The sequence below is a fragment of the Mauremys mutica genome, chromosome 7, assembly GCF_020497125.1.
Source record: "Mauremys mutica isolate MM-2020 ecotype Southern chromosome 7, ASM2049712v1, whole genome shotgun sequence".
Classification (NCBI taxonomy): Eukaryota; Metazoa; Chordata; order Testudines; family Geoemydidae; genus Mauremys; species Mauremys mutica.
In genome coordinates this window covers 127,344,347-127,613,698 of record NC_059078.1, presented here as the reverse complement: position 1 = coordinate 127,613,698, position 269,352 = coordinate 127,344,347, and the positions used below count along the sequence as shown (strand labels likewise).

General features: G+C 55.1%; 3 protein-coding genes across 12 annotated transcripts; 2 read left to right on the top strand and 1 right to left on the bottom strand.

Moving 5' to 3' along the window:
- The first annotated feature begins 12,066 nt into the window (after positions 1-12,066).
- On the top strand, positions 12,067-62,282 carry LOC123375088 (prominin-1-A-like). 7 transcript variants are annotated; one of them, XM_045025701.1, is made up of 27 exons: positions 12,067-12,237; positions 14,492-14,591; positions 21,691-21,777; positions 27,145-27,288; positions 34,088-34,149; positions 34,573-34,778; positions 38,275-38,395; positions 38,612-38,675; positions 39,906-39,995; positions 42,734-42,924; positions 44,448-44,522; positions 45,017-45,080; positions 45,486-45,645; positions 47,251-47,403; positions 48,289-48,412; positions 49,101-49,192; positions 49,628-49,712; positions 53,051-53,127; positions 53,798-53,867; positions 54,102-54,194; positions 55,116-55,169; positions 56,972-57,052; positions 57,428-57,496; positions 58,087-58,176; positions 58,803-58,915; positions 60,623-60,646; positions 61,267-62,282. In XM_045025701.1, exons 3-27 carry the CDS (start codon positions 21,747-21,749, stop codon positions 61,316-61,318), a joined length of 2,385 nt encoding a protein of 794 aa, XP_044881636.1. In that variant the 5' UTR covers positions 12,067-12,237; positions 14,492-14,591; positions 21,691-21,746; the 3' UTR covers positions 61,319-62,282. The 7 variants fall into 7 exon arrangements, with proteins under 7 accessions (XP_044881636.1, XP_044881635.1, XP_044881632.1 ...); XM_045025700.1 differs by having other exon boundaries at positions 12,068-12,237; positions 53,798-53,873; XM_045025697.1 differs by having other exon boundaries at positions 12,075-12,237; positions 53,051-53,194; positions 53,802-53,867.
- Positions 62,283-65,938: 3,656 nt separating this feature from the next.
- HPS6 (HPS6 biogenesis of lysosomal organelles complex 2 subunit 3) lies at positions 65,939-71,718 on the bottom strand. The gene has a single exon (XM_045025151.1). It carries the CDS (start codon positions 71,609-71,611, stop codon positions 69,140-69,142), a length of 2,472 nt encoding a protein of 823 aa, XP_044881086.1. The 5' UTR covers positions 71,612-71,718; the 3' UTR covers positions 65,939-69,139.
- A 950-nt stretch (positions 71,719-72,668) lies between these two features.
- Positions 72,669-245,565, top strand: ARMH3 (armadillo like helical domain containing 3). 4 transcript variants are annotated; one of them, XM_045024059.1, is made up of 26 exons: positions 72,669-73,311; positions 92,661-92,772; positions 93,303-93,359; positions 93,503-93,649; positions 94,631-94,738; positions 95,532-95,624; positions 96,381-96,455; positions 97,644-97,730; positions 106,427-106,483; positions 108,090-108,133; positions 111,311-111,371; positions 112,069-112,115; positions 112,797-112,872; positions 115,075-115,168; positions 120,697-120,798; positions 125,294-125,352; positions 127,139-127,204; positions 128,336-128,405; positions 129,488-129,548; positions 139,916-140,004; positions 158,816-158,898; positions 159,896-160,022; positions 166,723-166,798; positions 209,015-209,093; positions 237,169-237,285; positions 238,916-239,647. In XM_045024059.1, the coding sequence occupies exons 2-26, from the start codon at positions 92,671-92,673 to the stop codon at positions 239,162-239,164; spliced, it is 2,226 nt and encodes a 741-aa protein (XP_044879994.1). In that variant the 5' UTR covers positions 72,669-73,311; positions 92,661-92,670; the 3' UTR covers positions 239,165-239,647. The 4 variants fall into 4 exon arrangements, with proteins under 4 accessions (XP_044879994.1, XP_044879995.1, XP_044879992.1 ...); XM_045024060.1 differs by lacking the exons at positions 72,669-73,311; positions 238,916-239,647 and adding exons at positions 74,492-74,572; positions 242,506-245,565; XM_045024057.1 differs by lacking the exon at positions 72,669-73,311 and adding an exon at positions 74,492-74,572.
- Positions 245,566-269,352: the final 23,787 nt, after the last annotated feature.

The window sequence follows — 269,352 nt, the reverse complement described above, 5'->3', positions numbered from 1 at the left end:
CGCGTCCCCAGCCCGGCTCCTGCCGCGAGGCCCGGGGCAGATCTGAGCCCCCTCGACGCTGCTTGTGCGGCCGCCCCTCGCGTGGGAACAGTGTCCTGCAGGGGGCAGCACCGCCCCTCCCCCATCCTGGGCCCCGTTTCCTCCCCCGTCTGAGGGCCCAGCCTAGCTCTCTGCCTGGGGGGGGGGTCACTGTAAAACCCCCCCCCCCCCCCCGCGGGGCACCTGGCTTAGACTCCCGGCAGCCCTGGTGTCCTGGCGCGTGTCCCCACCGAGGTGCCCGGCTAGCGCCTCTGCCTGGGGCTGGCCCGGGTCGTGTTCCCTTGGCCCGTGGGAGGCTGTGAGAGGAGCAGGAGGCCTGGACGCTCGGGGGGGGGGGGCTCTCGAGGCCTCTCGGCTAAGGTGGAGCATTGGCACCAGCCTGTCCAGGGAGCCTGGGGAGGGAAATGGGCGAGGGGGGGTCTCACCTCCCCATTGCTGTGGCTTGGCATGAAATGGTGACACGTGTCCCCTGCATCACCCCTGGGCATCATAATGTGCCCCCCGCCGTGCCCCACATCACCCCCTGGGCAGCCGTAATGTGCCCCCTGCTGTGCCCCACATCACCCCCTGGGCAGCTGTAATGTGCCCCCCGCATCACCCCTGGGCACCATAATGTGCCCCCCGCCGTGCCCCACACCACCCCTGGGCATCATAATGTGCCCCCTGCTGTGCCCCACATCACCCCCTGGGCACCATAATGTGCCCCCCGCCGTGCCCCACATCACCCCCTGGGCAGCCGTAATGTGTCCCCTGCATCACCCCTGGGCAGCCGTAATGTGTCCCCTGCATCACCCCTGGGCACCATAATATGCCCCCCGCCATGCCCCACATCACCCCCTGGGCAGCCGTAATGTGCCCCCTGCTGTGCCCCACATCACCCCCTGGGCAGCTGTAATGTGCCCCCCGCATCACCCCTGGGCACCATAATGTGCCCCCGCCCTGCTGCCTCATCCCCGGCACGCTCTAATCCTGCCTTTTTTTCATTTTTTTTTTTTTGCCTCGTTTGTGCCAGTTTGGGGTCATGTACGGTACCCATAAAAAGGACTTTCTGGTTTGACGCTGTCCTGGGCTGCTCTTTCCGAAAGCCTCCGGAGGCAGGCGTCCCCCGCAGACCCTGCTCTGTGGCCTGCCCGGGGTGACACATCCCCTTTATCGGGTTACCCGGCCCCCGGCACTGCTGAGCGGTAGCCAGACGTTAAGGAGCCCAGGTTGCACGTTGACCCCAGCTGAGGGCCTGGCCCCGCATGCAGGATTAGGAAGCAGCTTTTTCCTCTTGGGCTACTGCACCCAGCCAGGGAGCCCCCCCAATGCCTTGCCTGGTGCCTTGCTACTCCCATCCCTCCCCTCCACGTGGCCCCATCGCCTGGAGCGCTCTCCTGCTGTGCGTAGCCCCCCGAAGCAGTGACAGGGGCTGCACCAGCTCGACCCCATTTCCCTGAAGGGACCGTCCGCTGGGATTCCCCCAGCTGTGGGGGCGTGTGGGGCTGGAGGGACTGCACCCTGGAGAAGGGCTGGGCCGGTTACAACGTCCCCCGGAGACTCGGCGAGCTGCTGGTGTCTGGCTCCGGCAGGGACATGGCAGCTCCAGCTTGTGCCGTGGGAGCGGCTTGGCCTCGCATTCTGCCCAAGCCTCCCCCTGTGCCCCGGCCCGGGGCAGGCACAGTGCGGGGGACCGGTGGCCCTAAGGGGACAGGAGGGTGGTGCCTCGGCATGGGCTGTGCCAGCCTGGCTGCAGCTAGACCAGCAGCTCCCCCCAGCGACCCCAGTGAAAGCCCAGCTTTGCCGGTAGCGGCACCTGCCCGGCCGTGCTATTCAGGGATCACAGCCCAGCCGTGCTGCAGCATCCGTCCGGCAGCGCCAGGCATGACAAATAGCCCCCTGAGAACCCAAATCCCGGGGCCGAGGGTCTGTGTCTGCCCCGGCCCAGAGCCGTCGGGGCCGTGGGTCAGGTTTCATGGGCTGCAGGATGTTGTGCTGAGCCAGCCCTTCACCTTCACTGGGCCACTCCGGCACTTCCTGCAGCTGCAGAACGGGGGGATGAACCCCGGAGCCTGGCACCTCTCCCCCTCTGCACTGCAATCCCCCAGCCACCCACGCACAGGGAGCGCCAGTGGGCACGTGCCCGCGGCTGCTTCACCGTTACGGCCAGCAGCTTTTTAAGGTTTGTGTCTCTATGTAACACCAGCGATTGCAGACCATCCTTGCTCCTGGTGTGCCCCACAGCCCAGGCCCTGCCGCGGTGCAGGGGTGATGCTCGCTGCCCTCCACCATCGCGGGGTGCTTGGGCTGGGAGGGCCCCCCATCTCCGGGCAGAGGGGACGGCTCAGCCTTCCCACCCCAGGCAGATAAGAGCGGGCTTTTGGCTTGGGGCCTGCACGGCTCGCCCGTGGGAGTGCGGCCTGGACGCGCGGGCACAGACCAAGGCGCTGCCCGTCGTGGAGTTCAGCTGGGGCCAGACCCTCTCCCCTTGGTCAGGCCTGGTGCCCGCCGCGGACCAGCGGGCAGCCAGACTTCACGTCCAGCAGCGGGTAACTGGCAGGAGAGCCCTGCGACCGCCCCAGAGCAGATGCTGGTGAAGGCAGGGCCGTATCTACAGGGAAGGGCCTTCCTGGAAGCTTGGTGGAAGGGGAGGGGGAGGGAGAGGTTATAGGGAGCCAGCACCATGGGGGGGTTGCTCTGGGGGAACTGTCTGCAGCAGCACAAGCCCCGACCTGCTGCAAGCCAGGGCAGGCAGAGGGGTTGGCATGTCTGGCTGGGCCGGGCACGTGGGGTGGGGCCCATGGAGTCGAATCCACCCAGCTGCCTGCAGGAGCAGAGCTGGCAGCAGCCAGGCAGGCAGGCGGCCTAGTGCAGACCGGCCCCGAGCAGGAGCGGGCACCTGGGTACGGTCTGATGGGGACAGGGCCCCTCTGCGCTGGGGGTGCCACACCTGCCTTGAAGGATCAAACAGCCCTGGGCCTGGCCAGCCTGGTTGCCAGCACATCAGGAGGCTGCCGCTCCCCTGGGTTTCCAGCTTCCACCCACCCTGTGCCGAGAACGGTGATTGTGGTGCGTGCCGGGAAACGCGCCCGCCCAGGAGCCAGCACGGCAGGCAGGCTGCTCTGACTGCCGAGGGGCTTGGGCCTGCTGCTGGCTCACGTGCCTGGCTGCCATGGACCCACGCCCCTCCGCAGAGCCGCCCGCCTGGGTGAGCCGGGAGGGTTAGCGGTGCCAGCGGCCAGCACATCCGCTTCCTCGCACGTTTGCTCACGTCCATTCCACGTTAGGTGTGCGCTCGCCGCATGCACCGGTGCTGGACGCTGTCCCCTCAGCGCTGTCCGTAGGGGACCGGCTCTGGCGCCCTCGAGTGACGCGTGGATGCGCCGGTGTGAGGGGTGCCACCTGCTCCCCCCCCCAGTGTCGGCGCTGGAATGCTCCCTTCCCTCGGCAAGCTTCCGCCTCTCCACTGCTCCTTGCGAACGTCGCTGTTTATAGTTGTTAGTTTTCGAGGTCCCTTGCTGTGGTTTCGTGTTAGTTTGCAGTCCCGGACGGGACTTAGCCTAGGAATGGGGCATGCCCCGATCCCCAGGCTTCAAACCTTGCGACTGTTTCAAGAAGCCCCCGCCAGTCGGGGACCCCCACAGGAGCTGTTTGAAGTGCTCGGGGAAAACCCACGTTAGTGACAAGTCACATCTGTGAACGTTTCAAACCACGGACCGACAAGGAGCGGGACGCTGGTCTCCGGGGGCTCCTTATGGAGTCGGCCCTCGCGCCGGCCCTGGGGACGACCCGGTCAGACTCCACCCCAGCACCGTGATCTCGGTGCGGAGCACGCCACCAGCACCGGCATCGACCCGCAGCCCCGGCACCGGCTGGAAAGCAAAGAAAGGCCGGGAGGGGACGTTCTCCTGCGTCCCACAAAGGGAAGGAGAGGGCAGGAGGACAGCAAAGACCCGCGAGGGGCAGCTCTTCCCCTCCGGACAGCGGTTGGGCCCCAGCTCCTGTTGAGCGGGTGAGCCCACACCCTGACCCGCCCACCATGCCGGGAAGCGCCCGACACCCGACGGTGCCGTCCACACCGGAGGCCTTTCAGGCCGCAAAGGCCATCCTGTCCCTACCGGTACCGCCCATGCCGGCCATGAGGTGCCCTGCTCGAGGGGTAAACCTGCCTCAGGGGCCTTCCAACGGTCCCATGAGTGCGGCACAGCTCCACACCTCAGGGAGTGTCCCGCCAGCGCTCGCCTGCGCAGAGCTACCAGATGCTGACACGTCGGCCCACAGGCCAGAGATCCCGGCGTCGGTCCCCAGACTCCAGGCAATGGTCCTTGGGCTCGAGGTAGCGATCAGCGGTGGGTGGGTGCCGACCTGCGGAAGGGCAGCGCCTGTCCCCACAGCCTCGGTGCAGGGAGCGCCCGAGCCCCGGAGCCCCACCACCGGTCGCCGGAGCGTTGTTACGGGTCGTCCCAGGCACGGCTTCAGTCCCCGACACAGCGGTTGTCTTGCACCGCTCATTACGCGGCAGGCGTAGATTGCCGGGTTACCGTCACCGATCCGCCGAGTGCCACCGCCGGTCACCGGGCTTGCAGCATCAAGAGTCATCACCCTCACTCAGATCCTCAGCGGAGGTCCGGGGTTGGCACCAACGAGACTGGGGTGAGCAGGCGGCCTCAGCACCGGCCAGCTCCCCCAGACACGTATCCCCCTCCTCAGGCTCCAGCAGCGAGGAGAGCCTGCCCGCGGGCCAGGACCACCCATCGGGGGGCACCAGCATTCCCCACAGGACCACCGGAGGTAGCATGGTCTCAAGGCCAGCGGCCGGTCCCAGGGCATCTCTGGAACCCCTGGGGGTTTCCCCAGCCATCGCAGGGACATAGTTCGGCCTTGGGCGCATCCGACAAGAGGTCGGGGACGGTCTCCCGCCCGCCCCCTGACTCAGATGTGGGCGTAGAGCGGGCTCCTCAGGGTCCCCCAGCCTCGCCTGAGGCTACCATAGCGGAGGCTGCAGAGGTGACAGACTGGTTGATATCCGCCTCATCGTCATCTTCGCCTGATGAGGTGATAACAGGGTCCCCCAGGATGATGCCAAGGCTCACAGAGGCTCACCTCAAACGGGGGCTGGAGGCCGAGGAGTTGGTGAAGCCCCCGGCCTCCCTCTTTGATGTTTTAAGGTCGGCAGCCCCAGCCAGGGTGGCATTGCCGGTACACGAGGGGGTGGCAAAGGTCAGAAAACCTTCGTCGCTGCCCCCCAGCTCCAAGCGGGCAGAGTGTAAATACTAGGTCCCCACTCAGGGGTACCAATATTTGTACACACATCCTGCCCCAAGCTCTCCAGGCGTCTCCGCAGTCAGGCAGCGCGACAGGCAGGGCCAACCCGACACCCAAAACCAAAGAGGCAAAGAGGCTCGATCATTTTGGAAGAAAAGTTTATGCAGCTTCCAGCCTCCAACTGCAAGTGGCCAACCAGCAGGCCTTGCTGGGCCGCTCTGACTTTAACTCTGGCAGTCCATGGCCACGTTCTTGGACTCGCTGCCAGAGGAGCCCAGGAAGGATTTCCTGGCCATCCTGGATGAGGGCAGAGTGGTGGCCAGGGCAGCCCTCCCAGCGGCCTCAGATGCAGCAGACTCTGTGGCCCGAGCCCAGGCCTCGGCCATCTCCATGAGGCGGGCAGTCGTCGGGCCTTTCAACGGAGGTTCAGCAGTCGATCCAGGACCTCCCCTGCGATGGCCTGGCGCTGCTCTCTGAGCAAACAGACACAAAACAGCCTGGTCGGAAAGACTCCAGGGCAGCCCTGTGCACCCCGGGCCTGCGCACCCCAGGGCCGGCTAGGAAGCCGTTCAAGCCGCAATAGAGGCAGAGGTTTGGTAGCCAACGTCGGTCGCAGCCCAACTGTAAGAAGGGCAAGAGCTATAAGTGCCGGCAAGGTCACCAGTCGGCATCCTCTGCTCGTTCGAGCTCCACCTGCAGTCAACGGGGGAAGCAGGCGTTTTGAGGGTGCGCTCAAGGGCGACCTTCCAGCCTGTGTCCTGGATCCTGCTCCCCTGTTGTTCTCCAGCCGCCTGCCCCCTTCCTCCCTGCCTGGGCCTTTATAGCGTCAGACCAATGGGTCCTCAGCACAGTAGCAGGGGGGTGGGGTGGGAGCATGTCCTCCAGTTTGTTTCTACACCCACCCACCCCCATCCCTCTTCAGGGACCTGTCTCATGAACATCTGCTCGCTCAGGAGATGCAAAGCCTCCTGCAGGTGGGACCCATGGGAGGAGTCCCGCTGCATTTAAGGTGCAAGGGGTTTTGTCACAGAGTGTGGGGGAGACAAGGCCCTGCACCACCGGCTTCCTGCGATTCACCAGGACCCTCAGCCAGCCAGTAAAACGGAAGGTTTATTTAGACGACAGGAACACAGTCCCAGACAGGTCTTGCCGTTACAGACAACAGGACCCCCCCAGTTAGGTCCATCTGGGGGCCCAGGGAGGCCACAGCCCTGTTGGTCGGGGAGCCCCTCTTTATTTCCCAGCCAGCTCCAAACTGAAACTCCCTTCAGCCATCTCCTTTCTGGCCTTTCCCCGGCTCCTCCCCCAGCCTTTGTGTCCTTTGTCCAGTTTCCCGGGCAGAGGTGTCACCTGGCCTCCAACCCCCGTCCTGGCTTCTCAGGTTACATGCTCAGGTATCCTCCCTTCCCCAGTGCAGCCAGTCCCAGCACAACTCCCCTGCACCCTTCCCAGGTCAATGCTCCCCACTCAGCATTCACAGACACAGCCAGAACAGTCCCACTTCGTCACAGTTTTACTCCTGCTATTTTTTAATCCCAAAGACCAAGGTGGGTCTGCGGCCCATCCTAGACCAGGGCTCAAGCGTCCTCGGCGGCCTCCCTGGCGCACGTCACAATCCAGGACATCTGCAGGACTGCGACGGGGTCCTCGGTGCACATGTTCTGGGTGCGCTATGGTAGCTAGCGATGACGTTGGGTTCGGCAGAGCTGTGTTGTAATCCACACGTCCATGAACTCCTTCCCGCCTCCGGTGGTGGCACTGCTTGGGAGTCGCTTACAAGGGACATGAGCAAGCCCTGGAAGAAGAAAAGAGAGTTACCTGTTCCGTAACTGGTGTTCTTCGAGATGTGCTGCTCATGTCCATTCCACGACCTGCCCTCTGTCGGAGTTCCCGGCAAGAAGGAACTGAGGGCACCAGAGCCGGTCCCCTACAGCCAGCGCTGAGGGAAAGACGTCCGGCACCGGTGCATGCGGCGAGCGCACACCTAGCGTGGAATGGACATGAGAACACGTTACGGAACAGGTAACTGTCTTTTTCCTCCAGCTGTTTGGTGGCGCTGCCCTGAGCTGCCGCAGCCATTGTCTTTCTCGTTCCCCAGTTCCCATCCGGGCTTGGTGCTGCAGGAGCTTGGGCCATGGCGGGTATGGGGGCCCCCAGCCCACCAGAAGAGCTGGGCCATGCAAGCGGTGCCATGGAGACAGCAGGGCTGGGGGTGCTAAGCTGCGAGGAAGGTGCAGAGAGCGCCTGGATACCACGGTGATGGGCACATGATAGCGCTGGTACAGTCTCCCGTAGGAAGGGGAGACAGGCTGGAGGAGGGGCCCAGACTTTGGGCAGGAAGCAGTAATGACCCTTGAGAGGTGCAAACAACGGGGCCTGGGGCAGAATGGCTCCCGCCAGAGGGGCCTGGCCCCACAGGACAGGGTGTGGGGTGGGGCGGGAGCAGCTGGGGTCTGTCCTGGGGCAGGAGGGGAAGCAGGAGCAGGGACAAGACTCATCCTCAAGGCCATGCCATCTGGTGCTGGACGGACGCACCCCCAGGTCCGTCTGCTCTGACACCCCCAGGCCCTTGGGCTCCTTCCGGCCTCGCAGCTGATCCTGAGGGAGGGGGGGAGACCAAAGGCTGCAAAGCCCCATCCTCCACCCGAGCTGGGTCGGCGGGGAGACAAGCCTGAGCCCGGGGGGAAGGGTGCTGGCGACGGGGGGGACGAGCCCTCCAGCTCCCCCACCCGTCCCTCACCAGGATGGTACCAGCCCTCATCCCAACCCCCTCATCTCCACCCAGCCAGTTCTCGGGGGCATCGGACCGGATCTGGCCAGGGCACCTGCGACGCCTGAAGCTGCCCCCTCTGCAGCGAGCCCCGGCGCAGGGCAGAGGGCACCGAGCTGCCCTGGGTGAGAGGGGCAGGGGGCTGTGCCCGGCCTGCAGTGATTTCCGCCCCCCCGGGGGTTTTCAGCAGCCCCTGCACTAGGCCATCTCCTGCCCCCCCCCCACGCCCAGCCAGCTCCCCCTGTGAGCCTCGTGGTCGAGGGACGGGGAGAGGGGCCGAGAGGCGAGGTCCCCGGTGTCCAGGTGGGTGCACACCCCCAGCCCGGCTTGGCGGAGGTGCCAGGTGGCCCCAGGTGGCCCCAGGCGCCCAGCGGCTGCTCCTGCTGTCCATGAGGGCAGGGGGCGAACGCGGCCCTCGGCCAGCCCAGGGGCTTCGTCGCTGGTTCGTTTCCTTAGCAACATGGCCAGGAACTCCTTTGCGGCTCGGCCTAGGGCCTAGTCCTCCCTCCTGCCTCTGGGGACAGACCGGCCCCGAGCCGGCCCCCGCTGTGCCAGGGAGACCCCCGCCCCGGGCCAGGGGAACACCGATCCTGCCCCGTCCCCGGGGAGCCAGGCCCAGGAGGGCAGGGCGCAGCAGCCAGGAACCTCCGCCCTCCCCAGGGCAGAGCGGGGCCCGGGGCCCGGCAGTGTCTGGTGTCCCCGCTAGCTGGGGGAGACGCAGACCCTGGCCCCGGTGCGCGGGATGACTCTGAGATGGGGGTGGGAGAGGCGGGTTAGTCTCAGGCAGGTGGGATTGGGAGGCCTGCGTGCCAGGGCAGAGCATGTCCCTGCCCGCTTGCTCTGGGTGCGAAGGTAGGACACAGCTGCCCCCAGGGTGGCCTAGAGAGAACGGGGCAGGCTGGGGAGCTGGCCCAGCCCCCACGGCCTGGCTACGGGGCAGGAATCCAGCCCTCCCTGCAGGGCCCAGACCGCTGGCCCAGCCCCCATGTGCCGGCTGCTCCCGGGCCGTGGTCCCTCAGAGGTGGGTTTGAGGCTGAAGATCTGCAATACGCAAACCCGAGGAGGCCCCTCTGTCACCCTCGGCGCAGGGGGCAGCCCCTGATCCCCCTCCCCACTTCATTTCCTGCTCCCGGGGCCAGGAAACCCTTCGCAGCACGGTCCAGGATTCGGTGGAGCCATGGGACCAGCGGACCCTCCGCAGGCACGTGCTTGGGGCGGCAAAATGTCTAGAGCCGACCCTGATCACAGAAAGCAGCTGGATGATGGGATGAAACAAGTATCATGGAACATAAAAACAGCCAGACTGGGTCAGAGGAAAGGTCCATCTAGCCCAGTGTCCTGTCTGCCAACAGTGCCCAGTGCCAGGGGCCCCAGAGGGAATGAACAGAACAGGGAATCATCCAGTGATCCAGCCCCTGTCGCCCATTCTCAGCCTCTGGCAAACAGAGGCCAGGGACACCATCCCTGCCCGGCCTGGCTAATAGCCATTGATGGGCCTGTCCTCCAGGAACTGATCTAGTTCTATTTTGAACCCTGTTACAGTCTTGGCCTTCACAACTGTCACGGAGTCCCCGGGCGATGCTCTGGAACTGCTCCCTACGGAGCCAGTCAGGACTCTGATGAAGTCTCTCTGGGAGCAGACTGTCCCCAGGGCAAGAGGCTCCCACGGCTTCACCTCCTGGGTCTCTCCTTGGAGCATTCAGCATCCTCTGTCCCTCCGTGCGCTTCCCACAGCGAGTCCGCCCCGGCGGGATCCTGGGAAAGCCACAGGGTCCTGCCCCCCCACTCCGCAGTCAGACGTGACTCTCAGCCAGCCAGTAACACAGAAGTTTATTTGATGACAGGAACAGGGTCTAAAACAGAGCTTGTAGGTGCAGAGAACCGGACCCCTCAGCTGGGTCCATTCTGGGGGCAGTGAGCCAGACCCCCACGTCTGCACTTCACTCCTCGTCCCCAGCCAGCCCCAAACTGACACCCCCTCCAGCCCCTCCTCTCTGGGCTTTGTCCCTTTCCCGGGCCAGGGGGTCACCTGATCTCTTTGTTCTCTTTAGCTCTCACCTTGCAGGGGGAAGGGCCCCAGGAGACAGAGTGTCGGCCATTTATGTGCACTGGCCCTTTGCTCTGCAGCAATTACACCCTCTTATCCCAACACCTGGAGACTTAAGAAATGCACAGGGGAAACTGAGGCACCCACACAGTATTCAGAGGAAACATTAAGAACAGTCCCACTTCATCACAACAACATCCTCTGGCAAGGAGTTCCCCAGGCTGACTGCACTGTGTGAAGAAATACTTCCTTTCGTGTGTTGGATTTAAACCTGCTGCCTATGGGAATTATTTAGTTCAACCCCAAGCCCCAGAATTGCCTTCCAGCAGACATCCCACAATGCATAGCACCAAAAGATCCCAGAGTGCATCCAGCCTCGTGGCAGAGCTGGGCACCAGGGGCTGCCTGCCTAGAGCGCTTGTTTCGAAGCAGCGCCGGGCTGCGTGGCTGCAATGCGATGAAGCGAAAAGGCCTGAATCCCAGGATACCAACGCAGTGTGGACGCACCGCTTGCTTGCCGTCGGTCACAGGTCGTTTCATATGGATACTCCAAACCTGCCCCGAATGTGCCCTGGCTCCTGTGACCTGGAAACTGGCTGCTGCTGTCGCTTTGCTCAGGGAACCAGCAGTGCAAAACACCGGACAAAGGAGCCTGCCTGGACTCCGCCAGCTCCATTTGTTTCCCATGTAACTGGCCCCGCCAGACCCAAACCCTCGGGAGCACTCCAAAGCCGGGCCGGCCCGTTTCCTGTCTCCTGCCGCCAGCTAGGGCTGTGCCGGTAATCTCCCCCTGCCACACCCGCTGGAGGGGCTGACTCACTCCCAGGTACACTGGGGCTTTGAACTCCCGCCACGCCCGCCTGGGAGCCTGTCTCCTTTCTCTGTGTTATCAGCGGATTGGCAACTCTTAGCTCATTGACCTCGATCTAGCTTATCCCGCTATCGCCTGATCGGCGCAGGGAAAAAACTGGGTGGGTGCCTCTGAATGGTTTTCAAAAGGCTATAGCGGAACTGGGAAAGGGTCAGACGGAGGCAATATAGATGGTCGAGGGCATGGAATGGCTTCTGCACAAGGCGGCACTATAACGATTAGGACCGGTCATTTTAGAAACGAGACGACTAAGTGTGGAAAAAGCCAGTGGGGAAGGATTCTTTACCCTTTCCCGCAATACAAAAACGGGGGGTCACCTGATGAAATGAACAGGCGGCAGATTTAATGCCGACAAGAGGCAGAACTTCTTCACACAACATGCAATTAACCCGTGGAACTCATTGCTGTGGGATGTTGTGAAGGCCAAAGGTATAACTGGATTTTAAAAGGAATTAAATAAGTTCCTGGAGGATAGATTCTGCAACAGCTATTGGCCAAGGTGGTCAGGGAACAACCCCAGGCTCGGGGTGACCCTAAACCTCTGACTGCCAGAGGCTGGGAGGAGAAGATGGGGTGAATCACGCGATAACTGCCCTGTTCTGTGCACCCCCCTGCAGCTCTGATACTGGCCAGGGTCAGAGGCAGGATACTGGGCTAGATGGCCCATTGGGCTGACTCAGTCTGGCGGGTGGGGAGGTTGTTAGAAGCCCAGGTTCCGGTTCCCGGGTTTCTGGGTGACTGTCTGGCGAGCTGGGAGGTTTGACCCCTTCCTGGCCTCGCAGCTGAACGCCCACATGTCGAGAGGGGAGGAGGGGCTATTTAGGGGGCTGCAAACGCTGCTTGTTTCTCATTGGCAATAACTTCACTCAAGCACCAGAGCAAAGAGGTGGGAGAAAATCTCTGTTGCTAGGAGTCCAACGCCCTGCCCTCCCCGGCGAAGGGCTGAGAGGTGCCAGCAGGCGGCTCGGGGGCGCTCCAAGGGAGACCTCTGGCAAACGGGCACCAGCCTCAGCAGCTGCATCTCGCTCAGGGGAAGAACGAACCAGCAAGAAGCAAACCACAAAACGAACAAGACCCCAGTTTTCATGTTGCCTCTTCACAGCTCTGCGAGTCCCCGTGTCCTGGGCGCGCCTTCGGCATGAGCAGCGTTCCTGCAGGAGGGCTGTGCCTAGGGGCTCTGGCTGAGATCTGGGCCCCAGGCGCTGGGTGCTGCACAGACCCCGACGGGGGTGTGTGTGTCAGAGACCCACGCTGCGCAGACCCTTGGTGAGAGCCAGTCCCTGCCCCAGAGAGCCCAGTCTACATACACTCCCCTTTTCCCTGGGCCCTTCGCTGTCCAGTAGAGATCCCAGCAATTTGTGCCCCTCTACTGAAGGGTGGGGAAGACCCAGCTGGAGTCCTGCCCCGCCCCCCACACTCTGTTCCCACAGGCAGGCTCAGTAGCCTAGACCAGGAAATGCCCTTGCAAATTCCACAGGCGCCAGGCCCTGCTGCGTCGGGTCGGCCGGAGATGGGCTGGCTTGGCTGGGCTTGTTTGCTTTGGGAGCCATCCTGCCTCCTTCTCGGGACAGGGGAGCAAACGGGCCCAGTGCAGAGCTCCAGGCACAACCGGGGCATCCCCCAGCTCAAACACGAGCAAGGAGCAGCAGTGAGTGTGTGTGCGTGGCGTGGGCACCCGGGTGGTGTGAACTGGGGAGTGAGCAGGGCCTGATGCTGGTCTCACACTCCCCGGGGTGAATCAGGAGTTCTGGGGTTCACACCAGGATCCAAGCAGGATCAGGCCCACTGTATCTATTGGAGGGTGGCTCGGATCCAACTGCTTCAGGGTCACTGGCAGCCAGCGGAGCCTAGCCGGGGCGGGGGGTGGGGGTGGGGAGGCTGTCAGGCTGCATCCTCTCTTCCCCTGGCCCTCCCCCCTCCCCAGGAAGGAATTAAACTGCTGCAGCTCCCTGGGAAGCTGCATCCCGCCCCCATGCTGCTCCCCATGGGCTGGGCCCATCCTGTGGGCTGAGGCGTGCTGCCAGCGGTGGCATTGGAGCAGTTTGTACGGGGGGGGGGGGCGGGGGTTGCTGAAAGCCACTGAACCCTGTATGTGATGGAAGCCACCCTGAGCCAGGGGGTACTGCCGCCTCCCCAGCACCCCTAGTTCCATAGAATCATAGAATCATAGAATCTCAGGGTGGGAAGGGACCTCAGGAGGGATCTAGTCCAACCCCCTGCTCAAAGCAGGACCAATCCCCAACTAAATCATCCCAGCCAGGGCTTTGTCAAGCCTGACCTTAAAAACCTCTAAGGAAGGAGATTCCACCCCCTCCCTAGGGAACCCATTCCAGTGCCTCACCACCCTCCGAGTGAAAAAGTTTTCCTAATATCCAACCTAGACCTCCCCCACTGCAACTGGAGACCATTGCTCCTTGTTCTGGCATCAGGTACAATTGAGAACAGTCTAGATCCATCCTCTTTGGAACCCCCCTTCAGGTAGTTGAAAGCAGCTATCAAACCCCCCTCATTCTTCTCTTCTGCAGACTAAACAAGCCCAGTTCCCTCAGCCTCTCCTCATAAGTCATGTGCCCCAGACCCCTCATCATTTTTGTTGCCCTCCGCTGGACTCTTTCCAATTTGTCCACATCCTTCTTGTAGTGGGGGCCCAAAACTGGACACAGTGCTCCAAATGTGACCTCACCAATGTCGAATAGAGGGGAATGATCACGTCCCTCGATCTGCTGGCAATGCTCCTACTAATACAACCCAATATGCCGTTAGCCTTCTTGGCAACAAGGGCCCACTGCTGACTCATATCCAGCTTCTCGTCCACTGTAACCCTCAGGTCCTTTTCTGCAGAACTGCTGCCCAGCCATTCGGTCCCTAGTCTGTAGCAGTGCATGGGATTCTTCCTTCCTAAGTGCAGGACTCTGCACTTGTCCTTGTTGAACCTGGCTGCCAAAGTCGCGTGTGGCTCAGGAATGCTGAGTGGAACATGTTTGCCTGAAGGGCGCAGCACTGAAACCCGCGGGGCTGTTAAATCCAACCTGCAGTGGCTCTGCTGACCTTTGTGTTGGGAGGGGTTGTTTGGCCCAGGGTTCTTGAGTCATGGAAATGAGCGAGGAATGACAGGGAGGGAGGGGTTCAGAAACTCAGGGCTTCATGTGGGAAAAGGCTGTTTGGACGCTGTTCCAGGCCGGGAGAACATTCAACGGGCTGGTTCCATCTCCATGTGAAACACAAACAAATGGCCAAACCCCAGACGTTGCTACACAAGGGCATGGTCGCCCTCCAGCCAGCTCCAATGCTCAGCTTGGTCCAGTCAGCTCTCATGCTTCAGGGCTTGACGGGTTGCTGCAGGGGTCAGGAAGGCCCCATCTCTCATAAGGCCAGGAGTGGGGGCGGGGGGCGGTCACTTGCTGTCCAGACTTCATGGTGTAATGGTACAGGATGGGGTCCTGGGAGGAGATGCACTCACTGGCGGGAGGGGACATTGCTTGCAGTTGCACAGGTCTGTGGCCTCCTTCCACTATTGCAGGACAAGGGCACAGACAGAAGCGGGTGAACGTGAGATCAGGGCGGCAGCACAGCGGCAGGAGAATCTGTGTGGAGCCCATCCCCCTGGCATCCAGCCTAAGGTAAGCACTGCCTCTCTGCTGGCACTCCATGAGGACCGCAGGCTCCCTCACCCCGAGCCTGCCGTGGCTTCCCTAGCTGTGAGCTTGGGCTGCTAACTCGGCCCCTCTTTGGGGCGTGCAGGAGATGGGGCGCTGACGTTTGCAAAGAGCCGGGGGGTGGGGGGTCAGTCTCCTCAGCCCCAGGTCATGGGGGAGGACGTTGGGGTGCAGCGCAGGGCGGGCTGGAGGGCCGCACGCCTCATTGCGCACGTGGCTGAACTGAGTCGGTTGCTGGCTTCAGGGAGCGGCGTGAGCGCGGGTTCCTCGCAGCGGGGAGGGGGGGACATTCAGGGTGCGCTGCCCGAACCCTTCGCTTGGGTCACGTGATGCTGGTTCTGTGCCCCGATTGGGTGGCCTTCACTTTGCAAATGACATCGGCTTCTACCCAAAGCCAATTTCCTTTGTCTCGGTGGGGCGGGGGAACTGGGGCGGCCTGAGCAGCGTCGCTGTGCCGAGGTGTCCTGGCTTCCAAGGCCCGCAGCGATCAGCTGGCCTGACCCCTGGGTAGCACAGGCCTGCGGGTGTCCCCGAATGACCCCTGGAGCCGAGCTGTTAGAAAAACAGCCAGACTCGGTTTAGAGAATCCGGCCTGATCCTGGGTAAATGATTCCAGAGGCTGATCACCCTCTGTTAAAACGTGCGCCTTGTCTCCATTAACCCCCCACCCCTAATGCTCCCCCAGAGCCAGGAATAACGGGGCCCAAACAGGAAACCCAGGGGCTGGCAAGTTGTGACCCCAGCTTTGCTCAAGGTCACCCACCGTGCAAGGACAGAGCCAGCCAGGAGATTTGCAGCTGCTGAGACCGAGAGTGTGGGGCAGGGAGAGGCTGGGCTGGGGCAGGCAGGGTGAAGTCGGTCCATATGCCCAGTTCCTTATCCAGGGCTCCCAGTGCCTCATTCAAAGGTCAAATTATCTGGAAAATATCAAGGTCAGTTTCAGTCATTAGTAACATCACCAACTTACCAGGCTTGAAAGTGATCACAACTGGAACACCTGGTTAGGGATTTATTTATTACTTAACTAAGCAAATAAGGAACTGGGCTGTGGCTGTCCTGCGTCACCCCACGTGACATGGCCCCCTGGCTGCCAGGCCAGTCCCAAGGAGCTGGGACCAGGCTCTCCCAAAGCTTTGTTGTGGGGCGTTGGGCCGGCTGGCCTCCAGCTGGAATATGGCGTTTGACTAAGGAGCTGGCTGTGATGAGCTCGGTCACCCCGAGGGACACGGCCCAGACACCGGTTTGCTGTAGCTGAGACAAGGAACGCCCTGCCGTGACATTGGTTCGGTGCCCAGCCCTTTGCCCCCAACACACAGACACCCCGTAGCAGGGCAGACGGAGCCCAGAGGTCCGGAGGGGGAAGGTGTGGATCCTATGGCGAGTGTTGTGTGTGTTTGTTCTCTGGCAGGGTTGTTTGGCTGGGCCCCTGAACGGCCCTGGTGACACAGGTCTGTGTGTGTCTCACAGAGGGCATGAAGCCGAACAAACATTGAAAGTCTCGATGTGGCCCCCCGGTTTGCCGGGCGGGGGTGAGCAGTGAGTCAATGGCCAGGTGCAGAGGAGTGGCGACCTGGGTGGGTTTCGGTGGGAGTTTAGAGAGGCAGCCTGGCACCTGTTCTAGCTCCGGCTTTCCCCCAGCTGGCAGATGCACAGGATGAAGGATGCGCAGGATGCTGCGACTTGCCTGGGGTGTGTTTTCCTTTTGGCTGGAAGACAGACCGGCTTTCCAGTCTCTGAACTGCAAGCTGCTGGCCAGACTGGAGGAGAAAAGACACGGGCTGGAAGCAACACTGTGCCGCATGGGAGAAAATGAAGCTTTCTTGGCCGACCAGCTTTGGAAATCACAAGGGGAAGGATCGTCAGTAAGGGAATTGCAGGGAATACAAACCAACGAAGCCGACACGATTTGTGATGAAGAGGGGCGTAACGATGCTGCCTTGGTGGGACACTTCTGAGAGTATCAGTTAAGGACAAATTGCTTAGGGCAGGGCAGTTACGGCCCAAGGCTGGGTTCCTTTACTAGCTGAGGCAAACCAAAGCAGCCAGACAGAGAGGACTTTTGTCTCACCCCCCTGGCGAACCACAAGTCACACAAGCAATTCCCTTAGACATTCCAGTTTCCCAGTATCACCACCAGTGCCACTCGTGATGGGGGTGAATGATTATGAAAACCAATGCCCCAGTAAAAGAAAAAAAGGTTCTCCCAATCCCAAAGGACCAAGCCCCAGACCCAATATACAAATCAGATCTTACCCACAAATCACGCTGTTGCCAATCCTTTAGAATCTAAAATCTAAAGGTTTATTCATAAAAGGAAAAAGATAGAGATGAGAACTAGAATTGGTTAAATGGAATCAATTACATACAGGAATGGCAAAGTTCTTAGTTCAGGCTTGTAGAAGTGATAGACTAAACTGCAGGTTCAAATCAAGTCTCTGGAACATCTCCAGCTGGGATGGGTCATTCAGTCCTTTGTTCAGAGCTTCAGTTTGTAGCAAAGTCCTTCCAGAGGTCAGAAGCAGGATTGAAGACAAAATGGAGGAGTTTTCAGGGCCTTTTATATTCTCTGCCCATGGAAGGACACCTCTTTGTTCATACTGTGGAAAATCACAGCAGCAAGATGGAGCTTGCAGTCACATGTCCATGCACGAGTCCAGGCCGACGTCATTGTTTACATGTTAGTTTGAACGTTCCCAGGAAAGCTCAGATGTGGACTGGCGTCTCCCAAAGTCCATTGTCCGTTACATGTTTCTTGACTGGGCACTTACTGAGAATAGCCCCTTCTCAGGAAGCTGCCCAAATGCTTCACCGAGGCTACTTAGAATCAAAACACATTGAGATACAAGTACAGAGCCAATATTCATAACTTCAACTACAAAAATGACACACACATACAGACAGAACAGTCATAACCAGCAAATCACCACCTCTTTATAGACACCTCACACGACAACCTTTGTACAATATTTGCTGCAAATATAGAACCGTGGTTGCAACAATGATCCGTACGGTTACAGTTTATGTCAATAACATCACAAGGGGAAAGAGAGCCAGGAGCCAAGCAACCTGGCTAGTAGTATCAAAACAATTTCAGAGACCCAGCTAGTCAACTAGAGAAGAACCTGTCTCCGGAGGCATGGAAAAGAAAGCTACAGGGGGTGTACCTGTGGGTGTCCTTGCCAGATGAAATAAGCAGCAACCAAGATAGGTTCTTCACCCATCCTAAGAATGCAAAACCTCATAATTGGAAACGCCATATTAAGATGAGTGGCCAGAGAATTCAGCGAGGGACACAAGGACAATGGGAAGACGTGCTGTCTCCCTGGAGTGAGGCTAGTAGATGTAACCACAGGATTAGACAGGATTATGAAGTCGGCTGGTAAAACTCCACTGATGATGATACTCATTGGAACCAATGACACAGCATCACATGGAGCCACGCAGATTATAGAAGACCCCAAGTATCTCGGCAGGGAGAGGAAAAAAGGGAAAGTCCAAGTGATCTTCTCAGAGTTCCTGTTGGTCCAATGAATGAGATGGGAGACAACACCGCAGATGAACGGTTGGCTGCGTGACTGGTGCGAGGCTCAAGGTTTTGGTTTTGTGGAGCACTGGGTCCCGTTCCGGTAGGAGACAGGGGCTGTACAAATGGGATGGCCGGCATCTCCCAGGCTGAGGGGCTACCCTGCTTGGTGGGAGACCAGCTGGAGCAACTAGGAGGGCATTAAAGAACCAGTGCCAGGGGAGAGTGCTGAGGAGGCAAACAAGGTACAAACTCAAGGTGTCATCAGCAAATTGAGCTGCTGTGGCAAAGAGCCTGAAGAGGAGATATTTTTCAGTTGCGTGTCTACCAATGCCGGGAGTCTGGGTCACCAGTAAGAGGGATTAGAAATTCTTATTTATGAGGGGGAAAAGTATACAACTGGCATTCCTGCACCGTGGTGGGACCTTCTCATGACTGGTTATAACCTGTTTAGGAGGTGCAGAGCGTGTGTGTCTGGGGGAGCACTCTAAAGTAAAGACACCATTACCTGTTTCGCAGTTATTGGTCACTCAGAACCACAGATCTTGAATGCATGTGACTCCAGGTGCTCACTAACAGAGCCCAGAGTGGGGCCCTGGTGGGCGCCTGTTTCAGGCCATCGAATCAAATGGAGAACAGGATGAATTATTGCTTCAGCAGTGTCTGTAGGTGCTGACGGAAGGTTGCAGTTATGAAGGAGTTTGGTAGACATGTGGCAGAGGTCTCATGTAGCCATCAATAAAACATCATTCCAGTTACTAAAAATGATAACGATAATTTTCTAACACGGAAGGTGTTGCACCCAACACGAGGTAACTCTATTTCGGTTCTCATTACGACAGATGAAGATGAAATAATCCCTGGACAGGGTGTTGGTAGGGTCAATGTCATCATAGCCTGATCCTGCATCAGGCATTTGTCTAACCTGTTCTTAAAAACCTCCAACGACGGGTTTCCACCCTCTCCTTTGGGAACCCTGTTCCAGAGCTAAGCTAGCCTTAGTGTTAGAAAGTTTTTCCTAATATCCAACCTAAATTTCCCTTGCTGCCGATTAAGCCGATTACTTCTCGTCCGAACGTCAGTGGACATGGAGAACAACTGATCACTGTCCTCTTTAACAGCCCTTCACAGGTCCCCTCCCGCCGTCATCTTCTCTCAAGAGTAAACGTGCCCAGTGTTTTAAACCTTTCCTTGTATGGCAGGTTTTCTAAACCCTTTGTCATTTTTCTTACTCTGCTCTGGCTTGTCCCTTTTTTAAAGTGTAGAGCCCAAAACTGGACGCAGTAGTCCAGCTGAGGCCGCCCCAATGCCAGCTAGAGCGGCACCATGACCTCCCGTGTCCTACATACGACACTCCTGTTAATACACCCTGGAATGATAGTACCTTTTCTCACCACTGCATCACATTGGCAGCTCATATTCGATTTGTGATCCACTATGAACCCCAGATCCTTTCCTGCTTTACTACGGCCTACTCAGTTATTTCCTGTACTGTATTTGTGCTTTTGATTTGTCCTTCTTAAATGTACTTATCTTTATTACATTTAATCTTGTTGGTTTCAGACCAATTCTCCAGTTTGTTGTGCTCATTTTGGATTCTCATCCCATCCTCTGAAGTGCTTGCAACCCCTCTCACTGTGGTGTCATCTGCAAATTTCATAAGCACATTCTCCACTCCATGATCCAAGTCATTAATGAAGTGGACAAGCAATTGAACGCGAGCTCCCAGTGTGATGCTGTGCCAAAAAGAGCTAATGTGATCCTGGGATGTATAAAAAGATGTAATGAGTAGCAAGGAGGTGATTGTCCCTCTGTCTATGGCATTGGTGAGACAGATACTAGAACACAGATGCTCCTCGGGGTACGTAAACCCGACTTACGCAAATCTGGACTTACGGAAAAAGTTCCATAAGCTTTTTTTTTTGCATAATTGTTGGGTATATGTTCCCGACTTACGCAAAATTCAACGTACGCAAGGTGTTTCGGGACAGAACGCCATGCGTAAGTCGGGGAGCGTCTGTACTGCATCCCGTTCTAGGGTCCACATTTGAAAAAGAATGTTGAAAAATCAGAGTGGGCACAGGAGAGAGCCACCAAAAAGGGCTGGAGAAAACACCTGACAGTGGTAGACGTAACGAGCTCAACCTGTTTAGTGAATCAGAAAGAAGATTGAGACGGGACTTGACGATGGTATAGTCCGACCTTCGTAGGGACAAAGCAATGGGTACTCAAAGGGCTCTTTAACCTAGCAGATAAAGGCAGAACAAGAACCTGGCTGGAAGATGAAGCCAGGCATGTGCCCATGAGAAATAAGGCCCCTGTTTTTAACAGTGCGGGTGATTAGCTGCTGGAACAAGCCACATGGTGAGTGACAGATTCACCCTCTCTTGCTATCTTCAAGCCAAGAGTGGACGCCATTCTAGAAGGCGTATTTTAGTCAAACAGAAGTTGGCACTGGGCTCAGCACAGGAGTGACTGGATGAAATTCGATGGTGATATACAGGAGCTCCGACCAGCGGAGCTGACAGTTCCCTCTGGCCCGAAAAGCTCTGAATCTATTCAGGGCCGGTGCAAGGATGTTTCGCATCCTAGGTGAAACTTCCACCTTGCGCCCCCCCTGCCCCCGCTCTGAGCCCCCGCCCGATGCAGCTCTCCCCCCCCTGCGGCAGCTCTTCCCCTCCACCCTGAGGCACCCCCCCCCCCCGCGGCAGCTCACCCCTGCTCCGTCTCCACCCCGAGCACACCGTTACTGCTTCACTTCTCCCACCTCCCAGGCTTGCGGCACCTAAGCTGATTGGCACCGCAAGCCTGGGAGGTGGGAGAAGTGAAGCAGCCACGGCGTGCTCAGGGAGGAGGCGGGGCAGGGGTGAGCTGGGGTGGGGAGTTCCCCTGCGTGCCGCCCCCCCCCACTTGCTGCAGGCGGCCCTCCCCGTGCTCCCCTGCCCCAGCTCCCTCCGCCTAAATGCCGGCGGTGACCGGGGCGGCCAGAGATCCAGCCGCCACGGTCAGTGCCGAAGAAAATGGCGCCCCCCAAATCCTAGCGCCCATGGCGACCACCTAGGTCGCCTAAATGGTTGCACCGGCCCTGAATCTATTAAGAACTGTTATTGGCCCTTCTGCACACTCCCCACGAGCAGAGTTTTCCCTCCATGTGGAAGTTTGGGGCAGTTGTTGGTTGTGTCAGGATTAGATACACAAAGCTCCTTAGGGAGAGGCAGACAGTGCCAGGTTAGGCAGCAGTTCTGTGCAGAAATGTATGAAGGAATTCCCGTCTGTGCAAAGCAGGGTCTCTGTAGGGTGACCAGACAGCAAATGTGAAAAATCAGGACGGGGTGGGGGGTAATAGGAGCCTATATAAGAAAAAGACCCCCAAATCAGGACTGTCCCTATAAAATCGGGACATCTGGTCACCCTAGGTCTCTGAGCATACAAACCCTCAGGGATGCTGACCTATCGGTGTTGCTGGCGATCAGCACGAACAACAACGCTTGCTCAATCCATTCAAATATTTTCATGTTAATAAATAACAACTTTTTACAGTTCCACCATCCGGGAGAAATGGATGACATCACCGAGTACACGGCATTTCACTAACGATGAACCTGCAGCTTACTCAGAACACTAGCAGTTAAGTCTGATCATCGAAAATTTAAAAAATGGGACTTTTCGCTCTTTCCACTTGCTTGCTATCGTGCATAGAAATCTCAGCTGGAAAGAGAACAAGACACACTGTGGTGGCTGCATCTCAGAGTAACGCCCGACCTCTTTTCAAATGCCATTCATGGATGATTCAGACTAAAATGTAATGCACCTACTTCCAAAAAATCCTTCTGCTGCCCTTTCTGTAGCACGTTTCCATGCAAGTCGAACAGAGTGCTAATGGTTCAAATATTGCTTAGTTCAATAGAAGTCATCCACGTGATTTGCATACACAGTAGAGTTGATTAAAGTCATGATAGGTACAAGGTTGTTGAGGCAACATACAACACCAGGCACCATTTTGTGTGTTTCCACAAAGGTGCTCAGCGTACGGGCTGGCCAAGGAAGGAAGGGATCTCCATTCCACCAGGGACTTTGGGAATTAGGAAGGAGAGGAAGTGGAGCGATTCTAGCCACTGCTGGCGTTCTCCAATTCCATTAAAGCCTATCAAGCCATATTGCTGCTGTACAAAAGACGCAACAAAAATCATAACCCTTTTTTTTATATTGCTGTAACACAACTTTTGATAAATGTGGCCATTTTTCCTATGCTTATTTGACTGAACACTCAACCAAAGTTCCTATAAACACCTTCATTCGTAACTGGCTTATAACTTTTGTGAAAACATTACAATTGGATTTGGAACAAATTGGCCAACTATTTACATGCATATTGTATGTTTCCTAAAAACGAAACCACAACATAAAATGTGGGGGAAATGTCTGACCAGAGAGAAAGTGTCACCTCTGGGAGTGACGTATCTTCATCTCTTTGTAACGAAATAGCGGGGGCAGGGACGTGTCACTTGGGGTGACCCGAGATTTATTTTGTCATGTACAGCCACTCAAACCCCAGCTCCTTATTGGATTATTTAATTAATAAATAAACAGTCATTTAAAGGTTTGTCACATTCAGTCATCAGTCTGATGAACTTTCCATCAAATGACTGTTACACTGACATATTGTCCAGTAATATTGGCTTTTGACTAAGTTGCTGGGAATAAAGAACCAACCTCAGCCTGGCGAGGAGGGGGAGGCGGAAGAGGGATGCAAAGAGGCAGACCCCCCCGCAGGCTGGGCCCGGCAGCCAGTGCCCATCTGAATACAGGGAGCAGCCGGTGCGCAGACCAGACTAGGTTGGCTCTTCCCAGGAGTGTGCATGGTGCCCTGCGTGAGGAACATGACTAACGGGCCTCCGTGTGTGCCGAGATCCCGCCGTGCTCGGGGCCAGGGGCTCCCCAGCGCTAGTGCCAGGGTGGGGGGTGAGAGGCAGGGTCTGGGCGGGACAGTGGGGGGAGGCAGCAGGTGGGAGCATGGGGGGAGGAGACGGGGTGTGGGGGCAGGATCTCACTCTGTGTGTGGGGGGAAGGAGGTGGGGTGTGAGGGGCAAGGCCTCTGTGTGGGGGGAACTGTCAGGGTGTGGGGGGAGGAGGTAGTGTCTGTGGATGGAGCAGAGTGTCTGTGGGGGGTAGGGAGTTGGTGTGGGGGTCAGGAGGTGTGGGGCAAAGGGATGGGTCTGGGGGGTAGACAGGTCTCTGGGGGGCAGTGTATGTGTGAGGGAAGGTCTCTGAGGGGGGAGATGTAGGTCTCGGGGCAGTGTGGGTGTGTGTGGAGTAGGGTCTCTGTGGAGGCAGGGTTCTGGGGTGGGGCAGGGCGTGGGGGGACAGGTCTTGAGGGGGCAGTTCTCTGGAGGGCAGGGGGTGGGGAGCAGGGCAGGTCTCTGGGGTCAGAGTATGGGGGACAGGTCTTGAGGGGCAGGGTGTATGTGTGGGGCATGTCTCAGAGAGGTGGCAGGGTCTCTGAGGGGGGTGATGCAGGTCTCTGGGGCAGGATGTGTGCGGGGCGCAGGGCAGGTTTATGTGAAGTCAGGTGTGGGGGGGCAGGGTCTCTGGGGAGCAGGATGTCGGAGGGACAGGGGATGTGTGGGGCAGAGTCTCTAGGGGGCAGAGTTTCAGGGGCAGGATGTTAGGGGGCAGGGGGTGTGTGGGGCAGGGTCTCTGGGAGCAGGATGTCGGGGGGCAGGGTCTCTGGGGGGCAGGATGTCAGGGGGCAGGGGGTGTGTGGGGCAGGGTCTCTGGGGGGCAGGATGTCGGGGGCAGGAGGTGTGTGGGGCAGGATGTCAGGGGGCAGGGGGTGACTGCGTCAGGGTCTCTGGGGGCAGGATGTCGGGGGCCGGAGGGGTGTGGGGCGGGGTCTCTGGGGGGCAGGATGTCGGGGGGCAGGTTGGGGGGCAGGATGTCAGAGGGGCAGGGGGTGTGTGGGGCAGGGTCTCTGGGGGGCAGGGGGGTGTGTGGGGCAGGGTCTCTGGGAGCAGGATGTCGGGGGGCAGGGTCTCTGGGGGGCAGGATGTCAGGGGGCAGGGGGTGTGTGGGGCAGGGTCTCTGGGGGGCAGGATGTCGGGGGCAGGAGGTGTGTGGGGCAGGATGTCAGGGGGCAGGGGGTGTGTGGGTCAGGGTCTCTGGGGGCAGGATGTCGGGGGCAGGAGGGGTGTGGGGCAGGGTCTCTGGGGGGCAGGATGTCGGGGGGCAGGTTGGGGGGCAGGATGTCAGAGGGGCAGGGGGTGTGTGGGGCAGGGTCTCTGGGGGGCAGGGGGTGTGTGGGGCAGGGTCTCTGGGGGGCAGGGGGTGTGTGGGGCAGGATGTCGGGGGGCAGGTTGGGGGGCAGGATGTCAGAGGGGCAGGGGGTGTGTGGGGCAGGGTCTCTGGGGGCAGGATGTCGGGGGGCAGGGGGTGTGTGGGGCAGGGTCTCTGGGGGGCAGGGGGTGTGTGGGGCAGGGTCTCTGGGGGGCAGGATGTCGGGGGCAGGCGGGGTGTGGGCCAGGGTCTCTGGGGGGCAGGGGGTGTGTGGGGCAGGGTCTTGGGGGCAGGATGTCAGGGGGCAGGAGGTGTGTGGGGCAGGATGTCAGGGGGCAGGGTCTCTGGGGGGCAGGAGGTGTGGGGGGCAGGGTCTTGGGGGCAGGATGTTGGGGGGCAGGGGGTGTGTGGGGCAGGGTCTCTGGGGGGCAGGGGGTGTGTGGGGCAGGGTCTTGGGGGCAGGATGTCGGGGGGCAGGGAGTGTGTGGGGCAGGGTCTCTGGGGGGCAGGGGGGGTGTGGGGCAGGGTCTCTGCGGCGGGAGCTCGCCGCCGGGCAGAGCCGAAGTTCGCGCGGGCTCGGGCGGGGCAGGAGCAGCGCTAAGTCCGGCCCCCGGCTGCCGGGCACCCAGCGCTCCCCTGCCTCGCTCCGAGCCCGCGCCGCCGGACCCGTCCGGGTAAGCGCCCCCGGACCGGGAGAGCCTGCCCCCCCCCGCCCGGGGAATCCGGCCCCCGCCCATTAAACTACCGCGGGGGGGGGGGGGGCTCCCCGCTGCAACCCACCGCAACCCACCAGCCCCCACTGCCCTCCCCTCCCCGAGCCAGGGAGAGAACCCAGGAGTCCTGGCTCCCAGCCCCCTCCCTGCTCTGACCCACTAGACCCCACTCCCCTCCCCTCCCCTCCCTGAGGTGGGAAGAGAACCCAGGAGTCCTGGCTCCCAGCCCCCCCCCCAACCCAAACCGACTAGCCCCCACTCCCCTCCCCTCCCTGAGCTGGGAACAGAACCCAGGAGTCCTGGCTCCCAGCCCCCCCCTTGCTCTGACCCACTAGACCCCCCTCCCGGAGGTGGGAAGAGAACCCAGGAGTCCTGGCACCCAGCCCCCCCCCGGCTCTGACCCACTACACCCCATTCCACTCCCAGAGCTGGGAACTGAACCCAGGCATCTGGACTCCCAGTCCCGAGTCCCGGCCGTCCCCGAAGGGCCAAGGGGGGTGGGTGGGGCGGATGTGGCTGCGCAGTCCTTGCTCAGGCCGGCCAACCTGCCCTCTGATCTGATGGAGCAGTGGGAGCTGTGTACCCAGCTGGGAAAGGGGGCTCCCTTCCTGGGTCCCCCACCAGTGAGCCGTGACCCCCCGTGCCTGCGGGTCCCCCCCCCAGGGCTAGCGCTGCCCGTCAGAACAGGGCCCCTCGTCTTGGGGTGCCCACCCAGCGTTTGGAGCAGCCGGGCGACGAGGAAACTCTGGGCAACTCGGATCAGGTTCTGGGGAGATTCCCAAGGGCAGATCTGGGCTGCAGCAGCCTGGAACGTGTCCTAGGCGGCTGGGGGGCAGGGAGTGTGTACCTGGGGGTCACCCTACTCCCTTAGGGCACTGGGGCTCCCCCATTATTCCTGGGGGGGCTGCCTCTAGCGCATGGGGAGGGGAGCAGGGAGAGGGCACTGGGGGGCTGCCTCTAGCGCATGGGGAGGGGAGCAGGGAGAGGGCACTGGCCTGGGAGGGCTGCCCCAGATGTCACCCCCTAGGGGGCGGAGTTAATTGGGCCCAGCCTGGAGCCAGGTGTTTCCAGATTAACCCGTTGGTGGCTGCTGGGCCGTATTTCCCCAGGAGTAGGGTCCTATCAAATTCACTGTCCATTTTGCTCCATTTCACGGTAATAGGATTTTAAAAATCGTAAATTCAATGATTTCAGCTATTTACATCTGAAATGTCAGGGTGTTGTAACTGTAGAAGGCCTGACCCAAAAAGGAGTTGTGTGTGTGTGGGGGGGGTCACAAGGTTATTGTAGGGGGTTGCGGTACTGCCACCCTTACTTCTGCATGGTGCTGGCTGCCGACCGAGCTGGGCGGCTGGAGAGCGGCAGCTGCTGGCGTCTCTGGAGTCCGCTAGCCCAAGCAAGAGTGTATGACAATCAGGGCAAAAACCTGGGTGTGGGGGGTATTGGGGGAACCGCGCCTTCCCAGCAGTCTGCTAACGGGCTGGGCTGCGGGGAGAGTGGGGTCCTGGGGGCATCACACACCCCAGCACTGCCAGACACCCCAGGGACCAGGGTTGCTTCTGTTCTGGGGAGGGCAGAATACCCATAACCCTCGGCCTGCGGATCCTCCACCTCAGAGGCTGCCCAAGGCCTCATTGAGCCAGATGTGGGCAAGGCCCTTGTGTGGTGGGGGGGGGGCAGGAGGAGCCGGGGGGGGAGTTGTTTTTCTTTCATCACAAATTAACATGGGCAACCCAGAACCCCAACACGCTGGAGGCCTTGGGGCCGCAGGCTGCCCACCCCTCGCATCCCCAGCTCGCTCCTGCCTCCCAGGGGCTGCCCCACACCTGGCCTGGCCCTGCCCCTCGTCTATCTGCGGGCACCCTGCCTGGGGCGCTGTCTGAGCAGCCACTCCTCTTTCTTCTCCCTCAGCAGGAAGCAGCAGGTATTTTATCTCACCCCTGCGTTTCCTGCTGGGCCCAGTGCCCTGCTGGCTCTGTGGCCTGCTCACACCTCTGGTCTGTTCCAGGAGCCCGGCCCAGGATGGCCCTGCAGAACCTCTCGCAGCCGGAGTACCAGCCGGGGCCGGCGCCCCCCGCGGGCAGCTTGCCCGGCCTGTCCAGCATGGTGCGCTCCTTCCTGGGGCTGGTGCAGCCAAATGCCTTCCCAGCCGGTAAGAGCGTGGTGCGGGCATCCCCAGGCTGCTGCCCCCAGGGGGCTCCCGCCCCCCCCTGAGTTATCCGGAGTGGGGCAGGGCAGGTGGCTGCAGCTCCCAGGCACTGATGTGTGGGGCGGGGAAGGGTCAGACCCGGGTTACTTGGGTCCCTGCAGGATCTCGTTTGAAGAGCTGCTTTCAGCACCATCCACACACGTCCCTCCGCTCCCTGCCCTGAATGTCCCCCCGGCCCTGTGTGCACCCCTAGATCCGCGTCTGCCACCCTGGCATTTGCTGCTCAGTGCTCTGCAGCTCGTTAGCTGAATGTGTTATCATGGGAGGCAGCATGGCCCCATGCCTGGGACCCCAGGTTGGGGCGCAGGACTCCGGGGTTCTATGCCTGGCTTGCTGGCTGAGCTTGGGCGGGCCATGCCCCTGCCCCGTGCTGCAGTTTCCCCACCGATCGGATGGGATTGCAATGCACGTGTGCAAAGCGCTCTGAGATCCATGGAGCCTGCGGCAGGCTGAGCCCGAAGGCAGCTCTGCAAGGAGCGTGGCGCAACGGAACAGACGGAAGGGCTGTGGTGTGGGTTACAACATCCTGGGGAGGGGGATGTGCAGCCTGCTGGGGCCTATGAAAGTGAACCATTGACTTTTGAATGGGCAATCCACTGCCTCTGGGAGGGGACGGGGGTCCTGAGGGATGGGAATGATGGGGGCTGGCAGGAGGCCATGACAGGGGCCAGTGGGGAAAGGTTTGGGGTAGGAGACAAAGGGGGCACTGGGGATGGGGTCAGGGCCGGCGCAACCCATTAGGTGACCTAGGCGGTCGCCTAGGGCGCTAACACTTGGGGGGCGGCGACCGCGGTGCCTGGATCTTCAGCCGCCCCAGTCGTTGTCAGCATTTCGGGGGCGGGACCTTCCGCCGCCTCTGTCAGGGGCGGCATTTCGGGGGCGGGACCTTCCGCTGCCTCTGTCGTCGTTGGCATTTTGGGGGCGGGACCTTCAGCTGCCTCTGTCGGGGGCAGCATTTCGGGGGCGGGACCTTCCGCCACCTAGGGTGGCAAAAAAGCTGGCGGCGCTCCTGGATGGGGTCATTGATGGGAGATGGAGCAGAGACCCAGCTGGGGCAGAGGGTGCGTCTCACTCGTCTCCCCGCCCCACCCTGCACTCCACAGGCCTCGTGATCCGTGGGGCTGTGGGGAGTCCCAGGAGGTGCTGTTCCCCAGAGGCAGCGGGCTGAGCTCAGCCGCATTGCGGGTGGGTTTATGATGCAGCCTGGTTTGGGGGGAGCTGATGTAAAGGGCAGGAGAGTTCGCTCCCTGCCTTCGTTTATCTAGCCAGAGCCAGTTGGGGCAGATTTGCTCTGCGGGAGCTGGGCCCGGGCGTTGAGCTGAGAGTCCTGCAAGCAGGGGGTGGCCTGCGCGCCGTCTGTGACCACGGCTGTTCCAGCACTGGCGCAGAGAGTGTCAATAAATAGGTTGCACGACAAATATACCCAGACTTCGTGTCACCGATTTCACCTGCAAGGTCAGGACCGGCTCTACAGTTTTCGCCGCCCCAAGCAGTGCACCGAATTGGCGGCGGGGGCAGTCCGTGTGCCCTTAGGGCGGCAGGCACATTTCCGCAACGGCGGCAATTCGGCGGCAGCTTCTATGTTTAGCTGAAGCCGCCGCGGACAGCCGAATTGCCGCCACCGCGGAAACGCACGTGCTGCCCTAAAGGCACATGGGCTGCCCCCGCCGTCCGCGCCGGCAATTCGGTGTGCTGCTTGGGGGCAAAACAACGGGGACTGCCGCCCCTTGCACATCGCCGCCCCAAGCACCAGCTTGGAATGCTGGGGCCTGGAGCCGGCCCTGGGCAAGGTCTCGAGACCCACTCTCACTTGGCGGGGGCTCTGTGACGCGCTCTGGGACCCAGCAAATGAAAGGCTGGCCCCAAAGCTCCTCCGCCTCGAGTGGGGCTGAGGCCCGAGAGCCGTCCTGCAGCCCCGCGCTGTAGCTGGCATCTGGCTCTGAGGGTGAGTTCTGTTGTGCTTGTGCTCTGGGTCAGAGCAGTGTGTGGGCACAGGGCGTGCTCGGGGGCCGTCCTGGGATTCTCAGGATTTGTATGTGGCAGTTTAGTGTTTATTTCTGTCCGTTACAAGGGAAAAGGGGGAAGCAGTGAGCTGGCAAAGTTTGCAGACAATACAAAACTACTGCAGAGAGTGAAATCCAAAGCGGAGTGCGAAGAGGTACAAAGGGGTCTCGCTAAACTGGGTGACTGGGCAACGAGATGTAGGCAGCGGTGGTGTAGCCGGGTGGGTCCCAGGATATCAGGGAGACCTGGTCGGTGAGGTCATAGCTTTTATTGGACCAGCTTCTGTTGTGATTCACCGACAGCAGGTGCAATCAAAGCTAATATTACCTAACTAACCACCTTGTCTCTCGGCAACAGGGCAGCACTGGCAGATAACAGCCAGTGTTTATAAACACAGCGTAAGGCACGTTGGAAAACAAAATCCCAACTCTACGGACAGAATGATGGGATCTAAATAAGCTCGAGAGAGAGATCTGGGAGTTCTCTGAAACCCACTCCCAGCGCAGCGGCGCCAGAAAGGCGAACAGAATGTTGGGCACCGTTAGCAAAGGGATAGAGAATAAACCAGACAATCTCCTAATGCCCCTACGGAAATCCAGGGCACGCCCACCCCGCGAACACTGCGCGCAGGTCTGGCCGCGCCAGCTCCGAAATGATACATTCGAACTGGAAAAAGTACAGAGCAGGGCAAGGAAAGGGATTAGGGGCATAGAACAGCTTCCAAATGAAAAAGACAGGGGCTGTTCAGCTTGCCAAAGAGACGACTGGGGGGATATGACAGGGCTATAAAATCCTGACTGGTGTGGAGCAAGTGAACAGGGAAGTGTTATTTACCCTTCTCGTAACACAAGAACCAGGGGTCACCCTGTGACATTAATAGGCAGCAGGTTAAAACAAACTCAAGGAAGTACTTCTGCGCAGTCAGCCCTGGAACTCGTTGCCAGGGCATGTTGTGAAGGTCAAAATTATAACAGGGTTCAGAAAAGAACTAGATCAGTTCACAGAGGACAGGTCCACCAATGGCTGTTAGCCAGGCTGGGCAGGGATGGTGTCCCTGCCTCTGTTTGCCAGGAGCTGGGAATGGGCGACAGGGGCTGGATCACTCCATGATTCCCTGTTCTGTTCACTCCCTCTGGGGCACCTGGCACTGGCCACTGTCGGCAGACAGGACACTGGGCTAGATGGACCTTTCCTCTGACCCAGTCTGGCTGCTCTTATGTTCTTATGTCCCATTATGTTCGTTTCATCCCATCATCCATCTGCTTTTTGTGACCCAGCCAGTGCTATTTTCCTCGCGGTCTCTGTCCAGGATCCTGGGCTAGATACACTATTCGTGTGCCCCAGCCTGGCCATGCTTATGTTCTCACCCGGCAGCTGCCGGGATTGGGCTCCTCTCTGCAGAGCGTGACCCGAGTTTGTGAGTCAGTAGCGGGTGGGGTCCTGAGGGGAGCACCCAGGCCGGCTCTGTCCCCGGGGAACAGAGGAGTTTGTTGCGAGCCAGCTGCAAGTAGCTGGGAATCCTTCATCTCTGAGTGCAGGACTTTTCTGTCTGCTTCAAACCACGGCAGGAAGAGCTGTGTGTGACAGCCTACCAGCCTGTTAGAACACAGGACTGGGGGCCAGGACTCCTGGGTCCCATGCCACACTCACTCTGTGGAGTGGGGCGAGTCGCGTGAGGCCAATTTTTCCAAAGTGTCCACTGAATTTGGGGTGCCTGGAGCCTGATCTGCACTGCTCAGAGCGCCCGCGGGTCCCACTGGCCAGAGTGGGTGTGTGGGGCCCAGCCCCTCTGCGAGTCAGGCCCCCTTGAGGGCCTCAGCTTGGGCACCCGCGGTCAGTGAAAACGCTGGCTTTGGGCTCTCTGTGCCTCGGTTTCTCTGCTCTGTAAAACGAGGATAATGAGTCTTCCCCATTTGTAATGCACGCAGATGTGGGCCAGTGCTGGAGGGGGTGACCTGGGTCTAGTGGAGGTTGGGGGGGAGACTGCCTAGGAAAGCTGGGAGGTGCAGGCAGGGGGTTGCTGATTCTTCCCTGTGAGCCAGAGCCCAGGGGGTGCTGGAGGGACCATCTCTCAAAGGAGCCGAACGACCAAAGTCCTGGCTGCTTGTGGTGAGCTGAGATACTAGAATGAGCAGCCCGGGTGTCTGCCCAGACTGGTCCTGCAGCAACTATTGCAGACCACTTTCCCTTTCGCTGCTGGGTGCTGTTCAACAGCTGCCATGTTCCGCCCCCGAGGTGGCTGCACTGCAGTGGCAGGTGGAGCGATCCTTACACAAGGTTCGGAAAGTGCTCCGGTTCCCCGAAATCACATACCCCCCCACCCAATCTGGACCGGTTCCCCTGCTTTTTTCGAGGGCCTGAGGTGCTTTTGTTTGCTCCCTTTGTCTCCCCTGGGCTTGTGTTTCCTTGTCGCCCGGCTGGATCTCCTGTTTGTTTTGCAGTTTGCAAACAAGCCGTCTGGTTCCTGGCAGTGACCTGACTTGTTTGATTTCACGGTTTGTTTCCTGCTGCCGCACAGGTGTGATGGTGCGGGGCTCTGCCCTGGAGAGCTTGCCGAATACACCGCGGGCCGGGGGATAAGTCGGGCTGGGGTGATGCAAGGGGAAAGCAGGACATGGGAAGGAAACCAGCCCCAGCTGGAAAGGGAGGAGTTCAGGCAGTTTGGAACTAGAGCTGTGGGTTTGCCAGGCCCGGCTGGCACTCGCTAGAGAACATCCCCTGGATATGCCCCAGCAGGATGGAGTTCCTGGTGCCCACTGGGGTGGGGTGAGCCCGGCCCATGTCTGCACGTCAGCCCCGGGGAAAGAGACTGTCAGCTGAGGTGATCACAGCCCAGCGTGGCCAGGGGACGTGATCCCCACTGCAGTCCTGTGACCTCTGCTTTCTACAGGCACAGATGCACCCCCAGTGCCTGCAGCACCGCGCCCCGTATGCTGCACTGGGTCAGTGCTGCCTGCCAGGGGAGAGCGCCCCCTCCTGAGCCCCACCCCCCGTCCCTGCAGCACAGCGCCCCCTAGTGCCACACTGGGGCATTGGGGTCAGCATGGACTGCGAGGGGAGAGCACCCCCTCCTGAGCCCCCCCACCCCCAGTCCCTGCAGCACAGCGCCCCCTAGCGCCGCACTGGGGCATTGGGGTCAGCACGGACTGTGAGGGGAGAGTGCCCCCTACTGAGCCCCCCACCCCCAGTCCCTGCAGCACAGCGCCCCCTAGCGCCGCACTGGGGCATTGGGGTCAGCACGGACTGCGAGGGGAGAGTGCCCCCTACTGAGCCCCCCACCCCCAGTCCCTGCAGCACAGCGCCCCCTAGCGCCGCACTGGGGCATTGGGGTCAGCACGTACTGTGAGAGGAGAGCGCCCCCTACTGAGCCCCACCCCCAGTCCCCGCAGCACAGCGCCCCCTAGCGCCGCACTGGGGCATTGGGGTCAGCACGGACTGCGAGGGGAGAGCGCCCCCTACTGAGCCCCACCCCCAGTCCCTGCAGCACAGCGCCCCCTAGCGCTGCACTGGGGCATTGGGGTCAGCACGGACTGCAGGGGGAGAGCACCCCCTCCTGAGCCCCCCACCCCCAGTCCCTGCAGCACAGCGCCCCCTAGCGCTGCACTGGGGCATTGGGGTCAGCACGGACTGCAGGGGGAGAGCGCCCCCTCCTGAGCCCCACCCCGCTCACAGCAGCACCAGCCTTTTGCTCAGTGGTGCCCCTTCCACACAAACCCTTCTGCCCTGGAGCTCTGGGTCGTGGGGAGGGAGGGGCCAGGGTGACCAGGACTGGGGGAGACGTGAGAGCACCGGGGGGGCGGGGGGCCCTCCTGCTGGGCTGGGGCTCGCTGGGGGAGGCAGTGCTGCCGTGGCTTGGGGCTCTGTGCCGTGGCTCCTGGGGCCACTGGCTGCATGGCTGGGATGGGCTGGCTCGGACTCGCCCGGGAGGCGCTGCAGCCAGGGCCCGAACCCTGGACACGAGAGGTTCAGAGCCAGGTCCCGTTTTATCCGAACCCCGTGACTGGGAGGCTGGGGGTTGGCTCTGGGCATGGCCCAGCCTGTGCCTGTGGCTCCTGGCTCCTACTGACGGGCCCTCAGACGGGGGCTCCAGGCCAGGCAGGAGCTCCCCCGGCGCCTTGGCAAGGCCTCGCTGCAGGCAGGAGGCTGGGCTCTCCCGGCACGGCTCTGGATTAGCAGGAGTGCTGCCCAGGCTGGCGGGTGGGGCTGGCACTGTTATACCCGGGTCGGGCCTATGGGGCAGGCCTCCGGTGCAGCTGTGTGCCCCAGCTCAAAGGCAAATAGAGCAGTGTCGCTCCGGGGCCAAGCTGGCTGAGGGAGGGGCTGCACCATGGCTTATCGGAGAGGCTGTGGGTTCCCAGGCTCATCCCAGCTCCTGCTGAAAGGGAGCTCAGTGCGGGTGTGTGTGTGTGGGGGTGACATCCCCCCTCGCAGGGTCCCAGAGCCCAGGCTCCAGCCCGGACGTCTACCCTGCAGTTTTACAGCCCTGCAGCCTGAGCCAGCTGACCCGGGCCAGCCATGGGCGTTTAGTGCAGTGTTAATGTAACCAGGGATTGTCCCTGAAAGCTCTGCTCCAGCATGGCCCCAGATTCCTGGGCACGAAGCAGGAGTCGCTGGGTGAATTCTCGGGCCTGGGTCCCGCGGCCAGTCGGACTGGGGCGGAGGGGAGGGGGGCAGGACAGTCCCTTCTGGCCGTGGCGTCTCTGGGGTGCTAACCCCCCTCTCTGCTCCTTTTCCCCAGAACTCCTCACCAACTTGATCCAGCAGAAAAATGGCACTACGAACCCTGCTGTGTACAAAGAGGTGAGGGCCCTGGCGGGGTCATGGGGCAGGGCCCCCCATAGGCACAGAGGGAGAGTGCCCCCACTCTGAGGTCAGCCATGCCCCAACTGATGCCCTCCCCCCAGCGATGCCATCCGTGCTGCAGACAGGGGCAGCAGGCTGGGGCGCTTTGAAGGAATCAAACCCCAAGGCACGTTGTCCGATTGCGGGCAGAAAGCCCAGCGGCCTGGCCAGGATCCAGAGCTGGTGACTCCTTTCTGCCTCCCCAAATCCTGGTGCCTCCCCCGCAGTGTCGCTCCTTCACTTCCTGCCCTAAGCTGCCACGCTGCGTTAAGTGCTGGCGTGTTCCGCCCCAGAGCCAGCTGCATTTTGGGGGGAGGAGTGAAGCCCAGGGTCGCGGGCACTGCTGGGGGGACGTTGCTAACCCTTGTGCTCTCGCCCTAGGTGCTGCTTTACGAGGTGGGTTTCCTGGTCTGCACGGCCATCGGCCTCCTCTTCATCATCCTCATGCCCCTCGTCGGCTTTTGCTTCTGCTGCTGCCGCTGCTGCGGGAACTGCGGGGGGACGATGTACCAGAAACAAAGCAAGCGCACGGGCTGCCGGCGCAGGGTGCTCTTCGCCGCGGTGCTGCTGGTCACCACCCTCATCCTGTGAGTGCCGCGCTCCGGCCCAGCGCCTCCGCGGGCCGTATTTCAGTGCAGAGCCCGAGCGCCGTGGGCTCTTGCATTGCTGCCTGGCTGTGCGTCGCTGGCCCCGTTACCCTGTATAGGGAGGGGGGGTTGGGAAGGGACCCGGATGACCAGGTGTTACTAACCCCCTCTGAGCTAGGCAGATCCCTGGGTCCCCAGGCTGGTCTCATCCACTGGCTCGTCATCTCTTCTCGCACAGTGGGGTGGCCTGGGCCGGCTGCTCAACAACGCCCCCCCGCCCTGTGCCTTTATCTGTGCGCTGAGGCCGTGATCCCACCCAGGGCAGGGCCGGCTTTAGGAAGTGCGGGGCCCAATTCAAACATTTTCAGCGGGGCCCCGGCAGGGATGACTAAAAAAAAAAAACGTAAAAAATGCCTTTCATTTCTTAGCAACCAGTTCCCTATAAAAAGTTCTGATTTAAGGGATGTGCCACAGTATGGATTTTTTGTACCAATAGGGTTACCATACATCCAGATGGCGATTTAAGAACCAGAAAGCCTGACATGTCTGGGAAAATACGGCTGTATGTTAACCCCACCTAAAGTTATTTTTTAAAAAGATGGGCCTGAACCAGAAATGAGCTCTGTTTTACATGTGTGGGTCCCCGCCACTCCCTGGGGGTGTGCTAGGGTGACCAGATGTCTCGATTTTATAGGGACAGTCCCAATTTTTGGGTCTTTTTCTTATATAGGATCCTAATAACCCCCACCTCCTGTTCCAATTTTTCACACTTGCTGTCTGGTCACCCTGGGGTGTGCACATGTGTGGGTCCCAGTTGCTCTCTGCCCCCCCCCCATTGAAGCAGGTGTGCAGGGTTACTGCCCTGGGAACTGCAGGGCACCAGTGGACATGGGGCTGGCTGGAGGCAGGGCAGGGGCTGAGTGGAGGGAGGGTCTGGCTGCAGGCAGGGCAATGGGTGCGGGGCTCTGGAGACAGGGGTGTGTGGGGTGGGCTGGCTGGCTTCAGGCAGGGTCACAGGGGGGTGCGGCAGGGGTTGGCAGGGCTGGAGACAGAGGAGTGCGGGACTGGCTGGCTTCAGGCAGGGGGGTGCGGCAGGGGTTGGCTGGAGACAGGGCAGGGGGTGCAGGGCTGGCGCAGGCAGGGCAGGGGTGCGAGGCTGGTTGGAGGCAGGGGGTGTGGGTACAGCCCACCCTGTACAGTGAGTGCCCCCTCTTTCTTCCTCCCGCACCGGGGTAGCAGCAGCAGCCCGGGGCTCAGGGGCTATGGAAAGGGCCCGGGGTCCCCTGCGTCCACTGCCCCAGCCCTGTAAATAGCTGCGGGAACCCTGGGGAAGCAGTGGGGCTCCAGGGGCTATTTAAAGGGCTGGGGCGGTAGAAGCAACGGGAGCCCTGGACTTTTTAAATAGCCCCCAGAGCCCCACAGCCCTACCCAGGGCTCCAGCAGTGGGGCTCTGGTGGCAATTTAAAAGGCCTGGGGCTCCAAACCCCTGCTGGGAGCCCCAGGCCCTTTAAATTGCCCCCTGGAGAAGCCGGGCCACCCTGGTACAGTACACCAGCTCTTGCCAGTACGCAGTACCAGGGCTTGAGCGCGGGGCCCTCTTAGGGGTGGGGCCCGATTCAGGGGAATTGGTTGAATTGGTCTAAAGCCGGCCCTGACCCAGGGGATGAACACACTAGCATGAGTTACCTGTCACACGGAGCCCTACTCCCCCGGGCTGAGGTTCTGGCTGGAGACCCAGCTCTCTGGAGCCAGGAGACACCTTTGGGTGGGGAGGGGCTGGGTGCAAGGCCAGGGAGCCCCGATGCAATGGGGAGGGGCAGACGCCGCTGCCTGCGGGGGAGAGCTGCTGGGAAAGCAGGCGGGCGAGGCAGAGACCCGCCAGGAAGTCCCCATTGTTCACAGGAGCAGATTCCTGCCCGAGGACAAAGGGCCGGAAGCCTCAGGAAGTTGAGGTCCAAGTTCAACCCGGGGTTAGAGTGTTCCAGGCCACGGCGCCTTGGAATGACCCCGGGGCGGGGGGGAGAGGACCCAGCTAGCCCCCCGCTCGCCCCGCTGAGTGTGAGCAGGAAGGTGATGCTGGAGCAATGGCCGGGGAGCTGGGGATCCGGCACCTGGAGATCAGGCTGAGCCCTGGCCGGACTTGCTGCCTCAGTTTCTCCATCTCTGTGACAAGGAGGATGGAATGCTCTGGTGCCAAGTGGGAGTGGGTTGGTTAACCCGTGCAAAGTCTGGAGTGTCCCTGGGGGTCATGGGGGGCGGGTTGGGGGCCTAGCTCCCACTGAGCCCCTTGGAAGGGGCTTGCCCTGGGCTGGCTGGCCACACTGCTCCCTACTGGGCAGGATCAGAGCTGCTACTCTGTGTGTCATAAGCCCTGTACCCCGAGTGGCGACTCTCCTTTAGCTCAGCTGATAGGAGCCAGGGATCAACCCCTGCTGTGGCAGTGAAGCTCGCAGGCTCCGTGTGTGCAGCTTGGTGACTCCATGTGACGAAGTGGGACTGTTCTGGCTGTGTCTGTGAATGCTGAGTGGGGAGCATTGACCTGGGAAGGTTGCAGGGGAGTTGTGCTGGGACGGGGACGGCCTTGGGGAAGGGAGGTACCTGAGCATGTAACCCGAGAACCCAGGTGGGGGGTTGGAGGCCAGGTGACACCTCTGCCCGGGACACTGAACAAAGGACACAACGGCTGGGGGAGGAGCCGGGGGGAGGCTGAGTGAGAGGCTGGGGGGAGTTTCAGTTTGAAAGTGGCTGGGAAATGGAGAGGGGCCCCGATGGGGCTCGGGCTTCCCAACGGGGCTGAGGCCTCCCTGGGGGCCCCAGATGGACCTAACTAAAGGGGGGTCCTGCTGTCTGTGCCTGCAAGACCTGGTTTGGACTGTGTTCCTGTCATCGAATAAACCTCTGTGTTACTGGCTGGCTGAGAGTCACGTCTGGCTGCGCAGTGGGGGTGCAGGACCCTGTGGCCCCCCCAGGACCCCGCCTGGGCAGACTCGCTGGGGGAAGCGCACGGAGGGGCAGAGGACGCTGAATGCTCCAAGGAGAGACCCAGGAGGTGAAGCCGTGGGAGCTTCTTGCCCTGGAGACAGTCTGCTCCAAGGGAGAGGAGGCTTCCCAGAGTCCTGCCTGGCTTTGCAGGGAGCAGTTCCAGAGCATCGCCCAGGGACTCCGTGACACCCCCGGGTTTGTGACAGTGCCATTGTCACCCTGAGGAAAGGGGGGGTCAGTGGGGGGACCAGGGACCTGGGATCGGGACGAAGCTGCAGCTTTACGCTGGCTTGTTAGTTATGCCCCCTCACTCTCCAAGGGTGGACCTCACCGGGGGAAACTGAGGCACGGGGAGGGGCAGCACCCTGGAGTCCTGACTCTCAGCGCATGAGGCCAGTGGCTGTGCGCAGGCCGCGCTGTGCATGGACCTTCTGGGGGCTCAGCGCATATAGCTATGGGCCCCCAGGTCTCCGTGTGCTGACGCCGCCCCCACCCCCTTTTCTCCTTGTCCCAGGGCTGGGAACATCTGCGCTTTCATCAGTAACGACCGCGTCTCGCGTGCCGTGAACGGCAGCTTCGGTGCCCTCAACACCACGCTGGACAACCTGGGCACCTTCGTCCGCTCCATCCCCCAGGTACGTGCAGCGCCCCCGCTGCTCCCCTGCCTGCCGGAGCCCCCCAGCCCCGCCCGCCCCGCGGGCCAGAGACCGGCAGGGTGTGGATCCCAGGGGCCTGCCCGGGGGTGACCCACGTAGCCCCCTGAGCTAGTCCATTTGTGCTGGGTATGGTGGGGGCGGGAGCCCCCTCTCCAGCCAGGCCCGTGTTCACCCCCCTTCTCCTTGTCCCTGCAGCAAGTGGATTTCATCATTGCCTCCAGCGAGGTGCCGGTGAGCCGGGCCAACGGCAGCCTCCAGAGTGAGTCTGTGCCTGGGGGGCGGGACGGGGCCCTGGCTCTGGGGCCGGGGGCCGGGGCGGGGCGGGGCCCTGGCTCTGGGGCTGGGGCCGGGGCGGGGCCCTGGCTCTGGGGCGGGGGGCCGGGCCGGGGGCGGAGCCCTGGGGTCCTGGCTCCGGGGTGGGGGGGCGTGGCTCTGGGGCGGGGGGGCTGAGGGGGGGCGTGGCTCCGGGGCGGGAGGCTGGGGGGACCTGGCTCCGGGGCGGGGGGCTGGGGGGGGGCGTGGCCCTGGGGACCCGGCTCCGGGGCGGGGGGCTGGGGGGACCTGGCTCTGGGGCGGGGGGCGTGGCTCTGGGGCAGGGGGCTGAGGGGGGGCATGGCTCTGGGGCGGGGGGGGGCTGAGGGGGGACCTGGCTCCGGGGCGGGGGGCTGGGGGGGGGCGTGGCCCTGGGGACCCGGCTCCGGGGCGGGGGGCTGGGGGGACCTGGCTCCGGGGTGGGGGGCGTGGCTCTGGGGCAGGGGGCTGAGGGGGGGCATGGCTCTGGGGCGGGGGGGGGGCTGAGGGGGGACCTGGCTCCGGGGCGGGGGGCTGGGGGGGGGCGTGGCCCCGGGGACCCGGCTCCGGGGCGGGGGGCTGGGGGGACCTGGCTCTGGGGCGGGGGGCTGGGGACGCGTGGCCGGCCTGGGCTATCCCTTGGGGATACCCTGCCCCAGCGCTCAGAGCCCTGGTGGGGGTTGGGCTGCATGGGGCTCTGCTCCCTGCCTGTACGGCCCCAGGGGCTCGTTCCTGGCTGCAGGGGCACTGGCTGGCCACCTGCACCCTGCCCGCTCCGGGCTTTCAGCCTCTTGCCCACCTGCCCCTTCCACTTGGCTGCTTCCTCATCCCACCCCCTCCCGTGGCGCAGCCCCTCCAGCCCAGCCAGGGCCACCCTCCCGCCACACCCGCCAAGGGCGCCCCGCAGGGCAGTGGCAGAGGGGTAAGGAACCCAGGAGTCCTGGCTCCCAACCCATAGCTTTAGCCACTTCCTCTCAAGGGACCGTAGCCTGACATGGGCTCCGTGGCCGGCCCGCTCTGCGCCCGCTGCCTGCCCCCCGTGTGCCCACGCTGCAGGTGGGTGCTGCGGTGCTGAGCCCCCATGCTGGGGGGGGGGGCGGGGAGTGAGGGCCAGAGAGGGGCTCAGGGTTTGGAGCCCTCCCTGGTGGCCGTGCGTCTGGCTGGGCCCGAGATGACAGCGCTGCCCCCTTCTCCACAGACATCGGACCCATCCTGGGCGGCAGGATCATCGCCGAGGTGGGAGAGGAGGCGTACGGGGCGCTGGGCTCTGCCACGCGCCTGCTGGAAGGTACCGGCCCTGGGGCTGAGGCGGGCAGGCATGGGCCGGGGGCTCCCCCAGACACCGGGGGGAACAAGCCCCTAAGGCGAGGGGGGTGTTTGGTGGGAAAGCTGTGGGGGCTCAGGGCGGTGCCAGGGGGCAGGCTATGCAGTGGAGGGCAGCGTAACCCCCTGTGACGTTCCCCTGGTGTTATCCGGACCGGTGATCTCCTAGGTCGCTCCAACCCTCGACTCTGGGAGCCAGCCTGACCCTGCTCTGCTGGGAGAACCCCCACCCCTGGGCTGGTCACGCACAGCCCTGGCGTGTAAGCTGCTCCTTGGATTGTGCAACCGAATGACACTAGCCGATATGTCCAGTCCCAGACACAACCCTAGGAACCTCCGTCTTGCAGTGTGTCCAGTTGTGCTCGCTGGACGCTGCAAGCTTATATGAGTTCATCAATTTAACAAAGAAACTGATCTGTACCAGGCTTGTTATCCCAAGGGGAGTCTCTGACAGCCTTCAGACCAGACTCACTGCTTCAGGTCGAATAAACCAACAGGTTTATTAACGACAACGAGAGATTGTAAGTGATTGGCAACAAGGCAGAGTGGTTACAGCCTAAACTCTCAACCCTATTAGGCTGGGCAGCGAATAGATGAGCAGTTCCTCACCCCGCTGGATGTTGCAGTCCTTCGGGTACAGGCTTGTTCCCTAAACCTGGGCCAGTCTCCTGGGCTGGAGTCTTGTCTTCTTCTCAGTGTCCTGGCTGCTTGCAGCAGAGCGGGGGCAGGAGCAGGGCCCAGTATGTGTCTGTGACGAAGTGGGGGATTTTCTTGTTTTTTCCGCCGTGACAGTGTCCACTCTGCCTGGTCGGTACCCTCAGTCCACGAGCCCGTAGAACACAAGTCCCAGCATGTCTGGGGGCATTGCTGAGTCTCTCCAAACAAGGTTCAGCAATTCCCCTGGTGGGGCCTCATGCAGGGGAGTGTCACGGAGTCCCCGGGCGATGCTCTGGAGCTGCTCCCTACGGAGCCGGGCAGGACTCTGGGGAGCCTCCTCTCCCTTGGAGCAGCCTGTCTGCAGGGCAAGAAGCTCCCACGGCTTCACCTCCTGGGTCTCTCCTTGGAGCATTCAGCCTCCTCTGCCCCTCCGTGCGCTTCCCACAGCGAGTCTGCCCCGGCGGGGTCCTGGGGGGCCACAGGGTCCTGCCCCCCCACTGCGCAGTCAGACGTGACTCTCAGCCAGCCAGTAACACAGAGGTTTATTCAATGACAGGAACAGGGTCTAACACAGAGCTTGTAGGTACCGTGAACCGGACCCCTCGGCCGGGTCCATCCTGGGGGGCAGTGAGCCAGACCCCCACGTCTGCCCTCACTTCCCGTGCCCAGCCAGCTCCAGACTGACTCACCCGCCAGCCCCTCCTCTCTGGGTTTTGTCCCTTTCCTGGGCTAGGAGGTTACCTGATCTCTTTGTTCTCCAGCACCTTTAGCATCCCCTTGCGGGGGGGAAGGGCCTGGCCATTAGTTGCCAGGCGACAGAGGGTCGGCCACCTATGCACACCGGCCCTCCGCTCTGCAACAATTACACTCCCTATCCCACCACCTAGAGACATAAGAACTGCAGAGGGGAAACTGAGGCACCCGCACAGTATTCAGAGGAAACATTAGGAACATTCCCAGCTCGTCACAGGGAGTCACTGCTTTGTAGCTCCCTTGCTGGACAATGGCTCTTGGTGGGTCGTTTGACACCACACCCGGGCGTTGGTTACTTTCCTTGCTGTTGCCTCTGGGGAGCGAATATCTGGCTGATTCCCCAACTCACAGCATGTGGTGACAACCGTACAACACACTTCTCATAACTTCATATGCATGAATGATACACATCTGCAGAGAGAGAAACGACTTTCAGCAGAGCCGAACCTTTCCCCTGACACATATAAAGCTGCCTTGTGAGGGGAGATCACAATGATATGAAAATGAGGAATATGGGGGTTACAGCACAACCCCCCAGGGTATAGAATGTCACCCCCAGCAGCCCCAACACCTGAGGGGCCCAGGGACTCCCAGGAGCCCCAGGGACCCTGGGCTGGAGTAACTCCCCCACTAGCCATCCCCTGGGATCCCCCGATTCACCGTCGCCCCAAGGGCCTGGGCGGAGGCTGCACCCAGCTCCTTCCCCGACCCCAGCCTGGCCCCCACCCCTGCAGCACGGAGCAGGGTGCTCAGAGACAGGCTGGTCCCGCTCGCCCCAGCCATATGTGCCAATTTTCTCTGGTGCCGGTGGGTCCCCGCGCCCCCTTTCCCCGCCTCCATCCCAGCCCCAAAGTCCCCGCCCTAACTCCGCCCCCTCCCTGCCCCTATTGGATCCCTTCCCCAAATCCCTGCCCCAGCCCCCCTTTTCCCCCAGCGCGCTGCATTCCCCTCCCCGCCGCGTGAAACAGCTGTTCTGCGGCGCAGGCGCTGGGAGGGAGGGGGGAGAAGCAGGCCATGGTGGCGCGCTCGCGGAGGAGGCGGAGTGAGCTGGAGCAGGGGGGCAGGGTGGGGAGCTGCCAGCCCCGGAGCACCCACGGAGTCAGCGCCTGTGGCCCCAGCCCTGGCTGTGGTGCAGAGGGGTCACCTCGGGGGTGTCCGGGGGTCTCCCTTGTGGCACAGTCAGGGGGTGTCACAGGGATCCCCCTACCCCGTTTGTCCCTGGGCTGGGGCACGGTGCAGACGGGATGGACTGAGCTATAAGGAGCTCCTTGCTGTCCGTCCCCCCCCCCGCAGTGACGGACCTGGTGGAGCAGGAGCTCCGAGCCGTGAACGAGTCGGGCCAGCGCCTGCAGCAGCTGCAGGGGGAGCTGAGCCAGAATCTCAGCAGCCTGCAGGAGCGGATCAACCAGACCCTGCAGAACTGTGGCCAGCCCTGCGCCCAGGTGTCCGTCAGCGGCCTGGCCCCTGAGGCCGACTTCAGCATGGTGAGGCGAGCACACGGGGGGCTGGGGGCTGTAGGGGGCACAGGGTGCTGTGGGGTGCATGGGGGCTGGATGGGTGCATGGGTTACAGGTTGGCATGTGGGGCTGGGTGGGGTGCAAAGTGGTGTGGGGTGCATGGGGGGTGCATGGGTTACAGGTTGGCATGTGGGGCTGGGTGGGTGTATTTGGTTGGGGGGACTGAAAACTCCCCCACATGCAAATACCCCCACAATGTACCCGCTGACCTCCCCATGTGCACATACGTCTGTGTGCTGACATGGGCGCCATCCTGCCGTCCCTGCTGGTATGTACATAACCAGGCCCAGACAAAGCCAGCTCCCAGCAGCACCCTGCTTCTTCCCAGTGTGATGGTGCTGCCTGTGGGAGCCAGCTGAGGTCACCCAATCAGGGTGAACTGCAAACAGAACGGGGCAGACAAACCCCAGACGCTGATGGATCTTCCAATACTTACATTTCCCAAGCCAGCACAAAACAGCTTCTGTAGCACCTCCCTGGTTACTCAGAATCCAAACCACGCAGTTCCCTTAAAGTGCCCAGCCTCAGGCCTCCGTCCAGACACACCTGTCAGATCTGATGATGGTCACTGAAAATCTTATCTCATCATATAAAAGAAAAGGTTCTTCCAACCCCAAAGGATCAGCCACACACCCAGCTCCAATTATAACTTAGATCTTACCCAGAATACATGCAATAGTAAATTCTTGTTCACTAAACTAAAATGTATTAAAAAGAAAAGAGAGAGAGAGTGTTGGTTAAAAGATCAATCTACAGACAGACTTGAATTCAATTCTTGAGGTTCAGATACACAGCAGAGATGAGCTCGTAGTTGCCAAAAGTCCTTTCAGAAATAGTCCAGAGGTTACAGTCCAATGTCCATATTCAGGGTGGCTCCAGTCAGTGACTGGGGATCTCAATCCTTGTGGCTTAAGGTTTCCCCCTCTTGAAACCCAAAGCAGATCTGAGATGAAGCAGGATCGTGTCCCAGGGTTTTTATACATTTCCAGCAGCCTTTTGGCCTGAGAAAGCAATAGGCTTAACTCTCCTTCTCCCAAACATCCTGGCAATTAGCACAGGGTAATGTATCCATTAAACAGTTCAGATGCAGGTTACCACAACCTTCAAAGAGACACACAGACAATAATACTATTTCACTCAAGTGTCTTCCTAAATGTTAATATTCCTTTGTTGATCTTTGAATCAAAACTCTAGCAATAGACAAGACTTGTTTGCTGACATCCCAAGCCCTGAGCAAACACCTCCCCTTCTACCTCTAACAATGCCGGCTGCATTTCAAAGCTCTGTTCATTTACAGATCTTCCTAACCAGTCTCTAAAGTTCGGCCCTGGGGCAGGTCAGCCTGGGAGGTAATTAACTCCTTCTGGCCCTGTCACCGTTCGATGAGAGATTGTATTGCACTCAGAACGTCACACCCAGCACCCTCTCAGCCCGACACTCCTTCCCCGCCTCAGCCCTGCCGGCTGATCCACGTGCTCCTGTTTCCGCAGGTCCCGGACGTGAGCAGCCAGCTGGAACTGCTGAGTAACCTGACCAGCGCCAACCTGAGCGCTGCCCTGCGGCAGGTACGGGCTGGGGGGTGGCGCAGGGCTAGCAGGACGCGGCTCTGACCAGCACTGGGCGGGGCTGGTCTGTAGGGGCATTGCCGGCTCTCCCTGCCCACGGTGAGCGACCCAGCCATGCCTGCCTCAGCCCAGCAGCCTGCGTCTCCAAGCCATGGCTCTGGGGCGGGGCAGAGGGACCAGAACCGCTGACACCGTGCGGAAAATGCCCGCCGTGCCAGCCGGGCGTCTACCCCCTCCCGACCTGGAGCAGGCCAACGGTCCGTCCAGCCCAGTGCCCTGCCAGTGCTGCCCGGGAGTGCCTCCGTTGTCGTCCCCCGCCCCAGATGGGGAGAGCCCAGCGGCCCGTCCGGGCCAGCGCTGAGCCCGTGGCATTGGCCTGTGCCGGGGCATGCGGGGCTGGAGCAGGGCCGGTGGGGCGTTTGCCCTCACCCTGGGCCCTGGGCTGGGATCTGAGCCTGCCTGTCTGTCTCTCCCGTCCGTGTCTGGGGCTGCAGGCCAACGAGACGCTGAACAAGACCCCCAGCAGGGTGGAGGAGCAGGCGCAGACGGTGGTGGCGGGTAAGTGGCACTGCCGTCTGGTAGTACAGGGGTGCCCGCCAGGGACGGGAAGGGGGCACCTCCTCCCCCTCCCTCTGGGGAGACCCCTCCTGCCCCAGCCACCACGGCTCCCTGCTCTGGGACTGGGCACCGTGATGGCCAGGCCCTGCCCGTCCCTCCCCGGAGCCAGGGGTCCAGGCCCCACCCCAGCCTGTCTCCCCTCTGCCCCCCGCCCCGTTCTCCCCTCCTGTCCAATCAGCACAGCTCTCCTCCCCCTTCCCCCCCACCTGTTGCCCCCTCAGATCTGTCCGCCGCGGGCTGCGTCTGCCCCACGCCTTGTGCAGGGGGAGCTGGAGCGTGGGCCCCGGGGGGCTACGGGAGCAGCTGTCAGTGCCCGTGCGTCCCTGACGTGCCCGTCCCCCACAGACGCGCGGGGCCAGCTGGCCGAGGTCAGGCGGAAGATTGGCGGGGTGCGGAGTGAGATCCCGGTGCTGGACACGCTGGGGAACGTCACGGCCGCGCTGGACACCATTGGCAGGCAGGCCAAGGACTACGAGCCGCAGGTCGCCAGCTACGACGGCTACAGGTAGGGGCTGGGGGCTGATCCTGCCTGGGGCTCCCTGATCCCTAGGGGACTCTTAGGGGGGTTGGTAGCCGGGGCCGGAGCTGCATGGCACATGGTATCCCCAGCTCCTTCCCTGCGACGGGGTGTGGGACCCACGGCTGGGTGGGCTCTGAGCCCCCTGCCCTTGGCTGAGCCCTGCCATCGGCCCAGGGAGCGCCACAGGGGAGCAGCCGGCCCTGGCTTGGAGCAGCCCAGTGTCCCCTGGGACGCTGTTAAGGTTCCCTCTCCACTCTGAACTCTAGGGTACAGATGTGGGGACCTGCATGAAAGCCCCCTAAGCTTATTTACCAGCTCAGGTTAACAGTGAGCTGCCACCACCAAGCGTGTTTTAAATCTTAGGGGAGAGTCACTTGGAACTCTGCCTTCCCCCAACTATTTCCCAAGTCCCCAACCCCCCCTTTCCCGGGCGGATTTGAGACTAATTCCTCCCCCCCCAAGTCCTTACACCCCTTTTCCTGGGTAGGCTGCAGAGCATCCCCTCACCAATTAGCCCTGGTGAACACAGATCCAAACCCCTTGCATCTTAAAACAATGAACAATCAATTAGGTTTTTAAAAGAAGGGTTTTATTAAAAGAAAAGGTAACGTTTCTCTCTGTAAAATCAGGATGGAAATAACTTTACAGGGGAATCAGATTCATAGAGCCCAGAGGACCCCTCCAGCCTTGGGTTCAAAGTTACAGCAGAACAGGGATAGACCTTCCTCTAGCAAAGGAACATTTACAAGTTGAGAAAACAAAGATAAACTAACCCGCCTGGCCTGGCTGTTACTTACAAGTCTGAAATATGAGAGACTTGTGCAGAAAGATTTGGAGAACCTGGATTGACGTCCGGTCCCCTCTTAGTCCCAAGAGCGAACAACCCCCAAAACAAAGAGCACAAACAAAAGCCTCCCCCCCCCCCCAAGATTTGAAAGTATCTTGTCCCCTTATTGGTCCTTTGGGTCAGGTGTTAGCCAGGTTACCTGAGCTTCTTAACCCTTTCCAGGTAAAAGGATTTTGGTGTCTTTGGCCAGGAGGGATTTTATAAAATTGTGCACACAAGGGCTGTTCCCTTCCCTTCATAGTTATGACAGACGCCCTGGGGACGAGGGGGTGGTCTGTTCAGAGAGACCCCCCCTCGGTCTGGCAGCAGGCTCCCCTGCTGCAGGGGGGTGACGCCCCGGCCAGACCCAGACTCCTGCCCCGCCAGGGACCGGGTCTCTCACGTGGTCTGTTCTAAGGAGAGACCCCCCCTCGGTCTGGCAGCAGGTTCCCCTGCTGCCGGGGGGTGATCCCCCGGCCAGCCCCAGACTCCTGCCCCACCAGGGACCGGGTCTCTCACGTGGTCTGTTCTAAGGAGAGACCCCCCCTCGGTCTGGCAGCAGGTTCCCCTGCTGCCGGGGGGTGATCCCCCGGCCAGCCCCAGACTCCTGCCCCACCAGGGACCGGGTCTCTCACGTGGTCTGTTCTAAGGAGAGACCCCCCCTCGGTCTGGCAGCAGGTTCCCCTGCTGCAGGGGGTGATCCCCCGGCCAGCCCCCAGACTCCTGCCCCGCCAGGGACCGGGTCTCTCACGTCTCCCCCGCAGGTGGATCGTGGGCATCTGTCTCTGCTGCCTGGTGCTGCTGGTCGTCCTGTGCTACCTGCTGGCTCTGGTGCTGGGGGCCCTCGGGCTGAAGCCGTCGGCGCTGCCCACCGAGCGCGGCTGCCTCTCCAACTCCGGCGGGGACTTCTTCATGGCGTGAGAGCCCTCGCGGCCCCGGAGCCGTTACAGCCCCACGCCGGGCTGCGGTGTCGGATAGCGGCAGGGAGGGGGCAGGACCCCGGGCACGGCGCTGGGGAGACCCGCGCGGGATCCTGCACCCAGACGTGGACGGACTGGGGAGGGCGCAGAAGGGCTGGGGGGCTGGGGGGAGTGGCGCCGAGCCCCATCTCCGTCAGCCAAGGGACGGCCCGGAGGTGGCCTGATCCTGGTGGAGAGGCACCAGGGGAGGGGGTCTCTGAGAGGGGGTCCTGGGTCTAGCAGCAAAGGCAGAGGGAGAGCAGGGATGAGCAGGGAGAGACGTGGGCCCAGGACTGAGGGGGCGTCCAGCTGTGGGGAGCCGCACCGGGGACAGTGCGTTGGGTGCTGGTCTCCAGGCAGGTCACGAGCCGCGAAATGACCACGGCTGGTTCGCAAGGAGAGGCCGTCGGAGTGGTACCAGGGCTGGGGGGAGGGGGGCAGAGAGGTACCAGGGCAGGGGGGAGGGGGGCAGAGAGGTATCAGGGCTGGGGGGAGGGGGGCAGAGAGGTACCAGGGCAGGGGGGAGGGGGGCAGAGGTATCAGGGCTGGGGGGAGGGGGGCAGAGAGGTATCAGGGCTGGGGGGAGGGGGGCAGAGAGGTACCAGGGCGGGGGGGAGGGGGGCAGAGAGGTATCAGGGCTGGGGGGAGGGGGGCAGAGGTATCAGGGCGGGGGGGAGGGGGGCAGAGAGGTATCTGGGCACGGGGGAGGGGGGCAGAGAGGTATCTGGGCGGGGGGGAGGGGGGCAGAGGTTTCCGGGCTGGGCTGGGGGGCAGAGGGGCTCGCAGACAGGCCCCAGGGTCCCTGCCCAGCGGGGGAGCTCACGGCTCGTTCTGCCTTCACAGGGGGGTTGGCTTCAGCTTCCTCTTCTCCTGGCTGCTGATGCTGCTGGTGCTGGTGACCTTCCTGCTGGGCGGCAATGCCGACACGCTCGTCTGCCGGCCCTGGCACAGCGGGCAGCTCCTGCCGGTGAGAGCCCGGCCTGGCGCCGCCCGTCACTCTCACTGCCCGTGGCTGGCGCTGCCTTGCCCGGGGGTGGAGAAGGGCGAGGGAAGAGCAGAGCCTCCGTCCCCAACCCTGGGGTCTGGGGGTGTGGGGAGGGGAGGGGCAGTAGGGTCGGGAGGGAGACAGAAACAGAGCAGAGTGGGCCTCTCACCCCCCAACCTGCAGCCCCTGCTAGCCCAGTTCTGCCCCCTCTCCCAGCTCTGCCGGTGCCCCTGACTCCCGACCTGCAGCCCCTGCTAGCCCAGTTCTGCCCCCTCTCCCAGCTCTGCCGGTGCCCCTCACTCCCGACCCGCAGCCCCTGCTAGCCCGGCCCTGCCCTACCCAGCTCTGCCGGTGCCCCTCACTCCCGACCCGCAGCCCCTGCTAGCCCAGCCCTGCCCTACCCAGCTCTGCCGGTGCCCCTCACTCTCGACCCGCAGCCCCTGCCAGCCCAGCCCTGAGTCCTTCCCGGGCACAGGGCTGCAGTGAGGGTCGAGTTTGCAGAGGCCCCTCTGGAGAGGAGCAGGAACCTCGCAAACCCTTTCCACGCGGGAGCTGAGCCAGCCTGGGGGAGGGCAGGCTGGGGGTGTGGCGCTCCCGCCCAGGCGCTGTGCAGCTTGGCTGGGACAGGTCTCGGGGGTCTCAGCTGCTCTCCTGACTCCTTTGCTTCCAGTTCCTGGAGACCTCGGACCTGACTGCGAGCTTCAACCTGTCAAAGATGCTGGGGCTGCAGGGTGGGACGGTGACCCTCTCCGGCGTGTACAAGTGAGTGCCAGCCCTGCCCGGGGCACACGCGCCGGTCTGCGAGCCAGAGCACCCTGGGGCCCCTCCCGACCCTCCCTTCCTGCAGGGCCAGGCCCCTCCCCGTGCCTCAGTTTCCCTCTTTGCACATGGTGGCGGGGGGATGATTCTGATCTCTTGGGGCCTGAGGAAGGATGCCCTGGAGCGGGCCCTGCATGGCTGAGGCCTGTGGAGCGCTGAGGGGTCGCACTGTGTCCGCGGGGCGGGGGCAGCTCTCTGGCCCCGGACGCCTGCGTGGCACAACCCACTGGGTGAACAGCCCCGGGGCCCATGTGATGGGGGAGATCCCCCTCCCCCCAGCCTGCCCTGGCCATGGGCTGGACCCAGCGCCTATGTCTGTCTATGGGGGGGCCCCATCGACCGCCAGCCCCATCCTCAGCTCTGCCGTCTACCCCGCAGCAACTGCCAGCACAACGAGCCCCTGTGGGGCACCCTGCACCTGGGCCAGACCGTTCCCTTGGACAAACTGCTGAACATCAGCCAGGTCAGCTGGGGGGCGCGGAGACCGGCCCGGCCGCGGGCAGCGCCCCGGGGGGGGCACAGAGACGGGCCCGGCCGCGGGCAGCGCCCCGGGGGGGGCACAGAGACGGGCCCGGCCGCGGGCAGCGCCCCGGGGGGGGCACAGAGACGGGCCCGGCCGCGGGCAGCGCCCGGGGGGGGGCACAGAGACGGGCCCGGCCGTGGGCAGCGCCCGGGGGGGGGCACAGAGACGGGCCCAGCCGTGGGCCGCGCCCCGGGGGGGGTCAGAGACGGGCCCGGCCGTGGGCAGCGCCCCGGGGGGGGTCAGAGACGGGCCCGGCCGTGGGCAGCGCTCGGGGGGCACAGAGACCGGCCCGGCCGTGGGCAGCGCTCGGGGGGCACAGAGACCGGCCCGGCCGCGGGCAGCACCCCAGGGGGCACAGAGACCGGCCCGGCCGTGGGCAGCACCCCGGGGGGCACAGAGACCGGCCCGGCCGTGGGCAGCACCCCGGGGGGCACAGAGACCGGCCCGGCCGTGGGCAGCGCCCGGGGGGGGCACAGAGACCGGCCCGGCCGTGGGCAGCACTCGGGGGGCACAGAGACCGGCCCGGCCGTGGGCAGCGCTCGGGGGGCACAGAGACCGGCCCGGCCGTGGGCAGCGCCCGGGGGGGCACAGAGACCGGCCCGGCCGTGGGCAGCGCCCGGGGGGGGGCACAGAGACCGGCCCGGCCGTGGGCAGCGCCCGGGGGGGCACAGAGACCGGCCCGGCCGTGGGCAGCGCTCGGGGGGCACAGAGACCGGCCCGGCCGTGGGCAGCGCTCGGGGGGCACAGAGACCGGCCCGGCCGTGGGCAGCGCCCGGGGGGGCACAGAGACCGGCCCGGCCGTGGGCAGCGCTCGGGGGGCACAGAGACCGGCCCGGCCGTGGGCAGCACCCCGGGGGGCACAGAGACCGGCCCGGCTGTGGGCAGCACCCCGGGGGGGCACAGAGACCGGCCCGGCCGTGGGCAGCGCTCGGGGGGGGGGTCAGAGACCGGCCCGGCCGTGGGCAGCGCCCGGGGGGGCACAGAGACCGGCCCGGCCGTGGGCAGTGCTCGGGGGGCACAGAGACCGGCCCGGCCGTGGGCAGCACCCCGGGGGGCACAGAGACCGGCCCGGCCGTGGGCAGCGCCCGGGGGGGCGGTCAGAGACGGGCCCGGCCGTGGGCAGCGCTCGGGGGGCACAGAGACCGGCCCGGCCGTGGACAGCGCTCGGGGGGCACAGAGACCGGCCCGGCCGCGGGCAGCGCCCGGGGGGGCACAGAGACCGGCCCGGCCATGGGCAGCGCTCGGGGGGCACAGAGACCGGCCCGGCCGTGGGCAGCGCTCGGGGGGCACAGAGACCGGCCCGGCCGTGGGCAGCACCCCGGGGGGCACAGAGACCGGCCCGGCCGTGGGCAGCGCTCGGGGGGCACAGAGACCGGCCCGGCCGTGGGCAGCACCCCGGGGGGCACAGAGACGGGCCCGGCCGTGGGCAGCGCCCCGGGGGGGGTCAGAGACGGGCCCGGCCGCGGGCAGCGCCCGGGGGGGGTCAGAGACGGGCCCGGCCGTGGGCAGCGCTCGGGGGGCACAGAGACCGGCCCGGCCGTGGGCAGCGCTCGGGGGGCACAGAGACCGGCCCGGCCGTGGGCAGCACCCCGGGGGCACAGAGACCGGCCCGGCCGTGGGCAGCACCCCGGGGGGCACAGAGACCGGCCCGGCCGTGGGCAGCACCCCGGGGGGCACAGAGACCGGCCCGGCCGTGGGCAGCGCTCGGGGGGCACAGAGACCGGCCCGGCCGTGGGCAGCACCCCAGGGGGCACAGAGACCGGCCCGGCCGTGGGCAGCACCCCGGGGGGCACAGAGACCGGCCCGGCCGCGGGCAGCGCCCCGGGGGGGCACAGAGACCGGCCCGGCCGTGGGCAGCGCCCCGGGGGGGGTCAGAGACCGGCCCGGCCGTGGGCAGCGCCCGGGGGGCACAGAGACCGGCCCGGCCGTGGGCAGCGCCCCGGGGGGCACAGAGACCGGCCCGGCCGTGGGCAGCGCCCGGGGGGCACAGAGACCGGCCCGGCCGTGGGCAGCACCCCGGGGGGCACAGAGACCGGCCCGGCCGCGGGCAGCGCCCCGGGGGGGCACAGAGACCGGCCCGGCCGTGGGCAGCGCTCGGGGGGCACAGAGACCGGCCCGGCTGTGGGCAGCGCTCGGGGGGCACAGAGACCGGCCCGGCCGCGGGCAGCGCTCGGGGGGCACAGAGACGGGCCCGGCCGTGGGCAGCGCTCGGGGGGCACAGAGACCGGCCCGGCCGTGGGCAGCACCCCGGGGGGCACAGAGACCGGCCCGGCCGTGGGCAGCGCCCCGGGGGGGCACAGAGACCGGCCCGGCCGCGGGCAGCGCCCCGGGGGGGCACAGAGACCGGCCCGGCCGCGGGCAGCGCCCCGGGGGGCACAGAGACCGGCCCGGCCGTGGGCAGCCAGCCGCCCCCAGGGCTGGGGGATTGGAGCCGCGACGAGCGAGCTGCAGGGGAGACAGTCCCGAGCGCACGTGCTGAGCCAAGGTGGGGCAGAAACCCACCCGCTCGGGCCAGCCCCGGGGCGCGTTACACTGGGAATGGCACCTGTGTGGGAGCCCCCCCTCCCCCCCGCTCCCTTCAGACCCAAGCCCAGTCCCGTGGGTCCAGCCCCGGGTCAGGTATCCATGGCGACGGCTGGGATTGGGAAAAAACCCAGGCCCCCTGCTGGGCACCTGCCCTGCGTATGCCAGCCTAGGGCTCCCCAGCCCCCCAGGGGCCAGGCCGGGGGGGGTCAGGCTGCCCGGGGTGACTCCCCAGCCCCCAGGGGCCAGGCCGGGGGTGTCAGGCTGCCCGAGGTGACTCCCCAGCCCCCCAGGGGCCAGGCCGGGGGGGTCAGGCTGCCCGAGGTGACTCCCCAGCCCCCCAGGGGCCAGGCTGGGGGGGTCAGGCTGTCTAGGGTGACTTCCCAGCCCCCCAGGGGCCAGGCTGGGGGGGTCAGGCTGTCTAGGGTGACTTCCCAGCCCCCCAGGGGCCAGGCCGGGGGGGGTCAGGTTGCCCGGGGTGACTCCCCAGCCCCCCAGGGGCCAGGCCGGGGGGGTCAGGTTGCCCGGGGTGACTCCCCAGCCCCCCAGGGGCCAGGCCGGGGGGGTCAGGTTGCCCGGGGTGACTCCCCAGCCCCCCAGGGGCCAGGCCGGGGGGGCCAGGCTGCCTGGGGCGGGCTCCCCACTGAGCCTCGCTGCCCTGGCTGCTGTTGCAGTGGCTGAGCTGGGGTCCTTGGGGGGGGGGTGTCGGTGTTCCTGGGCCCCCGGAGCCCTCACGGCCTCGCTGCCCCCCGCAGTACACCGGCGAGATCACCGCGGCCTTCGACCGGCTGAACGTCAGCCTGGACCCCGTCACCTTCCTGAGCTCCAGACAGAAGCAGCTGCTGCGGGACGTCGGCGCCTCCGGCCTGCAGCCCAACTTCACCGGCGCCCTGCAGCAGGTGGGCTGGGGGGCCCTGTCTCGGGCTGGGGGTGGGATCTCGCGGGGTGGGGGCAGTTGTGGGATCTGGGGCTCTGTACATTGGGGTGTTTCCGTGGGGTCGCATGGCCCCAGACCGCTGCTAGGCCCGGCCCCACACCACGTTCCTGGGGCAGCCCCCCTGAGCCAGTGGGGGTGCTCTCCGCCCCGGGGGGTCCCGCCCATCCTGCGTGGGGATGGGCAGCAGGTGGTGGGGGCTGAGCAGCAGGGGAGGTGACGGGGGAAGGGGCAGGGGCTGGGGCAGGTGGGGGGGGAGGGGGCTGGGCAGGGGCTGGCCGGTGGGGGAGGGGGCTGGGGCAGGTGGCGGGGGAGAGGGCAGGGCTGGGGCAGGGGCTGGGCGGCGGGGGAGGGGGAGGCGGCAGGGCAGGGGCAGCAGGGGAGGGGGCAGGTGGCGGGGGCTGGGCCAGGCTCTGCGTGTCTTTCCGGGTCCCCAGGGTGGTCGCTCGAGAACCCGCTGCTGCCCCCCGCTGGCCATGAGGCTGTTTGCCCCCCCCCCGGGTCTGTGCTCCCCCCAGCGAGCTCCCTGGTGTGACGGGCTCTGTGCCCCGCTCTCTGCCCGTCTCTTGCAGCTGGAGAGGAACGTGACGCAGCGGGACCTGCTGGCGCTGGCGGAGCAGCTGGAGGCGCTGGCCAATGTGACTGTGAGTGACGCCCCCGCCCCAGGGAGCCACAGCGCTGGGTTGGGCTCCGCAGGCTCACGGGGGCGCTGCCATCGCTCCCCTCCCCTGGGAGGCGGGGTGGGGAGTGCGGGCCAGGGAGCCGGCTCCCCGGGGGCTCTGCTGGGCCCTCCATGGCCGGCCTGGCTCTCCTGCTCTGCCTCCCCCCGGGCCGGGCAGGTGCCTCTGACCCTCTCTCCCCCCTTGGCTCAGAACAATTCAACCAGGAGGCAGGAGCTGCGGAAGGAGGGGTCTGACCTGAGACAGATCAATGGGCAGATAAGGTCCCGCTTCCCGCCCGAGATGGTGAGTGACCCCATGGGCCCCTGGTGCTTCCCCCCAGCCGGGAGCAGGGTCCCCTGGGCAGGGAGTGGGGAAGGGCCCGGGACAGGCTGCGTCCCCCCCCCCCCCCCGTGTTGTACCAAAGTGCTGCACAGGATCTTTCCAGGGGGACTAAGGCAAAACACCACATCTGTTAGTGATACATGTATTCATTACCACTGTGTCGTATGCATATGAGATATCACACACACAGACACACACACACACACACACACACCCTCTCGTTGCTCCCCTTCACTGCACTGGCCAGGTGAGTTAGATGGGGGAGGGGTGGATCGATGCTCCCAGGTTGACAAGACCCGGGCCCCTCTGCAAGACACCTCACCTTGATAGCAGCTTCCCTCTCATGCAAATCTGCACCAGCTCCAAAATCTGTGTCTGTGGCGGTTGGGCCTTTGTGCTGCTTTTCCTAGGGGTTGTCCCAGTGCTGCAGAGGGTGTTTCCAAGGGAAGGGGCTGGCGTCTGACCCCCAGGCCCTCAGTGTCTCTGCTCTTCTTTAACGAGCCCACTTGACAGGTTTGATTGTCCTTGGGCTGGCTCCCAGCCCCTCTCCAAGGGGTGCAGCTGGCTGGAGGTGCTGCCTTCCTCAGTCCCACCTCGTTCATTCAACAGGGCAACTGAGTAAGGGAGTGTGTGTGGGGAGGGGCAGATCTTATTCTACTTCTAGCAAAAAGACATTTTTCTTCTACTTGAACTCTCCTTAGGGCCTATAACATTATCCCAGGGCTTAACGCAAAGTTTTCTATAAGTTTTTCTACATGGGGATCTGATACAACGTTGTATGAAAATAGCTTAATACAGAGATTTATCTACGCTAGCTGGAGCTGTGGGGGGCAGAGCTGGGGAATCCCCTCCCCCACCTAACCCTCCTGTCTCTGTCCCCAGCAAGCCCTGAACCGCAGCATCCGAACCCTGCAGGCAACGACCCCGCAGGTCCCGGTAAGCAGCGTGGGCAGGGGGAGCTGCGGATGCTGCACTGGCGGGAGGAGCGTGGGGTCCCCAGCACCCTGTGGAGTCTGTGCTGCTCCGTGGGTGCTGGGAGCTCACTGGGAGGCGGCACAGCCAGTGAGGGGCATCCTGGCGGCTCCCGTCCCCAGCCACTGCCCCATGTGATTCCCCCGGTGCGGGCAGCGGGTGCCCAATGCGTCTGGCACAGGCCCTGAGAGTCACCCGGACAGGGACCCTGGGCAGCGGCCAGCAGGGGAGCCACCTCTGCGGGACACCCCCAAAGCAAGGGGGAGAGTCTGGCTCTGGAGGGGAGACCCGATCCATGTGTGGGTGCTAGTGCCCAGCCTGGCCTCGCAGTCACCTCGCTGCCCAGGTCCACCCAGGGCTGAGTAACAGAAACGGGAGGGGGGCTGCGGGTCGAGGGGCACTGGCAGAGCTGGGGGAGGCCAGGGCTGGGCTGGGGGGGGCTGCAGGTCAGGAGTGAGGGGCACCGGCAGGGCTGGGTTAGCAGGGGGCTGCGGGTCAGGAGAGAGGGGCACTGGCAGGGCTGGGGGAGCCCAGGGCCGGGCTGGCGGGGGCTGCGGGTCGGGAGTGAGGGCCACCGGCAGAGCTGGGGGAGCCCAGGGCCGGGCTGGCGGGGGCTGCGGGTCGGGAGTGAGGGGCACCGGCAGAGCTGGGGGAGCCCAGGGCCGGGCTGGCGGGGGCTGCGGGTCGGGAGTGAGGGGCACCGGCAGAGCTGGGGGAGCCCAGGGCCGGGCTGGCGGGGGCTGCGGGTCGGGAGTGAGAGGCACTGGCAGAGCTGGGGGAGCCCAGGGCTGGGCTAGCAGGGGCTGCGGGTCGGGAGTGAGGGGCACTGGCAGAGCTGGGGGGGGAGCCCAGGGCTGGGCTAGCAGGGGCTGCGGGTCGGGAGTGAGGGGCACCGGCAGAGCTGGGGGGGGAGTCCAGGGCCGGGCTAGCAGGGGCTGCGGGTCGGGAGTGAGGGGCACCGGCAGAGCTGGGGGGGGAGCCCGGGGCCGGGCTGGCGGGGGCTGCGGGTGGGGAGTGAGGGGCACTGGCAGAGCTGGGGGGGGAGCCCAGGGCTGGGCTAGCAGGGGCTGCGGGTCGGGAGTGAGGGGCACCGGCAGAGCTGGAGGGAGCCCAGGGCCGGGCTGGCGGGGGCTGCGGGTCGGGAGTGAGGGGCACTGGCAGGGCTGGGGGAGCCCAGGGCCGGGCTGGCGGGGGCTGCGGGTTGGGAGTGAGGGGCACCGGCAGAGCTGGGGGAGCCCAGGGCCGGGCTGGCGGGGGCTGCGGGTGGGGAGTGAGGGGCACCGGCAGGGCTGGGGGAGCCCAGGGCCTGGCTGGCGGGGGCTGCGGGTCGGGAGTGAGGGGCACTGGCAGGGCTGGGGGAGCCCAGGGCCTGGCTGGCGGGGGCTGCGGGTCGGGAGTGAGGGGCACTGGCAGAGCTGGGGGGGGAGCCCAGGGCGGGGCTAGCAGGGGCTGCGGGTCGGAGTCGAGGGGCCCTGTGCCCTCGGGTGGGGGCCCGTGGCGCTGGCAGGGGCAGCAGTGTCTGTGCTTTGCCCCAGCACAGTGCAAAGGGCTCTGGGCACCAGGTGTCCTGAGCCGACGCTGGGGACCCAGCCCGACGCTGCTGAGAAGCTGCCACCTTGTGGCCATGTGGGGGCAGGACGCCCGGGGGAGCCTCCGCTTGCCAGGCGGCTGCGGGTGAGGGGCTGCCGGGGGCTCCCCGTTCTGCACGGGGGCCCCGGCCGGGCCTGGCCGAGCTGCGGGCTCCCATCCTGTTCCTTGCCCCCCAGGCGCGGATCAGTGACACGCTGCAGCGGATCGAGGACGCTCAGACCTTCCTAGACACCAGGGCTGCCCAGATCATCAGCAACGTGAGCCCCTCGCCGCCCTTCTGGGGAGGGAACCTCGGACGAACACCCCCCGGCTTCGGGGGCCCCCCCTCTCAGGGCTGCGCAGCCGGACACGGGCCTGGGAGGAAAAGCCCTGCCTCTGCCGTGGGGCTCCCTGCACCCCCCAGCTCGGGGGATGCCCGGGGGCAGGGCACTGGGAGGGTTCTGACCCCCTGGGGTCACGGCACAGAGCCGTCCCCTGTCCCAGCAGAGACCTGAGCCCACTGGGGGGTTCTGCCCCCCCTGCTCCCCCCAGCCACCGGGGGCACGAGCTGGTCTGAGCTGGGGGGATCCCTGAGCCCAGGCTCCCCGCTGAGGGCCCTGGGTGCAGCCCCTCACCCCTGTCCCCTCCCCCAGGAGAGCCGGGTCTTTCTGGACACGCTGCTGGGATACTTCGAGTCCTACGTCGACTGGGCGAAGAGCACGGTGAGTGACACCCCGACTGCGGGGCTGGGGGACTCTCCTGCCCCCGGGCACGGGGGAGAGATGGGCCTCACGGTCTGTGTCCCCTCGTGCACCCCGACGCCCTTGTGAGCCCACACGCTGCCCCCGACGCCCTTGTGAGCCCACACGCTGCCCCCGACGCCCGGCACTGCAGGCTGCCCCCGACGCCCAGCACTGCAGGCTGCCCCCGACGCCCAGCACTGCAGGCTGCCCCCGACTGCACTGCAGCACCTTAGGGATGCTAACGAGCTGAGCCTCCCGGCGCCCTGGGGGCAGGGGGGGTGCGGTTATCACCGCTGTTTGGGAAACTGAGGCACCGAGAGAGGCAGGGCCTTGCCCTGGGCACACAGCGAGTTGTGCCACTGGGGGTTCCCTCTCCAGCTGGGCAGACCCCAGGCTGCTGGCACTCCCCTTCCTCATCCCAGGGCAGCTCTCCTCTTGCCTGGGGTGTGGGGGCTCTGGGGGCTCCCTGCCCGGTGCTGGCGGGTTGGGAAGGGCAGGGGCATGAGGCGGGTGGGCCCGTGCCCGACATGGTGCTGACGGGCCGCGTCCCTGTCTGGTTCTGTCCCCAGCTGACGGGAGAGGTGGGGCTCTGCGGGCCTGCCGCCAAGACAGTGGATGTGGCTGTGACCGTCGCCTGCAGTTACGTGCTGGATTCCCTGGTGAGGGGCTCGGGGGGCGGTGCTGGGGGGCGGCGGTTTTGTGGGAGCTGGGCCGAGGGTGCTGTGTGGGGAGCGTGGCACTGGGAGGCCGGGGGGAGCTGGGGGAGTTACACGGGGGCTTTGCGTTCCCGACGTGCCCTGGGGTGAAACTCCCAGCTCTGGGTCCTGGGCGACGGCCGAGCTCCCTGACGCTGCTGGGCCCAGCTGGGTAAGGGGAGTCCCACAGGACTTGCTGGGTCTGGGCCCTGGGGGGGCCCTGAATGCCCCCCTGACTCCAGCAGCACGGCCAGGCCCTGCCGGCCCCGTGGGAGCTGGGCACCAGGCCCTGGCTGTCGATTTGGGAGGGGTTCAGTGCTCACGGGCCCTGCTGCCCCTTTCCCCTGCCCATCCCTGGGGGTGAGAGCAGCCGCCCGGGTGCCAGGCTCTCCGACCCTGCGTGAGGAGGCACAGCTGTTTGCTGACTCACCCTGCTGGCCGGATGAGGCAGGTCCCATCCTCTCCCCCACGCTGTGCCCATGAGCCAGCCCAGCCCCACGGCTCCGGCCCCACACTGAGGAGGGGAGATTCAGCCCAGGAGGGGGCTGCTGGGCGGGTGCTGACGGCTGGGGGACTCTCTCCTCTGCCAGAACGGCTTCTGGTTCAGCCTGGGCTGGTGCACGATGTTCCTGCTCCCCGGCCTCATCCTGGCCGTGCGGCTCGCCAAGTTCTACCGGCGCATGAAGATCGCGGACGTCTACGAGTGAGGAGCCTCCTGCGCCCCGGGGCGTGTGAGCGTGTCGAGCCCCCCACGGCCGAGCCCCCCCACGGCCGAGCCCCCGCCCTAACCCCCCTTATGCCTCCCCCACGGCCGACCCCCCGCCCTAACCCCCTTACGCACCCCCCCACGGCCGAGCCCCCCCACGGCCGAGCCCCCACCCTAACCCCCCTTATGCCTCCCCCACGGCCGAGCCCCCACCCTAACCCCCCTTATGCCTCCCCCACGGCCGACCCCCCGCCCTAATCCCCTTACGCACCCCCCCACGGCCGAGCCCCCCCCCTGCCGCGGCCCCCCCCTAACCCCCCTTCTGCCTCCCCCACGGCCGACCCCCCGCCCTAACCCCCCTTATGCCTCCCCCACGGCCGACCCCCCGCCCTAATCCCCTTACGCACCCCCCCACGGCCGAGCCCCCCCACGGCCGAGCCCCCACCCTAACCCCCCTTATGCCTCCCCCACGGCCGACCCCCCGCCCTAACCCCCCTTATGCCTCCCCCACGGCCGACCCCCCGCCCTAACCCCCTTACGCACCCCCCCACGGCCGAGCCCCCCCACGGCCGAGCCCCCACCCTAACCCCCCTTATGCCCCCCCCACGGCCGAGCCCCCGCCCTAACCCCCTAACATCCCTGCCATGGCCCCTGCCCCAACCCCCCTCATGCCCCCCGCCCTGGCTGACTCCTGCCCTGCGCCCAGCCCCACACTGTGCCTTGGGGCTGTCTGTGAATTCACCCTGGCCCTCCCGTACCACAGGCTGGTCCCCTCCCACGTGTCCCCAGCAGCACAGGGCTCGTGGGCCCCCATCTAGCCCCACTGCTGCACCTTGGAAAGGGGTGAGGGAGGAAACGTGGCTGCTGTGAAGGTGGCAGGTTCACGGGCTTCTGCCCATGGCCTGCAACACAGCGGGGCCACGGAACCAACCCTCCCTCCCGCAGGCACAGAGCGGGGCCAGCCCCGCCCAGGATTTCCTCCGAGCGCCTGCGCATCCCGTCCCGGGGCAGCTGTGGCCGTGTGTGGGGCTGCCCGTGGTCCCGCTGGTGCCCTGCCCCTCTGTGCTCTCTGGGCAGGGCTCTCTGGCCTCCGCCAGCCCCTGCACCTGCCCACGGGTCCCTGGAATCGGGGGGACCTGGCCTGAGTCAGCCCCTGGAGACGCGGCGGGGGGGCCTTGCTGGGTTCACTTCCTCCCAGAGTTCCTTTCCCCGTGTCCGAGCCGGACGGGGATGTGGTGTTGGGCTGGCCCGAGGCGGGAGAACCAGAACCCCTCGGCTGGCCACGGCCCGGAACAGCCCAACACCGACGGCTCAGGCAGGGCCGGGCCACCCCGGGGATCCCTAGGGCCGGTCTCCCCTCCCCTCGAGGCACCCGTGAGGGCACCAGCTGCGACTGGCCCTCGGCAGCCCTCGCTGCCCCAGTGGGCCTGGCAGGGGCTGGTTCTGGCCCATGTGCAGTGTGGGGGCTGATGCTGGGGCCCGGGATGCGCGGGGGAGGCTAGGCCCTTCCCCTTCCGGCCCGGAGCTGCCCAGCCGGTCCCTCCAGCCCAGCCCAGCCCACCCTCCCTGAGAGCCGGGGGTACGTGCCCCAGGCCGAGGCCCGGTCGGCGGGGCCCTGCCCTGTGCTGACCAGCTGCCAGTGCTGTGGGGCGGGAAGGGGGGAGCGCATCCATCCCCACTGACAGCCTTCCTCTCTCCCGCCAGGAGCAACGGGGAAGCCCTGGAGATGTAAGTACCTGCACCGGCTCCCTCCGCAGGGCCTGGGGTGAGGGCGGCGCTGCCAGGGGGTGTGGGGCTGAGAGCGGGGGGCTCGAGGGGCTGGGAGCGAGGGGGTCGAGGGGCTCAGAGCGGGGAGGCTGGCGACTGTCCCAGAGGGGCGCCCTGGGGTGTGGAGGGGCCGACTGGCAGGGGTGTTGGAGCCCCTTGCAACGGGAAGCGGGGGGCTCGTGGGGGTGCTGGGCTGGGCCCAGCGTGTGGGGCGCAGGGGGCCCCCGAGCCCTGTGCACCTGAGGGCCCCAGGCGCCCCCGAGGCTCATGGGCACCGGTCACCGAGGAGGCTGCAGCGAGGGGCATGGCTGCAGGTGCTGCATGGGCACCGTCCCAGCTCCCGCGTGGCAGGGCCCAGCACGCCGGGGTGGGCGGAGGGGCCGTGCTCTGCCTGGCCCTGGTGAGGAATCTTGGGCAACGTCCCTGGGCATTGCAGCCGGTGGGGCCTGTCTGAGCCTTCGCCCGGGGCCCAGCGCTGGGGACATCCTGCCTCGGCCCCTCTGCTTTGAGGGCTGCTTTGCCCCGGGCGCTGGGGTGAGCCGGGCGCTGGGGTGACCCGCCCCCTCTGCTTGGTTTTGCAGGTCTCCGTCTGCGCCGCAGTTTAAAATCCCCCGGGTGGAGACGAGGAAGTAGCAGGCGCCCCACCTGCCCCAAACCGGCCCCGGCCTCGAGCCCCCGCGTGGCTGCTGCTGAAGGGATCATGGGGCGGCCACCCGCTGATCTGATTAGACACCTGGACTCCATGGGCCAAACCAGCCAATCTGCTGTGCCGGCTCCACCAAGCCCCGCCTTCCCCCTCATTTGTTCAGCCAATCACAAGACTTGCCTGAGTGGGAGCCATCCTGCTTCCCGCCCCCATGGCTATGTCGTGGTACATAGCCCCTGCACTGCACTGCAAACCCAGAGCCGATCGGCTGGGAGAGAAGGGGGGAAGAACCCAGCAGCCCCTCCCCCTACAATCACCATGGGGGTTTGCTGGGGGTCTGGGAAGGCTGGGAATTCCGCTATAGGGGCACGCCTCGTTGCCATGGAGCAGCACTGAGGGGCTGGGCCAGGGCAGGGGGCTGGCCGCAGCGGGTGGAGGGGACGGGGCACCCAAGCTCGAAGCAGCCCCATGCCAGAGGGGCCCTGCGTGTGCAGCCGTGTGCCTGAGGTGTCCTGTGTGGGGTGGGCGCCTGTCTGTGTCCCCAAGCGCCCGTGTCCCAGACAAGGGGGCCTCAGTGCCCCATCCCCCTCCCTGTCCAGCCCCCGGAGCACAGGGGGCTGGGGTGGGCGCCGGCTCAAAGCGGGGCCGCTGGAGGCAAGCGCAGAACGTCCGGGCAGCAATCGCTGGGCTGATATTAGCAGCCCCCGCTGTGCTCCGGGGGGGCCCTGCTCTGCAGCTGGGGAGCTCGCCCTGGGCCGGGTGCCCTGCGATTAGGGGATGGCCCTGCACCCTCCTGCCTGCCCATGAAAGGAGCCCCCGGCTCTGTGCCCATGCCCTGGTCGGCGTGGGGGCCGCGCTGTGCAGACGCTGATTATTTATTTTTGTACGAAGGGGAGTCGCTGGCTGACACGGTGACGTGCTGTCGAACCAATAAAGTGTGTGTGTGCTGCAGACGGGCGCCGGGTGCTTCCCAATGGCCGACCGGAGAGAGCCTGGCAACGGGGGTCCCTGGAGCAGTGTGGGCCCAAGGGCTGGCGGGGGGAATGGGGGAGGGGTCTGGGATGGGGGGCCCTTGAGCCCCCCCCTTACATTACAGAGGATACCCCAGCCCCCCTCACAGGCAGGGCCCTCGGTCCTGGGGCTCGGGCGGGGGAGGGGGGGCAGCCGGTGGACCTGGCGCGCAGCCGTGACTCCCACAGGGCGGGGAGCGGAGCTGCTGCCCCGGGGGCCGTGAGCACCTGCAGCCCAGGATCGGTCGCCTGGGGGCGGGACCAGGCAGCTGTGGGGTTGGATGGGAAACCCCGGGAAGGGGCTATTGCTGTAATGGGTGAGCCCTTCCCGCCCAGGGCCTGAATTCTCGGGGGGCGGGGGGGTTGCTTCCCCTGCCTGTGGCAGTACAAAGCAGCAGGATGAGGCAGTGGGCTTGGCTGAGGGACAGGCCTGGCCAAAGTGAAGCCAGCCGGCCCCGTCCGGGCTGCAGGGGATGCTGGGGTCACCCCCGGTTTCAGAACCACGGGGTGGGGGTGAGGAATCGGTGCAGCCCAGCAGGCAATGCCCCCTGTGGGCTCACAGGACCGGGCCCAATCTAGCCGGGGACAAGCCCCACGCGTGTCCCCCCCCCAGGGCTGGTGGCGAGGAAGCTGCTGCTGGACTCTGGCTCCGGAGGGCCCCCGCAGGCCATGGCCACAGGCGGCTCGGTTCCGGTTTGTAATGTAGACGAGGCTGGCCTGAGGCAGTGGCAGGGCGAGGCCTGGCCCAGAGCGTTGGAAGCAGGGTCCCTGGAGTGGGGGGCACGGCTCGGGGCCAGCCCTTGCTGGGGCAGCGGAGACACGGGTGTCTGTAGCAACAGGCAGCCGCTGCCTTGCCTGGGAAGCTGGTGCCCGGCTGCCTCCTGGCGGGGGGGCTGGGTCCCTCTCCCAGGCAGAGCCGTGCCGGAGCCCAGCCCCTCCCTGGCCCTGTGGCGCCGGGCGCAGAGGGTCGTGCCTGCGATTGGCAGCGGTAACGCCGCCGTGGCCCCAAGCCGAGCGAGCGTTGGGACTTCCCCCCTCCGTGCAGCTGGCAGCCCCGGGGCTGGGTGCAGGGGTTCCTCAGGCGGTGGCAGATTCTGCTTGTGGGGGGGCGGGGGGTGTCCCATCGCAGCGGAGGAGCAACAAGCACCTTGAAAAAGAGGAAAATGTGGTCGTGAAACCACACCAACGGGCGGGCCCCAGAGCTGCCCTTCGCCTGCCCTCAGCTGGGCTCCAGTTCACGGGGCCTGGCCCGAGCCCGGGCCCGGGCCTCTCTACCCGGGTGACGGAGGCAGCAGGGCCACCGCTGCCCGCGTCACGGCTGGTTCTCGCCCGGGCTGCGGGGCCCACGTGTCCGGAGGCCCCTGGCAGCGTTCGGCCCTCGCCGTAACCGGATCAGAAACAGCCCCCGGGCGGGCCAGGCGAAGGGCTGCGGTGGGGCGGGCCAGGCCTTAGTCCCAGGGGGGCAGGGGCCAGTCTGTCTCTCTGGCACCCGCCCGAGCACCAGAGAGCCCAAGCGGGGGGCTCTGGCTTCAGTCCGGCCCATTGGCCTCTCCCCTGCAGCCAGGAATCCCACAGCCCCCCAGAGCCACGGGGGCAGCTGCCTTGGCCTGCGGAGTCTCTGGGGCAGCCCTGGGCTCAGAGCCACCCTGGCTTGGAGGGGACGGGCGAGGGGGCCCTTGGGGGATTCTCTCTAGCAGTGCCCAGCCCCAAAGCCGCCTTGGGGAGAGCCCTGCCCAGCTTCGGGAGCTTCAGCCACCCTGCTGAGCCTGCCCGGCCTGACGTGGGGGGCCCAGCCCCCTGGGACGTGAAAACCGCTCTCGCAGGCCCCCGGCCCAGACTGCGTGGCCCTCTCCCTGGCTAGGCTCTGGTGTGCTGGGATCGGCCCGGCTGCAGAGGGCTCCGGGCCAGGGCCCGGGGCTGGGGGCTGGCCCAGCTCCGCCAGCAGCAGGGCACAGGAGCCAAAGCTGTTAGAGAAGGATGCCCTTGGAGGCAGGTGCCAGGGAGAACTGGGTCCGCTTGGCTCTGGGCTGATGATAAGGAGAGACCTACAAACCCCTCCCTCCACTCGGCCTCTCGGCCTGCGCTGGGCATGACCCAGTAAGGGGCAGTGGGGAGAGGACCACGTCTCTGGGGTGTGGATCCCACTGGCCGCCAGACCCCCCCCCCACGCTGCTTTCTGCTGCCACCCATCACTGCCCAGTACCAAGAGCCTGCCCTCCCTATGCCCGCCCCAGCCAGGGGAGTCCACCGGCAGGGCTGAGCGCCAGGCGGTCCCAGGCCTCCTCCCTGCCTGGCTCCAGGTAATTTAGACCCAGCAGTAGCAGGCTGCGTTACCCCTACGTCCCTTCCTTGAGTTTCAGCAGCAAACCCCAGCTCCACCTGTGTAGTGTTGGCAGGCCCGGCTTGCTTGCCCCATGCCCGGCTCCTGGCTTGCCTCACCCACCTGGACTGCCCCCCCCCTTTCATCTGGCTGCAGTTTTCTTCACTTCCTGTCCCAGACCGTTGTGTACCTTGTTCAACAGCTGCCCTGGGCCGCTTCAGAGGGGGCTGCATCTCAGCAGTGGGCCAAGCAACGTGGGAGCCTTGGGACCAGAGAACGGCCCTGTCTCCCTGCTGAGGGCTGGCGGAGAGCAAGGGCCCTTGGGCACGGCTCCAGCTAGCCCCAGGCGGCTCCTCATGCGACTGCAGCTTGGTTTCGGTCCCAGAACCAGAGGGCGTCACAGGTGGTGCGGGAAGGAAGGTGGATACCAGCCAACAAGCAGGGAAATGAACAAGGAGCAATGGTCTCAAGTTGCAGTGGGGGAGGTCTAGGTTGGATATTAGGAAACACTATTTCACGAGGAGGGTGGTGAAGCACTGGAATGGGTTCCCTAGGGAGGTGGTGGAATCTCCTTCCTTAGAGGTTTTTAAGGTCAGGCTTGACAAAGCCCTGGCTGGGATGTTTTAGTTGGGGGTTGGTCCTGCTTTGAGCAGGGGGTGGGACTAGATCCCTCCTGAGGTCCCTTCCCACCCTGACAGTCAATGAAAGTCGTCCCTACAGCTCTGCCCCAACGGGAGCCGGGCCAGTCTCAGCCCACGGCTGGGGCCAGAGGGCAATGCAGAACTCTAGCTCTTCACCCTTCCCCTCGTGGGGGTGTTCTGGGCCCCCCCAATCCAGATGGGCAAGGCTGTGCCAGCTCAGATTGGCAGGGAATGCGGGGGGGGGGGTGTGTTACCTTCCTGGGCAGCCTGGAGCCCCGGCCACCAGCGAGGATCCCATCGCCCAGTGCAGGGGCCTCAGCTCCCCCCGGTCTCTGCCGCCGACCCAGCAGCGTCCTGAGGACTGAAATGCTGGTGTGGGCTCAGGCCAGGGCCGGCTGGGTAAACGCGACAGACAGACCCCGTGCTCAACAGGGGGTCGGACCGGAGGAGCCGATGGGCCCTGCTGGCCTAAAGCTCTACGGGCCAGGAGCTGTGTTCTCACCGAAACCCTAAACCAGGCCCAGCCCATCACCCATCCCTGGTGGGCACCCAAAGGCGTTGCCTGACCGGCCTGCTCAGGCCACTCAATTTTGTCCACTTAAAATTCCCTCAGCTGTTTCCTTCACTTCCTGTCCTAAACAGCGAGTCTCGGCCCCCAAGCTGAGCCGGGCTGCTGAGCGCTGCGCCCGGCTCACCGGAACAGAGCGAGGCAGCAGGGGAGAAAGTGACCCACTTCCCTCTCTGCCACAGAGCCAGGCAGCTGCCCTGCCCGCACGGCCTGCAGCGGGAACAAAGCTGCATTGATAACAAGCCAAGCAGATTGTTAACGGCATCAGCAGTTCCTCTTCCCCAGGCCAGCGCTGCGTTTGCACACGGGGATGCCATGCCGCCCGCTGCAGGGACTTTCCACAGCAGCACAGGCAGGAGGGGGCTGGACGCTCTTCGCTGAAAAGCCCCCAGCCTCCTCCTGAAGCCATGGCAGCAGCTGCCAGCCGAGCGAGCCTGCGTCAAGGGCCCGCAGCCAGGGCAAGACAGGAGACGGACGCTCGCTCGTTAAACACCGTTTAATATTGCATATAGGACAACAGCAACCGGACAGCGGCACGCAAAGCCAACAACTGCAGACTCCTCCCGTGTGCAAACACATCCGCCCAACTGGCCTCAGACTCCTCTCTCGACCCTGAGAGATGTGTGACAGGGGCTGGTTAACGACACTCACTGGAAATCTAGCGGAGGAAGGGCCTGCTGGCACCACGGCAGCTGCAGCTGGGTAGGCAGGGATCTGAGCTGGTCCCAGGAGCAGCCCCTTCCCGACCCCCCACCCCTTAAAACAGCTTCACTTGCCCAGCAGCTGCCCGGGGCAGCAAAGCCCCTTCGGGCGCCAGGCCTGGGGCGTAAGGCACAGTAATGGGGGCAGAAGGGGCTAGGCAGGTACAGCTCCTCCCTGTTCTGGAAGTCACACAGCGGCCGGTCCCTGCACCCCAGAGCTGTCTACACTACGGCTGGAGCCCTGGGGTTAACCTGGCACCAGGCCGGCCAGGGTAGCTCACCCAGGGGATCAGGCCAGTCAGGGTGAAGGGCTCTGGTGTAGACAATCCCCACAGCACCCACCTCCCACTCCTGATCTTTAACGCAGACGGGACCAGGGACCAGCAGGCAGCTCTGCAGCTTAGGGGGCTGCCTGACAGAGGGGCTCCGCTCTAGACCCACACACCGAGGGGGATGGGCAGTCACTCAGGGGGCTGCCCCTTGGACCCAGCGGAGCCCAGCACCGGAGTCCAGCTGACTGCACCCTACCAGCGCGACCTCCCCCCTCCGGCTGGGGCAGGGCTGGCTGCAGCGACCCCCACGCCCCCAGCGGAAGGGAGAGGAGGCTCAGAGCCTTTGTCGAGTCACCATGATTTCTGGCTGTTGGGTGGCAGGAGCTCTGGGGGCTCTCCTGCCTGCCCTGCTAATTAGCAAGGCCCTGCTGGAAGGGAGGGGGCAGAGCCCAGAGGAAGGCATGGGAGAGCAGTGGGGCAAGTGAATGGCTGATGCAGGACAGACTCTGCTCTGCCCCCCAGGCACCCTGCCTGCCCTGACCCACTGCAGCTGGGCCCTGGGGGGTGGAGACTGGCTGAAGCACCATCCAGAGCCCTCCTTGTGCCTGCTGGTGACACATGCAGCCCTCGGGAAAGCTCCTCCCTGGCCCACGGCTAGCGCCCGACAAGCTGCCAGCGATTACCTGAGGTGCCCAGAGCATGGACAGCGCCACCCGTGGGGATCTGGGCTGGAGGCGTTCGATCCAGCCAGCTCCCCATGCCTCCCTCCTCCAGAAACCAGCCAGCTCCGAGCGCCAGCCGGCCAGCAGCCCCCAACTCACGCTGACCCACACAAACCCTTGTGCATGTTCCCAGCCCGTGCAGCCAGTCAGCAGGGCCGAGTGCGGCCGACTCCAGCTGGAGCTCCTGGGAACCCCAGGGGCTCAGCACCCAGGCCCCCTCTCCCCGTTTAAATAGGTGCACGGCCGCACTCGGCAGCCGTTAAACCCAGCACTGCCCCAGGACTCTTGATAAAACGAACCCTCGGGCAGTTTAGGTTTCTTTAAAACGTTTCCTCACACACTTAAAAAACAACCCCCCTTGGGAGGAGCAAACCAGCCGAGCTTCCCCCAGCCCAGCCTCAAATGGGCTGTGAGCACGGCCGGGTCTCCTCTTCTAATCCCCGGCACTCGCCCCTCCACCGGAGGAGCCAACCCTGCCCCGAGCCCACCAGCGTCTGGCGTCCCCGGGGGGAGAGAAGGAACCTGGCCAGGAGAAGGACCAGACCCCCGAGCTGTTCCTGTTACCCTGACTTAGCCAGCAGAGGAGGGGGGAAGGACCAGACAGCCCTGACACTGCACCTTCTGTTTCTTGGAAGGCTGAGATAAGGTTAGAGCCCAGGGCAAAGGTAGCGGGGTGGGAACGGAGAAGGACAGGCCAGGTCTGTCGTGTTTGCCTCCTGCGCGACAGCCACACCAGCATGCGCTGCCTACGCAGGGGAGGAACAGCAGGGCAAAGCTGCCGGCCCCAGGCAGCGCTAGCATGGTCCGTTTCAGGACAGGCTGGGATGCAGCCGGAGCTCGCTCCTTCTCTGCGGTTTCATAAGGGAATCGGCCATGCACCCACCCAGGGCAGCCGCTGAGCCAATCCCAGGGGGGAGAGAGAAACTCTAGCAAGGTGGTAAACAGACGGCTGCAGCCGCCAGGGGCACCTCCATCCTTGGAGGCCCAGGCAGAGGTCCCAGGGACCGGCCAGCCAGCTCAGGAGCAGAACACAGCCCCCAGGGGGAGGGTTTAGAGGCTGGGTCCAGGCCGGCAGTGCCCGCGTGAGCGGGTTCAGCCCCCAGGGATCCCGTGCCACGAAGGGCCACGCCTGCTCCAAACAGCCTGGCCGGGGGCAAGTCACAGGAGGGAACTTTCAACAACAAATGAAGTGAAACGGGAATTTGGGTTAAGACTTTGCACTTTATCCCCCAGGCTCCATTTCTAGAGGGCGGGACGCCAGCGTTTAGCTCAAAGGGGGCTGCAGGCCAGGAGAGGGGCTCTCAGTGCAGTCAGTGCACGCTCTCTCTCCCCCACACGCCTTCTCCAGGGAACTGCCTCAGCTGGAAAACCCCCCCAGTCACCCCAGTGCTCCCCCCCGGTCTAGCCTGGGCCGCCCCCCTCACCTCCTGAGCAGTGCAGTAGCTCGGGAGTGCGGTTGAGGCAGGAAGGTTTAACTAGAGTTGGTCTCTGCCTTTGGGGGTGGGGCAGGCTGGCGTTTGCTGCCCCTATCCCCGCTCGCTAGGTTTTCACTCCCATTCCGTACACACGGCCCGTCAGACAGCGTCGCTCAGGTTACAGTCCGGGAAAGGAGTCCTGCACGCTCCCGCCTGCTGCGGCATTCCCGGGGCTGCCTTGGGGCCAGCCCTGTGCTGTCTCGGTGGGGCGGGGGGCGGGAACGGAGGGCCCTGCAAGATGTCAGCATAGAGCTCATCCTGAGTGCACTGGCGCTGCGCCACCTTGTGCAACAGCGGCTTCAGCAAGGCCAGGGTCAGTGGGCCCCCCCCGGCAGAGAAGGGAGCGGGGTCGCCCGCCGAGCTGGGGAGGTGCTGCAGGACGATGCTGAGAATGTCCGAGACGGTCAGGTCTGCAGGGCACAGCTCCCACAGGGCAGCCAGGTACGGGTCCAGGTCCCTGTGCTGGGCAAACTGCGCCAGGAGGGTGGTGAAGATCTCCTTGTTGAGCAGCGGGCTGAGCTCGGAAAACTTCTCGGCGGCCTCCACCACCCGCTGCCACCGGCGGAGGTGGATGAGCAGCTGCACGGCTTGCAGGACGGCTTTGGGCCGCGCGCTGCACAGCAGCAGCTCGATCTCCAGCTCGCGCTCGCTGGCCGTGCGGTGGCGCTGCCTGTCGAGAACGGCCAGTGCTCTCTTGTAGAGGGGCACCCCGCCCTCGGGGCCCTCTTTGGTGCTGTATGTCCAGGAGGCCCCAATGTACTGCTGGGTCAGCTCCACAAAGTGGGGCAGCCACTTGGGTTTGAACTTGTGCAGGGAGCCGCAGATGAGCTCGAAGAGCGGGACCACCCCATTGAGGCCCATCTCCTCCTGCGGGGACCAGTGAGGGGCTGGCCCCCCCAAGACCTTCTTCCAGATGTCTGAGGTGGCCCTGGCCACCAGGAGCCCGTCTCCGTTCTGCTGCAGCTGCAGGCTGCCCCGGATGGCTTTCCAGGAGGCCTTGGGGAAGGAACTGAAGACAGCGTTCAGATAGGCCAGGTTCTCCCTGTCCAAGTCCAAGCGCAGGAGGCGGCTGACCTCCTGCTCCACCAGCTCCTCGCAGCACCTGTCGACTTCGCTCTCCGAAGCGCCCACGATGCAGGACTTGAGTAGCTCCAGGCTTAGGTAGCTCTGGAGATCCATGCTCAGGGTGCTCAGCAGTTTGGCGTAGGTCTCCGGGAGGCCCTTGGCTGCCCTCTCCTTAGAGGGGAGGCTGTGCTGCAGGATGGAGGAGAGAGCAATGGGTGCCTGGAACATCTCCCCCTTCTTCAGCTTCTCCACCGTCAGCTGGGAGCTGCTGAGGCTCCGCCTCTGGTAGTACTTGCAGGCTTCCTCAAAGACCATCTCCACCAGGGTGGGCTCAGGCCTGCCGCCCTCCTCCGGGCTGGAGAAGCTGAAGCAATAGATACCGGTTGGGGTGAGGAGCTGGATCTCCTCCTCCCTGCTTGGGGACCCCAGGAAATGCACCTCTTTGGTGCTCAGGAGTTTTTTCTCAATCAGCCTCCCACTGGTCAAGTCAATGAGATACAAGACCCCCGCCAGCACACAGGCCAGGGTGCTGCCAAAGGCCTTCAGCTGCACGGGGTCTCCTTGGGCCGGGCAGCTGCCCCCCAGATCATAGACGTGTCTCCAGGTCCCGTCTGGCTGAACCAGATGCACTGTGCCTTGTGTGCTGAGCAGCAGGAGCCCCCCGCAGCTGGACAGGGCACAAGTATGAATGTCCAGAGGCTTCACAGACAGCAGGAGACCCACGGACCCAAACACGAGCTTCTTGAAGTCACTGGAGTGCAGGACTTCACTGTGGACGAACCCGCCGGATGGGGCCACAATGGTGACTTTAGCCTCCCGGGGGCACCAGATGAGCAGGAACGTGGAGACGCTGGCAAAGGTGGCAGCAGTGGGCACCAGGAAGACATGCTGGGGTGAGGCCAGGACTTGGTACTGGGGGCTATTGTGCACCACTATCCTCATGGCGCCCAGGTGTGCCCCCGGCTCCCCCACCTCCAGAGCCCTGGTGCAGATGCAGTACCTGAAGGCCCCCCTGCCTGGGTCCAGATGAGCGTCCGAGGGGGGCCTCTCTTCACACCAGACCAGGCTGCTTCCCTGGCTGCAGATGGAAACGATCCGAGCCCGGGCCCCATGGCACAGCTCCAGGCTCTGCTGCAGCTGCCAGCCCAGCACGGGCACGAACCCCCAGACCTCGGTCCTGCCCTGCTCCCAGACAACGGCCAGCACCCAGGAGGTCAGCGCTGCGGGGCTCTGCAGGAAGAGCAGCCCCGTGATGGGGGGCTGGGGCGGCTGCCAGCTCCTCTCCAGGTCCCCCGGGCCGGTGCCCAGGCGCGGGAAGGCGAGCACCTGCGGCTGGAGCGCCGGCCGACCACGCAGGAGCAGCAGGAGGTGCTGCCCATCCGGGCTGGCTTGGACGTGGCGCGGCGCCTCGCCCGGCCCACGCTGGCTCAGCAGCTCCCGCAGGCGTCGCCCACTCACGAAGTCGCTGAAGTCGGAGACCTGCCGCAGCGCCCCGGCTCGCTTCATCTCGGGGCGCCTGGCCCGGCCCCCGCCGGCATGGGGCGGGGCAGAGGGGGCCCCGGCTGCCAAGCTGTCACCACTGCCGGAGGGGCCTGGGAATCCCGTACACCCTGACTCCCCCCGGGGCTCCCCAGAGCCCCCCGCCCCTGACTGCCCCCGGGGCTCCCGCCTGACTCCCCCCGGGGCTCCCCCCACACACACCCTGACTCCCCCCGGGGCTCCCCCCTGACTCCCCCCCCACACACACCCCGACTCCCCCCCGGGGCTCCCCAGAGCCCCCCGCCCCTGACTCCCCCCGGGGCTCCCCCCGACTCCCCAACCCCCCCTCGTGCACCCTAACTCCCCAGACCCCCGCGCCCTGGCTCCCCCCGGGGTTCTCCAGACCTCCCCACCCCCTAAGTCCCCCAGGGCTCCCCGGGTCCCCCGGCTCCCCCGCTCCGTGCCGCGCAGGGGCGCCCCGGTCCCCGCCGCGATCACGAGGCTTCGGCTTCCGGGCGGAGCCGCGTCCCCAGCCCGGCCCGCTGCGGCCCTTTGACTTCCGCCCGGGCCCGAGGAGGCCGGAGCCGGAGCCGGAGCTGGCGCGGGGCGGGGCGGGGTCCCGGCCCGGCCCCGCCCCGCGTTAAAGGGCCGCGGCTCGGCGGCGGGGAGAGTCAGGGGGCCCCCGGCCGGGGCGGGGCCGCGCCCCCCCCAGGGGTACAGGGCGGAGCAGGGAATCCCGGCCCGGGACAGCAGCTCCCCGTGAGCCCGAACTGGGGCACGAAAACCCTCCCCCGGGGAGAGATTGAAGGGGGGGGGGAGGATCCTTTACCTTGGGGGGAGGGGACACCCCACCAGTGTGTAAACCCCCCCCCGGGCTGCCTCTCTTCTCCCTGCCCGCCAAGAGCAGAGCCAGGGGGGAGGTTTGGTTATGCTGAACGGTGGCAAATTCAAACTGACCAAAGGAAATACGTCTTCACACCACACGTGCGTAAACGGTGGAACTCACCGCCGCAGGATGCCTTGGAGGCCAGGAACTTGTTAAGATTGGGGGTGGGGTTGGCCGTTGATGTGGAAATGTCCGGAGTTGATAGCTGATGCTGTGAAAGTTTTAGAGGAGACGCAAACCCTCGTGCTTCAGAATGTGAACCAGCTCCAATGAAGAGGGGTTGGGATGAGACCTTCACAGGGAGCAGATCTGGTGCTGATCACCATTACCAGAAACAGGATACTGGACTAGATGGACCCCGGGTCTGATCCAGTCCAGCAATTCCTACATTTGGACCAAGAAGGAGGATACGCTGGGGCATGCAGCCTCTGAAGGCCGCAGTTTTGTTTTAAAGAGGAAGAATTTGTGGCACCCCTGGCTTGCAAAATTTGGGATGGTCATGAAATGGCTGCGTTGCTTTGGCATGTACTCTGCTGCCCCCAGCACTTCTCATGGAAGGAGGAGACTGGCCTGACATTTCGACACAACCCACCCTATGTAATTCAAGTCATGAATCAGCTGTGATCTCAGAGGAGGGAAGGGTGCTGGCGGGCTGCCAGTCTGCCAGGAGGGAAGGGGAGAGTTCCTGTAAACTTGCTGTTGAGTGGGAAGAAGGAATTCTGGCCTCTCATCCTCCCCTAAGCAATGAAGGAAGTGGTGGTGACCAGACTTTTCTGACCCTACCTGGGGCCTCTGGCCCATAACTGTCCCCAAGGCGGCTTCTTTCCCCCATTCACTTCAGGTTTCAAGCTGCTGATTTTTTTTATTTTTATTTTTTTAATTATTGCTTAGTGCCCAGTATAGCTTATGGGGCGGGAGGGGGAAGGGTCACTCTTATTACTGCATCATGTTAACTGCATGGTTGGTTGCTACACACTAGCCTGGCTGCCGGGCTGCCTGTGTGAAGGTTTTCAGATGCAATGCTGAGTCTTGCACTGTACTGCAGTAGACGTGCTGAAAGAGTGTGCGTTGGCGTGAGAAATTACAGAAATTCTGACTATGCCCCTGATCCTGCTATAGGGTCTGCACTGAGCCAGGACTCCTGGGCTGTGTCTCTGGGAGGGGAGTGGGGTCTAGTGGCAAGAGCAGGGGGCTGGGAGGGGAGCCAGGACTCCTGGCCTCTGTCTCTGGGAGGGGAGTGGGGTTTAGTGGTTAGAGCAGGGGGCTGGGAGGGGAGCCAGGACTCCTGGGCTGTGTCTCTGGGAGGGGAGTGGGGTTTAGTGGCTAGAGCAGGGGGCTGGGAGGGGAGCCAGGACTCCTGGGCTGTGTCTCTGGGAAGGGAGTGGGGTCTAGTGGTTAGAGCAGGGGGCTGGGCGGGGATCCAGGACTCCTGGGCTGTGTCTCTGGGAGGGGAGTGGGGTCTAGTGGTTAGAGCAGGGGGCTGGGAGGGGCTCCAGGACTCCTGGGCTGTGTCTCTGGGAGGGGAGTGGGGTTTAGTGGCTAGAGCAGGGGGCTGGGAGGGGAGCCAGGATTCCTGGGCTGTGTCTCTGGGAGGGGAGTGGGGTTTAGTGGTTAGAGCAGGGGGCTGGGAGGGGCTCCAGGACTCCTGGGCTGTGTCTCTGGGAGGGGAGTGGGGTCTAGTGGTTAGAACAGGGGGCTGGGAGGGGCTCCAGGACTCCTGGGCTGTGTCTCTGGGGGGGAGTGGGGTTTAGTGGTTAGAGCAGGGGGCTGGGAGGGGAGCCAGGACTCCTGGGCTGTGTCTCTGGGAGGGGAGTGGGGTCTAGTGGCTAGAGCAGGGGGCTGGGAGGGGAGCCAGGACTCCTGGCCTCTGTCTTTGGGAGGGGAGTGGGGGCTAATGGTTAGAGCAGTGGGGGCTGCCCCCGCGGTGCTGCTGCAATGGTCCGGGGAAGCCAACCCCCGCCCCCCCGAAAAGAGACGAGCGCTAGGACCCGGCGGCACGCGGGAGGAGGCGGGACTGAAGGGATCCCGCAGAGCGCACGCGCAGTGGGGCGGAGAGGCCGGTGGCGCCTGCGCGTTGCGGGCTGTGAGCCGCTCGTCCTACGGTAGGTGCGGGGGGTCCCGGGGTCTCCTTGGCCCCTCGGCCCCGCCCCTTCCCGCTGGGCCCCCGTCGCCATGGTGCCGAGGGGCCCCGCCCCCAGGGCCGCCCCGTGCCAGGGGCCCTGCAGCTCGGGGGGAGGCAGCGTCTGTTCTGTGGGGGCGGGGTCTGGGGGCCCTGCCCCGCGGGGGGGTGTTAGGGGGGTCTGGGGGCCCTGCCCCGCGGGGGTGGTTGGCTGGGGGGCCCTGCCCTGCTGGGGGGTGCTGGGGGTGGTTGTCGGGGTGGGGTCTGGGGGCCCTGCCCCGAAGGGGTGGTTGGCTGGGGGCCCTGTGGGGGGTGTTGGGGGTGGTTGGCTGGGGGCCCTGTGGGGGGTGTTGGGGGTGGTTGGCTGGGGGCCCTGCGGGGGGGTTCTGGGGGTGGTTGGCTGTGGGGGGGGGCTCGGGGCCCTGCCCTGTGGAGGGTGTTGGGGGTGGTTGGCTGGGGGCCCTGCGGGGGGGTGCTGGGGGTGGTTGGCTGGGGGGTCTGGGGGCCCTGCCCCGCGGGGGTGGTTGGCTGGGGGCCCTGTGGGGGGTGTTGGGGGTGGTTGGCTGGGGGCCCTGTGGGGGGTGTTGGGGGTGGTTGGCTGGGGGCCCTGCGGGGGGGTTCTGGGGGTGGTTGGCTGTGGGGGGGGGCTCGGGGCCCTGCCCTGTGGAGGGTGTTGGGGGTGGTTGGCTGGGGGCCCTGCGGGGGGGTGCTGGGGGTGGTTGGCTGGGGGGTCTGGGGGCCCTGCCCCGCGGGGGTGGTTGGCTGGGGGGCCCTGCCCTGCCGGGGGGGGTTGGGGGTGGTTGTCGGGGGGCGGTCTGGGGGCTCTGCCCCACGGGGGTGGTTGGCTGGGGGCCCTGCGGGGGGGTGCTGGGGGTGGTTGTCGGGGTGGGGTCTGGGGGCCCTGCCCCGAAGGGGTGGTTGGCTGGGGGCCCTGTGGGGGGTGTTGGGGGTGGTTGTCGGGGGGGGTGTCTGGGGGCTCTGCCCTGTGGGGATGGGGGTGGTTGTCTGAGGGGGTCTGGGGGCCCTGTCCCATGGGGTTTGGGGGCTCTGTCATGCATGGTGAGGGGATGGCTCCTGGATCCGACTCTCCTCCCTTTGGGTCTGTGCGCCTCACTGGCTGTGGTTGCCCAGCGCGGCCTGAGCCAGAGCAACCCGCCCTTACTGCTGCGGTTACCCTGTGCCACCGGACATACCGGGGCGCAGAGCTCCATTCCCGGGAGCTTCATCACAGTAGGGTCCCCGTGGGTGTGTTCTCCCCCTGGGACTGTGTGAGTGTGAGGGTGCACCCCCTTCGGGTCCCAGAGGTGCACCATCCCCTTGGGTTGCTGCAGGAGGCCAGGGTTCACCCCAGTTGGATTCTTGTGGGTGTACCATTGCCATTGGCAGATGTTATTTGGGGCTATTAGGTCACAAATCTGAGGAACTGTCCCAGTTTGAGGTGTCATTAGAGGAGGGTTTGGAACAAATTGATAAACTAAACAGTAACAAGTCACCAGGATCAGATGGTATCACCCAAGAGTTCTGAAGGAACTCAGATGTGAAATAGCCGGACTACTAACTGTTGACTGTAACCTATCATTTAAATCAGCTTCTGTGCCAGATGACTGCAGGATAGCTAATGTGATGTCAATTTTTAAAAAGGGCTCCAGAGGTGATCCCGGCAATTACAGGCCAGTGAACCTGACTTCAATACTGGGCAAACTGGCTGAAACTATAATAAAGAACAAAACTGTCAGACACATGGATGAACTTAATTTGTTGGGGACGAGTCAACATGGTTTTTGTAAAGGGAAATCATGCCTCACCAAGCTACTAGAATTCTTTGAGGGGGTCAACAGCCATGTGGACAAGGATGACCCAGTGGATATAGTGTACTTAGATTTTCAGAAAGCCTTTGACAAGGTCCCTCACCAAAGGCTCTTATCCCATGGCAGCTTACTTGGCTTAAGAGGGACAGGGCTCTCATGGATTGGTAACAGGCTAAAGGATAGGAAACAAAGGGTAGGAATAAATGGTCAGTTTTCAGAACGGAGAGAGGTAAATAGTGGTGTAGCTCGAGCCCTGCCAGCCCTTGTCCCCCCGTCCCCTCCCCCCCGCAAATATAAGCAAAACTATGCCCAAGCCCTCCTGGCCCAGAGCCCCTTGCTCCCTGCCCCGCCCACTGGGCCCTGGCCTTCTGTTCTGTTCACTCCCTCTGGGGCACCTGGCACTGGGCACTGTTGGAAGACAGGACACTGGGCTGGATGGACCTTTGGTCTGGTCCAGTATCGCCATCCTCATACCTGTCATTCATCTGATAGGTGTATGGACAGAAACTTAAAGTATGATAGATAGATTTCCTCCCAAGTTACATGGAGCTTGTAAAACAATTGCTTTTTGCTATGAAGTATTGTATAGCAAATGTCCTGTGGACAGAAATGTTTTAATATGAGCTCTGTAATTCACTAGTATTTGTAATAGCGTATTTGCAAAAAAGTGACCTGTCACAGGCGTGTTCTGGTGTTGCTGGCGGAGGGGGCTGTGCCAGAGTGTCTCAGTGGCTTCTTCTAATGTGGCCCTGGCCGGTTCCTTAAAACTTGGTTAGCATAAAATATTAGTTTTACAGTATATAGTCTTCAGAGGGGTAGCCGTGTTAGTCTGTATCAGTAAAAACAAGGAGGAGTCCTTGTGGCACCTTAGAGACTAACAGATTTATTTGGGCATAAGCTTTCATGGGCTAAAACCCACTTCATCAGATGCATGGAGTGGAAAATACAGTAAGCAGGTGTAAATATACAGCACATGAAAAGATGGGAGTTGCCTTACCAATTGGGGGGTCAGTGCTAATGAGGCCAATTCAATCAAAGTGGATGTGGCCCATTCCCAGCAGTTGACAAGAAGGGGTGAGTATCAACAGAGGGAAAATTATTTTTTGTAGTGACCCAGCCACTGCCAGTCTTTATTCAGGCCTAATTGGATGGTGTCAAGTTTACAAATTAATTCCAGTTCTGCAGTTTCTCATTGAAGTCTGTTTTTGAAGTTTTTTGGTTGAAGAATGGCGACTTTTAAGTCTGTTATTGAGTGTCCAGAGAGATTGAAGTGTTCTCCTACTGGTTTTAAAATGTTACAATTCTTGATGTCTGATTTGTGTCCATTTATTCTTTTGCGTAGAGACCGTCCGGTTTGGCCAATGTACATGGCAGAGGGGCATTGCTGACACATGATGGCATATATCACATGGGTAGATGTGCAGGTGAACGAGCCCCTGATGGTGTGGCTGATGTGGTCGGGTCCTATGATGGTGTCCCTTGAATGGATATGCAGACAGAGTTGGCAACGGGGTTTGTTGCAGAGGTTGGTTCCTGGGTTAGTGTTTCTGTTGTGTGGTGTGTACTGTAGTTGCTGGTGAGTATTTGCTTCAGTATATCCCCCCCCGATCCTTGAGTATATCCTCTGTTTTCCTCTAATTACTGGTTGCGCCTTTCTTGGATTAGTCACAAGATCACTATTGTGAATAGTGTGTTGGTTGTATTGCCAGAGTGCCTCAGTCAGGGATCAGGGGCCCCACTATGCTAGATGTTGTACAGATATAACACAAAGATGGTCCCTTTCCCAAGGTCTTTACAATCTAAGGCAAGAGACAATGGTGTGAATACAACAAACAAAGGGGGGAGGGCAGGAGCACAAAGTAAGAAGATTAAGATCAGCCTGATAGGCAGTAGTCTCAACACACCAGCTGGTTAGGGTGTTGTAGGCCTCGTGGCAGAGGGACAGTTTTAAGGAGGGATTTGAAAGGGGACAAATAAATGGTTTTATAGATGTTTATGCACGCTCCTTCCATACAGCAGGGGCAGCTTGGGAGAAAGAGCAAAAGGTACTCTCAGGAAATTTGACAAATGGACAATCAAGACTGACTTCATTGCCCGATCGGGGGTGGGAGTTGTCTTCTCGACAGCCTGCGAGAGGTAATCCTTTGGGCTGGGATAGCCTGCGTGGGTCCTGAAAAGTAAAGACCACTACTTGTGCTTGATGCACTGGAGAAGGGGGAGCCAGTGAAGGGATACGAAGAGTGGGACAATGTGGCTGTGGTGTGGAGACAGGAAAATGATCTTTGTAGCAGCATTTTGAATGCATGTAGGTGGGCCTGGGTGACATTTGTCAAGTCCAGAGAGGAGGAGGAGGTGGCTGCAGCGGTTGATGTGCGGGATGACGAGGGCCTGACTGAGCATTTGATCTGTTCAAACACAGAGGAAAGGCTGGATCTTACAGCGGTTGTGCAGGAAGAAATGGCTTGAATTTGTGGGTCTAGTATGAATATTTTTCTTTAAATGGTGCTCCCTATAGTGGGGTGTGACGGGAGGAAGTATAGCCGCATCTACGCTAGCTCATTTGTTCTTCAGCAATGGCGTGAACTCCAGGTTAGGCCAGACAGAGGCATTGTACCACAGCTCTGAGGGCGTTAGATGATATATTGACGTGCATCCTGTCTACACTAGAGTTTATGCTGCTGCAGCTGTACTGCTGATGAAAAGTGGATCAGGAATTTTCTAGTGTAGACAAGGGCTATATGTGAGACACCAGCTCAGACGTTTTCTTGTTAACGAGTCAAACTATAAAGGTGATTTGCTTTTTGTGTAGAATGTGGCATGGGAGCGTTTGGGCAACTCCTGCTGGAAGTACAGCCTCGGCTGTCATATACGCCCAAACTTTGAGGGGTCCTCGTTTTATTTTTATTATTGGCGTTGCGCTTTTGGTGTGGTGGGCATTTTACAGATGTGTAGGAAGACAAGAGCCTGTTCTGAGCAGTTTTCATTCCAATAGACAAAGTACAAATAACGGTTATAAGTGAAGTTAGCCAAAATGCAGAATTTCTGGTTTGCAGGAAATGTAACATTTTCCAAAGTTGGTTTTGTTGTGAATGAGAGTGAATGCAAACTTTAGTGAAATTTCCCATGAACTGGAATTCTCCCCCGCAACTTCATTTCAGAAACACTGCGGTGTTCAGGAAAGGAAGTCTGCTCCCCTGGCTGGAGAGCTGCTGAATGAAATCGATGTTCTTGTCAGTTTCATAGCTGCTAAGAGCAGCCCGGAAGCTGACAGAAATGTCAATTCCACCTCGCAGTTGTGGGGGCTCCCAAGGTCTGTGTCTTTGGGAAGTGCCCCGAGCTGCAGGCCCTGGGAGCTCATCCTAGCTCCTGGCTCAGTGGCAGGGAGCCCGAAATGGCAAGTCCTGTGTCTCTCCAGCTTCCCAGACTTTCGGGGGGAGGCAGAGCACGGGGGCTGGTCAGCTCCTGGCGCTGGCGGGGAGGCTGAGCACCCAGGCATTGTGCTTTGGCAGCCCTCCGGAAAAGGTTTTCTCAATTTCCATAGTAAAAAGTGAAGCTGCCAAGAGCTTGCTGTCTGACTGGCCTGCTATTCCAAGCATAGGAAGCAGGCTTTAAAAAGATGCAGGGATGTGAGCTGGAGAAGATGGCAGGGTTCAGTAAGGTTGCTGCTGGCAGAGTATAGAGCACGGAGAGGAAGGTGGCCAGGGCACGGCACTGTATAGCACCTGGGATGTGAGGTGCAGATTTTGAACCGGATGTGGAAGAAGAGCAGAATCCCACCACTGGCGCCAGGTCTGAGGAGATGCGATTGGCGTGCTTACCCAGCCACCAACCTGAACTGGTCAGTGTGATCATTCTAGGGTACCCAGGACTTTGCGTCACCTTGTTACCCCTTGCCTCCAGTGTGAGGGAGGCTTTCTTGGGATTAACTGGGTGTCAGCTTCCTGACACCTTTAGCCTGTCAAAGCCCCCCCGCCCCTCCCCGATAATCTTCGCTGGGTTAGGGCAGCCTGCCCTTTGCCTTGCAGGTTAACAAAATTTACATCCCAGTCCCTGCGCCCCTTTGAAGGGTTCCTCTCTGATATCCAGCCCTGACACTGGCTACTCACAGAATTACCAAGTTCGCTTTTCCCAAAGGAACAGCACACACCAGCTTATCTGATTCCACTCAGGATCAGCACTTAGCTTAACACCGCAGCACTGACATATATTAATTGGCCTCTCAGAGCTGGTAAGACAACTCCCACCTTTTCATGCTCTCTGTATGTGTGTATATATATCCTCAATATATGTTCCATTCTGTGCATCTGAAGAAGTGGGCTGTAGCCCACGGAAGCTTATGCTCAAATAAATTTGTTAGTCTCTAAGGTGCCACAAGGACTCCTGTTCTTTTTGCGGATACAGACTAACACGGCTGCTACTCTGAAATATATTTATAGAGAAAACAAGAATATGTTTATCGTGAAATATTCAAGTCATGGTGAATGCGAATATTGGAATCAAATGGTTACATGTAAAACAAAATCATAACATGCTTTCTAGAGATGGAGCGTAACCGGTAAACTTCCGGTGTAAAGAAGTTTTATCTCTCACCCAATGTCTTCTGCAGCTTTTCAACCAAAGTTGGCTGAGATCCTGTTTTCACGAATGTAAATGCATTGCTCGTTTACTTCCTAGGTGCAGGACGATGGGTGTTGCCTTTGCCTCATAGTTATATTGTCAAATGTATTGTTAAGTTTGTTGTCAAACCGCCTGTGGTTTGTTTTGCCTGTGTGCTGCTGCCTTGTTGACTTCACGTCTTTCTGCTAACTTCTGACTTTGTTTGTAAACGGGCATCCGTAGTGTTAGCTTACAACACTTGATTTATGCTCTGACTGAGGGATCTGTATCTGAAGTATTCCTGTTTGAAGGAAAACCTATTTTTCCTTGATACAGACTTAAAACCATATGTTTAGTTTTTAAATATAATGCCTTACATAGTGTCTGTACGTACATTTCACAACAATATTAATGACCAGTGTGACCCCAACTTCCATTTAAAACCTCACATGATGTTCTTTGAACTGGAGTGTACAAACCAGAATCAAGATATTCCTGTAACCCTCTTGCCAGCAGGCATTTAAGGGCTCTTGGGTCACAGTCAGCCAGGGTTAATCTCCCTCCATGAATCTTTATGTCCAGTCTCCCTCCTCTAGTGACCCAGGTGACCTCAGTCTTAGTCATGTTCATTTCCATCCCAGGCTGGCTTTCCTATTTCCTCTGACTTCTTTTGAGGATGTCTTTATTACTGTGGTGTCTCCATATAGCAGCTACTCCCCTTTTCCCATTGGTATCTTCCTGCTGATACAGTCCATCAGTATGATAAACTGCAGCAGACTTAGGGCCGACTCCTGGTCCAGTCCATCTTTCACATCAGTGGGACTTGTCATTCCCAAGCAGGTTTGGATCACTGTTTTAGGTGAACTGTTCAGGTGTCGTGGAGTGTGGGGGAGTCAGGGCCCTGCACCCCACTTCCTGCGATTCACTGTGACTCTTGGCCAGCCAGTAGACCAGAAGGTTTATTAGAGATGAGAGGAACACAGTCCAAACCAGAGCTTGTAGGCACAACCAGGACCCCACAGCCAGGTCCTTCTGGGGGGCAGGGAGATTAAACCCCGAACTTGGGGGCTCCCTCCTCTTCCCCAGCCAGCTCCAAACTGAAAACTCTCCAGCCCCTCCTCTCTCTTTGTCTCTTTCCCGGGCCAGGAGGTCACCTGATTTCTTTGTTCTTCAACACCTTCAGTTGGCACCTTTGCAGAGGAGAGGCCTAGGCCATTAGTTGCCGGAAGACAGGGTGTTGGCCATTCTCTGTGCAGACAGGAACACACTGGCCCCCTAGGGCTCTGCAACAATCACACACCCCTAGACACTTGAGAAATACAAAGGGGAAACTGAGGCACTCACACAGTATTCAGAGAAAACATTAAGAACATTCCCACTTCATCACAACAGGTCCTTCGCCATAGTTGTTAAATCTTCAGACACTCCATATTTCCTCAGCTAGTGTGTGTGTCCTTCTGTCCACTTTTGCATTGTCAAGAGCTTACAGCGTTTCACTTGGCGTCCCTGATATGCTGTGCACAGGGCCTTTCCCCAGTTGTGCTAAGTACATGCCCACTCTCTCCCCATCTTCTTGCTGTAGACCTTCTGGAACACCAGCAGGAGGTACTGGTGTGTCACTGCCCAGCACCAAGCTTCATTTAACCTGTGGATGGGGGGTTGAGGTTAGAGTTTTCCTTCTCCTAGGTAGGCTGCTGTCTTCGGCTAAAGGGCCCCACCTGCCTATCTGCATAGCACTATTAGTATCAGTACTGTATTTTGAAGCTGAATGTGCTTAGTAGTATGGAAGTTACTTCCATTGCACACCTACTTTTTAAGTACACTTATTTCTCATGCTTGCTCTCAGCCAAGACACCAGGTTAAAATTCCTTTCTGACTTTTTGGAGAGATCCCACCTTCAGCTGAAGTATGGTTCCCCTGTGAAAAGCAAAAATGGCACCACCTTGCTCACCAGATGCGCTGGCATTAGCAACAGAAATAAATTTATCCTCTTTTTACTCCTGTTAGCCTGCAGAAGCAATGCAGCTAAGGCTGAGATGAGCTGCATTTTGTTCCTTGTGTATCATCAGCAGAATTGGTTGCTGAATTCCAGTCAGCTACACCTGTGCAAACCTACTGAAGGCAATGGGATTCATCGATTCCAAGGCCAGAAGGGGCCAGTGTGATCATCTAGTCTGACCTCCTGCATAGCACAGGCCAGAGAACTGCTCCACAATCATTCCTAGAGCAGATCTGTTAGAAAAACATCCAGTCTTGATTTTAAAAATGGTCATTGTGGATTCTCCATCACAGGCCCTTGGTAAATTATTCCAATGATTAATTACTTTCACTTAAAAATGTTCGCCTTACTTCCAGTCTGAATTTGTCTAGCTTCAACTTCCAGCCACTGAATCGTGTTAGACCTTTCTCTGCTAGACTGGAGAGCCCATTGTTAAATATTTGTTCCCCATGTTGATTCTTATAGATTGTAAGCATGTCACCCCTTAATCTTCTTTAAGCTAAATAGATAGACTGAAAGAGGTCAGTCGCTGTAAAGTATGTTTTCCAATTCTTTAATCATTCCCGTGGCTCTTCTCTGACCCCTCTTCAGTTTATCAACATCCTTCTTGAACTGGGCATCAGAACTGGACACAGGATCCCAGCAGCAGTCACACCAATGCCAAATCCAGAGGTAAAATAACCAGGGCTGGCTCCAGGCACCAGCAAAGGAAGCAGGTGCCTGGGGCGGCCAATAGAAAGGGGCGGCACGTCCGGGTCTGCGGCGGCAATTCGGCGACGGGTCCTTCACTCCCTCTTGTCCTCTTCGGCAGCAGCTCAATCAATTTTATTTTTTCCCCCTTCTTCACCGCTTGGGGTGGCAAAAAAGCTGGAGCCGGCCCTGAAAATAACCTCTCTGCTCCTACTCGAGAGTCCTCTGTTTATGCATTCCAGGATCACATTAGGTCTTTTGGCCACAGCTCCACACTGGGAGCTCGTGTTCAGCTGATTATCCACCATGACCCCAAATATTTTTCAGAGTCCCTGTTTCCCAGTATAGAGTCCCCCATCCTGGAAGTGTGGCCTACGTTCTTTGTTCCTAGATGTAGACATTTAGCCATATTAAATCATATGGTGTTTGCTTGCACCCAGTTTAACAAGCACTCCAGACAGCTTTGAATCAGTGACCTGTTCTCTTCATTATTTACCAATTTTTCATTATTTACCCATTCATTCTCCCAATTTTTGTGTTGTCTGCAAACTTGATCAGCGATGATTTAAAGTCTTCCCCCTCCCCCCAGTCATAGATAAAAATGTTAAATAGAGTTGGACCAAGAACTGATTCCCCTGAGATCCCATTGGAAACACAGCTGCTCAATGATGATTCCCTGTTTAGTTACTTTTTGAGACCTGTCAGCCAGCTTTTAATCCATTTAATATGTGCCATATCAGTTCTGGTTTTGTAATCAAAATGTCATGTGGTACCAAGTCAAATGCATTTATTACCCTTATCAGCCAAATGTGTAATTTCTTCAAAAAAAGATACCAGGTTAGTTTGACAGGATCTGTTTTCCAGAAACCCATGTTAATTTGCATTAATTACCTTAACTTTCTTTAATTCTTCAAAAATTGAGTCCTGCGTCAGCCACTCCATTACCTTGCCCAGGATTGATGTAAGGCTGGCAGGCCAATAATTAACTGGGTTGTCCCATTTACCCTTTTTGAAAATAGGCACAATCTTAGCTTTCTTCCAGTCTTCTGGAACTTCCCCAGTGCTCCAAGACTTATTCAGAATCACATTAATAGTCCACTGAGATCCTCAGCCAGTTCTTTTAAAACTCTTGAATGCAAGTTAATTTGGACCTGCTGATTTAAAAATGTCTAACTTCCGTAGCTTTTGTTTAACATCCTCCAGAGATATTAGTGGAATGGAAAAGAGTGTTATCACCATATGATGAGACTGTATTATCTATTTTTTCCCCAAATACAGAACAGAAATATTTATTGAACATTTCTGCCTTTTCTGCATTATTATTGATGATTCTACCATTTCCATCTAGTAATGGACCAGTACTATTATCAGGACTCTTTTCCTTCTAATATATTTTAAAAACTCCTGATTGTCCTTAATTCTTCTGGCCACTGATTTCTACTTGTGTCTCTTGGCTTCCCTTATCAATTTTCTGCAATGCCTAACTTCTGTTTTATATTCATTAGTCTCAACTTCTGCTTTCTTCCATTTCTTATATATTATTTTTTATTTTTTTACAGCTACCTTCACTTCCCCTCTAACCCAGGTTGGTTTTTTAACCAGCTCAGACTTCTTCCTCAATTGTGGGAGAGTAGCTTTTTCTTCATCTAGTAAAGTGTTCTTAAATGATTCCCAGTTATTCACGTTTTTCTGATTATATTCTTCCTCCCAGCTAATTTGGCTCATGATTGTTTTCAGCTTTGTGAAATTGACAATATTCAAAAACCGTGTGTGTGTGTGTGTGTGTGTGTGTATATATATATATATATATATATATATTGCCTGTCTGGACTTTATTCTGCTTGTACATTATAAGTGTGATCAAGTCATGATCGTTCGTACCTAAGCTCCCATTAATTTTCAGTTATGTGATCACTTCTGGGATCATACAGGGCTTAATTTAAAGACAATGGGGGTCATGATGGAGTCACAGAGGGCCTAATTTGTAGATAGTGGAGTTGCACAGGTGTCACTGTGAGCTTAATTTAGCCTGCAGGATCTTTATTACAGGTCATGACTTTTGCAGTGAAAAGAATCCAGCCTCATAGACTATTGGGGGAAGCGTGAAGGGCCATGGGTTAGGAAAAACATTGTTTTACTTGCAAACTGGGCACATTTGCAATGGAATCATTGAGAGATGACAGATGTGGAGCCTCACAATGGGACCTTGACAAAGTCAGTTTTCATGATAGCTCTGTGCTTAATAATGCAGGGGCTAGTTTTGTATTTGCACAAACACGAAAATATTCAGGTTTGTTAGACAAGGAAACAAAATGCAAAGCAATGCTAATGCAACATTCACGTTGAGGTGCACGTACCAAGGTCTGGAAATTCAAAGATATGGCTCGACCAGTAACTACATGTTGGAGACATGGAGTTTAGAGCTGTTATACTTAAAACCATATACAGTAATATTATTTTTGCCATTGCAAGAGACATACTGTATACAATAAAACAAAGTATGTATTTGCGAGGGGGCTGCATTACGGCTGTTGTGGAAATCGTAGTTTTAGCTGGCTAGGTTTGTGTGATCAAAGCCCCAGCCTTAGTATTGTTAAGGTTTTTGCTTGCAATTTCTGTGGGTATTTTAGTGACAAGTTAATAATAGTGTGTTCATTTGAACGTCACATGTTTGGCTTGCGGAACTCTGAGTGGATTCTAAAATGAAATTAGTGATAGATGTGCTAGGCATGCCTTGTGCTTGGCTACACAGTCAGTGCCAGATCATGCCGAGCCCAGGATTGGCAGTAGGTACTTTGTAGTGTAGACAAGGCTTTTCTGCATGAACACTCACCTACCATGGCTTTTATGTCTCCACTTTCAAGATGCCATGTCTGTTTAGTCCCAGGTGAAGTGTTCTGAATCTTCTGCTGTGCATTAAAGTGGCTGGTGTATTAAACGTTCTCATGCAGCTCTCTCTCAGCTCTGTGGGTACCTCTCCTGGGCGCTCAGCTGCCTGTTAATAGAATTGTCCCTATGAACCCTAGAGTATGAAAACATGTTGATGCCTTTACATGGGTAATCTGTGTGAAGGAGTAGCTCTGTTAACTACAGCCAGTTAGTCCCGTGGTTTATAAAGTCTGCTAATTCAGCATCTCTAGCGTGCATTAAAGTTTTCAACAAGATTATAGGAATGTTCAATATTTTCTGCAGGTTGCTTAGAAGCCCCCAGTAGCTAAATGCAGCTTTTAATTTCTAAAATATCTATTTCTTGCAGCTAGATGCATCATACAATTGCATATAATGAAAACAAAAACCCATTAGCGCTGGCTGATCATCCTAGGTCATGAGACCAGGTGCTTTGGAATGAAAGGAAAGTTGAACTTTTCTTGTTCCTCCGCATGCTCATTTGTAGTCCCTGGAATAACAAATGATAAACAAAGGCATTATTTAATTGCTGCCTCTAGCAATCTTCTGTGTGTGCTTCCCCTGTAACTTAGGTTAAGAGATGCCAAATCCCAATTCTTATCTTGACAAAGACTTGGAGTTCTACATGATCTCGTCTTTCTGATGCTAGCCTGGCAGCAAGCACTTGTTTCGCATGGGGTTTAGAATCTGCTGCCTTTCTAGACATGCGAGAAAAGTGCTAAAACATATTGCACCTCTCACAGCTCTTTTGGTCTGCATCAAGCACATGGAGTGTATTGATTCTCCTCCCCCCGCCCTCCCCTTAATTTGGTGCAAGAACACAGACCCAGGCGCACTGCAAGTTAGTTTATTAGCATTGACATTGAGATTCATTAGCTGTAATCCAATTAGAAGCACACGGACAGATGTGTTTGTGCACTGGGGCTGTGTGCTGTTTTGGATTCAGAAACTTGTGATTCCAGTTGGAGAGCTTGTTTTGGGTGATCTCATGCAAGATCTGTATCTCCAGGCTCAGAATGGCATCAGTTTTGGTTTGCTTGCTAATAGAAACCTTTCTGTTTCCAATTATTTTTCCTGATCAGGGAGACATCTTATTTCCCATGACACAGTTAAAAAGAAATGGAGAGTCTAGAGGAGGGAAGCCATCAAGATGATTTAACAATGTTTTCTTTCTAGTTTGTTTAACTTAAACTTCCCCCAGATCTTAATTGGATGAAGGACCTGCCAGGCTATAAAAGTGCTGGTCCAGTCGCTGTAAGATGTGGTTCAGAAATTACAGTACTGTGATTCACAGTGCTGTGAGGCACTCCAAGCCCTGTGTCTGTAGCAAATGAAATCCAGATCTCTGGATTAGTCATTGAAATCTGCTCTTTGAGGGAAAGGTAGCTTGCTCTTTGAACATACCGTGGAAGGAGTCTTGGAAAAGAGACGACTAAGGGGAGATATGATAGAGGTCTGTAAAATCATGACTGGTGTGGAGAAAGTAAATAAGGAAGTGTTATTTACTCCTTATAACACAAAAACTAGGGGCCACCAAATGAAATTAATAGGCAGCCGGTTTAAAACAAACAAAAGGAAGTATTTTTTCACACAACGCACAGTCAACGTGTGGAACTCCTTGCCAGAGGATGTTGTGAAGGCCAAGACTATAACAGGGTTCAAAAAAGAATTAGATATGAGGTAGGCAACCTATGGCACGTGTGCCGAAGCTGGCACACGAGCTGATTTTCAGTGGCACTCACACTGCCCAGGTCCTGGCCACCAGTCCGGGGGGCTCTGCATTTTAATTTAATTTTAAATGAAGCTTCTTAAACATTTTAAAAACCTTATTTACTTTACATACAACAATAGTTTAGTTATATATTATAGACTTATAGAAAGAGACCTTCTAAAAATGTTATTAGAGTGAATAAATGAAGACTCGACACACCACTTCTGAAAGGTTGCCGACCTCTGAACTAGATAAATTCCTGGAGGATAGGTCCATTAATGGCTATTAGCCAGGCTGGGCAGGGATGGTGTCCCTAGCCTCTGTTTGCCAGAAGCTGGGAATGGGCGACAGGGGATGGGTCACTTGATGATTCCCTGTTCTGTTCATTCCCTCTGGGGCACCTGGCATTGGCCACTGTTGGCAGACAGGATACTGGGCTAGATGGACCTTTAGTCTGACCCAGTCTGGCTGTTCTTATGTTCTTAAGGAGTCCAGGCATTCTGCTTTGGAAGCTGAATTCCACAGCTGTCTCCATGACTGCAGACTTGGGAAGCTCAAGGGGCACCAGAAATGTACTGCAGTGCACTTACCTCTGTGTGCATAATTGATCATTGCTGACTTAGCTGCTGAAAGCGCCTGCCCTTCTTTTCCTGGAGGCTGCTTCAGCTCTAATCTGTGCTGTCGGGTGTGTTGCCTGTGCAAGCAATGGAGTCCTGTAAAACCCACCTTGGTGGTGTGGGGAGAGTGGCAGAGAGGTCAGGAGGACGCCTGGGTTTGAGCGAGGCGAGATACTCCATTCCCTCCATGCGCCAGTGTGATGCGTAGAGAAGGTTAGGAGGTTGCTAAAACGTTTTAGTGTTTGCTTGGGAAATGTTTATCATATGGAGCGATGTAAATAGGTAATTTGGAATAAATACCATATATTGTGTAACATCAAAATTACTGTATTGATTGCAACATTAGACGCCGGCCTGTGAGTACCTCGGAAGGTTCAGGGATCAGACGCCCAGGCCTTGTGACGTGTTTAACAATTGCAGAGCCCACATCACTAGGCCAGGGCAGTAATTGTGCCAGCATGACTGCTGTATAAAGAAACAGGACTGTCAACAGTGACTAGGGGGCAAATCATCAGTGTGGGGAAGAACCAGAACAATGAAATAGAATATTATTGATGTAGGAAACTGTGATGTTTCCTGGGGATACCCAGGAGTGTGAGGCATCTTGCTACGTCCTGCCCTTAGTGTGAGGTCTGTGCCTGCTGTGCGTCAGCTCCCTGACTCCACTGGCCACGGTCATCGCAAGCACTCCCCTCTTAGCCTATGGCTCTGCTGTCCCTCTGCAGATTAGCGATAGGCACACGCCAGCCTCCGAATGTCCAGCCCCTGGTCTGCTGAACACTCTCAGATTTGCTGCTCGCCACCTTACTAGTTACACCTGAGATCGCAGCGCCACTTACCACACAGCACTTGGGTATGTTTATCATGAAAACAAGCAAAAGCTTACCGGTATTTAATAAAGAGTAGGGATTCCAATGAAAAGTAGAAATATTGGAAACGAATGGTTACATGTAAAATAAAAACAGCATTCTAGAACCTAGACTGACTGACTTAGTTACTGTTAACTCTTATATGGCAATGCTCAGCCCAAACCCTTCCAGTTTATTATAGCCAAGCCCGGCTGTGATCTTCCATTCATGAGACACCGTCCTCTGGTCTCCTTAGCAGAAAGATGCAGGGGGGTACCTCTCCCCCCAAATATACTCCAACAATCCATTGTCTTCATTGCTAACCAGGATCTCCCCGGCAGGTTGTTTTTCCCTCTGCCTCTTTCTTGTCCATTTCACAATCTCTTGATTAGCATCCAGCTCAGACTGTAGACAGGCCTCCATTGTGGAGTGCATGATACACAATACACATGACCAGTGAGTGAGAGAGAGAGAAGCATTTATCCCTGTCTGGTGACCGACCTTAACTCTCGGACCTTAAGAACATAATTTTCAGTACGGATACACAATTCCTTAAACAATATCCAACCGCATGTTTCACAGTGATTGTGCAACTAGTGGGCTATTGGCTCTTCATGGAGACCTCACATGCCACCTTTTGATAAACTTAATATGCATACATCTGACCTAGGGGATCCCTGTGAAACTCTGTGCACCCCCTATGCCCTCTGCCATAGAATCATAGAATCTCAGGGTTGGAAGGGACCTCAGGAGGGATCTAGTCCCACCCCCTGCTCAACGCAGGACCAACCCCAACTAAATCGTCCCAGCCAGGGCTTTGTCAAGCTGGGCCTTAAAAACCTCTAAGGAAGGAGATTCCACCACCTCCCTAGGGAACCCATTCCAGGGCTTCACGACCCTCCTCGTGAAATAGTTTTTCCTAATATCCAACCTAGACCTCCCCCACTGCAACGTGAGACCATTGCTCCTTGTTCTGTCATCTGCCACCACTGAGAACAGCCGAGCTCCATCCTCTCAGGTAGTTGAAGGCTGCTATCAAATCCCCCCTCTCTTTCTTTCTCTTCTTCAGACTAAATAAGCCCAGTTCCCTCAGCCTCACCTTGTAAGTCATGTGCCCCAGCCCCCTAATCATTTTTGTTGCCCTACACTGGACTCTCTCCAATTTATCCACATCCCTTCTGTAGTGGGGGGCCCAAAACTGGATGCTATTCCCCTGAATAGAGGGGAATAATCACGTCCCTCGATTTGCTGGCAGTGCTCCTAATAAAGCCCAATATGCCGTTTGCCTTCTTGGCAACAAGGGCACACTGCTGACTCATATCCAACTTCTCACCCACTGTGACCCCCAGGTCCTTTTCTGCAGAACTGCTGCTTAGCCCGTCGGTCCCCAGCCTGTAGCAGTGTCTGGGATTCTTCCGTCCTAAGAGCAGGACTCTGCACTTGTCCTTGTTGAACCTCATCAGATTTCTTTTGGCCCAATCCTCCAATTTGTCTAGGTCACTCTGGACCCTATCCCTCCCCTCCAGCGTATCTACCTCTCCCCCCAGCTTAGTGTCATCCATGAACTTTCTGAGGGTGCAATCCATCCCATCATCCAGATCATTAATGAAGATGTTGAACAAAAGCAGCCCCAGGACCGACCCTTGGGGCACTACACTTGATACCGGCTGCCAACTAGACATCAAGCCGTTGATTGCTACCCGTTGAGCCCAACAAGCTAGCCAGCTTTCTATCCACCTTATAGTCCATTCATCCAATCCATACTTTTGTAACTTGCTGGCAGGAATACTGTGTTGGCACCAGTTGGCGCCAAGCGGTTCCTGGGTTATAGAGACCCCGTTTATAATTTTGGAAAATAAATTCTTTTTGCTCTGAGAAAGGGTCCACTCTAATGTTGCCAGGTATTTGTGACCGTCAGTTGTCAGGCATCTTGCAACCTACCGAACCTTTGGGTACAAGGAGAGGATTTCCATTCAGAGCACTGTCTCTTTCCTAACAGCTCATTAGAAACTTAGGCCCCGATTCTGTAATTGGGCCTCTTGGGGCAGGACTGTGTGCTTCCGTGACGCCCCAATGACCCAGTGAAAAGTCATGACTACACTAGCATTTGATATGGGGGCGAATCCTGGCAGCCCACGCACAAGCGGGCGAGCATTTTGCATTGGATTTTGGTCAGGATCTCAGCGGAGTAATGCACTCTAATGTTTGACACTCACTTTTCCAGGGAAGAAATACAAAATAATACATGCCGTGGAGCAGCTTGATCAGACACTTCTTTGCTTTCTTTCTCCCAGCTTAAGAACAAAGGGATATTGAAGCAAATTGGTAGGCAGCAGGTTTAAATCCGATAAAAGGAATTACTTTTTCACACAGTCTGTGGAACTGATTGCCACAAGATGACACTGAGACCAAGCGTTTAGCAAGATTATAGTAAGAATTTCTTTAAAAAAACCAAAAAGAAGTTGGAAGCCCTCTTGCCCCAGGCCACAAACGAACCACTGACTGACGGGTTAGGACGAAACTTTCTCTGTAAGCAGGTTATTCCATATCTATTCTGCAGGGTTTGTTGCACCTTCCTCTGAAGCAATCTGGTGCTGGAAACGGAAATAGGATCTGGCTAGCTGGACCGTTGGTCTGATTCAGTATCTGGTGTGGCAATTAACCCCCCACTTCCTGCATGTTAGTGGCTGTTAATATGTTACTCTAGGGTACAGAGATCTCAGGGCTATGGCAGACAGAACACTTTGGGAAAAACATCCGTGCAGGGACCATCTCTTTGTTTGGCTAGTACCTAGCACAATGGGATCCCGGCCATGACCACAGCTCTTAGGTGCTGTGGCAGGATGCTGCCGCCTCCTGCGTTCTCAGTAGTTTGGTCTCTGTTCTTACGCCTAGGCTGTACACCATGGCCCAAGCAGAGAAGAAAGGCGGACTGCTCTGGAAATCTTCAGCCTCCAAGAAACCATTGAAAGAGAAAGTTGTGCTAATGTACGATGAGATCTTCATGGTAAGGACTGGGCTTCTTTTCCTTTTGTCCCTTTGGTTTGCTGAGAGAGCTCCATGTGTTGGCTTCTTCTCCATGAGACAGGGCGCGCGTCTGTCAAAGCCAGGCTGTCCCGTAACTGTCTCAAATGACATGCCTTCCTCTGCTGCCTCCTTCAGTTTCACTGTGTGGCGTTCCCTGAGGGATGTAGAATGTGGTGCCCGTGAAGTTAGGAAAGGGAGTGGCAGGCCGGGGAACCAATGCAGTAGGAGGAAGGGACTCCATAGTGAGGAGCTGTGAGGAATCTTCTCCTTTTCAGTTTGGGGGAGAGAATATTTCTGGGAGAAAAGAACTAAAGCTTCTCAGGTGAGAATTGCTTCTGCAAATCTCGCTTTTGGGAATCTGCATTGGCAGTAGATTGTACTTGGAGAACTCCAGTGACAGGTGAGAAACCTTGTCTTCCGGAGTCTGAACTATTTACACTGATGATCTGTGGGTGTGCTTAGCCTGTCTCCTAGCTGTACTGTTCTCACGGGGTCTCCTTTCTCTTTCAGACTGAGGACCCCAGTAAATGCAGCCCTCGGTTCTGGGAGGAGCTTTTCCTCATGAAGGTACCGTAAGAGTTGAAAGCCGCCTTTGCTTGTTTGCCCTGGGATGTGGCAGGGACTTGCCCACCTGGGGGTCTCCACTTCACCTTTCAGCAGGCTGGGTGAAATGCACTAATTGGTTTTTCCTTCATTCCTTGACCTGACAGGTGAACCTGGAGTATCTAGAAAGCAAGCTGGAGTCTCTGGATGGAGAAGAGTTAATGAAGATAAAAGATAACATTAACTGTTTGTTCCAACACTGCATCCAGGCCTTGGGAGAAGAGCACCCAATCCGAGTAGTCAATGCGTTACAGGTACCAGAGCTGATGGCTAGGGAGCCCGTGTGGGTGGGGCAGTTTTCCACTCCATACGCTTATTGATACTGTCAAGCACCTTGTGCTAGTTTCTTTAGTGTAGCTGAGAGGCAGTGGCCACTCACTGGTAGCTTTTATTATTTATTCCATTTGAAGGTTAGAGACATTCACAATCCTGTCTACCTTGGGAAATGTAAATTGCTTTTAAAATGCAAATGTTGGGTTTCTGGAATGGTGAGGAAGAGCACACGCAGCGGGATGGGGTGGGAAGGGGGGAAGACGCGGAACTCTTCAGTGCCACAGGGAACCCACCTGGGAGCTGACGGGTAGTCCCTTCCCCCCACCTGCTCCCTGCCCCTCATTGAGTTTCCCGACAGAGGAAATGAAATAAAGTTCTGGAGAAGGTGGAGTGGAATCTGTACAAGAGACCACGCTTATGAGATGACGGCTTGTCTGATGAGATTGCTCCAAATGTCCCTAACGATATGGATACGATTTTGCTCTATGCTTTAGAAATATTTTCTTTTAAAGGAACGCCACCGATTGCTAAACAGAGTGTCAGGTGCTGCCCCAGCCTCAGTGCCCCCTTCTGGGCCTTGGCAGTCACACTTCTCTAGTCTGTAAATGTCTCTCTCCCTTGTTGCTGTGCGGGGCACCCATGCAAACCGAGGAAACTGTCTGACTGTACAGGCAAAGCAGCGAGCATGGCTGTCTGCATGGTGTTGTCAAATGCGCACACTGAACACACTGGAAAAATACGTATTTTCTATAATCTCTGAGTCCTCCGAACCTGAGGAGTTGCATAGAACAACGGGAAGGGAAGAGTTCAGACAGGAGTGGGACCTAAGTTGATGGTGGCCCTTGAAGCATCTGTTCTTTGTCAGTCCCGGGAGCAGGGCTTGGAATGGGGTTTGCTGGGCGAGCCGTAGGTGTGGCCTGACATCCTGTGCTCAGCTGCTTCCTTCCCTCTCTCCTTCACAGACGTTATGTGCGTTGATTCGCGGCGTCCATCAGAAGAACAAATCCACCTCTGGGTTTGACATCATCAACATGCTCATGGGCTTTGACAAAGCAGAGCTGTGCATGAAGGTAAGGGCTCTGGCATCCAGGGGCAGCTTGCTGCTTGCCAGCGCTATCCTACAGATCCTAGATTATCTAGTCTGACCTGCTGTATAACACAGGCTGGAAAATTCCACCCCGTTACCCCAGTATCAAGTCCAGCCGCTGAGGGTAGCAATCTTTTTGGTGCTCCGATTTCCCTGAGTACAGCTGGGCAGGTGGGAACTTATACAGCGTAAACTCAGCCAGCGTCTGACCTTTGAATCTTTTACCAGTGAGGGTAGTTGCTTGAGCAGTGTTAACTATCCACAGGCAAACTCTGTCCTGCTGCTCGGCTGCTCACGTACACATGTCCGATTTATAGCAGTCAGAGGTCAGAATGCCTCTGTCCATGCTGGCATCCGATCTGTAAATCAGTTACAAGGTGGGGAGGCTCTTCAGGGGATGAGCTGTTGGAACAGATGCAGCTTTTGAGTGCCACCTCCTGCCATGGGGGTGATGGAAGGGGACAGTTTAATAAGGGTCTTTGTGTCACAGTTGTGGAGTAACCCTTCTATGAATAATGAGATTTGATGCTTAGCTGTGGAACAACTCCAGTGGGGTGGTGGGATAACTGATGAAATGTGCTGTAAGGACTGGCGTGATCCAGCAAGTTAACGTCACCTGACCCAGATTTTGGCGGGTACCAGTTCCTCCCTGGCTCCTGACAAGGCTGAGGGAGGGATTTTAGTGGTGTTCCGTGTTTGGTAGCCAGACTGGCATGCTATACGTAACCTGATGGATTCAGGCCGCCAAGGCTTATTGTGACTGTGTCCTTCCTCAGAATCTGATGGAGAGCTTGGACTCGCTGCTTTGTGCAGAAGGCTCTGAAAGCCTGAAGAGTTTGTGTCTGAAGCTGCTTCTCTGCTTGGTAACGGTAAATAACACAAAACTGATGTTTCACTTAAAAACCTTGAAGGGCAGGAGTGCCGGCGAACTGACCAAAGTGCTCCTGGGGCAGGAGGACGAGGGGATCTGTGAGTGCAGAGAACAAAGTGTGGTACAGGGTACGGTTGCTGGAAGTGCTGCTTCCAGAATGATCTTACTTCCCGGGCTGACATTGCAGCGTCAGTTGAGCCGTGTCTTTAATGGCCATGTGTCATTTCCAGAGTTGTTGCTTTGGGGAGCAGCTACGTTAAAGAGCCCTGGGTGGCAGCCCCGTGGGTTTGGAAGGGCTGCTGGCTAGCGAAGGACTGGCCCGTCCTGACGCCCAGATGTGCTCTTCGACGGGTACTGGGATGATTCCGGGCCAGCTCAGTTGTATCCACCCTTGGGAGGGGAAGGGGCCTGGGACTGGGAGTGTTACTCTGTCTGTCGTTGTGTGATGAGTATATAAGGAAGTTGGTCTGTCCCTGGGACTGAGAGTTACACACAGAGACGTGGAAGTTTCCTGCGTTGCACAGAGTCTGAGATGCTCCTGGCAGATGCAGTGACTGGGGTGCGCACAGGAAAGGAGTTGGGGTGCTGGGAGGCGGGTGAGCCTGCACACTATTCCCACTCTGCTCTGCTCTAGTCCTACCCGGCGGTTCAGTAGGGGAACGTGCCTGTTTCCATGCACACCGGAGGCTGTTACAGAACGTTAGAGATTATGGAGCTTCAATCATCATTTTAAAAAGCCTTTGATTGCTTCCAGGTGACAGACAACATCAGCCAGAACACAATCCTGGAATATGTGATGATTAACAGTATATTTGAAGCTATTTTACAGGTAAGTGTTTCTCATCTCTGGCTGGTTAGATCTTTTCCCGTAGTGCCAAACTTTCATCTGTTCATTTACTGATCTGTGCTTTAAATACAACAGAGGCTCGCTGGTGTTACGTGTCAACCTCTTACTCCTAGCTCGGTGGTACATTTTTATAATGCTGCCACCTCCTTACTCCAGGGTGTTGGTTTCAGTTGCTGTTGGGCTTTTAAGATTGTTACAGTTGTGCCTTTTATGCTCAGAAAGCAGGTGAATAGCTCTGTGGGTCTAATTTCACGGAGGATTTCTAGACTAGAGGAACTTATTATGATAGTCAGCCTGGGTATTTCCAGCAATTTTCTCCCCTTTGATATGGTATGCTTTTTAGGAGAAGTATTTGAGTGCATACTGGCAATACACTGAGATACTGTCACATCCAGTGCTGGGTGATGCTGTGGCTGGGACATTTTGCTCTCTGTAAGCCTGTGCTACATAACTGGGCTCTCTTTGGTTTCTTATAAGCATTGCAATTCACTGTTTTAAATCACATACATACTGTTTTAAATCCCTACCAAATTCACGGTCCATTTTGGTAAATGTCATGGTCATAGCATTTAAAAAATCTTCAATTTCATGGTTTCAGATATTTAAATCTTAAATTTCACAGCATTGTAACCTTGGGGGTCCTCACCCAACAGAGGGTCAGGCAGGGGGTTGCAAGGCTATTGTGGGGGTCATGGTATTGCTACCCTTCGGCACTGCCTGCAGAGCTGGGTGGCTGGAGAGTGGTGGCTGCTGGCCAGGAACCCAGCTCTGCAGGCAGCACCCCCACCAGCAGCAGTGGAGATGTAAGGGTGGCAATATAATACCAGGCCACCCATACTTCTGCACTGATGCTGGTGGTGGCGCTGCTTTCTGCCTGGGTGCTTGGCCAGCAGCCACCACTCTCCAGCTGCCAAGCTCTGAAGGCAGTGCCAAAGGGTAGCCGTACTGGGACCCCCTACAATAGCCAGATTTCACAGGGGAGACCAGATTTCATCATCTGTGACGCTTTTATCATGGCTGTGAATTTGGTAGGGCCCTACTCATACGTCACTTAGCACATAATATGCTGATATGTTACATCTTGTTCTACTTGGCTTTGCTTCTTCGGGAAACTAGCTATGTTCCATAGTCAGCTACTGGTTAACGATTCATTCCTGCTTCTCGTTTCAGATTCTGTCCAACCCACCTAGTCGCAGGGAGCATGGTTATGATGCTGTTGTCCTTCTTGCTTTGCTAGTTAACTACAGAAAGTATGAGGTAGGTGTTGGGTGCAGAGAGCCATTTCGTTACGCTGATGTCTTTCTTCAGCCAGCTTTCAGAGTAGCAGCCGTGTTAGTCTGTATCTGCAAAAAGAACAGGAGTCCTTGTGGCACCTTAGAGATGCATCCAAAGAAGTGGGCTGTAGCCCACAAAAGCTTAGGCTCAAATAAATTTGTTAGTCTCTAAGGTGCCACAAGTCCTCCTGTTCTTTCTTCAGCCAGTTTGTCCTTGGGATGCGAGCCCTCGGTGAGTGCTAAAATACACTTGTAAAGGCCAACCACTGCTCAGGCAGCTTGATACCTCTTTAAGCCCTCCTTTTATTTGCTGTTTAGAGAACAGCCCTTGGTGCTGTGAAACTAAAATCTGTTTCCTATCAGAAGGTGGGCGTGAGTCCGCACTGGCCTGCTGTTGGAAGGTTCTGCAGAAGAGCTGCAGTGCTGCCAGCCATATCATTTTTAGGAATAGGCATTGAAGCATTTAGCAGGGTAAAAACAGAGAATTACAGGCACTGGGCACAACACCTGCGTGCTCATTGGCAGAGAACATGTCAGCAATTTCCCCATCCCATGTTGACATTATCTGTTCCTATATGTTTCTTTTACATGTACATGTCTCTACAAAGGTGCAGGTGTCGAAACAGTTATTTATATACAAGTACAAAGGAGAGCTGTTCTGGGGATTTGCACTTTAAAGAATTGTGTGAGTGAGTGAGAGAGAGAGATTTCCTCCGAAGAGAAGTAAGTTGTTATAGAGTTGCCTTGGGTTTCAGACCCTGGCCATGTGATTTGGAGCTGACTATCAAGTCAAAAGAATTTAGAACTCTCTGGAGAGATGCCGGTCATGTGACTAGAGGATGAGCTGAAATGTCACAGCTTACAACTCCTTAGGAGACTGAGAACTGTGGCTCTGCGTCTCTCTACTTGCCTTCTTCTCAAGAAACATAATTCTCCTTTCCTTTTCCGAGCCGGGATGTTGTATTTAGTGATCTGCTTGTGTTTCTACAAAGTTTTTTTTTTCCCTGCTGATCTTATTCTTAAGAAAGAAAATGAAAGAAATGTTGAAATACCCGTGAAATGTCAGTGTCTCTTTACATGAGGAATGATATTATAATTGTCTCTCAAGAGTTTTCCTCAATGTCGGGATTTTGAATTTAATTGTTTGGAAACATGAATTCTGGACTCCTAAGTTTTTCACTAATCATGAAATACAGACATGTTTCTATCTGACCTCATTCCTGACCGAGGAAGAGAGGATATATATTAAGGTTTCCTTGCAATATGTTCATATTGCTGTACTGTTCACAATATGCTAGGGGCTAATCATATGCAGAGGAAGAATGACATATCTAAATGAAATGCAGAGGGGATTTAGGCAATTTCTCATGTTAGAATTTGTCTGGGACACTAAGGTTGATGAGTTGGTGTTTACTAAAAGTGTCAAATTGTGATAGTCTTCTGTTTTGCTCCATTTAAATGGGTCACACTCCTCTTCTCCCTCCACTCCCCTGCTTGCACCGTGGAGCTTGGAGGCTCCACTTAGCAGGCTGGGTGGCTCCTTTTTCCCCTCATTCCTCCTTTCTCTGTTGCCCTGTGGAAGCAGTTACTTGGTGGCTGTGTAGTAGTGAGGGAGAGAGGCTCTGAAACTGTGCCCCCCTGTGTCTGTAGGACCCCTGCTTCATTTGTTGGAAAAATTGGAAAGCGTGCAGTGAATGAGGCAGAGTGTTGCAGGATGAGAGAAGATGGTCTCATGGTGAAGGCAGTCGAATGCTGCCCTGGAGAACTGGATTCTGCCCCTGCCCGAGAGTTTCTGTGAGTGCTGGGCTGTTCTTAAACCAGACTTTTCACAAGTGGTCACTAACTGTTTGTTCCTCGTTTTGTGGGGGTCTGATTTGCAGAAGTGCTGAGCACTCACAGCCGCAGTTGAAGTTGGGGGCTGTGAACATAGAAAGCAGGGCTTTGGAGCTGTGCTCCGGCTCCGCTCCAGCTCCAGGCAAAAACCTGCAGCTCCACTGCTCTGGAGCTGCTCCGGGCTCCACCCCAAAGCCCTGCTATAAAGTGTCACACCTTGCTAAGTACGCTGCAAAATCAGGTCCTAGGCATCTCAAATTGGGCATCCAAAATTAATGAATTGCTGACATTGTTCTCTTCTTAATCAGCCTAAGGCAGACATCTGGCAAGGAAAATTTCAGCCCAAACAGAGTTTGGCAAAGTTAAAAGCAACTGAAAGCAGGGTCGTCTCATGGGTAGTGTCAGGCAGCTCTCTGTGTTACCAGCTCTGCCTGTAACAATGCAGCAATTATCCTGGTTGTGAGGGAGACTAGCTGTCTTTCCCTTGCCTTCCCTGGGCGTTTTTAGAGTTTGGATTGTTTGGTGCTTGGCTGTCGGCATGTCAGATGGTTTCATGGCCTATTTTCCTTTGCATTCCTGTCTGTCTCTGTTCACTTTGACTGACTTACTGATTATCAGTTCCCTTTTATTGTGTCTTTCCTAGGTTGCTGAATTGTTGTTCCAGTTGCTTAAGGAAATCTAATTGGGCTGGGAATTGATTAGTTGCCTATGATTTTGTGTGTATGTCTAAAGAAAGCACCAGTGTGTTTGTATGAACATATTATTTCAGATTTCTGAGATCTGTTTTCTAGCCTCCTTTACACCTCCATGTGGAATATCTGTCCAAGATTTCATCACCAATGCAGCTGCACTAGATATCTCAGTTCTCTGATTAGCTTCTGTTATAGGAACTGAAGAGGTGGATTCTTTATACAGAACTGTAAAGGGACAACATCAACCTGAAATCTAGTCTTGTTTAGAAACAGATTTAAAGTAGTTCCAGGTTATGATACCTGACCAAGTACCTCTGTCACTCCTGGTAGTTTTATAATCATTCTTATTTCAGAGAAAATATTTCACTCTCCCTTGTTGCATTGTGAAAGACCCACATGAACAGGGGAAATTAAATAATAGACTACACAAGGGAGGTAATGAAACTAGCTATGCACAGGCCTGTCAAATGTAGAAAATAAACTTGGGCAGAGAGGGACAATAATGTTGGTTTTTTTCTCTAATCTGTACTATTTCTAGCCACCTGAAGTGTTACTTGTGAGGGTAGGAGATGAAAAAATGAAATTCAGATGGAACAGTGACTTAAGTTGATATATCCCTTTGAAAAATCACATTTCTGCCTGGCAATGTTGTGCCTACTAGAGTTACAAACATTGCCTAAGATGAGGAGAACTGAAAGACGTTAGCTAAAATATTTTTCTCTGTTGCATTGTTTGCTGTTTGCATGGCTGGAGCCCTGCAACTCTGCAGATATCCATGGACCATGTTTGAGGATTGCAGATGGATGCGAATCTGAGGATATCCGGTTTATATCTGCAGACCATGTTTGTGGATTGCAGATCTGATGTGGATACAGTAAAAGCAGCAGAGAGTCCTGTGGCACCTTATAGACTAACAGACGTATTGGAGCATGAGCTTTCGTGGGTGAATCCCCACTTCGTCGGATGTGGATACAGATTTTGTATCCGTGCAGGGCTCTGTGCATGGCAGTGCTTTGTTGTGTCTAGTGAGTTTCACTGATTCCAACTAATCAATCTGTCCTTGAAAAAGACCCTTTAGCAAGGAGGGAGCAGAAAACCTGTTATCACATCTTTTGAAAGAGAATTTGAAAAGGAAAGTCAGAGGACATGCTGTTTGAAAGGAGCTCGATCAGAAACATGAATGATTTGAAACTGGTCTGTTTAGAAAAAATGAGTTACCCTTCACATTTTCTTATAAGACATGGGAGTCAATGTTTTTGAGGGGAGTCAAACATTGTAGGGGGATTTATTTCTCAGTTTGTTTCAGTTCCTGTGCTTGTCTAATTAGCTAGTAGTGTTCCTTTGGTTGTTAGCTGCACAACTCGCACACAATCCCCAGCCTAAAAGAAGTCAGTTGGTTCTGCTTTTTCCTCTCTCAGGCCTCCAGCCCCGGGCTATTTTGGTCTCTCTATCAGCTTTGCGGCTGAGCTTTCAGCGTGGTTGAGAAGTCGGGCTCTCGAGCTGTTCCCTGCCCCTAACCCCGGTTGTTGGCCTAACTGACTGAAGAGGGGCATGGGGGATGCCAAGGCTCCATTTTAACAGGCCACACTCCTCTTTTCCCTCCACTCCCTGCTTGCACCGAGGAGCTTGGAGGCTCCACTTAGCAGGCTGGGTGACTCCTTTCCCCCTCATTCCTCCTTTCTCTGTTGCCCTGTGGAACAGTTACTTGGTGGCTGTGTAGTAGTGAGGGAGATAGGCTCTGAAGCTGTGCCCCCTAGTGCCATTAGGGAGATGAATGGCTCTGCCTGCACTCCTCACTCGGGCCAGAGTTCCCTGCTTAGAAGGCCTGGCTGCGGAGCGAGACCCTCTGGCCGGGGAGAGGGTGAATTGCAGGGGTGGCTGTACAGCTGTGTGATTCCACCACGACTGCAGCGAATGCATAAATGAACGGACTCTGGGTTTAGATTGACCAGGCAGCAAATGTGAAAAATCAGGATGGGGTGGGGGGTAATAGGAGCCTATATAAGAAAAAGACCCAAAAATCTAGACTGTCCCTATAAAATCGGGACTTCTGGTCACCCTATCTGGATTGCATTTGTATGACTGACTAATACTGTTGAGATTGTGTGTATTTCTCCTTTGTTTTCTTAGTGAAGAATTTCTGGTTTCCATTGGTTTATTAAGTAGCTGGGTGGTCAGTGCATGAGTCGCTTTCGCTCTGCGACACTTGTGGAGGAATTCAGAATGGTTTTGGTCACTTGGCTGCATGGCATTCATGCAGGGGGTCTGCTCCGTTAAGCTCGCAGCTGGACTGTCCTTGTGGGGTTCCCTGACTGTGTGTGTTTCTGCTTCTGTGTGATTTCTCAGTGATTGACTTTGGTAGCTTATAAGAGATGTCCCTTGAGTGTGTATCATCTCCAGGAATGAGGCTCTAACTCCAGTCTGGTGACTAGAGAGTGAGTGCTGCCCATGCTGCTTCTGTGAAGGTCGCGGTTAGAAAAGATCAGCTTCCTCCGGAGTGCTGGGTAATACGGTATTTTTCTCTCAGGAGAGGCAGTTGGAGGCTGAAGATCTATCTCAGCCCTCCTGGTACTACACCAGTGATGTTCTAGTGGCTTCTCAATACTTCTACCTTACTAGAAATGCTTCCTAACTATCTTCTAAGGCTGGAACCCACAGGGGGAGATAGGAAAATGGCAGGTGCAATTTATTTACTCTCCTAAAACTTTAGCAAAAGTCTCGTGTAGGAGAAAATAAAGGACACGCTGAAACTGTGGGGAGAGATGAGAGAGGTGAGCGAGGGATGCCAGGAAGGCCTAATGTAAATGGATACCTGGGCAACTCGATGTCAATTAAGAGAGATCATAGTGCGAGCTAATGCACACAGAAGGGAAGAACTGGAATTACTCTGGTGGGTTCAGAATGAGTTGTAACATCTCCGAGTAGGGGACGGGCCTATGATTCACTGTGGGCAGCTTAGGGAAATAGTCTTCTCAGTGTGCTGTGACAGCCCTCACAAATGGGAGTGAGGGAATAGAGAATAACGCCATTATATAAACCACCGCGGTGTGTGTGTACGTCTGTGATCACCTCCTCTTGTTAAAGGCATTCCAGTAAGAGGAGAAGCTCACAGAAGGGCAGTGAAAATTAATTAGACACATGGGAAGGGGCCCCCTTGTGAGGAGAAGTTAAAATGATTTGGTCTCTCTAGTTTGGAAGGGTGTGAATAAGGAGAGAGGTGACAGAGGTCTAGAAAGTGATACTAGATATTGAGAAGACTGTACTCCTTGTTTCCCATCCTTCTCGTAGTAGAGCAAGAGAACACTTGAACTTAGCACACTCAAGAAAGGTAAAAGGAAATGGTTGTCAGCTGCATATAATCAGCAACTGGTGGAACTCACTGTTGCAGGATATTACTGGAGCAAAGACTCTATTTCGTTTTTGAAGATTATATTTATATGAAGAATGGCATATGCAGTTACTCAAAGGGCTCTTTCCTCCAGCCTCAAGGCATACGCTGGGGTCAGGAAATTTCCCTGTTCTTTTCCCATGAGGTAGTGTTGCTCAGTGAGGTGCACTGTAGGGATTTTCTGCCATTGTCTCAAACATACAGTACTGGACACTATTGGAGACAGGATACCAGGTTACCTGGACCATTGGTCTGTCCTGATATACCATCTCCTCTGGGTTTAAACTCCTAAATGTAACTGTCACGAGGCTGAAAGCTTGGGAGGGGGCTGGGCTCTGTTCCTGACTCACTGTGTGACCTTGAGCAAGGCACTGCATCTCTGGCAAGCTAGTTGTAAAGTTGGGTAACTCGGTGATAAAATGTTTGATAAATCGAGGCTGCATCTGAAGGATCTTTGCTGGGCGTTTATAACCTTCCCCTGCCCCTCTTTTGTTTGTTCGAGCCAGTCCCAAATTGCCTTGGCTAGTCTCTGCATTGACAGGGGGAAACAACTTGGAATAAACAAACGTATTTTGCTAATGAAAAACGTTATTTAAAATATTAGTGGCTTCTCTACAGGGGCTTAGTCTGGACATTTCCTTCAACTGGGAGTTCAGATGAACATAAGAACGGCCAGACTGGGCCAGGCCAAAGGTCCATCTAGCCCAGGATCCTGTCTGCCGACAGCAGCCAGAGCCAGGTGCTTCAGAGGGAATGAACAGAACAGGGCCGTTATCGAGTGATCCATCCCCTGTTGTGCAGTCCCAGTTTCTAGCAGTCAGAGGCTTAGAGACGCCCAGAGCATGGGGTTGCATCCCTGACTATCTTGGCTAATAGCCATTGATGGACCTGTCCTCCAGGAACTTATCTCATTCTTTTCTGAACCCAGTTATACTTTTGGCCTTCACAACATCCCCTGGCAAGGAGTTCCAAGGGTTGACTGTGCATTGTGTGGAGAAGAACTTCCTTGTATTTGTTTTAAACCTGAGGCCTATTAATTTAATTGAGTAACCTCTGGTTCTTGTGTTATGTGACGAGGTAACTAACACTTCCCTATTCACTTGCTCCACACCAGTCATGATTTTATAGACCTCGATCATATCCCCCCCGTCGTCTCTTTGCCAAATTTAACAGTCCCAATCTTTTTAATCTCTCCTCATATGGAAGCTGTTCCATATGCCTAATCATTTTTGTCGTCCTTCTCTGGACCTTTTCCATTTCTAATATATCTTTCTTGAGAGGGGGCTGCCAGAACTGCACGCAGTATTCAAGGTGTTGGTGTACCAGGGATTTATACAGAGGCATTGTGATATTTTCTGTTTTATGATCTATCCCTTTCCTAATGGTTTCTAACATTCTGGTCGCTTTTTTGCCTGCGGCTGCACATTGAGTGAATGTTTTCAGAGAACTATCCACAGTGACTCCAAGATCTCTTTCTTGAGTGGTAACAGCTAATTTAGACCCCATCATTTTGTATATATAGTTGGGATTATGTTTTTCAAAGTGAACTGCTTTGCACTTTTCATCATTGAATTTCATCTGCAATTTTGTTGTCCAGTCACCCAGGTTTGTGAGATCCCTTTGTAGCTCTTCACAGACTGCGTTAGACTTAACTAACTGGAGTAATTTTGTATCATTTGCAAACTTGGCCCCCCTCACTATTTACCCCTTTTTCCAGATCACTTATGAATATGTTGAACAGCGCTGGTCTCAGTACAGATCTTTGGGGGACACCACTATTTACCTCTTTGTATTGTGAAAACTGACCATTTATTCCTGCCCTTAGTTTTCTATCTTTTAACCAGTTACCAGTCCATGGGAGACCCTCCCCTCTTATCCCAGGACAGCTCACTTTGCCTAAGAGCCTTTAGTGAGGGACCTTGGCAAAGGTTTTCTGAAAGTCAAAGTACCTCACTATATCCACTGGATCCCCCTTGGCCACATTTTTGTTTGACCCCCGTCAAAGAATTCTAGTAGCTTGGTGAGGCATGATTTCCCTTTACAAAAACCATGTTGACTCGTCCCCAACATATTGTGTTTATCTGTCTCTGATAATTCTGTTCTTTACTATAGTTTCAGCCAATTTACCTGGTACTGAAGTCAGGCTTACCGGCCTGTAATTGCCAGGATCACCTCTGGAGCCTTTTTAAAAAATTGGCGTTCTGCTAGCTATCCTCTGGTCATCTGGTACAGATGATTTGTATGCTCCTTGGATTCCAAGCTTTCAGCAGTCTGAACTTGGAAGGATTGAGCTCCAGTCCTGGCAGTTTGTGACAGATGGGTCCTTAACATATCAGGCCTTCCCTGGTGCTTCACTCAAGCAGTTACTGGCATAGTCACAAGTCTCAGACTGTGGTAACGTTCAGCCCCTGCATCACTACCCAGGCCTGCTGCATAGTGCCAGGTGTCGGTAATGGAAGGGTTGCGTGATGCATACCAAGCCATCAGAATTGGTAATAAAAGGTAATATTGAACGCGTAGCTGAGCCAGTGGGGGCTCATCTCACCGAGGGCAAAGCCAGAAAGACTATTGATTCCTTGGGAGGCTGAGCAGACGGAGAGGAGCCAGAGCCCAGTGGTTGAAATGCAATGAATGGCGGCTGTTGCATTGTGGGTGGGGGCAGTGGGAAGAAACCTCCAGGGGAAGCTGTGGAAACTTTGCTGACTAGCCAACAGGCTTTTTTTTTTAACCAGAGACCAAACTTTCCTTTCTTCTCTTGCTTAACAGTCGGTGAATCCCTACATTGTGAAACTCTCTATTGTAGATGATGAGGCCACGCTCAACGTGAGTAACCAGCTCCTTGGAACCTTCTTCTGGGCTCTGTCCTTGTGTGTCTTGACCTGGCCAGGAGGGGGTTGTGCTACAGCAAAGAGCATCAGCATGACTGGCCTCCCTGCTAGCGGCACCTTTGAGACTTAGAATCATAGACGATTAGGGTTGGAAGAGACCTCAGGTCATCTAGTCCAACCCTCTGCTCAAACCAACCCCAACTAAATCAACTTCTAGGAGTGGGGGAGAGAGACGGATTCTTGATCAAGTAACAATTCAGTGTTTAGTTGGAATAAGGACCTGGACGGGTAGAAAGGAACCTGCTAAAATCGGCCGTCTCTGTGTCCTCGGGGTTTGCTGGCCAAAGTGGCCCTTGCAGTCATAGGCACTTTCTCGCTGTAATAGAATCAGCTGTTCAGAGTGTAGACTACTGCCTGGTGCAGGACAAACATACCATTTGTGTCCCCTCCATCCCATGTCAACTTAGCTTACTGTCTGCCAGCACGGGCGTGCGACTGAAATGAGAACAACCCCTGGTTCTTCTGTATTGACACTTTTCCTTAATGTTGCCGAGTGGATATCAGATATTAAAGTTTCCTTCTGAATCGTGTGCAGGGAGGGATTTGTTGTCTAGGGGTAAGAGCAGGTGACTGGGAGCCAGGACTTATTCTGTTGGACACTGACTCACTCTGTCATTTGACCTAGCTCTGCCTCAGTTTCCCCAGCTGTAAAATGAAGATCATACATAACTCTCAGAGCTACCGTGAGATTTATTTAGGTTTTGAGATCTACTGATGAAGAGGTTTCTCAGTGTTAGTGGCCGTGTAATTTAAGATGATTTTGAGCTCCTGTTTCTTGTGTCCCATACAGACTCAGAATTGTCCCAGATTCATGTAATTTTAATAGATGGTGTTTTGTCCTCCTGGTTATGTGGTTGATTTGGAAGCTTTTTAAAGTATCTTGAGTTTAAATATCAAATTCAGGCTGCATTTGCAGGTGCGGAAGGTCTGGTACGATGGTTTGTGAGGTTTGTCCTGCCACCTGTTACTGTAACCTTCATGATGTCTGGAATATTGGAATTAGGAAACCTTAAGCTAAAGAAGAAACCCCAGGCTCATTTGGACTTTCTTGTTTCTGTGCCAGGCTTTTGTCTGCTTATAAGACTGAACTGCCATGACTGTGTCACATCAGCCTATATGGTGGTCGATGGATTTTAAGCCGGCTCTGTTGGATTTTTAAAGCCTGCCTGTAGCTGAGGCTTTCACTGTGAGCTGGGGCTTAGCATCTATCTTTGCTCTGACACCAGCTGGCTTTCCAGGCTCTCTCCACTGGGCTGAGGTTGGGGGATGAGAAAGCTTTCACGCTGCCAGCTCCTTGGGGTAGATCTCTCTCCCCTGGAACGTCTGTTAACTTTCCCAGACCTGGTTAGTGTTAATCCATGCTGACCCCTGGCTAGGGCCCTGGCGTTTTAAAGTGTGCCACACTCTTTGACTCTCTATTTAGCAGGCTAAATTATGTGTCGCACCCTGGGATGTGGGTGGGGGAGGAGCTTCATACAGTCAATATCCTTGATTTTCTGCGGTGTGGGATTGCGGTGTAAAGCTGTTCTGTATTCTTGCAGGGAATGGGACTTGTCATCGCCCAGGCATTATCAGAGTACAACAGGTAAATCCGCCTTGGAAACAGTGCATTGGTGTTCGACCCAATGGGGAATTGCTGTCCCCTTCCACCAGCATTTTCTGTTACGGCGGCTGCTCATGGCGTGGGGCTCCTGGTGCGGGTGGAGATGCTGGAACTGCCTTGTGCTTTGAGGCCCTCAACCCTCGGAGGCTGTTACTGCTGTCGTTGCCAGCAGGAATCTGGCAGATGCACTTCGAGAGGCCTGGCCTTAGGGAAAGCCAGGCAGCCCTTCGGTGTATGTTTCTACCACCATCTTTGTGAGTTGTCTGTAAAATCTCACGTTGTGATGTGAAAATGAATGATTCATTGAGTGCCGCTGTGCCAGAAAAATCACTGACAGCCCATCGGAAACAAACAAATCTATCTGGGAGTGCAGGAATTGCCAGACTGGATCAGAGCAGGTCCATCTAAACCGGTACCTGGTCTCAGGCTGGGGCCAGGACCAGCTGCCTCAGAAGAAGCTGCAAGAAATCCATCAGTAGGAAGCGATAGGATAACCTGCCCCTGGGGCAGTGTTCTCTTAACCCCCTTAAACAGATGTTGATAACTTACTGTGCTGGAGCACTGGTAGCATGCTCTGCTACTCTCTTGCCTGCCCTGGAGGTGTAGCTGAGCGGTGGCCCGTTGCTCTTGTCTCTGTAGCAGACCAAAGCTGTGCCCAGTTGCAGGAGAGTTAAGTAGACAGTGTCAGGTTAAAAGGAATGGCCAGTATTCAGCGCCTCTATCAAAGTGACCGGACGCTCAGAAGGACTGAGCGCTTGCAGCTCCCATTGTAGTCATCGGAAGTTGTGAGCTTTGAAAGTTAGACCACTCAGATTAAATGCTTCTCTGTGTGCCCCAGGGCTGGAAACCGTCAGCCCAGGTAATGAAAACCGATTTCCAGAGTTTCCCACTCCCATGATTTGATTTTGGATCTTGGGATATTTGGTGTTTTTCATAAAGCCCCAGCTGCTGGAATTGGGAGAGCACATGAGAATCTTGGCTTTTGTTACCCAAAACCCCTTCCCCCCCCCCCCCCCAACAAAACAAAAAAAAACCCACAGAAAACTAATTTTCTAGCCCTTGTGGTTGTGGAGAAAATTGGAAAAGCTGAAGTGAGTAGAGCCTGAGGGCCAAGAAAATAGCCCCAGATGCTCGTTTGTAAAATCTCTCATGTTTTTTGAACTCTTTGGGGTTAGTGATTCTGGATTTCCTTACCAAATAACACCCTCGATGTAAGAAACACTGTCAGTTTGTATCATCTGCTTTGCTTTTCACCATGTAGGTGCTTCACTTTTTGTATTTCGTTCATCTGGACAAGTGAAGTGTGTGTGGTCACTTTTGCGTTCGTTTATTAGATAGTTTCACTTTCAGGTTTTCTCATGCAGCAGCCCAGTGCTTTGGTTTTTGTGTTGCAAATGCTGCTGAAAACCTACTTCTATGGCAACACCCACAAGAAGTCAGTCAACTGGTCCCTTAACATGGTTATTAGATTTATATTTATATATAGTGAAGCAAAGAATAAAAAATACCCTCTACTGTGATGCCCCCACTCCTTCCCGAAGAGCTGCGCAAACTCTGTAGCCTGCTTTTCCTCCCCCAAAGCAGTTGGTTTGTTGCCCTCGCTTGCCACGTTGTAAGTACCGTATTGTCCCGAGTAGAGGCCGCACTTTTTTCCCCTAATTTAAGTTTTTAAACTAGGGGTGCGGCCTATAAGCGGGATCTTGCTAAAAAAAACCCAATAAAAATACTTTCAATCCCCGCCGCGGCGGGGAATCAGAGGGCTCCGGGCTGCCCGCCGCAGTGGGCAGCCTAGAGCCCTCTGATTCCCCGCCGCGGCTGGGATTTAAAGAGCTCTGGGCTCCCCGCCGCAGTGGGCAGCCTAGAGCCCTCTGAGTCCCCGACGCGGCTGGGATTTAAAGGGCTCTGGGCTCCCCGCCGTGGCGGGCAGCCCAGAGCGCTCTGATTCCCCGCCGCGGCGGGCAGCCCGGAGCCCTCTGACTCCCCGCCGCGGCTGGGATTTAAAGAGCTCTGGGCTCCCCGCCGCAGCGGGCAGCCTAGAGCCCTCTGAGTCCCCGACGCGGCTGGGATTTAAAGGGCTCTGGGCTCCCCGCCGCGGCAGACAGCCCAGAGCCCTCTGAGTCCCGGCCGCGGCTGAGATTTTCTTTAAGTTAAAAAAATTAAAAATTTAATTTTTTTAAAATAGCACCAATCTTTAAGGGTGCGGCTTATAATCAGGAGCGGCCTATACTCGGAACAATACGGTAACTGTAAGCTCAGATGGTCTCAGACCCCGCTGGGGTCTGTGAAATAGTAAATTAATATCGAAGTCCAAACAAATGACTGAAAACATTTTTCTTTTATGAGTTAGGGTTTTAATGAGCCTTATTCCTGGCAGTTCAGTGGCTCAGCTGTTTGGGAGCGTGCCTTTAAGATTTCCCTCGCTCCCCTCCTCATCTCAGTCCAGGTCTCGGCTGAGCAGCGGTGTGGCCTTTGCCTCAGAGCACAATGCTCCCCTTTCCTGTTAGCCCCCAGACTGTGCCCTACGACAGAAGGGGGACGGGGTAATACCTTTTATTGGACCGGCTTCTGTGGGGAGAGAGAGAAGCTTTCCAGCTTACACTGAGCTGCTTCCTCACTCACCGGGTGTCTCTAATATCCTGGGACCAACCTGGCTACCCCACCACTGCATACCTTAATCCAGGGGTCGGCAACCGTTCAGAGGTGCGGTGCCGAGTCTTCATTCATTCACTCTCATTTAAGGTTTCGCATGCCAGTCATACATTTGAACGTTTTTAGAAGGTCTCTTTCTACAAGTCTATAATATATAACTAAACTGTTGTTGTATGTAAAGTAAATCCGGTTTTTAAAATGTTTAAGAAGCTTCATTTAAAATTAAATTAAAATGCAGAGCCCCCCAGACCGGTGGCCAGGACCCAGGCAGTGTGAGTGCCACTGAAAATCAGCTCGTGTGCCATAGGTTGCCTTCCCCTGTCTGTAGCAGAGATTTGAACTCCCTTTGCAGCTCTCTTCACAAGCTCCTTGAAAAGTAAACGTGAATGTTGTCGCTCTCGCCAGCTCTTATCCTGACCTGACATGTCTGTTATATAGGGATTTGGATAAAATAACCCTGTTTCCGTGTGTAACACCCCACTTTCTGTTGCTGTTTCCCTGGTTGTTCAGGCAGTACAAAGATAAGGAAGAGGAGCACCAGAGTGGCTTTTTCTCAGCCTTAACCAATATGGTGAGTGAGGAAAGAGCATTTTTTCAGTATTTAAAAGATAAATAAAGCATATGGGACTATGTGAGACCTTGATCCAAAATCCACTGAATTCAGCAGGAGTCTTTCCATTGACTTCAGTGAGCTTTGGATCAGGCTCTGAAGAGGGGAGCGAATGACACCACAGATCATATTGCTGGGCTTTGCAAGGAGCTCAGTATTTTTTGGTTGAGAATCAGAAATATTTTCTTCTCCATCTTCATTTTGAAAAGCTGCACATGACCTTTTTTAAAACAGCCTTTGTCATAAAGAAAATCAATCGCTGCTCTTCGGTAGGAGCTGCCGGCCCCAGAGCAGTGTTGCTGGCACAGTGCGATGGGAAATGCATTGCCATAAACCTACCGGGTTTTGTCTGTGGCTGTCTGGGGAGCCCATTGAGAAATCCAGCTCTGGGAATCAGTCGTCATCTTTTTTGTCATTTGAGCGGGGATTGGCTGTAGCTACGAGACGTGTCCTGGGGGAGGCTTCTTCCAAGGGCAGCTCGTGGCCACCTGGAGAAGGAAGCTGTGGGACTTTCCTTGTCCTGCTCCTCAGCTGCAAGCCAGCCAGGGCCTTTCAGCTTTCAGGTCCTGTCCAGGCCTGCTCTTGCTAGCTGCAAGCAATGACAACAGCTTTTCCTAACGTGCTTCATAAAGCTGTGCAATACTGTTTCCTTCCACAGGTGGGCAGCATGTTCATAGCTGATGCCGATGAGAAAATCTCTGTCCAGTAAGTACACAGATATTATCCGCACAGTGAACGGCAATTTACCTTGCTGGTTCTGAATTGCAAACTGTCACCTGCTTCTGTTCCATTATGGGGCCATTTTAATGTAGAAAAACAAGCCGAAGCAACGTCCGCTCTGGCCTGGCAACCAAAATTGTACCTTGCAACTGCAAACAATGGGCGAGGCTGGGACTCGAAGTAAGCGTCTGGGACTGTAGGAGGCTGGCTGTGTCTGGGGAGCCTTCTGTAACGCTGTGCACGAGTGTTGGATGTAGAGAGTGGGAGGGGAGCTTTCCTTTCAAATCAGGAGGGAAAAAGCTGCTCCTCCATCCACAGCTCAACATAAATAGGGGATGGTGGAGGCAGCTGGCTGCTCTGTGCTCTCAAATGCAGGCACTTGAAGGAGGAAGCAATGCTTGAGAGTGAGGAACAAGGTGAGTCCTTCGGTGGAAGGTCGAGGGGGTCCAAGACCATGGTCTTCAGAAGTGACTGGATGACCAACTCAATACACTTTAAATAACAAGCGCTGGCTCTCAGAGGGTGGGCGTGTGCCACTTCTGAAACTCAGGCCCCTGGAAGGTGTTTCTGGCTGGACTCACCGAATCATGAGCCACACCTTTGCTCTGGTGGCTGTCGCTGGAGTGCAGCCCTTCCCATAACTCTGCTTTTCTGCTGCTCTTGTAGAACGAACGAGGCAATTCTTCTGGCCCTCTACGAAGCCGTTCACTTAAACCGGAACTTCATCACCGTATTGGCACAGGTGGGGCCCGATTCCGTGAGTTTCCTTTGAGTTGAGGGGAGGCTCAACCACAAAAGCGCTTCAACAGCCAGTCCAGGGCAGGGCTGGAGAAGACCAGTTAGATCAGTCAGTCCGTCTTTTCTTTCCCTGGGTCGTTTGGGGTTTCGTTATAGTTCCTAGCCAGATAGGACCAGAAGCAGGCTAGGGCCCGGATTCAGGGTGACTTAGGATATGCAATGCCTCTTATTTCCCACCCCACCACAGAAAAGAATTAAAAAGGTTTTTGGGAGAAGTTTTCTGGGGGATGCCTCGTGTCAGACTGACCCATTTTTGTGTCTGGGGAGGGCTGGATGTGACTCCCTCTAAACCCTGGTAATGCTGCCCTGCGGTTGGCTGGAGGGTCTGATCAGAAAGCACCATAGAGGGTCGGCTGTTCCCTGCTAGCCTGGAAGTTAGGAATCTAATCTCTGATCCCCTGTGTGGCACCACAGTTCAGCAGTCTGTTTTAGAGAGTAAACAGCTACTGGAAGAGTCGTGTTTCAAACACTAGTTTCTGTACAAACCTTCGTGGAGAATGTGATGAAGTTGACCTTCTTTGTAGGTCAATTGTCCTGTCTTGAGAACTGACAGTATCAGTCTGTGAAGCGGGACAGTAAAAGCCGGGTTTGTGTCTGAAGAGCAGTGGATGCAGCCGTAGATTTGATCAGAAAGCTCAGGCGGATTCTCTGAATGCCCTGTGGGTTTGCACACACAGCAGACATGGTGGGGGCAGACAGTAATGAGTCTGGTCGTGCCGCCAGCCCATGGTTGGAGGCAGCCCTAGACAGGCCCAGGCACACACAGGGATGTACCAGTCTGATGAAGCTTTTGGGTGGATCGTCAATAATCCTTGTCCGAAGTAGGACATGACTTGCCTTAAAGCTCCCCAAAAATAATGGAAGAAACTTCTGGCTCAAATCACATTCTTTACCTGCTCCAGTATTGCAGGAATCTCCAACCACTAATACCTGGGCATGGCTGAACTTAGATCCACATTGTCTTTGTAGCGCCTTGTGCCCTGCTCGTACTAATCTCTTGCTGCTAGGTGGCGCTGTATACCTTGGCTGACAGCTGAATTATTTTTTGGGGGAAAAAATCCCTTGGTTTTATTCCATGGGAGAGAACCTATTTTCAGTGGAAAATGTATTTTAAAGCTATATTTCCTAGATTGGACTTTGAGTGGTAGTAAGTGCCCATGCTTCCCAGAAAATGTGTGGGTTTACATCCCTCTAGTCGTTCTCCAGCACGGTCCCTAACTTTCAAATCCTTCGTATACCGCACATTGTATTAAGCATTGTGAGATGCATCTGCATGTAAGACATGATATGAAACAGTCTTGGTTACGTCACAGCCGGATTAGAACAGAATAGGTTCTAGAATCTCCCCAGTTCTACCAGATGACTGGAATAAACAGACGCCTGTCGCGAATCAGGTTCAAGCAGTCATTAGGCCTGGAGCAGTTAGTGAAGATGAGCTGGGGAGAAAAGGCAGTTGAGGGAAGCAGAACAGATCGATGATGATGTTTCTGTAGTGCTGTGTTCTATTGAACCCTCGCGCTTTTCAGCAGGGCAGGAGCATAGTCAATTGCCGGTGTCTTAAAATGTGAACCCACGAAACAAATGACAATCCCATTTTAAAAGGGCAGAGGAGGATTGGAAGGGAGGTATTAAATATTCCAGGGTCATTCTGAAAACACCTGGGGGGGGAGGGGGAGGAGTGACCAGAAGCTCTAAGAGAAGTGGGTGGGTTTGTCTTTTCCCCAGCACCGTGGTATATGGGTGCCTTACAATCCTCTCACCCCTGTGAGGCAGGGCAGTGCTCCTATCCCCACTGCACACTCAGTTGCAGGGATTAAGGCCATCAGGGATGACCAGGTCGTCTGGTCTTCGTGTGTCCCAGCTTGGGGAATTGTTGCAGAGAGGCTAAGTGACTTGCCCATGGTCGCACAGGCAGGTTGTGGTGGAGCAGAGATTTGAACCCACGTCTCCCAACTCTGAGGCTAGTGCCCAAACCACTGGGCTGTCTATCCCCCCGTGCTGCTCAGGGTGGTGGTTGAAAGCCTGCTGGTGTCTGCCGACACATCTGCAGCCTGTGTCATCTGGGGTAATACACCTTGTGGGTGTTGCTCCACGTTACTGTGGTGTATAAAATGTGTGTGTTTGAGATCATGTGTTTTTGCTTCAGAGCCATCCAGAAATGGGGTTGGTGACCGTGCCGATAAGCCCAATTCCAACAACGCCAGTCACTCCACTCGGGACCACTCCGCCTTCTTCAGATGGTGAGATGTTTAAGCTTCTTTTGGGGGTTAGCATTTAAAATGAGCCATAAAATAAATGGCCAGGCAGTTTTTCAAGGTGGCAGCTAAGCCATTCTGTCTGGAGAGAGATTTCCTGTTGTCTTCCTGGGCGGCCTGGTTGTTAAGCAGAGCCAGGTGACACGTTAGATGGCTTTTTATTTCTGCTACTTAGAAGAAGAATCACACAGACTCTCTGCTCTTGTGTATGCTGGCATCTTTCCCAAAGCCATAGCTAAAGCCACATCTTGCTAGGAGAGGACTGACACAGCCCTCCTGTCCCAGTGTGTCTCCACATGGATGCAGCCACCCAATTAATGTTTTTTAAGAGCTTTGTTTATGGACATGTCTGATGTTTAGGAGGTTTCGGTGGAGCTCATCTCCCAGGCAGTTAGTCACAGTGGGCGCCTACTTGTCACTAATGAACTTGTTTCCAGCTGGAAATTAACCTAGGATTTGAATCCAAGCTGTTTGAGAAGCAGGAGCTATTTCTTTTTTGCCTCTGCCCATTCTTCAGCCTGGCTTTTTAAATGACGGCTTAAACTGAGATCTGGGAGCCTGGTTGTTCTAAACAAGATACTTTAATGTGTGCATTAATGCATACGAGAGCTGTATAGACCAGCTCTTTATTTGAGGTCGTGTAGACGTAACCCACTCTGAGAAATCCAGCAGCATTACACCATCAGTGACTGAAGAAAGCGGTTAACAGAAGAATGGAGTCTGTTTGAACAGAGCGCAATTTGGCAATGGCTTGAAGCGAGAGCAGCATGGGTTACCCTCTTGTATCTGCTGTTCAGGTCATTTGATGTCTTGGCTGAAGACTATTCTTCTCCAAAAGGATGAATTCTGCCTGGTTACCATGGATATCAAAAGCTTCAGTTGAAAAAAAAGCTGTCTCGAACCTCCCCGTGTATGTGTTTTGTGTGATGCAGCGGGCCAGGCGCTTCGTATGCTTCCTTTCAGACTGTTCGTTGCTAATGTATCCACCCACGCACTTTGTTACACAACCGACAGCATTGTGCTTACCTACAACTAGCTTTTTTTTTTTTAATTTAGTGAAAGAAGTCAGCCCACTTTGAACAGCCGCTGCGCTCAGCCCTCACTGCCGGCTCCCTACTGCTCAGAGGGTTATTAAGCTTAAGAAAAGGGAGTTGATCTTAACTTGCAGGGATCATGTTGAGAGGCATTTTTCATTTACATTCCCTGTCGTCTTATCTCTGATCCAGCCTCTCTGCGATGCCAAGGGCTTGAGCCTGGGTTTGGTTTAACGACGGTGCTGCTCCCCAGCAGTGCTGTTACTTTCAAGCTATGTCAGAATTCCTCTCATTTTGCAGGATTTGCAATTCAGCTGTAAAATTTGCTCTTGGCTTAGAGTTAGCACAAGGCATTTCAGCTTTAGAACGGGCGGCTTTTTTTCTTGCTTTCTGGTGCATTAAAAAGAAAAAAAGGCCAAGCTGTTTTCAAGATACAGAGCATGGAAAAATCCACGTGTGGGTTCCGGGCGCTCTTCTGGGCAACTTGGGTTAAAAACGGGCTCGTGTTCCGAACTGAAATTCCTCCGGCCGTTAGCCTGTAACATTAATTAAGCCCTTTAAAATGTCACAATAAAACCTGTGCCTTCCTAAAAAAGCTACAGCTGTAGGGTTACCTGGGTTCAGCAGTGATGGGTTCTGCAGAGGGATTTTTTTTCATAAGACTGTTTCTGTTTGCTGTGAACTGTGCATCCGTAATATACAAATCTAAGGTGCCCGTCCCCATGGTATCTAAATGCTGATTTGCTTACTGTTTAATATTCATCAGCAGCATACATCGTAGTGGCTCCGGGAGGAGCCATTCTATTGCCGACCTTGGCTAAATCTTCATGAGCAATTCATAATGTTGGGGGTAAGAAAGTTTCCAGCTCCATAGCAGAGGGGTGCACGGACTTTGCTGTTTGAGAGTCACGTTAGCAACATGTCAGGAGCCTCTGCATTGAATGGAGCAGCGTGCAGACCCTGGAGAGGTGCAGCCCCCAGAAACTGAAGGCCCCATCCTGCACTACTCCAGTTTGATTCAAACTGCCAGGCCCCGTTGGCTGCTTGGCCCCGTCATCTCTGCGGACTGCAGCTTTGTGCTAGAGATGAGCACAGACCTCCATGAGCTGCATGTAACCCCCACTCCTGTTTGGCCCCTCTGCATGTCAGTGCCGGGTTTGATCCCCTTGTTTCCTGCCTTGCACGCTCACATAGACTGGAATGTCGGATGGCTTTTAGAAATGAAAACATCGGAAGGTATCTGACTTAGAGCCGCAGAGGCAGAAATCGGAACTGGGACTGGAACTTTCTCGTGAGTTCAGTCCCCTGTTGCTGGGCATGGAACACTGGTCTGCTAAGGGCCGTGTGCTGCAGTGCTCGGGGCAGTCGGAGCAGAGGCCCTGGACTCTGGGCGCCTGGGTTCTATTTCTGGATAGGGCCCTTCCCCCGTCCGTGCCTGTTTGCTCCTCTGAGCTCTAACCCTTCCTTATCTCGCTGCGGGGTGGTGGGGTTTGACAGGGAGAGCCGGTCTGTGTGTGTATTTAGATTTATTGATGTAAAGGCTCCTGTCCCAGCCTCCAAGTGCATTTTACATAAATTAAAAATACAGTCGCCTACAGGATCAAACCAGCAGCCTCTTCTCACCCCAAATCCCTGTGCAAGCTCCAGCTACTTTTCTCTCCCCCAAAGGCCAGGCCAATAGATAGGCTGTGTGCTTGGAAAGAGGGAGTGGATTCCAGAGAGGAGCGCCCCTTGGAGCTGCTAGCAGCTCCTTCTCATCCAAAAGTGGGTCCAGCTCATGCCTCTAATGAGACCAGGTCTGTGGCCTTATGGCCTGAAAAAAGGGGTCCCGCAGGTAAGCAGGTCTCAAGCTCTGTAGGGCTTTAATTGGTCTAAACCAGCACCTTGACCTGCAGCTGGAAGCCCCCAGGCAGCCAGTGCAGCTCGCAGAGTGGTGATGTCACACTGTGCTGCTTAGCAAACAGGCTGCCAGGGCCTGCACCGGCGTTGGTGCCTCGGCTGATGGAAGGGGTAGCCGCTGCGAAACGCACATGGCCCCTGGCTGTCGAGCGAGCCTGGGCTGCGTGTGTGGGGGCAGAGCACGCATAGGGCTTTCGTTCTGGGGGAGCTGTCGGAAGAGCAGCGGAAGGGGCTGTAGAGAAGCAGCCTCCCAGCAAACACCAGGGCAATTGCTGGGCAAAATGGCACAGCTGCTTTGCCAGGCAGGAACTAACTAAAAAACCCTTTTCGGGACCGAGACGGGGAGTGGGTCAGTTGCCAGGAGCTGCCCAGAGGGACAGGCCGACGGACGCTGTGGAGACAGCTCAAGCTAGTTGGGTCTTCCCCAGCTCTTGGTTTAAGACCTGAAATGCCCTGGCTCTGCAGGGAGCAGCTGTTTGGCCGCTGTGCTAACCGCTGGTCACTGCTCCGGGGGGCAGTGCTGGCTGCAGCATAGTACAAATAGCAGGGTGGCCCTGGCGGCCTGGCTGAGGCTAGCCAGCCTGGTGTGTACCTGGGGTCTCGAATGGGATTGTACTGGGGTGGCCCCCTCACTGCTCACCCCTGCAGCCACCCTGCAGCCACCAGTCCAAGCCAGCGCACGTGTATCTTCCTGCGCGGGGAATCACGCCTCCGACTGCAGTGTAGAGTAGCCAGTCAGACCTGCCGAGAGGAGCATGGCTGATCACACGGTGCTGCAGCCCAGTCTGAGAGCAAGAGACCTGCCTGAGTCCAGCCCAGAACCGAGGTGATTGGGGTCTGGGACCTGAGGGTGACTGGCAGCCGCCTGCAGAGCACACTGCAGACGTGTCTGGTGTTGGGGTGTCAGGGGCATGGAGGGCGGGAGCAAGGTCTGTATCAGAAATGCTCACCCGCTCTTGGCCTGATGCAGCTGGGGACAGATGTCTCCATGTGGCCGTTTAGTTTCGCTAGCATAAACCGTGATCACCTGGCTTCTGTCTGCTGTAAATCTGTAGAGCTGCTGCCTGTAAAGTTTTAGTTTGGGAAACATTGGTGGGCATTTAAAAAAAACATCTTTGCGTTGACCTACAGCAAAGCTCCTTGGTCACGCAGCAGCTCTCTCTGTGCTGCAGCTTTTCAGCTCTGGACTGTTCCTTCAGGAGAAGGGGGCAGTTTTCAATGCCCCAGAGAGAAAAGGGAGGGAGGTTGGCATGCAATTGGCACTTTCCTCTTCACAGTTGTTTCTTAAGGGCTCAAATCCTATTATTGAAACTCAGCAGGGACTTTCCTGGGCACGTTCCTTTCCAAATGAAAACGGTGGAAGCCTCATCTGCACTGACTGCTGGCATTAGTCCCCTGTCGCCTCCGGGGTTGGTAGGCGCTGGAGTGCCAAAGCAGCAGCGTAATCTGCACTTGTGGCGTCAGGAGGAGAGGAGAGCTGGGACCCCTAGAGCGTGGGCTCTGGAAGGAGCTGTTCCCTACTCACTGTGACACAAGACCTCTGACTGGGGAGTGTGAGATCAGATGATCTACAATGTTGATAAATGCAAAGTGATGCACATTGGAAAACATAATCCCAACTGTGCATACACAATGATGGGGTCTAAATTAGCTGTTGCCACTCAAGAAAGAGATCTTGGAGTCACTGTGGGTAGTTCTCTGAAAATATCCACTCGGTGTACAGCGGCAGTCAAAAAAGCGAACAGAATGTTGGAAATCATTAAGAAAGGGAGAGATCATAAGACAGAAAATACCATATTGCCTCTATATAAATCCACGGGACGCCCACATCTTGAATACGGCATGCAGATGTGGTTGCCCCATTTCAAAAAAATTATATTGGAAAAGGTTCAGAAAAGGGCGACAAAAATGATTGGGGTATGGGACAGCTTCCATAGGAGGAGAGATTAATAAGTCTAGGACTTTTCAGCTTGGAAAAGAGATGACTAAGCGGGGGTAGGACAGAGGTCTATAAAATCATGACTGGTGTGGAGAAAGTAAATAAGGAAGTGTTATTTACTCCTTCTCATAACACAAGAACTAGGGGGGTCACCCAATGAAATTAATAGGCAGCAGGTTTAAAACAAACAAAAGGAAGTATTTCTTCACACAAAGCACAGTCAATCTGTGGAACTCCTTGCCAGAGGATGTTGTGAAGGCCAAGACTATAACCGGATTAAAAAAAAAAACTAGATCAGTTCCTGGAGGATAGATCCATTAATGGCTATAAGCCAGGCTGGGCAGGGACGGTGTCCCGAGCCTCTGTTGCCAGGAGCTGGGAATGGGCGACAGGGAATGGATCACTTGATGATTCCCTGTTCTGTTCATTCCCTCTGGGGCATCTGGCATTGGCCACTGTCGGAAGACAGGATACTGCGCTAGATGGACCTTTGGTCTGATGAAGAATGGCTATTCTTATGTACAAGTGTGTTCATTACACCCAGACCCTAGTGTCTGAGAATCAAGTTCCTCGAGTATCCTCCCCTTGCTTATTGTATGTGATACGCAGAGGCTAAATGTGTTTCTTCTGCTTTATTCCAGTTATAAGCTCTGCCGAGCTGCCTTTGGATGCCGATGTGCAGACCAGCAACCTGCTGATAACCTTCTTAAAGTACAGCTCGATTGTCATGCAGGACACAAAAGGTAACCAGATCCTATTGTCGAGGGAGCCCTGGGTCCAGGCGGTGGGGCGGTGTTAGTGTAACTCCTCATACAGAAGCTCCCTGGTCTCGCTGTGGAGTCGCTGTGGAGCGGCTACCCCTTCCATCTGTACCTTGAGAGGATGAACTGATTTCTCCTTGCCAGATGGTAATTACGTGGGTCTCGGGGAGACCTAGTGCTGGAGGGAGGGAAGCCAAATATAGAAGGGGAAAATTGTAGCACGTATTAACTGCGGGAGTCTCAGTAAGACCCTCTCCAGGAGGCGTAAGCGGATCAAATTCCAAACTCTCTGGGAGGGGAGGAGAATTCAAACCCCACAGAGGTGGATTTCTAAGACCATTAAGGGACTGACACAGGAATCAGAACTCAGCTGCAGGTGTGAAACACTGTGTGCCCTTCGGCACCTACGGGTGATACGAGGGGCACCTGAATGAGTAAAGGGGGCTTCAGTGATTCCCCATTGTAGTTAGATGTAGCTGCTGCTGGGCCATGTGGTATGTTTACACTCTGCGTTGTTTCCTGGCTTTTGACACTTTGGAGTGGAAGCTTTGGTAACGTCTCACTGACACATCACTGGCCAGGTGTGCACAAGACTGCTCAGTTAGCACCACTGCACCTGATCACTCGCCTGAGCAATTCTTGCACATGTGTGAACACCAAATTTCAGCCTGTTACAAACACACTGTTGTCTGTCCAGTGTTACACTGGATGAAGATAAGTAGATCCCCACAAATAATATTGCTGTTATGTATTATTTGAGCGCTGACCAAGTTCTCAGCACTGTACAACATATGTCTGTGGAGGGGATTTCTTCCTAAACCCAGGCAGCCCATGGCCGGTTTGTCCTGATGGATGGAGGCTGGTGTCCCTTTGTTTTCCCCCCTAGCTTTTTACCTAGCTTGGGTACCCGTGTTTGAGGTCTGTGCAGCCCACAGCAGTTCCCAGCCTGGCTCACCGGATCTGGGCTTGCGTGCTCGTGCTCAGAATAGCTGTGCAGGTGTTGGGCTTGGGCGGGAGTGGAGGAGGGTGGCCTTGAGAGCCCAAGCTGCAATGTCCACATGGCTATTTTGAAGCCGCTAGCGCGGGCCTGGCTCTGTGCGCCAGGCTGGAAGGCTTGCTGCTGTGGGCTGCCCCAGGCTTTGCAGGCTCCCGCTCAGTGGCTAATCCCGCGAAGCTCTTTGCCATGAGAGTGTCCTGTGACAATGAGCTCCACAACCTGATCATTTAAAACATGGAGCCTTTTAATTTCTTTGGGTGTATCCCTTGGTTCTCTTTTCTGAGTGGGTAACTAGGGCTCCCAAGTGGCCTTCCCTTGCCCATTCGTTTTCTGAGAAGAGGAAGCGTTTAAGGCCAGTGTCCCATGGAGGGATGGGAAAGGCGAGAACCAGCGCTGCTACAGGATCACTTCTGTCTCGGGCTGGGTACATGCAGGTGATGTCCACTTGCTCTGACTCCAGGCCCGCACACTTGTTCCACCCCTGCCCTGGAAGGTGTAATTTAAAACCCTTCCATTCTATCAGAATCCCGTCTAATTAACCCCTCTCTGCCAGACCCCCATAGGCATGGGAGGCTCGAGAGGGACCATCTGTAAACTAGGGCTCAGATTGACGTTCATCCCACGGGAGCTGTGATGTTTCCCTACTGTACTGAGTGTTTGTAAAGGGCTTTCAGAGCAAAGGATTGCTGTGAACAGCAGCCCACCTCGCCCATAGCTCGCAGCTGGAAATGACCGGCCATTCACAACCTGAGCGGGATAATGCATGAGTACTTGGTGTGTAGCAGGAACACTTTCAGCCTAATCCCCAGAGAAGAGACGTGGAAGCAGCACCTTTGAAATAAGCCGGGGGATCTTGCAGTAGAAAGATAACAAGACTCTCGTGTATTGCAGTTCCAGAAGGCCACTGCTCCTCCTTCCTGAAGAGAGAAACTTTTCCCTTCTTTTGAAAACAGTCTGGCTGCCATAGGGAAATATGCCGCCAACTGTGCCCCTACGTTTACTCAATACAGCAGGTTAAAATTTACATCTTCTGGGGCTCATTTTCCCTTTAATAATCACATGTCCCAGCACCGATATAGAGCAGAGCGAGCAGCCCAGAGTCAGATCTGCTTGCAGACTCAGTGCAGGATGTTTGTATGCAGTGTCCTGAATGCAGTCACCAAAGGCTTTTGGAGGGGGTGTGGCTCAACGCCCTTTTCTGCTGTATGAAGGCGGCCTGTGTTTTCAAAATCTCTTTCTTCTTGTGTTTTACTTTAAAACCAGCCAGAATGTCCAGTTTGGTCTTCCCTGGTGTTCTGGAGGGTTTGTTGGGGATCTCAGAACTATGGCTTGGGAACTGTCGTTGCAGGCTGGGGCGTAGACTCCGAACGGGGATTCCTTTCTCCCCCGTGGTTCTCAATTATTCGATTGGTGATAATGGAAAACAAAATAAAAGCAACAGAGAGTCCTGTGGCACCTTTAAGACTAACAGATGTATTGGAGCATAAGCTTTCGTGGGTGAATACCCACTTCATCAGACGCATGCATCTGACGAAGTGGGTATCACCCACCAAAGCTTATGCTCCAATACATCTGTTAGTCTGTTGCTTTTTACAGATCCAGACTAACACAGCTACCCCTCTGAAAATAAAAGCAGAGTTTTATGCAGTTTGAATAATAATTGCTTCCCCACTCAATCAATTCCTTCAGATGTATGATCGGAGAACTCTGCCAGCCTTCTGGTTGTCCCATAGAGTCTTCCAGGGCAGACAGGGCCTGAATTTCTTGTGGGGGAGCCCTTAACATTAAAAATCAGCCCTCCCAGGCTTTGTAGCCATCTTCCTGCACCTGGGGCAAGTCTCTAGGCACCCTGGAGTCTATGTGACTGCTGGGGATAGAGCTCAGGCCTTTGTCTATCAGCACTGTGCTCAATGCACTACTGCGCTGCCCGTCTGCCAGAGCTCTTCTGCGTAATGTACCGGCTGGCGTGAGCAACAAAACCGATGCTGATAGAGGGGTAGTTGTGGTGTTCAAGGAAGGGCTTTTCACCAGGAGTGTTGGCCAGGGGCGAAGCTCTGCATCCCAAATATTTGGGAAAGGCAAAGGGGTGAGGCAGAGAGAGACCCCTCTGTGATGTACCAGGGTGCAATCCAGACTAATGAACATCTGTGTCACCCCCTTGGGCACCTTTCAATGCCTTGCTGCAGTAGTTCCCACCTAGGCTGCTCACAAACAGCGTCCGAACATGCAAGTGTGTGTGTGTGTGTGTAACTGCAGCCTGCCAGCCACACTTGGGTTACACTTGGGCTCTCACCAGCTTTGATTATACTGCAGGGTGATCCCAACACACCCCTAGTCCCAGATTCCTCCCCCCAGAATTGCAGGTCCTGCACTGCCCAACCTCTCCTGGAGAGAACAGAATATTTTATGTCCATTATTCCTTAAAGGGAATAATATGCCTGTTTATTATCTCAAGTAGTGATTCGGACCCTTCAGCTTAAACACGCTAGATTAGATAAAACAGTAAAACAAGTTTATTAATTACAAAGAGATTTTACGTGAGTACAGGTAATGAGGGATAAAAGTCAGAAACGGTTACAAGGGAAATAAAGATAAGATGTTTACTAATGCCTAATTTAACAAACTAGACTAGATTCAAGCAAAATTTCTAACCATGTGTTTTCGGCAGTCTTACTGACCGAACCCTATGGGTCAGGACCCCCCCGCCAGAGTCCAATGAATGCTTCCTGTGTTTCTTCAGGTGCAGTGAATATGATGGGCAGGAGGAGAGAGAGGAGTGGCCATTGGGTGCTTTTTCCTCCTTTTTATAGTTTCAGTCCCCCTCTTGAAAAACATTGCTAGTTGGGCACTAGGAGACAGAGTCTATGCGGAAGGATGTTCCCTGCTGCCTTTTCTCACCTGGTTGAGGTTCTTTTGTTTCCCTCCCTGCTTGATGACTCTGTTTACTGCTTAAATGCAAGTTAAGCAGAGCACATGCTCCTTTGTCGAGGACAGACCTGTTTGCTGACTTCTGTTGGAGCAGGGCTGTGGGGTTTGGAACATGTGTTAATCACACCATACAGGGGAATCTTATCACTTCACATACAGCGTTGTCGCATATTTCCTCAGGACAATACTGACCAAAACATTGAGTTTTCAAATGCTACCTTACAAGGCACACTTTGTACCAAGATCATAACCCTAGTGAGTAGGGTATATTCTGTCACTGCTGAGAGAGAGATCAACTCTGACGCTGCGTTGTTAGCAGAGGCTCCCGATAGCTCAGTGGGGTGCAGTGGTCTGGCTGCTGGGGTGATGGCTTTAGGGCCACGGTCAGACTATTTACTCTCACAGGGTGGGTGAGTAGGTGTGTGAAGTTTGATACTCGGCCTCTGGTTCTGTTTCCGCCAGGGAGGGTCTTTATGTTCTGAGTCCACACGCCGACCTGTCGGCATAACAAGGCCTAGTGGCTCACGTAGGCTTGTTTTTGTTCATTTGCAGACGAACACCGGCTCCACAGCGGCAAGCTCTGTCTGATTATCCTGACGTGCATAGCAGAGGTAGGTCTTGTGCATGACCCCATCTCATCAGCACACGGCCATCTGTCTCGTGGTGCCCTGGCTCCACGTGGGTTCCCTTTCCCCTTGCTTCCTGTCGCTTGGGCACTGGAGAACTGCAGAGGGTTGGGAGATGGAGACCCTGCTAGAGATGTGACGTCCAGCACTACTACTGTTAGCACTGAGCCTAAACTAGCAGTGTGTTGCCTCATTTCAGGGAGTGTCGGCTTCTCGCGTCACACGTGGGGAGCATGCTGAACTCAGACCTGTTCCCCTCTCATTTAGCGCACGTGTTAGGTCACTAGGGGACACCTTGAGCTGTTCCAGGCCTGACAACACCTGACTCTGCCTTGTTCATGCTAAGCAGAGGTGCTGCTCTTCAGCCATCCCAAGTCCTGAGAGGGATCAGGGGCTAGCATTGGAGGGAGCGGCCATGGCCTCCACAGACAGGGACCACCTTGTCCCTCTCCTGCCTTGAAGGAGGTGGGTGTTGTCAGCCTGATGGGCAGACTGCTCAGGCAGGAGCCAAGGGGGTCAGGTCCCGACTGGAAAAGGGGTTTGGTTGCACACAAGTAAAAACCTTCCATTTAGAGCAGGGACACTCAGACTGAGGCTCGCAAGCGGCTCTTTAATGTGTCTCCTCCAGCTCTCTGCAGCACAGGATATGAAACCGCCGAGTGACCAATCGGCTTTTACTGTGTGATTAACCATTGTAGCTGATAAGAGTAATATAGATAAACTAAATATTTCTCTGTCACACTCTTTAAATAGGAATAGTGCAATGGTGGACCACTGAATGATTACCTGGTCATCCCCTCTGGGGCCCCTGGCATTGGCCACTGTCAGTGGACAGGACACTGGGCTAGACGGACCTTTGGTCTGATCCAGTCTGGCCGTTCTTATGTTCTAATAGTGCTCTAGTAAATGAAACAGTGAAGTCCCACTCCTGTGGCTCTTCTGCATAATATTGATCGCTAATTTGGCTCCCAAACCATGGAGGGCTGCATGTCGCTGCTTCAGAGCAGCAAAGTCAGCATTACTGTGCTGAATGCTCTGCTTTAAAGTCATGGTTTAAAGTCATCAAGTATTTGTTCAAGGTGCTGCAGAAGAGCTCGTTAACTCTGATTTCATTACAGATGCTAGTAATTAGCTCTTCTTAGCACCTGAGCTCATCAGAAAGGCATGTAGAGAAAGGGAGAAGAGAAATATCGCCTGTGTCTAGCAAAGGCATGTTTGATCCTGGTATTAAACGGAGAGGATATTTATTACCACACTTGGCTGTGTATTATACGGACGCCGTTTGATTTAGTGTGGATTTGGGAATGAGATTTGCCTGAGGATTGGAGCTGCTAAGCCACCTACTAGCAGCCTGTGCTGCAATAATTTCTGCCGTGATGGGTCCATCAAGCTGCAACTATAAACCTTCCTCTTGGCTCTGTCATGGGGACGAGGAAAGAGGCAGGCAGGAGAACCTCCTTGTGCATTTTACAGCCCACATTACAATGTTCTTGGCGCTGTCACATGTGGAGTCTGCGACGTGGGTGAGCAAAGAAAGGCATGGGAAATGAATGACTGTGGAAGGCTTTTGTGCAAGTGGAGTCGCTTGGGTTGTCTGACTAGAGGCATAACTGGGGAACAGGGAAGAGAAGTCTCAGGCAAGTGCTAACGGGCAACTTTCTAACCCTTGAGTTGCCTGCAGCTGCCAGTTTTGCCCTGGGGCACGTGGGCTTTGGCAGGGGGGGTTGCTGCAGTAGATGTTTCTCACCTCAGGCTTTGCTCTCTCCAATAGGATCAGTACGCTAATGCTTTTTTGCATGATGACAACGTGAATTTTCGAGTAAACCTGCACAGAATGGTGAGTCTTCTACAGCAGGTTCCTTCCTTTCTCCTTGGCGTGGCGGAAGCCAAGGTTTTGGGTCCTCAGCCTGGGGCCAGCGCACGTGAGAACCCAGCGAGCGCTGCTGGTGGGGGTGTGGGAAGGAAACGCCATCATGGCAGGAGAGGCTCAAGACTCCCTGTCAAGGGAATGAGCTGTGCTGGGCAGCGAGCAGCCTGGCTCCTTGCTGGCTCGCTCAAGGAGCTGGGTGAGGGCTGGCTTTTGAGATGCATCTGGCCAGTGTAGCCAGGGAGAGGATGTGTAATGGGAGGTCTGTGGGGACTGGAGGCGTTAATACATTTTGGGGAGCAGTCTGCCTTAAGCTTCAGCAAATGTTAGGCCCCATGTGATACGTTAATGTGCAGGTCGTAGTGGACCCTAACTTCTTTGAGCTCAATTCACCCCCTCTTTCAGATGGGTGATTCGTGCCTCAAGTAGGGGTGGTGGGGTTTTTACCACTGTCTTGCCCCAAGGGTTCTGCTGCAGGAAGGCTGCTTTCATTTGCATCCAAGGGTCCACAGGAGCCCAGCCTGTAGAGGCAGCCCAGAGGATGTTGTGAATTTGTGCATGCTCTGACCTGTGAGGTGGTCATTCCACCACTGGAATTGCTCTCCAGGGACGTTTTCCCCCGTTGGCGGCCTGTGGCCTGGGAGATGGTGGGGTGACCACTCCAGGACAGACTCAAGCCCTTTATTTTTAAAGCAAGCGTAGCCCAAGCTGTTAACCCTTCTTTCTCAGCAGCAAGCATGGAATGGGAATCATCTTTCTAAGCTGTTAGAGCCGATGGAGGAGCTAGTCACTGGGAGTGCGAAAAACAAACTTCTGGGTCAGGGAACATAAGGGAAAGCACTGTGCCCTGGTGCGACAGTGCCCTCCAGTTACACAGCTCAGAGTCAAAGTAACCAAAGCGCCAGCTGCTGTCTCCCTGGTGAGCGGGGACCCTCTGTGCCCTGGGCTGCAGCAGCCGCAGAGCCAAGTTGGCAGAAATGGAAGAGCCCAAAACTATAGGAGAGCCGTGGCAGTGGATTTATTTGTATGGAAAGCAGGCGATAATGCGCCAGGTGCCACGCAGGCAGCTGCTGACTTCCTTTCTTCTTTGTGTGTTTGAAGCCAATGAGACACAGGAAGAAAGCCGCAGACAAGAACCTGCCCTGCCGCCCCCTGGTGTGTGCAGTCCTAGGTGAGTGTTGCTAGGATGGGATCTTCCAGAATCGACCCATCTCCTGTGATGAGGAGGAAATCAGCTTAGTTTGGGGGAGTTTCCTGGCTACCTATTACCTGTGCAAGGAATTTCAGTTCTCAGCAGGGTGCATTTCATCCCATCCCCTCACTTCCCTCTAGTAGGAGGATTGGTGCCGTGTAACATGCTGCATCTTGTAGATCTGTGGAAAGCCACATTCACTGTCAAGTTTTCCAAAGGACACTGGACACCTTGCTTCCATTGCTGAACAGATGTCACTAAAGGAATGTTTGTTGGCTAGTCCATCGAAACATTTAGGTGGTGAAGGTGATGCCTGGGAGTGAGCAGTCTCTGGGTGACTGAGCTGAGAAAAAGCGGATGGGAAAGAAACAGATGTTTGGTGGTGGAAGTGACTGCTGGGCACCTGGCCTGCCTGGAACAGACAAACTGGGCTGAATGTGGCTAGCTGGAGGGCTGTGTTGCCTGTCTCTCTTGCTGCTCTAGTATTGAGGCCACTTAAATGTTCCCCTTGTGAAACTGACCAAGATTAAAACTGAGTAGTATGTAGAAGACTTCAGTCATTCTTGAGGCAAGACTGGATTTACTTTGCTTCAGAGCCGATTCTGTAGATATATGGATGTCCTCTATGTTATTGTCTTGGAAAACAAAGCTGTAAAACATACCTGGCCTCTGGTGACAACAGTGTTCTAAAACATATTTCCTACTGGAATTCTCCATTGGTGCCAAGCTTTGAAATACGAGTGCAATTCTATGCATCAAAATTAGTGATGTGTTTTTTATTTAAACAACAGTGGGGGAAAAGTGCATGGAGGAAGCATGTCTCAGAGCGCATTGCATTAAAATGCCAGGCAACTCTCAGTAGCTTCGTCCTGGGCTTTCAGAAGAGATGCCTAATTCAGACATAGCTCTGAGTAAATTATCTCTCTTGCTTCTAACTAGGATTGCTGTCTGGGGACATGCTGGGGGCGTGGGTAGTTGGATATGCTGCTTGTTGTTGTCTGCCAGGTGTTACTGTAGCTAGTTTTACGTTTACTTTGTCGTTTTCCTCCCCGGTCTCCTAGATCTGATGGTGGAGTTCATCGTAACACACATGATGAAGGAGTTTCCTATGGATCTGTATGTGTAAGTGACTGAGGGCTGGCTGGCTGTGAATTTATCCTCTGGAATGAGGGGTGGTGGGCAGGCAGGGAAATCACAGAATGTGCATCAGGGCAAAAGAACGTTTTTCGGGCAGGTGGGGCTTTCCAGAAGCTCCTAGCTCTGCGCATATATTGTTGAGATGTTCAGTGTGCCAAGAAATGATCAAAGAAATGAGTTTCCCCCTCTCAGACAGCTTTCCTAATCTGCCTGATCAACTACAAAGAGCTGCACAGTGGGCAGAATTGTCACAAAACATTGCACCAACCACCAAAGCCAAATCCTGAGCTGGAGACAAAAAGCCGATTTTGGAACACCAAGGACGGATAAGCCAGTCCGGCGATTGGGAGTCAATTGCAAACATCGCTGAAGCATCCTCTGGTGCAATGAGGGTGAAATTCACCACTACGCAGAGGGGACCAATACATAGTCTGTGCCTCACTCTTATTTCACCTGGCCAATGGGCCACGGCTGAAGTGGGTCGTAAATGGTCCATTGGCCTTCTGTTGCGTCTATGCGCAGTGGTGAATTTCACCCAGGCTGAGACAGCCCCGTAAACCCCAGAATAAAGGCAAATCTGTTGCTCTTACCTAGAATAACTCTTGAGTCACACATTTACTTAGCCCCAAACAATCCCACCACTACAGAAAGAACCAGCTCCTTGAGAAATCATTCTGATCTAGTTGTTGAGATACAGGGGGGAGAAGACGCTCGAGTCAATGTAAAAGCACTTTTAAAAAAGACAAGAATAAAGATAGCAAGCAGCAGCAACTACCAGTGGGCGTCCTATCCATCGGTTTCAGTGTGTTTACACAGGCCCCTCATTAAATTCCCATCTGAGACCATCCTGCAGCAGACACAATTATTGCAGGCGAGAAGAATGTTATGAATGCACAAACAGTGCCGCATCAGCTGGCCAAGTACATTTAGAAGGTGACAGTGTGGGGCTATTATGGGGAAGGTTGGTACATTAATATTCCTAAGAATAATTCAGACTGCTTTGACCTAGGGGGTGACTGTGGGTCCATAATCGGGGATGTGTGTTATAGATCTGCAGCACATGCTCCGCCAGCCTCCAAAATGCAGCTGACGCAGGTCATAATCCTAATGCAGTGCCCTCTGGCACTAGGTAGGCCTGGCCCCAGGGCATTGGGTGTTTGTCCAGGGACGGGATTAGGTACTCTTATCCACCCTCCCTGTGCTCCTGGTCTCATTTGGTTCCACCACTGAAAGGGCCTTGCTGTTTGTAGCCTGTAGCTTCCAGTCCCAAGGTGTTCCCCGAACACTGACCATCAGCTGCTGTTGATTTCAGAGGGGTAAGAGAAATGGTTTAGCTTTTACCAGGCTTCCCCTTGGCCTTGCCTGCATAGCTGTACTCCGACTGATCCAGGCCCAGCAAACAGACTTCGGTGGAATGGCACTGTGCATAGACATTGTACATCACCCCGTGCTGCTAGCATCGGTGCTGGCAACACTGTCCCAGAGACACACCGAGCCTGGCTCACTGCTTCTGTTTGGTTCCTTTTCCCTTTGTAAATAGAGTCCAACGTTAAGTACATAGCAAATGCCATGTTCAGCTAACGTTTAGGGTTTAATCTAATCACACGCTAACTAGGAATTTCAGCCCTTCCTACCGCATCTTAGTACTGCAGGAGATCATCTAACAGTGGCTGATGAAATGTGTATGGACCATGGGTCTGACATTTGTAGCCAATTTTTAGTTTAAGCCCAGTTTTGAACAGCTTCCCTCTCCAGTTAAAAAACTTAAGAGCTCCTTTCTGCTTCGTTTCTTGTCTGTCTGTCTCTGTCTTTCAGAAACCTTTCCAGGAAATGTTGCTATTAATCAGACAAGGTGTCTTTAAGAGATGAGAGTTTGAATAGCGGGATTTTTCCTCATTTAAGTTGTTTGGAAAGCTAAAATCAACCTGGTCTAGCAAGTTCAAATTTGTATTTTTTAAATTTTGTCCTTAATGAGATCTGGTGCCCGGGACAATTCTCCAGATGTTGGGTAGTTAATTCTGGAGTTAGTCACTATGAATGTTTGAACTTCTGGGAGCTCTGCAAAGTCTCTGTGGGTTTTATAAAGCCTGCAGGGTTTGGAAACTGCTCCATCCAAAGAGCTGTGGGTTGAGGACATTGCGAAGTCTGCAGGCACAGCGTAAGAGTTCTTAAGCTCCATAGTTAATTAGTCTGGTATAGGACACTTGGAAGGATCGCAGACACCTCTGTTGTAGTTTTTAAGCTTATTAAATAAGTATCTGACTGAAGGAGATTACAAATATTGCAGCCATAGTCTGAATGTGTAAATTCCTTTAGCCTAGTAGCTTGGGTCCAGGAAACTGGAAAGCTCTATAAAAAGCAACAGAGAATTCTGTGGCACCTTAAAAACTAACAGATGTATTGGAGCATGAGCTTTCGTGGGTGAATACCCGCATGCATCTGACAAAGCTTATGCTCCAATACATCTATTAATCTATAAGGTGCCATAGGACTCGTTGCTTTTTACAGATCCAGACTAGCACAGCTACCCCTCTGATACTGATACCCCTCTAGAGACTAACTGGGTTGGGCTTGCACGCTCTGGAAGCCAAAGACCTCCTGTTCAAACACCAGGGGTTTCTATTCAGACTTCTCCTCTGAATGCCTGCACACATCCCTTCCACTTCCGGTGTCTGCGCGCCTGGAAACCGAAACTGGAGACCTTTGTCCTTTACGGGACCTGCTGAGGCAACGCATGTGCTGCCAGCCAAGGGTAGAAAGGGGCCGGGATGCCCTGACCCCTCAGTTCCTTCTCACCGCCTATGGTGTGTAGTCAACGCATATGTGATCTTCTCACATTCTTTCCCATTGTCCCTTTAGAAAACAGTCAGAGATCTTTAAGGTGAGGGGTAATTTAGCTGGCGGTGTAGCTGTAGTTTAGATAGTAATACTCGTTTCCTAAAGAATCCTTGTTTTTAGCTTTCTTTCCTTTGAGTTTTTGGCTCTGTACTGGGGCGTGCCTGTATCTCATGGATTTAAGCGCTGTTCTGGCGCTAATAAATCTGGCCAGTCAGCGAGCTTCACTCCCAGTGCCACACCATCACCGGTTCATTCACCTGCATGTCCACCAACGTAATATATGCCAGCGATGCCCCTTTGCTATGTACATCAGCCAAACTGCACAGTCCCTACGGAAAAGGATAAATGGACACAAATCAGATATTAGGAATGGCAACATACAAAAACCTGTAGGAGAACACGTCAATCTCCCTGGACACACAATAGCAGATTTAAAGGTGGCCATCCTGCAGCAAAAAAACTTCAGGACCAGACTTCAAAGAGAAACTGCTGAGCTCCAGTTCATCTGCAAATTTGACACCATCAGCTCAAGATTAAACAAAGACTGTGAATGGCTTGCCAACTACAAAAGCAGTTTCTCCTCCCTTGGTTTTCACACCTCAACTGCTAGAAGAAGGCCTCATCCTCCCTGATTGAACTAACCTCGTTATCTCTAGCCTGCTTCTTGCCTGCATATTTATTCCTGCCCCTGGAAATTTCCACTACATGCATCCGATGAAGCGGGTATTCACCCACGAAAGCTCATGCTCCAGTATGTCTGTTAGTCTATAAGGTGCCAGGGACCTTTTGTGCCTGTCCGTGCCGGACTCCACTGATGCAGGCCAAAGTGCAGGTACCAACTGTTTCTGCCTTGCAAGCCCTGGTTGGGATCTTCAGCGCCGTCTGGAACTGAGCCTTTGTCTACACCATCAGGGTCTGGAAGCTCTGTTGTGCAGCAGACTAAACCTATGGTCCCTTCAGCAGGAAAGGCTCAGATGCTTCCTCTGGCACCATCCACTGCTTGTTGGTCTCCAGCTACTCCATCTGGTACTGTGCTGCCTTGGCATTCGAATGCTGACTCTTCCTCAGAGTCTTACGTATTGAGATCTCATTACAGGTCTCAAGTGTCTCCTCATTCCTCTTCATGCAGGTCAAGGCCCAAGTATTGTGGCTCTGACAGAAGCAAGTGCGGAGGTAGGATGCCGTGAGGTTCGTCCTTGGTACCGTGTCATGTACGGCAGTGGCCTTTCTGGAATCCATGGGGTGTTCCTCCAGACTCAAGGTCATCTTCTCCTAGACGCGGCTCTACTGAATCCCCAGGAAGGTGCTGTTCTCCATCTGGTACCGGTCTTGGTACTGACACCCAGTAGCCAGCAACTGAGGGATCTTATCCCTCTGGGTTCTGACCCTTCTGCTATGGCTGTTCAGCAAACAGTGGCACAGACCGACACTTCCTCATCATCACTTCCCAGGTCTGGTACATTTTATAATCGTCTGGGAATTCTGGAAAGGATAGCCACCTCCCGGGTAGTCAGAGTGAGTTATAATCGTCTGGGAATTCTGGAAAGGATAGCCACCTCCCGGGTAGTCAGAGTGAGTTATAATCTCTGGGAATTTCTGGAAAGGATAGCCACCTCCCGGGTAGTCAGAGTGAGTTATAATCGTCTGGGAATTCTGGAAAGGATAGCCACCTCCCGGGTAGTCAGAGTGAGTTATAATCTCTGGGAATTCTGGAAAGGATAGCCACCTCCCGGGTAGTCAGAGTGAGTTATAATCGTCTGGGAATTCTGGAAAGGATAGCCACCTCCCGGGTAGTCAGAGTGAGTTGGTGCAGGATAATCCACACAGGTTGGTGGATATTCTGCCTATTAAAGCCCACCAAAATTCTTTGGCAAACTCCCTCTTCTCTGACACCCACTGCCAAGAGAACAAAGGAGAGGCCCCAAGTTCCATCTCAGGGGCATGAGTATTTTTATTCACATCCAGACCTTTGCTAGTGGCAGCTGTGAATGAGAAACCAAGGCCAGGGCATTCTAAATCTGCTCCCAAGGACAAAAATGCAAAAAAAGCTGGACTTATTTGGGAGAATGGTTTATTTGTCTTCAGGGCTGCAGTTTAGGATTGCAAACCATCCGGCAGGCCCTCTTCACCCATTAGGATTTTTCCAGCTGGGACTCAGTGTTCCAATTTACAGACAAGCTGCCAGATGATGCTAAAGAGGAGTCCAGAGTGCTACTAAATGAAAGCCACCTGGTGTCAAGACCATCTTTACAGGCTGCATTGGACAAGGCAGACTTGGCAGCGCAAGTGTTGACAACAGCAATCACTGCGCATCAGGTTTTTTGGCTGCAGTTATCGAGCATACCAACAGAAGTACAGCAAACAATTGAGGACTTGCCATTTGAGGGCCTGAATCTGTTCTCAGGGGAAAACAGATGAAAATTTGCACTCTTAGAGATTCTGGGGAAACCTTAAAATCTTTGGGCATTTATACTCCAGGCCCTAAGAGAAAGTTCTGCTCACAGATCTCAGAAGCACTCTCAGAATCATCAGCAATTCTAATGGAGGACAGGTGAGGTCCCAGAGGCCTGGAGAAGGGCAAACATAGTAGTTATCTTTTAAAAAGGGGAAAAAGAGGACCCAGGGAATTATAAATCAGTCAACCTAACTTTGATACCTGGAAAAGTACTGGAACCAATTATTAAACAATCAATTTGTAAGCACCTAGAGGACAATAGGATTATAAAAAATAGATAACGTGGGTTTGTCAAGAACAAATCCTGTGAAACCAACCTAATTTCCTCCTTCAACAGCATTCCTGGTCTAGTGGATACCACATCTACTGCTTCCTCGTATTTCTTGATTTTTAATAAGGATTTTGGCACAGTCCCACGTGACATTCTCATAAGTAAACTGGAAAATGTGGTCTAAATGAAATGACTATACAGTGGGTAGACAGATCATACTCAGAATGATTATCCAGGGTTCACTCCTGGGAGGGCATAGCTAGTGGGGTCCCCCAGGGGTCATTCACGGGTCTGGTACTATTCAATATTTTCATTAGTGACTTGGGTAATTGAGTGGAGAGTGTGCTTCTAAAATTTGCGATGACACCAAACTGGGAGGTGTTGCAAGTACTTTGGAGGACGGGATTAGAATTCAAAATGACCTTGACAAATCGGAGAACTGGTCTGAAATCAGCAAGATGAAATTCAATAAAGACAAGTACAAAGTACTACATTTCGGAAGGAAAAATCAAATGCACAACTATAAAATAGGGAACACCGGGCTAGGTGGTAGCACTGCTGTGAAGGATCAGGGGTCACAGAGGGTCACAAACTGAATAGGAGTCAACAATGTGATGCTGTTGCAAAAATGCTAATCTCATTCTGGGGCAGGAGTATTAACAGGAGCATCATGTAAGAAATGGGAGGTAAATAACTGCTCTACTCAGCACAGGTGAGGCCTCAGTTGGGATATTGTGTCCAGTTCTGGGCTCCACGCGGTAGGAACAATGTGGATAAATTGGAGAGAGTCCAAAGGAGAGCAACAAAGGGGATAAAAGATTTGGAAAACCTGGCCTATGATGAACGGTTAAAAAGCCTGGGCATGTTTAATCTTGAGAAATGAAGTCTGAGGGGGGAGCTGATAAGTCTTTGACTATGTGAACAGTTGCTATAAAGAGGACAGTGATCACCTGTTCTCCAAGTCCTCTGAACGTAGGCCAAGAAGTAATGAGCTTAATCTGCAGCAGCGGAGATTTAGGTTGGGTATTAGGAAAACATGGTCTATATGGGTAATTAAGCTCTGGAATAGACTTCCAAGGCTTTGCCAGGAGCTGGGAATGGGCGACAGGGGATGGGTCACTCGGTAACTGCCCTGTTCTGTTCATTCCCTCTGGGGCACCTGGCACTGGCCACTGTTGGAAGACAGGAGACTGGGCTAGATGGACCCTGGCTCTGACCCAGTAGGGCCATTCATATGTTCTTAAGGCAGGTTGGAGGTTTTTAAGAACAGGTTGGACAAACACCTGCTAGGCATGGTCTAGGTACATTTGGTCCTGCCTCAGTACAGGGGGCTGGACTTGGTGACCTCTTGAAGACCCTTTCAGCCCTACTAAAATTTGTTGTAGCAGATTTTCATTATCAGTTTATGGCCCTCCCCTCTTTGACTTGCCATCAGCCCCTCGAGTCTTCACAAAGCGCATGACCGTGGTGGCACCCATATCTGGATGACTGGCTGGTTTGAGGTCGGTTTCAGGCAATATTGGATCTATGCACGAACTTCAGGGCATTTCCTCATCCAACAGTCTCCTGTGCTGATGGGATGAAAGGCCAACCTGTCTCTTCAGAGGATGTCTTCCTGGGTTTCCTCTTGCACTCCTCTGTGCTATGATATTGCTGAAGTTTCTCTACCTCGGAGAGTTTTAGCACACTTTACAAGAGCTCACGCTGCATCAGCTGCTTTTTTGGGTCACATACCCATCAGTGACTATTGCAGGGCTGCAGCTGGGTCGTACATTCACTCCTCATTATGCCGTCCCCCAGGCCTGATGCGAGGATGCTTGATTTGGGAAAGTGATGTTGGACTCCTGGTTTGGGTAGACTCTGGTACCTTCCTGCATCTGGAATTGCTTATGCCATGTGCAGACACTGGGATAAAAATAGTTACATACCTGTTCAGTACTGTTGTGCTTCACGATGCACTGCACATGTATTGTGCTGCTCAAATCCCGCATTTGGGCCGGGGGTTAGAGATTACCCTTGCGGTCCCTTCTAACCCTGTGATTCTGTGTCCATTTCACAACCCACCCTCCTTCCACCCTGCATCAGAGTGGCAGCAAACTCTGGCTTCTAGTGTGTTTCCGTCCCTATATGCCCTTGGCTAGCAGCACAAGTGTGTGGAGGGTGCATGCACCGCCCTGATGGGCACCGCTGTGGGGGGAAGTTCTCCGGCTTTGGTGCATGTGCACCTGAAGTGGAATGGACATGGGCAAAGCATCTTGAAGAACAACAATTACCAAACAAGTATGCAACTGTTTTCTCTCGAGAGCCTGCAGACTTTGCCCAGAAAGCCAGCAAGCTCCACAGATGGACTCGTTCATTAATTGATAAACTCAACATTAACAAGTCACCGGGACCAGATGGCATTCACCCAAGAGTTCTGAAAGAACTCAAATATTAAGTTGCGGAACTATTAACTAAGGTTTGTAACCTGTCCTTTAAATCGGCTTCGGTACCCAATGACTGGAAGTTAGCTAATGTAACGCCAATATTTAAAAAGGGCTCTAGGGGTGATCCCGGCAATTACAGACCGGTAAGTCTAACGTCGGTACCGGGCAAATTAGTTGAAACAATAGTAAAGAATAAAATTGTCAGACACATAGAAAAACATAAACTCTTGAGCAATAGTCAACATGGTTTCTGTAAAGGGAAATCGTGTCTTACTAATCTATTAGAATTCTTTGAAGGGGTCAACAAACATGTGGACAAGGGGGATCTGGTGGACATAGTGTACTTGGATTTCCAGAAGGCCTTTGACAAGGTCCCTCACCAAAGGCTCTTACGTAAATTAAGCTGTCATGGGATAAGAGGGAAGGTCCTTTCATGGATTGAGAACTGGTTAAAGGACAGGGAACAAAGGGTAGGAATTAATGGTAAATTCTCAGAATGGAGAGGGGTAACTAGTGGTGTTCCCCAAGGGTCAGTCCTCGGACCAATCCTATTCAATTTATTCATAAATGATCTGGAGAAAGGGGTAAACAGTGAGGTGGCCAAGTTTGCAGATGATACTAAACTTCTCAAGATAGTTAAGACCAAAGCAGATTGTGAAGAACTTCAAAAAGATCTCACAAAACTAAGTGATTGGGCAACAAAATGGCAAATGAAATTTAATGTGGATAAATGTAAAGTAATGCACATTGGAAAAAATAACCCCAACTATACATACAACATGATGGGGGCTAATTTAGCTACAACGAGTCAGGAAAAAGATCTTGGCGTCATCGTGGATAGTTCTCTGAAGATGTCCACGCAGTGTGCAGAGGCGGTCAAAAAAGCAAACAGGATGTTAGGAATCATTAAAAAGGGGATAGAGAATAAGACTGAGAATATATTATTGCCCTTATATAAATCCATGGTACGCCCACATCTCGAATACTGTGTACAGATGTGGTCTCCTCACCTCAAAAAAGATATTCTAGCACTAGAAAAGGTTCAGAAAAGGGCAACTAAAATGATTAGGGGTTTAGAGAGGGTCCCATATGAGGAAAGATTAAAGAGGCTAGGACTCTTCAGCTTGGAAAAGAGAAGACTAAGGGGGGACATGATAGAGGTATAATAAAATCATGAGTGATGTTGAGAAAGTGGGTAAGGAAAAGTTATTTACTTATTCCCATAATACAAGAACTAGGGGTCACCAAATGAAATTAATAGGCAGCAGGTTTAAAACAAATAAAAGGAAGTTCTTCACGCAGTGCACAATCAACTTGTGGAACTCCTTACTTGAGGAGGTTGTGAAGGCTAGGACTATAACAATGTTTAAAAGGGGACTGGATAAATTCATGGTGGCTAAGTCCATAAATGGCTATTAGTCAGAATGGGTAAAAATGGTGTCCCTAGCCTCTGTTCGTCAGAGGATGGAGATGGATGGCAGGAGAGAGATCACTTGATCATTGCCTGTTAGATTCACTCCCTCTGGGGCACCTGGCATTGGCCACTGTCGGTAGACAGATACTGGGCTAGATGGACCTTTGGTCTGACCCGGTACGGCCTTTCTTATGTTCTTATGTTCCTAAGACGTCTGGAGGGGCTCGGGCACGCTGGTCGTGAGTTCAGTAGCAAGACTTAGATATGCTGTAGATCTGCCAAGTGCCACGCTTGCTGCTTTGGAGCTGGCAGCGTCTGCAGGCGATGCCTCTGGTGCTTAGTCAGCATGGGCTGTGAACTCAGTGCTGTCTCCTGGATGCCCCAGAGTTTTGCTTGGGGACCTTGCAAGGACCTGTGTATGCTTGTGATGCTGTGGAGCTGATAAGGTCTGTTGCACCTGTAACTGGTTCCAGATTCCAGGAACTTGCCAGCTCACTGAACTCATCTGGCAAAGCATGTCAGTTCTGCGAGCCACGTAGCTCCTTCTTGTGGCTCTTACAGGCTCCTCACGCCAGGGCAGTGAATCTCCTAAACTCCCCGTGAGGAAGACTGTCCAAATGTGAGAAACCAGCCACCCAAGAGAGCCCCGGGGCATTGTTCTGTAAGTGTTTCTGTAGCACATTGTCACTGGGAGCTTGAACGCTGCCATGCAAGATGCTGTCTCCAGGTGGCCCTGCTTCCCTCAGGGCAGCGGGCCTGAGAGAGTGAGTCAAGCCCTCCTAGCTAGGGGCTTGGTTCAACTTGCCTTTCTCCCCCAAGAGACACATCCGGCCATCCGCTGTCTCGTCCCTTCCTGGAAGGCTAAAGGTCTGCTGCGTAAGGGTTTAAAATGGCCACGGCAGTGTCTCGGTGGTGAGTGATAATCTTGCTGTCCTCTCTCTGTTCCAGGCGGTGCATTCAGATCGTGCATAAGCTGCTGTGCTACCAGAAGAAATGCAGAGTGAGGCTTCATTATACCTGGCGGGAGCTCTGGTCAGGTACCTGGAACCCTTTCTGTTCACCTCTTTGTGCATGCTGCAGGAGCTGCTCCTCTTGCTAAGAGCGCTCTTTCCTTGGTGAACTTTTTAAACCACAGCTTTTGTCAAAACTGCTCTATTTTCTTTTAAAAATCACTGCATGGTAATTAGATCCCCTTCAAAACTCCTCCTCCTCCTCCTTCTCTTCGCCTCCTCTGTATCTGTCTTGGATTCTTCTTGGATCCTTATAATAGTAGCTAATCTGCCTTCTTGTATGGCCCTGATTGCCATGGTATCCAAGTGCCTCATGATTTTTTATATGTCATATCAGTCTTCAGAGCCCCACTCACCTGATGGGAGCAGCATTCCTTAACGGAGGCTATTTCTCTCTCCAACAGCTGGGAATAGCGGGGAGGCTGCGGTGCGGGAGAAGCTGGGTTTGTTGCAGCAGGTGGGCTATGAAGAGGCTTGTGTGAGGAGCTGCACAATCTCTTGACCACAAATATCAATGGGAAGGAGGAGAAGCTTCTAAACTCTGGCCCTTGTGGTGTTCGCTGCGGGGGCACTCCCCACACCGAGCCAGAAAAGGCCTTTTAGCGGGTTTCTTTTGTTTTCCAGTAAAGGGAGTCAGTTCCCATGCACTGTGTGCTTTTATCGGGCGGTGCAATCTTTGTATTCACTGCGGGCGATAGACCAAGTGCTCTAACAGGCCTTGTCCTTCGCTAATTTCCAAGCTTCTCTTCCAGTCCTGCAAGCAGCTGAGCTACGAGGGTGCAATTATTCCCCTTGCCTTTGTGGCTGAAAAGGGAGGTTTTTGCGCATTGAAGGGGACCTGATCCCCTGTGTCCTGCTCTGGGAGTTGTGGTTCAGGTCTAGGATTGGTGGCTTGGCTGGATTCATGCAGCTCTCGCCAGGAACTCGGCTAGAGGATGGCTGTTGAAAAGATGTGCTGAGGGGTTTCTGAAGCGGTTCTCAATTCGCAGTCGAGTACTTTCCTTCGGTCGCTGTGCCCAGCTGGGTGCAGAGACATGGAAATGCACCAACAATCGGACTCCTTTGAGTTCTTTCCAGTTGCTTTCTTCAGAACCGAGCCCCCAGAGGACTGGTTGTGTGGCAGTGAAATCCAATGCCAGTAGAAATGGTACCAGGCAGCGTGTGCTATAATTGCAAGATGGAACTCAGAGGTGTACCCCACACCTCCCTGTTAGCTCATTTCTGCATGGCCAGGGCAGAACTGTTCCCTACAGTACGTTGATCAGCGCTTTATCACGTCTGCTTCTGCAAGTGCCAAGCGATAACCTTTGCACCATGTCCCTTAAGAGACTAGTCCATCGTTTAATGATCTCACTGTGCGGAATCATCATAAACCTAAACTTTCCTTTCTAAAAATTTCATCCCCCCCACTGCACTCTGAGACTCGGGGCACGTCTTCGCTACAAAGTTGAGGTGACTTAAGTTACGCTAATGTACAGCCACCGCAGTAATTAAATCAGTTGTGTGTGTCTACACTAGCATCCTCTGTTGGCAGTGCATGTCCTCACCAGGAGCTCTTGCACTGAATGTCAGCGTGGAGTGCTGTGGGGTGCTGACAGCCGCAGCCCCGCCAGGCGGAACAGTCAGCACAGCGTCTACATGTCGCTGCGTCGACCTAACTGCACCGACCTGCACACCACGCCTGTTGGTGGGAGCAACGTTGTAGCGTAGACGCTTACAGAGTTCGGTTGATGTAAGCTGTCTTACCTCGACCTAACTGTGGGGTGGACAGTTTTGTTAGCGCTTGCTAATTAGCTGCTGGTGATACAAGGCTTAGGAAAAGTGAAGTGCTTTCGAAGTGTGAAGTACTGCTTGTGCTCTGAAAGGAAAGCCGGGAAGAGTAAAATGCTCAGGATTGGTCGCGTGGGGGTGTGCTGACGTACCCTGCACACTTCAAGTGTGTTGGTGAGATTCTGCATGATTAGGAAGAAATGTATTGCCGTGAGGATTGTGCTGTTGTTTTTCCTGCAGGGAAATGCCACTTGTCAGCAGCTGCTTCGCTAATTAACACAAGCCTGGGAAGACTGGAATTAACAGGTGTGAGTTTCCTGAATGATGTCTAGGGCAGGCTGATTTCCGAAAGGCCTGCTCTCCCTGGGGACACATTGGGTGGTTCAAGTGATATTGCTTCACCAGGGAGCTGTTTAATTTCTCAGGGTGCTCCTGCCACTGGCACGAGTGGCCGGGGATGTTCTGCCCTCGGTCTGTTGGCCAGCTGATGCCCTATCAGGATACAGAAATCTCTGTTCTCTGCGCTGCCCTTTCTGAACCCCTGGCTGGCATGCTCCCTAGCTGCTTCCTGCACCAAACCACAGAAATGGTGCCTCTGGCTGTAGTGCCACCAGGGGTCTGCAGAAGGGAGCTCCAGGTCTGCAAACCTTCAGAACTGTGGCGCTCCAAAGTGACGTCGGCCTGAAGCTCCAGAGATGCTAACCGAGAGCCCTAGAGCCTGCCTCAGCCCCTTCCTACTGTAGGAGCTGCACAGACTGAGGCCAGGGCTCTGCGGTGAGCCCTGTGGCGTAGCGATAGCGGAGATATGGGCTGGCAGACAAATGGGCCGGCTTGTGAGGAGTGACTGATGGGCGGGCAGGGAGCTGTGCATGGCATATCGGAGGAGGAAGGCTGCTCCAGGCATGGAACTGAGTGGGAGAAGGAGACAAAGCCTTGTGCGGAGAGGAGGCAGCAGAGTGTCGGGTGTAGAGGAATTGAGATGAGAATTGTAGGCGACGACAGCAGAGTTGTGCAGAGCCATCTCTTCCCTTCCGGAGCCTAGTGTTGGCGGCTCTGTAAATAAGGCAGACAGCTAGTGCCCCTGTAATGGAGAGAAGCGCTTCCTCTGGGCATGGGAGGCCAGCAGCCGCGGCGCCTCCGAAAGCTGCTGCAATCTCCTGCTGGGACTTGAGCTCCGGGCGAGATCTTCAGTGAGCCGCAGAGGAGTCAGGAACGCTGCGAAAGGAAACAGCCACAAATACAGCCCAGCCCTGTTGTGCAGGATGCTGCCATCAATCAGTGGGTGGACGCCCCGTTGGACACCCTGCTCCTGGGCACGTATTTGTGCTAACATACTGTCACACAGGTGGCTTTCCCTTTTCATGTCATGAGAGTTGGTGGGTCCAGCCCTTAGCTGCCTGTCGGATTTATTCTTTTACCCCAGGCAGTTGTATTTCGAAATAAATCCATAGCCCAGGCTGTGCTACGTAGGTATTAATGCACCGTGGCCTGGAGCATGGTGTCCGTCCCCACCGAGGTGGGCTCAGATGCCCACGCCGACTGGCTGGCCGGTGAAGAATGAGGGAAGAATCCAAGTGCCTTACCAGGAGCAGCGTGGGTGTGAAGCTGTCTGAGGAGCTGACCTCCTTGAAGTTTTCTTGCCTTTCAGAATATTTCTAGTTGCATTTTGTAAGGATCAGCCAAGTCTTGAACGTCATGGCTCCTTCTGTGTCCACCAGAATTCTCTGCTCAGAGTATCCAGCTTATGTCCAAGACCTGGAACAAAAGAAACTGGACTGCCTAGGTGTCGTGGTGACAGGGAAGCTGCGCACTGGGCCCTGTGAGTCCTTCCCGAGCGCAGCCGTCATGGTCCCAGCACTCTCCAGCTGGCTGGCTGCGCTTGCAGCCCCGGTTCCCAGCTGTGATAACACGACAGGCCCACCGCGCTTTCCCTGGGGGAGCCGGACTCTAGCAGCTGATTAAAGTGACTCAGAAACAGCTGCTTTAGTATTTATTCACCCAAAGGCCCCCAGCCAGCAGAGCAAAGAGAGAGAATAGCAAAAGGCCTGTACGCCTGGGTCCTACCAAAACCGTGTCCCTTCCCTGCAAGGCCTGGGGCAGTTCCACTCAGCCCAGACCCCTACTCCTGGGCTGGGAGAGACAGACAGACAGACAGCCCGGTTGTGTTCTCCCAGCGTCTCTGTCAGAGCCTCATCTCCAGCCACTGCTGCCCCCTAGGCTGGGCTCTTTCATGGGTTGGTGCCCCTTTGATCCTAGGCCTCGGGAAACCGACCCTGCTAGCCTGGTTGGGCATTTCCCAGTTAACAGCTCCCCCCTTGTTCCCCGAAGGACCCTGGGTCTTCCCTCTGGAGGTACCTTAGCTCTGTCATCGTTTCGGTTCCTGTTTGTTTCTCCGCAGCAGCCTCCCCGATTTAGCTCCGTGCAGTCTGCAGGGATGCTATCAAACAAGTGAGGTGCAGGTGATACTCATAAATAACACAGATAGCTCCCTCGTCCTCCACAATCGGTTTTGAACCCTGCTTTCTAGTTTGAGCACAGAGGTCTCCCTTGAAGCAACATACAGCTTCCTGATTTCTGTTTTTCCCACTGTTGGCTGTGTGCATAATGATCTGTTTTAATACATAATGACCACCTACCCTCGTGGGCTTAAGCTGTAGAGCGGTGCATTGTTGTTACGAGTTGCGCGGGGGAGTCCGTGGTTTGTGTTGCTTTGTCAGGAGTTTAAGTGGAACAGTTGTGGAGCTTCTCTGTTGCCACGGCCAGTTAATCACCAGCTTTGCCCAAAAAAGGAAAGGCCAAGCCGCTGAGTGTGGTAATCGCCTCATTGCCGTGTTGGCTGCTATCCCTTGCTATTCCCCAGAAGAATTGGTGTGTCAGCTCCTGATCCCACGGACACTGCTGCCTTGTGGTTATCATTCCAGTACAATTTTTAATTACATGATCAACATAAACAAACTAGAGAAATGCAACCTAGATGGAGCTACTATAAGGTGGGTGCATAACTGGGTGGAAAACCATTCCCAGAGAGTAGTTATCAGTGGTTCACAATCAGGCTGGAAGGGCATAATGAGCGGGGTCCTGCAGGGATCCGTTCTGGGTCCGGTTCTGTTCAGTATCTTCATAGATGATTTAGATAATGGCATAGCGAGGACACTTATAAAGTTTGCAGATGATACCAAGCTGGGAGGGGTTGCAAGCGCTTTGGAGGACAGGATTAAAATTAAAAATGATCTGGACAAACTGGAGAAATGGTCTGAAATAAATAGGATGAAATTCAATCAGGACAAATGCCAACTGCTCCACTTAGGAAGGAACAATCAGTTGCACACATACAGAATGGGAACTGACTGCCTAGGGAGGAGTCCTACGGAAAGGGATCTGGGGGTCATAGTGGAACACAAGCTGAATATGAGTCAACAGGGTAACGCTATTGCAAAAAAAGCAAACATCATTCTGGGCTGTCTTAGCGGGAGTGTTGTAAGCAAGACACGAGAAGTGATTCTTCTGCTCTACTCCACGCTGATTAGGCCTCAACTGGAGTATTGTGTCCAGTTCTGGGCGCCACATTTCAGAAGAGATGTGGACAAATTGGAAAAGGTCCAGAGAAGAGCATCAAACATGATTAAAGGTCTAGGAAACATGAGCTATGAGGGAAGATTGAAAAAATTGTGTTTGTTTAGTCTGGAGAAGAGAAGACTGAGAGGCGACATGAGTTTTCAAGTACATAAAAGGTTGTTACAAGGAGGAGGGAGAAGAATTGTTCTTCTTAACCTCTGAGGACAGGACAAGAAGCAATGGGCTTAAATTGCAGCAAAGGAGGTTTAGGTCGGACATTAGGAAAAACTTTGTACCTGTCAGGGTGGTTAAGCACTGGAATAAATTGCCCAGGGAGGTTGTGGAATCTCCATCACTGGAGATTTTTAAGAGCAGGTTAGACAATCACCTGTCAGGGATGGTCTAGATAATACTTAGTCCTGCCTTGAGTGCAGGGGCTGGACTTGACGACCTCTCGAGGTCCCTTCCTGATCTATGACTCTATGATTGCACCCTATTTCTCCTACACACAATACACAATGTGCTCTACAACCATGTAGTGTGTTTCTGGTATATAAATGAGGTCACTGTCTCTCTTTGGTGTACACAATAGGTGAGGGTGCTACGTGTGTGTGTTGTAGGTTCTAGAAAAAATGGTATGATGCGTAGTATTGGAAAGAGCAAATGTATTCATGTAATGAACATCTTTGTAGTGTGCGCACACAAGGGGCAGAGTTAAGGGTGCTTTGGTGTTTTCTGACTATTGTGTGTTCAATTCTCTTAATATAGTTGTGTAGTAGAACTGTTCTGACCCTTTTAAAGTCAGCAAGTTATTGGCTTTCTGTTTGAGACCAAGGTTGGACTGTGGTCATGCTGGAATCTTCTTCCGTTCTCTGAGGAAAAACGTTATTTGCTTCTGCAAGAGTTTATGTACCATTGTAGGTGACTCAGCTAGAAATCTGTCTTGGGTCATAAGCTGTGATGAATGTGATGGCATCCACCTATTCCTTGGCAGACATTTTGACCGCTTTTCAAAACAGCTGCACTATTTGGCACGTCTGGTAATCAGTTCTTGTGAAGGACTTGCGGTTATTGAAGGTCGAGATCGAGGTGAATTGACAGAGCTGCCAGAGGAATTCTGATCAGATCCATCCAGTTCCCTGCTGTGATGAATATTAAATTCTGCTCCCGGCTCTGTGAAAATAAGATAAGACGTTGACTTAGCTGGTCATGAGGGAGGGGTCTGTGCATGTTAATTTCATTGAACCCTTTTCTAATGAGTTAATGCTGGTACAGCACTTTGGAGATGAAATCACTGTAGATGTGCTGCTTGATATTGTTTCACATGTATAAGCTATTCGGAAAGAGTTGTGACTCATTTAAGCCTTTTATATAGAAGCCCTCGTTCCTTCAACTCCTCCCACCTCACAATTAGCAATGCTCGAGCAGTTCCCCCAGAACTTGTAGATACGGTAACGTCTTCAGAGCTGCTACGGTTTGCTTTAAAGGAAAACCACATTTATAGGAATATGAGAGATTCTAATGTCTACACATAATTGCAAGAATAAGTCACTTTATAAGAAATCTTAAATATAATAAAAATGATGAAACCGCCATTTAATAGGGCAATTGATTGCAAAGTAGGATTAAAAATCATCTTTGCATTAGAAAGCGTTGACTCAGTTTCTGCATTATTGTAAGGGAAGTGCTGTAAGTTCTTAACGTTTATCTTGCTTAATTCAAACAGTTGCTGAACTCACTGTTAAAGCGAAAACACTTGAGATGCACAGCACTTTCTATAATGCTGGAACTGTCTTTTAGGAGTTTTATACTGATAGCGAAGCAGATTCTTTCTGTGCTACTAAAAAGAACTCATTTCTAGTCCTTATGCCGACTTGCTCTGTGATCGTGGGCATGTCACTTACGCTTTCTTGTCCTCAGCTTTCCTATCTGTAAAATGAGGATAATTCCTGCTTTTGGCAAGGGCTTTGGGTTCCCTGGATAAGTGCTATAGAAGTGCAAAGTTTGCTGGTGGAAGGTATTAAATGGCAGCTCTACTAGCTGAGCAGAGGCAAGGAAACAGTGGAAGGTATTTTAAAAACGGCTTTCGATACATGTAATACACAATCTCCCTGGATCAGTACATAGTTCAGGTTGCATTATTAATCACGGGCGTTTGGGGCTCAGGTATTGACCATCAAGAGCATTTGACACTGATGACGTTTCTTGTACTCCAGTAATGGGTGAAGACTGATTCAGTTCATTGATTCGTGTTGCTGGGCAGTTTTTGAACCAGTTCTTTCCAGACTGTCACTGGCTGCAGCAACTGTCTAGCCTGGGAAGCACAATGCGGGGAGAGTGGAGTAACAACTCTCTCAGTGAATCAGCTAGGGTAGGTGGGAGATACGATGCGTGCGGCTGCCAGCAGGAGCATGACTGAAGAGCCGATTGGTCAAATGGCTTGGAAAGAGGTTTTAGTAAAAGGAAGTGAAGGTCTAAAACAGGGGCGGGCAAACTTTTTGGCCTGAGGGCCGCATCGGTTTTCGTAAATTGTATGGAGGGCCGGTTAGGGGAGGGGTCGTGGCCCAGCCCCCACCTCCTATCTGCACACACACCCCGGACTCCTCCCCCATCCAACCCCCATCCCCCATTCCCTGACAGCTCCTCTGGGACCCCTGCCCCATCCACCACCACCACCCCCCACTCCCTGTCCCCTGACCACCCCTGGACCTCCGCCACCCCATCCAACCCCTCCTCTAATTCCTGACGGCCTCCCCGGGACGATGGCCCCATCCAACCCCTCTCCTTCTTGACTGCTCCCCCAGGATCCCTGCCCCCATTCAACCCCCTGTTCCTCCCCCAACCACTATCCACACCCCCATCCGCTGCCCACCACCCTGAACTCCTCTGCCCCCTATCCAACCCCTTCTGCTCCCTGTCCCCTTACTGCACTGCCTGGAGCACTGGTGGCTGGCGGTGCTACAGCCGCGCCACCCGGCTGGAGCCAGACCACGCTGTTGCCACCGCACAGCACAGAGCACCGGGTCAGGCCCAGCTCTGCAGCTGCCCTGCCCCAGGAGCTCACAGCCCCACTGCCCAGAGCATTGCGCCGCTGGCAGCGCAAGCGAGCTGAGGCTGCGGGTGAGGGGGAAGAGCGGGGGAGAGGCTGGGGGTGAGCCACCGGCACCGGAAACGGGGGAGAACCAGGGAGCCATGCCCGCCCCCGCATACCCGGTCCCTGCCTGTCCCCTCCTGCCCGCCCGCCCCCGCATACCTGGTCCCGGCTCGCCTGTCGCCCGCCCGCCCGGCTCCGCCTCGCCGCCCGCCCGCCCGGACCCGCATACCTGGTCCCGGCTCGCCTGCCGCCCGCCCACCCGGCTACGCCTCGCCGCCCGCCCGTCCGCCGGCTCCGCTTCACCGCCTGCCCGCCCCCGCATACCCGGTCCCTGCCTGTCCCCGCCCGCTCGCCCGTCCCCGCATACCTGGTCCCTGCCCCACCTACCTGGTCCCGGCTTCTCCTGCCGCCCGCCCGTCCTCCCGCCCCCGCATACCCGGTCCCTGCCTGTCCCCGCCCGCCCGCCGTCGAGATAACAGGGTTTAACTGTATTTTCAGAATTTGCTGCGGGCCAATAAAAACTGACCCGTGGGCCGCAGTTGGCCCGCTGGCCGTAGTTTGGACACCCCTGGTCTAAAATTTAGCCTCCCTTCAAGCTGATAAAACTTTATTGTGACCAATGTTCTCTGGCTTTTGAGTGTCCACATACTCATTCAGAAATACACGCAGGGCTCGGAGCCTGGCGGAACCAGGGTGTGAGCACTGCTTGCTGGCTCCGGAGGAGCAGAGAGTTACGTATCGCTTGGCATAGCTGGCCCTTCCAGCTAACACTGGCTGCACCAGTTTCTGTGCCAGGAGGATACAGAGGCAGGGAAGGAAATGCTTCCAAGCGTTAGAGATTGTCGCAAACGGGAAGAAGAAGGCCCCTTGAACAAAGCCTTCAAGTGGAAATAGTAAATGATCTCTTGTTCAGCCTGTTTTGTTTTCTATTGCAGCTATGGATGGGCACGAGGAACGAGAGCTTGTGCATTTGAGTGAAGTTAAACCCATGACTGATACATGGGGAAAAGTCTGTTCAGCTCCCTTGTGCTAGATCGTAATACTCCAAGTGCATTGTTGTGAAAGAAAGTAAGTTACACAAGACTTGACCTTTCAGATACCGAACAGCAAAAATGGACAAACTCTGCATTGCTGCTTTCCAGGCCCACTCAGCTTCTTGTAAAAAGAACAGGAGTATTTGTGGCACCTTAAAGACTAACACATTTATTTTAGCATGAGCTTTCGTGAGCTGCAGCTCACTTCTTCGGATGCATAGAATGGAACTCACAGACAGCTTCTTGTAGACTTCAGAAGCCTGGAGAGCTGGGGCTGGAATCTGGCAGCCTCGTAGAGTGAGCTCTTCCCTTGCTCTGCTCTGTCTAGGTTCCTATATGGCCCTCATTACTGTAGCCTCTGAGTGCCTTTGAGCCGTGCATTCCTTCATGTGACTCCACATCTGGTGTTTGTTCTCTCAGCCGCTCCCCAGGGGGAGACTCTGCAGTGAGTGGCTTGTTTTGGTACGTGATTTTTTTTTTTTTAAATATGCATGTTGCTTTGGGTTTATGTTAAAGAAGGCAGGTCAAAGAAGCATGGACCTTGGAGCAGAAGACGGTGAGGTTTGTGATTGTCCTTAGTTCCGGGGGGAGTTCATGTCGCAGGCCTGGCCTGGCCCCTGAGAAGGTTCTGTCTTCCTCACAGATGAACTTCACCCTTATTGTAGAGAGTTGCATCGTGGCAGCAGAGTGTAGCTGTTGGCCATGGTCTTCATCCTGGAGCTCTAGGCTCTTTTACATTCCCAGGTCCCAGGCCATGGAGCAGCATGAAGATAAGGACCGAGACCTTGAACTTAATTAAAAATTCTATAGGAAGCCAGTGTGGAGCGTCGAGGGCAGGTCTGAGGTGCTCGCAGCAGCCTGTGTTGCTAAGGAGACTCCCTGCAGTGTTCAGACTATGGAGTGAACTGACCAGCTGTGGCTGGGTACTGGTAACCAAAGGAGACTGTGCCACGGCTGACAACTCTTCAGAAAGCTTTCCTCTGCCCACCAGCATCACCTCTCTTTGGCTTGGGTTCAGCTTCAGCCAGCTGCTTTTCCTCTGGGAGCTGGTCTCATCCAAGCACTGGGTCCTTGGGGTTGTATGTGGTGAAGGATGCAGAGAGTTTTGTGTCATGGGCGTGCTGCTGGCACCTGAGTCCATGTGGTCTGACTAGTTCCTCTAGTGCAGAGGTTCCCGGATTTTTTTCCTGGCATGATGCTGTTTTAATGAAGTCTTTCCGCCAGGACCCCGGGCAGCATGGAGGTGCCATTTTGAAGAACAAAATGGCATCCTCTGCACAGTAGGGATCGCCATGACCCCGCCCCCCAGTTTGGGAACCATCAGTCTAGAGGCTGCACTTCTGCCTAGTTCCACTTCTTCCCTCAGCATGTCCTCTTCCTTTCTCCCACGTCCCTTCTGTCTGAGTCCGTTGCAGTGCTGCTGGTGTCGCTTGCAGCTCCTCGCCAGGGCTTTGCCCGAGGACCCCAACTGAAGCTATTGCAGCCGTCCCTTCTTGGGCGCCTGGTTAGCTCAGGGAATGAGTCTGCACTGTCACGTTGAGCGTACCCTGCTCAGGAGGGTTGGCCCCCCATATCCTAGTGCCTGTGCTTGTTATGGATGAGATCATAGTTTTAGTGACTTACAGAAAGTTTTGGGTTCACCTGACCTTGGGCCAAAGTTAGAAAATTAAATTTGTCTTAACTGCCGTGATATCAAAGAGCAGTTCAGACGAGCCCCAGTCCATTGCTTTGGCATCTGTCCCAGCTGGTAACATTCCCATTCCTTCCCCCACTTCCACGGGTGGCTGGGGTCTGGGGTGGGGCAGCAGGGACAGGCACGTGGGTTGTGTAGAGAACAAATTACTGTACAGAAGAAATTTCACATCAGGCTGCCTGGTTCTGGGAGCTGCTGCTGTCTCCCCCCACCAGCCCACTGCCGACTCTGGCAAGCTGCTGCAGTTTTCTCAGCCTAGGGACTCTTGTATCCCGGGGAGCGGGAGCAGGAGCAGGTGGAGGGGAGCCTGCCAATACAGACTGTCCGTACCCCTGAGAGAGGCACCAGCTGAGCACTAAAACCTGCCCGTAGTTACGGAATTCGGCGCTGAATGAAGTCAGCCCTGTAAAATGGAGGAGCAGCATCCAGCTGTTGGAGGAGCAACCAAATCCAGCCTTTAAAAAGGCTCAGGCTTTTTTCGGTAGCTGTAGAACCACAGCGGGGGAGAGACCCACTGGGAAGAGCAAAGGGCAGGAGAGCCGGCGATCAGTCCCCATCCCATCAGAGCAGGGTGAGGGGCGCGAGATGCCGTAAGCAGGGATGCAGACAGACTCCTTATTTCTTTAGTGCCTCACCTGCCGAGGGCAGTCGCTGGTGTCTGGGCTCCCCTCTGTCAGGAGCTGTGAGGAGGTTTCCTCTCCTCACACTCGTGGGTGCTCAGAGCCAGGGACGAGCCAGCTGATGCGTTAAATGTCCCTCTGTCGTCTGTGGGCTCCCCTGCGCCCCTGGCCCCCAGGGTCACCGCTGATTGACAGTAAGTGGGCCAGCACCCACCCCACCCCTGGGTAACTGGTTACCTTGTCCCTGGACGCTGGGCTAGAGTTGGTGCATGAGTTTGTAATTGTGCTGCAGCTATTTCCAGCTCACGCTTCCAGCCCATAGCCCGTCTCTGGAGAATGCTGCTGGCAGTTCTTTCCCGTCAGACCCTATTGTCAATGTTCATCTCCCGAGAGTGTTTGATCACTGTTGTGCAGAGCTTTTGTGCACACTTAACGTGACCGGTTCCCTCACCCCAGGAACAAACTCGGGCTGCCTCAACAGACAGTTGTCGAGCCCTGTTGCTTCCCTGCCTTCAAGCCTTTCTTCAGGCACCACAATTACTGTGGTGGTAAATTTGTATTGTTCTGGGGTCTCCCTTCTTGTCCCCATTTAGAAAGACCTTTAATGTATTGATTCTCACAACACCACTGTCAAGGTGGTAGGGAAGTGCTGTTCTCTCCTGGGATGGTCTGGTGGCTGATATGCAGGGCTAGGAGACAGGGCTCCTGGTTCCATCCCTTGCTCTGTCCCTGACTGGCTATTTGACTTGGACAAGTCATGTTGCCGCTCTGTGCCTCAGTTTCCCCACCAGTGAAACAGAGCTGGTAATACACCCCTGCCTCACAAGGGGGCTGTGATGCTGAATTCATTATTATGAGCTCCTAAGATGGAAGACACTAGAGGAAGACCATTTAATTTGTGTGTAATCAATCTTTCGTTCTCACACACGAGCCTGGGCTGTTGCTCGTCGTTTTGTTCCTGATCTGCTTTCCTGGACACCAGCATGGGGAGGAGTTCTTCCCTTCAGCCAGGTGGCAGCCTCGTTGTACCAGCCCTGGTGGAATTGTCTTCCACAGCTTTCTCAAACCACTGTCCATTGCCACCCAGCCAACTACGTCTGAGCTGGGCTGGGAGCTAGGAACTGCCGGCCCAGTACAGCATAGTGCTCCTTTTGGTGAGGTTCCCAGCCTCCAGCAGGGGGTTATACCACCCCCCTCGCCAGCGGTCGGACTAGCACTCCTACAGCCTTGGTGTGCATCTTGTACTGCAAGCCCCCTTTCACCTCCCCACCCTCTTCTGCTCTCACAGCCAGCCACATGCCCGTTTCCACGAACACCTTCCCAGTCCACGGGCTCCTCACTCAGATCCTCCAACAACCTGCTGCTTCCACAGTGTCTACAAAAAGTCAATCTCCTCCTCTGGGCTGCACGGCGTCCTGCCGTCTGTGTGTGGCTTTTAGACTGTAGCTGTCGGGCCGTTGCCTGGTGTGTGTGTACCGTACAGCACCGGGATCAGCTGCCTCTGCTTACAGGGGGTGGGGACTCTTCGACATCAGTCTGAACTAACTCTGCTTGTTCTAGCCCTGCCCGAGCGCACGGCCCCTCTCTTCATAAATCCCACTGAACTTCGGCCTCAGCGGCTTAAGCAGCTGCTGCTCAGACTCCCCCTGACCCGTGCCCGCACTCAGCTCTCCTGGGTTAAAAGAAGAAAAGATCTCAGGCCTGGGCGCTTGCTCCCACCTGGGGAGATAGGGATCTCGAAGTGAAGCAGGCCCAGGTTTATTTGTCTGCTGCTGCTGGGTGTGGGAAACTTCTTCACTCTCTGTCCAGTGTGAAGGTTACAACTTTCTCCTGCCTTGGCTGCGCTGCTGCTTCCCAGCCATCCGTGCCCTCGTTCCCAGCGCGTACGGGCACCTCGCGGTCTTCACTGTACTGAGCCTCACAAGCTGCGCTGGGCCGCGTGGTCAGTCCCAGGGTGCAAACGAGATGCTGATGCACAAGGAAACAAAGTGACTTGGCCGTGTTGTCACAAGGAGTCTGTGGCAGCCCAGGGAATTGAACCAGGTCTTCCACGTCCAGCCCTGCTGCGCTAACCACTGGCCCATCCGTTCTCTTCCTTACTGCCCGTCTCGGCCGCCAGGCGCTACCTCTGGCACTAGCCACATAGGAGGGAGCAGGCTGGCTGCGGAGAGGTCACCTGGAATGACTGTTCTGCTTCACTAGAGAGGAGGCAGAGGAATTCCCTGGGCTGCGCCTGCCTGCAGCCAGTGAGCACCCTGAGGAGCTGCCTTGCCAGGTGCCCCCGGTGGGGCCAAGATGGGAGGAGAACACCCTGCGGGGGCGAGTTAGAAGCAGCGCGGTGTCCTGCTGTCCCGGCTCTAGAAGGGGGCGTGAGAGCGGGAGGCAGCTGGCGCTGTCGTCCATTGTGCGTGGCAGTAGCGCTCCCTTTCCCGTGCTGCCTGGCCGGGAGCCCCCGGGGCCCACGTGGGAAGGTTTGACGGGCTCCGTGACTCTCTAGGTGTCACTCGCTTCCTGCCCCACTCCCTCTGGTGACCATTGGTGCCCCGTTCAGAGGACTAGACTTGCGAACTGGGAGCCTAGCAGGGACAGAAAAGCAATGCCCCAGCTCCTCCCCATCCCCACGGTCCGTTTCCCCAGATTCGACAGCAGCGTCTCTCTTGGGACCGGTCCTCGTTTTGCCCACGTGTGCAATAGCCTGCCGGAGCCCGGACTGCTCTGGGCAGAGTTTGCGCTTCCATTGCAGCTGGCGTAGGGGCTTTGCTGCCTCCCCTTCCCCCGCACAGACGGCATCCAGACCAGGAACGGTGAGGCAGCAAATAGAACGGAAACGTCTTCCTGATCCCAATGCTCCTGGGCTGAGTTCACTTCAGCGCAGAACAAGGCTCGCAGAAAAAATGGTCCATTTTATGCAGTGAAGGGAAGCAAAATCTGTTGGGGTGGGAGAGAAGGGGAGGGACTGTCGGGCAGGAGGAATCCTGTGCTCTCCAGGGGCTGGAGTGAGAGGAGCTGGCATCCCAGAACCCCAGTGGCAGAAGGGCTGGTCTGTGCAAACAGCTCTGTGCTGTAGGAGCTGAAAGCGCCGCCAATCTGCAGTAATTTCAGTTTAATAAAGCAGGAGGGCATCTTAAATGCCAGTGATCCTATTTCCCATCCTCTGGGGGAGTAAACTGCCTGAGAGCTGAGACCTGGAGACTGACGCCAATCCCCTGTGCAGCCAGTCACACGCCTCCTCTTGTAATACCCCTTTGATAAGGATCTGCCCCACCACCTTTTAGTTCCTGAAGTTGTCGGTGAACATGTGGGAGTTCAGGCTCGCTCTTCCTGGGGTTTGTTTAGGAAGCACTGCCAGCGTGCTTGGCGCTGTACAAAATGGAGACCCAAGCCAAACATTCGGATTAGGTAGGTTAAGGCTTACCCTGCTTTTGTTGCTAGAGCAGCTGTGGCAACCTCTCTGCTGGGCCTGGGAGTCAGGCATGCTGCTCACGTGAGGGGGGGAAGGAATCCCAGGGAGGCAGGAGAAGCCGGATGACTCTTGGGAGGGGAGAACCTAGGTGGTTTAGTAGAAACATCCCCATTTTCCAGTTCATGCATGAAACAAACCTATCACTCGTTAGCTGCTTTCCCATAAGGTGATGTGACCAAGCACAACCAGAAACCATGATTCTCTGAGCATCCGTGACTGAGAAATTGATCTGCTGCTCCGCCAGGGGGCAAACATGCAGAATTGGTTGGTGTGGTGCTGGGCTGCGTGCAGACAGCAGTTCCCTCTAACAAGGAAGAGGTGATGCACTTGGTCTGGCATCAGGCAGCTCAGTTATTCAGAACTCGGGGTGCAGCCGTTGTACCTTCCCTCGAGGTTATTTGAGCAGCAGTGTCATCATTGAAGAGCACCGGATGTCAGCAGCTCTGTAAGTTTTATTTGCCCTGGAAACACCATGAAATGTATCGGCAGGTCCTGCCTTGTAAACAAACTCCTAGGACATCTGTGCTTGCAGGTTTAGGACTGACAGTCCTTCCTGTGCCCAAGCTTTAGAGTCTGCTGTATGATGTGCCTGGGTGAAAGAAGCTAACAGCACTGGTGCATTGCACCTGCTGACTGGGCTCTTCGTTATCATCTTACACACCTGGGCTTCCCAAAGAGCCAAACGAATTTGTCAGCATAATATAGTCAGTGACCATACACCTGGCGGGGCGTTAGTCCCTGAGCTGTCTTTGCTGTGACTTTCTGTTCCCCTAACCAGCACCAGAGAAAGACGTTTGAAGTGGGCAATGGTTTGGTGCTATTCAGATTCCCAGAGTGATTTTAAGCTTCAGTAAGATCGTGTCTCTTCTGACAGAGAAACTGGCAATTAAGCAAGTGGGCCCATTTGTTACAGGGAGTGAAGCTGATGTGCAGAGCATGGGAATTGTCAGTCCAGATCAGATCAGTCGCCCGTCTAGTCCAATATTCTGTCTCCAGCCCGGTGTGGTACCAGATGCTCAGAGGAGGATTCAAGAAAGCTCCTTGTGAACAATGACAGACTAGCCTGCCCAGAGGAGGAGGTTTTTCCCCAGCCCCCTCTCTGTTAGTTGGCCTATGCCCTGTACAGTGAGGGTGGGTTTGCTGTTTGAACAAGAAGTGCCCTCCAATGACAGACGGTATTTGTGCTTGCTGGCTCTGCACGTTTCATACAGCTTAGTGCATTGTCTCTGCACTGTACACCCATCTCTGCGGGAGCTCTTCTGAGCAAGGTTCTGTTAGGAAAGCGTGTGGGGGCGTTTCCTAGGCTAGTTCCAGGGCCATGTTCTCGTCACGTCTGACCATCCGGAGCGCCTTGCTGCGCCATTCCAGCAATCCCAGCTCCTGCGAGTTCAGCGGCAGCACCTGGGCCAGAGGCTTGGCTAGGTGAACTTCTGTGGGCACGGCTGGAAATCAAGGCTATTTATAGCCACTCGTCTGCGAAATGCCTCGTAAGCTGCTGTGACGTTGATGCAGGGCAGCTGCCCAAAGTACTGATTGTGGGAGACTGCAGTGTTCTCCATGAGGCTTAGTTACCTTGGAAACCTGTTTTAACTGGATCTCGGCTCCAGTGAAGAGCCCATCTGTACCTGCTCTTTCTTCGTTCACAGAGAAATATTGGCCTGAAGTCCTCCCCGGGCGAATTCCTGTGGAATGGAGGCCCTGACCAGAGTCTGATTCAGAGGATGAGCTGTAGTGGGGATGGCACTTTGTGGCTGAATTCGAAGTGCATTAATGCTGCTGCTTAGTGAAATGTGCTCCGGGAGGCGGGGGTCGCAGGTACCCTCCCTTTGGGCTGGAGTAGGCTCTCTGCTGATATTGGGGACCTTCTGGCATTGGGAGCAGAGCTTTCAGGGCTTTATTCAGGCTCCGTTCAGACCACTGCTCTGTCCTCACGTCTGTCGCTCACTCCTTTTTCTGCATGCTTGAGTCTCTGGAAACCCAAAGAAATGGACAATTTCCCCCATATCTTGTTGCTTCCCCACTAAATTTCCTGTCCCGTAGCTATTTCCACTGCGGAGCGGTAGTTCTGCCTCATGTGAAAGCTGGCTTTCCTGTTCTGTCCAGCACCCTCCCAAATTAGGGCTGGTTTGCGCCTGTGTCCTTGAGAAGAGACTTAGAATTGATGTGTGTAACACGTACAAGTTACAGGACTAGGTTTGAGGGCAGTAGTGGGTAAACTCTGTCCAAGGATTAATTGGTCCCTATGTGCTGTATTGCCCAAAGGCTGAGGCAAGTATTGAACACTCACAGGAACTATTTCAACACACGGGCAACTTCCCCTCCCGCTCCCGCTTTCCAAGTGTGCAGTGTTACCTGCGGGTGAGTGTGGCTCTGAGTGAGTCTCCCGGAGACCTCACTGGAGCTGCCAGGGTGGGTTTTCCACCAGCCGCCTTTCACCAGCACCCATTGCTGTTCCTAGCCTGCGTCTGCTGCCCTCATTTAGCTCTGTGCCTGCCTTCCTGCTGCTGCCGCCTGCTTGAGCTGGGTCACAGGCAGCTGCATATGCTGGATGGCAGTATTGCTGCAAGCTGCAACGCTGACTTTGAAAAGATGAATCAAATCCAAGTTGTACCTGTAAAACCGAGGGCTCAGCCTGACATGAAGCTGGTAGCTCCAGGTACTAAGCAGTAAATAATAAACAGCCTTTTAAAATCTGCCTTTACAGCTTCCTAACTTGCATGTCTTGTCCGCCTAATTTGGCTGTCATAAAGTCCCAGAACTGCATTCCCGGTGGCTGATTTCAAAGCAGAGACTGTGTTTAGAATCTCGTGTAGACAGACCCACAAAACAGGCTTTGGTTCCCAACCGTCTCCCATGTGGGGGGGAGGGGAAATCTTTGAAAACCACTATGATGCTAATAATTTCCAATAATACCGATGATCTATTTCCGTTTTTGCAAACGTTCATAACACAATGATGCTTTGTAAATTGGACACGCTTAAAGCCCTTTAATTAGATTACTTGAGTTCAAATGAAAGGGCTAACTATCTTTCACTGGTGGTGAATGAGCCTTTATTGATTTATTTGTCTTCGGGAGACGAATCTGAGCTGGATTTATCGTCTTCCCTGCACAGCCGTAGATAACTGGCACAATAAAGTCCCGGGTCCTTACTAGTGCCATCACACCATCCCAGAGGCAGCAGTGCTGCAGAAGAGCCATGCTGCGTGTTCTGCCTCGTGTCATTGACACAAGTGACAGCAGAGTTCTAATTGCACAGCCTCATGCTGATGGTGTATGGAGCAGAAATGAGACGGCTGGATGCTCCGGGTTCCAGGCATAGCTTGAGGTGTTGACAGGTAGAAAAACCTCATTGTCAATAGACTTGACTGACAAGTAACTCCACTTGAAACTAATAGATTTGATCTGGAAGTTGATGAAGGAGAATAAACTTGGAACAATGCCAATTTCCACAGTCATTTATCAGACCAGAACAGCATTTTAACTAGTAAAGCCGTAAGCCAGCTCGAGTACTTTCTGATCCCTGGGCCAGTGGCTAGGCTGGTGAAAATGCACTTGTATTTAAATGGCTTCTTGAAAAAAGCTTTGATGACTTTTATCCTTTCCCTTAGCTCTGATCAACTTGCTGAAGTTCCTCATGTCCAATGAGACTGTGCTACTGGCAAAACACAACATCTTCACCTTGGCGCTCATGGTGAGTGTAGAGAAAGTGGGTTCACGTTGAATGGCCCAGAGAAGGAGATTCCGTGTGGGGCTAGGACTGGCCTGCTGAGCAGGTAGTTAAACTGTGCAGAGATCAACATACAGCTCTCCAGCTTGGGAACCTATCCATGCTAAGGAGACATTGGGGAACCCCAGAGACAACACTTGTTGGGATGAGGGGTGTGGGCAGAAGGATGTCTGGGATGACTCGTACCAAGGACCTTAGAGGTCCTCCTGTTGGGGGCCAGGGTATCTCTGCTCCGTGGGAACTGAAGGGGGATAGAAAAGCAGGAGAAGGGAGATATTAGTCTTTCAGACCCAGATGGGGTGGAAGCCCAGTGGTGTAGACAAGATTGAGTTGTCTCCCTGCCTTTGCCAGTCTGGGTGAAGTGTGTTTTGTGGGAGAAACCAGGAAAAGCCAGCTTGGGATGGGAGACCCTGAAACTGGAAAGAGAAGGGTAACCAAACAAGGGAGGGAGGTGTTGTCTTAATTCTCTATAGAAAATTACTGGCCCAGCTAGCCGGCTGGCCTGTGTCTGATAGTAGCCAACGGCAGATGCTTCCAAGGGAGGTCTGAGAAACCCCTTAGTGGATGCTCAGTCATGTAATAAGTTTGTTCTTAAGGGAAGTTCCAGCCAGGTAGTTGGTGGCTGGTTTATCCCTGGAGCAGGCAGAATTGTAGATCACTGGACTCTACAAGCTCATGCTCCGAATTCGTTAGCTCAGGTTTCCGGGTCGTGGTAGCTGTGAATGCTGAAATCTCCCCACTCCGCAAAGCATCAGAAATCTGCCTGTCTTAAGGTTTTATCCACATTCCACATAAATAAGGTGGCCTATGACTGCTCTTTGATGGGCTAAAAGAATATTGTCCAGTGTACTATGGGCTTATTACTCTGAAGGTTTTCAACGTCATCTGGGTCTGATTGGCGTCTATTGTAAATTAAATTTTGTGTAACGATCCCTTATTGTAATTTTATTTTTTTTTGTAGGTAGTGAACTTGTTCAACATGTTCATCACCTACGGAGACACCTTCCTCCCAACGCCCAGCAGCTACGATGAGCTGTACTACGAGATCATCCGTATGCACCAGAATTTCGATAACCTCTACTCCATGGGTGAGTGAGTGGCTTATTTGAGATACCGTTGATAAAAACAAGCAGGAACTAAGCAGTGTGAGAGATTCATGGCGGTGTATGTTTGGGGTGTGTGAATATACACGTTTCTGTGTTTGCATAGATACTTGAGAAAGGGATAAATCTGTGAAAAGAATAAACTTTTTCTTTTCCAAAAGAACAAAGTAAATTTCATTGGCTCCTCACCAAAGGAACCGGCCAGTTCAAGCGATCCAGTCTGGGTGTACAAGCATCTGTTGTTAATGCAAATATGTATTTGTCCACGTGACTGACTATGTGATATTGAAATGTCATCAAAAACACCCTGAACCCTCATGTAGCGTTAACCAGCCTATAATTTGTCTCTGCCAAGCCGTGTTGAGCTCCCAGCTGGGAAACCATGCCTTCATCTGAGGCTGGAGAGCAGACACAAGCTGCAGAACCAGTCAGCACAGGGAAACGGCATTGTAACCAAAAGGGGTGAAAAGCATTGGAGAAATGCATGACAAGAAACCTGCTGCCTTGGACAAATCACACACTGCGCTCCTGCGGCGCCAGAACAAAGCCAGAGAGCAGCCCCCACAAGCCCCCGGGCAGGGGGGAGGAAATCGCTGGACAGAAGAGTGCGCACACTGGCAACGCAAGGAGAAGCCAGAGAGAGAGGAGTGCACTGGAATGCCACCAAGTGAACCCAGCAGGGAAGCGAGGAACAAAGGAGAGAAGCAAAAAACATGTGGAGGCATAATCAAGCCGTGTACAAATGAGCCTGCATTGAAGAACAGGCGCAGCAGGGCTGGTTTAATGCCTGTGTGCTGGAAGCTGCGGATAAAGGGATGTCTGCCCCTCTCCTGAGGGGCACGTCCCCCCTTGTCCCTCCCACTCCCAGCGTGAACATGTCACCGCCATTGTAAATAATGGGAGTAACACAACCACATAACAGGGGTTAGAAGACTTGTAAGAGCCAACCAGCCAGCCACGGGGCACTACAGACTGGATGCAGAGAAGCACCCCCAGTCAAATGAAGATCACTAGCTGTTTCTTACGACTGCAGTTGAACTGAATCTCTGCAGAATAAATGACATCTCATCTCAAAAAGAAATCCATTGGAACTGGACAAGGTATGGTGAAGGGGAACAAACGTGCTGAGGTGAATGGAACAGCTTCCGTATGAGGAGAGAGTAAAAAAGACAGAGGCTGTTCAGCTTGGCAAAGAGACGACTAAGGAGGGATATGATCGAGGTCTATAAAATCATGAGTGGTGTGGAGAAAGTGAATAAGGAGGGGGTGTTTGCCCCTTCCCGTAACACAAGAACTCGGGGTCACCCAATGAAAGGCAGAAGGTTTAAAACAAACAGAAGGAAATATTTCTTCACACAACACACAGTCAACCTGTGGAACTCCTTGCCAGGAGATGTTGTGAAGGTTAAAAATATAAGTAGGTTAAAAAAAGAACTAGCTAAGTTCCTAGATCGGGGTGGCCAACCTGTGGCTCCGGAGCCACATGCGGCTCTTCAGAAGTTAACATGCGGCTCCTTGTACAGGCACTGACTCTGGGGCTGGAGCTACAGGCGCCAACTTTCCAATGTGCTGGGGGGGGGCTCACTGCTCAACCCCTGGCTCTGCCACAGGCCTGGCCCCCACTCCACCTCTTCCCACCCCCTCCCCTCAGCCTGCTTTGCCCTCACTCCTCTCCCCCCCCCACCCCCGAGCCTCCTGCACGCCACAAAACAGCTGATCAGGAGATGCGGGGAGAGAGGGGGAGGCGCTGATCGGCAGGGCTGCCATGGGCGGGAGGCGCTGGGAACCGGGGGGTGGGAGTGAGGGAGCTGATGGGGGGGCTGCTGACGTATTACTGTGGGTCTTTGGCAATGTACATTCTGGCTCCTTCTCAGGCTCAGGTTGGCCACCCCTGTCCTGTAGGATAGGTCCATCCATGGCTGTTAGCCAAGGTGGGCAGGACACAACCCCACGCTCTGGGTGTCCCTAAACCTCTGACTGCCAGAAGCTAGGACTGGATCGCTCAATAAATTCCCCTGCTCTGTTCATGCCCTCTGGGGCACCTGGCACCAGCAGCTGTCAGACAGGATACTGGGCTAGATGGCCACTGGTCTGACTCAGTCTGGTCGTTCTTATGTTCTTCTGGTTTTATCCCTCTGTTGTAAATTACCTCTGTTTTTTGTCACTCATGCAAAGTACCAAAGAGTCACTGGTGCTCACAAAGCAAATGCTGCCGCCCTTGCCTTTGGAGCCACTCGCTGCCCAAAGAGCTAAGCTGGTAAGAGGACATGTCTGCACTGGGCAGTGGGTGGAGCCAGAGAACGAAGGAATAACACGCTCCTATGCTCTCGACTTGGCAACAATAGGCATGTCTGACCTGCTGAAACAATCCATTTCTCACATGAATAAATTTTCCGTTCTGCTCTGTGAAGCAAAACCCTGTGAATTAACACTACAGATGCCTCAGTGGAAACCCGCTGTGAATTCATCGCTGCTGGTGTTCGCAATGGGATTCTTGCTCTCTGACAAAACAGCGTTCCACAGAGCTGGTACCTTCTTTTCTTCTAGGAAACTGCAGCCGTTTGGGGCTCCGGAAAGCGAGGCGCTAGAGCGCGTCTGGCTAGGCATAGCATAGGCGGCTGCCCAAGGAGCTTTGCCAATGTGCTCGCTCTGCACTTGCCCTTCTTCTGGGCCAGTTGTGGGTAGAATCAAATGCAGTAAAAATCTTAAATGAACCAAACTGTACCACAGAATCTCTATGGATAGTAATTCCATGCTCGGATAGTAAGAATATAGCAGTAGGGATCTATTACTGACCACCGGGCCAGGATGTGATAGTGACTGTGAAATGCTCAGGGAGAGGCTATTAAAGTCATAGAACCATAGAATATCTGGGTTGGAAGGGACCTCAGGAGGTATCTAGTCCAACCCCCTGCTCAAAGCAGGACCAATCCCCAGACAGATTTTTGCCCCAGATACCTAATGCCCCCCTCAAGGATTGAACTCACAACGCTGGATTTAGCAGGCCAGTGCTCAAACCACTGAGGTATCCCTCCCCCCCCAAGTAGAACTCCTAGAGCTAGAAGCATTAGCAGACCCCTTAGCCAGGCTGTGAGCTAGAGGGTAATAATCAGGGTAAACTCAATAATAATGGGGGATTTCAGCTATCCCCATATTGACTGGGTACACGTCACCTCAGGCCTGATGCAGAGATAAATTTTCTTGACACCTTAAATGACTGCTTCTTGGAGCAGCTAGTCCTGGAGCCCACCAGAGGAGAGGCAATTCTTGATTTAGTCCTAAGTGGAGCACAGGATCAGGTCCCAGAGGTGAATGTAACTGAACTGCTTGGTAATAGTGACCATAATGTAATTAAATTAACATCCCTGTGGCGGGGAAAACACCCCAGTGGCCCAACACTGTAGCAGTTAATTTCAGAAAGGAGAGCTACCCAAAAATGAGGAGTTTAATTACACAGGAGTTAAAAGGTACAGCGGCAACAGTGAAATCCCTGCAAGCTGCATGGAAACTTTTTAAAGACTCCGTAATAGAGGCTCAACTGAAATGTATCCCCCAAATTAAAAAACAGTAAGAGAACCAAAAAAGAGCCATTGTGGCTAAACATCAAAGTAAAAGAAGCAGTGAGAGGCAAAAAGGCCCCCTTTAAAAAGTGGAAGTTAAATCCTAGTGAGGAAAAGAGAAAGGAGCATAAACTCTGGCAAGTGAAGTGTAAAAATATAATTAGGAAGGCCAAAAAACCCTCAAAAAGTAATAACAAAAAATGTTTAAGTGCATCAGAAGCAGGAAGCCTGCTAAACAACCAGTGGGGACCACTGGATTGAGATGCTAAAGGAGCACTCAAGGACGATAAGGCCATTGCAGAGAAACTAAATGAATTCTTTGGGTCGGTCTTCATGGCTGAGGATGTGAGGGAGATTCCCAAATCTGAGCCATTCTTTTTAGGTGACACATCTGAGGAACTGTCCCAGATTGAGGTGTCATTAGAGGAGGGTTTGGAACAAATTGATAAACTAAACAGTAACAAGTCACCAGGACCAGATGGTATCACCCAAGAGTTCTGAAGAAACTCAGATGTGAAATTGCAGAACTACTAACTGTCATCTGTAACCTGTCATTTAAATCAGTTTCTGTACCAAATGACTGCAGGATAGCTAATGTGATGTCAACTTTTAAAAAGGGCTCCAGAGGAGACCCTGGCAATTGCAGGCCGGTGAGCTTGACTTCAGTGCCAGGCAAACTGGTTGAAACTATAGTAAAGAACAAAATTGTCAGACTCGTAGATGAACATAATTTTGGGGGGGAATAATCAACATGGTTTTAGTAAAGGGAAATCACGCCTCACCAATCTACTAGAATTCTTTGAGGGGGTCAACTAGCATGTGGACAAGGGGGATCCAGTGGATATAGTGTCCCTCACCAAAGGCTCTTAAGCAAAGGAAGCTGTCATGGGATCAGAGGGGAGGTTCTCTCATGGGTCGGTAACTGGCTAAAAGACAGGAAATAAAGGGTAGGAATCAATGGTCAGTTTTCAGAATGGAGAGAGGTCAATAGTGGTGCCCCCCAGGGGTCTGTACTGGGCCCAGTCCTATTCAGCATATTCATAAATGATCTGGGAAAAGGGGTAAACAGTGAAGTGGCAAAATTTACAGATGATACAAAACTACTCAAGATATTTAAGTCCCAGGCAGACTGTGAAGAGCTACCAAAGGATCTCACAAAACTGGGTGACTGGGCAACAAAATGGCCGATGAAATTCAGTGTTGATAAATGCAAAGTAATGTGCTTTGGAAAATAATAATCCCAACTATACATATAAAACGATGGGGTCTAAATTAGCTGTTATCACTCAAGAAAGAGATCTTGGTGTCATTGTGGGTAGTTCTCTGAAAACATCCACTCTGTGCAGCGGCAGTCAAAAAAAATGAACGGAATGTTGGGAATCATTAAGAAAGGGAGAGATCATAAGACAGAAAATACCATATTGCCTCTGTATAAATCCATGGTACACCCACAGCTTGAATACTGTGTGCAGATGTGGGCTCCCCATGTCAAAAAAGCTATATTGGACTTGGAAAAGGTTCAGAAAAGGGCAACAAAAATGATGAGGGGGATGGAACGGCTGCTGTATGAGGAGAGATTAATAAGACTGGGACTTTTCAGCTTGGAAAAGAGACGACTGAGGGGGGATATGATTGAGGTCTATAAAATCATGACTGGTGTGGAGAAAGTAAATAAGGAAGTGTTATTTACTCCTTCTCATAACACAAGAACTAGGGGGTCACCCAATGAAATTAATAGGCAGTAGGTTTAAAACAAACAGAAGGAGGTATTTCTTCACACAGCACATGGTCAACCTGTGGAACTCTTTGCCAGAGGATGTTGTGAAGGCCAAGACTTCAATAGGGTTCAAAAAAGAACTAGGTAAGTTCATGGAGGGCAGATCCATCAATGGCTTTTAGCCAGGACGGGATGGATCAGCTGATGATTCCCTGTTCTGTTCATTCCCTTTGGCATTGGCCACTGTCAGAAGACAGGATACGGGGTAGATGGACCTTTGGTCTGACCCAGTCTGCTGTTCTTATGTATGTTTGTGCCCTGAATCTTCCTTTACCCAGGTCTGCAGAGCTGGTGAGCACTGTACATTAACCCCCCCTGCTCATGGATTCACGGGCTTTGTTGAAGTACTATTGATGTTTATAGACAGCCCTAATGAGGGTGCTGTGCTCAGGGGGTGAGCAGCTGTGTTCATATACAAGTGCCAGGTGCCCCTTTTCAGACAATCCTAGCTCCAGGCATGGCATCACAGATGAATTATTCCTTGACCGTACGAATTCACCCACAGTTCCGGCAGAGCACACTGCATAAAGAAAACGCCCTTTGTTCTGGATTTCTTCACGGCTTCGCAACTGTGTTTGAGGGGTGGGTGCCGAGATGATGGGCTGCCTGGAAACACTCTGGACCTGAATAAATACCTTGGGTACTCTGTCAGCAGCACAATGGGCTTCCAGAGACGTTCTGCCTGCTTTGGAGTGTTTTCAGATGTGCTCCCTGTCTGTCTGAGGCAGAGGGGGCGTGCTGGTCTCTCTGGGGAGCAGGCTTCTCCCCATGTGGGGTATGATCCTTCTCTGCAAGGCTGATTAACAGAGCCAAAGAAACTTTCTGCATGGGATAGTCTGAAACTACAGGGCGTGGTCTAGAACAGCTGGAACCCTGAATAAATAGGAACTGGAGCTGAGCAGAAGGGGAGCAAATGTGGAGTAAGATACCAGAGAAAGTGGCATGAGCAGAGAGCAGTGAATGAATCCAAGATGCTAAGCTCTTGTTTCTGGAGGAAGGGGATCTGGAGACCTGGAGATGAAATCAGGTCGGCAGGATTAGCTCCCCCTCACCCCACTCCAGAAAAGGAGGCTGCGCTTTGGCCTATACAGCTTTTTTATATTCCTAAAATCTCTGAAATGGCTTCAGAAGAGGCTGCGTATTATGGCCCGAGAGTGAGACCCCGTACCCAGGTCGTGACAACCAGAACGGGGGCAGAGGGTGGGGTTCTGTTGGCTCTCTGGAAGGCTGGTCTCGTCGTGACTTGGATCTCCAGCTGCTGTTCTACTGGACATTTCAGGTTAGAAAGTGTCGCTCTGTTGTCGGTTCAGTGCCAGCAGTCTTAAGGATCTGTCTCCCTCTCTTTCAGTGCTACGGCTTTCGACCAATGCCGGTCAGTGGAAGGAGCCCGCCAGCAAGGTGACGCATGCGCTAGTCAATATCAGGTAAGGCATGGGAATGGAGAGCAGCGTTGGCGTTCTTGGGAGGTGTTCTGCGTGGCCCTGCCGGTCTGACACTTCCGTGTTCGTTGGACAGAGTTTGTTTTGGAATTTGGTTTGCTGTATTAGACTAAATTGCTGCCTTAAGCAAAGGGGGTGGAGGGCTCATGAAAGTTTGAACTACTTTGTGTAATAATAATGCTTAGCTCTTCCGGGGGCTCTGCGCTGTCACCGCAGTCATGAGTTCATCCCAACTGCACCCCTGGCGTGCTGGCAGGGCGATTGTGGGCTTTCACTCTTGCTTGATTCCATTGCATTCATGAGACTCCAGTCGCTGCTTCTGATCCCCTGCCCGTGGTGTCAGCCTTGCCCACAGAGAGCGTCTTTGCAGAGCCCATAGCAGAGGCTTTAAGCCAGTCCCCAAGCCCCTTTTAAAACTGCAAGGGATTAAAAAGAAAAAAAAAAAAAGTAAAAATGCTTAAAGATGGTTTCAGTTGGACCCATTGAACTCTCTTTCCCCAGGGCCCAAGTCAGTCACTAGCTGATAGGGCTCGGGAGTAACTGTCCCTATGGCCACGTTAGTCCACAGCTGTAGGGGCTTCCATTGTAGCTTCAGGGTTTCTTGCTCTGAAATCTCTAATCCCTGGCCACTGCTGGAGACAGAACGCTGGGCTGGATGGCCCATGGGTCTGACCCAGGCTGCTTGGAAGATGGAAGGAGGGGAATTTAGGGTTTGACTTTTAAAATTAACAAGCACCATAAAAAAAAAAAACATCTCAGCTACCAAGGCTTGTGCCCACCAGCACCCCAGTCACTCCAGGGGTGTGGGACCCCTTTCTCCCATCTTTTGGTGTGTTTTTCTCATTGCCAATGGGGTGCTCCGTGGGGCAGGCACTGCACTGTTCTCTGTGCTTGGGAGGCACCAAACACCGCGTGGGCATCCCCGTGTAAATAATCAGTGGCATTGGCCATATTTTCCAGAAAGGGAAACTGAGGCCCAAGTCCACACTGAAAGTCAGGCGCAGAGTCAGAACTGGAACTGCCCTGAGGCATGCTGCCTTCCTGGGAAGCAGAATGTAGTGCGGTGGAGCTGTCTCAGTTCTTTGCAGTTCCCTCACAACAGATGTGTGTGTACCAGGCAAACTCTCAGGGCACATTTCAAGGAAATATGCGTTTTATGTGTCTATAAACCACCTTTAAAGGTTTCGTCTGTAAGTTTCATTTCCTCACGTAGAGGTTCCAGGAGACGTATTTTGTTCCCATCTTTACTTTTCATAAACAGATCTAAATGAAGGCTTTGTGGGCAGATAATAGTCCCTCAATGAAGCTGCAGAGCAGATAGCATTTAAAGTGTCACAAGTGTCTGCCCTTGGAGTGCGCTGGAAATGCAGAAGCGTCTCTAATCCGGGAAGGGAGTATTCATAGGTAGGAAGGATGTGGCTGCCCAGGTTTCTAGGCTTGTTCTGTAGCATGTAAACAAGCAGGTTCACTTTCCCTTCTGGGCGCCCCGTCTCTCCAACACTTATTCATTGCAACTGATCCTCTCAAGCAGCTGAAAAGATAAAAGCAAACAATTGGCAGCAACGTGATTTACTTCCCACTGCTGCCCTGGCCGGGGTATCCAGCAGCCGGCAGAGCGGGTGGATGGGGGAAACTGGCCCCACGGGTTCCTGTTTTAGCCTGCAGAGAGTTTTGTTGTTGCTCCGTGCATGCTGTTCTTCCACCTTCCCTTTCAGCTCCGATCCCTTCTGTGACACGATTTGTTGTGCCCTGCGGGAGGATGTCAGGGTGCCGGCCTCCCTCCAACTCAGTCGTCAGGTGTGCGGCTGAGGCGGCACTAATTAGAGCCCCTCTTCCTGGGCTACGGTTGTTGAGTAGGTCCTGGTAACGCAGCTGCAGTATCACGTAGAACCCTGGGATTCTTTAATCCATATTAATCTGGTGGCCGGCCTGGGTGCAGCGCAGACTGCGCTTGGGGGAGTTGATCTTCTAGCAGTTGACAGACGTTGTGTTGATGCTGCTTCAGCCTGAGCAAAGTCGTGTGGACTTGCCTGCCGACCCCGGCTGGGGTGGAGTGGTGGGTTCTGTTTTAGTCTCTGTAATTTCCCCTTGCTGCTCTGTGCTGTCTGCTGGGGCCTGCAGTGTCTGCTGGTCACACGGACTGTGTGAAAGGCAAGAGGGGCTGCGTTTCATCCGAGGAAGGCAAGACTTCCAGAGTTAGGCAGGTCTCAGCTGGGCAAAGTGGGGCACTCCTACAGCTTGGACTGCCATATCATGGAAGTTTTAGAAACTGGTTTTTACCCTTAATCCCGACCAGTGCCTTGGTGCCCGTGGGCCAGTGTCTACTGTTGGCATGTCTTGTTTAAAGAGTCTCAGTTCCTACTGTCAAGAACACACATCATGAGAGGTTCGGGTTGTTCTCTGCATACAAGCAGAGCTACGTTTTGGTCCTCATTGTGATGGCTAAAGTTAAATTACTCTCAGGATGGGAAGTTAGTGGTTGCCTAGGGATCAGTGATCATGACCTGATTGCTTTTAATAAAGGCAAATGGAGGACAGTCCCAGCCAATGATATACATACTTGGTTCTTCAAAAGGGCTCATTTCCCAAAGATGAGGAAAATTATCAGTGAAATTGATTGGGAAGAAAAATTTAGACAGAAAAATATGACTGAAAAGTGAGAGTACTTTAACTGAGTAGGTGGCCAAAAAGCCACAACTCCACAATCAAGAAAGAGGACGACTTTGGCTAAAAGCCCATCCTTGTTCATTTGGGGGAGTGAAAGCAGAGATTAGAAATAAAAAAGCCATGTCTAACATGGGGGAAAAGGGGAAATCGATATAAATGAGAAGCCATGAAGTAACTGTTAAGGTAAGCTAAAGACAGGGAAAAATCTATGGCTGGCAGAGCCAATGGCAATAAGAAGGAGTTTAAGTGTATTGGGAATTAAAGAAATCCAAGTGAAGCTATCGGCCCATTATCAGATTAAGATGGTAACATTGTTAATGATGCAGAAAAGGCAGAAATTTTTGTGATGTTTCTATTCAGCATTTGAAAAGGAGCAGGATGATGGATTGAAATCACACAAGGATGAGGAAGTACTTTTCAGTCCATTCGTTACTACGGAGAACAGTAGTGTTGGAACAGTTTTATAATGGGGGTGCTGAAGGTGGAAATAATGTATTTGGGTTGTTGCTACCACTTCAAGCCAACAGGTGCGGCAGCATCCCTGGTTCCAGCACCTATGATGGAGAATGTTAAACAACATCTGCTAGAGATAAACATTTTGAAATCTGCAGGCCCAGATAATTTTCACCCAAGAGTCTTAAAAGAGTCCCAAAACATGAGGGGGAAAGGAGTCCAGGAGAGCTGGCTGTATTTTAAAGAATCCTTATTTAGGTTGCGGGAACAAACCATCCCGATGTGTAGAAAGAATAGTAAATATGGCAGGTGATCAGCTTGGCTTAACAGTGAAATCCTTGCTGATCTTAAACACAAAAAAGAAGCTTACAAGAAGTGGAAGTTTGGACAAATGACCAGGGAGGAGTATAAAAGTATTGCTCAGGCATGCAGGAGTGAAATCAGGAAGGCCAAATCACACTTGGAGTTGCAGCTAGCAAGAGATGTTAAGAGTAACAAGAAGGGTTTCTTCAGGTATGTTAGCAACAAGAAGAAAGTCAAGGAAAGTGTGGGCCCCTTACCGAATGAGGGAGGCAACCTAGTGACAGGATGTGGAAAAAGCTAATGTACTCAATCCGTTTTTTGCCTCTGTCTTCGCAAACAAGGTCAGCTCCCAGACTGCTGCACTGGGCAGCACAGCATGGGGAGGAGGTGACCAGCCCTCTGTGGAGAAAGAGGTGGTTCAGGACTATTTAGAAAACCTGGATGAGCACAAGTCCATGGGGCTGGATGCGCTGCATCTGGGGGTGCTAAAGGAGTTGGCGGATGTGATTGCAGAGCCATTGGCCATTATCTTTGAAAACTCATGGCGATCAGGAGAGGTCCCGGATGACAGGAAAAAGGCTAATGTCCATCTTTAAAAAAGGGAAGGAGGAGGATCAGGGGAACTACAGGCCAGTCAGCCTCACCTCAGTCCCTGGAAAAATCATGGAACAGGTCCTCAAGGAATCAATTCTGAAGCACTTAGAGGAGAGGAAAGTGATCAGGAACAGTCAGCATGGATTCACCAAGGGCAAGTCATGCCTGACTAACCTAATTGCCTTCTATGACGAGATAACTGGCTCTGTGGATGAGGGGAAAGCAGTGGATGTGTTGTTCCTTGACTTTAGCAGAGCTTTTGATATGTTCTCCCACAGTATTCTTTCCGGCAAGTTAAAGAAGTATGGGCTGGATGATTGGACTGTAAGGTGGATAGAAAGCTGGCTAGATCGTCGGGCTCAACGGGTAGTGATCAATGGCTCCATGTCTAGTTGGCAGTTGGTATCAAGCGGAGTGCCCCAAGGGTCGGTCCTGGGGCCAGTTTTGTTCAATATTTTCATTAATGATCTGGAGGATGGCGTGGACTGCACCCTCAGCAAGTTTGCAGAAGACACTGGTAGATATGCTGGAGGGTAGGGATAGGATACAGAGGAACCTAGACAAATTAGTGGATTGGGCCAAAAGAAATCTGATGAGGTTCAACAAGGACAAGTGTAGAGTCCTGCACTTAGGACGGAAGAATCCCATTCACTGTTACGGACTAGAGACCGAACGGCTAGGCAGCAGTTCTGCAGACAAGGACTTAAGGGTTACAGTGGACAAGAAGCTGGATATGAGTCGACAGCCCTTGTTGCCAAGAAGGCTAATGGCATTTGGGGCTGTATATGTAGGGGCATTGCCAGCAGATCGAGGGACATGATCATTCCCCTCTATTCAACATTGGTGAGGCCTCATCTGGAGCACTGTGTCCAGTTTTGGGCCCCCACTACAAGAAGGATGTGGAAAAATTGGAAAGAGTCCAGCGGAGGGCAACAAAAATGATTAGGGGGCTGGAGCACATGACTTATGAGGAGAGGCTGAGGGAACTGGGCTTCTTTAGTCTGCAGAAGAGGAGAATGAGGGGGGATTTGATAGCAGCCTTCAACTACCTGAATGGGGGTTCCAAAGAGGATGGATCTAGACTGTTCTCAGTGTTGGCAGATGACAGAACAAGAAGCAATGATCTCAAGTTGCAGTGGGGGAGGTCTAGCTTGGATATTAGGAAACACTATTTCACTAGGAGAGTGGTGAGGCACTGGAATGGTTTCCCTAGGGAGGTGGTGGAATCTCCTTCCTTAGAGGTTTTTAAGGTCAGGCTTGACAAAGCCCTGGCTGGGATGATGTAGTTGGGGTTGGACTAGATACCTCCTGAGGTCCCTTCCAACCCTGAGATTCTATGATACACTTTCCAGTGCCTGACATCGGTCTGATCTCTGCAGGGTGTTGGAAGAGTCTCTTTGAGTTGGCCTGTCGTCCATCCCAGACCTTGTGCCTGTGACTCGTGTGTGCAATGCCAGGGCCGAGTAATGCACTGTGTGGGGACGGCTGTGAGTGTACAGTGGAATCTCACCCACACTTGTTGCTCTCTCCTGTGCCACAAAGCTTCTTGCCAACTGAGAGTAAACCAACGTTTGGAAAAGGCAGCCTAGCGTCAGGGTCTGGAGGCTCAGGCCGGCTTAGTGGAGTACATGCTCAATCGGTGGTGGATTACACTGTTGTGTATGGGTTTGTTGGTGTCAGGCACAAGTGGTTGAATTGTATTGGTTTTCCAATATGTCACTGCTGCATTGATTGGCTGAAATAAGAAACCCCAGTAGCTAGTGGATGGAAAACTGACCTTCACACCTATGAGGAAATAAGCAACTTTCAAGGCAAGTGATTTTTTTGAGGCTAACGAGCCCCTTTATGTTAACATCTTGGAGATTTGCATTTAATGAGGATTTTATTACGGCCGAGTTCAAAGGGGACATCCTGAGATTGCTCGCACAATGAGAGAGGTGGTGGCTGAATCATTGTACTCTGTTAATAGACTTTCTCCTAATCAGTAATTTTCTCAAGGTGAATAAATAGATTAACCCAATGATTAATAGACTGAACTTCCCCATTATCCGTAATGCAGTCACATCATCATTGGTTTTAAAGTCATTTTATTTTTCACTGAAACGGTTTTAAAATGGGGACTGTCGGCAGCAGGTAGCGAGGTGTAGTAGATCTTTTGATTCATGTCTTATGTGATTGTATTTGTGCTGGTAGAACCCATCTCGGCTTGGGCATTCTGACTCTAGCAGTCTCATTCCATGGTAGCTGCCCTTGGCGGGACTTTTCCTTTGTGCGGAAGGCACCGCTGGTTCTGCGGCTGCTGTCTGAGCCCTCACAGGAGATGTTTGTGGGGCAGCGGAGTATGCAGAACATTGCTTGGGCATACAGAATGGATATGCTGCCCATCAGTCTGTGTGAGCAGCCAGACTCTGTGTGAATAGCTTAGATGTAAGTTTGAGATGTGATGCTGTTTGCATTAGCATAGGCCTATGCCCCAGCTCTCAAACGACAACCCCTGGCCATCTTTTGGTGCTCCACAGAATGAACTCAAGAGCCGGGGACTGGAGTGCTGGGCGAGGCAGCAGGTAATCGGAGTTCTCTTCTCTCCTCTCTGGGGGAATATGGAGTTTACACACTTTTAGGTACAAAACTATTAATGTAATTAAAGAACAATGTAATTGTTAAGTTGGTCTGTGACTGACTGCCAAAACCACATTGTAATGGCACTTCTCGTGTTCGCCTCCAATGTCATCATAGCCTAAACCCAGTTCAAAATGAGGGCACGTCTGCACCCTCTTAGTACCTACCTTACCACTGCCTGGCCTGCAACGCCGGAAAGGTCACCTTACCCGCTTCTTTTTTCACCACTCCCCCACCGGAGGAGGGGCCATAGGGATTCCTTAGAAAGCTGCCGCCTGTCTGGCACACAGCTGTGTTATGCGCGGTACAGCAAGGAGTTGGTATCTCAAAGTGGGGCGAGACCTGCTCGTGGTCTAGGAGTCTTGTAATGAATGGCTGTAGGGTTTACACAGGTGCCAGGCCGTGGGAGGCCTGGGGAGACGTTGTGCTTCTGTGCAGATCACAGGGAGCTTCACTCAGCTCAAGAGTGCAGTGAGGGGTCCGTGGTGAGCAGCAGATGAGTAAAGATGGAGGACGAGCTTTGGACTGATTTGATGGGAACTCGAATAGCCAAGGGAAGTGTTAAGAAATAGAAATTTACCCTAGTGCTACCCTCAAGCACTAACTGAGCAGTTGAAGAGGCAGTGGGAGCTTGCTTGGCTGAAACGGCGTTAGGGGATTGTCATAAACAGATGGTTACGGTCTCTTTTACCTGTAAAGGGTTAACAAGCTCAGTAACCTGACGGACACCTGACCAGAGGACCAATCAAGGGACAAGATAATTTCAAATCTCTGTGGAGGGAAGTCTTTGTTTGTGTTCTTTGTTTTGGGGGTTGTTCTCTCTTTGGATCTAAGAGGGGCCAGACGTATATCCAGGCTCTCCAAGCTTCCTGAAGTATTTTCTTCTATTCAGTATAGTGAGTATTAGAAAGGCGGATTAGTCTTCTAATTAATTCCTGTATTTGCAAATGTGTGTTTGCTGGAACCCTATTTTATTTTATTTTTTGTTTGCTGTACTTGTACTTAGGCTAGAGTTTCTCTAGTTTTTATAAGCTGTACCCTGTAAACTTCCATCCTGATTTTACAGAGAGAGTTTTTTACCTTTTTTCTTTTTTTTAATTAAAAGCTTTTCTTTTTAAGAACCTGTTTGATTTTTCCCTTGTTTGAAACCTCAGGGGATTAGTTTGACTCACCAGGGACAGGTGGGGGGAAAGAAAAAAGTGGGGGGAGAGGTGAATCCTCCTTGTTTAGATTCAAGGAGTTGAATCAAGGTAATCTCTCCCAACGACTAGGGGAGGGGGAAGAAGGTGAGGGAATGGTTTATTTCCCTTTGTGTTAAGATCCAAGGAGTTTGGATCTGCGTTCCCCAGGGAAAGGTTTGGGGGAACAGAGAGTGTGCCAGACACTGAAACCTGGCTGGTGGCAGCAAGAACCAGATCTAAGCTAGGATTTAAGCTTAGAAGGATCCATGCAGGTCCCCATCTTTTGGACGCTAAAGTTCAAAGTGGGGAATAAACCTATGACAGGGATCAAGTGACCAAAGTGGCTGGCTGTACAGTGTGGTACTGGCTAGTGCCTCTCAGATCCTCTTCCCTTCCGTTGTGATAGTCAGAGCCCCACAGTGGTGGGCGAACGTAGCCAGGCCTAGGTGGAAGGACAGTTAGATGTTGTGCAGCCAGGCCTCTGGCTGGCAGTGGGAGGAGTTGCGTGTGCTCTGCTCTGACATTCAGGCTGTCTCGGGTTACTCTCTAGGTCTGTTGGTGTTGATTGGGCTGCCCAATTGTAAATGCTGCGAGTGACAGAATGATGACTCAATTAAACTGCTCACTGAGGCATGTTTTAAGAGTAATGACCTTTGGCCTGCTGCCACTGCTAATCAAACCTGGATGATCTTGTGTTACAAGATAGCAAAAGGCCTTTAACTAACTAAAACAATTACTCCTGGTGCCATTGGTAGTTTGCTTTCAAATCCTCACTCTGTTATTGCCACGGTTACAGCTGGGATCGTTACCGAAATGCAGTCTGGTAAGAGTGCTCCCAGGAGTGAGCTAGCAAATGTCTTTTCTCCAATAGACGCTGCCCTGTGTCATGCAGACCCCTGTTAGCAAGACACCAGGCTGGAGGAGAGGAAAGAATTTTCCAAGCTGCTCGGAATAGAGCTTTTTTAATATGGTGCGTTAAAATCCCTTTGCACCGACTTTAATTAAGCTGCATGACTCCCGCGAGAGGTAGCGATGTGCAATAATCCTTCTTTTCCAGATGGGTACCGTGAGGTGCAGAGATAGCGACTCACTCAAGTGGGGGCATATTCTAGGAGTAGAACCCAGGAGTCCTGGACTTTTGGTCTACTCTACGCATTAGGCCGCTGTTGGGGGACGGGTTGGAAGATCTCTTCTTGAGTATCGTATCTTCTGCAGTCTTTGTTGTGAGGGACTTTGACATGGAAAAGCGGAGCTTAGACGCTGTGGTGACTGTGGCAAGAGAGGATCTTGGTCCCTCTGAGTTTATCTGTTCTTGCTGCTCATTCTCCACCTGACCTCACAGGTCCCTATTAGTGAAATCTTGGAGCCCTCTGCAGCAGCTAATTCTGATGTAAACAGGATTCTGGCATTAGCTGGGGATGGAGCAGTAGGAGTAAATGGAATCAGAGGAGCAAAGATCCTGTTTTCCCTGCCAGCATGGCTACTCATCTAAAGCAAGAAACGAGCATCACTGACTACACATGGGCTCTTCCAGTTTTCCATGGAGTCACCATCTGTTCTTCCAGCTACTTTTTCACTAGATTCTTGTCGTTTGTCCCTTCTCCTTGGGTATAACTCTCCCACAGAGGCAGCTGAAAATCACACCAGTTCATAACACTTGTGTTGGTTTCCATTTGTTGCTCTATAATTAGTTGACTCACCTTGATTGGTTTCTCTTAGGGAGCATGAGCCAGAGTCATTCTGCCTGGGTTTTCCTTCACCCTTCCTCGTTCATGCAGCAGCTTAAGTCAAATGCCGTCGCTAATGGCATTGGCCCAGTTCCAGGAATAGGGCTTGTTAGTTGAGGGGCATTCTGGGTCCAGTTCCACCCGCACAGAAAGGACAATGCAGCTCCCATCATGTGCAGATCAGGTAGGAAGCCGTCCAGTTTCACCCAGCCACTTGGGGTTGCTCTACACTTGAACTGTGCTGGCATAGCTGTCGGCTGGGGTGTGACTTTGACGATTCGGCGCTGCTGGCAGAGGCCCTAGTGTAAATGCAGTTACACTGGCACACGAGTCCTTTGGATGTACAGCTTACTTCGCTTGGGGAACTGGTGTATCCGTTCTACAGGCAAAAGGACTCTCTTGCTGATATAACCTGCATCCACACTTCGGGAGGGGGGGTAGTGGTGTCATTGTACCAGCTGATCAGTGTAGACCAGGCCTAACTCCCTCTGCCCCGGCGCTGTCCCAGGTGGCCTCTGAAGGAGCATGGCAACGTAGGAGGCTGCCATGGGTGCACCGAGGCTGTTGGCTCTGGTTTTCTGCCAGCTCCAGTGCTGCTGTTCTTCTTTTAATGGCTTTGTTGGGTTAATTCTTTTAGGGGGTTTTGCCTCTTGGACAAATGGAGGCTTGTGGAGCTAGCCGAGGTGCTGACTGGGCTGGCTTGTGCCGCAGGGGAGTGCATCCCGACGATGTGGCTGTGACTCCCCCTTTTATAGGGGAACGCAGCCGCAAACACCTGTTGGTTCACCTGGCAATCCTGTTGCCCCAGTTACCCTCCCTCTCATCTCCCCACGGCTGCAGTAAGCCGACTCGGGGCATGTAGGCCCACTCAAAGGTGGGCAGGAGCACTTTGCTCCTGGGTCACTGCCTGCTTCAGCCAGGCTTTCTGGGCTTCTCTTCTTTGCCTGTAATTGGAGGAGCCCCTTCCCCTCTCCCCACTCAGAAAGGCAGGGCTGGGGAGGGTGATTTCCAAGCAGACCCATCCCTGCTGCCTGCCCTCTTCGGTGAGGGCCCGTTCTGCTCAGGGGAGAGTAGGGCCCCTCTGCAGCAGAACTGCACCAGTCAGCTGCTTGGGAATCTCTTCCTATATTCAGCAAAGATGCCAGCCTGGCTGCGTGGGCCTTAGCAGACAAGTATTCACCTACCGAGCTCTTTACCTTCCAGTGAACCTTTCTGTTCTCCGGCCCCCCTGCCTGGTCCCCTTCCTCCGGGCCCCCCCGCCTGGTCCCCTTCCTCCGGGCCCCCCCGCCTGGTCCCCTTCCTCCGGCCCCCCCTGCCTGGTCCCCTTCCTCCGGCCCCCCCTGCCTGGTCCCCTTCCTCCGGGCCCCCCCGCCTGGTCCCCATCCTCCGGCTCCCCCTGCCTGGTCCCCATCCTCCGGCCCCCCCTGCCTGGTCCCCTTCCTCCGGCCCCCCCTGCCTGGTCCCCGTCCTCCGGGCCCCCCTGCCTGGTCCCCTTCCTCCGGCCCCCCCCGCCTGGTCCCCTTCCCCCTGAAGGTGGTAACAGTTTGTGAGGTTTGGGCAGAATCTGCTTAGCTCATGTTTTTGCATCCCTGCCCTGGTACTTGAGGGCCTGCTGTGCAGATCCATCTGCTCTGCACCATGGCAGCAGGGCGGGTCAGAGGGCAGTCCTGAGCGGCGAGTCCTTCCTGCACACCGGCTCCAGTGGTGCAGACACCTGCCCTGCAGTTGTGTTGATTAAGCTGCTCATTACTTGTGTGTTCCAACTGGAAAGTTAACGCCTGGCACAAAGCTTCAGATGTGGAAGTCACTGGGAGCAGCTTCTGTGGGCAGAGAGGGTGGAGGGTGGCTGAAGGAGGGGGAAGTATTTCTCAGTGCGATTAGGGTGACCGCCTGACCCATCTGGCCTGCAGAAGTGTGTTAGCAGGGGAGAGCTCCCTCTCTTTCTTTGCTGGCTCAATGCTGCCTTTGTCAAGAAACACACACATTGCACATTAGCAGTGGCTGGGTTTTTGGGCAGTAGTGGTGAATAGTTCCAAGCCACTGGACGATTCCCTTCTAGCTTCAGCCGGGTTTGCAGAAAATCACCTTTTTGGAGCTAACCTGCTTGACTAGCCTGCATGTGCACTGTGTGCCAGTCCTGGGTGCTGTCTGGGATAGCGTTCCAGCCGTTTGGCTCTCTGCTTGGTATGGGAATGTGCTAATGGCCTCGTTGGTTTAAGTTTGCGGCTAATGGCCGAGTAACACACCCGCAGGGGATGCCTTAATGGGCACACTGAGGTCCTCTTTAAAGCCGCTCCATCTGCCTAGTCTGAGGTGACTTGGGGCTCTTCCTGGCTGTTGTTACTGGTTAGGTGTGAAGGCCAGAGAGTCAGAGGTGCGCTCGACATGTAACCACTAATAAAAGATGTGAATCTTCCAAAGCCAGGATGTGTTTTCACCAGCAGGTTTCCCACAACTTAAGGTTGTTGTTCAATGTCAAAGACAACCAAAAACACAAGGCTTCGGGTTTCTTGTTTTTCTCAGCAAGGTCCTAGTAACTAGCTCTGTGGGATTGTGGATGGCCTCGCTCCAGTTCCTAGTTGACAAGCGTCACCCTCATTCTTGACCCCTTTGTTGGTAGAGAAACAGCCTAGCAGAGAAGCCAGGAATATGGAGCCTGTGACTGGCCTCCTCGGCCCCTAGTGTTGTGTGACAATGCTGTTCTGGCGGGACCCAACTGAGAGTATCAATTCAGGACAAATCGCTTAAAACAGGGCAGTTACAGCCCTAGGCTGGGGTTTTTCCATCTCTAAGGCAAACCAAACCAGCCAGACAAAGAGGACTTTGGTCTCACCCCACTGGCTAACCACAAGTCACACAAGCAATTCCCTTAGACACTCCAGTTTCCCAGTATCACCACCAGTCCCACTCGTCCTGGGGATGAATGGTTATGAAAACCAACACCCCAGTAAAAGAAAAAAGGTTCTCTCGTGTGACAAAGTGGGACTGTTCGTACTGGGGGCTGGGAATGCTGGGTGCAGATCTTAAGTATCTAGCAAAGCAAAAGGCCAGTGCGACCAAATGCCTGACACTCTGTCTCCTAGCAACTGATGGCCTGGGCCTCTTCTGCAAAGGTGCAGGTGTTGGAGACAAAGGGGTCAGGTGACCGCCTGGCCCGGGAGGAGGGGCTGGGCAGACTGGGGCTGACTGGGGAAAAGAAGGGAAGCAGAGACAGGGCTCTGATCCCCAATGGGGGCTGTGGGGCGCCTGGGCCCCAAGATGGGCCTAACAGGGGGGATCCTGTTATCTGTGCCTGCAAGACCTGTGTTGGACTGTGTTCCTGTCGTCTAAATAAACCTTCTGCTTTACTGGCTGGCTGAGAGTCCTGGTGAATCGCAGGGAGCCCAGGGGTGCAGGGCCCTGACTCCCCCACACTCCGTGACATCTCGATTCCAAAGAATCAAGCCCCAGACCCAGGTCAATATACAAATCAGATCTTACCCACAAATCATGCTGTTGCCAATCCTTTAGAATCTAAAGGTTTATTCATAAAAGGAAAAAGATAGAGATGAGAGCTAGAATTGGTTAAATGGAATCAATTACATACAGTGATGGCAAAGTTCTTAGTTCAGGCTTGTAGCAGTGATGGAGTAAACTGCAGGTTCAAATCAAGTCTCTGGAGTACATCCTCCGCTGGGATGGGTCATCAGTCCTTTGTTCAGAGCTTCAGTTTGTAGCAAAGTCCCTCCAGAGGTAAGAAGCAGGATTGAAGACAAGTGTAAGAACCTCTTTGTTCTTACTGTGGGAAAATTACAGCAACATGGAATCTGGAGTCACATGGGCAGGTCCCTGCATACTTTGCTGAGTTACAAGGCGTATCTGCCTTCTCTCCATGGGTCAGTTGTATAGCTGATGGTCCTTAATGGGCCATCAAGCAGGCTAGGCAGAGCTAACACCAACTTGTCTGGGATGTCACCCAGAAGCATAGCATAAGTTTGAAGTACAGACAGTATAGAGCCAATATTCATAACTTCAACTACAAAATGACACAGACATACAGACAGCATAATCATAATCAGCAACCCATAACCTGGTCTTAGACACCTTATATGACCCCCTTTACATAAGATTTGGTGCCACTACAGGACCTTGGTTGCAGCCATGTTCTATATGGTCCCAGATTATATCAATAACATCACATGTTGGTCCTGCCGGATCAGGGTTGAAGGAAGCTTGTACAGATTCTGCCCAGGCTGGGCCTTTTTTGAGAATAAATACAGCGTTCTTGTCTCCACTGGTACCAATCTAGCAGTAAAAATTCACTTAAATGAAGGAAAATCATTGAGGTGTTTTCTTCATAACCCAGACAACGTAAATCTAGTTGTGAGCCGGTGATGTTTTAAATAACGCCTTCGTGACCTGAAAACCAGCGCAGAGAGATGCTGCAGCCCTGACGCCCGTTTAGAGGAAATCTGTTGCTCTCTGAAGAATAGCAGCCACCTGAATTATTCTGCAGTTTGATTTTTCACTAGAAATGGAAACGTTCTCTTCTCTTAATTTTTCCTTTAGGACTAAATTGACAAAGCACCACCTCATTAAGTACATCTGCTCATTAAGATAATGAAGTGCCTACCTTAGTCATGTACTGAAAGCAATGATAATAGATCGTTAGCATGACTCCAGAAGCTGCAATCAATTTGAGGATTACACCAAAAATGTGGAAAACAGTCCCTAGGAAGGCACAGAAAGCTAAAATAAGAGTTTTGTTTTATTAAAAGAAAACAGTCCATGTTGATGGAAATGCATCCTAGCTTTCAAGGTTTAAGATGTTTTGTTTTCAGGAGCTCTCTGAGATGTGCATGGAGCAGATTGTGTCACACCGGTAGAATTGGTGTTAGGATCACAGCAGCCAGTGAGCGCCTGATGGCACAGCCGGAGATGCTTAGAAACCAGAACACTGGCTATTGGATAAAGGGGAACTCCAATGAATCGTTTTCTCTCTACACATTTAAAAAGGTCTCTTGGGTTTAGGCATCTTTGCATCCAATTTAGAATATTGCAGGGCTTGGATTGGACTGAATTATAGTGGCTCAGAGAGCCCATACCCATTTTCTGAGAGGCTACTGTCTTGTGCTCCAGAGTGTGAGTGTGAGATTTAAAACAATTGCTCTTGCCCTTGGAGCTGGAAAGATCCTTGTCAGTCAGGCTGCGAATGGGGTGAAAACTGATGCAGATCTGTCTGCCGGAGTCTGCACACATTTAGAAGCAGTAGCTTGGAGGTCTGACTTGCCCCATTCATCTCAATGCAGGGTTAATGCTGAAGGCTCTGAGGTTTGAAATGTCAAATTTCGTTGCTGAAAGAGAGGCACCCCGGAGGGAAGGACAATGATGGTCTTACGAAGAACTGCACAATCCACTGTGTGTGTCATCTCATCCTGATGTGGGGGAGTGCTTGAGAACCCCATACGACCCCAGTGGTGGAGTCCTTGCTACTTTTCAGCAGGGCATCCTGAGAAGAGGCTCTTCCTTATGTAGGCCAGGGTCTGGGGAGGGGATCACAGCAGCAAACTCCCATTCTGTAGGAGAATAAAAACATTCTTGCAAACATATTTTCTTTGCGGGGGAGGCTGTGGGGAGGGCTCTGCAGGGCACCAGTGATCTGGCTGGCTGACCCCGAGCCCCAAAGCTACGTCTTGTTGCGTTAGGGATTCATTAGGCCATTGCTGTGTGCGTTAATTACAGCACCATTTTTTCTCCTCCGTAGCTGGATGATGAAGGGTTGCTTGGATCTGTTTGGAAGGGTTGGGGAGTCATGCAGACTTGGGGGCCAAGGAACGGATCAGTTCGGCTGTCTGGACCATTGACTTTCAAGGATGGTTTTGGTTAGAGTAACAAGAACTGCTGCCCCTCGGTGCAGGAAATGTAGCTGGCGGTGTGTGCTGTGAGGGCAATGAAAGCCCTTTATTCCAAAGAGACGAGTACAAATGATGGTGCCCAGACATTGGGGGGGGGGGGGGGACGTTCAATGGGATCTTTCTTCCTGAAGGTTGTGTGTTGTACAAATTAATGTAAAGCTTTCTCTGCTAACATGGGGTGTGAACACGATACACTTTATTTTATAGACCATTCTTTACACAGCGTCTCCAAAGGCTTATGGAGCTTATCAAACAGGGGCACGTGCGTATATTCAAAAGACCCATTGCTTTTATTTAGACTTTTTCCTCTGGTGAATTATTTAATATCCTGCTTATAATTTTGTGGCATAATTGATTTGCTTTGGAGTTACAACTCTGCATTAACTTTTTATGGACATTTGAGATAAGCACACGCTCCCTTCTAGTTCCAGCAGCCAATGGTCTGCCATATGTTTCCAGGTTCTTCAGGCATTACCATTTGAAAGCTCTTGCTGCTTTGAGGTCAGCCACTGTGTAACATGTAGTGTCTCCAGACAGGCTGTGGAATTTGCAGTGGCTAATACCCGTTCTTCCATGTCCTGTGGCTTCTACAGCTCAATACAGACATTTTCTCACGTGTGTGTGTGGGGGGGAGGGCAGGGAGAGGGCAGAGGGAGTCGTCCCCCCCCCCATCCTGGGGCGGCTCAGGAGCTTGTCATTGGGCCAGGAACAGGGTCGCTTGCTTCACTTTAACTCTGCACTCAGCGGGTGAAGGTTTGTCGTGTCAGGAGCAACGTAGTCACTGGCTGCCTTGTGCACATGCTTGTTTTGGGCTGCCTGCCCAAGGTGCTGAGCGCAGCAACCCCGGTCCCATCCGTGGCGGCTGTGGACACGGATCAGCTCTGAAGATAAGGCCCTTTTGTGTTTTGAAAATGAAAGATTAAATCCGGTTGGTAAATGGGTTAGAAGAGAAAACGCTGAGAATTTAGCTTTGCAATCGCCTAATATGCACTTGTCAGGAAGTTGTCCTGTTGCTGAGACACACCTCTCTAGCTCTTGCATCCGACGAAGTGGGTATTCACCCACGAAAGCTCATGCTGCAAAACGTCTGTTAGTCTATAAGGTGCCACAGGATTCTTTGCTGCTTTTACAGATCCAGACTAACACGGCTACCCCTCTGATACTCTGTAGCTCAGTCATTTGTGAGTGGAAACCCTCCGAAGCGGGCCCATGCCGGGGCTGCCGAGGGAGACAGGAAGCTCCCTGTCAAACACCACCTGTAATGTTCTAGTGCCCTGTGTGAATGTGTAAAGGAAAAGTCCATGGCTTTGTGAAACAGGACGTTTCATATAGGCGGTTAGTGACAAGTGAGAATACATAGCCAGGCTTGATTGATAGGGAAATGAAATATGCCTGGGTTTGCTTTTGTTTTAATGTGATTCCCCCCTCATTATAAGTACAATATAGTGCAGGAGAGTAGAAAAGAGAATATTCTGCACGTCAGATGGTACCTGAGCTATTTGGAAGTTTAGTCGCAGGGTGGTTTTCTCTTTGTGGTGCATTCTGGGGACACTCGGGATTGTGAGGCACCTCGCTACCACCTGCTCCTAGCATGAGAAGGCTTGTCTGTGCCTATGGGAGTCAGCTCACCGACCATGGGCACCGACCCCTGCTCCCTCTCTGCAGGTTAGCGACAGGCACACTCCAGCCCCGGAGCGGATGTGCCCTGGAGTGACCAGCCCTGTCCGCTGGAGACGCCCAGAATTCACAGATTCCTTGCTCCCAAAGAAGTATCCCCTCAGCTTACCAGTCACCGTAGATCACAGCTCCACTTAACACACACAACTTACACCTGTTTTTATTCTAATCCTCTCTGTTTATGTAACAAAGAGGTTGAAATGGCAGCAAGGAGAAATACTCCAAATAAAAGATTCCATGGGAATGAAATCGTCGCACCTTCTAGAACCTAGACTTATTTAACTACTTCCTGTCACGTCACCAGAATTTTTCAGCTGAGTAGGCTGTAATCTCTTTTTTCGTTTATATATTAAAAAGCCCCACTCTCAGCTCGTCTCCTCAGCGAAGGATGCTGGGTACCGCTGTACCCCTGCGTGTATTCCAGTGGTCCATTCTCTCTACTTGTAAACAGCATGAACTCCCCCTCCCACCCCTGCCTCTTTTCTGGTTGTTCTTTCTTGTAGGTTTTGCAAACTTTGATTAGGGTCTGGCCCAGTGTGATCCTTTGTGATACATACAATGCTCAGAACACACTTGACCCAACAGAGAGATGCCTCCTGCCTGAACAGAACCTGTTTATCACCTTCTGGCGGCCTGTCTTAACTCACGTCCCTTAAGAACGTAGTTTTCAGGATACCTATATTAATCCTTAAAAGCAGCAAAGAGTCCTGTGGCACCTTATAGACTAACAGACGTATTGGAGCATGAGCTTTCCTGGGTGAAGACCCACTTGGTCAGATGCATATATAAATATAAAACCTATATAAATCCTTAAATATTATCCAGACACATATTTGGCAATGATTATGATGACCAGGAAGCTTCTGACTTATATGCCACCCTGTGGTGAATTGCTCTGCATATACCTGGCCAGAAGGATCCCTGTAACCCTTCTGCATGCCCTCTGCCAGTTGGCATGAAGGGGGTCCCTCAGTCACACTCCTCTACAGATGTTTCTTGCTAGGAGTGTTTCAGTGCAGATTTTGATTAGTTTTGCATTTAGAAATTCTCTGCTGAGCCTTCATATATTTGACATTGTAGCAAAGTGGGATTTTGTTGCAGCTGGTTTAATAGCTATCATAGAATTGGAAGAGACCTCAGGAGGGATCTAGTCCAACCCCCTGCTCAAAGCAGGCCCAATCCCCAGACAGATTTTTACCCCAGATCCCTAAGTGGCCTCCTCAGGGATTGAACTCACAACCCTGGGTTTAGCAGGCCAATGCTTAAACCACTGAGCTATCTATCTGGTGTCTGTATGGAGTAGTAATAGATGAACCTGATCTGGGATATGGTCCATGGATTTTTTTCACCGCACTATACACCAAAGAATATTTATTTAGCTTTGGGTTGGCAAGAGGCTACTTTAAATTCATGTCTTTCCTCTAGGATGAACATAGCAGAAATGTTAGGGATAGATGAAGACCAAAGCAGCTAGGATACATCTCATCCCCACTTCATTCTGTTGTCGGCAGCACAGCTCTGCAGCCAGCAGAGATCTGTCATTTGAATCAATTCCCAGCAACAGTGGAGCCAGGGAGGAGCTGGCAGAAGCTGTGTGTCGAGCAATCTTGTTTCACATCTGGCCCACGGTCTTTGATGAATTCAGTGAACTTTGCTCAGTTTCATCCAGTTAAACAAAACTTCCCCACGTGGTGTTTGACAAAGTTGAGCAGTCCCTGCTAGGACTGAGTTTGCATAGCAATTGACTCGCTCTCCCGGCCCTTGGCATGTCTGGTCGTATTTTTTAATGTGGTTGGCAGGGTTGCCAGCGGAAGCAGCCTGGGCCCAAGGACAGCTAGAGGACTTGAGCTTTCAGTGCTTCCAGTCAGTTAATCTTCATGAGCCAAACTAGTCACTCAAGGAGAAGAACAAAAACATTTTTTGCGCAGTGAGAACAAGGAAACAATCAACAGAAAATCTTCCCCTTTGGGGAAAGAGCATAAGGTGCAGTTTGAACTGATGTGTGACAGGAGTATTGAGAGAGCCAGTGAGCCGCTGGGAGAACCGTCTCGCCTAAAGTTCTTAGCAGACACGCCGGGGTTTCCAAAAGAGCTAAGCCATCCCCTCAAGGGTTGGTGGTGCCCCCCATCCCAAAAACACTGGTCACCCTCATTAGAAAATGATCCAAGTAGGCTGCCAAACACTGAGGGGGGCAGGGAGCAGCAAAGAGTCCTGTGGCACCTTATAGACTAACAGACGAATTGGAGCGTGAGCTTTCAGACGAAGTGGGGATTCAGCCACGAAAGCTCATGCTCCAATACGTCTGTTAGTCTGTAAGGTGCCACAGGGGAGACTGTTGCTCTTTACAGACCCAGACTAACACGGCTCCCCTCGGATACTGAGAGGGGGGAGGGGTCTAAAGCATGAGGTGTGTGAATGCATCTTGTTTGGGTCTTTGGGTGTTGTCCTTCCGGTGTGAGTAATGGGATGATTGTGGTGGTAGTTGGGGCACTGGGGTTCCCGGTCTGAAGAGTTCCTTTGTTTAACGTAAATGCCTGATGCCACTCCCTTTGGTCCCTTGAAAATCACTTTTCAGCTTCAACAGGGCAATAAATGTGTCCTGTAAAATTCAGGGGCCAGCCAACAAATTGCCGTTTGGAATCCATACAGCTGATAAACGTGATCTCCTTAAAGGGAAATCTATTCATTTGACTTAGTGCTTCCATGATTAATAGCTCGCCAGATTAAATTGCTCCATAAAAGTGCACACTACTTTATTTGATCTCCTCCCGGTGTGATTAGCTAGGCCATACTGTATGTTAATTGCATTGACATTTTTATCTTCTTTAGTTTAATTATTTTATAGACGTTTAGCCCAGCATGCTTTCTCTTAGCATGGGTAAAAGCCATTATGTTTTGCTTTTTTTGGCCACTGCCTTTTTCTCCAGAAAGATCCTGGATTGCTTTATAAAGGTAGCAACCTGCTACAGAGAACACACTCGGGGACTTCTTCTGCCACTGAAACAGAGCAGCTGTATGAACAGCACACAGCTGCACTACGCAGTCACTTAGAATAAGAAATGAAGAGCCCATGTTTCCAAGTGACGCTCTTGGTGCCCGTTTCGGGAGCAAATCCCCAACAGGAGTTTGTCCAGGAGGCTGAGGCTAGCCCATATCCTTTTGCAGAAAGTGCTATGGGATCTTTAGTGATCCTGTGTCTTGTGTCTGCACCTGAAAGACAGAAGCTGAGCGTTCCCAGCTAGGCTGGAGGGTTGGTTCAGGGCTGATTTAGGCCTCATTCTTGGAGGACTCCTACTCAAATACTGACCCGGTTAAAGCCTGCTTTTCTTATGGGGTCTGGCTGACGCACAGCACAAGGTGGTGAAAGATAGCACACTTATGCAAACAGCCTAAGATATTAAGGGAAGTCAACACTAGTCAATTTGATGTAGATTGCAGGTAAAGCCATTTGGGGGTGTGTGTGTGTGTGTGTGTGTGTGTACACGTGCACATTATATGTGTCGATATTGCCTCAGACTCCTGAAGTCCCGGTTCATTCTCCTTTCCTTCGAAAGATGTCATCAGAGTTTTATTGTACAGTACAAACCTGATTACTTGCAAAAACAAACAAAACAAAACAAAAAAAACACTCCCTAGGTTGATGCAATATTACGCTTGGGAATTTCAATGCTCACAAGTTAATGTTCCCTCAGCAACATTAATATGGCCTCATTTCACAGCAGTAAACCCATTACCGTTTATGCTCACTAGATAGAGTATTTACAATGTGGCCAAGTTAATACGGGAATCTCTGACTTCTCTTGATCTAAAGCTGAGTCCCCTTATTATCTGTCTGCCCTTTATCTAGTTTTTTCCCAGATAGGATAGTGTGTTGCCTTCCCATAGAATTTATCCCAGAAGGTTGACACAGGCTTTTGTGCTAATGAACCCATTGTTTTACTGACCAGGTCTCCAGAGCCCAGGATGTTAAATGAGTGCCTAAGTTTTACCTCTGTTCATAGCTTTTCAGGAGCAGTCTAAGTAGCTGTTTGCTTTGAAGGCTGTAACAAGGACCAGGTGCATTCAAGACCTCCATTGCCTGCTGGGTAAAGGCTTGCATCTTATCTGTTTGCAATCACAGCCATAGGCCACATATATCTTGTCAGATATATCATTCCTGTTCCAATATTTCACCTCAAATCCTCCAAGATCATGGGGTTATCTACCTTCTCTGAACATTATATATCATAGGGAAGAAGGGGGAAATAGTAATAAATATAAATCAGAAGCTAGGAATTGTAGAAAATTTATAAGGGAAGCAAACGGACAGAGAGACATCTATGGTCAGCAGAGATAAGGACAGTAAAATCTCCCCCTTAAAGTATATTAGGAATAAAAGAATCCTAAGAATAGTATTATGCAAACAACTGCAACAGTGGCAAAGCTAAAGCCAATTTGGAGGAACAAGAACATCTCCCTGGAATCCAAATTGAAACTGCTGTACGCACTGGTTGTCTCCATTTTTCTGTATGGTACAGGACATGGACCCTTACGGCAGAACTTGAATGGAAAATACAGGTGGTAGAGATGAGATACTTCTGTAAAATCCTGGGGATCTCCTACTTTGACCATATCACTAATGAAGACATCCACAACCTCATCGCCCAATGCACTGGATCATATGAAGACCTCCTGACAACTGTGAAGAAGTACAAGCTGAGGCGGTACGGCCAGGTAACAAGATCTGGCCTATCCAAGCTCATCCTCTAAGGGACAGCACAGGGGAAGAAAAGAAGAGGTAGACAGAAGAAGAGGTGGATTGACAACGTAAAAGAGTGGGCAGAATGGACTTTGCTGAGACTCAAGCACTGAACCACAATCGTCAGGGTGGAGACAATTGGTTGATTGCGCATCAGTGATAGTGCCCCAGTGAGCAGTGTGGTTATAGGAGTGGTGATGACAATGAAGAATAGTATTAGTGCATTACTAGTTGGAAATGATAGAATTATCAATGATGATGCAGAAAAGGCAAAAATATTCACTAAATATTTCTGTTCTGTATTTGGGGACAAACCAGATAAGGCAGTCATGTCATATATGAAAATGAGGAAACACGTTGCATTCCAGTAATAACTCAGAAGAATGTCACAGTAGTTGCTAAAGATGTTTTAAAATCAGCATAGAAGAATCACAGAAGATTAGGATTGGAAGAGACTTCAGTCCAACCCCCTGCCCAACTAAAACATCCCAGCCAGGGCTTTGTCAAGCCGGGCCTTCAAAACCTCTAAGGAAGGAGATTCTACCACCTGCCCAGGTAACGCATTCCAGTGCTTCACCACCCTCCTCGTGAAATAGTTTTTTTCTAATATCCAAACTAGACCTTCCCACACTGCAACTTGAGACCATTGTTCCTTGTTCTGTCATCTGCCATCACTGAGAACTGCCGAGCTCCATCCTCTTTGGAACCCCCCTTCAGGTAGTTGAAGGCTGCTTTCAACACCCCCGCCCCCCCACCCCACTCTTCTCTTCTGCAGACTAAATAAGCCCAGTTCCCTCAGCCTCTCCTCATAAGGTCTGGATAACCTTCATTCAAGAGTTTTTAAAGATCTGGCTGAGGAGCTCTCTGGGCTGTTAATGTTGATTTTTCATTAGTCTTGGAACACTGAGGGAGTTCCAGAAGGCTGGAAGAAAGCTGATGTTGTGGCAGTATTTTATAAAGGTAATTATAGACCTGTCAGTCTGACACAGATTCGGAGCAAGATAATGGAGTGGCTGATACGGGACTTGATTTATTTAAAAATCTAAAGGAGGGTAATGTTTGTTTGCATTAATTACATTGGTTTATGGGAAATAGATCCTCTCAAACTAACGATCTCGGTGTTTGATAAGATTACAAGATTGGTTGATGTAATAGACAGACTCTGTAAGGCGTTTGACTTGGTACCACATGACATTTTGATTAAAAAACTAGTGATATGAATAACATGGCACATGCTAAATGGATTTAAAACTGGCTAACTGAAAGACTTAAAAATGTAATTATAAATGGGGAATCGTCATCAAGTGGGTGTGTTTCCAGAGGGGCCCCGCAGGGATCTGTTCTTGGCCCCAGGCTATTTAACATTTTTATCAATGACCCAGAGGAAAACATGAAATCATCACGGATGAAGTTTACTGATGACACAAGAATGGGGGGAGTGGTAAATAACGAAGGGGACAGGTTAGTGATTCAGAGCGGTCTGGATTGCTTGGTAAAGTGGGCGCCAGTAAACAATGTGTGTTTTAATACAGCTAAATGTAAATGTACACTTCTAGGAACAAGTATCAGAGGGGTAGCTGTGTTAGTCTGGATCTGTTAAAAGCAGCAAAGAGTCCTGTGGCACCTTATAGACTAACAGACTTATTGGAGAATAAGCTTTCGTGGGTCAGAAAGGGTTACAAGCAAATAAATGTGAAAACATGCATCTGAAAGGCTAACATTTAATGTAGCAAGGTACAGGCTTTGCTTAAGATGGTTTCTCACCTATATTGTATTCAGTTTCCAGAGACTTCAACGCGCTCCCCTCTTTCTCCCCCATTGGCTGAAGGACCCATTTTTCTCAGGATGTAAGAGCTATATTCTTCTGTGTCCTGTCTAGTGAGGGATGCCAAAGATGGCTTCTGTTTTTGCTCATATCTTCCAAAGCTCGATGACTTTGTTTCAAGAAGCAGGAAGACGTCACGCTATTCTTCCATTCCTGTGGGCTTCCCATCCCCTTGCTGGTTTCTGTGTCAGTGGCGCTTCTCTTGTTGTTGGTCAGACCTTGCTTAATGTCACTGGAGACGGGGAGATAGCTGCCTTCTCTCCTGTCTGGGAGGGAACCTGTTTCTCCCTGTTTGGCCATAGATTTTAAAGCATAATATCATTAAGTATCCATATTTCCTCCTATACTGTTCATACGTACATTTCACAATGATACTAATCACTGGTGTGTCATTAGCGTGCAGAAAAGACCTCCCTCTATACACTTTTATAATACAGTGATAGTGTAAACAATCATTTGATTCACTAGCTCATCACTTGCGGTTCATCCCCCTGTCTTTACAGACCAGTAAACCTTTGCAAAATGTTCTTTGAAAAGCAAATCCCAGACCAAGTTCTCTCTCTGGCTGTGGCATAGATGCCATTCTGTCTCCTCTCCCAGCTGTTGGCTTAATAACGTCACTTACCTAATATGTAAAAATGGATCTTCATTGTCTTTGCCTGAAGACCAGGCTGGTCAGAGAATCAAATACACATTCCTTTGTCTGAAGCACCTATGCTTATGCATTGCTGGCCAAACACATTTTAAGACTATAATTCTAGTGCATATTCATAACTCTTTGTACACACACTGTGCATACATCATCCAAGAATATTAATGATTAGTGAGTTGTTAGTTTTCCAGTGCTATCTTACACGACACACTTTCAGAGTGAGTTGGGGTATGCGGACTTGGTCAGGCCAGCTGAAATACATTACCTGACACCAGGGAGCCGCTGGCATGGGAGGAGCGCACCATGGGCCTTACAAAGCGGCAGGAGGGCCAGCACCTGGCTGACCCGGAGGCAGCGGTCTGACCCCTCTTTCCTGGACAAGGCATCTGCCACCAGAGTTGCTTTTCCCTTTATAGAGAAGAAATCTGTTTTGTCCTTCTTGTCTGTGTACAGTCTCCAGGACGTAATACCAGAGAGTATCTGCAGTTTCACCTCCAGACTTGTTACAAGCATTCCTAGTGCTAGCAATGACCAGCGTGGGGTTAGATTTCAAACAGTCTATTACACGTCACCGTGTAAATCGGTGTCCTGACACCAGTGCGTGAGGTTTAGCGAGCATGTCAGGCCTGACGAGTTGCTGACACAGAATTGTGAACCACAAACAGGCCTCTATGTCATGGGAGCATAAACAGGGGCATCTCGAGTAGAAGCAGAGGGGTTTATTTTATCTCTACATTTGGCACTGGTGCGATCGCTGCTGGAATATTGTCTCCAGCTCTGATGCCCACAAATCAAGAAGGATGTTGATAACTTGGAGGGGGGCAGAGAAGAGCCACGAGAATGATTAAAGGATTAGAAAACGTGCCTTAGAGTGAAAAACTCACAAAGCTTAATCTATGTAGCTCAACAAGGGGACGGTTAAGTGCTGACTTGATCAGTCTGTAAGTACCGTACATGGGGAACCAATATTTAATACTGGGCTAGAGCAGAGAAAGGGCCAAGATGATCCAGTGGCTGGAAGTCGAAGCTAGAGGAATTCGGACTGGAAATGAGCTGTACATTGTTAACAGTGAACAGGTTCCCACGGGTCATGGTGGATTCTCCATCACTGGCAGTTCTTAAATCAAGCTTGGGTGCTTGTCTAAAAGCTCTGCAGGAGGGATTATTCTGGGGCTGTTTTCTGGCCTGTGCTCTACAGGATGATGAGCACAATGGGCCCTTCTGGCCTTGGAATCTATGATGACTTTTCAACGCTTTTGTTTCTTGTTACCCCGGTTTAACTCAAACACCTGAACAAACAGGTGGGTGGGAAGATCATTGCTAAGCATTCAGCATCCTGTGCACCTTCAGCTAAGGGTGAGCTTCTCGGCACTCCAGTAAAATCAGGGCGGAGCACGTTTGGATGCTTCCAATAATTCTTTAAAAAAAAAAAAGCAGCAAGCAGAAGTTTTATTGTGATGGGCCCGATCCTTTCAGGCAGCCTTTATATAGCAAAGAAGCAAGCCATGGCCCAGTCCGATTGTTGCACAGCACTGTTACACGTGTGTGTGGGAGCGGGGGCGGGGGGGAGTGTCACTCTGATTAACTCTTCCCTTCTCCCTCTGTAGGTCATCAACGGTCAGGCTATAAATAGCCATTCAAAAGGCAGTTTTGCGCAATTCTCTGTGGGCAAACCTCAGTTTCATTCAATCTGAAATAAGCGGTCATCAGTTTTGACTCAATGTGCCAAGCAGACAGGATAGAAAAACAAATAGATCAGGGTCAGAGACCCCCGCTGTAACTTGGCCTCATATGATCACTGATTCTTAGCCGTACGCTCTTATCTGGGGAGACCAGCTGAGGTGACGATAACTGAGACAGGCTGATCTGAAGGTTTTTTCCTATCGAGCCTGTAATGTATCTGCTGGCACCTGTCATCCAAAATCTACGCAGCTGTGGGCTTGGATGCGTCTCTGTGCGGGCGGGGGAGAGGCACTCACCTGCTGCTGGACTGTCACTTCAAGGCTCCAGCCCATATTTCTGTCCATACTAAAGCTAGCTCAGCCCCTCCATCTGCGCTGCCCCTAAGCAAACGCCGACACAGCTGAGATCTGGAACAGTCTCCCTCGACCCAATCACAAGTGCCAACAGTGACTACAACTCCCATCCATCTCTCCTCCAGCCGAGAAGCCTCTGACAGGCAAAGCCATCTGTGGTACAGCCTTGCTGCCGGAGCCCAATGTATCCCCACTGCATGATTATTTATACTCAAACAGTATGAAATGTGCTTAGGGCCCGCTCTCCTGAGTGCTGGATCCCGTGTGCGGATGTGACTCGGAAGGTGCTGGCCTCCCGAAGCGGTAGGCAACATTCAGTGCAATGCCAGCAACTGGAATTTCTCCTCGCTCCAGCTTTTCTAAGCAAACCTCCCTGCTCTCTGTGTTTCAGTGGAAAGACTCTGCTCAGCATTGAATGCTGCTGCTGCGGCAGAACCCCACGAAGACCCCATCTGTTAGAGCTCATATTGATTTGTATCTCCGTTTAGAAAAGCCTCCAGTTCTCCTTGAGTAAGTGCCATAAATAATGCCGAGATACTAGATCTAGTGGGCTGTAGGAACAGCCTAGGGATTGGGTTGCTTTAACATTCTCTAATCTGGGTTAGGACTTTCTCAGTTAACCAGAGTAAGAAGTAGATGGTTTGTTTGCTTACCTGGCTTACTGCGTTAGTCACTACTCAGGGACACCTCAGAGCAGTGATCAGACATCTAAAGCCAATAGCTTTGAACATACAAATATTGCAGCACTTCATTTCAGAGTATCCAGAAATCAAATCTGGGCAGGGGAACCACAGCAAGTTCCAGTCCCAGGTCTGTGTCCTAGCTGCATAATCCTCACGTTTACCCCAGAGATCACAGTGCTTTATAGGCTGTGTGCACGTGTGTAAAATAACTCAGAACAAACAGCCATTTTCACTAGTGCACTGCAGAGCACGTTTCACGAGGGGATGGGATGTATAATTTATCCATTTGAAATCTCGTGGGGCTTTTGGTAGCCAAAATATTATTATTCCAACTGGAATGTATCCAGCACACCTGTATGAAATCTCCCGACTCTCTTGCAAAAGGTGCCTGGGATCTTTAAAGGTGACCTGCAGATGGAAACAGAATTGGCTTTGTGCCCTAGTGTGTCTTTGTGATGTACATAGGAGTCTGGGAAGATGGATAGATGTTGGGTTTCTTTAAAGAGGGAAAAGGTTTTTCCCCTGTTGACTTGTTACGTTGAAAAGAGCGAGAATGTCACGGCAGTTTGAATCTTTAGCAAAGAGGTTTCGCTCCCAGCTGTTTAGTAAATATTTGAGCTTGAGGTCCTGTCTGCATTAGCAAGATCAGCCAGGGGATGATTCTATCAAGCGGGAGAAAATACCCTTTTTCACACACAGCAATTCGCTCTGGTCAGTGTTTCTCTGGCTGCTGTTTGCTACGTTACCCAGTTCCAAGTTGGGGGTTGGTTTTAGCTCTGTTATGTTTGGTCCTATCCCACTTCCAGTGCTAATAGTTCTCCTCCTGCTGTCCCCAGTGCCCGTCCCTCCAGAGGTGGCCTGTCTGGGCACTTGTCTGCACTCCACTGAGCTGTGACGCCCTGCAGGAGAGCTCTGTGTAGCTCGAAGGCTGGTCTCTTTCACCAGCAGAAGTTGGTCAAATAGAAGATATTCCCTCCCCCACCTGGTCTCACTAGAGGTCTCATTTGCCATTTAAATCTAACCATGAACAATCCCTGTTCCTGCACCTGAGGCTTATATTTCCCTGTTGTGAAAATGCTGCTCTTTGCCAAGCAGCGACCAACAACTATCAAAATCCATCAGCACAGCAATTAAACCAAATGACTGCGCTGGAAGCAGGTTTGGAAGAGCTGGCACATAAAAGGCGCAATCCATTGAAACAGAAGCTGCTCAGTGAGACATCTGTAGGCTGAAAACCTCTGATTTTTCCAAACAAGCGGTTTTTTGCCTCAGTTGACAGTCCCAACGACGATCATACATGAGGATGTGGCTGTGGGGGGCGTAGGAGGCCTACAGAGGAAAATGTATCCAGAGAGGGGTGGTGCAGATTGGAGAGGAAGTGTTGGGGGCAGTGCTGCCTGTAAGTTGTGGGGAAATCAGTCCCTAGCCTGGCTTCCTGGTCAAAATGTCGTGTTTGATCTTGACGTGTTCAGCCACACCCGGTTCACACCATCTCCGGGGGAGCTGGGGATGGTCACAGGTTTATAATCAGTGCACTGGGGAGCCAGAGTGCACCAGCGTTGTGATAATCCTTTTCTTTGGTTGGGGTTACAAAGAGATGTTTCTCCAGAGTGACGTTTCTCACGTAATCTTTTAACCACAGGCGGGGACCTGTCTGAGCGGAGCAGTCCCAGTGCGGGAGAAACAAGCTTTCCTTATCGGAGACCCCTCAGATCTTCCTGGAAAGGAGTGAAGTGGGGCCAAGTACAGCTTAGTTCAGCATCGTCTCTACCGCCTTCCTTAGGGCTTCTAGAAAAGGCGAGCGAGACAGCATCACATTGTAGCTGTTAACGGCTGTGTACTCCAGGGTGCCCTCAGCCGTGGCTGCCCTCCGTGCAGGACGTTAAAATCCCACTTGTCAGCTTGGCCGGCGTGTGAATTCTGCCGGCCGGGCGGTGGAGGGAAAGTCATGTTTGGACTTGAGTTCTGGGGCCAGGTCTCTGACGGCTCATTTGGCAGCACAGAATGAAACCAGAGTTGACATGTGAAGTAGTAGGAGAGTTTAGTGTCACAATGGGATAATGCCAAAGCCATTCTCCTCTGGAGAGCTGGCTCTAAGTCCTCACGTATGCCGTGTGAGCAATGATTTAGCCGGGTCTCTTGCACAGTCGGGCATCGCCTGGCATGCTCCAAGGCCAGGCTTGGGCGCACCATGGCTCAGGACAAACTGCATTTGGAAGAGCTCTCCTAGCACCTGCCCACAGCATGCCTGGCACTTGCAGGAGGCGTCCCTCCCCGTTCTTTCACGAGCTCTGAAAACTGAGGCTGAGAAGCGGTTACTCGGAGAGACGCACCTTGTGAGCACCAGGAAGCCCAGAGGAGCAGGAGCTGAATCTTTGATGCCCACAAACAACAAATAAACCACGTCAAGTTGGCTGCATAAAACCCATCGTGACCTTGTTTTACTGGCTCATAAACAAAAGTGCTGCAGCAAAAGGCTTCTGCGTTCGGATTTAGGGTTTTTTTGGTGTGAGGTGATTAAACTAAGCAGGACTGTGCCTCAGCAGAGTAGACTTTGCTGAGTCCCAATTCCCTCTAGAGTAACGAGAACCTAATCCAAAAATGTTTAATTATCTGAACTGGCTCTTTATGAGGCAACTAAAGCCACTTAAAAGTGAATTATTGATAGTGTGTTAAAATGTTTTTCTTTAAAAGGAGACAAGGAATGCAATTAGCACTTCAACACAGCAGCTCCTACAGAGTCTTCTGGGTTTAAGGTTTTGTTTGAGGGCATCTTTAAACAACCACCTCATTAGGATTCCTGATTATTGCTCCCTATTCCAGGAGGGGGGGGGGGTGGCGAGAGAGCTCAGTGGTTTGAGCATTGGCCTGCTAAACCCAGGGTTGTGAGTTCAATCCTTGAGGGGGGCCACTTAGGGATCCGGGGCAAAAAAAATTGGTCCTGCTAGTGAAGGCAGGGGGCTGGACTCGATGACCTTTCAAGGTCCCTTCCAGTTCTAGGAGATAGGTAATAATTGGAGATATACCAATTACCTATTCTTTTTCATGCTGCCCCTCTCTCCTTTGTGTGTGTTAATGAATGGAAGAGGGGTTTTAACTCAGTAAGTTGTTGAGGGTTGTTGACATTTTCCGGCTATCCCGGAGGCTGACTGTTCTCTGTTTACCTAGCTCTCTGCCATGTTGCTCAGGTCAGGAAGAGACAGGCTCCTTGTCGCTCTGGTGCCTTTCCCTGTCGCTCATTATGCAGGATGAAGCCTCGGAAGCTGGGTGAATATTAATTTTTCAGACTCTTTAAAGAGAGTTCTGGAGAGTGAAGGTCAGTTGCGATGCAGCTGGCTTTCTATAGCAGCCCTGCAAGTATTCTGAGCCGTGTGCGTGACAACCTACCACAGCTTTGCCCAACTGTGGACAACTCGGGCAACTTGCCGGGAGCCTGCGGCCACGCTCAATTTTCAGGAAGTCATTCAACAGAGGAGCTATCAGACACCCTCACTTTTTAATGCATAGATGCTGCCTCTGAGGATCCTGTCACTTGGTTTGGTTGACTGGTACCGGTGGTGGTAACCAGGGAGATGGGGGCTGCTCTTCGGGCCATCCCTGAAGTAGGATAATTGGGTTGATTTGCAGTAGGGACTGTGTGGCCAGCTCCGCTGTGTGCACCTGGGTCGTGTGATGTGAAACCTTGTCCAATAGCAAGTGAGTTTATTGTTCTAAATGGAGCTGGTCGGGAAACCTTTGGTCGCCATTTTCTGTTGGGAAATGCAGTTCTGTAAAAAATGGAAACACTTCGGAAAATCCTACCTGGTTTGCTGAAATTTTATAGTGGAGAAAAATGGAGGGTAAAAGTTTGGACATTGTTAAAATATCCCGTTTCGACACTGTCAGAATAAAACGCTTCTTCTTTTCTTTCTTTGGAAATAACGTTTTGTTTAGAAATGTTTCATTTTCATTTTTATAATATAACACAATATAAACATTTTTCTTTTGTCAAAACAAAATGCTTTGAGCGCTCTGAAATGGAAATCTTTTCAGAAATTTCCTCTGTGGAGAATTTCAAAAATTGAGGGTTTCGATAAGAAACAAAGCTACATTTGAAATCTGAAAACCCTTTGCAAAATGGAATTTGTCCTCCCCCTGTTCTAGTTTTAAATCCTGTCCCTGGAGAGCATCCCGAGTGTATATGAGCCAAATTTCAATCTTCCCCACAGGAAATGTTCAGTTCATGTTTTTCCCAAGTGGGTTACATAATTTTCCTTTTTTCAGTATTGTAGAGACATTGCCCAGCCTTGGCTCAGTCAAACTGATACATGTCACTGGTCATTAGCATCAGATATCCCGATCCATGTCGCTGCTTCTGTGCTGATCAGCTAGCATGCGTTGGCTGTTAGGCAGCAATTACTTCCCGTGATATTGGCGGAGTCTTGGAAAATCTGACCTAGTATTTAAAATAATAATCAGTTCTCTAATGACTCAGACTGGTTTTACCCCGGGAGGCGGCTAATGTTGCCATCCCAAAGTCCAGTGACCCGATCGTCCATTCCAAAGCACAGGAGAGAAGATGGCTAATACAATTTTTGAAAGCATGTGGAAAATGTTGGCATAGGAAAACGAAGCCCACATGAGGGGAGAGTGCATTTTTAGCAGCCGAGCTGGGGAGTGTGATCATTCTGTGCTTCATTTACAGCATTCCTGTCGCAAGTTAGACTAATGTTTTCCGAGCAGGATCTTTGCAGTGCTTTAGTACCTAGCGTAGCAGTTCAGAACCAGTGTTAAATGATCTAGGGAAGCGTGTAGCTGTACATATATATAATACACGCGCACCCTTAAATAATGTCAGTGTGTGCACAGATTGCCAACAGTGGCCTGGAAATCCCACAGGTTTTGTATTTTCCAAGTATAGGGGGAATTACGGCATGGCCCATACCACTGGGGAGCAGCTATTGGCAATTTTTGGCTTTAGTAGTGACCTGAAGCGTGAAGACTTTTTTGTGACGTCCCCATTTCATTCCACTCCCCCCACAAACCCACCTCTCCTAGTGAGCAGCTCCCCCTGCTGGGTGTGCAATAATAACATTGTTTAAAATATTTTCCTGTGCTGGGCAGACGTCAATGATGCTGGTTCACAAACAAGAAAATAAGCAAGGTGCCATGTTAATTCCAGCTCCCTCAGAACCACGGGGGAAATCAATTTACAGGCCAAATTCAAGGGCAAAAATGGGTCTGAAAGGAACATTTCAACATTCTCCGGGGGGTGCTGAAAGGGATAGAGAAGAAACAAATCCCTCAAAACAAGCTAGCACCGTAGTTTTGTTAATGCAAGTTTAATATTAAAATGACAATTAATTTTGGGCCAAATCCCAGAATTTCCATCAGCTGAGGGTCTGGCCTCTATTTTTAGCATTTGTTAATTATTAAACATGGAGGAAACATTTTGCCTGGCCTTTTTTCCATCCGTTTTCCTTGTGCTTTTCCTGAATGTTCATTTTATTGACGAAGGCTAAAATGTTCAAAGGTGGCCTGGGTGTTTGGATGTCCAGCGTCAGATGCTTTGGGCTTGAGTTCAGGGTGCTGAGCGCCTGCAAGTCCTGTTGGCTGCAGTTGGAGTTGTGGGTGCAAACTGTTTCTGGTTGGGCACCCCAGAATGGGACCCGAACCACCAGACGCTCCTGGCTTAAGCGTGTAGCTGTCTGTAGCAGCTTGGACCTTCACACAATCCATTTCATGCTGTTGACTCTGAAGATCTGGTGTTCCTCTCTGGACATTGCAGCTCTGCAATGTCTGCTTTATTTTGTTACATTTTTTATCGACCTTTTGTTATTCTAAAACCAGCAGACGGGTAAAATAAGGTCATAGGGGCTTATTTTCCAGCAGGTCCTTTTGTGGTGCCGCATGTCACTGTCATAGGAATTTTAACACCGGGCCCTTTCTCCAGCGACTTGCATGGCAGAAAGTCAGCAAATAACTTTGAATAGTCTCTGTACCTCGCCACTTTCCATCCCAGTGGAAGATGTGCTCCTTTAAGCCTCCTTCAGTAATAACCGCACGCAAGCACAGCAGATGGAAAGTAAATACAGATATAAATGAAAAACCGGAACACAAACCATCACCTCTTTTGCCCTTTGGCTAGAGAGCGCAGCCTGCATGAGACGTGCTAGTCATGTTGCGTAGGGCACTGCGGGAAGCTGCTCTGATACCATGAGGATGAGGGCCGGTCGAGACAGGAATTGTTTCCAGTCCCAGATGCAGCACGTAAAAGTCTCCTCCCAACATGTGCCAGCTTTTGTCTCTGTCTTGCCCAGCCCAGCTGAACATCTTAGTGTCTGGTAGAAATTGGAGCAGAGCTACTGCTGGGCAAGGTGCCCAAAGATCACTGCCGACAATGCCATGGCGCTGGGCAGGTAAGGGAGATGCGGGCATAGGGCAGATAGAGGGTATCTTTCTGGCAAAAGGGTGTAAACGGCACAAAGAAGGCCTGAGGGGGCGCAGGGAATGCCCATGCAGCGAACTGGGGTGAACCCTTCCGAGTCCTCCACCCCGAGAGTGAAAGACGTGTGTTCATGGCGAGATGGAGATCAGAGCACTTGCAAATCCTCAGGCTTTCAGACTGGATGTAGCTGTGTGACTTTCCCTGGCAAAGCATCTCTGTGGCAGATTCCCCTCCCCGGCTTAGAAATGACCTGCAAGTTTGCATTGATCAGTGACGCTTTGTTTATGCCCCAGGTTTGGCGTTTGATTCCACATTCTGCTCCCCAGGTCGTGGCCTTTGAGCAGCAGAACTATCGCCCAAATGGGTTCCATTAAACAGTCTCTGCAGCCGCTGAGCACCGGCAGGCAAATTTCCATTTGCACTCGTCCGATGAGAAACCACTGCCAGGCTTGCGTCAGCTTGTCTCTGCAGGGAATGGCACTGTAAATAACAGGTTCCAGTTTGCGGAGTAGCAGGTAGCATCTGGGAGGCTAGGATGGGTTTGAGATTTACACGGCTGCGCTGACACAGCCGTAACCGACACCACGGGTGTAATTATCAACTTGGTAAAATATCATTGTGGGGCTACGTTTCTCTTCCCTCGACTGCGGCTGATTCTTGCTCAGCCAGTGAGTGAGCCCTATCCTCTTCAAGAATCCTTCAATGCGTTAGCCGTTTATGGCTTGCTCATATTGTTCTGATCATTCATCCACCCAGTCCTGAACAGGACAGCGGCTTCTCAGCACCTTCTCTTGGGTCATGTCACGGGTGCAGTTTGGAGGGACCGGCACTCCATGGCAGCCAGTTTCACTGCTGGAGACAGTGGAAGAAATCTCCTTTCTATGACCTAAAGAGAGGGGCTTTTCTCTCTCTGGCACCATCTGGGGACCCCACACAACACCTGGGGGCTGAACCCTGACGGAACAGCACAGTAAGAGTCATCTGCATTCACTTTAAGTGACACGGAGTTTATGGTAAATGTTCAGTTGCTTAATTAGCCCAACAGCCTCTTTGATTGCCTCTCCCAGGGAGCTTTACATGGTCCTGGTGGGATGGAGTATAAACTTCTTAAATTTCACTCATTGCTTGGCGCGTTTGGAAGCCGGTGCCTGTGAGCCATATGATATTCAGCAGTAAAAGAAGCCTCCAACGAACTAGGTATTCTGTTTTTCTTAAAGGTAAATGTCCTGTACTAAAATGACTAATTAGGCTACTAATGGGCATAACGAGTAATTAAAATGTTTCAGCTTTCACAGGCATGGCAGGTTTTCCAGTGTTTTGAGTCTCGAGAGTTGGAATCTAAACCTGTCATGTGAATTGTGAGGCAGCTGGTGGATGATGATCCAATTTCAGTGGTCGCTATGAATAAATCAATATTTGCCCTCAGTTATTAACTGTTGTCAGCAGAGAGGGAGAAGGTGACATTCAATACCTCTGTATGGTATCTGCTGGCAAGCACTGACTTTCTGCGGGCGGTCACCGTACATCACTGGACGAGTGGACTATCCCTGACCTGTCATTTGCTCCTTACCTACTGGTTGCTTCAAGAACTAGAGGGTTAAGAAAATAGCCTTTACCAAAAGCTTACATACAGTGATTTCACTCAGTGTTCTGGCACATTTCACTGCTGTAAAATACGTGGCTGTTGGTGCTGGGGGCATCCTGCTGTTTGCACCGAAGAGGACAAAACTGTCCGGGAGCAGGATGCTTAAGATGCTGCGAGAATCCAGGCCTATCTGGTAAATACCCTGTATTTTTGCCTGCTGGCACATTTGTAAGATTTGTCCAGCCAGGTGTCCAGTTACTGGAGAGGCCAGTGTGGGAGTGGCTGGGGCCTGGGTGAGAGGCTAGTTAGGATCTGGAAGGGACACCTCGGTGCTGGTTGGTTGTGCTAGGTGAATTTGAACACACACAGTAAGGGAGAGGAGCGTGCCCCTGGCCTTTAGAGAGGCAAGAGATGCCATCAGGTATGTGACCTGTGCTTGTATCAAAGCACACTGCACTCTGACCCTTTGGGCCCACCCCCAAAGGGCATGTCAGTCAGCAGTTTGGGCAGCCGGGACCAGCTGAGCTTCGTGCTTTGCCGCCGAACGGCCAGGAACCAGATGACAATCTCGAGACTCTGAGGACGGCTCTTGGTGTACGGCACTGATCAGGCAGCACCCATCGAAGGAGCGTTGCCCCGCTGAAGTATCTCCCGGCTTTAATTATTGCTTTTAGAAGCAAGGTGTGGAGGGAGTGTTTCCTTTCCTTTCTTAAGAAAGGCTTCTAACATGGTGATCCCCTGGACGTTACGTCGTTGAGGCAGGATCTCGTCAGAACGACGAATCTCGGGTAGGAAAATGAAGTCAACGAGCAGTGCGTTGGCCAGGAGAGAGGGCACGTTAGCCCGATTAGTCTCCTATGCTAGGTCTGAAATTCTTCTTCCCATGCATTAATAATACTCATGATAACATCTGGCGTTTAAGAAGCCTCTGACAGTGTTTTCATTGTTTGTTGCTTAATTTAGTAAAGCCATTCGCTAAGCCTAATGAATAATTCTAACGGCCAAAGGGAAGCTCACTGTGCACAGAGAACCAGAGTCTGTGATTCCTAGGCCGTGGAGGGCACACGGCTGAGCCTTGCTGGCAGGGTTCCAGCCGCAGACTGGCCGTGTGGAAATCCTGCTGTGGCTAGAATCCCTCCCAGCTGCCATGCGTGGTCCAGGACACCTGGACTAACTGCTGTGACTGTGCTGGAATAGTTCATCTTCTCACCTCTCAGATTGGCCTTAGACAAGAAGCCTAGAGGAAGTGACTTAGGTGAAGGGTGAGACTTTGGCATCTCACTTGGCTTCAATCTCTGGCGATGAACCATGAGAAAGAAAATTAGCTCATCCTTTGAACAAGGCTGGTGTAACCAATTGTTTCATATCCCACAAGTGAGGAGGTGGAAATCCGCATTGGAGAGAGCTGTGGATCAGGGGAGAAATCCCCACCGCTCTGCATGCTCCCTGTCGTGGAAGGAGTTGGATCAAATGAGGAAAGCTGGAAACCCGCCAAAGCTCAACTCCCCTCACGCTTACGCTTCTGTCCCCATCTCATTAAATAAATCGGACGTGTGTCTCCACCTAACACGTAGCCTGCCTTCACAATCAATAAGTCTCGGTGTGGTAGAACTGAACAGGTGTAGCGCGCTTGTTTCTTCTACGAAATGACAACAGTGCTGAGTCAGATGTTTCCGGTGAGCTGAAATATGAGCTCTCTTTTGATTAAAATAGCCGTTTGTCTTGTCTTCTCCCCTGCCGTTTATTTGTGTGGCTAGGAGATGTGCTCTCTCAACTTGTGGACTTGGTTAATTGTGGGCTCATTAAATTGAGGGAGCTGAAGAAATCCAACAGCCTGCGCAAAAGTAGCTGCCTGTGATTAAAGCAGAATAGGGAGAAGTTACTCTGCCATTGCAGATGGTTTGCTTGTGTTTAATCTGTGCCCGCTTTTTAGAAATGCCCTTGTGACGAAGTGGAAATGCTCTTAATGTTTTCTCTGAATACTGTGTGGGTGCCTCAGTTTCCCCTATGCAGTTCTTAGGTATCTAGGTGGGGGGATCAAGGGGTGTGATTGTTGCAGAGCCCAAGAGGGCCCCTGTGACCCTGTCTGCACAGAAAATGGCCAACACTCTGTCTCCTGGCAACTACTGGCCTAGGCCTCTCCCCTGCAAAGGTGCTAACTGAAGGTGTCGGAGAACAAAGAGATCAGGTGACCTCCTGGCCCGGGAAAGGGACAAAGGCAGAGGAGGGGCTGGAGAGTTTCACTTTGGAGCTGGCTGGGGAAATGGAGGGAGCCAGACAGACCTAACCGAGGGGGCCCTGTTGTCTGTACCCGCAAGACCTGTCTTGGACTGTGTTCCTGTCGTCCAAATAAACCTCCTGTGTTACTGGCTGGCTGAGAGTCCAAGGTGCAGGGCCTTGACTCCCCCAACTCCTTGACAGCCCTATAGGCGTTTGTTTACAAAACTAAACCTTAATTAAAGGTCAAAGAGAAATGAGGATGGTGGTGAGTTACTTAGACTTGGGGGAGGGACCATCTTTTTGCTCTGTTTGTACCGCATCTAACAGGGTGCCCGGGGGCCTGGTCCCCGGCAGGAACTCCTGGGGGCTGCGGCTATGCAAATAGAAATAACGCTTGGTTGATGTTCTGGTTTTGATGCTAAGCGTCATGCTGTGCACAGCGTGGCCAGAGGTGCCACCAGTGCTGCACAAGACTCTCACCAATGTTCGGTTGAGTTGACAGAACTGTTGTGGGCATAGATCACACCTGTGCAGCCGTGAAGGGATTCACGCCAGCCAGTTGGGAGTGATGCTAGGAGCGTTTCACAGACTCTGAATGCTGAGTAGATTGGGACCCTGGCCGACCAGCACTGCAATGGGGTAAGAAAGAGAGATGAGCTGGTGATGCTGCTTTTGTGCATGGAACAGCTCTGACTGCAGATTAGCACTCTGTGCCCAGCGCCTGGTATTTGACTTGCCTTGGACTGGGAACAACAAGGGCTTGATAAATGGACTGAACGGAGGCCAGTGTTGCTGACTTGCTAACAGGCCTCCTGCTCCTTCCTGTGGCCCCCTGCCAGCCCCTCAGAAACGCTTCAATTTCTGAGCAGGGAGAGCCCCCGGGTCAGCGATCAGCAGTGCAATTCCTGGCCACGTTTCAGCATCGCTGCCCCCTTTGCCTGCCTCACTTCGCTCCATTTTGCACCCAGACTCCCTGGTTGTTGCGGTCAGGGAGCCCAGCTGGGTCTCACGTGCCTTGATGACAACGGGGGGGCATAGCTCAGTGGTTTGAGCATTGGCCTGCTAAACCCAGGGTTGTGAGTTCAATCCTTGAGGAGGCCATTTACGGATCTGGGGCAAAAATTGGTCCTGCTAGTGAAGGCAGGGGGCTGGACTCAATGACCTTTCGAGGTCCCTTCCAGTTCTAGGAGATTGGTATATCTCCAATTATTACCTTTAAATTATTACCTTTATTACCCTGCGCTGGCATTTAGCCATTTCCCCCTGCCAGGAGGCTGCGTGCGGCATTTCACTACACGTTTCTTCCTGATGCAGCCCCCATTGCCTCTGGCTGTGTTCTCCCCATGGCCCAGGCCAGACGCAGCGGAAAACGCATCCTCCAGTGAGGAGGCACTGAGACATGGAGGATTTTGGCTAACGTTTTCAGAAGTGTCAGGTGGTTCAGGAGACTAAGTCCCACTGGCTTTCAATGAGACTTAGGCTCCTAAGTCACTTCTGAAAACTTTACCCTTAGCCCCTGCGTGCTCCCCCACCAGCCTCCACCCCGGCTCTGCAGCACAGATGGTATCCATCTGCTGGGTTCTGGGTGCTCGCGTGATCCCCGAGTGCCTTTCTCTGCTCGAAATGCTGCACAGAGCAGGTCTGAGATCCGAGGTAGCTGTGATACTGGACTTGACTAGTAAGTGGGCAAGGGTCCTCCTAGGTAGGAGGAGGAGATCAGTGCAGCTTATTCTGAGCCCCTCTTCACCTCTCCCTCTTCCGGGTGTTCCCTCACTGCGTTCGGCCTTAACCCAAAGACAAGGTCAGCTGGGATCCAGTCTTGGATGGCTGGGCTCTCATTTCACCTTCTTCCCTCCTGCGAGCTGCCTCCAGCTGGCGAGAGCACTGCGCTGTAGATCAGGCCGGGCGTGTGGTGCTGGCGGAGAAGAGGCATCTCCTCCATGGAGTTGCTGAGTGCCACAGACCCTGGAGAACGGCATCCCTGGGTTGCTCTGAAGTCTGCCTGATAAATATCAACAACCCTCCTGCCACCCTCCCCAGGTGTGTGCATTGTGGGACTAGGTAAGCGTGCACAGCGTCAGAGGCTGGACTGGGGATTGAAACGTTCCCTCTTGCAGTCAGAGCTTCACGGTTTCCTCACTGTTCAGCTGTGCCGAGGAGCTCGCCAGCTCCTCACGGATACCGGGTGCAGCTCTCTCTCTCTCTGTGAGATCTTTTAAAATAGCTCTGGGCACCTCAAAGTACTGGGTCCTGACCGATACCCCTGTGATCAGTGCTACCACCGGGAGAAATTATCCCAGCCCCCAAAGCAGGGAGCTATATGGGGGCAACTCAAACCAAGAGAGTGGAATTGTGCCCATAAGGGGAGCTTGTGCAAAGAGCTGCTCTTCTCCCTATGGTGCTTGGCTGTGGCAGCCTGTGGAGTGGCTGCTTTGCCAAGTGAAATTCCAGCTGGTAACGAGACGTACGACAGCTCTGAGGTGCATCCCAGGGCAGCTGATGGCTCCTAGTTTCACATCTATACGGCAGAAGTTTTGAGGGGTAAAACAGAGAGAGGTTTCCGAGTTACCTCTCCTTGGATGGAGAAAGGAATCCCGCGCAGCAGGGCTTTCTGGGAGGCTTGCAGTAGCCCTGGTATTAGGATGGGGGTGAAGCAGGGATTTGGGGGCCCAGGCAGGGGGTGTCTGCACATCACGGAGCCCAGCTCCCATGTGCTGTGCAGAGTAGCAGCTGCAGAGTGGGTCTGTTCCCGTGGAGCAGCCTGGGCTGGGCAGGGATTCCCAGGAGCTGTGCAGTGTCCGCGGGTGTTGTGGTGCTGGGGACCTAGAGAAGAACCCAGAGGGGCAGGGCCAGGATTTCAGCCTGGGCTGGTCTCACTCCTCTGTCCCGAGGAAGGCAGCACCACAGCAGAGCATGCTGGGAACGGGACAGCGCAAGGAGGTTTGTTAACGAAACGAAACAGCTGAATATGCCCATGCTCCCCAGCGTCTCCTCTGGCCCGTGGGGTGTGTGCTTTAATTAAAGGCTTTCCAAACCCGGATTCAAACCGAAACCAGTTCCCCAGGGTGAATGGCGGCTGTGATTGCAGGTGCCGCTGCACGAGCTCGGAGCTGAGCAGGGCTCAAGCAACGGCCCAGTGTGAAGTGACTGCTTAATCTGTTCCTTAACAAATGCTGGAGCCACCTGAGTGCACCGAGTCCCACTGCGCTGCTAACCCTTGTGGGAGTTGTTGTGCGTCTTTTCTTCTGTTCCTGTAGGGTAGCCGTTAGGGGTGTAAACGTTACTCCAGCCAGGCATGAAACAGACAGCTTGAAAGCCACAGCTGTTAGGAGGCCTGGCTACCGGAGAGTGAGGTTCTCACTCACTGATGCTTCTGTCATGCAGGTGAAATGAGAACAGATAGGGCCCTTCGCCACCAGCCTCCGGACTCCCTTCCTCCCTGCAGGGGCGGCCAGCTGCTTGGCAGGCTACCTTCCACGCTTGCATTATCCGGTGTCATGAGGGTGGTGGCAGGGTCTCTGCGTATCAGAGCGGTGGGCTCGGTCTTCACATTGATTGCCTCCTGCGTGTGCGCTGGAGACCTCGCACCAGTTGGCATAGGGTCACTGGGAATGTTACAGGAGTAAGGAGATGGCAGAGTCAATCCTGCTTTCAGGTTTTCCTGCCTCTGTTGTTTATTTGTCTGCCATGTGAGCACTTAAAGATGCTCCCAGGCAGCCTCTCTCCCCACTGCCTCTGCTTGGCACCTTGCAATCTCAGCAGTCCCTGAGCCCAGTCGCCACCTCTTAGCAGTGAACAGGCCTTCTGGGGCCTGCGGGAGGACCGGCAGGAGGAGACCCCATTAGACCGTGCAGGTGGGAGACTGAGTGGATTTTCATGCTGATTTCATAGAATCATAGAATCTCAGGGTTGGAAGGGACCTCAGGAGGGATCTAGTCCAACCCCCTGCTCAAAGCAGGACCAACCCCAACTACTGCAATTTGCATGAGACAGAAAGCCCTGTCTACTGGCACAGCATAACAGGGCTGGGCAAGCTTCCTCCAGGCCGGTATCACAGTGCACCTCAGTTCTGAGCCGCAGCGAAGGCCGTTGCGTTCCCGAGCTCCGCCTGGCACAGGGCGTTGGCCAAGTGTCAGTTGCCACCGGCGCCATCCCGGCTGTCGTTGGTTTAGCGTTTGTCCTGCCAGCGGCACCTTGGAGAGCCCGATGGGAGGTCAAGAGGAAATCTCCAGCCGTGGCTTGCTGTGTTCATTGCACGAGGATTCCCCAGCCCCTACCCCTGCTGCCCACCCGGAGCCTGGGGTTGGGACCTTCTGCTGGTGAAGTGAGTGAGACGAGAGACCAGCCTCGCAGCTGCTCTGCTGGGCTCTGACACGTTGCCTCCGAAGGGAGGGCCCTTGGGGTGGGAGGGAGTGCAGGGTTGTGGCTGGAATGACCAGTGCGCACAGGTAAGTGAGAGTGGAGGCTGGGATAGCAGCAGCAGTGCAGACAGTGGAGTCACGTGGAACGAGATGTCATGTGATACCAGGCTTGGAAAGTGCCTCCCTGGCTGGGGAGAGGGATCCCTCCGAGCAGGGCATGGCTGCGATCCCCACCTTGGGTTTCTGCCCACTAGGTGCAGAGTGAATTGCAGCCTGCCCCGGCACGGCGATGACTCCCTGTCCAGGCAGCTGGGAGCGCAGCCCTGGGCACAGCACGCTTAGGGCAGGCTCCGTGTTTGAGAGAATCCCCGGGGCCTGGCAGCGCAGTGATTGCTGCCAGCATCGCAGCCTGGCAGAGGAGGCTGAGCAGTGGGGGGGGGGTAGGCATGTGAGGGGAGAGGGCCTTTTGAAGACCCCTCCCCCATGCCCCGGCTCATACTGCTAGAGAGAACCACCTCCCCTGGAATCTATTCCTAACACCTTCCTCCTTCTCTTTCAGAGCCATCATCAACCACTTCAACCCAAAGATCGAGTCTTACGCTGCCGTGAATCACATCTCCCAGCTCTCGGAGGAGCAGGTAAGCCGCACCCCGACGGCCTTTTTCCATTGCTGCGGCGTGGCGCTCAGGTGATTCCCACAAGCATGTTGCCCTGAGCGGTGTCAGCTGCAGCGTTAATGTCCAGGCTTGTCACTCTGGCTAGGCTGGTAACCCAGCGTGGCGGCGGCAGCCTTGGGCTGCTCTGTACGCAGGGAAGGGCCAGGCTGGCCTTCCCAGGACTGTCTGCAGATCACGGCTGCCTGCTCCATGCAGAAGGGAGAGCAGGTGGGGAAGAAGATGGGGTCACGTTGGCAAGTGCGGTGGGCGGCTCTCGGTAGTTCTGGTATTTGGAAATGCGCAGTGGGATCTTGGCAATGGCTCTACCTGCTAATTAGAGAAACGCTGAATGCAGCTTAATTTGAGCCGCTGTTGGGCTCATTAGAACATATGCTGCAGTTGGTGGAGATTTTCCAGGATAATTGAATTCACAATGCCCTGAACAGCTATTCTGCGGTAGAGTTTTAAACAGGAAGGTTTTCGTCGGGAGGGCTGATTGTTAGGGGCTTTTTCCCTGTAATCTAGTCTGATTTCTCTTCCTCCTGTCCAGCCTGAACTGCGTAAGTGTGGAAATGGGGCCTCCTGAGGGCAGGGAGATGCTCACAGCCTCAGGAAGGGAAGAGGTGGCCTATTTTCTGGGATAAAATACTCAGGCTCTTTTGAAGCACGGCTGGGAGGAGCATTGAGGGCTGTGCGGGAGGAGGTGCAGCGGTGGCACTCGCCAGGTGCCAGTGCTCTGGTATCCTGCGCTGGGTCCAGCACGACCCAGGTCTCTGCTCTGACTGGCACGGGACCTACTGAACCCCTCTTCACTAGTGACGCTCTCAGGATATGACCCCATGGCTTGGTCTGGAAAAGGCCCTGACCGCTAGCCCCGTTCTTCCCATCCTCCCTCCCTCCCTCTCTCCTCCTGGAGCCTGAGGCTCACCCCTCTCAGCAGCACCCAGTGCCCAGGAAGCCAGGCCCTGCTGCCTTTCACTCTCTCCTTGCTCGCACTAGTCTACAGCCTCTGCAGCGTCTAATCTGCTCGACTCGATTTCCACGCGTTGCTCTGCCGCCCAGAGTGCCATGCTCAGTAGCGTGTTCTGTGATGTTTCATGCTCTGTCTCTGTACATCATCCAATGCCAAAGGGGGGGGGGGGGAGCTCGGATGGGGGAGGCGTCTGTGCCGTGCTTGGGTTCGTCTGAAAAAAGAAGGGCACTTTTCGCTGTCAGCACAGCACAGTGTAGCGCTCCCCCCGCCCCTCCCAGCAGATCAGGGAGGTCACGCTGAATTCCTCCTTCTTCGTACGCTGTGCTTTAAATAAAATCTGCAGCAGCAGGCAGCTAATGAAATCAGTTCTGACGTGCTGGGAAGTTTGAGGGAGACGATTAGGAAGCAGAAAGCCGGTGTGAGTTCTTTTGGTCAAAATTTAGCTTCCCCCGAAGCAGTGAAAGCATCAAGGAAAAGCAAAAGATATTCCAAGCCCTGGTGAGCTGCACGGGAGGTGGTGAGAGGCCCTGACCACTGAGGAGTGTGGGGCGGGGCCGGGCCCCTACTGTGCGATTTACTGCACCAGAAGCCAGAATGTCAGACTCATTTGGGGGAGGGGGCAAATTCCCCTCTTAAGTGGAGTCCATGAGCTGGGGTATATATCGAGGCCCCCACACTCCCTTCAATCTGCAGCCATCTCCCATGGATGGCGGGTGGGAGCTGCGCAGACATCAAGGATAGAATCTGACTTTTCTGTAGTAACTGAACTCCCAGGAATCGTTGGGTGTGTGTTCAGGCTTTGGTGCACTCAACATCATTCAGTCGGGAAGTCGGCTCGTTGTTAGGGCTGCTGCAATTTCTGCCTTTAGTTTCTCTTCTTTCTCCGTCCTCTTTTCTTTGCATTTCTCTCTCCCCCGCCTTTGTTTCCTGCTGCAACTCCAAAGTGCCCCCCCTTCTGCATCCAGTCAGACGATCGGCAGTGAAATGTTTAATGCTGACATTTAAAGCACAGTTTAGCGTCAACGTGCACAGGTTAATTTGGGGCTTGGGTCGCTCCAGCTCTGAGCTCTCGTTCCAGGCTGTGTCTTGTAGACTCGCAGGGTAGCTCTGCGGAGGTTCGGCTCAGTCCACATTTCGACGTTGGCTTTCACAACCCCACGAGGGCTAGAAACGTTTTCTGAAATGAAAGCTTGGATTCTACAGCATGCACGTGTCTGTCCCTGCTCCTGTGTGATCTCCCCTTTGTTCTGGCACCCGTGGCCCTCCCACAGTCCAAGGGGACATGGGCTTGCCACGACTCTTACTTCACTGCAGTTCTCCTGATCGCCCCAGCTCGGGGGCTTCTCCTGGGACCCGAGAGAGATTCCCCGCCCCTTTGCATGTCCTGGGGGAGTTTTATTTCTTATATTTGCTTCGTTAATGTCCTTAAAAGTATCTAAGTAATCGGCTGAAATAGGTTTTGCTGGGTCTTGTTCTTTCCACCAGTCTAGTGAAGGCTTTATTAGCTTGGTAATCAATTATGTCCATTTCTCACCATGCTCAGTCTGCCATTTAAGTGCTCTCTCTTCTTGTTTACTGATGAGCATTCATGTTAACATGCAGCAGACTCACTGCATCTTATTTTATTTGCAAAAGCCGCCAACTTTCTACTCAACAGAAACCATTAGACCAGCACTGGGCCCAATGGCTGAGAAAACCAGCAAGGACGTGACGACCCAGGAAGCACTCCAGGGTAACCAGCTATAGCCAGGCAGAACAACTGCACAGTTTTGTCTGACCCGAGCTGTGGAGAGCGTCACACAGCCGAAATACCAGGTGCATATCAGCTGCACTCTGGCTGGACCGGGTGTCTTGCTAACACTGTTCCTGGAGCTGCTCAGGTGAGGGGAGAGAGAGACCGAAGTATTGAACTCTCCTTGGAGCCGAAATGCCCACTGGTCCCTCCCAGAACAGGTGTGTCTCGTACCAATCTGCTGGAGAATTTGGACAGGAAACTGCAAGTTCAGATCTCAGTTTCTTGGTACCAGTCCCGCTATAATCATCACTGCGGGGTTTTTAAACTGTGTCCTACAGAGAGGGCAGAAGTGCAGACAGACACTCAGAGCTGACAGCTGCTTGTGGTCCTAAGCAGCTGTATCATTTGTAAGAGACGGTGCCCCTTCCCCGTCAGGGAACACCTGTGTGGCATGCATCAGCCTGATAATTGCGGGGAAAGAGGGCTAGCAACCAGAACAGATTGTGACTGAAGAGCAAACCTACTGCTTCAGCTTTGAAAGCATGGCAAGCGAGGGCACCGCTTGGCTTGTTCCACAGCATAACAAGCGTATCATTCAGTGAGCTGCAATCCAGCTTCCATTTGGATAATCTCAGAAGGCCATTTTTCCTCTGGCTCAAATCATGCTCCAGCTGTTCTCTTCCCCCCCCCCCCCAATTCCTGCATGTAATTGGCCCTCTGTTAGCAGGCAGGGGCTGAAGGACTAATCCAAAGTACAGCTCAGGGAGCTACCACCACTGACTTCGCCAGAAAGCCACAAGACCACGTGATCAGTGTGAGATGCCCTGAGCTGTGCTCCGGTGGGAGCCATCGATGCTATGGTTTAGTCCATTTGCTTTGCTTCCCACACTAGGGAAAAACTCCAAGCCATTATAATAAGCTGGGTCCCATCATAGCAACACCTTGCAGTGGCGCTAGAGCCAGGGGTCTGTTGGCGTACGTGTGTTTGATTGGCTGATGGCTTTAAAACACCCCGAGGATTAAACATGTTCTGTGAGTGCTGAGTATCATTAGAATCTCATCATAACGTCCCACGTTAACATAGCACCTTGGGGAAGCTCTTTAAACATGGTACATGCAAGGACCAGATTGCTCCTGAAATGCAGCCACCCCTGGGGTAGAAGGCAGTGGCATGCAATTGTGTGTGTGTGTGAGTGAGTGAGTGAGCCTTCAACTGAGGACACTGGGGCAAACTCCAGATCTTAGATCTGTAACGTCCATGCAGGAATGTTGGGTTTTATGATGTCGTAAACACCCACCCATGAATTGCTTGAAAGGCAACTGATCATTGCAGTGTGAAGGGCTGAGCCATCCGTGCTGAGATCTGAATTCATGGTTCCAGGGCGTCAGTGTAGTTCAGATGCTCCCTTGAACCCATGCTGACTGGCAGTGATGGATCTGGCTGATAAGGTGGCTTTGCAGTTTGTTAAATTACTCCCTGACCCCGACGTTGTGTAGCGTACGCTAGGAATGACATAGCTGAACAGTGCCCTTGGACAGCTTTACGGCAGGGAGGCAGGGCTGCCTGTATCCGGGCAGAATTCAGGCAGAAATGAGTGCAAACCGGAGTTAAGCTGCAGAGCAATCACTTAGTGCTGTTTAGAGCCTTTCATTAGGCTAATGCATTGAATGCAATTAAACAAGCGTCCCTGGAGCAGAGTGAAAGGAGCAGCTGAGCCGGTGCCAGAAGGCCAAGGGAAAGGCTCTGTTGTCAGAAGCGTCCGCTGAAGGATGGGGAGATCTGACCTGTCCCATCCCAGCAGTCCCAGCATAAAATGGAAGACCCCCCACAAGCCCTCCCCCCTCCTGGAGGCTCTGCGTGTGGCAGTGGCAGCTTAATGGGTGGCACCTCCCAGATCCCTGTGCCTGAGAGTCTGTAAGCTGCTCGGGCGCTTCACCCATTCTCCACCCTAGGAAGGCCGGGGGGAGGGGAGAGGCCTTGCCGTGTGTCCGGAAGGTCCTGGGATCTGTCTCCTGGCAGACGGCGAGCTCAGGGCCCCTTGCTAAGAATGCCCTGCTCCTGGCCCTTCCCCGTTGCAAGCTGACGGCTGGTAACTCAGCACTGCGGAGGACAGCGGCTGCTGCATGGTCACACAAAGAGGAGCGTATCGCAGATAACCAGGACCAAACTCTAGGGTTTTATAGTCAATGCCATCACTTTGCTCAGCCGCCGGCAGGCAGTCGGAGTCGGTGCCAGTGTCAGGGCACAGAGGTGGTGGCTGAAGTAGCGTTTCTTGCCCACCTCGCCGGGCACTAGCTGCGCTTGCCAGGGTGCACTCGAAGGCATCGCTCCATGCAGAGTGCAATGTACCGTCTCCCTCCAGGTGGGGAAAGCCTGGTATCCATGGCAACGTTCACGTCCGAAAGGGAAGGCTGCGACCTTCTTGCCATGTGCCAGGGTCAGGAAGCACACGGTACCTGCTGCTGCCTGAGAGCCCAGGCACCGCGGGATCCAACAGGACACCCAGCGTGTACAGCTTGGCAACAGGCAGCCCCATCAATGGAGGGGGCTGATGCAACTTCTGCTGCTGCTTCCGTTTGCTTTCCACAGCCCCCACATGTGCCTCAGTGTCCGCTGAGCGCCGGGTACGTCATCCCACCCCCCTGCAGGGCCAGACGAGACGGGGTTCAGCAGCATCCTGAGCAGCCCATCCCTCCTCGCTGACTCCCTGCCCCACATACCCACGAGCCCCGAATCACACCCTGAGCAAGAGGGCTGATGAGACAGGACCCTGCAGAAACCCGCAGGAGAGCACTCGGGGCAATTGGCCAGCCCTTCAGAAGCTTTGTGATGCTGGTGCCCAGTCCGGACGTGTGTCGGGAACAGAGTCAGTTCCGATATCGTACTCGGAACAAGCTCAACTCAGAAAATTTACGATCAACAGTTCCCAGGTCCTTGGTAAATTCTTAAAATCTTTGTTTTCTATTTCAGACTTAGTTAGGAGCAGGAAGGGTGTAGCAGAGAGCAGGGCTTGGGCATCAGTGTTCCCGAATTCTCTTTCCAGTGGTTACTGAGTTGCTGTGTGATCTTGAACAGATCCATAAGAATGGCCATTCTGGATCAGACCAAGTTCCAGCTAGCCCAGTATCCTGTCTGCCGACAGTGGCCAATGCCAGGTGCCCCAGAGGGAATGAACAGAACAGGGATTCACTGAGTGATGCATCCCCCGTCGCCCATTCCCAGCTTCTGGCAGTCAGAGGTTTAGGGACACCCAGAGCCTGGGGCTGCATCCTTGACTATCTTGGCTAATAGCCATTGATGGGCCTGTCCTCTGTGAACTTCTCATTCTTTTTTGAACCCTGTTATAGTTTTGGCCTTCACAACATCCTCTGGCAAGGAGTTCCACAGGTTGACTGTGTGTTGTGTGAAGAAATACTTCCTTTTGTTTGTTTTAACCCTGCTGCCTATCAATTTCATTGGGTGACTCCTGGTTCTTGTGTCACTAGGCTGCCTTGTGGCCTATGTTTTCCCATCTGTAAAATGGGGTGATGGTGTTTGTAAAGCACTTTGAGCTCTTTGGCTGAAGGATGTGGTGTGAGTACAAAGCAGAATCCTGCCAGCCTTACCGTGCTCATCTGTGTAGGCTGGAGAGCTCCTCCGAGGGTCGCTGCTGAACTACCAGAGCCACCTGCATTTGTAAAGTTTAAATTACAACTTTCCACAGCTGAGATGAAAGGAGAAGCTGTCATTGGCCATGTGAGCGCTTGGCTCAGTTTGCATTTTATAAAACTTGAGATTTGCTTTTTAAAGAAATCCCTCAGGAAGCCGGGGGAGCAATAGACGTGGGGCGGTTGCCAGGCATGTAATTCGTGCAGGAGCTGTGCAGACTTCCCCTGCGTGGCTGTGTCAGTGTGAGCTCATCTCACAGCACCCTCTGTCGCTCCAGGCATGTGTGCGCCCGGACGGCTCTCCCCTGCCTGCCTGCCTGCCCGGGATTCTGATCAGAGACGGCCTGGATCCCGGGGGGTGTGTGTGTGTGTGTGTGTGTGTGTGTGTGTGTGTACAAGGCTCAGATCACGCCCTTCTGTGCGCTTGCCCCTTCAGACTGGCGTTGGATGCTGCTCTCCCGACCTGGGCCAGGATTGCTGGAGCCTGTGGCACCACTGAGGTTTGGGATTTTCCATTGTCCTACAATGCATATTTTTGCAGCAGGACAGTGGCTTCGCCCAGCCCACGGGGCCGGAAACTGATTTATTTAAATAAATCGGAGCCCGACCACACCGCCTCACTGCAGTAGTCGTCCCTGTGCTGTCACCTTCCGCCCACGCTGTGCCCCAGCCTGGCTCCGTTCACACATCTGGTTCTTCCCCGGTGCTCCATTGGCACCCCCCTCCATTAACACAGAGCTTCTCCCCTTTCCAAGCCTGGGCTGGCCTCTGGGTCCCTGTTCCTCTGCCGTCATGGACCGTCTCTGCTCCTGGACCTGGCTAATGGATTCTGCACTGACCCCTGTGCAGCTGGGCGAGGTTGGGGCTCATCTGAGCCGTGAATTCGAGCACACCCCGCTGAATGGGGACCAGGCAGCAATCTCGCCCCAGGTCCAGTCCGCAGGCTGGGGGTTTGCAGTGAGGTGGGCTAATGGATCTCCATTCTGGCATGTCTCCATGGGTCCGGAACCACCAGTTCACACACAGTGGAGCCTTTCTAGGTGGGTCCCAATGCTCACCTGACAGAAGCTCTGAAAGGGGAGGCTTCAAGCTGTCTGGAAAGACATTCCCTGTGCAGGTGGCAGGTTTCGGGTGCCCTAGCCATCAGCCCAGCCCCGCTTCCCAGAGGGAAGGCGAGTAGCAGAACCGAGGGGCAGGGCTGTGTGACATACCTTAGAGGTCTTCAGCTTAAATTATAACCTTTGGCACGTTCTTAGCCTTTTCTCAGCAACCCTTGCCTGCCTGCTAGCAATGCAGTGACGGCCGCCTGCCGTGCCTACTGCTCCTTGGGGAGAGGCCCGCCTGCCTTTTGAGGGCTGGCCTCTCTGCCCTCCCTTGCTGGGAGTGTGCCGTAATGCAGGCCAGCTGCATTTCTCTGCCTTCCTCCATTCAGATTTTTTCCTCGCCCTCCTGGGCCTCTTGTAGGATCTTCTACCCCGAGCTGCATCCATTTTCCTAAGTGACAAACTAGGTCATTGCTCTGGTTTGAGTGGGAACCAAATGGAGCTTTGCAGTCACCGTGCAGAGAGAACAAATGCTGCTGATGCAGAAAGGTGCAGTGTCTGCAGGGAAACCAAAGGAAATTACCGTGCGGAGCTGGGCTCAGTTGGAGGATTTGCTTTTGACTCTCAAGCACTTGGCATTTGGACGTCAAGCAGTTAAGTTCAAATGCAGCCAGCAAGGACTGTCAGCATGAGGGAGCTGAAAGGGAAACCTCTGACTGGAGTGGAAAGGGAATGTAGCCCTCCCGCCCGCTGCACTGAGCATGTCCCCACTCCTGCCTTTGCCGGAGATCCGGGGCAGGCGGCAGGAATGCTGAGTGACTGAACACCAGTCATCCGAGCCAGCATGCGGGGAGCTGGATCCGGGGCAGGCAGGGCTGCACCCGCCAAACGCCAGCGTCTACAAATCACCTCTGTTCCTGTAGGCAGGGTGAGCCCTGCAGACGCGTGTGATCTCCGTTGGCTCAGGGAAGCTTCCTGAGAGCAAAGCACTGCTAGCAGCATGTGTCGCCCCATCTGGCTTGTGGCTGGTGCCAATGCAACCCCGCTGCAAGGATATGAATCCTGAACAAGGTGTTCGTGTTTACCTGGCTGCTTGTTTTTATAAACACCCTTTTATTTGTACAGAAATCACTGACTTCAGTTCAATACCAATGACTGTAGGAGAGGGGGACTGCCAGTAGGGAGATCTGTATCTGAGACCTTCAGTAACACTGCTGATGGCGCTCGCTAACCAGCTGATGAGAAGCACGTAGGGGTTCCAGAATAGGGTGTGACCTCAGTGGTAAAACAGCACCTGAGTCCTGTCCACACGCCAGCTTCCATCAGCGCTACCCCCGTTGGAACTACATCTGTGGTGATTACAGCTAGGAAACTTGCTTCCCTAGTATCAGAGGGGAGCCGTGTTAGTCTGGATCTATAAAAGCAGCAAAGAGTCCTGTGGCTCTTATAGACTAACAGACGATTTGGAGCATGAGCTTTCGTGGGTGAATACCCACTTCGTCGGTGCAACTTACGTGTCTATCCTGTGGCTGCACAAGGCAGAGATCAGGTGGGGAAACCTCCCCAAAACTGGACACAATACTCCAGATGTGGCCTCACCAGTGCCGAATAGAGGGGAATGATCACTGGCAGTGCTCCTAATGCAGCCCAATATGCTCTTGAGAAGTCACACCCCTGTACTCCACATCACTGCTCTGTGTGGACAAGCCCTTAGATACAAGTCAGCTTTTCCGGTGTTTATCAGATAAGATAAACACCTATTTAATGTTTTTGTGTCCGAGGTGATTTATTGGTCTTCATTGGTTAAAACCTAAAATCAGAAGCCCTAAGTATTTGATGTTTTGTGATGTTGCCTTAGGGCATGTGAAAACTGCCCTGACACCTGCTGCAGGCCTTCGCCAGCTGACTCGGGCAGAAGGCCTGGTTAATTGCAATGTAGACGTTCAGGCTTGGGCTGGAGCCTCAGCTCTAGAGCCCTGCGAGGTGGGAGCTTGAATGTCTACACCGCAATGAAACAGCCCCTTAGCCCAAGCCCCCGAGCCTGGGCCAGCCGGCCTGGGCCAGCCATGGGTGTCTAACTGCAGTGTAGACAGACACTCAGAGGCCTCTGCGTATGTGGCAATGTTAAATGCTAGTGAAATCATAGCTTTGAGTTTCCTGACCTGAGCATGTTAATGCAGGATTTATAATTGAGACATAACAGATTTTTGGCCTTTAATTTCCTTTTGCGGGAGATGGGGGAGGAGCAGGCGAAGAAACCCCCACAGTCACATGCACACATGAGAGTCAGCGTGCTCCACACCGCACTAGGCTTGCTCAGTTGCAGTGGGAAGCCGTAGGATCAGACTGGCAGCCTGTGGTACTGGCCAGGTCCTTTGGCTGCCTGCGTCAAGGGAAGCAGGGAGATTGGAGTGCTCTGCACAAGAGGATGGGTGACTGTGTGGGGATATTGCTGCAGTCACACATGTGCATATCTGGATATCGACGCCTGCTTGAGTCAAAGAGACAAATGCACAGTCCGTATAATGAGGTCACTGAGTATTGACATAAATCCTCTGACTACTGCAGATGCTTTTATAGCTCCACATGCTCGACTTCTCATAGTCTGAGTTACGTACTGGCTTGCAGACTAAAGCATGCTGAGAGACCGAGCAAGCCGAGGAGAATCAGAGCCTGCCCAATGGGTCAGCCATCCGTGTGCCTGCCCCCGATTTCATGGGCCCTTCTGATTGCATCCATAGACACCATTTTTCACAAGTGCCGCCACCTTTCCGCATGCGAATCAGGTCCCTGGATGTCCACTTGGTTTCCACTCTAGCAGGAACTGTCAATTGCATATGGAAAAACAGACTGGGGATGAGGATGTGGCTCCTTATGACCAGGATGAAGCTGTAGTGGCGTTGGGCTGGGATGATGGAGATGGGAGGTCAGCAGCAGATAAACCCAACGGAGGGAGCTGGGAGAAGGTGATGAAGTAACTGAGAGGCTGGGCAGGAGGCACTGGCCACTTGTGGCCCACAACACTGCAGATCACATTGTGATGGAAAGACTGCCATTGTGATGTGGCAGTTACCTGGACAAGTGACCTCAACACAGAGTGGGATGTGTCTTTAGCTTCTTGTAACAAGACTTTGGCATCTGGAAGCAACCACTGGTAGGGCAAGGTCCATGGTCTGGGACCCACACTGCAGAATACGGGGACTCAGCCACGCTCTGATGAGTGTTGTACTGCGCGTCACCATCTCCAGTCCCTTCTGGGAGGCAGATACCCAGCACCAATAAGCCACCAGTCCTCCTGCAGGAGAAGTGCTGATGTCAGTTGTTCAGTTAGAAGTTGCGTTGCCCTTCTTTTGCCTCTGTCAGAATCAATGTTCCACGCTCCGGACAAAGCCATTGCTGCATGAATGCAGATGTCATGTATGGACAGCATTCAGCACGCTCTCACTGCTGTTCCTCAGGACGGCACGCCAGCAGCAGTCTCCCTCTGTAGTGCTTGCAGGAAAGTTCTGCCCTGCCGGAGGTGGTGAACATGCCTCATCTTCCACTTCTCTTGTGCACCGAAAGGCCTGTGCAACCCTTCCAAAACCAGGGTGCCTCATGCTTTGCCCAGCACAGGGTCATGCTAGCAAGCTGCTGGGAGCCAGAGACGTCTACCTAATCTGGGTAAGTTGTAGCAAATTGCTGTCACCCTCAACTTTGAATACAGAGGTGGAGATTTCAGGTACCACATCCAGACTGTTCTGATGGAGATGGAGCATTGCATGCTAGGACCTGTAGTCTTTGTCCATCACATAACACACAGAACAATCCAATGGCTGGAAGCTGAAGCTAAACAAATTCAGACAGGAAATAAGGCAAACATTTTTAACAGTGAGAGTAATTAACCATTGGAACAATTTACCCAGGGTCGAGTGGATTTTCCATCCCTGACCATTTTAAAATCAAGATGGGATGTGTTTCTGAAATATCTGCTCTAAACATTACTTTGGGGCAGGTCTCTGTCCTGTGTTACGCAGGAGGTCAGTCAAGATGATCACAATGGTCCCTTCTGGCCTTGGAATCTGTGACTCTCCATTGAAAATGAAGGCAGGCACAGGTTGCATGGTAGAACTTGCTGGCCACGTCTCGCCTGCAGGTTGTATTTGGCCTCCCCTGTTCTAAATAATTAGTTCATTCTTTCATTTTCAACATCTGGAGTCAGTGGGACAAGAGTGATCTGGAAGCAGGTGAAGGAGGCAGGGATATGGTTTGTATGCAGGTTCAGGGTAGCCAGGTTGGAACTTTGATCTGTTGAGATTCACTTGCTTCTCCTGGGACTCGTATCTCTATCCTGGTGTCTGCTGCTTTTTATCTCCCTCTCTTTGTTGGAGATCTTCTGTGCAGCGTGGGTAGTGCTGCTGAAACATCTAGCACGTAACCACCATGGACTTCACAAGCCTGCCTTCAGCCCCATGGAGTACCTCTCCCTACTGCAGATGGTTTGGAGCAAGCATAGTGCCAGCTCCCTGAGTGCCATTTGACACATGTGGGACAGTGGGCAGCATCTGTTGCTGAGTTAAACTCTTTCACAGGGGAATAAAGAGAGATCTACCTTAATTCCTAGCTCTCCGCCTTCTCCTCCAAGACCCAAATGTGTGACGCACTCAAGCAGCGCTGCAGGGGAGGACGTTGACATGATGTGGGCATCATGCCTTCAGCTTTTAGAAACTTTCCCACGGCCTCCATTGCATGACTCAGCTGTTCTGCTCAGCCGTGCCCAGAGGGAGGAGAATGCTCCAGGTCTATTTTGGCGGAAGGGACTGAATGTCAGGCCTTTCAGAATCTGGTATGGTTCAGAGTTTGAAGCCAGGGCTCCCTGTTGGTACCGTAAATACAAATGGGACTGGGGGGTGGTGTCATGAGAGGAATCACCACCCTGGGAAGTTAATTAGTCACTGCACCTGCTGCTGACCATCCTTTCCCACCAATTACCTGCCCTGAGCTTTGTTATTCAGTTACACCGGAAGCCTGTGGGCTTGTCTGCACTGGAGTGTTAGCTCGAGGTGTAGCTTAGCTCAGCTCCTGTCCACACACGCGTCTCTAGCCCGAGCTAAGGGGGCTTTAAGCGCAAGCTGATTGGCCCATCAAGGGGTCTGGGTGCAGCTGAAGTGCTGCTGATACTCAAGCTAGTAATGCAGTGGGGAACGCAGCTCGTGCTAGCAGAGAGCACCTTTCTGTGATGCGTTTGCATGGCAGCAGGTTAAGGTGGTTGGAGAGAAATGGCTGATTGGTCCTGACATCTGTTTGTTTTTAAACTTCAGGAAGCAAATCGTGCTTGGGAGAGGGGATGGGGCCTTTGGTTTTGTTAACCTTGCATGTTCTCTGGGAAGTTGTAGAGTTTTCTGTGTGTTTTGTGAGCTCCCTATGGCATCTCTAAACCGTGTTGTGGTAGAACATACTCTGAAGGGGTAGGTTAGCCTCTTGTGTGAGAGCAAAGCTCCTGGAGCGCGGATCTCTGTGGGGGAGCCGCTTGTTTCTCATAACTCTCAGGACTCTGTCCAGTCCAGGTGCTCACCTGAAGAATCAAACTCCAAGGCATCTGACAGCTGCTGCAGCACTTCTTGTTACCAGCCACAGAATAGGATCCAGCAGAGGGTTAAAGAAGACTCTTAAAGGTGCAGCTACCTTCTTTCAGCAGTGTTTGGTGTCCATACCCATGTAGCCACCCTAGCATGGGTGTAAGTAGCAGTGTAGATGGTGAAGGGTGTGGGTATGTGCCCGAGTACCTGTCCTACAAGGCTCGCTACTCACCCGAGCCGGCCTCCCTGCTGCACTGCTGCTTTTAGCATTGTACTGTCCTGCTGCTGGAGTCCTTCCCTGACCCAGGAAAAGATGTTGGCAGCGGTGGGAGGCTTTGGTACTGGGGAGAGGCTCCGGCACTGGGGGAGGGGCAGCGGGGAGAGGCTCTGGCACGGGGTGGGGGGTCGCAGAGGGGAGAGGCTCTGGCACGGGGTGGGGGGTCGCAGAGGGGAGAGGCTCTGGCACTGGGCGGGGGGGGTCGCAGAGGGGTGAGGCTCTGGCAGCTCCGAAGACTCAGTAGGTTTGGATCAGGCCCTAGGGGAGCAAATGAGGCCACCTCTTGTTCTGCTAAAGCCTCCGAGCCCCTTAGCCACCATGTTAGCCACTGCGGTGGAAATATCCGAGATAGGTGGCAGCCGCCTTAATGCACAGCCCTCCTGTGGTAAGTCTGCTCGGCTGCTGCCAGTCCTGCCCGCTGGTAACACGGAGCTGATTCTAGCTGGCAGGCGCCACCCAGAAGCAGGAACGCAAAGGGAGCCGCTCTGCTTATGACAGTGCATGACAATGCACAAACGAAGCCTTGAGGTGCAGTCACAATTCCCAGCCTAGAAGGAATTCAGGCATTGTAGAGCCCTCCCAGCCACCAACACTGAACCACTGAGCTGGACACAGACCTGCGCAGATTAAAGCCCTGGGCTTTGGTTACAGCGTCCCCCGAGGATCGACACGCTAGGGTGGAGTTCTAGCATCCAGGGCCCTCCACGGAAAGCACAAAACTCCCACTTCAAACCGCTACTGGACCTGTAAAGTCAAGCATCCCAGTTCATCTCGGCTGGTGGGGAAATTCCTGAGGCTGCGCTTTGGGGAGGCATTTGCCCAGTGCCTTCAGCCAGCCGAGAACTGCGGGGGTCTGGGCTAGCCACTCGCAGAAGCGTGGCAGCAGGCGTGAAGTGCTTTGTTAGCTCCGTGTAACAGCTGATCACGGGCTGTGACCTCGAGTTGGGACTAGCCATCACGCAGTCCTGACCCATCATCAGCCAGTCAGATTCCTGCTTTCGTAAAGCCTCTCGCGTCTTAGGCTGAGCTAGAGACAGGTGGGTGAAACCGCTGGCCCAAAGCTCCTAGTCGGGTTGTATCTCTGAGTAGGGCCACTTTGTGCACACTCGTGCTTGGTAGGAAAAGCTGAGTTGCTTTGGAAGAAGTGGCCAACTAGTGTAACTTGCTCTTCGAAAGTGTGTTAAACAAGTTTTAAAGTTCCTCTCAGTGCATCTGTCGTTCTGCTCATGCTAACGAGACTGAGAGGAATTGCAGCAGAGCATCGGGAAATACACAGTTTAAAAAAAACTATAAAGACAAAAATGGTTGTGCAAAGAAAACGTCCAGTTGACCCAGTATAAATGAGTGGTTTTAAAATCTGGAAAAAAGCAGCCGAGATATTAATCCCTTAAATCCTTTTAGTGAGTGACTTCTGCTTGTCATCTAATCCCTATGAAACATGGAAAACACAGAGCCAAGGCTGTTCTCTACGCTTTGTAATAAGAGGAAATTAACCAGACCAAGTGAATGCAATAAATAAACGGATTGGCAACAATAAGGAGCTGTGTATGCACTGTATCTAATTGCTTTTTTATATTAAGACTTCCTCTAACTTCTTGGAAGAAGCAGGTTTGTTGGCTGCATATGCAAAAACATTCTAAAAATACCCCAGTGGGGCTTTGAACCTGCGTGTTCAAAGATCATTGTGTTCATCACCTTCTATTGCTTCAGACAGTTTCTAATGGGGCCGCTGCTCAGCGAGGCTGAATTTATGCAGCTGAGATTCATGGTGAAATTGAAGACGCCTCAGAATCACGGAGTAAATCAAATCTCATTTCCCTGTGTGTGAAGACGTGGGCTGTGTGGCTCCCCCCCACCCCCCTACTGCTCAGCAATTTTCAGATTGCTCTGTTTTTATCCTGCCAGGTCAGAACCACCTTCCTTCTCAGAGTGCCTGGCACTTTGCTGAGCCGCCTTCAAAATCCAGTCCGAGATAATAGCTTTGCGAACGTTTGATGTCTCACAGGCGCTTGGGAGCACTAAATCCTCACAGGGATTTTCAGGCTATGGTGCAAAGTGGCCCTCGGAGCTTTGCAGAAAGCCCAGTGGAGGCAGCCTCTAGCACATGGGCCCTGCAGATGCTTATCCAGGATCTGAGGGAAATTGGGATGAAAACGGATGCTTGCTCAGCATCTCCCTGCCCCCGAGAGAGAGAGATCTTCCTTTACTGCACAGAGGTGTCTTGTCCTGCTGCCCAAGGAGACCTGGAGGTGGATCTGCTTGGAGCCAGGCAGCACAGCACAGCACACAGGTGTTCCAGAGCCTGGGCCGCAACCCGAGATTTCCCCACTTTGCAGCTCAGGGCACTGCCACTAGCCCATCTGTAGGGCCGAAGGGAAGGGTCCTTTGAATTCAAAGCCCAAGCTTTTTATTCTCTGCATCCTTTAGGAGAGACTGGATGTAGCACAGCAAGGAGTCCCCTTTTCCTGGAATGCCAGGCATGCAGCCTACGGAATAATCTCATCTGGCCCATCAGCAGTGAAACCCCTTGGCACCGGCCTCCCTGTCCAGCCAGAATCGGAAGCCAGGCAGATAGATGTGTCCCTTTCTCAAGGAGATACCTCGTCTCTGACAGCAGGGAGACACTGCCTTGGTCAACCGTAACGAGCCTATTTGTAGGTGTTTGTAGGGCGTCCACCACTGAACCTGAGGGGAAAGAAGCTGCTGGAAGACCTGGAACTAGAAGCTGACGTGCTGAATCCCAGGCCTGTGCCACAACCCTGGCACCAGCCGTCCTCTCTGTGTAAGTGCAAGTATCCTAATTCCGCATGGAGCCAATCCTGCCCCGAGCACCTGGTCTGGTGGCTGGAAACCCACCCAGTCAGCTGTTAGCAGCAACTAGAAAACTGCTCGCAGCCCTACCCACACAGTGCACTACCGCTGAGCAAACGTCCTGCCTGGGCCCTGGATTTGAACCCAGCTCTCTCTGGGGATCGGGGGCAGCAGCACAAGGCAGCTGAATCTCTTAGCTGGAGCTTTCCTTAGCTCCCTTGAAGGTGTGCAGAGAGCACAAGGACTCGTCTGCCCCTTGCTTGGCAGTTTGGCGAGACTGGTACTGCAGCTGGGATGCAGCTGGTAGATAAAAGCCTCCCCTGGAACAGGACACCTGGAACAGCCTGTCACGTTCAGCACTTCGTTGAATTGAAGCACAGTGGGGAAATCCGAAAGGCCGGGCCCGTCCATAGCTGTGTGCGCTGTGTTCTCAGGGCTTGGCAGAACTGCGAGTGCTGGAACACACCTCGCCCTGAGAAACACTCGCAATGGCCCCAGCTGGAGAGAAGAGTTCAGAGCTTCAAACCGTGCTGTAGCTTGGAGAGCTTTGCACACCTGCCATCACCGTGGTGTCTGGCCGCCTTCCGCAGGAACTAAGTCACCGGGGGACTCCGGCACCTCCCCTTTTGGGGAAGAGCTCTGCTGCTGCAGGGCCGGGGCTGGAGATTGGCTTTGTGTGTGTGGTCTTCAGGTTTTATTCATTTACTTTTGTAGGTTGATTTGTTTCAGGGGCCGTTGGTGCGTGTGGTTGTTTGTCTTTTGAGAGCGAGTCGCACAAACGGGGGGTCTGGTGTGAGCGGCTCCGTGCTTCTGTCAGAGATGGACAAGACCAGAAAGTGCACGAGCAATATACAGATTTTGGTGAAACGTGCAGTGGCCAACGTTTGCAGTTCGGCATTTTCTGGCTGTTCACCCCTGATCCTGCAGAGACTGAACACGTTTAATTCCACTCCCGTGAGTTGCTGCATTGAAGCCAGTGGGGCTAACGACTCCTGAAGAGTCAAACCTGTGCTCAAGGGTTTGCAGGCCCGGGGCTTAGCCTATGTTCTTCGGAGCAGGGGCAGTGTCCTCCCTAGGGCTGGCATGCAGGGAGCACCCTGGGCACCGCTGCAGGCCAGTGGGATTTCAATGCGCTGAGCTGGATTTCGGTCCGTGAGTCCCGCTGACCATACTGGGTGTCCTGCTGCCCAGGGGATGACTCAGCAGGCAGCCAGCAGGGATTTCAGCAGCATCAGTATCTCTCGTTCACACCTGTGAAGAGGAGCCCCTCTGAGTCGTGCATGTGGCTTGTCTGTGTCACCATGCATCTCCGCACTGTTACCCCCGTCCCCTCTGCTTCTTACAGCTACAGATGGATCTTGTCTTAGCGTACAAACTCTTGGGGTTAGCAGCCAGCGTGACAGGGCCCAGATGTTGGTTGTAGCCTCGGACTGTGGTAGATAGAAATAATAAATGACAGTGTTACACAGACTGTATGGCTGCTGTCCCTGGCCACTTGTCTATATGCCAATGACCCGCTGGACCCGGGGGCGGGGGGAGATCTTCCAACCCACCTTTGGGTGTAGACCCGTACATTGACCAAGTGTGGCATGGAGTTTTCACCTTCCCCTTTTGTCAGCCACAGCTGGATTTAAGCTATGGAACTAGATGGACCATTGGTCCCTTGCCATATGGCAGCGTTACCTTCCCCTCCAAGGATCAGTGCCACCTAACAAGTCACTATCAGTGGCTTCACGTCTGGGGCTGGCTCCAGGAAGGTGTCGTAGTTCTCACCTGCCCTCTCCATTCTTGGACAAGGAGAATCCACTCGTGACCCCTTACCCTGATGCTGCCTCTCCCAACCTCTTAGTCCACAGCTGGAATTACATCACTTGTGCTTCAGAGACAGGAGAGCAATGGGAACAGCACTTGCTCCCTTTTCATCCAAGAATGGGAAAAATCCTTGTCATTCCATCTCAGCTAACCCCACAGCGGGAGCCCCAACGTGTCCGTCAGGCCGTGCGTTCTGCACCAGGGCAGCGCACTGGGCAGCCTGTCTGGTAGACTTGGCCTGATGTCGTCAGGATGCTTGTGAAAGCTGTGACCCTCCCAGGTTCGTTAGTCCGTGGTCGCTTTCTCTGCCATTCAACTCAGCATAGAGCCCAGCGTCGGCATCAAATAGACTCCAGCGCAGAGGACTCCAGACCCAGAATAGGATCCATTCTTGCTGGCCACAAGCAACCTTCACAAAGAGCTTGGATTGCAACAGTCACTCTCAGCATGAGCTTATCACTTCTTCATCCTCCGAGAGCGCGGCCGGGGAGGGAACTTAACCTGCTCCCCTCTGGTTGTGACTGGAAATTGTCCGCTTTGTAGGGCTTGTTCTTTCAAGCTCTCAGATCTCTGGATAACTTGAATAAACACCCAAACGCCTGTAAGTCAGCTAAGGCCAACAGAGCAGCTCAGCGTTGGAGGGGAGAAGGGACATGAAATTTCCCTCCTTGATGTTGCTGGTAACTTTCTTTTATCTAACTTCAAACCATTTTCCCTCATGTGGAGACGAGCCAGGCCCCGATTTCAGTGCAGCTCTGATCTGAATTTGTAAAAATCTGTTCCCCATGAAGGGGAGGGTCATGGGGATTTGGGGAGGGGGCTTCTTTCCTTGAATGAATGTGTATGTTGGGCCTGGAACCCGGGGCACGGTAACAAGTGTGGTGTCTGGTGGAACGCCCAGAGCCTAGCCAAATGGGGAAGGACCAAAGTGTTAGGGGAAGACGTTTAATACCCAAGCCTCCGAATTACAAAGAGAGAGCTCGGGAAAGCAGCGTGTCCTGGAGCTGGGACTCAGAGAACATTCATTAATGAATGCAAGCAAAGGGTACCACTGCACCTGTATTTCTCCCTTGTGCACCACCGAGGTTCCTGGCTCCTCAGCTGTCACCTCTCTTGGGCGGAGACCTGCTCCTCTCTCCCTGCTGCGTGGGGGTTTTCCAGGCCGCTCCGTTTCCTGCCTACACTTGGAGCTCCCCAGCAAGCCTCATGGCCTAGCCAGCCAGCCTTTGCACTTTGCGTACCCTTCGAAGGCTATGAACAAGATAATTGCCCATGCTCATAAGCTACCATGCAGCCCTGTCTCAGCAGGCACATGTATTCTTCAGGTGAAAGCATTACGGAGAAAACAGTTAAAACAATAAAAGAACCTACACGCAGCTAATAAGCTCACCAGAGATCGCCCCCTACTCCAGCAAGGGCTCTGGCAGGAGTCAGTCCGTCAGCGCCCCCCACGGGGTTTGTCTGCTCACAAGTTCATAGCTGCTTTTTCTCAGAACAAGAAGCCATGCGCATAGGTTAGCCTTCCTTTTGTACACGTGTCTCTGCTATGCAGAGACCGGGTCTAGGCAAGCGGCCGGACCGTAGTTCTCTCCTTGGGGCGTAGCTTCAAAGGGGTCAGTCGGGAAATGGGAATTGCATTGACATCCCCCCAGGGATTTCTAGGAACCCCACGTGACTTTGTCTCCAAAGTTCCTCCTACGCTGGCACATCATTTAAAACAGTCCTTTGACTCTCATGCCTCCCAGGGTTCCCACTGAGAAGCTGGCACCCCACAGTAATACATAAACTTTGCATTTATAATACAATGGGCTGCAAAGCTCGTTCATCTGAATTCAATGAGGTCTCCCAAGGAGACGGTGGGAAGTTGCTGGCTCTGACCCAATCCCTTGATAGGAGCGGGAAACGCTGGCCCGCCGGCAGCAGACTGCTCAGGGGATGAACAGGTGCAGACCTAGCCACAGGATTCCTGTCCCCTTCGCCTGACACCGCTCCAGCCCCACGCCCAGCTGCTCTCCTTTGAGTGCTGCTGCTGCTTAGCATTTGGGCTGGGATGAGTTTTTAACAGCTGCAATGTCCTCTCTGTAGGAACTCAATGGGAGAATAGGTCTCTTCCATTGCTGCCTGCCTGTGCGATTCTGCTGTGTGCTGTGAGTGCTATTCTACTGTTACAGCAGCATCCCCGCCCTCGGCCCGTTGCGAGCGCAAGGACGAGGGAGCAGTGACACGCGAAGGGGCTGGGGGTGGGGAATGACATCAGCAAACTTGCAATTAGCTGCTGGCATGTTGACGAGGTAGGAAAATAGCCCATCAGTATAAAGCCCTTGGCTCCCCTCATCCCATTTTGAAAGGAGCCCAAGATCAGACACTTCCGTGAAGCAGCCACAGTAAGTTCTGCATGTGGCCCGGCGTCGGCGCATGCCAGGTTGGCATTCGGTCCCCTTAGTGCAGCTCGTCCCTAAATGGGGGGGAACGAGGATGAGCCGTGCAGAGCTGGTGACGTTCAGGGACGAGGCCTGGGCTTGGCCCAGTCACACTTGGCCTGGACATGCAGAAGCTGTTAAAAATGTGCTGAGCGGGTGTTTGTTTTTATTTAACTTCTAATTATTTAGCTCTGTGCTTTGTCTTTGGCCCTTCCGGGAATTAATTCCAGTGGAGGCTCCAGCCTGCATCAGCAATTTTGAAGTTGCTGTACAAAGCCGCGTGATGTGAGTTTGTTAAGTTCTTTTCCATATTAATTGGAACATGCTCTTGTAAAATGAGCTGGTGCTTTATCATGGCCAGGCGGTCTAATCGCTCTCGTTACAGTGGCAGCAGCCTTTCTGTTATCCATCTCCGTTCCCAGGAAAAGCCCCTGGAGGCTAGTTGGGGTGTGAGTCGCTGTGGAAAAGGGGGTGTTTTGTGCCAAATATGGACTACGTTGGGCGAGTCATTTTGGAGACAGGAGTGTAAAAAATCCAACTGCTTTTCCCCCAATTGGAAATTCCTCACACTTTTTGGTCTCACAGCCAGCAATCCTAGCAGCTTTGCCGGTTGTGTTTTAGCCACTGCAGGAGTCCAACGGGACCGGAGAAGGGGGATTCCTTGTGCCCGTGGACGAGGCACATTCCAGCCTATATAAAATACCAGAAGCAGCAAAATCGGGGACAGTAACTACTCAGGCTCAGGGCTGGTGCAAGGATGTTTCACGCCCTAGGTGAAACTTCCACCTTGCGCCCTCCGTGCCCCCGCCCTGAGCCCCCCCGCAGCAGCTCCCCACCCCGCCCTGAGGCGCCCCACCTTGCGGCAGCTCCCTACTCCCCACCCTCTGCCCTGAGGCACCCCCCCACCCCTGCTCCACGCACGAGCACCCCGAGCACGCCGTGGCCGCTTCACTTCTCGCGCCAATCAGCTTAGGCACCGCAAGCCTGGGAGGCGGGAGAAGTGAAGCAGCCACGGTGTGCTCGGGGAGGAGGCAGGGGTGAGCTGGGGCGGGGAGTTCCCCTGCGTGCCGCCCCCCCCCTTACTTGCTGCAGGCGGCCCTCCCCGTGCTCCCCTGCCCCAGCTCCCTCCGCCTAAATGCCGGTGGCGACTGGGGTGGCCGAAGATCTGGTCGCTGCCGAAGAAAATGGCGCCCCCAAAGGCGGTCACCTAAATGGTTGCACCAGCCCTGCTCAGGCTCTCCCATCTCCCTCCTGTGCCATGCTGGTGCAATTGCACCATCATAAACTCGCCCTCCCCCCAGGCAGTAAGCATGGCGCCCTGCGGCCTGGCCTCTCCTACTCACGTGGGCCCAGCGTGCACGATCTAGACGGCACCCCGTGGGCAGTGAGGCTGGGGGAGAGGGGGCTGTATTTCAAGCTGGGGGGTTTTATCCTTGTGCGGGTTGCAGGTTCCCTGTGCAGAGAGTTTTCGTCGGTTAGGCCTGGAAACGCTCTCGTGCGGTGCAGGCGTGGGTGGCTGACTGGGTTCATGGTGCTCGACCGTAACTGATTAGAAAGGCAGCCTTGAAAGACCCGCTTTTCCTCTTTTCTTCCCCTCCACACTGCATGTGTCCGGGCAGTGACCTCAGCCCCGGTGTGGGAAGCACGTGGCAGTGTGGGGAGGGGATGTATTCCTCGGTCTCACTAGCTCTGCGAGCCCGACGGCAGAGCCTGTTGAGACGGGGGCAGTCGGGGCATGCTGGGAGAATACCTATTGGCAAATGAACGTAAGGCAAAATATGGGTGGTTCTGTGTGAAGAACGAACCAATGTCTCGAAAAGAAGCCAGTTGCTTCCCTCCTTCGAGTGGCTGCAGATGCATGGGCGTCAGCCGTTTTACACAGCAGCCGTGCCGCGCACAAGGCAGGAGGCAGGTTCCCGCAAAGAGCCTGATGATTTTAGGCTCCGAAAGACTAGGAAGTGAACAGGTGTTTAAAATAATCTTGCTCCACTGTGCGTAGGGGTGTGGGATTGGAGGAGTTCTCTGGGGAGCCAGTTCCCACCTGGGCTGCTAGTTGTGTTACCCAGCTGGTGGTGGCTCTAGCAATGAGGGCTGCTGGGTACCAGCTGCCTGTGGATCGAGGCACTAGCATCTTTCCCCTGCAGGGAAGATTTTGTTAGCTAGAATCATGCAGAAAGCTGCAAAAAGCGATTGCCAGTCAGAGCAGCATCTTAAGGTTTTTTTCATAGAATATTAGGGTTGGAAGAGACCTCAGGAGGTCATCTAGTCCAACCCCCTGCTCAAAGCAAGACCAACCCCAACTAAATCATCCCAGCCAGGGCTTTGTCAAGCCTGACCTTAAAAACCTCTAAGGAAGGAGATTCCACCACCTCCCTAGGGAACCCATTCCAGTGCTTCACCATCCTACTAGTGAAATAGTGTTTCCTAATATCCAACCTAAACCTCCTCCACTGCAACTTGAGACCATTGCTCCTTGTTCTGTCATCTGCCACCACTGAGAACAGTCTAGATCCATCCTCTCTGGAACCCCCCTTCAGGTAGCTGAAAGCAGCTATCAAATCCTCCCTCACTCTTCTCTTCTGCAGACTAAACAAGCCCAGTTCCCTCAGCCTCTCCCCATAAGTCATGTGCTCCAGCCCCCTGATCATTTTTGTTGCCCTCCCCGGGACTCTCTCCAATTTGTCCACATCCCATCTGTAGTGGGGGACACAATACTCCAGGTGTGGCCTCACCAGTGCCGAATAGAGGGGAATGATCACATCCCTCGATCTGCTGGCAGCACTCCTACTAATACAACCCAATATGCCGTTGGCCTTCTTGGCAACAAGGGCCCACTGCTGACTCATATCCAGCTTCTCGTCCACTGTAACCCCCAGGTCCTTTTCTGCAGAACTGCTGCTTAGCCAGTCGGCTAAGAGGTTAGGATTTGGGATGCTACCAGAGAGCCAACATTTTGTTAGTCTCATGTGTACATGCCTGCACACACAAGTACAGAGTGGGATGAAACATGAATGCTGCTCTGGGATCTCCATAAAGCAGCGTCTGAGCGTGAGGTGGGGCAGAGAGCTAACTCTGACGGCAAGTTTTCCTCTCCATCAGGCTGGCACAGCTCCAGTGAGTTCAGGGGCCTGGCGCTGGTGTATGTGAGAGGCGAGTGCAGCCCAGAGCGTTAATCGATAGTCACAAGTGAGAAGGATTCAGCAGCCCTAGTTTTCCGTGTACAGGACCGGGTCTGTATTTCTCCTGCTCCAGCACGCTGAGCCTTTCAGCCCTTTAATGGTGATGAACAAAGCAGAAAGCCTGGATGTGTCCTGCCTAAAGAGCAAGGAAGGCTAAAAAGATTGAAGTTGTGTCTATATTTTTACCTCGGCAATCTGAGCCATATCAAGTCTTGTCTGTTCTGTTCCTTGCTGAGGGTCTGTCTCGTTGGAAGACCGAAGATCTAGAGTGGGAGCTTTCTCAGCTCTTACTCGACACTGTAGGTGTCTTTTTGTCAACTGTGTAATTCAACAGCTGTTAAACAAAACAAGTCTGAACCCAGCTACAGAGCCCCTCCCCTCTCCGTTGTTCACTTGCCAGGTATGTGTAACGTTCTCATCCTGCCACTTCTCCAGCCTTCCATCCCGGCTTCCAGGAAGACCAGCTCAGACAGGTCCTGATTGGCTAATGTACAAAACCAAGGAGAGAGAATATAAGAAAAAGAGCCTTCTGGAGCCAACCGAAGGAGGCAGAAAAGGACCCACCGCAAGTTTTCCCCTTTTGCTGGGCGCCCTTAAGGCGCAGAGGGTGGCTCTGCTGTGGTTTCCTTGAGCAGCAGTCTGTGGGCTGCAGGCAGGATGCACCAGTGACAGACATAGGACACAAGCTTCTGCTGTGCAGGGTGTGAGGAGTTGGGGCTGTATCTGTACAGGCTGTGGATTCTGATGAATAATGGGAAGTTCTGTTATGAACATTTGCTGTGTCGTGAGTGCCTACGTATCTGTGGACCCTCCATTCTGAGGAGTCCTGTAGTAGGTACGCACCAGAGAGAGACACTAGAAGGTGCTTGGGATTTAACGACCCTATACAGGTGCAAACATCTGGGACACTGGATGAGCAGCATCCTTAGAAAACCACTTTAGCCGATTCCTCTGAAGGGTGGGAGCTGGTAGGAGCAGTGGAAACTTAGCAGGAGTCGAACAAAAGCGGCCACGTGACTGGGGGGGGGGTTAAAGAATCACAGGAATGGGGGCCAGACAAGAAAAGGGAAGTGTGGGGTCGGGAGACAGCAAGGTCCCAGGAGCTGGGTGAGGGGCCTCATGGGCAGTGCAGTCCTGCCCACGTGGCTCCAAGGACTCTGGACAGCCCAGCCCAGAGAGCTCCCTGGAGTGATGCAGGAAGGGAGGCAGGGACGTGTGCCAGATGTACAGCACAGATCACAGAACAATGCACGTGACTGAGTATGAAAGAGCAGAACGGTGTTAGGCTGTGCAACATGTGTGTGACGACTGCCTCACAGCCCTGCCTGCCCCGAGCGCCTCACCAGGAAACCAAACGCTTCCCATCTTTTGCGGGAAGGGTGTGTTGAGTCACTGGGGTGTCTCGGGGGCCAGTGCTGGTCCTGGAAGCCTACGGCAGGTGGGCTGAGGAGCCCCACTCTGAGAAGGTGGAACAGATGGAGAGTCAGTGCCCAGGAAATGTGCCAGAGGCGCCAAGAGAGAAACCAGTGATGCAGCCTGCTGAGACTCCTGCAGCTTCACACGCCCTCAGGGATCCAGAGCAAAGAGGGTTTTATTCCCCTCCCAGCCGTGGGAATAGGTAGCAGGAAGCGGGTGCTCGCTAGGGTCTGTGAGGCAGGGGAGGTGCATCTTAACGGCGCCTAAAGAAACTGTAGAAAGGTTTCCCTGCTGCCTTTCAAGCCTTCCCCTTTGATACCTTTAATACCTGGCCTTCCTTTCAACCCTTCCCCAATGCCCAGTCTGTCAGCGCCTCTTGAGAGTGCACGAAGCCAGCTCAGGCATGGCAAGCAGTAATCTTGCTAACAATTCCCTTCCATCACAGGTTATGAAGGGAAGCCATCTGTAAATGGGTTTCTCTCTGAGACAGCCCACAAAAGGTTTTCTTCCATCGGCAGCGAGCGAGGGAAATTAGCAGGAGATGGAGCGGTTTATTTTTAACTGCACCCCTCTTTCAAAGTTTGAGCTGCTAATTAAAAGGAGAGAGCCGGGGAAGGCTGGCAAACTCCAGTATTTAAATAGGAGATTATCTGATTCTGAAGCTCGCTGCAGTGCGAAGATGGGATCGTGCATTGGTAATACAGCAGGGACTGATGGGCTTATGTGCGGCGCCTTCTGATCCCTCCCTCTACTCCCGTTTGAGCAGCAAGCTGCGTTCTTGGCCTGTTTGTCAGATGCCATGTAAGAGGATTGCCCACGCACTGATCTGCCCAGCTGCAGAGGTTCGGGTTACTGGCTCTTGGCTATTCAAGGAGGCCACTGGGTTGAATGCGATGAAGAGAACTCAGCTCTAAGCTAGCCAGCCATCGTGTGTGCACAATGCACGTTGTCCCCACCGCGTCTGCATGCACGTGCTCACCCCCAGCCTGGGCATAAGCGCACAAAGCAAAATCAAAGAGGAGCCCAAGGAAAGCAGTGGAAACTTAGTGCCCGTGTGAAATGCCCAGCCCTCGAGTGTGCGTCTCCAGCAGGCCCACTCTGCCTGTCGGATGGAGTTTGCCTCCTGTCCGTTGTCAATCTTGGGTGGCTTGGGCTCCTCAGAGTGGCTAGAGGACGGCTCGTGGATTCAGGGAAGCTCTTTTATTGCTTGGAGAAAGGTGTGTTGTGCTGGTACCAGTGCCTGGTACACTCCCAAGGTCAAGTATTCCTCCTCGGAGGCCTGCTCCACTCGCCAGAGCTCATGGCTCCGAAATGCTCGTTATTGTGGCCACAGCCTCTGCACATGTGCACAGAAGGGGCCGATTCATTGGTCGAGGGTTGTTCTGACTGGGGGATTCTTTCCCTCTGCCAGGAAACCCGACACAGGATTGAGAGACGAGGCCACTGGAATTGGGCGGGCGGCGAGCGGACGCTGACAAACCGTTCTGAAGTGGCCTTGCAGAAGGCCGTCGTTTCTCCTTCCCCTTTCCTCCAGGCGTCTGTGACTCAGGCTTAGGCCCCAGGCATGGCGGCTAACCCCTGAGCTGCACCCTAGCCAGCCTCCCCTCCGGCTAGGCACTCCCTGGTCTGCGGCTCTGTGAACGAAAAGGGTTTGGCCAGTGCCGCTGGGAAGCGTCCGTTCCGAATGCCCCCATCGGAGTATCTCAGCGCCATGGATAATGTCTAGGGGGAAACAAGCACTAAAGAATCCGAAATCAGCACAAACTGAAGGGCCTAGTGGCCGTTCAAACGGCCGGGGGGAAAGGACGATATGCCAGACATCCCAAACCGCCCCGACAGACACAGGATTGAGCGAGGTGCATCTCGCCTCCCGGCCGCTGGACGTGTAGGTGGAGCCCTGTAAATCTGCCGCTATCCGCAGACCACGTTCGATCAGATCAGATGCGGATACACGTTTCGTATCCGTGCAGGGCTCTGCTTGTAGCTTTGATCCCTTCTCCCAACCTTTCCTGGCCCTTCTTAGGCTGGCAGCTCTTGGGGGCAAGATGTCTCACTTCCTCGATGTCTACCGCTCCCAGCACAGCAGGCTCCCGATCCTGGGGGTTGGAGCACAAACAGTGTCAATAATGAAGCTCTGACCCCGCTCAGCAGCGAGATCAGACACAGCAGCAGCCTGCGAAGGCCTCGGACAGTGTTCAGAGAGAATTGGTTTGTGTACGTTTTGCCCAGTAGCACAGAGGCCGTGTCTCTTGCTAGGCGATGATCGATATGGTGGGAACGATCACCACTTAACTACCTCCCGAGGGGGATTCGCTAACGGCCGCGCCGCGCTTTGCAGAGCAAGAGCAGTGAGTGGGGCTGTTCTGTGGCTAGAGAAATGAATCGTGCAGGGGTAGAGAGGGGTGTCATGAGCCTGTGCGAGTTTTAGTTGTCAGGAGAGACGAGAGAGTTGAAATGTAAACGGGTGTAAGCTCCTTGGGGCAGGGAGCATTGTCTTGTTCCGTGTCTGTACAGCTCCTAGCGTGACGGGGGCCTGGGCCGTGACTGGGCTCCTGGGAGTTATGGGAATGCAAATAACTAACGATGGGGTGGCCAAGCGGCGGCAAAGGGGGGGTGATAAATGGTAGCTCCCGAGTGTAAAGGCCGGCACGTTAACCCCCACAACGGCCTTGCTGTTATCTCAGCGCCTACCGGCCGTGTGGCTCCAACACAAGAGTGACTCGCAGCAGGCTGGAGTTTAAAGCAGATTGAGCCCGGTGCAGGGTGAGTCCGTGGGACGAGCGTCGGGGTCGAGGTGCCTTGGCAGTGCAGGATGCAAGGAGCCCTGAACTGGAACGGCTGGGGGCAGAGCTGTGAGAGGCAAGTTTGCACAGTGCCTCTAGTTTTGTCCGGATTTATCCAAGGTGACCGAGCCCTTACGTTCATGAGCTCGTGGCCATCGGGGAGGTAGCTGGCCTGAAGGCTGCAGTGTGCAGGGTTGTGTGCTGACCCCCCAGCCGTAATTCCACTGGCTTGTGTGTTTTCCCCCAACTGTCAGGTCTGCTCCTTAGCCTTGGGGTCAGGGATGTCCCCGTGTGTGTCTGGCTAAAGCAGGAGCCAGAGCTGCATTGCTGGCAGCCCCTTTCGCTGCAGGCCTGGGTCACTGGGCACTGACTCCCCATTCTGTTTTCTGATGCCATCTGCAGGTCTTGGAGGTTGTGCGCGCCAACTACGACACGCTGACCCTGAAGCTGCAGGACGGGCTGGATCAGTACGAGCGCTACTCAGAACAGCACAAGGAGGCTGCTTTCTTCAAAGACCTGGTGAGCTGCCTTCCTGCTCTGCCGGCCGGCCGGGGAACACCCGGCGCCTCGCTGCCCAGCTGTGACACAGCCTCAGGCCCAGCTCAGTGCGCACGCACAGCCTAGCCAGGGCACTCCTCTTCTCTGCGCATGCAACTGGGGGAGGCCCTGGGAGGTGGGGCAGCCGTGGGTTAGAATCAGGAGATTGCAGGTCTCCACTGCGCCAAAAGCCCTGGAACACCCAGTGCTGCGCATGGTTTGGCTTGAACCCCTCGGTGCCAGCAGGCCAGTCGGTCTGTGTCTCCCTCTCCCCTGGGAGAGCTGGGCCAGTGCGTAATGGGGAGCTTGCACTAAAGGGAAGCCTGCCCGGGGCATCGGACAAAGCAACGTAACATACTTCTACTGCTGTAGCAGGGCCACAGAAACACGAGTGGACATGACGCACAGCTCTGGCCAGACACCCTCGTCCTCGTCCGCCCTTCGCCCTCTCCTGCAAAGCGGGGACTTGAGCCCAGCAGGAAAGGGGAGAGAGTCTCTCCTGGCTCTCCCAGGCAGCAGGGCGCAGGGATGGGGGAAGTGACGGTCACACAAGCGGCACCCGGACAGGATTAGACTTGGAGTAATCCTGGCTGGTTGGCCAGGGTCGCCAGCAGCCAGCTCCCCAGGGGCTGGCTCTCGAGTGGTTCCGCTCACCTGACTGGATCCCGCGAGAGCCTGCACCATAGCTGGCTTGGTTTGCGGTGTCTGTGACTCCAGAGCTGGGGAGTCCTCCCACTCCAGTGGGAGCTTGCTCCACCGCTGAGCTGCTTTCCAGCTAATTTCTCCTGCTAGTTCTGTCCCGGCTGATTAATGAGTAACTGCTCCCTGCCCACTTTCTCACAAGCCGTGTGAGCTGAGAACAGCTCTGCCTCCCCAGAATGAGCTCACCTGGGGCTCTCTGCTCCCCTCGGGGGCTTAGTTACTAACCTTTTCTCCTTTTTGCTGCTCTCCTCTCAACTTGTGCCTCTTTGTGTGTGTGATGGGTGAACACAGTGCAAAGAGATCAGCATAATGGCCTCCTGTGTTATACACATGGCTCTCCGTAGTACAACCAGGGGCTGGGACAGCATCTCACATCCCACCCTCTCCGCCCCTCCCCATTCTCCAGCATTGCTCCGGCTGATTACTTCCAGCTTGGACCATTTAAAGTGGCCCTGACTGACCTCAGACTGGGTTTGCAGTTGGCTAAGATTTTCTCTTTAACCATCTGCCCTCCAAAATATTTGCAGCCCTTCCCAGTTTTGTCTCCTCTAAGAATCTGATTAGCATGATCGAGTCCCTCCTCCAGCTCCCTTATGAAAATTACCTGAACAGGTACCTCTGGGAGCTTCCTTCTGCCAGACAGGAGAGCACTGATAATTACTGTCTAAATGTGGCAATTTACCCAGTTGTGTATCTGCTTAATCCACATTTATCTAGCTTCCCCAAGAATATCACGTGGTACCATATTAAACCTTCCTGACTAACAGCCATAGAAAATCTGCTGTATTTCCACTAAGCTTGTTCTCCCACCGCTGAGAGGAACCGAGTTGATTAGGTATGATTTGTCTTTGACAAACCCACTTAGCCTTCTAGTCATCACTACCGTGGTATTTTTCCTCTCGGTGCCTAGAAACTGCTGGCTTTACGAATTGTTCTAACAGTGTATCACGAGCTCCAGTTAAACGTACCGGGGTGCCGTTCCTGGCTCTCCCATTCTCCCCATAAAAACTGGGCCTTTGGCCGCCCTTTGCCAAGCCCCTGGATCTTCACTAGGACCTTTGGAACGGCGCCTGTGCTGGGAAATACATGGCCCGTAACTCCACTGGTGGACGCTGCCGGTGAGCTGAGACTTGGGGGTTTTACCACCACGCCAAGATGAGACTGTGACAGAAACGGCCGCGTCCTGCCCGTGCTGCACTCTCTGGTGGAGCTGCACTGGAGACAGCACCACTCAGCTCCCCGTGGTTCCCGCACTCCTGCTGAGCTGAGTCTGTCCGTTAGTGACGTACCCTGTTTCTGCCCAGTGACCTGTGCCCCTGCGTTAAGCCTCCTGCTGCAAGAACCTTTTTCAGCAGGGAGTGACGCACGAGAGCCACTTCTCTCTTCAGCCTTCTCGACCTGTCCCCTTTGCTCCTCCCTGCGAAGTAGTGAGCACAACTCCACTTCGTCCTTCTTGGTGCCTCTGTGCTTAAAAACCTGTGTTCTCCTCCGGCACGGCCTTGGCCTCTCCGCTGCCCGCTCGCACCAATGGCAGGGCAAAGCTCCTGGCTTCCACCATCCCCTTTGAACCGAGTCCTCAGAGGCCCGAGGTGCTGTAGTCACATCGTGGCGAAAGGTGACACACAAAGCGGTGGGGTGGGGGGTGCAGATTGGGCTTTCAGTGGATAAAAGGACCCCTAGAAAGTTTGGGGGGGGTTCCCTCTGAAATCTCAGGCCCCGCAGCCCCCTCCGGTTTTGTTAGGGGTCTCGGGATGGCGATTGAAGCAGTGGGTGTGTTGAGACTTTAACAAAGGCTTCCTTTCCCCAAAATGTTAATTGGTGGTTGTTGTTAAATAGCTGTTGACAAAAACCAGAGTTTTAGACAGTCTGACTCGGCTTGTCGCCGGAGGAAAATTGCATGAATAATTAAAGCAGCATAAGCCCCAGTGTGCAAACTCTTATTCTGGGTTAAAAGCTGCATATCAGTTGGGAACAGGTTTAAATTTAACCCCCAAAAAGGTGCTCTTAACCCGAAACAGGAGTGCCCCACGGGGTAGACGCAGTTTTACAATATTGGTTTGAATTTAAGTTAAACCAAAGCAACTTTCCCATGTAGACAAGGCCTGCAAATCCCTCCCCCTGAGTTGCTCTGGGCGCCGATGACCCCATCGTTGCGTTAGTTCTCTCGGGACCTGAGCTCTCCACGTGAACGAAATCCAGTGAGAAGCCAGGAGGCCCCTCTCTCCTCCACAAAGGAACAAGACAGCCTGAGCTCGGTTTCCTCCCCCTTCCCAGCCCGCCTAATGAGGCTTCATCTGAGTTCGTTACCAGTGCAAATTTGGTCCCATTCCTAACGCCCCCCCGAAGCCTCGTGGCAGGCTCTGGATTGGTCGGGTGGGTCTGACCGTCAGGCAGTGGACGAGAGCAGAGGTTCCTGAGCCGCACCCCACGGAGCAGGCCGCCTCCGAGGTCCCCTGGTGCTGGGACAAGGGCTCAGCTCAGGGCGGGGGGCGTCGTTTAGCCCCCCAGCCACCTTCTGCAGCTCCCAGGGTCTGGCCCACAGAGCTCCTGACAAGCCAAACAGCTGGGCAGAGCTGCCAGCTGCCCAGGTGTTACCAGGTCAAAAGTCAGTCCCCTCGCCCCGCCGCCCCATGGCTCACGAGGAATGGGGCGGAGGACATGCCCCCTCCCACTGGTTCTTGCTGGCCCCAGGGCCACCACAGGGTTCTGCAGAGCGAAGGACTCCGAGTTGGGGTGGCAGATTCAGGCCCGCAGTGACGGTGCCATCTCCAGCCGCCTTAGGAGAGCTGGCTTTGCGCGTTCCTGGTTAGACAAGTCTCTGGGCCTGATCCCAGAGGGGCAGCACACCCGGCAGGCTCGGGCCGTCTGGCTCCAGCTGCTGATCCAGCCTCCCCGGATCACTGGCTGCAGAACTAGTGTCACTCCCGAGCCAGAGCCGGGTGTAACTCCGTGCTGTGTGGGGCACGCGTTCCCTGCCCCCCGGGCATGAGCCACACCTGCAGTGCCTGCTCAGCGCTGCGGCTTTATGTCCTCGATCCCAAGGCAGCGCAGTAAGTGAGCAGAGTAACTCATGCTGTGAAAGAATCAAAGTGCAGCTGGCACGCACAGGGGGCAGAGTTAAGGGGGTGTGGGCGCCCCGCCGTACCCCTCCGCTCTCGGGAAGGGTTGGGTTTCCTGCAGCTGTTTTCTGGGTTCTAACCTTTCTCTTTGTTGCTGAACTGAGACGTGTTTGAAAGGGAACGTGGCTGCCATGGGTCTGCAGCTCGCGTCGCGGGGGCTGGGTTCACTCCTTCCTACTCGCCCTTTGCATTTGCTTTAGACAGTTTCCCCTTTGGAAGTGCCCAGCTTTCCGAACTGCCCCTCCCCCCCTTACCTTAGCACCGACAGACTAAACACACACCCAGGCGACTCTGCTTTCCAGGGCTCTGCAGCATCCACCTTCTGCTCCGGTTTCACTCGAACCCGCCCCCGCTAACCAGGTCAGCTGCAGCCGTGTGGTCCCAGGCTCAGAGTCGCTGGGAACCCTGAGCCGGGTGTTCGCGTCAGTGTTGCTTTGCAGTGTCCCTGTGATGTGAGGCAGCCGTTCGGTTTGCATGGAGCCAGGCACGGCGGGGCCTGGACTCCGTTTGAGGCCTGTGGGGGCTCCAGGCCTGGAGCGGGGAAGGGGAGCAGCGGGGGCAGGGCAGGCGAAGGGGAGCAGCGGGGGCAGGGCAGGTGTCCGTCCAGGCCTGGAGCGGGGAAGGGGAGTAGTGGGGGCAGGGCAGGCGTCCGTCCAGGCCTGGAGCGGGGAAGGGGATAGTGGGGGCAGGGCAGGCGAAGGGGAGCAGCGGGGGCAGGGCAGGCGTCCGTCCGGGCCTGGAGCGGGGAAGGGGAGCAGCGGGGGCAGGGCAGGCGTCTGTCCAGGTCTGGAGCGGGGAAGGGAATTACTTTTGAAAGCAGGAAGCTCTAGCTGGTGTCGGCAGAGCGCCGGCTCTGGAAGGGTGCAGGAAGGAGGCTGTCTGAGGGCTTGTCTACACTTAAAGCGCTACAGCAGCACTTCGGTTCTCCCATCGTGGCTGTAGATCCAGGTGGCAGGATTCCTCTGTTGGCCTGGCGCTGGCACTGGAACCGGGGGGCTGAGGTGAGCTTCACTACACCGCTCAGGGGTGTGACTCGACCGAGTTCATTTTCTAGTGTAGACCAGGTCTGAATGTATCTGGTGAGAAGATTCTGCTTCGGACGCAGCTAGTGACCAGGTTCTGCCTCAAGCCCGACGCACGCGCCCCCCTGTAATTCTCTCCTCCCTGCTGGGCTGCCCCTGCAGACGCTCGCCATGTTAATGTAAAGAGCCAATCTGCTGGTGCTCCTGACTCGGCTCTCTCCCAACCAGACCCTGCTGCAGCCACTTCTCCAGGTTACTTGTCTGTGGTGTGGAAAGTTGGAGCCCAGAGGGGTCGCTCCTGCCCCGTTCACCGGGAGGCCAGGGGCATCTGGATGAAATGTCTGTTTTCTCTCCGCCAGGTTCGATCCATCAGCATCAACGTGCGGAGGAACCTTGCCTTCAACACGCTGAGCCAGGAGGTCCTGCTGAAAGAGTTCTCCACCATCTCCTGAGCCAGAGCCGCTCAGCTGCCGCGCGGGGCTGCCAGGAGAACAGCCCGTCTCGGTGCAAACACTGCAGAGCTGCGGCCGCCTGCCCCTTGCCCGCCGAAGGGACTACACTGCCTGGGGGCGCCTGGCTGCTGAGCGCTGGATTCCCAGTGCGCACGTTCCTCCAGGAGAGACACTCCCATACGTACACGCGGGGGCAGATTTAGCTGAAGCAGGGACATTGATACGCTGGAAGAGCAATAGCATCATGGGGCCAGGGCGGACGCTGGATGCCATGGGTGTAGGTAGCTGCTTGGCCTGCAGTTCCGGCTGAGGACTGGCTGAGAGATTCCCTTGGGGGCGGGGGGGCGTTAGCAAGGTGGAGAGCAGAGCTGGGGGGTTTTCCTCCCCTGAGCAGGGTCACTCCAGATTTGCTGGGGGGCATCTGGGGAGAGAGCGCTCACCTTTCTCTGCAGGAAAATAAATTTCCTGCCACCTCCGCAGGCTGAGCAACCTGCCCCCATCCACCCACGTTACAGGGACTAAGCACATGGGGGCGGCACTGAGCAGCCATCGTGTGCTGGGAGCTGCTTGGCCGTTTAGCATGGATCCCCCAGAGTCCCGTCCCCGCCAACTCACTGCCCAGCAGCCTCATCACACCCAGGCGGGGCGTGGGGGAGGTCGTCTCACTTCCAGGGCACTTGGCTGAGTCGCTCTGGCCTGATCCTGCCTCCTCCAGCCTGCCCGTGACGTGCGGCACCAGAAGGTCGTGCGTGTGCTGCAGGCTGCTCCGCCCGGGCCTGGTCTCGGGAATTTCTCAGCTGGAAAACGTCCCCGCGACACTCACTGCTCCGGCCCAGGAGCCAAGAGGGGTGTGTGGTTGTAGTCGCTTTCACTCTGCTGTGGCTTTAAGGCTGGGCCTGTCAAATCAGTAGATGTTCCCAGAGCAGGACCAGCTCCCTTTCTCCCTCCCCCTTTGTTACCCCTCAAAGGCTCTGCACTGCCACGACTCTCCCTGGCCCCAGAGGGCTGGGCTAGCCGAGCCTGCGAGCCCCACTCTCAGCATCCCCAGTGCCCAGATCTTCACCGGGTGGCTGGAGCAGTCAGATACGTGCGCTAACGTAACGGGAAGCGTGGGAGGGGTTCGTTCATAGGCCGGTCCAGCCTCTGCAAAGCGCTTACGGAGACCGGGACAGAGCCTCTCCTCGGGCAGTGTGACATGCAGCCGTTCTGCTTTATCTGCTCAAGCACCGAGCCTTTTCAGAACGGTCCTTCTGCACTGATTCCCAGGCCGGACAATGGCTCTGCCAGCCTGCCCCAGCAATCAGACCGGGCCGTGTGAACGGGCTTTCGGCACGCTTGCCCCGTCAGCTCCACGGAGTGAGAGCGCTTTGCAGACGTACTCAGCGGAATCTGGGCTGAAGTGCGAAGCAGAAGCCAGCTGCCAGCGCCGTCATCTGCATCCACCTTTTCTAGAAAACAATAAAGTGCCTGGGTGAGAGGAGGCTGTGACTCACCCATACTTGCTCGCAGCCCTCTCCCCACCATGGGCACGGGAACTGTCCCAGCTCAAACGGATCCTTAGCCTCCTGCCGGCGCACCAGGGCTGCAGAACAGACGGCCTGGAGCCCAGCTGCCGTCCAGTGGCTCCTGCCACTCTGAGCAGCCGACCGTTCGCCTTGACTCTGAGCTCCCTGGCTTGTCGCAGCTGCAGCCAGACATTTCATCTCACTCTCCTCCGCGCCAGCGGGACGGCCGCGTGCGGCTGCCAGAGCTCGGCCTGCCCCAGGCGAAGCCAGGTCAGCCTGGCGTGAGCTGATTCTTCAGCAGCGTGTAAATGCAAGGAGCTGGAAGTGCCAGCAGCAGGTGCACTGCCATCTCCTCTGAGTCCTGGGGAGAAGCCTGCCTGCTTCCGTCCTGCTGGGCTTACTTTGCTGAAGGTGACTTGAGCTGCATCCTTTGGCCCTGGTACCAGCAAACCCCCCCCCTCCCCACACACACACACGCACGCACCTCAGAGGGGTCTGAGGAGGACTGGAGCACTGGGTCCCTCTTACAGAAAGGTGGGGGCTGGGAGCAGGGCTGACACCTCCACAGCCAAGGCAACTGACGCAGTGTCTCAGCTTGTCCATCTCGACCCCCCCACGAGACCCCCTCTCGTGCCACGCCCCTTCCCTGGCTGACGGGACGGCAGCAGGGCCTGCTCTGGGCTCAGACCCAAGGGCAGCTGCTGAGCCAGCCTGCGGGTGACACGTGTCCTGTGTAGCGTCGCTGAGCCCAGAACGGAGCTAAATAAACAGGAATATTTGGCATAGCACAGAGAGCTAAATAAACAGGAATATTCGCCTTCCACGGGCAGTGGCTGTGTGCGCGCTTTGGGGAGCAGGGATTTGACTGGGGCCTGTTCTCCTGGCGGGCTGGCCTGCCCTCAAACCATGGCACGTGCCGCCTGGCCAGCCAGGAATCGTGGTGGGGCAGAGCGAAGGGGTTTTGCTGGCCCTGCTTCTGGCTTCCGTGTGTGTGCAGTACCCTGCTCCTGGCATGCACACGAGTCGGCTCCTGCAGCCTCTCATTCCCCGAGGGTCTGTCATCACGCCGTGCCAGCTCCCAAGCCCCCTCCCAGCCACACACAAAACTCTTACCCGAGTCCGGTGCCTCCCCGTAGGCTAGCTGGGGCTGGGTTCGAACCCAGCTGCTGTATTCCCTGGGGCTGGTAACCCGCCTGCTTGCAGTGCAGACACAGGCTAAACTACTTGCATGCTGCTAGTCCTCCAAGGCCTTCCCACCATCCCCCCGTGCCCGGGACAGACGTGCTCCCGCAGTTCACTGGGGAAGAATCACAGAGCGGCTCAGCTCGCTGCAGCACCAGGACCCTGGGCTGTGCCCCCAGGAGTGCCAGGGACATGCCCGGGAGCGCAGCACCGGTGAGGACGCAGTAGCTCGGGCAGAGCTGGGCCGTGGGCTGCTCACACCCCGGGAGGCTAACCCGGGGCTTAGACCTGATCCCAGGAGAGCGTCCCTGAGTGTAGTGTCCTGGAGGCAGGATGCGGCTGCTGCATTTCCCAGCTGTGCCCGGCCCCGGGCGTTACCGCGACTCCCGGCTGCTGCGTATCCCAGCTGTGCCCGGCCCCGGGCGTTACCGCGACTCCCGGCTGCTGCGTATCCCAGCTGTGCCCGGCCCCGGGCGTTACCGCGACTCCCGGCTGCTGCGTATCCCAGCTGTGCCCGGCCCCGGGCGTTACCGCGACTCCCGGCTGCTGGGTATCCCAGCTGTGCCCGGCCCCGGGCGTTACCGCGACTCCCGGCTGCTGCGTATCCCAGCTGTGCCCGGCCCCGGGCGTTACCGAGACTCCCGGCTGCTGCGTATCCCAGCTGTGCCCGGCCCCGGGCGTTACCGAGACTCCCGGCTGCTGCGTATCCCAGCTGTGCCCGGCCCCGGGCGTTACCGAGACTCCCGGTTGCTGCGTATCCCAGCTGTGCCCGGCCCCGGGCGTTACCGAGACTCCCGGCTGCTGCGTATCCCAGCTGTGCCCGGCCCCGGGCGTTACCGCGACTCCCGGCTGCTGCGTATCCCAGCTGTGCCCGGCCCCGGGCGTTACCGCGACTCTCGGCTGCTGCGTATCCCAGCTGTGCCCGGCCCCGGGCGTTACCGAGACTCCCGGCTGCTGCGTATCCCAGCTGTGCCCGGCCCCGGGCGTTACCGCGACTCCCGGCTGCTGCGTATCCCAGCTGTGCCCGGCCCCGGGCGTTACCGCGACTCCCGGCTGCTGCGTATCCCAGCTGTGCCCGGCCCCGGGCGTTACCGAGACTCCCGGCTGATGCGTATCCCAGCTGTGCCCGGCCCCGGGCGTTACCGAGACTCCTGGCTTTCACAACTGGCCTGCCCCGTTCCCTGCACTCCCCTGCGGGAGGTGCCCCCGCTCTGGTCCCTGCTGGCCTCCCATTTGGCTCTTCATGGCCTAACCCGCCGGCCATGCCTGGAGCAGGTGCTTTGGAGCTGAACACGATGGAAGTGGCTGGTACCGTCTGAGTGCCACTGCCACAGCTGGGCCCCTACTGCGCGAACGATTGATGCAGAGGGATCCTGCATCGGTGCACAATGTAACGGCCTCCGCGGCTAGGTAGAGATGGGCCCTGCTGCACTCTCGCCTGGCTGCTAATCTCCCGAATGCCTGAAGTGAGGAGCCATTTAACACGAATGTTCAGCATTAAAGCCCAGCTCGAGGTTCAGGATTTCCACGGGGCTGGGCCAAGTGGTTGAATTTTGTTCTGGCTAATTTATAACCCAGTCCTTCCTAGGAAGAGCCGTTACCGAGCCGCTCAGTGTGGGGAGAAATCAGATTGCTGGCTTTCAAATCCAGCAGGCGATGCAGGGAGACAAATATTTTTAAAAATAATGACCTATCCTCTAGGAGAAAAATTGAGTTTGAGCTAAAATGTGGCTGGAGATATTAAAAATTGATTTTTAAGCACGATGGGGTTTCTTTGCATCAATTTTCCTTCCCTCGTTCTCACAGGTTCCATTTTTCATACATAACTGAGCGCGTCCACTCCTCGCAATGGCGGTGGGTCGGTGCGTCTGGTTCTAGCATCGCCTTCCCGCTCTGGTGCCCCGTGGGTTGGCGGAGAGTCGCTGTCCTAGGTGGGCGTATTGCTCCAGCCGTGCAGGCAGCACCTGCATCGAAGCGGGTTCCCCTGAAGGCCGCCCGGGGTGAGAAGTGGCTCCGGGCCGGTGAGCGACATGGGAACAAGTTGTGCTTGGGGCTGGCCGCTCGGAGGAGAGGTGGAGGGTGCTCGAAGGGCAGACGGGGATTAAGAGACAGGCAGGAAGTGGTGATAATGAGCTGGGTTCAGCCCACCCCGGGGGCGTGGCAGAGTCTCCATCACTTGGAGGCTTTGCGTGAAGTCTGGGTCTCTAACACGGGCTGTAGCCCCACCCCAAGGGCAGGCTGGAGGCAGGGATGGAGGGCTGGGTTCCCTGGGGTCAGACTGAGAGAGGGACAGCGGAGCCAGGGGCTGGAGTCCTGTCCTGGGCAGCCTGCGAGGGGGGTGCTGCGCCTGCAGGTCTCTGCGACACCTGGGCCAGCTGTGTCTCCCTGCCAGGCTGGCTTTTCTCCCCAATCTCCGCTCCGGCGAATCCATCAGATCCTAGACACTGAGCAGGCTCCTCCTCTGCTTCGTAGATCACCTCTTCTGCCCCCGCCGCCTGCTCAGCGCTGGGGTCCGGTCTGTAGGGCAGGAGAAGGCCCAGCTCGGCGTAGCCCGATCTGGGGAGGGAGCTCCCAGCCAACTCGCATGGGGCCATGGGGCTGCATCGGGCCCCGCTCCTGCTGCCTGGCCGCATGGCGCAGATCTCTAGACCACGAGGCGGGGGCTGCTTAGGGTGCAGGGAGGAGCTACTGGAGGGAGTCCAGCTGGTGCTGATTCTGCCCTGGAGGAAATAGTTCCCCCAACCCCAGATGTTTCTCCAAGGGCCGATAGGCTGAGCTCCCCCGAAGCGGTGACGCACCTCGGCTCTGCCCTCCCAGCTCCGGGGTAGCGCCGTGGGTGAGAGGCGCTGGAGACACAGGCCGGCTGGGCCCAGACTCCTGCCCCTATTTCTGATCATTATTCGACAGCCCTCTGGGCCCCATCTCAGCTGCCCGGCCATGTCCTGCAGGAGCCGCCCACGAGGGCAGAGAGCGGATTTCAGTCCGGGGCTGGGGCTGGGTGACAGGCCCCCGCTGGCGGGCACAGACCTGGGTTCTGGGCAGCGGGGCTCAGCCGGTGGCATTTCTGGGAGTTCAGCCTAAGGGGCTGGGTTCAAATCCAGGGCAGCCCCCCAGGGAGCAGTTCGGTGGAGTTGTTCAGCTGAGCTGCTCTTTGCCCCGTGCCAGGGGCTGGCAGCCGTGAGCCCTTGGGGTGACGCCGGGTCCTCGCTGTCCAGCACCGAGTCCATCAGGTCTGTGGGCAGGGGATGTGCGAGCACCATTGCTAACGGCGTGACGGGGGCGTGGGCTCCGTGCTCCCTTCGCTCCGCGTTGCCAAGCGCCGGCGCATGGGACGGCGCGTGCAGAGCCCTGGCAGAGTGAGTTGTGACGCGTGGCAGAATCCGAGGCCGGAGCGGACACTGCTGGGGTGAAGCTGGTTTGATCACCATCACTTCCACAGAGACCTGGCTTGGTGCTGCCAGCGCTGGTTCCCAGCGGGGCGGTGCCGTGGGTACGTCTGGCGAGACCAGGGTTCCTAGGGCAGCGTTCACCATCCTGAACAGGGGCCGCGTGGTGCCAGCCGTCACGTGCCACCCGCTGGCCCTGGCACCGCGGCAGACTCTGAGCTCCGCTCGTCGGCTCTTCGGGCTGCACTAGGGGAGTCCCCTGTTGTGGGGCAGCAGCCCACGTCCCTGAGACCCGCTGCTGGCCAGGAGGGACGGAGAGGGGGCTCTGCCCCGGGGGGCTCGGGACGAAGCCCTGTTCTCACAGTATGTTCCTGAGGGTTAATGGGCTGCCCGGGTGCCCTCTCCAGGGCAGGGATTGGGTCCCCGGCCGTCTGGGGGAAGCACCTTGCACGTCATGGGACCTAGTACCGTGCCAAGAGCCTGCTGGGGTGAACGGTGTCTGCTGGGATTGCTGCCTGGGGGCCCCGAGGTGCCGGCTTGGCTCTTCCTTGTGGAGTCTGCCAGGCCGGCGCAGGGGGGCTCCGGCTACCGGGGGAGTCCAGCGGCTGCGTCGCGTTCAGAGCAGGGTGTGATCAGCAGGCACCTCACCCGTTGGGCCGCGGGAACGTTCCCGCCCGTTGGGCCGTGACTGCCCCGGCCCTGCCGGTGTGTGCGGGGAGAGGGGTCTGCAGGCCCGTGGGCTCGTGTGGCCCAGGCGTGCCAGTGGGACGCGGCTCCGGTTAGGCCCTAGATTGAAGGGCTCTAGGAACCCGGGGGTGGCGCAGAGGCAAAGCGTTGCCGGCGAGCGCGGGGGAGGCCGGCGGGCGCGTTCTGCACACGGCGTGTTGGGAGCAGCTGGGAAGCGCCGTTCGGCAGTGGGTGCCCCGGCCCGGCTGTGGACGAGGAGAGCGGGTGGCGGTCGGGGAGAGCAGCGGAGCCGCCCCGGTGCACTGCTCTCCAAGCACAGGGCCTGGGCCTTGAGGAGGAGGAAGAGAAATTCCACAGGCACCTTCCTAGCGTCCTGCTGAGGCTCAGCTCGTCTCCCAGGGCCCCCTGGCTGGCAGGAGCGTCCCAATACACCCAGGATGCAGGGCCTGCCCGGCCACTGGCCGTTCACCTGGGGGACCCGCTGGCCCTCAGCACGCCTGGTTCGCGTTGGTTCACCCCTCCCCACGGGACGCTAGGAGCGTTCGGAAAGGCCTGAGTGCCAGGGGGTTGCAAGGGCCAGCGACTGAAGCCCCTAACCCCCCTCCCCGCTGGGCCCTGGCTCGTTAGCGCGCTCACAGCCAGCCAGCCAGCCCTGTCTCCGCACGCCCAGGCTGCGGCTGGGACCGGCTCTGGTGCCGGGAGCGGCTGCAGCGCTGGGGATGGGCCAGGGAGCCGGGACGAGCTCTTGGCACCAAAAGCGGGATGAACTGGGAGCGTCTCCCTGCTGCCCTGGGGCCAGCCTGCCCTGGACTCTCCTTGCTCCGAGCTGGCCCCCCAGGTGGCCGGTCGCAGGGGAGCGTGGGGGCAGCCTGCCCTGGACTCTCCTTGCTCCGAGCTGGCCCCCGAGGTGGCCGGTCGCAGGGGAGCGCGGGGGCAGCCTGCCCTGGACTCTCCTTGCTCCGAGCTGGCCCCCGAGGTGGCCGGTCGCAGGGGAGCGCGGGGGCAGCCTGCCCTGGACTCTCCTTGCTCCGAGCTGGCCCCCGAGGTGGCCGGTCGCAGGAGAGCGCGGGGGCAGCCTGCCCTGGACTCTCCTTGCTCCGAGCTGGCCCCCGAGGTGGCCGGTCGCAGGGGAGCGCGGGGGCAGCCTGCCCTGGACTCTCCTTGCTCCGAGCTGGCCCCCGAGGTGGCCGGTCGCAGGGGAGCGCGGGGGCAGCCTGCCCTGGACTCTCCTTGCTCCGAGCTGGCCCCCGAGGTGGCCGGTCGCAGGAGAGCGCGGGGGCAGCCTGCCCTGGACTCTCCTTGCTCCGAGCTGGCCCCCGAGGTGGCCGGTCGCAGGGGAGCGCGGGGGCAGCCTGCCACGGACTCTCCTTGCTCCGAGCTGGCCCCCGAGGTGGCCGGTCGCAGGGGAGCGCGGGGGCAGCCTGCCCTGGACTCTCCTTGCTCCGAGCTGGCCCCCGAGGTGGCCGGTCGCAGGGGAGCGTGGGGGCAGCCTGCCCTGGACTCTCCTTGCTCCGAGCTGGCCCCCGAGGTGGCCGGTCGCAGGGGAGCGCGGGGGCAGCCTGCCCTGGACTCTCCTTGCTCCGAGCTGGCCCCCGAGGTGGCCGGTCGCAGGGGCGGCGCGGGGCAGTCTGCCACGGACTCTCCTTGCTCCGAGCTGGCCCCCGAGGTGGCCGGTCGCAGGGGCGGCGCGGGGCAGCCTGCCCTGGACTCTCCTTGCTCCGAGCTGGCCCCCGAGGTGGCCGGTCGCAGGGGAGCGCGGGGCAGCCTGCCACGGACTCTCCTTGCTCCGAGCTGGCCCCCGAGGTGGCCGGTCGCAGGGGAGCGCGGGGGCAGCCTGCCCTGGACTCTCCTTGCTCCGAGCTGGCCCCCGAGGTGGCCGGTCGCAGGGGAGCGCGGGGGCAGCCTGCCACGGACTCTCCTTGCTCCGAGCTGGCCCCCGAGGTGGCCGGTCGCAGGGGAGCGCGGGGGCAGCCTGCCCTGGACTCTCCTTGCTCCGAGCTGGCCCCCGAGGTGGCCGGTCGCAGGGGCGGCGCGGGGCAGCCTGAAGGCGAGATCTATGGCTCACGCCTGGCACCAGCGAGCCTCTCGCCATCTGCGTGTCGGCACTAACGCCTCCCTGTTTATCCCAACTTCCTCTCCTCTGGGCCCTGTTGTCCCTCGCCGCGCCGGCTTGTGCGGTAACATCGCGCTCTGTTTGTGCTGCTCGGGGGGGTGTGTGTGTGTCACAGCCTGTCCCTGTGTGTGCATGTCACAATCTGTCCGTGTGTGTGTGGCACAGCCAGTCTGTGTGTGTGTCACAATCTGTGTGTGTGTGTGTGGCACAGCCAGTCCCTGTGTGTCACAATCTGTGTGTGTGTGTGTGTGTGTGTGTGTGTGCAGCACAGCTTGTCCCTGTGTGTGCATGTCACAATCTGTCCCTGTGGGCATGTCTCCCTCTGTCTCTCTCTCAGGTCCAGTCCCTAGGCAGCCCCCCAGCGATGGGTGTGCTCCAGGATGCTTGTACCGACATGACGAGGTTGCGTTGTCCCTGCCAACAGCCCGTCTCCGACGTAAAGGGAGTCGGACATGGGGGGTCACCGTAGCCCTCCCCTGGCTGGCTGAAGCCTTTTACCTGCCAGTCACTTGCACCACGCGAGATGATTCAAACTGAAAAGTTAGGTGGTGAAACCATCGGGGTTCCTAGGGTGTGTCCCAGCCCACGTCTGCTTCCCCTGCAGCATCTGGGGGGGTGCGGGAGCCCACGAGGGGGGGAGGGGGTTGGACAGGAGCTGACCAGGGCAGGGGAGGGGCACAGGGGGCCGGGGAGGGGGTTGGACAGGAGCTGGCGGTGGGGGGAGGGGCACAGGAGCTGGTGGGGGCCGGGGAGGGGGTTGGACAGGAGCTGGCGGTGGGGGGAGGGGCACAGGAGCTGGCGGGGGGAGGGGAGGGGAGGGGGTCGGACAGGAGCTGGCGTGGGGGAGGGGAGGGAGTTGGACAGGAGCTGGTGGGGGGGGAGGGGCCCAGGAGCTGGTGGGGGGAGGGAAGGGGGTCGGACAGGAGCTGGCGTGGGGGAGGGGAGGGGGTTGGACAGGAGCTGGCGGTGGGGGGAGGGGCCCAGGAGCTGGTGGGGGAGGGGAGGGGGTCGGACAGGAGCTGGCCGGGGCAGGGGAGGGGCACAGGAGCTGGCTGGGCAGTGGGTCTGTCTCCCCCTAGATAGCAGCACCCCCTCAGGTTGCACTGTTGTGTCAGTGCTGGGTGTTTCCGGGCCTGGCTGCAGGACTCGAACCCAGGACTTTCCAGTCCGAAAGCCCAGGGCTGCCCTTGGCATGCCGGCTGTGTCTGCCCTCCCCGGGGCCTTCGGCAGGGGCACTGGGTCTGGGTCCCATCAGTGGTGGGCTGGCGCCTGCCCCCTCCATCACTCCCCCCTCCGCGGCCACTGGAACGCAGGCCCCTGCTGCTCTCGCGCGCTGTCCCTCCAGGGCTAATTGAATCAAGTGCCTGGAAATTGAATCCAATTGAACAGATTAAATGAGCCAGGTGCGTCTCTGTGCCGAGCTCGGTGCTCCGGGGCCGCGGCGCGCTCAGGAGCCCTGCGCAGCACGGGGACAGCGACAGGCAGCCGGGGCCGGCAGCGCCGGGCTGGGCAGGGGGCCGGGGTGGGGGGGATAAGCCACCCCCCCCAGAAGCTGGAAGAATTCACCATTGGCCTAGTGCTGCCTACACCAGGGCGGGGTCGGCCCGGCTCCGTCGCTCGGGGCAGGGGGGTTTCACACCCCTGAGCAATGTAGCTGTGCCCACGCCAGTTCCCCGGGTAGCCCGGCCCCGGCCACGCCCAGGCCGTGCTGCTCCCCTGGCACGGCCGACGCGCCCGCTGCCTGGCTCTGCGCAGCGATTCGTAGCCAACGAGCCAGGCCATCCCACGCCAGAGCTGCTGCCCGGCCAGGCCGTTCCCCGGCTCCCTGCTCTGGGCTTTGGCGGCGAAGGCGCGTGGGAGCTGCACGTAACGAGCTGCTGCATCGGCTCCCAGCAAGGCAGCTTCGTCCCAGACAGCCCTGCCCAGACCCCCAGCTGGCGTGACTGGGCCGTAGCTCCACTGGAGTCAATGGGGCAGACCCCCAGCTGGCGTGACTGGGCCGTAGCTCCATTGGAGTCAATGGGGCAGACCCCCAGCTGGTGTGACTGGGCCGTAGCTCCATTGGAGTCAATGGGGCAGACCCCCAGCTGCTGTGGCTGGGCCGTAGCTCCATTGGAGTCAATGGGGCAGACCCCCAGCTGCTGTGGCTGGGCCGTAGCTCCATTGGAGTCAATGGGTCAGACCCCCAGCTGGCGTGACTGGGCCGTAGCTCCACTGGAGTCAATGGGGCAGACCCCCAGCTGGCGTGACTGGGCCGTAGCTCCACTGGAGTCAATGGGGCAGACCCCCAGCTGGCGTGACTGGGCCGTAGCTCCACTGGAGTCAATGGGGCAGACCCCCAGCTGGCGTGACTGGGCCGTAGCTCCACTGGCTTGACAATGGAGCTGTTTTGTTTGGCAGTGGTGGATTGCGCCTGTCTCCCGGCAGGCTGCAGGGATCTGGGGACCCTCCCTGGAGGTTAGGCTGCCTTGCAGGGCCATTGGCTGCGGGCGTCTGGCTCCCAAAGGCCGGGGGAGCCTGGGCTGTTGGTTTATGGCGGTGTGGGGCGGTCAGTCGGTACTGCCAGTGCACGGGGCTCGGGGAGGGGTCCTGGGATCCTCATCAGATAACCACGACATGTGCAAGACACCACGGATCTGCCCTGAGCCCCAGACGCTTGGGAATGGAGGCTGAGTCTAGGTCTGACAGCTACAGGTGGCCATTGGGTGCCCATCCCCATTGTATCTGGGTGTAGGGTGACCAGGCAGCAACTGTGAAAAAACGGGACGGGGCGGGGGGTAATAGGCACCTATATAAGAAAAAGTCCCCCAAAACGGGCCTGTCCCTTTAAAAACAGGACATCTGGTCACCCTATCTGGGGCCCTTCCCCAGACCGGGCGCCTTGCACAGACCAGCCGCCCCCGCTGGTGCAGGTCCGTCCATCGCCTCAGACCCGGGGTGTAAGGAGGAGGCGTGTGGCCCGTCTCCCTGCCGGGTTCTGATCCTTGGCGCAGGCCCAGGCAGGGAGCAGGGGGGCTGGTTAATTCCAGGTGATCTGCCAGCAGGAGGTGAGCGCAGTGCAAACAGCCTCATCCATCAGGCTGTGACAGAGCCTGGCACTGATGTTCCTGCTTTCCCAGGAGCCTGGTGCATAGAGCTATACTGGGGGGGGGGTGAGCCGTCCCCGAGGCTGGGAGGGGCGAGGGGGCTCGTGTCGCAGCCCCATGGGGCTGGCAGGGAGCTGGAGACATGCTGGATTCCATCCCTTGGGCTCCGGGGGGTGCGACACCCAAAGGGAAACATGGCGATCCACAAACGGCTGCGCACTGCGCACGCTGACCTCGGGACAGGGAGAGACATCCCTGCAATCGATGAGCTGTCAATCAGTGCTGGCTAGATCCCTCCCCTCCCTGCCATAATCACCCAGCTGCGCTCAGAGAGCTGCTGCTGCATCCTTCAACCTGTGTTCCTACAGTGCCTCTCCTGCCCTACGCACACTGCTGACATGCAGCCACCTCTGGGGTGGAGGGTGACGGCCAACTACAACCGCGGCAGGAGAAGAAACGGCTAAGCAGGCCAGGCTCTCGGTGCCCACTCAGGGCAGACAGGAGGTCAGGTTGCTCTGAACCTGCCGCTCCGTAACACACTGAGCTTGTTGCATTCACCGGGGCATGGAAGGCTCAAGGGCCAGGCCAGCTGGGATTCGAACCCGCGCTCCGTGGAGGGAGAGGGATTGGCCACGATGCTCAACGCTGCTTAGCCAGCCCTGCAGTAACCAGCAGCCATCTGCCCCAAGGGCTGGCCGTGTCCGAGTGCCTCCTGGGGGCCGTTCCCCTCTGGCACAGTGCGGGGGCCTCGCCCGCCATTGGTGCCCTGCCGCCGCAGGAGCGAGTCACGGAGCAGGGTCCCCGTGTTGTCTGGTGAGCTCGGCCTGGCCACGTGCACCGTTCCCCCCGGGGCTGCTCGGCGGCCTCAGCCTGGCCGCACAGAATTCTTCAGGGCCCCGCTGAGCGCAGGCCTCGGGCTGCTGCAGGGCGGAGGAACGACGCCTGGGAGGGGGCGGGCGTGAGCTGGGAGGCTGGGGGTGGAAAGCTGCAGCTGAGCGGGACGGGCGCCCTGGTTCCTGGGACGAGTGCGCTGGGGCCCACGCTCCCTGCAGCCCTTTGGTTAGGCGCATGCCCCCTGTGCAGCCGGTGCCGCGTCCCCACGTGCTTTGCAGAGCTGAGCTAGGCAGGCAGGAGCGTTCGCCCGTGTCCCAGCCCAGGTGGGGTCTGGTGTGAAAGCGCTTGGCTGCTCCCACGGTGACGGGCGGCTGCTCCCAAGCCCCAGGACAGGCTGGTTGAGGGATACAGGGAGGCTGCAGCCCACGGCCAGAGCTGCAGAGGAGGTGGCTCTTGCACCACAGGCTGTTGAGGGGAAGGGAGAGACGAGGCTGTGTCGGGGGAGCAGCGACAGGCAAGGAAGGGGCCCGAGATCGGCTGGAGCCGCGTCTGGGAATGCAGTGGGTCTCGGAGGCCGAGGGGGTTTGGGCGCATCGCACAGCTGTGCCAGACGGTTCCCCAGCACCGTCTTCTCCCCGGAGTCATCCCAGTAAATGGACGGGGCTTTCAGGATTGTTTCTATGGGCCCCATTTGTGTGCACACGCATCCTACCTCCAGACGTGCATCATCACGGCAGCTTCCAGAGACAGGGCAGTGGGAGTCTCTGTGACGGAGTGGGAATAGTCTTAATGTTTTCTCTGAATACCCGTAGCATGTGTGCCTCAGTTTCCCCTGTGTTACTCAAGTATCTAGGTCAGGGGTTGGCAACCTACGGCACACGTGCCAAAGGTGGCACACAAGCCGATTTTTGATGGCACACGGCGTGGGCTGAGCAGCTCAGCCAACCGCCACTCTGGGGTTCCCGCTGCTGGTCCCGTTGCCAGCCGGGCTCCCGCCGCAGCCCCATTCACCTTGCTTCAGTGCAGGCCCCCTGCCAGACAGGGTCCAGGCCTCCGGCCTGCTCAGCCCTAGCAGCCGCCAGCTCCACTCACCCCAGCTGCCGATCTGGGGTTCCAGCCGGTTAACAACGGATCACTCCGGCCTGCGTGCAGCTTAAAGTAGCCGAATACGCGCCAGACATTGGAAAACTCAGCGAGGAAAAGCCAGGGCAAGGATCACACTAAACTGGTCAGATCTGCATTTTAATTTAATTTTAAATAAAGCTTCTGAAAGATTTTGAAAACCTTGTTTGCTTTACATGTAACAGTCGTTTGGTTCTATATTATAGAGAGACCTTCTAAGAAACGTCAATGTAGGCCCGGCCGCGAAGCCGGAAAGTCGAGTGTCTGCACGAAGACTCGGCACAGCGCTGCTGAACGGGCGCCGACCCACTCTAGGTGGTGGGATACAGGTGTGATCCTTGCAGAGACCCCTGGCGGGCAGGTGTCGCTGCTGATTGGCTGCCTGGGCACAGCGAATGGCCGACTGTCTCCTGGCAACTGATGGCCGAGCTGGTCCCCTGCAAGGAACCAACCTAAGGGGCTGGAACATAAGAAAGGCCGTACCGGGTCAGACCAAAGGTCCATCCAGCCCAGTATCTGTCTACCGACAGTGGCCAATGCCAGGTGCCCCTGAGGGAGTGAACCTAACAGGCAATGATCAAGTGATCTCTCTCCTGCCATCCATCTCCATCCTCTGACGAACAGAGGCTAGGGAACAAGGAGACACGGGACCTGTTTGCCTGGGAAAGGGACAAAGGACGGAGGAGGGGCAGCAGGAGAGTCTGAGGCCGGGCTGCTGGAAGCGAGTCAGTCTCCTGGTTTGGGGCTCCGGGGGATCCCCCCAGATGGACTTTTCTGACCGTCCCCGATTTCTGTGCTCCCAAGCTCTGTTCTACGCTGTGCTCCCGAGCGACGACTAACAACCCGTCTGTGTCCCACACTGGCTGGGAGTGGGGGGCAGGGCCCTTTGGGGGTGGGTGGGGCTCCCCAGGGGTCCGATCCAGGGGGACTCGCTGCCGGGAGCTCCCGGCGTGGGGCGAACAGGGGGCTGAACACTCCGAGGTCAGACCCAGGAAGCACCGACGCCCAGGAGGCTTCTAGCCCTGGTGAGCGTGTGCCGTGAGGGGAGCCCCACTGACCGGAGCCCCACTGACTTCATCGGGGCGGTGCCTGCGCACTCTGGGACAGCCTCTTTCCAGCGGGGCCCGGGGGGGGCTAAGTGACGTCCCCAGGGTCACACCGGCAGGCGGTGGCTGAGCTGGGAACTGGCCACATCTCCTGAGTCCCAGCTCGGGGCCCGACCCACAAGCCCCTCTCCGTTCCGAGGGGGGCGGGGGAGTCTCCCCGCGTATCTCAGCCCAGGCAGAGCGGGGACGGGGTGTTTGGAGGATCACTGCTGCCGGGCCCCGGGTTTGAACCGCTGCTCACGGCGGCTAGAGGGCCGGGGATCGGGCGCTCGCTGATTCTGCCCGTGCAATGTACTAAGGACGGGACCCTGCGCTCTGCTTTTCCAGTGGAGTGACTCACGCAGTCAGCCCACAGTGGGGCTGGGACAGAGCTCCAGGGCTTGCATTCCCCCAACGGGGCCTGTCTCTCCCCCGAAGCCCCTGGCAGGGGAGCTGGTGGTTCTGGCTGGATCTGTCTGACCCTGGGGCAGCCGGGGACTGGGTTGGCCTCTGCAGTAAATCGCTCTTGTCGTTTAAGTGCTGCCCTTGCTGCCGCAGAAGGGAGGCGCGCGGGTTTCACACGGAATTTTCTCGTGCTTTTCTTCGAGCCCGGGATTTTGGGGGTCACGTCATTAGGCCGGAGCAGAGGCTGCTTGCCTGAGACAGGGCGAGGTCATGGGGCTCTGGGGTGCCAGGGGGAGGGAATTTGACGGGGATCCTACCGAGAGGCAGAGCCCTGACCCCAGCATGTGGAAATAGACAGAAGGGGAATGAGAGGCCAGACTGGGAGGACAATCCAGACTGTGTGTGTGGAAGGGCTGGCGTTGGTGTCTGAATCCCAGAACCCTGCCAAGTCCCCGTTAGTCTGCAGTGCCCAGATACCCAGGTGATGGGCAGAACCGGGTCTGTCTTGAGCACTCTGGGGTGCTGTCGCTGGGGTGTTTGGCACTGAGCGGGAGTAAGAGAGGCGCAGCCGGCGATACAGGGACCTCAGAGCTCTGCTCTCTGCCGCTAGCAGGGGCCGTGCTCCTGGTTACCGCTCATGCCAGCTGGGTGCAGATGCCATGGCAGGCTGGCCCCCCGCAGGTCCACGTGGCAGGCCAGCCCCCCGCAGCAAGCAGCTCCCATCCCTGCAGCTGGCTGCCAGCGGCTCATTCCGCCAGGCCTGCCGCAGCCCCAGAGGTCTGGCGGTGGGGGAGGACGCGCTCCCCCAATGCCCAGGGTGCTGCATCTCTACCCAGCACCCAGGGGTCGGTGGGAGCCCGAGTCCTGACAGCCGACTCCTTTCTAGTTCCCTCCTGCCCATGCCCAGCGTGAACCTAAGTGTTATTTGTGCCCAGGGCCCCAGTAAATCTTAATCCCTCTGAGTGGGGGAGAATCCAGCCACAGTGATCTCTGCCCAGCGCCCAGCCCAGCACCGAGGGCCCAGGCACAGGCCCTGCAGTGGAATTTCTGCCAGGCTGGAGCTCAGGGGGAGGGTCCAGCTGTCCCATCCCGCAGGCACATCCTGGGCACATCCGCCTGGGTCCATTCGACTCGCCGCTGTTTGCCGTGCCTGGCGATGAGGCCGCGGCCCTGCTGCTGTGAGAGGAGAGGGGGCACGTCCTGCAGGATCCTGTCCGCTGGCCCTGGCACGAGAGACGTGCCAGCCCCAGCCGCCTTCCCAGCTAGCCACTCGCACCCCCCGGCGTGCTGGGCAGAGCTGTGTCCCGGCTGCCTCAGCCGGCATCTCAGCCCCGGGGAGCAGCAGAGCCCGTCCCCTCCCCCCACATCCCGCTGCCAAGGCCCACGGGACACTTTCATTCATTCCTAGAGTCCAAGGCCAGATGGGACCATTGGGATCCTCTTGTGTGAGTCCCGCAGAGCCCAGGCCAGAGACCTGCCCTGCAGCAATCCCTGAGCAGAGCGTTACCAGAACATCCCAGCTTGTTTGAACACCCTGGGGATGCTGATTGCATTTGCTGTGGCCCCCGGGCTTGACCGTAGCTGACTGTGGCAACGGTCCTGGGGGACCTTAATTCCAGGCCCTGCTGGGACTGGGCGCGGCAAATCGATTTTCAATCCTCCTCATCTGTCGCCAGGAAGAAATCTTGGCAACGGACTCTGGCTGAAAGAGGAGCAGGAACCCCCCGCCTCTGAGAGCCCCTGCTCCATCCCCCGTCCCTCGCCTCCCCCCGCGTGCCCACCAGCCTCCCTGGGGTCAGTAGGGGGCGCTCTCCATGAGCCGGCGCTGAGCAATGCTGCTGCTGGTGCAAGGGTGGGGTCCCTTGGTTCAGCCAAGCCGCAATCCCAAGACCCTGATTGCTGGGGCTCAGTAAAGGCGACGTGGCCTTTTTATCTCCATCCATCCATCTTCTTGTCACTGAGCACTAAGAACTGAGGCGGGAGGTAGATTCCCACTCTGCCGCTTACATTCACAGCCCCTAAGTCCCCCAGGCCTGGGGCTTGTGTCACCTGGCGGGTGTTGGGTGCTATTGCTGCGTGCTGCCATGCCCGCCCCAGGGGCTGCTGCCTGTCGGTGCTGGGGGGGAGCTGTCCCTGTGCAGAGGGTGAGTCGGGAATGGAACGGCCAGTGTCCCCCGGGCTCCAGGGCTGAATCGCAGCGCGGGGTGCGCAGAGGGGACCTGCACAGGGGAGCGAGTAGCTCAGAGCCCGCTGGGAGGCCCGTAAGATGTCATTACAAACAACGGGCATGTTGATTCCATTCGAGAGCCAGGTCTTGTCAATGCCACTATTGCTGGCAGACTCTCGGGCTGTCATATTAACACACACCACGGCGTGTGCTTTAAGTTAGGGCTGCTACTCAACCTTGAAATTAAACCGTCTGTGATCCACGGGCCACTACGGTTAAAAGGGCCTGGGCTTTCCAAGGGCAGCAGGTCCGGGAGCCAGGGTACACGTATCCCTTTAGTGCTGGGGTTCTAGGAAGGGTGCAATGGATTGGACACGTCGTCACGCCTTTCCTTCCCCCACTGTGCTCCTTTCCCCAGCTGTAAGTGCGTCCCTCGTGGAGCAGCTCCTGTATAACTCACTCTACATCAAGCTAGTTTGTTACAATTGCTACGTAAAACATCAAGTTACTGTTACTCACTGGAGTAACCTTAACTGTAAGTTCACAAAGTTATTTTTTGTCTGGGAATTTCCTTTTCTTTTTAAAGAAAGACGATTAGCAGCAGGAATGGGGGCTCCAGCAGGACTCTCACTGGCTGCAGGGCCCGTCCGCTTTCCTGCTTTGAAGAGTCCTAGTTCAGGGGCTAAGAAGCCTTGGGGGTTTTGGCCACATCTGGGCAAAATTTTTCATCCAAATCGGTTTCTTCACCCCAAAATGCAGATTCTGGTTGAATGAAACATTTGCAAATTCAGGTCAAATTCGGCAAATAGTTTTGGCCCAAAAAACCAAAGACAAATTGAGAACTCGCAACCCACTCCACCACTTTGTCCCGGGCTACGTTTCATGGCAGAATGTGCCTACATTTGATTTACACATTTTTTAAAAGCCTCCCAAATGGAAATACGAAGTTGAACGGGTTTTGTTCCAGATCCATGACTGATTCAGCCAATCCAAAATGAGTTTTGGTTTTAAATTTGTTTTTATTTGGTTCAAGCGCTGAACCGAAAAATGGATTCTTTGCACAGCCCTAGCCCACGCGCCCGTCCCGCAGCCCCAGTCATTGGGGTATTTCTAAGCTGCATAAGCCCTGAGCTCGGGCACTGAAATACACTGCATGGGAAATGGGGTCATCGCACGCCAACCTGACTGCAGCGTGGGACATTAGTAGCAGCGGATGGGGCGGGAGCAGCGGACGGGGACCGTGGGACTTGCGCCACCATTTGTTTAAACCATTCTACGCGTAAGAGCCTGCATACAATGAAGTCTTGTTCGCCTATAACTAGGGCCCTACCAAATTCACAGTCCATTTTCATGAATTTCACTGTTGTAGGATTTTTAAAATAGTAAATTTCATTATTTCATTTATTTAAATCTGAAATTTCACGGCGTTGTAATTGTAGGGATCCTGACCCACAAGGGAGTTGTGGGGCGTGGGGGTCGCAAGGTTATTGCAGGGAGAGTTGAGGTATTGCCACCCTTACTTCTGGCTGCTGCTGGCGGTGGCGCTGCCCTCAGAGCTCGGTACCTGGCCAGCAGCCGCCGCTCTCTGGCCACCCAGCTCTGAAGGCAGGACAGAGGTAAGGGTGGCAATACCATGACCAACCCCCCCCCTCCCAATAACCTTGCGACCCCCCCTGCAACTCCCTTTTGGGTCAGGCCCCCAGTTTGAGAAAGGCTGGTCTCCCCTGTGAAATCTGAATAGTAGAGGGTCAAAGCACACCAAAGACCAGATTTCTCGGGGGGAGACCAGATTTCATGGTCCGGGACGCGTTTTTCATGGCCATGGATTTGGTAGGGCCCTACCGATAATGTGGCGATGGCATAACACTAGGTGGGCTGTTGTTTTCAGCACATAAAGACTCCTGTTCGGAACACTCCGTGGGCCTGAAAACCTCCAGCAAAGCCTGCAAAGACGTGACTTGTCGAAGGGGTTCGCTCCGTCCTGGCTGCCGTGCCGCACGCGCGCAGCTGGGGCGGGACCCATGTCTCCCTGCTGCCCTCTGCTGGCTGTCACAGGTCCGGCCTGGGCGCGCGTGCGAGTGCTGGAGCTGCTTGGCAAACACGTCATGACATTCTTTTAAAAAAATGTCTTGTTTTCTCTTTAAATGGGAAAGTTTGGAAACCGTTGCCCAGGTCCAGTCAGTTCCCTGTGGTGGCTGCTCTGGCTACCAGCACCTGCACTGAGTCCCAGACCCTTCCTGGTGGCTGCGTGCGCTGTGCAGATGGCTGGGACTGAACTCCCGGGAATCATAGACTCATAAGACTGGAAAAGACCTCGAGCTGTCACCTAGTCCAGTCCCCTGCATTCATGGCAGAGCTACGGAATAACTAGACCATCCCTGACAGGTGTTTGTCCAACCTGCTCTTAAAACCTCCAGTGATGGAGACTCCACAGCCTCCCTGGCAATTTATTCCAGTGCTTAACCACCCGGACAGGAAGTTTTTCCTAATGTCCAACCTAAACCTCCCTTGCTGCAACTTAAGCCCATTGCTCCTTGTCCTATCCTCAGAGGTTAATGAGAACAATTTACCTCCCTCCTTCTTGTAACAACCTTTGTTTTCTAGGTCTTTCATTATGTTTCTTGCTCTTTGCTGGACTTTCTCCAATTTGTCCACATCCTTCCTGAAATGTGCCGCCCAGAACCAGACACAATATTCCAGCTGAGGCCTAATAAGCGTGGAGTAGAGCAGAATTGCTTCTCATGTCTTGCTAGCAACACTCCTGCTAATACAGCCCAGAATGATGTTTGCTTTTTTTGCAACAGTGTTGCACTGTTGATTCATATTTATCTTGTGATCCACTATCCAGATCCCTTTCCGCAGGACTCCTCCCTAGGCAGTCAGTTCCCATTCTGTATGTGTGCAACGGATTGTTCCTTCCTAAGTGGAGCACTTGGCATTTCTCCTTATTGAATTTCATCCTATTTACTTCAGACCATTTCTCCAGTTTGTCCAGATCAATTTGAATTTTAATCCTATCCTCCAAAGCACTTGCAACCCCTCCCAGCTTGGTATTGTCCGCAAACTTTATAAGTGTCCTCGCTATGCCATTATCTAAATCATTGATGAAGTTATTGAACAGAACCAGACCCAGAACTGATCCCTGCAGGACCTCACTCATTATGCCCTTACAGCATGACTGTGAGTCACTCATTACTCTCTGGGAACAGTTTTCCAACCAGTTTTGCACCCACCTTATAGTAGCTTCATCTAGGTTGCATTTCCTTAGTTTGTTTATGAGACGGTCACGCGAGACAGTATCAAAAGCCTTATTAAAGTCAAGATACACCGCATCTACCGCTTCCCCCCATCCACAAGGCTTGTTACCCTGTCAAAGAAAGTGATCGGGTTGGTTTGACAAATCCCTGCTGACTGTTACTTCTCACCTTATCATCTTCTAGACGTTTGCAGATCGATAGCTCGATGATTTGCTCCATTATCTTTCCATGTACTGAAGTGAAGCTGACTGGCGTGTAATGCCCCGGGCTGTCCTTCTTTCCCTTTTCCATTTTTGCCCTTTTCCAGTCCTCTGGAATCTCTCCTGTCTCCCAGGACTTTCTAATGGCTCAGATTCTCCTCGGTCCGCTCCTGGAGTATTCTGGGATGCATTTCAGCAGGCGCTGGTGACGTGAAGACCTCTAATTTATCTAAGTAATTTTTAACTTGTTCTTTCCCTATTTTAGCCTCTGATCCTACCTCATTTTCACCGGCGTTCACTGTGTTAGACGTCCAAACGCTACTAACCTTTTTGGTGAAAACTGAAACAAAGACGTCATCAAGCACCTCTGCCATTTCCATATTTTCTGTTATTATTCCCCCCACCCCACCCTTGGGCTTCCTCTTGCTTCTAATGTATTCGTAGGATGTTTTCTTGTTACCCTTTATGTCCCTGGCTAGTTTGATCTCGTTTTGTGCCTTGGCCTTTCCAATTGTGTCCCTACGTACTTGTGTTATTTGTTTATAGTCATCCTTTGTCATCTGACCGAGGTGCCGCTATTTGTAGGACTCTTATTTTGAGTTTTAGATCACTGAAGATCTCCTGGTTAAGCCAGGCTGGTCTCTCGCCAGACTTCCTCCCTCCTACGCAGTGGGGTAGTTTGCTCTTGTGCCCTTAATAACATCTTCTTGAAAAACTGCCAACTCTCTTGAACTGGTTTTCCCCTTAGACTTGCTTCCCATGGGATCTGACCTACCAACTCCCTGAGTTTGCTGACGTCTGGCGCCTTGAAATCCATTGTCTTTATTGTGCTGTTCTCCCTCCCTCCTACTATTCCTTAGAATCATGAACTCTACCATTTCATGGTCACTTTCACCCAGCCTGCCTTCCACTTTCACATTCTCAACCAGTTCCTCCCTGGCCATGCATGACTCAGTTCTTTACAGGCCGACGCCATGTTAGCCCGAATGTTCTCAGCAAAGCTCAGATGTGGATTGGCGTCTATCAAGGTCCCAGTGCTCCCAATTACTTGAATAAGCCCGTCACACTATGTTGACCAAATCTGCCTTAGGTGCTTCCTACAGCAAACGCTTTAAATACAAGCACAGAGGCAACCCTCATAACTTCAGATATAGAAATGACACATGCATACGAATAGGAAGAATACATGCGGCAGAACATAACCTTTGCAGAGGGTTGTTACTTGGCATATGTAGCACAAAACATATTCCAGTTATGGCATATTTACATTCATAAGCATATTTCTCTAAAGCATTAGGAGGTGCAACGTCACTCCCGATTCTCCTTGCGAATGCCCCCTCCGCAGCGTGGAAGCCGCTGATTGCTGCACCCACCAGCCTCCGCCGCGGCCCTTCATCAGTTGCAATCAGCCCAGGCCCGGGCGAGGAGCGAGCCAAGAGCTTTGATTACGGCATCCCTGGTGCTCGCTGAAGAAAGCGATCTGTGTCGGGGGGGTTGGAAAGCGCCTGGCGCCTGGCGCGATCTCCGATCGGCGGAGCTGGAGCTGGGCAGTCCCTGGTCATTTAGAACTGGACGAGTGACTCATTGCACGTGACGCTTGCTGGAAACGTAGCCTGTTCTGCTGACCCTGGTAGTGGGCCAGGGCCAGGCCAGGGCTGCTTGTTGCCAGGGGGACAGGCAGCTGAGCCAACGCGCTGTGCAGGAGGGCCCTCGCTTACCTTGCCAGCACTAGGTTAAGGCACAGCAGCTCTCGACAGCCCCAGCTCCTGTGTCAGGTGAATATGCCACAATCTCAGCTTGGCCTTTTTTTTTTTTTTTAAGTACATTGTGGGTCGTGGTGGAAAATCAGCTGCACGTGAGCTCCCAGGGCGACACTGGGGCCAAAACTGCTGATGGGATCCTTGGATGCACAAACGGGAATCTCGCCTAGGAGCAGAGAGGTTATCTGACCTCTGGAGCTGGCGGTGATGCGACCGCTGCTGGGATCCTGTGGCCACTGCTGGTGCCCACAATTGCAGAAGGCTGGTGATGAATTGGAGGGGCCAGAGAAGAGCCGTGAGAATGATTGAAGGGTCAGAAAACCTGCCTTGTGGCTGAACACCGAGCAGGTTAAGGGGTGACTGATCACAGCCTGTCAGTAAACTCTTTCCAGGCTAGCAGCGAAAGCGCGAACGTGCTGCAGTGGCTCTGAACTGAAGCTAGACTCACCCAGGCGGATGGGAAATGAGGTGCACATTTTTAACCGCGAGGGCGATTAACCAGTAGAACAATGTACCCAGGGGGGTGGTGGATTCTTCTTCACTGGCAATTTTTAAATCGAAATAGGATGTTTTTCTCAAAGCTCTGAAGTGAATGAATGAGGAATGAATGAATGAATTCAGGGCTGTCCTCTGCCTGCGTTAGCCAGGAGTCAGAGCAGAGGATCACAGCGATCCCGTCTGGCCTCAGCATCTATCAATCCAGCCCTGTGGTTGCAAAGAAACTCATTCCAAATGTGATCCAAGAACACCAGACCCAGGATCTGCCTGAATTTGCAGAGAGCCTGGAGCTATGCCTGGGATGGGAGGGAGTGGGGTGTTCATTTCAGGACTCACTGCCCTGGGGGAGCCACCAGCCCTGCCCCAGCAGGGGCCTCTGGGGGGGCCGATTTTCTTGCATCTTCCTGGTGCAGGAGACTGTCAGAAATGGGTCCTGGGCCGGATGGACCAGGGTCTGAGCCAGGCTGACAATTCACAGGCAATCCCCTTGCACTCCTGCCCTGCACCCAGGGGGAGCTGGGAGCCTGTAGCGAGGTGGTCCGGCCCTCCCCAGACACATGGGTAGAACCCGACCCCCCAGCTCTGCCCCCCGGAAGCCAAGGGACGAGGGGCTCAATGGGCAGCCAGCCACTGGAGGGGAGAGACGCTGCTCCGAGCTCTCGCCCTGGGAGAGGGCAGCAGGCCCGCAGAGTGCAGACGACTGGCCCAGACCACCTGGACCCTGGACGACCTGGCCCCGGGGGAAGCAGACGACTGGCCCAGACCCCCCGGCCCCTGGACTGACCCGCCCCCACAGGAAGCAGACGGCTGGCCTGGCCTGCTGTCTGGCCCAATCCCAGCAGAGCCTCCCCCGCCCCCGAATGCCTTACCTCCCCAGAGCACCCATGGGCCCCCCCCCGGCCCCAGCTCACCTCCACCTCCTCCCCTGAGCGCGCCGCGTCCCCGCGTCTCCTCCCGGCGCTTGCTGCTGCACAACAGCTGTTTCGCGGCATAACAAAGCTGTGGGAGGGAGCGGGGAGGAGCGGGAACGCGGCGCGCTCGGGGGAGGAGGCGGGGCCGGGGCGGGGACTTTGGGGAAGGAGGCCCATAGGGGCAGGGCCGGGGCGGGGATTTGGGGAAGGGGTTGGAATGGGAGCGGGCCAGGGGCAGGAGGGGGAGTTGGGGCCAGGGAGGTCTAGCACCCACCGGCACCCAGAGAAGCTGACGCCTATGGCTGATGCGGTGGCAGCCCCCTCCGCCACCCTTGGGGCCCTGGGCCGGGACGCAGGGGAGTGGGAGGGCCTGGGTCCCCCCTGCCTCAGGCGAGCTGGGAAGCCTGCGGTAACTGGCTTTGGGTACCGGCCCAAGCTGAGGGACTGTTTCCCGCCCAGCTCTGAGCCAGAGCCCAGCCCATGGACTATTTGCAGCCCCCCCGAGTGCAGCTTGCCGGGAGCGAGGGGCTGGACGATGGGCTCCAGCCGGGCGAAGGGCTGCCGGCTCTCCCGGAAGGGGGCAGACAGCCGGAGGGCCGTGCCCTGAGGAGGACGCTGCGGTCTGGGAGCCACACGGGCCCCCACCGAGAGCGGAAACAGCAGAGCAGACACCACCTGCAGAGGGCGCTCCAGAGCCGGACAGAGCTAATCCCCGGAGCAACCAGCAGGAGGCGCCGCGGTGGTGAGCACGACCTGCTCCAGAGCCCCTCGCCCCCTGCATGGGAGGAGGTGGGGCCGTAGTGTGGGGCTCGGGGGGGCTGCCTCCTACTGACCAAAACGTTTCCATGCTGGAAGCCTCCGACGGCTTTAGCTGCTCTGTCGGGGGAGTCCCGAACCTCAGCCTGAGCCGCTGAGCCCAGGCCCCGCGCTGCAGCCGTCTGCCCTGGGACAGAGAGCTGGGCACGGGCGTGGCAACAATGGAGAAACTGCCCAAAGCCAGGCACCGCACAGGGTATCCCCCCCCCCAGTTCTGCCAGTGCCCCTCAGCCCCGCCCTGCAGCCCTGCCCTGGGCTCCTGCTCTGCCATCTCAGGCCTGAACGCCGGCCGCAGCCCCCACAGTCCCCTTCTGCTCCAGGCCTGAGTCCCCATCCAGCTGTGGCCTACTCACCTCTTCCTGTCCGTTCCCGGCCGTCTCCCCTGCCCCCCCCAGGCCCGTGCAAAGCGATCCTGCCCTGCGAGCTCCCCCTCTGCTCCACTCTGCCCGTGGGCCCCGGTAGCTCTGCTAATGCGCCGGGTCAGGGCCGCCCACCTGGCCCCTCGCTTGTTCCGGGCTCGTTCTGGCCCCGCTGCGAGCTGCGTTTAACCAAACTCGCCGCCGAGGGCTGGTTCCACCTCCCTCATTGCCATCTCCATCGGCTCACTCCCCGTGCGGGGCAGCAAACAGGCGGCCCGGCTCTGACTTTAGCTCCAAGGAGGCTTCAAAGGGGGGCGGGAGGGAGATTTTCGGAGCTGGTGCTTTGCGACATTCCCGACTCCGAAGCCGGCGCTGCCTGTCTCTCGCTCGCCGCTGGAGCCTGGAGCCCAGGAGTCGCTGTGGCTAAAGGAGGGCGAACCCAGAGATGAATAACCCTCCCGCTCACCATCCAAGGGCTGGGAGCGCCCGAGAGAAATGATTGTAAGACACTGTCACAGCAAAGGCAGGAGCCCGGGCCAAGCAGCGCCACCAGGAACCCGCTGCAGGCCGCGGGCGAGAAGTTGTGTCAGTCGGATCAGCTGTGAGGGGCTGCTCCAGGACCACGGGCCCCAGAGGAATGCAGGGGCGAGAGCTGGGGTGAGGCCTGGCCTCGTCTTGTGTAACGGGGGGCTAAGCTGCTGTCCTCCCCGAGCCCGACGCGGGCCGGGCTTTGCACGCAGCAGCACCCTGCGCCCGCCTTAGATGCTGGCTAGTGGGGTGCGGCCAGGATCAGACGCCCGCCACGTGGCTTTGACTGACGTGGCGGTGAGCTCGCCAGCGCTCTGTCCGCGCTAGGGCGCTCACTGCTGGGCGGGGGCCGTGCTGCAGTTCCCCAGGGGACAGGATTGGGGACCGAAAGCGGGGGTGGCAAGCTGGAGGGGGAGGCCATGCTCTGAAGGGGAGATGGCAGCACGTGTGGATCCCTCAGGCCTAAACCCTGGACACCTCAGGCCAGCGCTGCTCCCCCCTCTGGTCAATCAGCCCCCGTCAGGCTGAATTAACGAGGCCATTTCTCAAGCTGGCCTGAGCATCTCTCTGCCGCTGGCCCGTCCACGTGGGCTCCCCAGGTGAGGTCAGAGCTCAGGGGGGGGCTTGGGGGAATGTTTTCCAAGCAGTTCTGAAGCATTTCTCTGGTGATTCAGTAAATGGCTCTTATTTTTAGATCCAGTCAGTTGCTAAGCAGTTCCCCAAAGCTGGGTTCGCTGCTTCGCTTGGGCAGCTGAGACGCGGCCTCTGCACCCTGCAGTCCTTGGGAATCTGATTTACTTCCTCTGCCATCAGGGTGTCCAGCTTCCCTGCTGCTCCAGATCAGGGCTTCCAG

Bases quoted from the DNA above. Each gene is read 5' to 3' on its own strand.
- ARMH3 (XM_045024059.1), top strand. From the start codon at position 92,671: ATGGCCCAAGCAGAGAAGAAAGGCGGACTGCTCTGGAAATCTTCAGCC. The intron at 127,205-128,335 runs GTGAGTCTTCTA...GTGTGTTTGAAG, and splicing joins GAGTAAACCTGCACAGAATG to CCAATGAGACACAGGAAGAA. The intron at 209,094-237,168 runs GTAAGCCGCACC...TGCCATCTGCAG, and splicing joins CCCAGCTCTCGGAGGAGCAG to GTCTTGGAGGTTGTGCGCGC.
- LOC123375088 (XM_045025695.1), top strand. From the start codon at position 21,747: ATGAACCTGCAGCTTACTCAGAACACTAGCA. The intron at 34,150-34,572 runs GTGAGGGCCCTG...CTCTCGCCCTAG, and splicing joins ACCCTGCTGTGTACAAAGAG to GTGCTGCTTTACGAGGTGGG. The intron at 45,646-47,250 runs GTAGGGGCTGGG...TCTCCCCCGCAG, and splicing joins GCCAGCTACGACGGCTACAG to GTGGATCGTGGGCATCTGTC.
- HPS6 (XM_045025151.1), bottom strand. From the start codon at position 71,611: ATGAAGCGAGCCGGGGCGCTGCGGCAGGTCTCCGACTTCAGCGACTTC.